Genomic DNA, 256,210 nt, shown 5'->3' with positions numbered 1-256,210 from the left:
TAATTAGGAGTTAAGAGTAAATTATTCTATTTTTGCTTCTAATTTCATAAACTGTTAATGAGCGTCCATGGGGTCACGAAGAGTCGGACACGACTGAGCGAGTAAACAACAAAAACAAATTTCATATAATGAATAGCGTATCAGATCTGATATTTTGGGGGTAGACATTAAGGAGATGGATTATGAAAACTGTATGGTCATAGAAAGCTGATTTTTATCAATTTATTTCTAATTTAATGAATCTCCGAAACCTGAATCTCTCAGATGTGTTTGTATCTGGAGTTGAAAACGTTTTTAATGTCAAATTGGCAGACCAGAAATTTTCGATTGTCACAATGGCCAGTTCAAAAGGCAATATAGTTCATTTGATTGTGTTATTTAAGTTCCTTAAATATAACATCTGCTGCTGCTGCTGCTAAGTCCCTTCAGTCAGTGGCTGACTCTGTGCAACCCCATAGACGGCAGCCCACCAGGCTTCTCCGTCCCTGGGATTCTCCAGGCAAGAACACTGGAGTGGGTTGCCATTTCCTTCTCCAATGCAGGAAAGTGAAAAGTGAAAGTGAAGTTGCTCAGTCGTGTCCGACTCTTCACGACCCCATGGACTGCAGCCTACCAGGCTCCTCCGTCCATGGGATTTTCCAGGCAAGGTTACTGGAGTGAGTTGCCTTTGCCTTCTCCAAAATATAACATGTACTACTAGTAAATATTACAAAGCACTTTCCACAGTATTTCTCATGACAACTTCTCAAAAGCCTTGTGTGAAAGAAAAAATGAAGCTGGTATTGCTAAGACAGCTCTCTAAAATGGAGCCAGGAGGCCACTGAGGAAATGTGACTTATGCATGCTCAGTCTGGATGGAATCTGACCTTTTGATCTGATGAAGTAATCCAGAACATTTGCCAGAGACTGCTGACAGTCTATCTACCTATTGGACTCTCACCCTAAAAAACTCATGATTCCTTAAAGACAAGTATTTTTCTGACTTGCATTGGAGTTAATCACCATTTTTTGCCAGACACCTTTTAACAACCTCATGGCTTTTTGTGTTTATAAGCCTCTGACGCTGGGAGGGATTGGGGGCAGGAGGAGAAGGGGACGACAGAGGGTTAGATGGCTGGATGGCATTGCTGACTCGATGGATGTGAATCTCAGTGAACTCCGGGAGTTGGTGATGGACAGGGAGGCCTGGTGTGCTGCGATTCATGGGGTCGAAAAGAGTCGGACACGACTGAGCGACTGATATGATCTGATGTGATCTGATTCTTTTTCTTACCAGGAACCCTCCTTCAGGGTTACCCAAATCTATGTGTCCCCAGTTAGAGTTCTAAGTAAACTTTTCTTATTTGTAGCCTCCTGCGTAATTTTTTGGTTGACACCTGGGAGATAGATTTTACTACTCAAATTCACAAACAAGAAAAACAAGACATAAACAAGTAAAGTATCTAAGGTCATTTAACTACTCAGTTGTTCTGGTGGGCTGAAAACTCAGACCAGCTGACCCCAAAGTTCTTGCTTGACATTCCTTGAGTGAGTGGCAGCTCCACCTGCTTCCAGGTGAACTCCTGAGCACTTCTAGACAGCACCCTAAATGCCTTCAACTGTTAAAACCAAGTAAATTACGGTTGACTCAATCTTAGAATGAAAATATTTTAAAGTAATAGCTATTATCAATCATATAAGAAACTAATTATCCTTTCTACATACTACATTGTATGTAGTAAATATAAAAACAAACCCCCAAATGCCAAGATTTTTTAACTCACTCAAAAGAATTACATTTGCAAAAACAATTTCTTTAAATGCTTTAGGTTGTATAATCTCTAGACCTGCAGACATATCAAATGAAACTTTATCAAAGAATAATCACTTATGTTTGGGAGTCCAAAATTGGGCTCAAATATAGATGCAAATGACTATTTCTGACTTTTTAGCAGGGGCCAGAACTCTGCATATTGACCCAAAGTAGATTCACAAGAATCTTTTGTACTTCACTTTCATCTGTTCACCTTCAGTAGCAATCTCTTCATGAAAGTCACAAAGGCTTATGACCAGCAGGAAACAGACTGGACCTTAAGTACATAATCAACCAGAGAAGCAAGAATTTTAAGTTCCTAGTGACTAGAATTTGCTACTAAATTGTTATTAATGTACATATGCTTTACATACAACTTCAGTATGCCATTTAGTCTCATTTATAGGACTATGTTTCATCTGCAAAATCAATAAACATACAACCATAGTCCAAAGGTGTAGGACCCCAAGAGAATTACAAAGATGATAACCACAGGGTCTTTCCTCTAAGGGAACTTTAAAAAGTTAAGTTTGGTTATTTTGGTAACCAAATAGGAGATAAAGGGAAGTGAATCCACATCAGAATATTCCACTATGAAGTAAAAAAAGAAATGATAGAATATCCTAATTTTGCTGTCCCGTGTGAATTAATAGATATAGGTATTATGCATCAATAGGTCCTAAGATTATAAAAAGAGAGAATTCGATATTACATGCCTCCTGAGGGAAGACCACCCCACCACCTAAAATGCTGCTAGACGGATGGAACCTAAAGTGGGTCTAGACTTGAGATATAGTTGCCAATTTAAAGGAAACAGAGAACAGAGGGACATGTTGAACTGCACCGTGAATCACACAATCTGTGAAGTCCTGACCACAGAGGACTACAGGTCAAAAGGCCTCATTTCTTCAAGAGAAAACTTGTAAAGTTAAAAAAAAAAAAGACTTAAAAGTTCAATTTTTTCAAACGTGCATGTATGTGTGTAGGGGAAAACCTATACTGTCTAGGGGAGAACACTTGTGTGGTCAAACCATTTTTAAAAAGGAAGTGAAAGTGGTTACTGTAATGGTTACTTGTTTGTTGGTGGTGAAATGGTTGTGATTGGGAAGCAATAGACAGAAGGGACTCCTAATAGGTATTGAAGTTCTGTTTCTTAACTCAATGGTGATTACAAAAGTATTTGCCTTCCAGTTCCAGTTCAGTCGCTCAGTCGTGTCTGACTCTTTGCGACCCCAAGAACCACAGCATGCCAGGCCTCCCTGTCCATCACCAACTCCCGGAGTTCACCCAAACCTATGTCCATTGAGTCAGTGATGCCATCCAACCATCTCATCCTCTGTTGTCCTCTTCTCCTCCTGCCCTCAATCTTTCCCAGCCTCCGGGTCTTTTCAAATGAGTCAGCTCTTCGCATCAGGTGGCCAAAGTATTGCAGTTTCAGCTTCAGCTTCAGTCCTTCCAATGAATATTCAGGACTAATTTGCTTTAGGATGGACTGGTTGGATCTCCTTGCAGTCCAAGGGACTCTCAAGAGTCTTCTCCAACACCACAGTTCAAAAGCATCAATTCTTCAGTGCTCAGCTTTCTTTATAGTCCAACTCTCACATCCATACATGACCACTGGAAAAACCATAGCCTTGATGAGATGGACCTTTGTTGACAAAGTAATGTCTCTGCTTTTCAATACGCTGTCTAGGTTGGTCATAACTTTCCTTCCAAGAAGTAAGCGTCTTTTGATTTCGTGGCTGCAATCACCATCTGCAGTGATTTTGGAGCCCAGAAAAATAAAGTCAGCCACTGTTTCCACTGTTTCCCCATCTATTTGCCATGAAGTGATGGGACCAGATGCCATGATCTTTGTTTTCTGAATGTTGAGCTTTAAGCCAACTTTTTCACTCTCCTCTTTCACTTTTGTCAAGAGGCTCTTTATTTCTTCTTCACTTTCTGCCATAAGGGTGGTGTCATCTGCATATCTGAGGTTATTGATATTTCTCCCCACAATCTTGATTCCAGCCTGTGCTTCCTCCAGCCCAGAGTTTCTCATGATGTACTCTGCATATAAATTAAATAAGCAGAGTGACAATATACAGCCTTGATGTACTCCTTTTCCTATTTGGAACCAGTCTGTTGTTCCATGTCCAGTTCTAACTGTTGCTTCCTGACCTGCATACAGGTTTCTCAAGAGGCAGGTCAAGTGGTCTGGTATTCCCATCTCTTTCAGAATTTTCCACAGTTTATTGTGATCCACACAGTCAAAGGCTTTGGCATAGTCAATAGAGCAGAAATAGATGTTTTTCTGGAACTCTCTTGCTTTTTCCATGATCCAGCGGATGTTGGCAATTTGATCTCTGGTTCCTCTGCCTTTTCTAAAACCAGCTTGAACATCAGGAAGTTCACAGTTCACATATTGCTGAAGCCTGGCTTGGAGAATTTTAAGTATTACTTTACTAGCGTGTGAGATGAGTGCAATTGTGTGGTAGTTTGAGCATTCTTTGGCATTGCCTTTCTTTGGGAATGGAATGAAAACTGACCTTTTCCAATCCTGTGGCCACTTCTGAGTTTTCCAAATTTGCTGGCATATTGAGTACAGCACTTTCACAGCATCATCTTTCAGGATTTGAAATAGTGTTTGCCTTAGAATTACTGATTAAGGTGAACATTTTCTTTGTCTTGTCTTTGGTTTCTGTGTTTTATTTTATAATAAAAAAATTTTTTAAAAGAAAAGCTTTGGAACTAGAGGCTAGTCCTACCCAAGAGCAGAAATAATATTTTCTTCACAATGAGCCATTTGCAAATGTATCCACTTGGTTTCCTGGGAAAATATTAAGGTTCAGTTCAGTTCAGTTCAGTTCAGTCACTCAGTCGTGTCCGACTCTTCGCGACCCCATGAATCGCAGCAGGCCAGGCCTCCCTGTCCATCACCAACCCCCGGAGTTCACTTAGACTCAAGAGGCAGGTCAAGTGGTCTGGTATTCCCATCTCTTTCAGAATTTTCCACAGTTTATTGTGATCCACACAGTCAAAGGCTTTGGCATAGTCAATAGAGCAGAAATAGATGTTTTTCTGGAACTCTCTTGCTTTTTCCATGATCCAGCGGATGTTGGCAATTTGATCTCTGGTTCCTCTGCCTTTTCTAAAACCAGCTTGAACATCAGGAAGTTCACGGTTCACATATTGCTGAAGCCTGGCTTGGAGAATTTTGAGCATTACTTTACTAACGTGTGAGATGAGTGCAATTGTGGGGTAGTTTGAGCATTCTTTGGCATTGTCTTTCTTTGGGATTGGAACGAAAACTGACCTTTAAGGTTAAATTACTTTAAAAAGAAAAATAAATGCTTTTTAGAAAACTTTTGAAAGATATTCCATGTTGAATTACAATTTGGGAATTTTATTTAGATACTGTCCATTTTTAAAGATAATGGACAAGTAGGTAGGAGTGTATTTTGAGGGTTAAAGGGGTAAAATGAGAAAACATAAGGAGACTAGAACAATTTCTTGATGCTTAATGGTTAAATTCCAATAAAGGTCAGGGGAGTAATCTATTAACACTTCCCATTGAGATTTTGTTGAGGGCAAGAATTCCCTCCCTTTCCTATCCTACACGGGAAGATAATTTCATCTCAGAATTCTATGACTTTTTAAAAGTACAGCGAATAGAATGCTCAGCTTGAGAGTCAAGAATCAAACAATCCTCTTAAACAGAAGTTCTGTGGGGAGTCACACTGGAGAGTCAAAAAATGTAGATACACGTTAGCCCAGGCTTCAGCAGCGGCTGTGTGTAAACCACTGATATATTTATCTCTCATTACCCTTTTTACCAGTTTACAGACTCAGACCTTCCAATCCCACCCACCAGCTCTGACCACTGCCCCTGTTTACCAACAAACAAGTCTCATTCTTGAGCTCAATACTGAAGATGCTGGGAAGTTTTTTTTTTTAACCTTATATGGGTTTTAAATAAACTGCATTTTGAAAAGAAAACAAAAAGGCAAGTCCCCAAATACACATTCTTCAGCTAGGATTTGAACCAGTGACATTTAGGCTCACAGAATAGATTCCAGCCACCCACTGAGCCACCACATAAAACCTTGAGGTTCTTTTACTTTGCTCAGATCACACTTTCTCCTTTTCCCCAAACATTCAGTAAATGAAAAAAGGACAAAATTTGTTTACCAAAGCATGCGTCCTGGTCCCTTTGCTCTCTGAGAAACTTTACAATGAAAAACAAACAGATAACTATTTAGTATGTTTAGCTAAGAGGGAGAAATCCCAAGGGAATAGAAGGGGAGCAGAAAGAAGGAAAGGTGGAGGCAATATCAAACTAAAAAGGAAAAAGAGAAAGAAGAAAGAAGAGGAGAGAAATATAGGAAGAAAAAGAGTTGGGGAGAAGGAAAAGAGAGAATGACAAAGAGGTAGGGAAGGAGAAGGAGGAATCAGAGAGGCAGAGAGGCTGGGAGTGGAGAGGAAGGAAGCTCGTCTCAGAAGGGAAGGAAAGACTAAGAACAAAGAATTGCAGCAGAAGCCAGGAGAGCTGAGTTGAGTTCCTTTTTTCATTCTACAAATATTTATTGCCCATTCACTGTGTGCAAGGCACTCTGATATAGTCATTTCTTGGGAGAAACAAATATGAATTACTCTATTGCACAGAGTTCATTATTTCATTTCTTTAGTACTCCCCCCCACCCTGCCCCCACCGAGAATGAATGTAATTTATGCTTCTTCAGAAGATTTGGATGATAAAGCTCTAATTTTTTTCCTCTGGGAGAAAGGCAGGGTAAAAAGAGAGTCTAATTCTAGCCTGTTGACATTTTGCTGCCTTTTGTGTTGCATTCTTTCTGATGTTTAGTCTGAAGGGCAGCAGTTCCCCAGGGAAAACTCTTCCGTGGGGATGGCAAAGGTGCAAAAGGACAAGCAGAAACACACCAGGCCTCTTCAGGCCTAGGAACTAACCCACTGTCAGTCCTGCCTCTGTCTCATGAAGTCATGGCAGAGATGTAGGATGCAGGGTAAAGAAACAAGACCAATAATTACATACATTTAATTTTATATCATATAAAAGGTATAACTCTCTAAGTACAGCAAATTTAAATTTATACAAGTTATACAGTCAGCTCTCCTCCACAAGCGTTTTTGTTTTTGTTGTTGCTGTTGTTTGGCTGCACCATGCAGCTTGCAGGATCTTAGTTCTCTGACCAGGGATCGAACTTGTGCCCTCTACAGTGGAAGTGCAGAGTCCTAACCACTGCACCACCAGGGAATTCTCTAGAACACTTTTTTTTTTTTTTTCATATTCAGATAATACTTTATTATTCTGGCTTTGAAATAATTATGACACTACTCAGCAAAGTCCCAGGAAGTTCAAGTTACAAGGCTACCTTCCCAAAGTCCCTAAATAAATCACTCACATGGAACATCCATGCTTTTTCCAGTACAAAGTAAAAGCCTGTGTAATTGTTAGGCTCTGACAAATGCTTTAAAAAGCCTCTAATTCATAATTCATTTCAATCCAATAACCATTCATTGAGCCCCTAAACACCATATGCTAAATGACGATTGTGACAGTGTCTCTATTCTGGAGGAAGCTGCACACACAAAAATGTGCTGCTAAACATGAACATCTCAGGAGATGTTAAGATGATTCTATCCTAGAGTCAGATAAGTTAGTGTAATGTAGTATAATTTCCATTTTCAGACCCCAAATTTTATTTGGCATATTAAAGGCCAAAGTAAGTCCCATAACAAAGAAGCCTGGCTTTTCACACCCTTAACTAGCAATTAATAAGCAAAACTACCTTCCAATGAACATCTAAGCCCCTTCCTCATCTCTTGCTTCTCTAATTACTTTGACCTCCACAAAGAATGCATTTGACTGTATCAGAATAGTTTTTATAGCAGGGTTTTTTTTTTTTTCCTTTTTAAAACCAGGATCCAAAGTTCACACACAGCATCTAGTTGTTTTCCTTCTTTAGCATCTTCTAATCTAGGGCGATGCTCCCCATCTGCCCACCATTTTATCTCCCATAATACCACTTTTTAAAAAGAGATCAGCCAGTTAGCTTGCAGAATGTTCTCATGACTCTTTCAGACTTGTAACAATTTCCAAGGCCATTCTACTTTGAGGATTTCTTTGTCTCTTTCAGTACATAATTTTTTACTGAATTTTAATTATTTAAGGTATTTGTAATTTCCAGCTGCTGTTAGATTATTTCTTCTTCTAGCATCCTGTTCTTGTTTCGTGGATGTAATGCTTTTCTGATGATATACTATGATTTTTTTTGGAAGTATTTTTATGCTCCTCGATTTGTCTCTGTTTCTTGCAATTCTTTTCTCCCCTGATTCTTACGTATTGGAGATTTTAAATTATCTTATGTTGAAGTTAACCTTCAATATAAATCCAGTATTTACAGACTTCCCTGTAGCTCAAAAGGTAAAGAATCTGTGGATACAGGAGACTAGGGTTCGATCCCTGGGTTGGGAAGTTCCTCTGGAGAAGGAATGGCAACCCACTCCAGTATTCTTGCCATGGAGAATTCCATGGACAGAGAAGCCTGGCGGGCTACAGTTGTCCCCGCTGGAGGGATTGTTGTCCACTTATATTTTAAGAGAAAAGGCCCCAAAGCTGATCAGGGGCCACAAGTGTGTGTTTGAGTCTTGTCAGTTGAAGGGATTCACTGTAGGCTGTTCCTATGGGTCCCTTAATTGTCAGTATCTGTGGTTCTTTTTTCTGGCATGGTTATTTTTTCCTGAGACGCACCCTTTATTTTCTGCTAGAGATAAGAACGTGGCTGTGATGTTCTTTATGAGAATAAGAAGAGATCTGGTATCTCATATTCAAATTCAGACTCAGCTCCTCTCTTTTCATTAAGATGTCTCACTCCCACTCTAATCTATGCCTGGTGTTGCCATATTAGAACTCCTTTGGTTTACTTGTTCCAGAGGTGACATTTCTTGTTTCACATGATGGTAAAAGCAGTAGTCTGATATATCAGGTGGAGTCAGGACCTGGGGATCTGATCACTTTTTAAACATATTTTCAAACAAATCTCTCTTTCCAGTGCTACAGTCTTTTCATCTCCACTCCTCTAACTTCCTTCTGTGTTTTACCTGCTTCCAATTCTGGAGTCTTTTCAGGGTTCCTCCTGGTGACATGCCTTGTTTCTCCGTGGTTTCTCCTTCTTCACCACTGAGATTTGACCTTCCTTGGGTCTTCTAAGTCCTTTGCCGCCCTCCATCAGTTTTCCATTTTCATGTGCCGTAGGTTAGGGTGATTATCAAGTCTAAATAAAGATGAAATTTGTGGGGTTTTTTTTTTTTCTCTCCTTTTTATTTTTGAGAGAAGTGGTATGGGGACGGTCTCACTACCTTGAATTGAAAACTCTTCACTTATTTTTAGTTCTTCAAATGCCTTGAATTCTTTACCGCTGCTGGGCTTTTACATTTGGTATTCCAGCTCTCTGAGATATTCTTTTTCTCTCCCTCATCTTCTCTCCTGGCCAATTCCAAGTCATCTTTTAGGTCCCAGGTAAACATCATTCATAGATGAATCCTGCCCAGCCATCCAGACTAGGTTAAGTACACTCCCTATAGTAGATTTACATAACACCTGCCATGACTCTAATTAATGTACATGCCTAACTCCTCTGCTAACCTCCACAAGGGAAGGGAACATTTCTATCTTGTTGACTGCTAATGTCTAGTGTAATGCTTAGCATTCAGTAGGGGATCAGTATGTTTTTCTTACCGTTGATAACATATATTGCTCATTATAAAGATTTGTAGCTTAATTTACAGTTGCTGCTACCAATAAGTAGTTATTTTTAATTCAACAATCCTCATTATTATAATTGTCTAACTATTAATATGAAAACACCATAATATGGACTCTTGGGTTTATTGTACAATGAACACTTTTTAAATTATCATGTGGGCTTCCCTGGTGGGTCAGATGGTAAAGAATCTGCCTGCAGTGTGGGATACCTGGGTTCGATCCTTGGGTTGGGAAGAGTCTCTGGAGAAGGGAATGGTGACCCACTCCAGTATTTTTGCCTGAAGAATTCCACGGACAGAGGAGCCTGGAGAGGGCGAGGCCAAGGCCAGGCTCCTCTGTCCGTGGAATTCTTCAGGTAAAAATACATGTTTTGCCTGAAGAATACATTCCATGGGATTGAAAAGAGTCAGACACAACTGAGTGACTAACACAGACAAATCGTGTACTGGCAGTAATGAAATATGCCCGCAAGTCAGCACACTGTATAGGTTTTCTATTCCTACTGTTTCAAATGATCACAGATTGGATGGCCTAAAACAACACAAATTTATTATTTCATGGTTTTGGAGGTAGAAAATCTAAAATGGGTTGGCAAGGCTGCATTCCTTCTGGAGGCTCTAGGAGGGAATCAGTTTCCCCACCTTTTTCAGCTTCTAGAGGCTGCCTGCATTCCTTCGCATATCACTCTGACCTCTGCGTCCACTGTTACATCTCCTTCTCTGACTTTCTTGCCTCCTTACAAAAGACCCATATGATTAGTTCAGGTTCACATAACCCAGAATAATTTCTGCTTTTCAATAGCTTTAACCACATCTATAAAGTCCATTTTGCTGTAGAAAGGAAAATGTTCACTGGTTCTGGGAATTAAGATGTGGACATCTTCGAGGCCTACCATACAGAGACAACAAAATATGAACCCACAGATGAATTAGTTGCTGCAGGAAAAGATAAAAACCTGACTCACATACATTTAAAACATTAAATTAGAACAACCTCCAACATAGATAAATAATTTAAATGAAAAAATATCATTACTATGCCTCGAAATAAGATACCTAATATAAACCAATGATTATTAAATAGACAACATATATCAGCTCAACAATTACTTAGACTTCCATATACCTCCCATGACTATGCTTTTGAGAATCCTTGGATTTCTTCAAGGTTTCAGGTAGTCACAGCATTTTGTAAAGACAATTATACTAACAACCATGTTAGTATAGTTGTTACTAACAAGAGTTTAGTGTTTTTCTTAAATATATTTAAAAATAAATTTTAGATGAAAAATACAGCTGGTGCTCTGTAGTCACCAGTTCTGCATCCTTGGAGCTCAGTTGTAAAGAATCTGCTGTAATGCAGGAGACCTGGGTTCAATTCTTGGGTCAGGAAGATTTCCTGGAGAAGGAAATGGCAACCCACTCCAGTATGCTTGCCTGGAGAATCCCATGGACAGAGGAGCCTGGCAGACTACAGTCCATGGGGTCACAAGAGTCGGACACGACTTAGCAACTAAACCACCACCACCACCAGATAGAAAATATTCAGAAAAGAAAATTCCAGAAAGTTTCAAAAAGAAAAAAACTTGGAATTTGTTGTGGGCCAGCAATTATTTACATAGTATTTACATTATATTTACAATTATTTACATGGCATTTACATTGTGTTAGGTATTATAAGTAGTCTAGAGATGGGGGCATAGCAACCCACTCCTGTATTCTTGCCTGAAGAATTCCAGGGACAGAGGAGCCTGGCGGGCTACACTCCATGGTGTTGCAAAGAGTCAGACACGACTGAGCAACTAACACTTCATTTCAGAGATAATTTAAAGTATATGGGAGGATGTGCATAGGTTATATGCAAATACTATGCCATGTTATATAAGGTACTTGAATATCTGTGGATGTAATATCCAAAGGGGATCCTAGAATCAATCCTCCATGGATACCAAAAGATGGCTGTATAATTAGCACTGATCATGTTTCAATAAATATCTCATAACATCCTGCAGAATTACTTGGGAATAATTATAATAAAAACCTATTTGGGGAAAATGAAGTCTAATATGCTCAATTATTTACTTTAACAGGCCATAATTAGATACTTTATTCTCAATTATCTAGCAATGTCATGTGAACAACCAGTACAAAATGACAGTTTCACAATGAGCTGGTGGGTAATGCTGTCAGCTGGCTCTTTCAGACAAGACTCTCACCCCAAAACTGTATCTTGATTGTCAATTTTGCTCATTTAGTAATTTAATAATTGTACCCAGGTCTGATCTAGCTCTGAGGCATTAGCTGGAGACGATGTCCTTTTCCCAATGGAAAGTTAACTTGAGAAATCAAATAAAGGTTAGAAGATTGCCTGATTAGAACAGTTAAAATGTCAGGCAGCCTAAGGCATCAAAAATGACCAGGCACACACTACACTTCATCCCACAGCTCCCACACCCCAAATCTGGCCCAAATTACAATAATCAAAATTTATAATAGCATCCCACACTGGAAAATGTCATACATTTGAATAATGATGAGATTAGAATTTTACCTGATGGCATTGTTGTATGGCAGAAACCAACACAACATTGTAAAGCAATTATCCTCTAATTTAAAAAAATGAGAATTTTACCTGATGATATCCCCCAACTTAGTTTTTCTAGCTGAGATTGCTGCTTACTGTCGTTCTCTCAAAGCCATTTCTTTTCAGTTCTTGCTTCTTCCTCTAAAGCTGCAATACAGCTTTATCATATTTATTGTCCAATACAGTAGCCACTGGCCAAATGTAGCTACTGAGCACCCAAAGTGGCTACATTTGAACTACATTTGTGGCTAATTTGGACTGAGATGCGCTGTAAAATATATACCAGGTTTTAAAGACTTACACTAATGAGAATATAAAATATTTCATTAATAAGTTTTATATTGACTACCTGTGGAAATGATAACACTGAAATTTATTTAGGGATACATTTGGTTAAATAAAACATATCATTAAAATTCATTTTACCTATTCCCTTTCACTTTTTAATGTATCTACTAGAAAACTTAATGTTACATATGTGTCTCACATATTTTTATTGGACAGTACTGATGCAATGCTTCAGAAGGCCTCCTCTGCTACCTTTCAGTTGTTTTTTATGGTTTGACCTCTCAGTCATTCTTTGATTTTTTATTAACTGCTTAGATTTAGAAGGTAAAATAGCAAGTCAAATTCTGTGGCCAACCTTTAAAATAAGATAAGTAAGTATACTGATAGACAATGAAAATCATCAATTCTTCAACTTACTCGATTGGTGCTTTACTGCTGCTGCTGCTGCTAAGTCGCTTCAGTCGTGTCCAACTCTGTGCAACCCCATAGATGGCAGCCCACCAGGCTCACCCGTCCCTAGGATTCTCCAGGCAAGAGTACTGGAGTGGGGTGCCATTGCCTTCTCCGATTGGTGCTTTAATATTGGAAGAAAAGGGAGCAGTGTGCACAGAATAGCCTTCATTGGCATCTGCAGAGATGGACTGTGTGTATATGGAGTATTAAAGAGGGAATACAGGAGCCATTCTGGGGAGGAAATACACACACCCACATCCACACACACACACCCTGCAGTAGGTCGAAGAATATATTCCATCTCCAGTCTTCCCCACCTGTCTAGGTTTTTTAAATCTATTTTTCTTTTGGCTATACTATTAATAATTTGTCTCTCTTCTATGTGTACTAATTTAACACTGTTCCCTGGATGGAATGTAACTATTATGATGAGAAACTGCTGGGAGATGAGGATACAGGGTGATGTATCAGATCTAAAGAGTAAACAACATAGATGTTTACTTCAGTTAAAAAAAGAACTTACAGATCACCCTGTTCCATCTTCCACCCAAATGCAAAATCTTTTAATATATGGTATAAAGGCTGTTTGTGTTAAAATATCAGTATTCATTTATCATACCAAATATATACTGAGAAATGGGAGAAATCCTCTGAAAATATTTTTAACAGGAAAAAAACATGAAGAAGAAAAAACACGATGCCATTGTTTATGAACCTAAAGAACTTCTGAATCCCTCTCCCAATGTAACAAATTGTTGCAAATCACTGTGGGTGAAATACAGTTTTCAGAGTGCTTACATGACCCAACTTGTCAGCTCCCAGCCAGTTTCAGCCATGTCAAGGAAACCAGGTAAGATATTATTTGTATTAAGCTAAGTTAAATATTCTATTTAGCTTGTATTTTTCCTGGTACTGAAGATATAAAATTGGGCACTGGAGTATTTAAACATTAAGAAGTAGTGTAAAAAAAAAAAGAAGTAGTGTAAACCTATTCATCGAAGTTCTTACATAGTAAAAATCTAAAACTGACTTTGCTTCATGGTATAAATCTCCTAGTTTCTATGAGCTCTGAATCACTGATGTGACAACTAATTAAGATGATCCCAAATTCACTAAAATAAATCAAATTCATCTTTTAATAAAAATATACCTTTAAACTTGACCTGAAAATATCTGCATTGTTAAGGTAGGGAAAATTCAGTGTAGGTTCCTTCTTGATATTGTCAATATAGGAAAGAACATGAGGGAAAGATAAACTTGAAATTTTGTTTTTAAAAAATGTATGATTCCTAAATGTCCCAAAATGTTGGAAAATTAAAGTGCTGTGTTTGGAAAAGCATTAAAGAATGTTAGAGTTAAATGCATGCGGTTTTAGACTTTTAGATTAAAAACATGCTAGACACCTGAAAGGATTTAAATTAATCTCAAACTATTTTCCACTTTAAAAGAATTACGTGCCACTAAGAAAGCAGAAATTTCAAGCATCCTAATGAGACTCTTGGAGAAGGCAATGGCACCCCACTCCAGTACTCTTGCCTGGAAAATCCCATGGACGGAGGAGCCTGGTAGGCTGCAGTCCATGGGGTCGCTAGGAGTCCGACCCGACTGAGCGACTTCATTTTCACGCATTGGAGAGGGAAATGGCAACCCACTCCAGTGTTCTTGCCTGGAGAATCCCAGGGACGGGGGAGCCTGGTGGGCTGTCATCTCTGGGGTCGCACAGAGTCGGACATGACTGAAGCGACTTAGCAGCAGCAATGAGACTCTGGCCGCCACATCAAATATGGTATTCATTTTCTAAAAAGAACTCAGTTGACCAAAATTTTGAATTTTCATCTGGACAGGTGTCAACAATGGTATCTCCAAACCTGAGACTGTGTCACCTATTATTACCTTATAGAACATACATTTCATTTTTCTAAGTTGAGATGTAACTCGTACCATAAAGTTCACACTTCTAAAGCACACAATTCAGAAGCTTTTAGTATATTTACAAAGCTGTGCACTATTCTAGAACTTGTATTTTACTGCAAACCTTTTCCAGTGTTTTCACACTCACTATGGGGTCGCAGAGTCGGACACGACTGAGCGACTGAACTGAACTGATATTACTTAATCCTCACCGATCCTTATGAAACTGAGGTGCACTGTGGGCGGTTGCCACATTTACCCCAAAAGCTTTCCTAATTAGTTTCACCTCAAAAAAAGCAGAAGGGTGAAGAATTACTAATGCTACTAACAGTGACAGCCAACAGCCTAATCTGCATTTTTTTTTTTTTTTTTTTTTTTGCATAGAGTTCTCATTTTACTGCATGTGTAAAATCTTTGTGTCTGGCAATTTTTGTCTGGTGCGCCAATAGTGCATGCCACGGCCGCGGGTTACCGCTCAGTCAGAGGCGGTAGCGGCCAGAAGCCGCGCCCCACCCCCACTCCCATTTCCTTCCCTCACGGGCTCAGCAAGAAGCATCGTGTTTCTCCCCTTTTATCGCTGAAGGAATGGGGATGCGCAGACTGAAGGGGGCAGTGTGAGGGACACTGAGTTATTTATGACGTCGAGAACGCTAAAGCCAGGGTCACTGGAGGGGCCTGGTGGTGTACCCCGGATACCTGTTCTCCCTCCCTCGCAATCGGATTTGAAGCAGGTAGCGAACAAGTTCGCCTGGAAAATCCCACGGACGGAGGAGCCTGGTAGGCTGCAGTCCATGGGGTCGCTAAGAGTCAGACACGACTGAGCGACTTCACTTTCACGCATTGGAGAAGGAAATGGCAACCCACTCCAGTGTTCTTGCCTGGAGAATCCCAGGGACGGGGGAGCCTGATGGGCTGCCGTCTATGGGGTCGCACAGAGTCGGACACGACTGACGTGACTTAGTAGTAGTAGCGAACAACGAGCGCCACCCCCTGCGCCAGAGACCGCCTCTGGGCACAGCGCGCCATGTGCACTTCCCATTGGTCACAGCCGCTCACGTGACCTCTACTGCCAGCCCCGCCCCAAGGGTTTTTCCGGCCTCCGACCGGGTCTGGGCAGCGCGTCTGAGGAGAACCCTGAACGCGCAGTCATCCAGGTGTGGTTGGTCGCGTGGAGGGAAGCTCTCCTGCTGGGAACTTGATTGGATGGATGGACGGATGACAGAGATAGATTAGATAGGTTAGATAAATTAGATACAGCGAACTGTTAATGAAGAAGCTGATTGAGAAGATCCCTTTCTCCTCTTAGTGCTTTTGTCCCAGGTTGCAACACAGACTGAAAATGAAAATCACAAGCCATTGTTGGCTGGAAAATGACTGGTTGAAGCCCAAACTTAATCTCTGTTACTTTGGGGCTATTCTCTTGATGAAAGTGAAAGAGGAGAGTGAAAAAGCTGGCGGAGAGTGAAAAAGCTGGCTTAAAACTCAACATTCAGAAAACTAAGATCATCGCATCTGGTCCCATTACTTCCTGGCAAATAGATGGGGAAACAATGGAAACAGTGAGAAACTTTATTTGGGGGGGCTCCAAAATCACTGCAGATGGTGACTGCAGCTATGAAAGTAAAAGATGCTTGCTCCTTGGAAGAAAAGCTATGACCAACCTAGACAGCATATCAAAAAGCGGAGACATTATTTTTCTGACAAAGGTCTGTCTAGTCAAAGCTACGGTATGGATGTGAGAGTTGGACTATAAAGAAAGCTGAGCACCGAAGATTTGATGCTTTTGAACTGTGGTGTTGGGGAAGACTCTTGAGAGTCCCTTGGATTGCAAGGAGATCAAACCAGTCAATCCTAAAGGAAATCAGTCCTGAATAGTCATTGGAAGGACTGATGCTGCAACTCCAATACTTTGGCCACCTGATGCAAAGAACTGACTCCTTGGAAAAGACCCTGATGCTGGGAAAGATTGCAGGCAGGAGGAGAAGGGGACTAGAGAGGATGCGATGGTTGGATGGCAACATCAACTAGATGGACATGAGTTTGGGCAAGCTCCAGGAGTTGGTGATGGACAGGGAAGCCTGGCCATGCTGCAGTCCATGGGGTCGCAAAGAGCTAGACACGACTGAGCAGCTGAACTGAACACTAGCCATATGAACATATCTGTTTGGTGCTGGGGTCGGGGGGAACCCATAGTATTTGTATGGAGAATGTGTGTGTGTGTGTGCACACATACACCTGTGCTCAGTTGTGTCCAACTCTTTGCGACCCCGACTATAGCCCACCATGCTCCTCTGTCCATGGGGTTTTTCCAGGCAATAATACTGGAATAGGTAGGTTGCCATTTCCTCCTCTAGGGGATCTTCCCAGCCCAGGGATTGAACCTGAATCTCTTGGGTCTCCTGCATTGTCAGGATTCTTTATCACTAGCACCACCTAGGAAGCCCATGTAGAACTAAAAGACACTTAGAAAAGTTGAGGAGGTGGGTAGGATTTGGAGAAGTCCAGAGCAACCGTCCTGATACGTCGTTTAAGATAAATTAGACACTCTTGGGAAAACAAAAATGATTAAAAGTGGAAAGAAGCCCTGTCCACCTCTAAAAATGTAAAAAGTATTGCTAGGAAAAGTGTGTGTGCTCAGTCATGTCCAACTCTTTGTGACCTGTGGACTACAGCTGGCCGGGCTCCCCTGTCCATGGGATTTTCCAGGCAAGAATACTGGAGTGGGTTGCCATTTCCTTCTCTATTGATAGGAAAGGGCAGACATATATATACACACACACAGAAAAATTTCCTGGCATCTGGACTCTGCACTTCTGTACAGGACTCTGCACTTCCCAATGCAAGAAGCCTGGGTTCAATCCCTGGTCGGAGAACTGAGATCTCACAAGGTGTGGGGTGTAGCCGAAAAAGAATCTGTCAGCAATGAAAGAGACCCAGGTTCAACCCCTGGGTCAGGAAGATTCTCCAGAGAAGGGAATGGCAACCCACTTCAGTATTCTTGCCTGGAGAATACCATGGACAGAAGAACCTGGTGATCTAAAGTCCATGGGGTTACAAAGAGTCGGACACAACTGAGCAACTAACACAGAGACACTCATAGATACATAGGTAGGTGTAAATGGGATATATTAATTGTAGAAGTCAGAAGAGGGTCCAGTTTTCAGCTTCTTTCTGCTTCTGAGATTGCTTGTATTACAGAAAGGGGAGCCCTCCAGGGTCCCCCTTCCCGCACCACTTGGGTGTTCATTATATATATATATATATATATATATATATATATATATTTTTTTACTCTCTAGTTGTGGTGCATGGGTTTCCGGTTGCAGTGCCTGCTTCTTGTTGCCAAGCATGGGCTCCAGGGCACAAGGGCTCAGTAGTTGTGGTGCATGGGTTTAGTTGCTCCATGGCATGTCAGATCTTCGTTCCCAGAGTAGGGATCAACCCTCGACCCCTGCACTGGGAGACATATTCTTAACCACTGGACCACCAGGAAAGTCCCTTGGATGCTCATTTTTGCTTTTTTTTTTTTTTCTTGGTGCTCCTAAGGCTCACCATCTGTCTCTTTCCTCCTCTAGATGGACACATTGACTTTTTTTATTCATTAAAAAAAAATACTATTTTAGGCACTGTATTACATACTCAGCTGACAATGGTGAACAAAAACAGCAACAGCCCCTTCCTTCCTGGCACTGATGGTCAGGTAAAGAAGGCAGACAGCAGTCAATCACATGTACCAATGTTAAATGTAATGTGATAGGGTGCTAAGAGGTCCAGATGCTATAATGGGGCTTCGACCTAGGAGGGAGGTTAGAGAAGGCTTCCCTGGAGATGTAACCCTGGACTGAGACCTGAGCGGGTTAAGGAGGGTGCAAGTTGCAGGCAGAGGGAATGGCTTGGGCAAGGGAGAGCTAGTAGCCTCTCCCCTTCCGATGACTGCTCATCTCACCCATTTCCACTAAACATACACTGATCTTGCCTCTAAGTTCTCAGAAAATACTTTTTTCTTTTAATTCTAAGTTCTTAGGGAGTAACGGTAACCCATAATTACTGATATAGACAATGTGTATCCAATAGGTAAGTATGCTGATACACACATCTAATACGCAGTATCATCTCTGTTATTTCGGGCTTCCCAGATGGCGCTAGTGGTAAAGAACACACCTGCCAATGCAGGAGACTCAAGAGACGTGGGTTTGATCCCTGGGTCAGGAAGATCCCCTGGAGGAGGAAATGGCAACCCACTCCAGTATCCACACCTGGAAAATCCCATAGACAGAGGAGCCTAGCAGGTTACAGTCCATGGGGTCAAAAAGAGTTGGACATGACTGAGCACACACGCATTTGCCATGCTGCAAGTGTTTCACCAGTAATTGTTCAGACATGCACGAAATACAAATAGTTGTTATGTTGAGTTCCAGAATACAAAACACACTTCTTGCTTTGAGCACAATCTTCTGTTGTGTCCTATCTCTAGGTCCTTCCTTCTCTGCCCCTTTGTCTACCCAGCTGAAATACCCAAGGCTTATTAGCATTCTTTTCTTTTTCTTTTTTTTTAAGTCGCTCAGTCGTGTCCAACTCTTCGACCCCATGGACCGTAGCCTATCAGGGTCCTCCGTCCATGGGATTTTTCAGGCAAGAGTGCTGGAGTGGATTGCCATTTCCTTCTCCATTCATTAGCATTCTTATAGCTCCATGTCTCCCAATGTCCATTACTGGAACTTACCCAACTTGTATTCCGTCTTCATACTGCAGATACTGGATTTTGTACTTCCCAGGTGACAGTCAGTTAAAATGATAGTTGCAAATCATCATGCTTTTGATTGGCACAGGTAGGGCTGGCCCTAAACCCATTTTGAAGTTGATGATACTCATTTTGAAGGTCTCCCCACTCAGTTGCCCTTTCTCCTCTCCACATGTTATGTTACAAAGGTAAAAGGTTATGCAAATACCCTTCACATTCTCTTAAGGCTCTGGGATTCAGGAGTGGTCACTACCACCAATCAAATTCGTAGGTACTGAAGTGATTTTCCCTGAGAATAAACATCTCCAAGTAATGAAATAGTGGATTAAAGCTGTGATTGCTTAAATCAGGCTGAGTGCCAACAAAAAAAGTTGATCAGTTGGTCTAAGAAAGAAATGGAAATTTTATTTTGAGCCAAATTGAAGATTATAACCCTGGAATAGCCTCTCAGAAAACTCTGAGAACTGTTCTGTCCATTAAAGGTCAAAGCACAGTTACATGTGTTTTTGAGACATTATGCTGTACATTAAATGATGGATTGTTGACAGTTTACATAATCCAGATCTGCAAGTAGTAGCTCATGAAAGTGAAAGTTGCTCAGTCGAATGCAACTCTTTTCGACCCTATTCCTTCCAGCGGATCTTCCTGACCCAGGAATCGAACTGGGGTCTCCTGCATTGCGATGGCACCCCACTCCAGTACTCTGGCCTGGCAAATCCCATGGATGGAGGAGCCTAGTAGGCTGCAGTCCATGGGGTCGCTGAGAGTCGGACATGACTGAGCGACTTCCCTTTCACTTTTCACTTTCATGCATTGGAGAAGGAAATGGCAACCCACTCCAGTGTTCTTGCCTGGAGAATCCCAGAGACAGGGGAGTCTGGTGGGCTGCCATCTATGGGGTCACACAGAATCGGACACGACTGAAGTGACTTAGCAGCAGCAGCAGCATTGCAGGCAGATTCTTTACCAACTGAGCTATCAGGAAAGCTTAAAGCTTTAAAGGAAAGCTTTAAACTTAAGCCACATCTTAATTGGCTTCTTATTTATACCATAAACTTTCTGTATTACCTTTGTTTTCTGGACTTTCTCACTGCCTCTCCTCCGCTGCTCACACGATTTGTAATTATGATATCTTCAAGTTTCCCAAATTTTCAATCATGCTATGTTTTCAATCAAATCTCCCTTTCCTTGGGGACTTCCCTTCTAGAGTTGTTCTCTTGTTCCAATCTCATCACTATCTGGGCCTGTCATCCTGGGACTTCCCTTCCCAGCATTGGATCCACCTTTTGCTGATTTTTTTTTTCCCCTTGATTTAGTCATACTCTGTTTCACTGGAAAACCTCCTCAAGAGGCTTCCTAAGAAATTGTTTATGGGAGAACAACTTCCTGAGTCCTTGCATGTCTGCAAATATCTTTATTCACCTCTCACAAATTATCGAGAATTAGGTAGGCAGAAACTTCTAGGTTGAAAAGAATTTTTAATAAAATCCTCGAGGGTGGGAATTCCCTGGTGGTTGTGGTTAGGACTTGATGCTTTCACTGCCAAGGGCCAGGGTTCAACCTCTCTGGTCGGGGAACTAAGATCTTGCAAAGCACGTGGCATGACCAAAAAAAAAATTCTTGAGGGTATTAATTCTACTATATTCTAGAATCCATTACTGATGGGAAGTCAGTCATCAAACTAACCCATGTTTCTCTTTGGAGATCTTTAGCATCTTTAGCCAAAATGACATCTTTTGAAATGTCAGTATGGTCCAGAGGTGAGGATTTTATTTCCCCTTTTGTTGTCCTGAGAATTTGGTGGGGCTTTTTTCTTGGTGAGATGTTCTAATCTGAAGTTTGTACTGGGAAGCTGTCATATGCTGTTTAACATTTTTCCTCCTCTGTTTCTGTGACTCTTACTAATCCGGTGCTGGTCTTTCCAGATTGGTTCTGTATATCACCTATCTTATCTCGCCTATTTAAAAATTCTGATTTTTTTTTTCTGAGTGATTTTCTTTTCTCAGACGGTCAATTGTATTTTTAATTTTAGCAATCATATTTTTAAAAACTGAAAGATTTTGTTGTAGGTTTAATCTTTTTTCACAGCATTTTCTTTTGTTTCCTAAATGTAATATTTTCTTTCTTTTTTTTAATAAAGATTTTTGTTGATGTGGACCATTTTTTTTAAAGTCTTTATTGAATTTGTTACAATATTGCTTCTGTTTTTATGTTTTGTTTTTTTGGCCACAGGCCTGTGGGATCGTAGTTCCCTGACCAGGGATCAAACCCACAACCCCTGGGGAAGGTGAATCCTAATCACTGGATCGCCAGGGAAGTCGCTAAATGTAATATTTTCTTAAATCACTCTAAAGATATACATTAGAACTTGCAAACATTCTCTTCTGTTTCCTGAATTACACCTGTTTTCTTCAGGATCACTATTTTGTTTGTTTATCTGGTATTTCTCTTTCAATTATTGTTCTTCTCAGTTGCCTGGTGATCTTCTGTTATTAAAAAAAAAATACTGACCGGTTAACTCGTGTGGGTTTTTTCTGCTGTTATGTGAGGACTGTTTTCCCAGTTGGTGGCAGTAGCTAACACTTACATAGTATTTGGGCTTCTCTGATAGCTCAGCTGGTAAAGAATCTGCCTGCAATGCCAGAGACCCCTGTTCTATTCCTTGGTTGGGAAGATCCGCTGGAGAAGGGATAAGCTACCTACTCCAGTATTCTTGGGCTTCCCTGGTGGCTCAGCTGGTAAAGAATCCTCCTGTAATGCGGGAGACCTGGGTTCAATCTCTGGGTTGGGAAGATCTCCCCTGGAGAAGGGAAAGGCTACCCACTCCAGTATTCTGGCCTGGAGAATTCCATGGACAGAGGAGCCTGTCGGGCTACAGTTCATGGGGTCTGTATTGGACATGACTGAGCAACTTTCACTCACTCATATAGCATTTATCCATGTTCCAGGTGTGGTCCTGCACAGGTTAAATGTATTAATTCACTTAATCATTTCAACAACCCCTCTACAAGGTAGTTACTATAGTATCTTATTAAGTTTGTGCTGTGTGCTCAGTCGTATCTGACTCTGCAACCCTATGGACCGTATCCCACCAGGCTCCTCTGTCCATGGAATTCTCCAGGCAGGAATGCTGGAGTGGGTTGCCATTTCCTTCTCCGCTCATTAAGTTTAATATTCCATCAATTGTAAAATGTACTATAATTTTGTTTCCTACTAAGAAAATAAACAATCTGTTGGAATATGACATGCCATAGACTATAAAACACATTCTCTTTTGGAGGCATTATAAAATCTTAGAATTGATAAAATAATATATTACCATTCCCATTTTACAATTGAAGAAATGAAGGCATAGAGAGATTAAATAACTTTCCCAGGTTACACAGTTTTATCTATAAATTTTACATTTGAACCCAAATGATTTGGCTTCGGAATCTTAGCACGATGCCTCACTGCTTCCCAGGGCTCCTCACTGAATGGGGACTCAAATAGAGGGTCTGAACTGGGAGAGTTTTAGGGCGGTGAGTTAGGGGAGCTGATGTTTTGGCCCCAGATCCCTCAAATGCCAGAACAAGGAGACCTTTGACCTGAGGCACCAACATTCATAAAGAAGTTTTAGCTCTCTCCACAAGATTTGTTCTCGTGTTAGGGAAGACTGGTCTGGATTTTTCACCTGAAATCTGATGGGTCCAGTGGGCTGGGGTTGCCAAGGGTACCAAGTGGGACAGTAGATCCTCCTCAGAATTCTAGTCAACGGCATGTTCCCCTTTCCCAGCTTCCGGGTCCTGGTGAGTGAAGGGGCTTCCTATCATGGGTTCTTGGCACTTTCTCTTTCTGGCTCACTTGTCTATATCTTGTCTTCTCTTCTTTCTGCCTTCTGCAAACATGTATAGATCTCTCATCTGCTGTTGACTCTGCTTCCCATTCTTTTCACTGTGGCAGTTTTACTCTTTTTTATACTTTCATTTTGGTGAGGTCTTGGGAGGGACTAGGAGAAACGGAAAGGTCAATGCTTGTGCTCAGTCTTAAATCAGAAGGCCTTAGATATCTCTTTTTTATCAAGTAAAATCAAGATTATAAAAAGATGATCACCGTCTGAGACAATAAAATATTCACATTATAGCTGGCAGTGGAAAAGCACTTACAAAACCTTAAAGTCCTATTCGTTTAAAAGTTTTCCTAAGTGCAACGGAAAGAAACTTTTGTATGTTGATACAACATTTTTTTAAAGTCACAATACATTGAGGCTTGTTATCTGCTTTATGAAGGAGTTATTCTTTTGAAAAGATTAACAATGAGATTTTTCCAAATTCCCCACTAGGTCATTTAGATGACAGTTTTATTTTTAGAATTCTATGTGGATATGTATATATCCACACAATTTTCAGCATAAAGTGAGATAATTTTTCCTTTTGGATATTAAAAATTCAGTATTGGAATATAATAGAGCACTTGAAATGTGGCCAGTGCAATCGAGGAACTGAATTTTAAGTTTTATTTAATTTTAATTAAGTTTTAAAAACTGATACTTGATTTAGTTGTTGGAAAAGTTTTAGGTATGTGTGGAACAACTTGGATGTATAAATTTTAATTGTAAACTTCATGAAATCTAAATACAAATCAACACTTCACGAAATAAAATACAAGGTTTTCCAATGAAATTAGTTAATATCTGGATTGAGATGTGTTGTAAGTATAAAATAAACACTGGAGTTTGAAAGCTTAAATTAAAAAGTGCAAAACATACCACTAATAATTTTATATTGATTATATGTTATGATACTTTGGATGTGAGAATTGGACTATAAAGAAAGCTGAGCACTGAAGAATTGATGCTTGTGAACTGTGGTGTTGGAGAAGACTCTTGAGAGTCCCTTGGACTGCAAGGAGATCCAACCAGTCCATCCTAAAGGAGATCAGTCCTGGGTGTTCATTGGAAGGACTGATGTTGAAGCTGCAACTCCAATACTTTGGCCACCTCATGCGAAGAGCTGACTCATTTGAAGAGACCCTGATGCTGGGAAAGATTGAGGGCAGGAGGAGAAGGGGACGACAGAGGATGAGATGGTTGGATGGCATCACCGACTCAATGGACATGGGTTTGGGTGGACTCCGGGAGTTGGTGATGGAGGGGGAGGCCTGGTGTGTTGCAGTTCATGGGATTGCAAAGAGTCGGACATGACTGAGCGACTGACCTGAACTGAACTTTGGATATACTGTCTTAAGTAAAATACATTACTAAAATTATTTTTTACTTGATTTTACCACTAGAAAAATTAAAATTTATATATAGCTTGAATTATATTTCTACTGGACAGAGCTATTTATTCCAGTGCAAGGCTTTGCTTTCAATAATCACTATGATGATGGGATTTCATTCCTCTCGTTGTCTAAGCCAGTTTTAAGTGACTAGTGGTGAGTGATAGTTAATGCAATTATCTCTTTGAACTCTTTTCTATCAATGTAGATCACAATCCACCTTCTCAGCCCAAGGAGGATAGTATTGGCCAGAACCATCACCAGGAGGAAATACGTCACAAGCTGGCCGTGCGGCTGAGAAACATTGGGGACAGCATTGAGCAGAGAATGGTGCAAGAGGTGAGACTTAAATTTCCCCAGCAAAGGCCTACCTGGAAAGAGCAAACAGAACAATGGCTGCCAAGTAGCTGGAATGCCCAGGAATTAGCAGAACACATGGGTTAATAATGTCCAGATTACCAAGCATTAGATCTGAAAATTGAGAACCTGAGCCAATGCCAGTATTTGATCTCACATTTGCCTCACGAAAAACTGGTCCACGGACCAGCGGCATCCGCATTATTTGGCAGCTGACCAGATGTGCAAAATCTCGAACCCCAGCCCACAGCTCTGGCATCAGAATTTACCATTTTGCACACACCCTTGGGGATCTGAGTTATAAATGTGAGAAACTTTGCTTCACACTCTCAAACTAGGATGCATGTGAGGATCACCTGCGGAGTTTTAAGAACTATAGATGCTGGGCCCTACCGAGAGATGAGTCCAAGTGAATATAATGCTCCATCGTGGAGGAGAACCTTTGACTTAGATTGTGGTTATCCTCCTTGAACCAACCCAGGTTCTGCTCTAAGCCCAGCTCTCCCTGATTTCTTTGTTTCTCCTGATTATTATAAGAAGTAATAAGGGAAAACATAAAGATTACTCTTTTAAATTCTGTGAACGTGTTAGTCGCTCAGTCATGTCCGACTCTTTGTGATCCCATGGACTGTAGTCAGCCAGGTTCCTCTGTCCATGGAATTCTCCAGGTAAGAATACTGGAGTGGGTAGCTGTTCCCTTCTCGAGGGGATCTTCCTGACCCAGGGATCAAACCCCAGTCTCCCGCACTGCAGGAAGATTCTTTACCAGCTGGGTCACCAGGGAAGCCCAAATCTTAGGCACGATGAAATCCACAGCCAACTTAGTTTTCCTCCAGAACAACCTGTAACTGGCAGCAGAAGGAGAATAACCATGTGGGGCTCTGTGCTAGGACAGGTGGCTGACCCTTAGAGCCCAACTTCTTGCCCTTAAATTCATCACAGGACAAGTACCTGCAGCGATTTCTTGTTTATCCCTGCTGCTGCCATCATGCTGACCTCAGGGAGTGCCAGGCCCCTTTCTATGCTCTGGTTCAAATGTGGCAGTACTCAGCCATCCCCTCAAATAAGACATTCCTGGAGACAAAACAAGAACAGAAGGTCCCAACAATAACGTTACTAAAAGTGAGAAGGAAACAATCACATAAAATACTGATAGACCGATTATGCAAATATTTATTGAGTACCTACTATGTGCCAGTCCCAGGTATTGACAGACCAAGTTCACTCAAACAAGTATTTATTGAGTGCTTCCCATATGCCAGACTCAGTTCCAGGCAGAGAGCAGGGTGGAAGATGAGCCTACTCTTATAGGGCTCATAGGAGCGGGACAAACTGAAGTCATGACTAGACTGCTGGGGGTACTGAGTGATGGAGATGACCCTGCATGGGCCGTCAGGAAAGGCTTCTCTGAGGAGGTGATGTTTGAGCAGAGACTGGAAGTGAGCCAGGGGAATACCTGGGGAGAGAGTGTTCGAGACAGAGGGAACTGGGAGTGCCAAGCCCTTGGCATAGAAGCAGGCGTAAGGAACAGCAAGGAGGCCAGAATGGCTGAGCGGCGTGGGTGTTGAGGTCCAGGGGCTGGCCTCTGTCTTAGGAGTGGTGGTAAAAGGTTTTTGGGTTTTACCCTAAGTGTTTATAAGAGAAACTTCTTCAGAGGGAGAGTAGAAGAGTGCCATGTTCTGATTTATATTTAGAATGAAGCCAGTAGACTGTTCTGAACACTGAGTGAGATAATTTGATGGAAAATGATCAGTACATGTTATCAAAGCCAACAACTTACTTTGTTTTTGGCCTTATTTGGGTTGAACACTTCTTGGCCGCGTATCATGTATTACAGAGCGCTCTTCCTCCGATGCTTCAGTTCCCTCTGCAGTTTTCACTGATGACTGTGCTTTATGAATTACAGGCAAGTCCTTAGTTCAACTTTCCTGCTTCTTTATCAGCTAGCACTCTGAATACTCCTGCTTCCTTCTAATTTTTTTCTCTGGAGAGAGCAGAGTAGGAAAAATCACAACCACCTATTTTCTACATTTATCTCAACCCAATCAGGGAGTCACTTCTCTATGTCACCTCCACTTCCATTTTCCTTTTCTTCCTTTCCCTTACCTTTTTTTTTTGGTAATGATTTTTTCCCCTTACCTTTTAAGCTGTAATTTACTTATGTCTTAAATTTACCTCTGCAGCTTAATAAATTAACTTTTCTTTAAAAAAAAAAACTTTATTGAGAAAATTCACATCATACAATTCATCCATTTAAACAGTATAAGTGGCTTTATGTTTATTCACAGAGTTGTACAGCCATCATCACAATCAATTTTAGAACAGTTTCATCACCCCAGTAAGACACTCCAAACCCAATAGTAGTCCCTTCTTATCTCCTCCCATTTTCCTTCCAGCCCCACCAATCTACGTTCTGTTTCTCTGGATTTGCCTATTCTGAAATTTCATATAAGGGGACTAATATAGTATGTGGTCTTTATGTCTGACTTCTTTCACGTCAGTTCAGTTCAGTCGCTCAGTCGTGTCCGACTCTTTGCGACCATGGACTGCAGCAGGCCAGGCCACAACTCCTGGAGCTTGCTCAAACTCACATCCATTGAGGCAGTGATGCCATCCAACCATCTCATCCTCTGTCGTCCCCTTCTCACTTAACACAATGTTTTTTTCAAGGTTCATCCATGTTGTAGCATGAATCAATGCTTCATTTTATTGATGAATAATATTCCATTGTATGTATATATATCACTTTGTTTATTCATCAGCTGATGAACGTTGGGGTTGTTTCCACTTTTTGACTGTTATAAATAATGATGCTACGGACATCTGTGTGGGGGTCTTTGTGTAGATGAGTGTTTTCAGTTTTTTTGAGAACATGCATAGGAGTGGAATTGCTGAGTCATATGACAACTTTAACTTTTTGAGAAACTTCCAGACTGTTTTCCAAAGTGGCTGTACTATTTTACATTGTGGCCCACCAGCAAGGTATCAGGGATCCTGTTTTTCCACATTCTTGTCAAAAATGAGTTAACTATCTCTTTGATTATAGCCAGCCCAGCGGGTGTGAAGAAGAGTCATATTGTGAGTTTGATTTGCACTTCCCTGAAACTTAATGTCATCCGCATATCTGAGGTTACTGATATTTCTCCCTGCAATCTTGATTCCAGTTTGTGTTTCTTCCAGTCCAGCGTTTCTCATGATGTACTCTGCATAGAAGTTAAATAAACAGGGTGACAATATACAGCCTTGATGTACTCCTTTTCCTATTTGGAACCAGTCTGTTGTTCCATGTCCAGTACTAACTGTTGCTTCCTGACCTGCGTACAAATTTCTCAAGAGGCAGATCAGGTGGTCTGGTATTCCCATGGCAGAAAGTGAAGAGGAACTCAAAAGCCTCTTGATGAAAGTGAAAGTGGAGAGTGAAAAAGTTGGCTTAAAGCTCAACATTCAGAAAACGAAGATCATGGCATCCCGTCCCACCACTTCATGGGAAATAGATGGGGAAACAGTGGAAACAGTGTCAGACTTTATTTTTCTGGGCTCCCAAATCACTACAGATGGTGATTGCAGCCATGAAATTAAAAGACACTTACTCCTTGGAAGGAAAGTTATGACCAACCTAGATAGCATATTCAAAAGCAGAGACATTACTTTGCCAACAAAGGTCCATCTAGTCAAGGCTATGGTTTTTCCTGTGGTCATGTATGGATGTGAGAGTTGGACTGTGAAGAAGGCTAAGCGCTGAAGAATTGCTGCTTTTGAACTGTGGTGTTGGAGAAGACTCTTGAGAGTCCCTTGGACTGCAAGGAGATCCAACCAGTCCATTGTGAAGATCAGCCCTGGGATTTCTTTGGAAGGAATGATGCTGAAGCTGAAACTCCAGTACTTTGGCCATCTCATGTGAAGAGTTGACTCATTGGAAAAGACTCTGATGGTGGGAGGGATTGGGGGCAGGAGGAGAAGGGGACAACAGAGGATGAGATGGCTGGATGGCATCATTGACTCGATGGACGTGAGTCTCAGTGAACTCCGGGAGTTGGTGATGGACAGGGAGGCCTGGCGTGCTGCGATTCATGGGGTCGAAAAGAGTCGGACACGACTGAGTGATCTGATCTGATCTGATAGTTAATGTTGTGCATCTTTTCAGGTGCTTATTGGTTATTTGTATAAATCTCTGGAGAAATGTCTATTCAGGTTCTTCATTTTAAAATTCGGTTGTCTTTTAATTACTGAGTTGCAGGAGCTCTTTATATGGGCCTACCAAGTGGCGCTAATGGTAAAGAACCCACTTGCCAATGCAGGAGACGTCAGAGACGTGGGTTTGATCTCTGGGTCAGGAAGATGCCCTGGAGGAGGTCATGGCAACCCACTCCAGTGTTCTTGCTGAGAATCCCATGGACAGAGGGGCCTGGAGTCCTATGGCCCATAGGGTCACAGAGGCTTCAGTCGTGACTGAAGCAACTTAGCACAGCGCAGCAGCACAGTTCTCTATATATGCTGAATATAAGTCCCTTATCAGATATGTTATTTGCAAATATTTTCTCCCATTCTGAAGGTTGTCTTTCATCTTGACAGTGTTCTTTGAAGTGCAAAAGTTTTAAATTTGATGAATTTCAGCTTACCTATTTTTCTTTTGTTGCTAGTGCTTTTGGGTCATATCTAAGAAATCATCATGAAGATTTATGCCTATGTTTCCTTTCAAGAGCTTTAGACTTTTAGCTCTTAAATTTAGGTCTTTGACTCATTTGGAGCTAATTTTTATATATGGTATGAGTTATAAGTTCATCTTCATTCTTTTGCATATGGGTATTAAGTTGTCATAGCACATCTGTTGAACAGAGTACTCTTTTCCTACTGAATTGCCTTGGCACCCTTGTCCAAAATCAACTGACTATAAATTGGGGGTTTATTTCTGAACTCTCAATTCTATTCCATTGATCTATGTCTATACTTATACCTGCCCTAGCTTTTATTGCAATGTTTTACAAAGCTGGCTTTGACCTACACTTTTAAAGTAGTCTTTCTTGTATTGCAAAATTGTCTTTTAGAGCACTTCAAATAGAGCATAGAATATTTTTTAAATAATTTTAAAAATTCCTCTTCAGTTTGACTCTAAAATGCTAAAAGGCTTTACTCTGCTGCTTCCAGGCTTAACTCAAGTAACTTCAACAAAATTTTGAATCTGGCATGGTATATTTCTTTCATATGCAATCATTTATTCACATTTTGTACTTTGTTTAATCAAGTGGTCTCACTGATTCTCCAGATGCCTTCCTGTTTTTGATGTATTTAAAGAAACTTTGATTCTTGCTCTTGGAACTCCCTGGCAAGGAGCTCACCAAGGTGTATTTTTATCTGCTGAATTGATTGTCCTCAGGCTATCACATAGCTTGACTTCTTATTCTTTTCGCTTAAGCAAGTGTTTGGTGTTTTCAAATAGGCCTTGATTTTCAACCTATTTTGCCATCTAGTTTTGAGGGGTTTTGTTTCAAGGACCTGTTTTTTTTTAATCTGGGGCATGTAATTTTCCTAGCTATAAAGTATGTTTTAAAACAGTCTTTCTATGCTTTTAGGATCTTAAATGTGCCTTTGAAATTTTTCTCCATAGACTCTATCCTGGGTCCTAGAAGCTGCCCCCTCCCTGTCCCTACAGGCCGAGGAGTGGCAATGCCTCTGCTGTTACACCACCCTTATGCCTCCTCCCCCCACTTTTGTAAAGTGTCTTCATCCGACCCTGTATTATCCTAATTTGAGTGTGTTATCTGTTTTCTCTGGGACCCTGACAGTAATGTATAAGAAATTTCTTAAGATTGTTAGAAGGACAGGTGGGAAATGAATATTTACTAAACATTTTCTTTCAGGCACTCTGAGATACTCTTATTTGTTTCATTTAATTTTCCAAATAACTATGAATTAGTGGAATCGGTATTTCAGGAGAAGCATTTGAGGTTCAGCAAGATTAGATAACCTATCCAAGGTTACTCAGCAATTAAGTGGCAAAACTGGAATTTAAATATATGCGCATCTGACTCAGTGCTCTATACATTTTCTTGTCTGCTTTGCTGGAAAGAAATTCAATTTTTCTTTTTTTAATTAAATTTTTTAAAATTTTTTGGCCATGCCACGTGGCATGTGGGATCTTAGTTCCCTGAGTAGGGATTGAACCTGCGCCCCCTGCAGTGGAAGCACAGAGTCTTAATCACTGAACCACTGGACCACTGTCAAAGTCGCTCAAATTTTTAAATTGATATCAATTATAAAAGGGAAAAACAAGTTCTTTCATGGTTTCCAGTTACAGTGGTATTTACTTATGGGCTTCCCTGGTGGCTCAGCAAGCAGTAAAGAATCTGCCTGCAACGTAGGAAATGCAGGAGATGCAGGTTTGATCCCTAGGTCAGGAAGATCCCCTGGAGGAGGGGATATGGCAACCCACTCCAGTATTCTTGTCAGGAAAATCCCACAGACAGAGGAGCCAGTGGGCTACAGTCCACGGGGCTGCAAGAGTCAGACACAACTGAAGCGACTGAGCACGCACCAGAAACCTGCTGAGGTCTTTGCTTCCAACCGTGCTTACACTCACCCCCTCTTCACCATCTAAAGTCCATTCTTCAACCCCAAAGCAGACTCCCTTGGTTCTTTGGGAGAACTAAGAAAGTGCTCTGGGAAGCCAGCTAAGCTAAGCTAAGTCACTTTAGTCGTGTCCGACTCTGTGTGACCCCATAGACGGCAGCCCACCAGGCTCCCCCATCCCTGGGATTCTCCAGGCAAGAACACTAGAGTGGGTTGCCATTTCCTTCTCCAATGCATGAAAGTGAAAAGTCAAAGTGAAGTCGCTCAGTTGTGTCTGACTCTTAGCGACCCCATGGACTGCAGCCTACCAGGCTCCTCCATCCATGGGATTTTCCAGGCAAGAGTACTGGAGTGGGGTGCCATTGCCTTCTCCGTGGGAAGCCAGAGGAAGAGGTTAATCAACCTGGAAAAGAGTGCCCAATTTGCTGATGGTGAAGATGGAAAAAATGTCCAGAGGAAAACTTCCCCAGGTTGTGTGGATGGCACGGACATCACGAATAGACCAAGATATTCTCCCACTCAGACACTTCACGGAGCAGCCCGAGAAGCGAGTCTGTGGCACTGACTGAATTAATACTAATACTGAATTTCTAACTTTGGATTATTTTATCGCCTTTTTAGAAAACTCACCCTCCCTTTCTTGCTCTCTTTTTAAACAGAACTTTCAGCAAGAAGGCAGAGCTATCCTGGCTCACTACGTCTTCGTTTTCTTTGGAGGAGTTCACATGCTGCTGCGCTTTCTCTGGAACAACCATTTGATGTAGAAGGAATGTAAGCGGCAGGCTCTGCTTTCCTTCTACCCTCTGAGAAAACATGAATCCCACCGGGGCAGATGCAAAGAAGACCCTTCTACTCCTCCTCTCCTTGTTACCCATCGCGGTTGCTTTTGTCTGGTTTGTTGAAGAACTGCGGACCCACTGGCCATTTGTCTGTTTATTGGTCAGCCAGCGATGAGACGTCTGTGACGGTCTCATGGTGGAGCCCAAGGAACTTAGAAGCCCAGGAGGCCTCACTGCTTAGGAAACACCAGCACTGTGGATAGCCCCAGTGCTCCTTATAAGGAAGCCTTGGAAGGGAACCTCCCATGAGTGCCACTGAACCTCATTCCCAAACCAGAGGTCACAGAAATGGGTGCTTCCTCACTCTTGTTGCCCGTGTCCAGATCTGCAGCGACCCCTGCTTCTTTTTACCGCTCTGTCTACCTCATATTCCCTCCCTCCGCCCTCTGAGAAGCACGACGAGTGTTAAGCAAGTTTGTTGTTATAAACTGCAAGTTCTGTTTTGAGTTCTTTGTAGGAAAAGTGTTATTTTAGAAAGTTAGTAATTAAAAATGAAATAAATATGGTTATTTTATTGAGCATGAAACACCTGTGCATATTTCTTTTGTGAAAGAGGGATTCCCCTTGTTCCTGCTCATACGAGTTCATAATTTTGTAGTTTGATCATACACAGTGTCGTCTTTGTCCTTCCAAAGGGAAATGTTCCCATCTTTTTAAGTGTTTCAGGCAATGCCTATCATCACCTATGTTTTGGCTTCCCTAAAATATCTTCTTTATTTTTTAACTCTTTTGAGTATGTATTTATTCACTTATATGTTTAAAAAATCAAAACCATATAAGAACATTTACAATGAAAACACTTGCTCTTATTTGCTTTCCTGAATTCTAGTTATAAGTTTGTTACATACCCTTCCAGAGTTTCTTTGTACAAATACCTGCCTGGAAGAAAAGCTATAACAAACCTAGGTCCGTACAGTCAAAGCTTTGGTTTTTTCCAGTAGTCATGTACAGATGTGAGAGTTGGACCATAAAGTAGGCTGAGCACTGAAGAACTGATGCTTTTCGAACTGTGGTGTTGGAAAAGACTCTTTAGAGTCCCTTGGACAGCAAGGAGATCAAATCAGTCAATCCTAGAGGAAATCAACCCTGAATATTCATTGGAAAGTCTGATGCTGAAGCTCTAATACTTTGGCCACCTGATGAGAAGAGATGACTCATTGGAAAAGACCCTAATTTGGGAAAGATTGAGGGCATGAGAAGGGGATGACAGAGGATGAGGTGGTTGGATGGCATCATTGACTCAATGGACATGAGTTTGACCAAACTCCGGGAGATAGTGGACAGGAAAGGCTGGTGTGCTGCAGTCCATGGGGTCTCAAAGAGTTGGACACGACTGAATGACTGAACAACAACAATTGATCCCACACAAAAGGTGGCATGTAATTCTCTGGTGGCTTAGATGGTAAAGAGTCTGCCTGAAATGTGGGAGACCTGGGTTTCATCCCTGAGTCAAGAAGATTCCCTGGAGAAGGAAATGGCAACCCACTCCAGTATTCTTGCCTGGGAAATCCCATGGATGGAGGAGCCTGGCAGACTACAGTCCGTGGGGTTGCAAAGAGTTGGACATGACTGAGCGACTTCACTTAATTAACAGACACTGTTCTCTACCTTGATAGCATGGTGGTCAGGTACTTCTGGTCTTACAAATGTTAACTTATTTACTCTTCATAATAACATTAGGGGATAGGTATTATTATTATTAGCTCTATGGTAAGTCCCCTACATCCAAAATGAGTTCCATTTGGAGAGTGTGTTCCTAGGTCCAATTTGTTCGTAGTCCAACAAAGTTAGCCTAGGTACTCAACTAACATGACTGGCCATCAGTTCAGTTCAGTCACTCAGTTGTGTGGGATTCTTTGTGACCCCATGGACTGCAGTACTCCAGGCTTCCCTGTCCATCACCAATTCCCCAAGCTTGCTCAAACCCATGTCCATCGAGTTGGTGATGCCATCCAACCATCTCATCCTCTGCCGTCCCCTTCTCCTGCTGCTTTCAATCGTTGCCCGAGTCAGGGTCTTTTCCAGTGAGTCAGCTCTTCGTATCAGGTGGCCAAAGTATTGGAGCTTCCGCTTCAGCATCAGTTCTAGTGAATATTCAGGGCTGCTTCGCTTGTGGTTCAGCTCGTAAAGAATTCACCTGCAATGCAGGAGACCTGGGGTTGATCCCTGGGTTGGAAAAATCCTCTGGAGAAGGGAAAGGCTACCCATTCCAGTATTCTGGCCTGGAGAATTCCTTGGACTGTATAGTCCATGGGGTTGCAAAGAGTTGGACACAACTGAACAACTTTCACTTTTCCTTTAGAACTACCAGTTGGATCTCCTTGCAGCCCAAGGGGCCCTCAAGAGTCTTCTCCAACACCACAGTTCAAAAGCATCAATTCTTTGGCACTTAGCTTTCTTTATAGTCCAACTCTCATATCCATACATGACTAACTGGAAAAATTATAGCTTTGACTAGAGGGACCTTCGTCAGCAAAGTAATGTCTCTGCTTTTTAATACACTGTCTAGGTTCGTCATAGCTTTTCTTCCAAGGAGCAAGCATCTTTTAATTTCATGGCTGCAGTCACCATCTCCAGTGATTTTGGAGCCCCCGCAAATAAAGTCTCTAACTGTTTCCACTGTTTCCCCATCTATTTGCCATGAAGTGATGGGACTGGATGCCATGATCTTAGTTTTTTGAATGTTGAGTTTTAAGCCAACTCGTTCACTTTCATCAAGAGGCTCTTAAGTTCTTTTTTGCTTTCGGCCATATGATTGGTTATATAGTACTGTAATAGGTTTATAACATTTTTCACACAAATAATGCATGAAAACAAATACAAAAATAAAACATTTAAAATCTTACAAAACAGTACTTTGAAAAGTATGGGGACTTCCCTGATGGAGGAACAGCTAGATCCCATATGCCGCCAACTAAAAAGATCTCATATACTTCAATTAAAGATCCTGTGTGCTTCAACTAAGACCCAACACAGCCAAATAAATAAATATATTTTTTAAAAAGTCCAGTAGTACAGTACAACAGCTAGCATACAGGACCTGTCATCGAGGGACTAGGCAACAAGAGTTACTGACTGGAGGAAGGAGGGAACATGGTAGATGGTAGAGCTGAAGGATCGTCAGCCATAAGAGATGGACAGCAAGCTGCACTTTCACTCACACCTGACGCTGATGGCACAAGTTCTAGTTCCTTGCTGGAATAAGATGCACATTCGCATCTTTGAAAGTTCATATGTAAGGGACACACTATATTTTTACTATTAAGGAAACGAAGGCAGTATTTTGCAGAGAGAGGCAGTACAGAAGGTAACTAAATTGCTCAAGGGCATGTAGCCAGTAAGTGACATAGTTGGGTTTCCAAGCCAGCGGTTATCCTCAGAGTCCAGGGACTTACCCACTCTGCTGTACTGACTCTAGGAGAGCTGGCCACGGTCCACTGAGAGCCTGTCGGATGACGCACAGGATTCTGTTAAATGGATGCAGCATCATTTATTTCATCAGCCCTCTCTTTATGGATGCCTGAGTTGTTTCTAATCACTCGGTACTGTAAGCCGTGCTGAAATAAATAACCACGTACCTTTTGTATACGGAGAAGGCAATGGCACCCCACTCCGGTACTCTTGCCTGGAAAATCCCATGGACCGAGGAGCCTAGAAGGCTGCAGTCCACGGGGTCGCTGAAGGTCAGACACGACTGAGTGACTTAGCTTTCACTTTTCAGTTTCATGCATTGGAGAAGGAAATGGCAACCCACTCCAGTGTTCTTGCCTGGAGAATCCCAGGGATGGCGGAGCCTGGTGGGCTGCTGTCTGTGGGGTCGCACAGAGTCGGACACGACTGGAGTGACTTAGCAGCAGCACTTTTTGTACATAGGCAGGTCTATTTGTTGAATAGGGGCTTCCTGGCGGCTCAGTGGTAAAGAATCTGCCTGCTGATGCAGGAGATGTGCGTTTGATCCCTGGGTCAGGAAGATCACCTGGAGAAGGAAATGGCAACCCACTCCAGTGTGCTTGCCTGGGAAATCCCATGGACAGAGGAGCCTGGCGGGCTACAGTCCGTGGGGTGGCAAAAGAGTCCGACACGACTAAGTATCTATTGAATACACTTCCAGCTGGGATTGCTAGGTGAAGGCTATACATTTGCAGCTTTGCTGATCCTGCCATCCTGCCTTCCTCGGGGCTGCACCACCTTACATGTCCTCAGTTCTCTGTTCCCCTCAGCCTCTCCAGCAGATTGTTATGAAACTTTTAAATTTTTTTCCAAATTAGCAGGTTAAAAATGATTATCTCAGAATAATGTTAATTTGTACATCTTTTACAATGGGAGAATCTGGGCATCTTTTATGTTCAGAAGCTATTTGGCATTTTGTTTAAATGTGGATGGTCTACACATGTCCTTTGCTCATTCTTCTATTGGGTCTCTGGTCTTGTTCTTACTGGTTTCTAGGTGCTTATGATTTATCAACGCTAAGCCAATAGCGTCTACACCTTGGCTTTTTTTTTTAAAGGATTTTCTTTTTTTTTTTTAATTTATGTATTTGGCTTCAAGGCATGTGGGATCTTAGTTCCCCAAACAAGGATCAAACCTGCACCCCTTGCATTGGAAGTGTGGAATCTTAACCGCTGGACTGCCACGGAAGTCCCACCTTTGGCTTTTGGGCAGGTTATTAAGGCTTCTTGCCTCCTTTTCTTCCACATGCATTGGTTTGCTCTAGTGGTTACAATCTCCCTCGGCTTCCCCTCAAGGGAGAGGGAGCTGAAGCAGGTACACATGGGTGATGGGCAGGTGGGCACCACACCTGGAGCAGCCAGGGGCTGTGAAAAGGTGGCAGCTGGGATCCACTAAGTACCTGGGTCTAGGTCAGAAGAGCATCACAGCCTCTCTAACGGTGGCATTAGGGCCAAAGGGGAGGCCGTGGTGGGGTCGGAGGTGTAAAGGCCACTCACCCTTAAGGGGAGAAGCGCCTGGTCTGGATGGACAGCACGGGAGGGCCCCCGCCCAGCACCCCCCGCCCCGCATCTGCAGAGATGAACATGAAGTTGGTGTGTTGCTGCTGCGAGACCAGGACCAGGGATTCCCTTGGCTCTGCAGGTCTCGCAGAATACAACCTCTGCCCCCACAAGGAGTGCTGCCCATCTGCGAAAGAGGTGGGAGCAAGACCTGTGCCTCCCAGCCAGTGAGCTCTCGGGCACTCTGGGACTCTGCTCCCACAAGGGCCAGCCCCCTGCCTCCCCGAAGCCGACATTGTGGGGAGTGGAAGCCGGATCCCGCTCTTTCATTTCCCAGGAGGATACCAATTACCAGAGCACCCCGTGCACCTCCTCAGCTGGAACCCCAGCACACACCACCTGGCTCTATTTGAGATTCCATCCCATCAGGCTTTCCAGTTTGGGGGTCAAGTTTGGGGTTTGCGAAAGGAGGGCCTAGGAGTGCTGGCTAGGGCCCAGCAGCCGCAGCCCCTGGAGCTTCATGAGGGACAACCGGCGGCTCCCTCACCGCGTGCAGTGCAGGTGAGAGCCTGATGGCTGAACCACGCGGCAGCGCACAGGGCCGCCCGCCCTCCGCCCCTTCCCCACCTCAGGGCTTGATGCAGATTCTGCTGGCTGACCTCGTGCTTAGAACCTGGGCCATTCCTGGGGCACAAGTCCTGTAGGAAAAACCTTTTCACCTAATATTCTTCGAGCACGTGAGGAACAGAAAAGTCCCTTTAAAATTCTTTTTGTTCTTGATTTACAATGTCGTGTTTAATGTCTGCTGTATACAAAGTGACTCAGTTATACATATATATATTCTTTGATATTCTTTTCCATTATAGCTTATCGCAGGATATGGAATACAGTATCAGTGCTGTAGAGCAGGACTTTGTTGTTTATCCATCTATATATAATAGTTTACATCTATTGCTAATCTCAACCTCCTAATCCTTCCCTCCTCAAAATCCCCTCCCTCTCGGCAAGCACAAGTCTGTTCTCCGTGTCTCTGTTTCTGTTTTGTAGGTAGGCTCATTCGTGTCATATTTTACATTCCACACGTACGTGATATCATATGGTATTTGTCTTTCTCACTGCACTTAGTATGATAATCTCTAGGTTCATCCGTGTTGCTGCAAATGGTATTATTTCATACTTTTTAACGGCTGAGGAACATTTAACATTCAGTTTATATATATACATACCTGTTGCTTCCGTGTCTTGGCTGTTGTAAATAATGCTCCTGTGAATGTAGCGGTGCACACATCTTTTTGAATTAGAGTTTTGTCTGGGTATGTGCCCAAGAGTGGGATTGCTGGATCATATGGCAATTCTATTTTTAGTTTTTTGAGGAACCTCCATACTGTTTTCCACAGTGGCTTTGCCAATTTACATTCTCACCAACAGTGTAGGATGGTTCCCTTTTCTCCACGCCCTCTCCAGCACTTATTATTTGTAGACTGAAAAAAGTCCCTTTTACTTATCACTGGACTGGAGGTGCTGACTGCAAGAGAATGAAAAGTGAGGGTAGGAGTCAGCATGTGGAAATGAAATAAAAAACAAATTACATTCCAGGAAGATGACAGGCTTCAAAGTTTCAGGTGCTACTGGGGGTTGTGTGTGACCTTAGGTCCTTCAGAGACCGCAAGGGAAATTCCTGCCCATCTCTCTGGACCTGGGAGGACCCCATCTGTGGTTGATAATGTCTGAAAAATTCAGGGGTTTCCCTCTCAGCATAGTTTTCGTGTTTTCATGGAGGCAGAACAGCCAGAAAGGAGTGGAATTCTTTCCCACCCTCCAGCCAAACACAGGAAAACAGACCCCTCTGACTCAGGTATCGTAGTTTTGAATTTGTGGGCTGTAGGTCTCAAATATCACAGAATAGAGAACCACATTCAAAATGCAATTGGCAGTTGGTCCCTAGAGTTCCTGGAAGTCCTGGCTGCCTGTGTAGGCCTGCCCCAACACCTGCATGACACCGGCACACAGCCTCTGAGCTGTACACCACACAGCTTTTTAAAAAATTAATTATTTTATTTTTTGGCTGTGGTGGGTCTTCATTGCCACACAGGCTTTCTCTGGTTGTGGTGAGCGGGGGCTGCTCTTGGTTGCAGTGCACACACTTCCTGTTGCAATGGCTTCTCTTGTGGCAAAGCATGCGCTCCAGGGCTCGTGGGCTCAGTAGTTGCTGCTCTTGGGCTCAAGAGCATTGGCTTAGTAGTTTGTGGAGCATGGGCTTAGTGGCTCCATGGCATGTGGGGTCTTCCCAGACCAGGGATCAAACCTGTGTCCCTTGCACTGCAAGGCAGATTCTTAACCACTGGACCATCAGGGAAGCCCCAGCAGGTAACTTTTTGTGTCTCCCTTCTGCATTATCAGAGATCTCCCTTGGAGACTCTAAAGTCCTCCTGCTATTCTCCACACAGCCTTTTCCTTGCATTCATGCTAGGTATAGGTGTTATCATTAAAATGACATCTCACTCTGCTCTCTGCCTGTCCCTGGCTACTGAGGCATCCTGCCACGTTTATTAGTGGATCTGCTCTATTGCAGAGCTTCTCAACTGAGTAGTTTTTCTCTCCCTCCCCAGGGACATGTGGCAATGTCTGCAGACATTTTTGGTTATCACAACTCGTGAGTTGGGGAGGGGTGAGGCTGGCATCTAGTGGGTAGGCACTGGGGATGCTGCTATGTATCTTATAAAGCGCCCACAGCAAGGGGCTGTCAGACCCGAAGTGTCTACAGTGCCGAGGCTGATAAACCCGGCTGTGCTGAGGACTGCTGGGAAGGTTCTTCGTCTTAAAAAAAAATCAATTTAGAGATGCTCTTGACCTGTCACAGGCATTTTATTTTTAAAAATAATTTATCTGTCCGTGCTGGGCCTTCTCTCTAGTTGCGGCAGATGGGCTTCTCATTGCAGTGGCTTCTCTTGCTGCAGAGTCCGGGCTCTAGGGAGCACAGGTTCCAGTGGTCGTGGCACGTGCGCTCAGTAGCTGCGGGCCCCCCGCTCCAGAGCACAAGCTCAGTAGCTGTGGCACATGGGCCTAGTTGCCCCGCGGCATGCGGGATCTTCCCAGGAATCGGGGATCAAACCCTGGGTTGGCAGGCAGACTCTTTACCACTGAGCCACCCAGGGAAGCCTGCAGGCATTTCATCTGCCATCTGCATTGCAACGGGGAATTTTGGAATTCCCCCAAATCCATCCTCTTTTCATTTTGTTTATGGTATCTTTTGACACATAAAAATTAATGCAGCCAAATATGTGCTTCACTTTTTATTACAGTCTCTGAGTTTCCTGTCCCGGCTGAGTCTCTGCTACCCTTGTTCAGTGCATATGGTTTTCTATTTCCACTTCTGTTAGGGTTGCTATTTATTGTTCAGTTCATTAGGCCTTAATCCATCTGGAACTGATTTTTGTGACGGGTGGGAGGTGAGGGTCCAAATACAGATTTTTCCAGATAGAGAGCCAGTTGTGGTTTTATCTCACCTCAAATTAGCTAACCTTTCCCACTAAATTAATGTCACACACACACATATGGCTCCCTCTTCTTTTCCAGGGATACTTGTCAATCTTTGGTTAGTACCATCAGATCCTGATTATGTGGTTTTGTCCACAAAGGCCAACTCTCACTTCTATGCCTTTTTTTTCCCCTTAAAAAATTTTTGGGTCAATTCAGACATTTCTTCTTCTTTCTTAGGTCTCCGAATAAAGAACGGATGCCTCTTCTTCCTCCCATGCTGGGTTTTGTTGCTCCGCCTTCTGTTTGTAGCACAGCGCACTTTTCGTCTGTGTCGCTGGTCGGGACTGTCACGAGACAGTCATTGGTTCCTGGGGTCCCTCCTGCCAGCTTCACTCTGTGCCCTGTCCCAAGCAGCAGCATGGTGCCTGGCACGTGGCTGGAGCTGGAATAAATGAAGGAATGCATGATGCATATCTCTTTTTTCCCAAACACGAAAACTAGTTCTCTCTTTTGTGTTGTTTTGGGACCTGGTGGTCAGAGGTTGGCTTAGTCCTTGTCATTGTCAAGGCGTGGCCTCAGACAGTCGTTTCTCTCCTCTGCTTCGGTTTTCTTACCCATCAGGCTGGACCTGATGAGCCCTGAGCACCTTCCACTCTCACGCAGCTGGGGGCAGGAAGTGATGAAGAGCTCTGGAGAGAAGCATCGCAGGCACAGTGCGAGGGCCTCCATACTCTTAGGGGCCCATGAAAATCGCCCAATTTCTTTTAAAAATCGGAAGAAACGAAGTCATACCTTTTAAGTCATATGATCTGGCTTTAAATCAGTCATACACCCTTAAGTCACATGACCTGGCTTTAGGTCAGATCAACCTAGAAAGGGGCGAGGGGAGGGAAGAGGGAAGAGGAAGAGGCTCAGATGGGAAGGGAAGAAGAAAGTCTGGGGAGAACTCTTGAGAGAAAGGGCACAGCGCCCACCAGACGCCCACCAGAATACTACCGCTTTTGCCTGCTCCATGTTCACGACCACAGCCGCGTTTTCCAGATGTCAACACGCATGCAGGCCTATAGCTTAGAAACTGCAAGCCCAGGAGTCAAGCCCAGCATTTCTGGGCCGAGCCCCGCCTCTGGGGAAACAAAGGGCAGTCACACCGCAGACCTCCTCTCAGGCTGTCCAACCACTGCGCCAGCCGACCAAGCTGGAAGTGTCCGCGTCGGGTGCTGACGGTAGACCTCTGGGCCCTCTGTGAGGCGAGGCAGTTTGGGCCGGGGTAGAAGCTCCCGGTACCCAACCCCTCCTCTCTGGGCACGTCCCTGGGATTCCACCAGCCCGGGCTCCAGCTCCTTTCCCAGCCTGGAGGGCCAGCCCGAGAGCTGCGGGTGGGCTCTGCCGGTGCTCTGGCGCCCTCCAGTGGCCATCTGCTCTAAGGCCCGCTCTCAGCCCTTCCCCCTCCCTCCCTCCTCAGCCCTGGGCGAACTGCTGCCTGATTGCTTCCTCCTCTCCCTCCAAGCACAAAGAAGTGACCTGCAGTGGGGGGTATTTCTCTCTCAAAGCCTCCCAGGTCACTTGCCCCTCCCTAGCCCACCCCACTACTTTAAGTCAGTGAGTCAGCTTTAAATCAATCAGCATCCCCTGAAATCACATAAGCTGGCTTTAAATCAGTCAGTCACTATGGAGAAGAGAATGGAGATGCCCCAAAAACTAAAAATAGAGTTGCCATGGGATCCGGCAGTGATACTCCTGGGCATATATCCAGGGAAAACTCTCATTCGAAAAGATACGTGTACCCCAGTGTTCATACCAGCACTAGTTACAATGGCCAGGACATGAAAGTAACCTAAATATCCGTCGACAGATGAATGGATTAAGAAGATATGGTATATAACTAATATGGAATATTACTCGGCCATGAAAAAAGAACAAAATAACGCCATTTGCACCAATGGGTGGACCTAGAGTTTATCATACTAAGTGAAGTAAATCAGAGAAAGACAAACGCCATATGGTATGACTTACATATAGAATCTAAAATATGACACAACAAACTTATTTAAATAAAAAGAAACAAACTCATAGACATAGAGAACAAACTTAAGGTGAGCCAAGGGGAAAGGAGGGAGGGATAAATTAGGAGTTTGGGATTAGGAGATACGAATTATTATACATAATAAATAAACATAAGGTACTACTGTAGGAAAAAACAGGAGGAAGCCCCCTCCCCCCAGTGTGTGTGCACACACTCTCATATTCATATCCTCTCTCTGACACACACATACACACACACTCACACCAGCCCAGGCACTGAATCTGAGGTCACAATGAGAACAGGATGCAGAAAGCAATTACACTGCCAGGTATTTTGATAATACAATTTTTGAAACCGCTAGCTGAAAACAGTTAATGGAGTAACTAAGATAACTTGACCTAAAAGCTTTGATTTAAAATTAACCTGGCATGTGTATACTGTCTAATTATTCTCTCCTATGATCTACCCTCTCATTAAAGTCAAATTTCTTTGCGAGAAATTCTGCATTTTGCCCCATGATTGGGAAGAAGCCACACTCTCACCTGCTGATGGCAGTGGAGGGCTATCAGAGGAGCTGAAGGGGACCGGCGTGTCCTGCCTTCTCAGGTGCAGGGAGATCCATCTCTGCAACAAACCACACCCTCCTTCCCACCTTTCCCTTAGGGAAGGACCGACAGAAATCTAACCAGCATCAGCTGAGGACCCCAAACGACTAGGTGCCTAAGTAGGAGGGAGGTGCCCATGGGGCTGGAAGAGGCACCTCAAACTCAGAGAAAACTCAATAAGCTGGCATCCAATTCACTTCTGCACCGGTGAGAAAGCCCAGGCCAACGAGGGAGGGGCCTGTTGGAGACCAAACACCAAGCCGGTGGCAGAGGTGGGAACAGAAACTGTTTTCACTGCAAAGCTTCTCTCGCTGCGCCCGCCATCACCTCTCCTTCTAACTCACGGTTTGCTGGCACATTCCTACCTAGCAGAGCTCCAGGCGTGGTGTATGGCTCCTGGCATGGAGATGCTGTTGGCTGGACCAGGCTTCTGAGGCCACGCTCCAGGGTGGCCCCTGGCTGTTGGGCGGTTTTCTCTTGTCTGCATCTCTAGCCAGCTGCCTGCTAGGCCCTTGACCAATCTAGGATTCTGCGACGGGGTTGGGCACCTGATGAGGCTCACCTGTGGGAGGAGGGTCGTGGCCAAGGCTTCTGTTGGCAAGCTCTCGGCCAGTGTCTGAACAAACGGCATCCTTTCTGTGTATGGAAACCCTCGGAGGTACCGCGATACTGTTTTTTAAACATAAGCCCCACTTGGCATATTTAGGAGATAAAGAAATTCCCCCATTAAAGTTCTGGAATGACATGCATTTAGAATGAGCAGGAAGACACAGTATGCTCGCAGATGATCTATTACTTGGGGGACTTTAAAATTCTCACCAGAAATCATTCACCCTCTTCACCCTCTTGGGCATCAGCACAGGCAAGGCTTGGCTGCACTCTGCCTTTATCCCTGTGATTTCTCTTGAGTCTTTCCTTCCAGGAGAAATCTCTGGCCTCTGCAGGGACTGTGAGTGGTGACAGGTAACTCTGAGGCTGAAATGCTGGAAGAAGACAGACAAGGTCTGCAAACATTTGGATAGCTGGAGCAAAGGAGATTTCTCCATGGAGACATGTAAACACAAGTACAAAGACCCGGGCTAGGGCTGGCATGAAAGGTGGCCTGACTGAGGATCAGAGGCCAACTCAGGAGATGCCCTGAGGGGCCTTCTGCCGAGGGGGAGGGCAGTGGCTGCAGTTCCCGCTGGGGGGTGGGGAACACATGGGGTCAGGCCTTTTCTGACTGATCCTGGGAAGCGGGTCAGCTCTGGGCTGATAAGCCCAGGGCGGGTCTGGGACTGTGTGGCCTAGTCAGGAAAGGGTGGATCCTGGCAGTCCAATGGTTGGACTCACTCTCACTTGGGTTCAGTCCCTGGGCGGGGAACTAAGACCCCACATTCTGTGTGGGGTGAGGGTGGGGTGTGCAAAAAGCAAAAAAGGAAGGGGATATCCTGAGTTCCAGCAGAATCGTTGTGGGGAAGGTTCTTCACAGGAAGCCATTTCTCAGACACAGAGGGTGGGGAGATTTCTAGACCTTCAGGTCACCTTCAACATTGCTGAGAGGCAACGGGCTGTGGAGGGGACAGGAAGGGCAGACGCCCAGACCCGGGGCTGTGACAGGTTGGAAGGAAACACAAATGCATCTCAAGGGTCAGAGAGGCAGGGCTGCTGCTGGCTGATCGGGAAACGCAGGCTGCGACCTCCCAGTTAAGTGGAGTCCGTGCTCCCAGTTGGCAAGCCTGCAGAAGCCATTACATTTGGAAAATCAAACTGAAATGGAGCCAAATAACCCATGACTTCTCCAAAAAATAGCTATAGAATAATTAATTGGAAACCACATGCAATCAAAAGACTGTAGACACAAACTTTACAATTTGCACCAAAACTCACTAGAAATTGTTCACAAACACATTTAAAAAGCAAAAGGATAAAAACTGTTAGATGAAAACACAGAAGAAAATCTACATAAACTTGGGCTTGGTGAATTTTAACATAAAACCTCAACAGCCTATTCACAAAAGAAATAAAGTTTTGAATACAGACTTTAAAAATTTAAAACTTTATGAAATATTCAGAAAACCGAAAGATAAGTCATAAATTGGGAGGAAAAAAAATTTGCAAAATGCATATCTGATAAAGAATTGGTACAACTATAAAGCAAACACCTTCATTACAAATGAGTAAAGATTTGAACAGACACCTGGCCAAAGAAGATATACAGACAATAAATAAGTGGACAAAATATGATCAGCATTGTATATACCGTTAGAGAATGACAAATTAAAACAAGAAGACAGGGGCTCCCCTGGTGGCTCAGTGGTAAAGAATCTGCCTGCCAATGCTGGGGATATGGGTTCAAGCCCTGGTCTGGGACGATCGCACAGGCTGTAGAGCAACTAAGTCTGTGCTCCACAACGAGAGGAGCCGCTGCGATGAGAAGCCCACACACCACAGCTAGAGAGTAGCCCCTGCTGCTGCTGCTAAGTCGCTTCAGTCATGTCTGACTCTGTGCGACCCCATAGACACCCCTGCTTGCTGCAAATAGAGAAAAGCCCACGTAGCCATGAAGACCCAGCACAGCAAAAAAAGACACAACAATCTTAAAAACAACAAGACAGCCCACCCCTCCTAGGGCTGCTAACCTCCTCCCAAAATGGCAACACCGCTAACCAGAGGAGGAGGAACAGCAGCAGCCCTCCTTCACTGCGGATGGGACTCGCATCCGGCCTCCTGAGACACGGGCGGCAGTATCTTCCAAAGCCAAACAGGTCTCACACCTTGAGAGCCACCCTTCATGCGTCCAGTAATCATACAACTGCTTGGAAAAGCTGTATCCAAACAAAAACAAGGATGCTATTACGCACAGAACCTCTTCTCATGTCTGAACCTTACAGCAATCAGAATGTCTTCAGGAGATAATGCATAAGCAGATTGGGGTTCCTCCATGTGAAGGAGAGCAGAATATGACACCTGAAATACGGGATTTCAAGAGAACCTAAAGAGAGCTAAACCATTTTTTAAAAAGAAAATCCATGTTGGAGGTTCACACTTACCAACATCTGATGTTAGCACACAGAAATACTGAATAAGACACTGTGATACTGGCATGAAGATACACATATGGATGAACGGAATGGAATAGAGGTCCCAGTGATAAAACCATTTGTCTTCGATGAATGGATGTCAGACTACAGTCAACAGCAATAAAGATGGGGGGAAGTGGGGGACTTCCCTGGCTGTCCAGTGGTGAAAACTCTGCACTTCCACTGTAGGGGCATGAGTCTGACCCCTGGTCAGGGAACTAAGATCCTGCATGCCACACAGCCAAAAAAAAAGAAAAAGAAAAAAAATGGGGGAAATGGTGTTTTCCACAAATGGTGCCAAGTGATTGGCTATCCACAAGCAGAGGAATGAAACTGGACTCTTACTTCATACCACACACAAAAAGTATCTCAAAACACACAGAAGCCTTAAACGTAAAAAGTAAAATTTCACTTAGTCCCTTGTATCCACGGGTTCCACGTCAATGGAGTCAACTAATGCCAGATCAAAAAATATTTTTTAAAAAAATCAAAAAAGTTTCAAAAAGAAAAAGTTAAATTTATCACATGCCAGCAACTATTTCATAGCATTTACTTGTTTTACAACATTTGTATAGCATTTATATTGCATTAGTTCTTAAACATAATCTAGGAATGATTCAAAGTATACAGGAAGATGTGCCTAGGTTATTTGCAAAATCGATTATTTTATATAAGAGATTTGAGCATCTATAGATTTTGGTATCTGCAGGGTGTCCTGGAACCAATCCCTCATGGATGCTGAAGGAAAACTGTGTAAAATCTCCAATAAGACATGGGGATAAATCTTCAGAATCTTGGATTTAGCAATGGTTTCTTCAATCTGACAGCAAAGCACCAGCAACCAAAGGAAAACAGCTTTCCTCAAAATCAAAAACCTTTTTTGCATCAAAAAATGCAATTTAGAAACTGGAATGACAGCTCACAGAATGGAGGAAAATAATTCCACATTATATATCTGATGAGTCTTCATCCAGTGTGTATCAAGGACTTTTACAACTCATCAGCAAAGACAGCCCAGTTTTAAAAATGGACAAAGGACTTAAATAGACTCTTCTCCACACAAGACATGCAAATGGTCAACAAGCAGATGAAAAGATATGATGGAAATGCAACTTATAATCACAATGCAATAACTCCTTCACCCATGTTAAAGTGAGTATAATCAAGAAAATTAAAAATAACATATGTTGACAACAATGCAGAGACACTGGAACTTTTAAACCTTATTGTGGAAATTGGAAAACGAGGCAACCTGTGTTTACCCTATGAATATGCAACTGCCATACGGCCCAACAACTCCACCCCTGGATACAGAACCCAAAGAATTGAAAACAGATGTACACATCTATTGAAAGCCGCAGTGTTCGCAATAGCCAAGAGAGATCAACAACACTAATGTCCACCAATGGGTAAATGGATAAGCGATACGACGGCTGAGCCATATTATTCTGCCAGAAAAAGAATCAAGGGAAATGACACCACCTCAGTCGAAAATAGTACGGCAGTTCCTCAAAAACTTCAACATAGAATTAACATATGATCCATCAACTAACTCCACATGAGGGTATATACCTAAAAGATTGAAAGTAGGAAATGATATGGTACCCCCATCTTCATAGCAATATTAATTACAATAGCAAAAGGTGGAAGTGATCCAAGTGTCCATCAATCAATAAATGTGGTATACACAAAAAGCACTGAAAATTCAGCCTTAAAAACAAAGGAAATTCAGACACAAGCTACAACATATATGAAAAATGATATGATTCCACTTAAACAAGGTATCCAGAGAAGTCAAATTCAAAGACAGAAAGTAGAATGCAGTTGCCAGGGGCTGAGGGGAATTCGTATCTAATGGCTACAGAGTTTCATTGGTGAAAATGCAAAAGATCTGAACATGGATGGTGAGGAAATTTGTACAACAGTGTGAATGTGGTTAATGCCAGGGAAGTGTGTACATAAAGTGGTTTAAATGGTAAATGTTAGTACATTTAATCACAATAAAAAATGAAGTACTAATACATGTTACAATACAGAAAAGGCCACCCAGATCTTACTAATAATCCATCAAGGTTGCGATAATGAGGAAAAGTATCCTCATGGTTCCAGAAGAACAAACAGGATCAGAATGAAGAGAGGCATTTCCCGAGAGCTGGGGCAGCTGGTGAAAGTTGGAGTGGGCCTGCGGATTGGATGACAATGTGGAAACCACAATGATTTCCTTATGTGAAGGTCTCGTGCTTGTTCCCTGGAAGACTGTCATCATTCTGGGCAAGGCACATTGGCGTGTTTTGTGAGCAGCGGCGAGAGTCAGTACTTTGTACCACCACTGAAGAGTTCCTGTACATTTGAAATTACTGGTAAATAAGTTACTTTTCAAAACACTCGTGTCAATAAAAGGACAGAAAACAACAAGCTTTGCTATAGAGGCCAAGGCCCGCCCAGATCCTGCTCACCCAAAATGACGACGCAATTCATCTTTATATGATTTCACGTATTTTAAAAGGGCGCTGTGGGAAGATTATATTAGTAGTCACTGTGTCTTGGGTGTTGTGGATGACCGGGATGTGGCAGAAACAGTGGGATTTCTAATTCCAGCTTTCCACATCAAATCACCAAAAACGTCTGTTAGGACCAATATATGAATTCAGTGTAGCTGCAGGAGACAACGTCAGTATACAGAAATCACTTGCAGTGTTTCTACACACTAACGATGAACTATCCGAGACAGAAATCCAGAAAACAATCCCATTTACAAAAGCATCAAAAGAACCAACTACCTAGGAATAAATTTAACCCAAGATGTGAAAGAGGGGCACATTGAAAACCTTAAGACATCGATGAAGAAGTTTGAAGACGCAAATAAATGGAAAGATATTCTGAGCTCATGAATGGGAAGAATTAGTAATGCTAAAATGTCCATTCTACCCAAAACAGTATGCACATTCAATACAATTCCCATCAAAATTCCAAGGGATTTTTTGACAGAAGCTGCGTAAACAATCCTGACATTTGCATGGAACCATAAAGGACCCCAAACAGCCAAGAGGATCTTGGGAAAGGAGAACAGCAGCTGGAGGAAACTCACGCATTGACTTGAAACCACATTGCGACGTTATAGAAACCACACCCTAGAAACGGCACAAAGAGAAGCACACGGGCCAGAGGAACAGAGACCCCGGGAGAGGATCGCTGTGTTGGTGTCTTGGGGACATCTGGAGGAGTTTCTGACAGTGGGGGCGCAATCTGTCCATCTTTTCCCTCCTTGGTAGAAATCGCCATGTGACATGCGCGTCTCTAAGAATCCTCCCTGAATTCGCACCTGAGGGAATCAGAGCTGAGATTCAAGTTGTCCTCACAGACAATAACACAAGTGTCGCTTCAACAAGATAAAATTTAAATGCTATCATCGGGAATTCCCTGGCAGTCCAGTGGTTAGGACACTGCTTTCACTGCCAGGGGTGTGGGTTCAGTCCCGGGTCAGGGAACTAAGATCTCATAAGCCCCTTGGCACGGCTAAAAGAGAAAACAGGCTATTATTGCCCTCTATTCCAAACACGAAGAGGGGGAATGTCAGCAGGGCAGGGGCCTAGTGTTTGGAGCTGTCTGATTTGACTGGGCCTGTTCATTTGCCCTCAACTGGCCTCACACCCACTTGAGTTACTGGCGATGACCAAGCTGAATCCAGACTTGCTGGTAGGAAGGACGCTGATGGAAACTTTCCTATTGCCTGTCTTTTGGTTTCTCTGCATTTGCTGGTCAGTAGGCTGTGTCACTCCCTATGGTGCCAGATTTTTAATATAGTTATCACCAATTATGAGGACGAACAGAAATCAGCTATCCCATGAAATCTCTCTGAAACTGGAGTCACTTTGTTTTCCTAGTTTAACAAGTCAGTTAGTTGCTACTCATTACTAACTAGCCCTGTTTTACCATCACACCAGGCAGTCAACTGAGATCTACCCATGTTTATATTTATACTGGTTCTACTTCAAAGAGCCTCCTGGATCAATCAAACATGTGAGCAGTGTCACCTCAATGTGGAAATACTGGAAAGGCAGAATAAATTCAGTTTAATGGAATTTATATAAATTATTTCTTACAGGGTAAAGGTCTTCATGGTAAAGGCCAATAGTTGTCACCTGCTGCTGCTAAGTCGCTTCAGTCGTGTCCGACTCTGTGCGACCCCATAGACGGCAGCCCAACAGGCTCCCCCATCCCTGGGATTCTCTAGGCAAGAACACTGGAGTGGGTTGCCATTTCCTTCTCCAATGCATGAAAGTGAAAAGTGAAAGTGAAGTCGCTCAGTCGTGTCCGACTCTAGCGACCCCATGGACTGCAGCCTACCAGGCTCCTCCGTCCATGGGATTTTCCAGGCAAGAGTACTGGAGTGGGGTGCCATTGCCTTCTCCGTAGATGTCACCTAGTTAAAATAAATATATAACACCAATCTGATCTCATCTGATCTCAAAATTGTGCTTGCTATATACACACATACCAACACACACACACTGGCGTGGACACATACATGTGCATATGGTCAGACAGACCCTCGCTAAAGTTATCAATAGCTCAAGTTACCAAGGGCTTCCCTTGTGGCTCAGCTGGTAAAGAATCTGCCTGCAGTGCAGGAGAACTGGGCTCGATCCCTGGGTTGGGAAGAGCCCCTGGAGAAGGGAAAGGCTGCCCACTCCAGTATTCTGGCCTGGAGAACTCCTGGACTATACAGTCTATGGGGTCCCAAAGAATTGGACATGACTGAGTGACTTTCACTTTCACTTTGAAGCCAGTGAACCCCACAATTATGAGCTAACGGTGTGGAAGGAGCTGCATCTGCGTTCAAATCCTGCCTCTGGCTGTGTGACAGGGCACTTCACCTCCCTTCACAGCTTTCCTCTGCTACTGAACAGCACCCACGACAGAAGGGTTAATGTGAGGATCAGATGGAATAGTGCCCGCTAAACTGGTGCTTCTCAAACTCCAGAGTACACACGAATCACCAGACTTCCTGGGAATCATGTTACAAGGCTGGTGCCGATTCAGATTCTCAAGTGGGGCTTGACGTTCTAAGTTCCTAGGTTATGCTGCTGGTCCATGGAACCAGACTTTGCATTGCAAAGCACAAACTGAAACTTCACAAAAGGGAAACCAAAACCATGATCCAGTGGTCCTGCCAGTTAAGGAGGAGAAGCAAACTGAGCAAGGATTGTTTTTGGTGCTCAGTGTGAGCTTGGCATGAACTCAGTTCCTCTCGATGCAGAGATGATAACACGTAGGTTTCATTCTGCCCCCTCCTTAGCCTTAGCATGACTCAATTTCCCTTCTTCCACCCAGGGGCCATGGGAACCCACAGAGATGGGGAGTCTCATACCTGGCAGAGTCCTGGCAAATCTCCCCCGCAGCCACCAAGGCCTTCAGGTACTCGCTGGGCTGCTAGTGGTGGATGTAGTGTGGAGAACAACTGTTCCTGGGGTCCCCGTTCAACGCAGGAGACTCTATAGCTACCTGGAAGGAAAGACAGGCAAATGAGTGGACTTAAACTGAATGCATCTTACAGGAATTACAATCAGCTCTGAGAGACACACACAGCCTGATGGGAGGAAAAGCAGCACTTTACACACCTGCCGATAATAAACGGAGTTAGAGAAGAAATTCATTATACCTTTAAAAACTAGTCACTAGACCACACATTGTAAAGCAATTTTCCTCCAATTGAAAAAAAAAAAGTTACTAGGGAATTCTCTGACAGTCCAGTGGTTGGGACTCAGTGCTTTGACTGCTGTGGGCCTGGGTTCAATCCCTAGTCAGGGAACTAAGATCCTGCAAGCCATGCTGCTGCTGCTGCTAAGTCGCTTCAGTCGTGTCCGACTCTGTGCGACCCCATAGACGGCAGCCCAACAGGCTTCCCGTCCCTGGGATTCTCCAGGCAAGAACACTGGAGTGGGTTGCCATTTCCTTCTCCAGTGCATGAAAGTGAAAAGTGAAAGTGAAGTCGCTCAGTCGTGTCCGACTCTTAGCGACCCCATGGACTGCAGCCTACCAGGCTCCTCTGCCCATGGGATTTTCCAGGCAAGAGTACTGGAGTGGGGTGCCATCGCCTTCTCCGGCAAGCCGTGAGGCCTGGCCAAAAAACCAAAAACGAACACAACCAGTTACTAATTTAGTTCCTCATCTGCTTGAGGCCACCTCTGTCATCTCCAATCTCCCTCTCCCCCCACGCCCACTCATCTCTGTGTCCAAAATGGAACTTGAGGTTGATGTTCAGGTCAGAAAGCCCAGCTGCTGGTGATCAACAGCATCATCAGGCAGCAGAGCTAAGGGCAGAATATTGTAATTCACTAAGTCTTCTGTGCTCTCCAGGCAGGATGATTCCATCTCTGAGGCCTAGATAAAAACCCCCTTAAAACTCAATTCTGTGTTAAAGATGTGGTCTGTATAGCAAAGCCATTGTTACTCTCACGAGTGGCCACTTGCAGAGAGAGATGGTGAAGTGGTTATAAAATTTCTCCAGAAGTAGCTCTGAGAAAGGCTCCATTTATGTAAAAACTCATGCCCATGCTGGAGAAGACGCCTGAATGCTACGGCATTGTCTGTGGCAAGTGGAGAAGAGAAACCTCTGGCCCCCAAGTCGTCATTATCCTTTAATTTCTTAAATTTTCTTATGACCCCCAATATTATCATCATCTAAATAAAAGTTGACTCACTGGACACTTCTTAACAACAACAAAATGCCCAAGCCTTGGGGAGTGTTGCTAAAACAGAAAGGCATGTCTCTTCTGATTTTTAACATCATCACCATTTCAATAAAAGTTATCCCAGCAAACACAGCTCCAAAGAAAAGCTTACATTTGGGGGTGGCAAGTGGGGAGAGAAGGGTGAGGTCTGGAGGTGCAGTGGGGAGGGGGGCCTTCTGGTCCGAGGGGTCAGGGACAATGTGGGGTGCAGGGCAGGCTGCAGAGGCCCATCCCTGGCAAAGGGGTCCCTGAAGCTCGTGCTGGGGTCAGCCTGGCTCACTCAGGGAAGCAGATCAGGACTGGGACTGAGGCCCTGAGAAGGTGAGGACAGAGGCCTTAGGGAGAGGGTGGTCTCTTTCTCACTGGTTCTGGGTCTGACCAATGAGGAACGCAGGGGGAATCTCCCAGGAGCAAAACCTGCACATAACCTATTTCATGCGGTAAGTGATGCTCTGAGAATACAGACTTTCCTGAGAGGTGCAGTCCCAGGTCCTGTGCTGGGGGCTCCCCTGCACCCCATCACAGGATCCTGTCTGGCCTCTGACAGCCAGATCCAGGCTTGGGGTGACCTGCTGATTAAACCTGTGCTCTTTCCTCAGGAATGAGTGAAACCAGAAGGAGAAATGGTGAGAAGAGCAGCCGGCCCAAGATGGGGGCTCGTTCTCTGTGGTTCACCACCCAGAGCAGAGCCCGGGGCCGGAGCTGGGGCCTGTTTCAGGTTTTTAGGAGGGGATGAGCAGGATGAGGCTCACCTCATATGGGGCTGCACCGACCCACTGCGCTCTCAGATGTTTCACTTTTGCTCACCTTAAATGAACTCTCTGTGGTAAGGCAAGGCACGAAGCTCATCATAGCTCCTCCCACCTACAGCAGAGGCCTTTGACTGATAATAAATGATACAGTAAGATAATAGATATGCACCTTGGTAGACAAAATCTGTCAGAATCTGATACCCATGGAGCAAAAATATAGAGGGATTTTTTGTTTGTTTTTTATGAGGGGGATGGGGTTTTATGGGTGGTTTCGTGGAGGCTCATGCAGAACTGAATTGGGGAATTTTACTTCTGGGCAGAGATAATTCAGGGTCACTCCCAAACACAAAGATGGGCAGAATGAACAAATAAGCCTCCTCCTCACCTCCCCAACACCCCATCTCCATGCCGCCGCCCCCACTCCCGCTTTCCCCAAGTAGCTTCCCAGTTTGTCATCCCAGGAATCTGGAATAAAGTTTGGGAAAGAGGTGGTCCCTTCAAATCCAGGCATGTGCTCAGAACTCCTGAGTTCTGTTAATGAGTCCTCCCTGTAACAGTGACCTCTCTGATACATGCCGGTGCCTGGCCCAGTGCTAACCTTTCCGAGCTCTCACTGTGGTTCTGAAATGGTTGGAAACTCGCTTCACTGTTTAGGATTCCAGGGACACTCAGGCAGCAGGCTTCTCTCCCTGGAAGGGCCTGCAGTTTAAACCCTTGTCCACCAGGTGGCGCAAAGCCTCTTGTGTTGGTGTTTGGGTCACTAATCTGCAGAGTGTCTGTTCTGAGACAGAAGGCCTGCCTTCTCCTTCCAAGATGTATGTAACTCTCCAACTCAGGCATGCTCTGTAAGGAGACATCCAGCCTCTGCTTGAACACTTCCAGTGATGAGGCACTCACTACCTCTCGGGGCAGAGTTAGTAGCAGGAGGGAGGGTGGAACTGCAGGCACCAAAAAGCTACCTGTTCAAGGATTTCACTTCTCCTTTCCCAACCAGCCCGGCAATGGTTTTTGCAATTCCTCGCTTCCCAGGCTCTTTCTTGGGAATAACTTAACTCCTTTTCTTATCACCTTATCTGAGTAGGTCACCAACTTGCTGAGCAGAGGCCCAGATGAGTCCTCTCTGGGGCACAAGCCTCCCTACCCTCTACCCACACCCTCAGCTGCTGATTAGGAATCGAAAGGACTGAGCTCCCTCAGTTCCCTGGTGACTTTAGTGAAGTCAAGCATCTGAGCCTAAGTTTCCATATCTGTAGAATAAGTAACAGCATTGTCTGCTCTACTGGCCGCATTTTGTTGAGACCTTCAAATGAAATCATTTATTTACTTAACAACTGTTTACTAAGCACCCATGATATACTACCCCTTCATGGATCATAGCCTTTTACCGGTGAAGGGGCTTCATAACTCAGTGAAGCTCTGAGCGAGGCAGTGCAGGTCCACCCAAGACAGATGGGTCACAGTGAAGAGTTCTGACAAAACGTGGTCCACTGGAGAAGGGAGTGGCAAACCACTCCAGTATTCTTGCCGCTGGAACCCCATGAACAGCATGAAAAGGCAAAAAGATATGACACGCCCAGGGTAGATGAGCCCCCCAAGGTCGGAAAGTGTCCAGTATACTGCTGGGGAAGAGCGGAGGGCAATTACTAACAGCTCCAGAAAGAATGAAGCAGTCGGGACAAAGCAGGAACGACACCCAGTTGTGGATGTGTCTGGTGGTGAAAGCAAAATCCGATGCTGTAAAGAACAATATTGCGTAGGACCCTGGAATGTTAGGTCCATGAATCAAGGTAAATTGGACATGATCAAGCAGGAGATGGCAAGATTGAATATCGACATCATAGGAATCAGTGAACTAAGTGAAGTGAAGTCGCTCAGTCGTGTCCAATGCTATGCAACCCCGTGGACTGTAGCCCACCAGGCTCCTCCGTCCATGGGATTCTCCAGGCGAGAATACTGGAGTGGGTTGCCATTTCCTTCTCCAGAGGATCTTCCCAATCCAGGGATCGAACCCAGGTCTCCCGCATTGCGGGCAGATGCTTTAACCTCTGAGCCACCATGGATAAGAGTGGGCGAACTTGATTCAGTCAACCATTATATCTACCACTGTGGGCAAGAATCCCTTAGAAGACATGGAGTAGCCCTCAGAGTCAACAAGAGTCTGAAATGCAGTACTTGGGTGCAAGCTCAAAAATGATGGAATGATCCTGGTTCATTTCCAAGGCCAAACCATTCAACATCACAGTAACCCAAGTCTATGCCCCAATCACTGATGCTGAAGAAGCTGAAGCTGATTGGTTCTATGAAGACCCACAACATCTTCTAGAACTAACACCAAAAAAAAAAAAAAGATGTCCCTTTCATCGTAGGGATTTGAATGCAAAAGTAGGAAGTCATGGGATACCTAAAATAACAGGCAAATTTGGCCTTGGAGTACAAAAGGAAGCAGGGCAAAGGCTAACAGTTTTGTCAAGAGAACATGCTGGTCACAGAAAACACCCTTTTCCAACAACCCAAGAGACAACTCTACAAGTGAACATCACCAGATGGTCAATACCAAAATCAGATTGATTATATTCTTTGCAGCCAAAGACGGAAACACTCTATACAGTCAGCAAAAACAAGACCTGGAGCTGATCATGGCTTACATCATGAGCTCTTCATGGCAGAATTCAGGCTTAAATTGAAGAAAGTAGGGAAAACCCCTAGGCCATTCGGTATGACCTAAATCAAATCCCTTATGATTATACAATGGAAGTGATAAATAGATTTAAGGGAGTAGATCTGATAGACAGAGGGCCTGAAGAACTATGGACGGAGGTTTAAAACATTGTACAGGGGGCAGTGACCAAAATCATCCAAAAGAAAAAGAAATGCAAGGAAGCAAAGTGGTTGTCTGAGGAGAATAGCTGAGAAAAGAAGAAGAATGAAAGGCAAAGGAGAAAGGGAGAGATATACCCAACTGAATACAGAATTCCTGAGAGTAGTGAGGAGAGATAAGAAGGCCCTCTTAACTGAGCAATGCAAAGAAATAGAGGAAAACAACAGAATGAGAAACACCAAAGATTTCTTCAAGAAAACTGGAGATATCAAGGGACTATTTCAAGCAAGGATGGGCATGAGAAAGGACAGAAATGGTGTGGACCTAACAGAGGCAGAAGAGATTAAGAAGAGGTGGCGAGAATACACAGAAGTATACAAAAAAGTTAATGACCTGGATAACCATGATGATGTGGTCACTCACCTAGAGGTGGACATCCTGCAATGTGAAGTCAAGTGGGCTTTTGGAAGAATTTCTATGAACAAAGCTAGTGGAGGTGACAGAATTCCAGCTAAGCTATTTAAAATCCTAAAAGATTTGCTAAAATTTCTTGTAAGATTTGTAAAGTAAATTTTCTAAATTTGTTGTAAAATCCTAAAAGATTTGTAAAGATTTGTTGATGTTAAAATTCTGCACTCAATATGTCAGCAAATTTGGAAAACTCAGCAGTGGCCACAGGACTGAAAGAGGTCAGTTTTCATTCCAATCTCAAAGAAGGGCAATGTCAAAGAATGTTTAAACTACCGTACAATTGTGCTCATTTCACATGCTAGCAAGTTTATAGTCAAAATCCTTCAAGCTGGGCTTCAGCAGTACTTGAACCAAGAAATTCCAGATGTACAAGCTGGGTTTCAAAGAGGCAGAGGAACCAGATATCAAATTGCCAACATTCACTGGATCATGGAGAAAGCAAGGGAGTTCCAGAAAAACATGTACTTCTGCTTCATTAACTATGCTTAAGGCTTTGTCTGTGTGGATCACAACAAGCTGTGGAAAATTCTTAAAGAGATGGAAGTACCACACACCTTACCTGTCTCCTGAGAAACTGGTATGTGTGTCAAGAAGCAAGAGTTAAAACTGGACATGGAACAACTGACTGGTTCAAAACTGGAAAAGGAGTATTATGAGGCTGTATACTGTCACCCTGCTTATTTAATGTATATGCAGAGGACATCACGTGAAATGCCAGACTAGATAAATCACAAGCTGGAATCAAATTGCCAGGAGAAATATTAACAACCTCAGATATGAAGACGATACCACTCTAATGGCATAAAGTGAAGAGGAGCTAAAGAATCTCTTGATAAGGGTGAAAGAGGAGAGTGAAAAAGCTGGCTTACAACTCAACATTTAAAAAACTAAGATCATGGCATCTGGTCCCATCACTTCATAGTAAATAGGAAGGGAAAAAGTGGAAGCAGTAACAAATTTTATTTTCTTGGGCTTCAAAATCATGGCAGATGGTCACTTACACTTGCTCCTTGGAAGGAAAGCTATGAGAAACCTAGACAGCTATTAAAAAGCAGAGACATCACTTTGCTGACAAAAGTGCATATAGTCAAAGCTCTGGCTTTTCCAGTAGCCGTGTACGATGGACCAGAAAGAGTTGGATCATAAAGAAGGCTGAGCGCTGAAAAACTGATGCTTTCTAATTGTGGGGTTGGAGAAGGCTCTTGAGAGTCCCTTGGCTGCAAGGAGATCAAACTGGTCAATCCTAAAGGAAATCAACCATGAATCTTCATTGGAAGGACTGTTGCTGAAGCTCCAATACTTTGACACCTTGATACGTAGAGCTGACTTATTAGAAAAAACCTTGATGCTGGGAAAGATTAAAGGCAAAAGAAGAAGGGAGCGGCAGAGGATGAGATGGTTGGATGGCATCACCGACTCAATGGACATGAATTGGAGCAAACTCCAGGAGGTAGTAGAGGACAGAGGAGCCTGGTGTGCTGCAGTCCACAGGGACGCAGAGAGTTGGACACAACTTAGCACTGAACAACAATAACGATTACACTAGGCATTGGTTTAGAGACCAAGTTGTACAGTGGCAGCCAAGACAGATAGGCAAGTGGTAAACACAGCATATGATGTCAGATGGTGATAAGCGACATGAAGGCAAACAGAGTCAAGTGAGAGTCAGTTTCTAAAACTAAGCTGCTAGAGGTATGAAACGCTTGTGAAAGTAGAAGCAAGTCATCACCCCCTGCATCAACTTTCCCCCATAGACTACCTGTCCCCTTCTATCTGACCTGCAGTTCCCAACCATGAAAGTCATGTCTGAGATAGACAGTGTTGTTAGTCTCTGTTACGTGCAACCAAATGCGATCCTAATGGATATGAATTATGCAGACAGGAAACCAGGAGATGATCAACATGGCACAGAGCTATCCTTTTCTATCTCCCTCCTCTGCCCATGGCGGAGCCGTAAGATAAGACCAAGTTCAATTCAGTCGCTCCGTCGTGTACAACTCTTTGCAACCCCATGAATCATAGCACGCCAGGCCTCCTTGTCCATCACCAACCCCCGGAGTTCACTCAGACTCACGTCCATCGAGTCAGTGATGCCATCCAGCCATCTCATCCTCTGTCGTCCCCTTCTCCTCCTGCCCCCAATCCCTCCCAGCATCAGAGTCTTTTCCAATGAGTCAACTCTTCGCATGAGGTGGCCAAAGTACTGGAGTTTCAGCGTTAGCATCATTCCTTCCAAAGAAATCCCAGGGCTGATCTCCTTCAGAATGGACTGGTTGGATCTCCTTGCAGTCCAAGGGACTCTCAAGAGTCTTCTCCAACACCACAGTTCAAAAGCATCAATTCTTCGGCGCTCAGCTTTCTTCACAGTCCAACTCTCACATTCATACATGACCAGAGGAAAAACCATAGCCTTGACTAGACGGACCTTTGTTGGCAAAGTAATGTCTCTGCTTTTCAATATGCTATCTAGGTTGGTTATAACTTTTCTTCCAAGGAGTAAGTGTCTTCTAATTTCATGGCTGCAGTCAGCATCTGCAGTGATTTTGGAGCCCCAAAAAATAAAGTCTGACACTGTTTCCACTGTTTCCCCATCTATTTCCCATGAAGTGATGGGACCAGATCCCATGATCTTCGTTTTCTGAATGTTGAGCTTTAAGCCAACTTTTTCACTCTCCTCTTTCACCTTCATCAAGAGGCTTTTTAGTTCCTCTTCACTTTCTGCCATAAGGGTGGTGTCATCTGCATATCTGAAGTTATTGATATTTCTCCCTGCAATCTTGATTCCAGCTTGTGCTTCTTCCAGCCCAGCATTTCTCATGATGTACTCTGCATAGAAGTTAAATAAGCAGGGTGACAATATACAGCCTTGATGTACTCCTTTTCCTATTTGGAACCAGTCTGTTGTTCCATGTCCAGTTCTAACTGTTGCTTCCTGACCTGCATACATATTTCTCAAGAGGCAGGTCAGGTGGTCTGGTATTCCCATCTCTTTCAGAATTTTCCAGAGTTTATTGTGATCCACACAGTCAAAGGCTTTGGCATAGTCAATAAAGCAGAAATAGATGTTTTTCTGGAACTCTCTTGCTTTTTTGATGATCCAGCAGATGTGGGCAATTTGGTCTCTGGTTCCTCTGCCTTTTCTAAAACCAGCTTGAACAACTGGAAGTTCATGGTTCATGTATTGCTGAAGCCTGGCTTGGAGAATTTTGAGCATTACTTTACTAGCATGTGAGATGAGTGCAATTGTGCAGTAGTTTGAGCATTCTTTGGCATTGCCTTTCTTTGGGATTGGAATGAAAACGGACCTTTTCCAGTCCTGTGGCCACTGCTGAGTTTTCCAAATTTGCTGGTATATTGACTACAGCACTTTCACAGCATCATCTTTCAGGATTTGGAATAGCTCAACTGGAATTCCATCACCTTCACTAGCTTTGTTCTTAGTGATGCTTTCTAAGGCCCACTTGACTTCACATTCCAGGGTGTCTGGCTCTCGGTCAGTGATCACACCATCGTGATTATCTGGGTCGTGAAGATCTTTTTTGTACAGTTCTTCCGTACAAAATACACAGTTCTTCTGTGTATTCTTGCCACCTCTTCTTAATATCTTCTTCTGTTAGGTCCATACCATTTCTGCCCTTTATCGAGCCCATCTTTGCATGAAATGTTCCCTTGGTATCTCTAATTTTCTTGAAGAGATCTCTAGTCTTTCCCATTCTGTTGTTTTCCTCTATTTCTTTGCATTGATCACTGAGGAAGGCTTTCTTGTCTCTTCTTGCTATTCTTTGGAACTCTGCATTCAGATGCTTATAACTTTCCTTTTGTCCTTTGCTTTTTGCTTCTCTTCTTTTCACAACTATTTGTAAGGCCTCCCCAGACAGCCATTTTGCTTTTTTGCATTTCTTTTCCATGAGGATGATCTTGATTCCTGTCTCCTGTACAATGTCACGAACCTCATTCCATAGTTCATCAGGCACTCTATCTATCAGATCTAGTCCCTTAAATCTATTTCTCACTTCCACTGTATAATCATAAGGGATTTGATTTAGGTCATACCTGAATGGTCTAGTGGTTTTCCCTACTTTCTTCAATTTAAGTCTGAATTTGGCAATAAGGAGTTCATGATGTGAGCCACAGTCAGCTCCTGGTCTTGTTTTTGTTGACTGTATAGAGCTTCTCCATCTTTGGCTGATTTCGGTGTTGACCATCTGGTGATGTCCATGTGTAGAGTCTTCTCTTGTGTTGGAAGAGGGTGTTTGCTATGACCAGTGCATTTTCTTGGAAAAACTCTATTAGTCTTTGCCCTGCTTCATTCCGTATTCCAAGGCCAAATTTGCCTGTTACTTCAGGTGTTTCTTGACTTCCTACTTTTGCATTCCAGTCTCTATAATGAAAAGTACATCTTTTTTGGGTGTTAGTTCTAAAAGGTCTTGTAGGTCTTCATAGAACCATTCAACTTCAGCTTCTTCAGCGTTCCTGGTTGGGGCATAGACTTGGATTACTGTGATATTGAATGGTTTGCCTTGGAAACGAATAGAGATCATTCTGTCGTTTTTGAGATTGCATCCAAGTACTGCATTTCGAACTCTTTTGTTGACCACGATGGCTACTCTATTTCTTCTGAGGGATTTCTGTCCGCAGTAGTAGATATAATGGTTAAATTCACCCATTCCAGTCCATTTTAGTTCGCTGATTCCTAGAATGTCGACGTTCACTCTTGCCATCTCTTATTTGACCACTTCCAATTTGCCTTGATTCATGTGGTCCACTGGAGAAGGGAATGGCAAACCACTTCAGTATTCTTGCCTTGGGAACCCCATGAACAGTATGAAAAGGCAAAATGCTAGGATACTGAAAGAGGAATTCCCCAGGTCAGTAGGTGCCCAATATGCTGCTGGAGATCAGTGGAGAAATAACTCCAGAAAGAATGAAGGGATGGAGCCAAAGCAAAAAGAATACCCAGTTGTGGATGTGACTGGTGATAGAGCAAGGTCCAATGCTGTAAAGAGCAATATTGCATAGGAACCTGGAGTGTCAGGTCCACGAATCAAGATAAGACCAAAGAGATCATCAAATCTACTGAACAGACCTCAACACTCCAGGTTAGGCCCAGCTAAGCATGCCAGCTCAAGGAAGTCCTGTGTATTATCCACAGTGATCTGGTTGGAAAGCCCCAGAGTTCTAAACATAGCCCTTGAAATCCCAGCAATTCTGATCAGAAAGGGATTTCCCCTCTGTCAGATGATCGTTCACTTCAGCCAGTGACAGGCTCAGGTTCTGAACCCGTGGCATGGGATGAAGGTGTACAAATCAGATTCCTGGGAAGCGAGCAGGCACAGGGAGGGAATCTCCAAGAGATTCTGAAGCACCCGACAAGGCACTTTTCTTCCCACCAGCCCTCAGGAGCATCAGAATCTGGCCCAGTTTAGGGATGGGGAAACTGAAATCCAAGATGTGGGGGGAGCTTGAAGGTCTGGGATCTGGATTTCCTCCAGAACCGTCCCCCCCTCCAAGCTTTGGAATACACCGTGTCAACTCGATCTCTCCACAGACTCTAAGGTGTTTTGCAATATTTCAAAAGTTATGTTTCCCTGGCTGAACAGTGAATAATTCACCAACTCAGGTCTCGATCAGTATCAGAAAGAGAAAAGGGACTTTGACAAAGCAGATCTGAACTAACAGTGCAAGGCCCTCAAAGAAATCACAGAAACAGAAGCTTGGTGGTTCAACCACATCTGATTTTGAGCAAAACAAAGTGCTTTTCTGATAATACAAATTATTTCATTGGACTCCATAGTGAGGAAGACATGTCCAGATGAAAACCCAGCTCCCCTTCAAGGGAAGCCAGTCCTGACGATTCTGCTCCCACTGTTTTAGCTACTGTATCAGTTACACCTGTAGAACATGAACTGAAATCTCAGTGGCTTAGCATGGTAAACATTTGGTTCTGTTTTTGACTACCTTTAGTTTTATTGAGATGTAACGGACATACAACACTATATAAGTCGAAGGTATACAGGACAATGGTCTGACTGAAATGATTATCACAATTAAGTTTAGTGAACATCTGTCATCTCATACAGATACAAAATTAAAGAAATAGAAAAAAACTTTTTGCCCTTGTGATGAGACTCAGCATTTACTCTCAACAGTTTTACATATAACACACAGCAGTGTTCATTATAGTTACCGTGTTGTACATTAACATCCCTAGTACTTATTTATCTTTTAACTGCAAGTTAGCACGTTTTTACTACCTTCTTCCGATTCTTCCCCCACCCCAAACACACTGTGCCTCTGGTAACCAAAAATCTGATCTCTTTGTCTGCGGCTTTGTTTGTCTGTTTCTGAAGCACAGTTGACCTACAACTCTCTGTTAGCACAACATAGCGATTTGGAATTTCTGTACCTTTTGAAATGAGCATCAAGATAAGCCTATTTACCTTCTGTCGCCATACAAAGATATTGTGTAACGACTGACTATATTCCATGACTCATTTATTTTGTAACTGGAAGTCTGTACCTCTTAAGTCTCCCTCACCTATTTCTCTCCTCCTCCTATCTCCCTCCCCCCGGCAACCACCTGCTTGTACTCGGTTATCTATGACTCTTAGTTTCTGCTTAGTTATGTTTGCATTTGTTTTGTTGTTTAGGTTCCATGTAAAAGTGAAATCATACAGTGTTTGTCTTTTTCTGCTTGATTTGACTCACTTTAGCATAACAGCCTCTAGGTCCGTCCATACTGTCACAAATGGCAAGGCGTCATTCTTCTTTATGGCTGAGTGTGGGGGTATCACATCTTCTTCATGCATTCATCTATTGATGGGCGCTGTGGTTGCATCCTTATCATGGTTATTGTAAATAATGAATATCTTTTGCCATCCCCTTTCAGTCTGTGTGTCTTTTAGATCTGAAGTGAGTCTATTACAGGCAACATATTTATGAGTCTTTTTTTTGTTTCCATTCACCCACTCTATGTCTTTTGATTGGAACATGTAGTCCATTTACATAAAGTAACTATTGCTAGGAACATATTTATTGTCATTTTAAAAACTGTATTGGGTTGTTTTTGTAGTTCTTTTTTGTTCCTCTCTTCTTTTGTTCTCTTCCCTTGTGATCTGATGACTACCTTTACTGTTATGTTTGGATTCCTTTCTCTTTTTGTGTTTGTATCTATTACAGATTTTTGGTTTTTATAAATCTATGATATATTCATTTATAATAAATTGTTTTTATAAATCTATTTTTGGTTCTATAAATCTATTATAGATTTTACCATGAGGTTTATATAACTATATACATAATTTTATGTATACACAGACAGGTTATTCAGTCACTAAATCATGTCTGACTCTTTGTGACTCCATGGACTGCAGCACACCAGGCTCCTCTGTTCTACACTATCTCTTGTGGTTTGCTTAAATTCATGTCCACTGAGTCAGTGACGCTATCTAACTATCTCATCCTCTGCTACCTCTGGGAGTATTAGACCACCTTACCTGTCTCCTGAGAAACCTGTATGTGTGTCAAGAAGCAGCAGTTAGAGCTGGACATGGAACAACTGACTGGTTCAAAATTGGGAAAGGAGTATGACAAGGCTGTATACTGTCACCCTGCTTATTTAACTTATATGCAGAGTACATCATGCGAAATGGGCTGGGTGAATCACAAGCTGGAATCAAGATTGTTGGGAGAAATATCAACAACCTCAGATATGAAGATGATATACCACTCTAATGACAGAAAGTGAAGAGGAACTAAAGAACCTCTTGATGAGCGTGAAAGAGGAGAATGAAAAAGCTGACTTGAAATTCAACGTTCAAAAAACTAAGATCATGGCATCTGTCCAACAGCAGACAGAAGTGGGAAAAATGGAAGCAGTGACAGATTTTATTTTCTTGGGCTCCAAAATCACTGTGGACAGTGACTGCAGCCATGAAATTGAAAGACACTTGCTCCTTGGAAGAAAAGCTATGACAAACCTAGAGAACATATTAAAAAGCAGAGATATCACTTTGCTGACAAAGGTCCATATAGTCAACAGCTATGGTTTTTCCAGTAGTCATGTACAGATGTGAGAGTTGGACCATCAAGAAGGCTGAGCACCAAAGAACTGATGCTTTCAAATTGTGGTGCTGGAGAAGACTCTTGAGAGTCCCTTGGACTGCAAGGAGATCAAACCAGTCAATCCTAAAGGAAATCAACTCTGAATATTTATTGGAAGGACTGATGCTGAAGTTCCAATACTTTGGCAGTATTGGAGGAGCTGACTAATTGGAAAAGACTTTGGTGCCAGGAAAAATTGAAGGCCAAAGGAGAAGGGGGCAGCAGAAGATACATATACACACATGCACACAACCCTGAATGATCCATAGCCTGCCATATACCTTCTAACTTCCTCTTATAGATTGAATTCCCCCAAATTCCTGTATTGAAGCCTTAACCTTCAGTACTTCAGAATATGACTATGTTTGGAGAGAGTGTCTTTAAAGAGGCAATTAGGTTAAAGGCCCTAATTACAGTGGGCCCTAATTCAATCCGACTGGTGTCTTATAAACAGTGGAGATTAGGACAGTCAGAGAGACACCAGGGATACGTACACACACGGAGTAAAAACCATGGTAGGGAACAGTGAGAAGCCAGCCGTCAGGAATCAAGGAGGGAAGCCTCAGAACAAACCAGCCCTGCCCACACCTGCATCTTGGACTTCCAGCCTCCAGAACTGTGATAAAGTAAATATCTGTTTAAGCTACCCAGTCTGTGATACTCTGTTACGGCAGCCCTAGCAGACTAGTACCTGTTCTGTCCTTTAAGACTTCTCTGTGTTATGGTTCAGTACCTTGATAAATTAACCTGTGATAACGTTTCAATGGAGGTGATGTATGCACTCAGCTGCTCAGTCATGTCCAACTCTTTGTGATCTCCTGGACTGCGGCCCACAAGGCTCCTCTGTCCATAGAATTTTCCAGGCAAGAATACTGGAGTGGGCTGCCATTTCCTACTCCAGGGGACTTTCCCGACCCAGGCAATGAACTCGTGTCTTCTCTGTCTCCCGCACTGGCAGGCAGATTCTTTACCACTGCAGCACCTGGGAAGCCCCATGGAAGTGGTGGAGTCCCTCAAATTTCCCTCAATAACGCATCTAAACTTAAGCATGAATCTTTAATGCATAACCCCTAAAAGAGACCGGCAGTGAGGTAATGTAGGTATTAGTTCAGCACACCTCTTGCCATATTCCTGCTAATAATTGATTTTGCCTCTGGGAGCAGCTCCTCTTCTATTCCTTCATAGTCTCTTGATCCTGGCAATGGGAGAGCTCTGTAACCTAGGCAGGTTCACTGAGAGAAGTTCCCTGACCGCAGTGACTGTTCCAGAGATTGCACATGACCCAGGACAGGCCAATCAGAGACCTTCCCTAGGATTTTTCTAATTGCAGTGGCAAGGAAGTTATCCCCAAGCTGGTGGTGGCCATATCCTCTGCCATGAGGGGATGCCAGGGAAGCAGGAAAGGTGATGTGGGTGCCAGCACAGACTGGTCTCTCACATCCAATTGGCAGGATTTCTGAGCTGTCCTAACCCCTGTGGATCTCCCTTCAATTCTTTTACAAACTTAATAGCTTTCTAATAAGTCTCTCATTTAAAATGGTTTGAGCTGGTTCTGTCTTAGGTAAAGAAGAAGAATATGACTGTATTTTGAGGTATAGTCAAATGATTACTTGGAACCTTTCAAGTTCACACCCAAGCCTGCTACTTTTCTCTTTCCTAGGAGGTAAGTTCCTCATCATTAGAGGTTTTCAAGCAGAGAAGGGATGTTCTTTGTCTGGGATGAATCAGAGGGAATTATTGCACTGGAGTTCAAAAGATTTAACTGGGTGGCAAGAATATTCCCAGTAAAATCATTGATCCTGCGGTGTACAGAGTCCTCCTCTTTTCTCTTGGAAAAAAAAAAAAAAAACAAAGTTGGAGGATCCACATTTCCTGATTTCAAAACTTACCACAAAGCTACAGTCATCAAAACAGTGTGGTCCTAGCATATGGATAGACATGTAGACCAATCAAATAGAATTGAGAGTCCTGGAAAAAAAAAAAAAAAAAGAATAAAGGGTCCTGAAAGAAACCCACACATTTTCAGTAAGGGTGTCAAGAGTATTCAACAGGGAAAGAATCATCTCTTCAACAAATGATACTGAGAGAACTGGATATCCACATGTAAAAGAATGAAGTTGTACCTTTTCCTCACATCGTATATAAAAGTTAACTGAAAATGTATCAAAGACATAAATTTAAGAGCTAAAACCATAAAAGTCTTAGAAGAAAATTAGGAGCAAATTTTCATAACCATGGATTAAGCAATAGTTTCTTAAATATGACACTAAAAGCATAAGCAACAGAAAAAATTAGATAAATTAAACTTCATCAAAATTTAAAACTTTTGTGCTTCGAAGAATGCTATCAAGAAACTAAAAAGAGGCAGATACGTTCGTGGGGTTACTCCTTTCTGCCCGTGGACGCCGCCGAGAAAGCATCGTTGAAGTCTTCCCCGCCTCCACTGCCGTCATGTCTAAATCAGAGTCTCCCAAAGAGCCCGGACAGCTGCGGAAGCTCTTCATCGGAGGATTGAGCTTTGAAACAACCGATGAGAGTCTGAGGAGCCATTTTGAGCAATGGGGAACGCTCACAGACTGTGTGGTAATGAGGGATCCAAACACCAAGCGCTCCAGAGGCTTCGGGTTTGTCACATACGCCACGGTGGAGGAGGTGGATGCGGCCATGAATGCAAGGCCACACAAGGTGGACGGAAGAGTTGCGGAACCAAAGAGGGCCGTCTCAAGAGAAGATTCTCAAAGACCTGGTGCCCACTTAACTGTGAAAAAGATTTTTGTTGGTGGCATTAAAGAAGACACTGAAGAACATCACCTGAGAGATTATTTTGAACAGTATGGGAAAATTAAAGTAATTGAAATCATGACTGACCGAGGCAGTGGCAAAAAGAGAGGCTTTGCTTTTGTAACCTTTGATGACCATGACTCCGTAGACAAGATTGTCATTCAGAAATACCACACTGTGAATGGCCACAACTGTGAAGTGAGAAAAGCCCTGTCTAAGCAAGAGATGGCTAGTGCTTCATCCAGCCAGAGAGGTCGAAGTGGTTCTGGAGACTTTGGTGGCGGTGGTGGAGGGTTTTTGGTGGGAATGACAACTTTGGTCGTGGAGGAAACTTCAGTGGTCGAGGTGGCTTTGGTGTCAGCCATGGTGGTGGTGGATATGGTGGCAGTGGGGATGGATATAATGGATTTGGTAATGACGGAAGCAATTTTGGAGGTGGAAGAAGCTACAATGATTTTGGCAATTACAACAGTCAATCTTCAAATTTTGGACCCATGAAAGGAGGAAACTTTGGAAGCAGAAGTTCTGGCCCCTGTGGTGGTGGAGGCCAATACTTTGCCAAACCACGAAACCAAGGTGGCTATGGTGGCTCCAGCAGCATCAGTAGTTATGGCAGTGGGAGAAGGTTTTACTTACTGCCAGGAAACAAAGCTTAGCAGGAGAGGAGAGCCAGAGAAGTGACAGGGAAGCTACAGGTTACAACAGATTTGTGAACTCAGCCAAGCACAGAGGTGGCAGGGCCTAGCTGCTACAAAGAAGACAGGTTTTAGACAATACTCATGTGTATGGGCAAAAAACTCAAGGACTGTACTTGTGACTAATTGTATAACAGGTTATTTTAGTTTCTGTTCTGTGGAAAGTGTAAAGCATTCCAACAAAGGGTTTTAATGTAGATTTTTTTTTTTGTACCCATGCTTTGATTGCTAAATGTAATAGTCTGATCATGACGCTGAATAAATGTCTTTTTATTTTTTTAATGTGCTGTGTAAAGTTAGTCTTCCTGAAGCCATTTTGGTAAACTACCCCAACAGTGTGAAGTTAGAATTCCTTCAGGGTGATGCCAGGTTCCATTTGAAATTTATTTACAACCTGCTTGGTGGAGAAGCTGTTGTCTTCAGAACCTTGGTGTAGTTGAACTGACAGTTACTGTGTTGTGACCTGGAGTTCACCATTAAAAGGGTCACCCATGCAAAGTCATGGAGTTTTTTAATTTTTTTGGTTATTAATGATTGTTGGTACATCCTATGCAATATATCTAAATTGAATTATGGTACCAGATAAAGTTATAGATGGGAATGATGCTTGTGTATCATCCATTATCATGTGTAATCAATAAAAGATTTAATACCCTCTTGAAAAAAAAAAAACTAAAAAGATAACACAAAAATTGAAGAAAATATCTCCAAACTGTATACCTAACAAGGGACTTATATCCAGGATACAGGAAGGATTCTTACAACCCAATAAAAAAAAAAAAGACAAATAACCCAATTAAAAATTGGGCAAAAGACTTGAATAGATGCTTCTCCAAAGAAGATATACAAATATCAATAATAGCACATGAAAAGATTTTCAAAATCACTAATCATTAGGGGAATGTGATCAAACCACAATGAGATACTACTTTATATGTACTAAGATGGCTGTAATAAAAAAGATGAACAGTAACAAGTGTCAGAGAGGATCAGAGAAACTGAAATCCTCATATATTGCTGATATGTAGCTGCTATGAAAAATGGTTTGGCATTTTCCTAAGCTAAAGCAGATTTATGATATGCTCCAGCAATATTATTCCTGAGCACATAACCAAGAGAACTGAAAATTTATGAATATGTATATTTATACACAAATATTCACATGAGAAATGCTGGGCTGGAAGAAGCACAAGCTGGAATCAAGATTGCTGGGAGAAATATCAATAACCTCAGATATGCAGATGACACCACCCTTATGGCAGAAAGTGAAGAGGAACTCAAAAGCCTCTTGATGAAAGTGAAAGAGGAGAGTGAAAAAGTTGGGTTAAACCTCAACATTCAGAAAACGAAGATCATGGGATCTGGTCCCATCACGTCATGGGAAATAGATGGGGAAACAGTGGAAACAGTGTCAGACTATTTTTTTGGCTCCAAAATCACTGCAGATGGTGATTGCAGCCATGAAATTAAAAGACGCTTACTCCTTGGAAAGAAAGTTATGACCAACCTAGATAGCATATTGAAAAGCAGAGACATTACTTTGCCAACAAAGGTCCGTCTAGTCAAGGCTATGGTTTTTCCTGTGGTCATGTATGGATGTGAGAGTTGGACTGTGAAGAAAGCTGAGCGCTGAAGAATTGATGCTTTTGAGCTGTGGTGTTGGAGAAGACTCTTGAGAGTCCTTTGGACTGCAAGGAGATCCAACCAGTCCATTCTGAAGGAGATCAGCCCTGGGTGTTCTTTGGAAGGAATGATGCTAAAGCTGAAACTCCAGTACTTTGGCCACCTCATGCGAAGAGTTGACTCATTGGAAAAGACTCTGATGCTGGGAGGGATTGGGGGCAGGAGGAAGAGGGGACGACAGAGGATGAGATGGTTGGATGGCATCACCGACTTGATGGATGTGAGTTTGAGTGAACTCTGGGAGTTGGTGATGGACAGGGAGGCCTGGCGTGCTGCGATTCATGGGGTCGCTAAGAGTCGGACATGACTGAGCGACTGAACTGAACTGAACTGAACTGAATTGATTCACAGCAGCATTATTTGTAAAGCAAAAAAAAAAAAAAAAAAAAACCCAACCAAAGGAAACAAATAATGGAAGAATGGATAAACAAACATGGCATATCCATACAATGGAATGTTATTTGGCCATAAAAAGGAAGAAAGTTCTGATACACGCTATAACATGGATGAAGGTGGAAAACATTATGCCAAGTAAGAGAAGTCAAATACAAAGGTTACCTATTGTATGATTCCTTTTATATGAAATGTCCCGAACTGGCAGATCCATAGAAATAGAGGGCAGATTGGTGGCTGCCAGGGGCTGGAGGGAAAAGGGAATGGGGAGCGACGATTAATGGCTATGGGACTTCTTTTCAGGGTGATGAGGACCTGAATGTCTTCTTCTCATGAATATTTAATTCTTATGGAATCAGATGGTATTTCTTTGCAACTTTTCTGTCATTTTCAAATTTCTTTCAGGGATGAGCTATCTGATTAAAGTGCTCTTAGGAAAGTCATAATAAGCATGATTCATGGCTGCACTGCCCTTTGCCTACCCTTTTCTTTCTTGTATCTCACATGGGCCTGTCAAGTATAATATTTGTGAGTTTTATCAGTCTGGCTTTAGTTGGAGGAAAACAGAAAGTCCATCAGCTAATTTTAGCAGAAAAGGAAGCAGGGGTTTACAAAGTCATTGAAAGGGCTGGAGGAGTAGGTTCCAGGTGGGACCTCCAGGAATGTTCCAGAACACCACCACCAGACAGCAACATGCTGGAATCTTGCTGCTACAAAGAACACAGGTTCTCTTTAACCCTGCTTTGTTCCAGCAGCATCTTCATCCACAGAAATTTGCCCTTATCTAACTTGCTACTTCCAAATCATGGGCCAGGGCATGTGAACTGTCAGATCTGAACTCAAACCGGAAACTCTTAGCTGTAAGTCTGGGAAATGTACTCTTCAGTTTTCCAGCCTATGAGGTAGAGGAAGAGACCTTGGAGGAGGTTGGGATACATGTGAATGGGGTCAATCCATTAGGACAATCAAGATCTTAACATTTAGGGACTTCCCTGGTGGTCCAGTGGTTAAAAATCTGCCACAGGGCACATGGGTTTGATCCCTGGTTGGGGAACTAAGATCCCAAATGTCACGGGGTAACTAAGCCCAGGAACCACAACGACAAAACTCATGAGCCACAAACTAGAGAGAAGCCCACAGGCTGCAACTGAAGAGTCCACAGGCCGCAATGAATGCCGCGATTAGGACCTGACGCAGCTAAATAAATATTTTTTAAAAGACCTTCACATTTACTAAAATTTAAATAAATTTAACATTTAATACATTAAATTATATTTAACAAGGTTCAGTACTTACTTGAGCTAAATAACGGATGATCCTTTTTGTGTGTGTCTGTAAAATTTGTATTTGTTTTGTGAAATGACTTTTTCCCGTCTGTGGAATCTAGAGATTGACCCCTGAAGCGGGTCCTTGGAATCTGGAGAAGTGGTTTCCTTTGAGAAGTGCTCATATCTGACTCTGAGTGCTTTGCATGGCTGACACTGAAGTGAATAACTGCTTTCTCTACAGGAAGTGAGACACTCCTGTGCATAATATATGGGAAGCAAGAGCTTCCTTGTATTCTCTTGAGCATAATGAGCACTTCCTGGAGGAAACAATACAACTTGATAAATTGAATATTTTTTTCAATTAAAGAACCAGCTGCTCATGAATAAACTCAAAAGCCTAGACGTATTTGAGAAGATGCTTAATTTCATTAATAATTGAATAGTTCAAATGACAGTGGCTTATGGATCGACAGCAATGAACAGGCTCAGAGGTGTCAGGAGTGGGAAGAAGCAGCCATTCACAAACCACAGCTGGAGATGTGAAGAAGTGCAAAGTTTTGGAAGAGAATTTGGTAGTCTACCAAAGTTTTAAACATGTCTTCCTTGTAACCCAGCCATTCTATTTCTAAGGATATACCTTTCAGAAATATTCTCACATAGTACAAACATATATTCAAGGAGATATTCTCTGAAGCACTGTGTTATTGTCACAAAAGCTTAGGAAAAATCCAAATGACCAGCAATGGGGTTTGGATAAATAAATACAATGAAATACCACACAGCTAATGTAAAGATGCTGGGCTGGATGAAGCACAAGCTGGAATCAAGATTGCTGGGAAAAATATCAATAACCTCAGATATGCAGATGACACCACCCTTTATGGCAGAAAGTGAAGAGGAACTCAAAAGCCTCTTGATGAAAGTGAAAGTGGAGAGTGAAAAAGTTGGCTTAAAGCTCAACATTCAGAAAACAAAGATCATGGCATCCGGTCCCATCACTTCATGGCAAGTAGATGGGGAAACAGTGGAAACAGTGTCAAACTTTATTTTTTGGGGCTCCAAAATCACTGCAGATGGTGATTGCAGCCATGAAATTAAGAGATGCTTGCTCCTTGGAAGGAAGGTTGTGATCAACCTGGATAGCATGTTAAAAAGCAGAGACATTGCTTTGCCAACAAAGGTCCGTCTAGTCAAGGCTTTGGTTTTTCTAGTAGTCATGTATGGATGTGACAGTTGGACTGTGAAGAAAGCTGAGCATTGAAGAATTGATGCTTTTGAACTGTGATGTTGGAGAAGACTCTTGAGAGTCCCTTGGACTGCAAGGAGATCCAACCAGTCCATTCTAAAGGAGATCAGCCCTGGGTGTTCTTTGGAAGGACTGATGCTAAAGCTGAAACTCCAATACTTTGGCCACCTCATGCAAAGAGTTGACTCATTGGAAAAGACTCTGATGCTGGGAGGGATCAGGGGCAGGAGGAGAAGGGGACGACAGAGGATGAGATGGCTGGATGGCATCACGGACTCCATGGAGTGAACTCTGGGAGTTGGTGATAGACAGGGAGGCCTGGCGTGCTGCGATTCATGGGGTCACAAAGAGTCAGACACGACTGAGCGACTGAACTGAACTGAATGTAAAGAAAAGTAGATTCATAAGTAGTGACGTGAATGGATATGTGGACACTTCTGCAGGCACAGGGCTGAGGGTCTTGGTCTTTTGTCAAATGGAGACGCTATCCTGGTCTATGAATATTTGGAACTGGTGAAACCCTGATTCAGAAAACATGGCACAGCAAGGCTTGGGTTGATTTTGTTATATAAGATAGTTTATAAAAACTGTATCAAGGAATTAAACTGAAAGCATGGGATATTCACTAGTCTTTATGTCTTCCAAGGAATTAAACTGAAAGCATGGGATATCCACTAGTCTTTATGTCTTCCACTAAGCCATGAGAATTTTACTTACCTCTCAGAATCTCAAGTGAGAAAGGAAATATTCAACTTGGATCTCCTTATTGTCAACCATCTTGGGTTAAAAGCGGAGGGAGTGTTACCTTTGGAAGGGAGGGAGGGACCCAGCTGTGGACAAGCTGATGTAAGCCCACCTCCTGGTCTCCTCCCCTCTCCTCTGCCTGCCTAAGTTGAGCTGGGAGTTCCAACTTTTTAAAGTTTCAAGGAGAAAAGTCATCCACAGAAGGCTGAGGAGCCAGTGTGGGTAAAATGTAATTTTCTTCATGTCACCTTGAACAGGAAATACAGGGACACTGCTGAACACCTCTCTGAGTACTGACTGCTTCTTGGAGTTCTGAACATTTTCACACACTAAGTTTAAAAAAAAAAATCATCTGTGGTTTAGAAGGCAGAAAGGAGTCTTCTTTTCTCTTTGGCCAAAAACTCCTTTAAGATAGTTTATTTGTCTTTGTGTTTATTGTGGAACCACCAAAAGAACATCTTAAAAAAAAAAAAACAACTTGTGGAACAGTATATGATGAACGTTCCCGTCTGTGACAATAAAAACAACAACAATGAATCATAGAAAACAGCATATACTTTTTGCTATTAAAAGTGCCCCATTCTGGAGAAGAAAATGGCAACCTCTACAGTATTTGTGCCTAGAAAATCTCACGGACAGAGGAGCCTGGTGGGCTACAGTCCATGAGGTTGCAAAAAAGTTGGACACAACTTAGCAACTAAACAACAAAATAATAAAAATTGGTTCATTAATTGTAACAAATTAGTATTGTGTCATATTAATGTGATATGTTAATAGAGGAAACTGAGTGTGAGGTATATGGGAACTCTGTACTATCTTCCCAACTTCTCTGTAAACCTAAAACTTCTAAAAAAATTAACTCTAGAAAAATTGAAAAAAAAATCCCAGAAGAATATATTTAAAACAGTGACTCTCTCCCACATGTGGGGGTGTTATGGGGTCCTGGTATTTTAGGTCATACACAGATAAGTATTATTACACAGTGCAACGGCTCTGCTCCCAGCAGTTGGCCCAACAGGCTTGCCTGTCAGTATGGCTTTTGTTTTGATAAGACCTTCAAATTCTGTTCTGGATAGCTTCCTGGTGAGTGGAGTGACCTTCCTTATCAACGGAGAGTGCAGTCACCTGCTAATACTAAGGTCGGCCTATTCCTTGAAACATAGCTCCTTCTTGGTTGGACCCTGGTACCTGAAATCCCACCATCTGATAACTTTCCCAGGGGAATTTCAGAACCGTCAGGAAGAGGCTGGCTCTCAAGTTTCACCTTGTGGGCAACCTCTGCAGGTGGAAACCTGCTCCTACCCCAGACTTCTATAGAAAGTCAGCGCTAAGAACAAAAGTCACTAAGGACAGAAAAGCCTGTGAGTAATGCTTTCAGTTCAGTTCAGTTCAGTTCAGTCGCTCAGTCGTGTCCGACTCTCTGCAGAGAGAGAGTAATGCTTTGGGGATCAACCTTAGCTTCACTGTTTTCGATGTTGGTTTTGCATTTTTTATTTCAAGATGAACTATTTTCTCTTTTATTTCATTTTATTTGCTCATTTTTTAGAGTCCATGATGGGAACACTTTGAAAGTAACATGATGGTACTATCATCTGCCTGGCATGCACTCCTTCTACTGGACAGTCAGGCTAATAAAGTCAGTGCTCCTGAGGGCTTCCTCGAGGAGGAGGGGGAATCTCAGTGGGTTTGTGACTCAGAGAAGACAGACAGCTGAGTCGTGAACCTGGACTTGAGTTAGCTGGGTAGGGGTGCCCAGACCTGGAGACCTAGATTGCTGAATGACTGTGTGTGAAAGTCTGTATTAGTTCCCTATAGCTACCATAACAAATTGCTACAAATCTAGGGGCTTAAAATAACAGAAATTTATTCTTGCACAGGAGATCAGAGGTCCAAAATCAAGTTATCAACAGGGCTGGTTCCCTTTGGAGGTTCTGAGGGAGATCCCATTCCATGCCTTTCTCCTAGATTCCAATGGCAATCTTTGGCATCCCTTGGTTTATAGATGCTTCACGCCAATCTCAACGTCCATTTTTACATGGCTGTCTTCCCTCTATGTGTCTCAAACAGCCTTTTGCTTTTCTCTTATAAGGAGATCTGTCATTGGGTTTAGGGCCCACTCTCAATCCAGGATAATCTCATCTTGAGGTCCTTAACTACACCCCAAGACTTTTTCCAATAATGTCACATTGCATAGACTCCAGGGGTTTAGACTTGGACACAGCCTTTTGGGGGTCATCACTCAGCCCACTAAAGAGAGGGACACATTGGGACGGAAGATAGTTGCTACTCTCAATGCCCTTCAAGCTACTGCAATTATTCATGGCATGTTGCAAAACTCTCTTTGCCTAGTAATTTGCATAACCTCCTATCTGTAAAAGAGGTCCCAGCTCCCAGGGACTAAATTGCATTGTTTCAGCCAGTTCAGACCTGGCAGGAATATGGGTGTAATGAAGCCCATTTGCAGAGGAAGTAGGGATGCTGAATAGAAGGAGAAATAGACAGGCATTTGCGGGTAGGTGGCCAGCTCCTGAGGAATAGGGCCTTCTTGAAACCCCTCTCCTCCCTTCTGCTTGTTGTCAGTCCCAGGCCCTTCTGCTGGTGGGGATCTCTCTCCTCACCAACCATCCCAAATGGGAAGCTTTGATTTGGGTTTGTTCAGTGGCCAGAAAGCCAGAGCCACTGCTTGGCATTCTTTTTGGGAGGGAGGTAGTGACAGAGAGGGCCTGGCCCGCAGCCAGAATTTCTCTGTGAAACTGAAGCCCTGGGTGACATGTTTGAGGTGCCAAGTGAACAGGAAGGAAGGTTTCTGTGAGACACAGCAAACTGGAAGCTGTCATTGGCGGAGATACTCCAGGAATCCTCCCTTTGAACCCCCATTGATAAGGGCGCAGGCCATTTTCTCATTATTGCTGGTTTTTGTTTTTATGTCAACATTCCTTTATCGAACCATGTATACTACTGAAATATAAAGAAATCACAAGAGTTTACAGGAAGATTACCAAGACTAATGTCATTAATTCAGCACAAGGCTTCATGTACTGAAACAATTCACCTTCATTATCAGCACAGAAATGTAAAACTTTGAAAAGCTAAATAAAACAGTCTCAGTTCAGTTCAGTCACTCAGTCGTGTCCGACTCTTTGTGACCCCATGAATTGCAGCATGCCAGGCCTCCCTGTCCACCACCAACTCCTGGAGTTCACTCAGACTCCCATCCATTGAGTCGGTGATGTCATCCAGCCATCTCATCCTCTGTCGTCCCCTTCTCCTCCTGCCCCCAATCCCTCCCAGCATCAGAGTCTTTTCCAATGAGTCAACTCTTCACATGAGGTGGCCAAAGTACTGGAGTTTCAGCTTTAGCATCATTCCTTCCAAAGAAATCCCAGGGCTAATCTCCTTCAGAATGGACTGGTTGGATCTCTTTTCAGTCCAAGGGACTCTCAAGAGTCTTCTCCAACTCCACAGTTCAAAAGCATCAAAACAGCCTACTTAACTTCAAATCCTGTTCCATGAACATCTTTAACAATTATTTGACATAATTTTAGGTGCTATATGAATAGCAAATAATTTAACAATAACTTTAACAATACGATTTAACTAAAATAAAAGTATAAAATTCTGGTCAGTCACACTTTTTTTTTTAAAGTCAGATGGTAAAAGCTATAAATTATTGAGTTCCCTGCCCCCTAAACATCTGGAGTAACCCTGTATACAATGAAAAAATGTAAGTATAAAATATTATTGTTAAACTATTAATTGCATAAGGAAAAAATGTAGACTTCACCATAGCAAAGATGACTACTAGCTTTGGTTACTATTAGATTCAACCACCATTCAGTCACTGAGTTTTCTGAGTACCCACAACAAGCCTGGCACTATTCTAGGCACTGGGAGACAATGAACAACAAAAATTAATAGTTTTTAATCCTCATGGGACTTTTATTCTGCTGTGGGAAATAGACAAAAACAAACACAAAATAATAAGAATCGTAAGTGTGGTAAATTCTAGTAAGGAGACAAACAAGACTTTGCCAAAACCTTGAAAGCTGAACTGTGGAATTCTAAAACCTAAAAATAAAAAATTCATGAAGAGTTACATCAAGATGACATAGATTCTGGACCTTTGCTAACATATTAGAAAACTATAGATACCGGGGTCCAGCCCCGGTGGAGTCAGGGGTTTTGAAGGGGAGACGGCTTTGGCGATCAGGATACGGTAGAATTAAAGATATAAAGAGTGATCAAATAAGGATAGCTCAGTGAGAAAATTCAGTGGAGAAAAGAGGCTGAATAACTTGGTTTACGTGGAAAGCTAATAAAATTCCAAGATAAGGAATTCACGTCACCTACGTAGGCCGCAGGCGTCCTCCCGTTCTCCCGAAGGAGAGGAGACACTAAGGCCTCCCCAGTCAGATCTTAGAAGCCCAGGCATAGTTAGTAGGCTTGACAAGCCTCCACGTTCCAGATGGGAATTCAGCCAGAAGGTGAGAGAAAGAACGACATGGGGACACCAAGTTTCGGTGAACAAGGCCCGCACTTTATTTTCCAAAGTAGTTTTTATACCTTAAGTTGTGCATAGAGGATAATGGGGGAAGGGGGTAGAGTCAACAGTAAGCCAGGCTTTCTTCCTGCAAACTTATCATATGCAAAAGTTTAGGTGAATTACATCATCTTCTGGCCAAGAGGCCTGTTAACATTTTAAGATCCTTTCTTCAGAAAACTTATTTTTCTCTAAAGGTGATTATTCTAAAGTCAGGCGCCACCCTCCAAAAGCATTAGATAAAGTTACATTCCTATAGGGCAAAGGTGTGGTGGGCTATAACAAGAAAAGAATTAACTCAAGGATCCAAGGTTACAAACATTAAAGCTACTACTTACATTCCTATACACCAATTATATTAATCAATACACTGCCAGGGACACAGTAGGTAAGGGCTATGGAAACTTAGCAGCAAACATTGGCCCAACAAGTGAAAAACCCTTCACTAATACAATTTCTAATCAATCTTTTAACTGCTCAAAGGAATCTGTATTAAGACAGTTTAGAACATCTCATGCCTTTCATGGTTGGGAGGCTGTGAACAATCACATATGGCCGGAAGAACCTATTCAGGGAGGCTAGAGGACATCCAAAGGAGTTTGTAGGTTGAAACACTCTTGTCACGCCCAGGAACTTTATTAACTGGAGCTGTAAGTTAACTCTTTTTCAGAGAGAGGTGGTGGGGGACAGCCCCCCATAAAGTCAGAGGTATAGGTGAGAGCACAAAGTAGTAAAGTAGGCAGACTCTGGTTTTGGGGGTAGATGCTCGAGAATTGCCAGGGGGACTCTTGAGGCTCGATCTGCGCGCATGCCGAGCCTCCTTCCTCATGACCTTTGTCACGGGTGGAGTTCCTCACGCTGGCTCCCAGCATATAGACACTGCCAGTGGAGACAGAGATCAATCTTTCACTGTCAAAGCTATGAATGGCATTACTCAGCAATATAGTAGCCTCTTAAGATAATTAACCTCACAGTTCCACAGAGTTTAAAAGTTTGTAAACACAATATTAAAAAAAAATAAAATTAACAGGTGCCTAAGGAGATAGGACAACCAAATGTAACGTGGCATCCTAAATGGAGGGACTTCCTTGGTCATCCAGTGGTTAAGACTCCATGCTCCTAGTGCAGGAGGCCCAGGTTCCATCCCTGGTTAGGAAACTATATCCCACAAGCCACAACTAGGGACCACGAATACCACAGCTAAGACCTTGTGCAGCCAAATAAATAAATTTTTTTAAAAAGAAGAGTAAAAAATATCCTGAATGGAATACTGAAACAGGAAAAAAAAAAAAAAGAAGGAAATCTGAATAGGCTACAGACTTTAGTTAATGATGTATCAAGATTGGTTCATTCATTGTAACAACTGTACCATACCAATGTAAGATGTTAATCACGGGGGATACTGGGTGGGGGTATCTGCATGATCTTAATTTTTTTGTAAATCTAAAACTGTTTTAAACAAAACCAAGTATACTTTTAAAAAACATATATAAGATGGCTTCAGGAATTATGGTGGAAGGAAGGGAAGTTAGTAAAAGACTTAAATTAAATGATAAGCCATAAAACTCTGCAATGTGAATTAAAATATAACTCAAAAGGGACTTCCCTGGTGGTCCACTGGCTAAGACTCTGGACTCCCAATGGAGGGGGCCCCAGTTTGACCCCTGGTCAGGGGACTAGATCCCACATGCCACAACCGAGAGTTCGCACGCCACAATTGAAGATCCTGCATGCGACAATGAAAATGGAAGGTCCCTTGTGCAGCAACTAAGACCCAGCACAGCCAATAAATAAATACTAAAATACAACTCAAGAAATTCAAAGGAGATGCACAGATACTTATGACCTCTATTCATCCTAAAATCTTTCTAGGACAGAGATCAATGGATTTTTCATACAAACTAAATAGCTCTGCATCAAAACAGGCAGTAAGTGCACAGTATTTTAGATCCCTATTTAATGACTAATAGACTATATTTTACGTATGGCACTGTCCTGAAATTGTCATAAAATGCCTGGACAAGGATCAACCTCATAGGTCTAACTACATTATTTCCTTCAAGAAACAAGTTTACTTGTTGTGTGTTTTCCAGGTCTCCTGTAAATTTATCACACTTTGATAATAAAAAAAAAATTAAAAACAGAATGAAACAAGTTTATATTTACTTCAGGAAAAAAAAGCAGAGGACACCTAGTAAGGGGGCAGGGAGAAAAGATTATGTATGAAAGGAGAAAAATTATTTCCCAGGTCTAACTGGAAGGAATTACATAAGGCAGTACATACTTAAATCTAATTGAGATAACTAGATGACGAATCTATTCCTTCTGTATTACTCCTAACCCCAAAAGAAATCCTACAAAACAAAGATGTCCCTTATTCTAAAGTCTTCTCTCACAGAAATCTTAAATATATAATTGGAAAATACTCAAGAAGAAATGGAATAATTAACACTTCCCCAGTAATTCTTGTTTGCACCACTCTGAGGAGAATCAGACACTGCTTCGTGTTGAGACCAGAAAAAGGAAAGGAAAGGTGTGAAAAATTCCAAGTAGGCCGACGAATTACACTGCATCACGACTTCCCCTGTGGTCAATGCAGCGAACCTGGTTTAATCCCTGGTCAGGGAACTAGATCCCACATCCCCTACCACAACTAAGACGCAGCGCAGCCAAGTAAGTAAAATAAAAATAAACATTTTTTAAAATTGCATCTGGCACAGATTAGGAAAAGCATCAACGTTGCCAAAAGAACTGTCAAGGATGCAAGTCAAGAGAAGGAAAGGAGGTTTTCCAACAGGCCACAGCCTAACCCAAGGGGTAAAAATCGCCACCGCCCCCACGGCTCCCTCACTCCCCAACCACACCATCCTCAAGTCGCCTCCAATCCAAATACACATCCTCCATGGTTGGTGGTTTTAGTCGCCAAGTCGTGTCCGACTCTGCATTGCAGGCAGATTCTTTACCGACTGAGCTACAAGGGAAGCCACATCCTCCATAACCCACACCAGCTCCCCATCCAGGGGGAAACAACCCAAGTAGCGCCCAGGACCTCCACTTCCCTCCTTCCACAAGATTCGCACTTCTGGGGGCCAAGGCTCTGGGGAAAGCAGAGCCCAGACCGCACCCTCCCTGAAGGACGAAGAGGCCGGATCCGGAGCGGGGCTTCCCGGGTGGGCCTCATGGAGCTGACCAGCCGGGATAAGAGCCAGGAGCTGGCTGGGGTTCGAGCAGGGAGCGGGGGTGAGTGAGTCCAGTGCCCCGCAGGGACGCTCAGGCGGCGGGGGCTGGGCGGGGAGAGGGCCGGGTGGCGGGAAAGGAGCCGGCGGAGCCAGGGACGCGAGGTCGAAACCCGCTGGCGGTCGTGGCGATGAGAAACCGGCGGCCGAAAGGGGTGGGTGAACGCGGGCGGCGGCTGGGGGAGGAGCGGGCGCGGGAAGCCGCGCACTCACTGCTCTGCGCCCCCGCGAACGCCGGCTGGAATCTCCTCAGCGGCGTCCGGAAGTCTCCACCCGCGGGCGGGAGGGAGCCGGCGGGGCTGCCGCCGCCGCTCCCGCGCGCCGACGGAGAGGCTCGCGGAAGGGCGGGCGCCGAGCTCCCGCGGCCCCTGCAGGCCCGGCGGCGGGCGAGGCTGAGGGCAGGGCTCCTCTCTACCCAAGCTGGCAGCCCTCGGCGTCGTCCGGCACCGAGCGGGGCCTGCGGTTAGGAAAGGAAGAAGGGAGCGGCTGGAAGCAGCCAAGAGCGTGCTCGGGGTCCGGAGGCTGGAATCGCTGCCGCCTCAGCGTCTGGTCGCGAGACCGCGGTGTGGGCGGCGGGGTCTGAGCGCGGCCGCGTCTGGCGTCTCTTCCCGAGGGAAGCCTCGGCTGCGGCCGCCAAGTGCGCCCCGCGCAGCTAACGTCTGGTTATTATTTCTGTTCCTACAAAGTCTTTTATCCAAATTTATTTATCTACCTTTTTTTTAAAGTTCTTTTGTTTGCTTTTTTAAGTGGAATTATTATATGTAATGCTTTAATGCGTCTGGAAAATATTTTAAACTACAGTGTAGATCCAAAACGATCCTCCTCTGATTTCCGGCCAGTTTCTCCAACATCATTTACTGCATCATCAATCCCCTCTTCTTTTTGGTTTGTGAGCTTTCTTTCTCAATAAATTTGTATGTTATTTTGTATGGCTTCAGAGCTTATTTTTTTCCTTGATTGATTTGCCCATTAATTCTTCTGGATGCATCCTGATTTACTTCTTTGTTTGTAATACACTTACTATCTAGCAGAGAAAACATGCCCTCCTCATCTTAATTATTTTTCTTTTCCAAAAATTTGTAAACTCACTTGCTAATTTTCCAGTGATATAGAGCTAGGGGAATTTTTGTCAGTTTTAAAATTCTGTGTAAATTTCTTTTGAATTTTAACTGGATATATGATGGATTATGAATTAACAGAGTTGACATTTTTTTCATGGATGTTTCTAAATTTTCTCATGTCTTTTATATCATTCATGGATCTCATGCATTTCTTCTTTAGGGTAACTAGAATATTTAAAAATTGCTGTCGTGGCTAGGATATTTTCTGCTATCATATCTTCTAATTGGTTATATAGAAATACAGTAAATAGAAAAGTAACAGTAAATAGAAAAACGACTTTTTTGTGTGTACATTTATTTGGCACACAGACTCTTTTGTGTTATTCTGAGTTTTTAGTAGGTTCCAATTTTCTGGCTGTATAATATTTTTACAAGTAATAACAATATTGCCTTCCTATATCTATATCTGTATCATCCATATCTAGAAAGGATTTCAATATAAAATGAATGAAAATATGAAATGGAGAATCTCACACATGTGCCCTCAGAATAACAACTTCAGAACAGAGAGACTGGGACTTCCCTGGTGGTCCAGTGGTTAAGAATCCACCTTGCATTGCAGAGGACTCAGGTTTGATCCTGGTTTGGGGAGCTAAGTTCTCACATGCTGTGGAGCAATTAAGCCCACATGGCAACTGCTGAGGCCACACTACAACTAGAGGGTCAATGTGCCCCAAGGAAAGATCCTGTCTGAACTTAAATGTTGTTTTAAAAAAGAAAAGAGAAATTGATTTCCATTAAAGGTCTGATTTACAGGAGACTGAGACATCTTACCAGTGAACATTTGTCAAGAATCTTTCCCCGTTCTCAAGCCAATAAGCTTACTGTTTGGTCTCTGGTTGGACTTCCCTATCTTTGCACTCCTTGCCCATAAATAGACTCCTTCCCAAACCATCAATTAATTCAGGCTACAGCATGCATTTCCCAAATTGCAATTCCTCTGCTACTCTCAAATCTAAAATTTCTGGTAATTTGAGATTGCCTCAGTTTACCTCCTTATTTAGGTTGACATTGAATGGTGTCAGAAGTGGGATCCAAGGAAGAGCACCTCAGGAGGGATAGTGACTCTCATCAGTGAGCAAGGTACCTGTGCTGAGCCCTTGTGATCAGTGCTTCTTAGAGTCGCCTCTTCCGGCTTGATGAGTCTGCTCTTGGATTTCAAGCTCCCTCCCTTAGGTCACACTCTCCAAATCTATTTAGGATTTGGATAAGGACAGATTGTCCTTCCAGTGAGTGATCTTTTAGTTTTTGAATTAGAATACACTTGGATTTTCCTGAGAGCAAACCAAAAAGTAAAATTGGCAGACACAGATTGAACCCCTAAATGCTGCCAGACTGCTCGCCACTTGTGTATGAGAGACAACCATCCTCAAGGCACAAGTTTCCTGTGTAAGAATAAAGTGGTCACAAGTGAGCAGATTTCCCGATAGGCCACTTACCACTCACAAGAAAATTCCATGTAACAAGGGACACCAGGGCACAGGTTGGACAAAGAGGGCAAAGGCTGTCCGCCAGAAAAAAGAAGTATCCCATGAAAGTCACACTGTGAACAAAACTCAAGCCCCAGCCCTAAGCATATCCCTTTGGCTATCTAGGACTTTGTGTGCTTGCTCTTGGAGAAAAACTCCAAAAATGGGATCCTAGTCATCTAAAGGCTTTAAGGTTGGCTCCTCTTTAGGAACCCCAGCCAGTTTTATGTTTAAAAATTACAGTGTCTCCACATGTGAATGGACTAATCTTACTGATGACAACCTAGAATTATTCTGTCCATTATGAAGACTGTTCCAATTAGACAAGATCATTCATTTAAGAGATGTGCTTGAAGGCAAGCGTTCCCAAACCAAATAGGATGGATACATATTATAGTTGGTATGCAGACGCCTCCAAAAACTTCAAAATTCCAAAATTTGAAAACTTCACTGAAAACTTCATTGTGAAAGGCTAATAAAAATTAAAGATATAGGCTAATAAAAATTAAAGATATAAGTACCTATAACAAAAGACTATGAAGACTGATGTAACGCCTACTGCTGCCCTCTGTCCTCCTTGACTTGGGTACTCATTCTACCAATTCTCCTCTGAATTGCCTTTCCACTCTGAAGAGACTACAGGACTGTAAACAAAAATCCACAGAATTAGTTATCCTCATATCCACCCTCAAAGAATGGCCCCCACATGTGTCTGTCCCAGATTTGACAGGATTCTGAGGGGTTTTCTGGTAAACTGCTACCAATTATTCCCTTAAATAGCCAAGGGGAAACTAAATTTAAGAGTAATGGTTAAAACTCTGAGCATCCAATTCAAGGGGCATAAGTTCGGTCTCTGGTCGGGGAACTAAGAGCCCATATGCCATGTGGCATGGCCAAGAAAACAAACAAACAAAAGTAATGGAAAACCTTGCCAAATTTTGGTAAAGACCAGAATTACACTATATTTTAAACCCCACTCACTTTGGAGCCTACACACTGGATCCTAGGAAAACTGGCAGAGACCAAGTGAAGGGTCAGAATTCGTTTAGAGTCAACATTCCTGAATCTGTCTATCCTAAGAAAGAGAAGAAAATAGAATTTCATGTTGTCCCTTCCTTTTGGAATCCAGATACATTGGTTATTGAATTTTCTCTCCTGAGCTAGCTGTTACCTTCTTGTTTGTTTCATTTTGTGTCCTGAGAACTTGGCTTGGCATTCATCAGGTTGGGGATCCCCAAATATGGCCAGACAGAAATGTCTGTTGCACCCCATTTGTGGCTAGGTATGGCTAGATAGAGATGTGGATTCCACTGCATTTGCAGCTTGAATCCTTTTGCCAGCCCTCAAGAGAACTGTCTTTCATTTATGTGGTTATCTTTGGGGATGGCTCTGGATCCTGGGAAGACAATCCCTTCTGTACTCTCTTTGGGGATGCCTGTATGTGTTTATGCCATATATGTCTTTCTCCCCCTGAGGAATCCTGCTTACTGCTGAATGTGTATCTTTTTGCATGTGTTCTTACAAAACTGGCATTGTTGTCTTTCCAATTTGTATTTTTAATTTACATAATGTTATTTGGTACATCTCATTCTCTTTTTCTGGAGAAGGCAATGGCACCCTACTCCAGTACTCTTGCCTGGCAAATCCCATGGACGGAGGAGCCTGGAAGGCTGCAGTCCAGGCGGTCGCTAGGAGTCAGACACGACTGAGCGACTTCACTTTCACTTTTCACTTTCATGCATTGGAGAAGGAAATGGCAACCCACTCCAGTGTTCTTGCCTGGAGAATCCCAGGGACGGGGGAGCCTGGTGGGCTGCCGTCTATGGGGTCGCACAGAGTCGGACACGACTGAAGTGACTTAGCAGCATTCTCTTTTTCACTTTTTTCCCCCTGGTAAACACTGCATCTCTAGGATACTTCCACATTTCTGTCGGTTGCTTCTAATGTGTAAATAATTCTCCAGGGTGTCCATCCACTACCTCTTATCTGTCCTTCTCCCAGGATCTTTCAACTCCCTGCTACCACAAATGCTGCTGCCATGGATATCCTTGTTTCAGCTCAGTTCAGTTCAGTTCAATTCAGTTGCTCAGTCGTGTCTGACTCTTTGCGACCCCATGAACTGCAGCACGCCAGGCCTCCCTGTCCATCACCAATTCCTGGAGCTTGCTCAAATTCATGTCCATTGACTCCGTGGTGCCATCCAGTCATCTCATCCCCTGTCATCCCCTTTTTCTCCTGCCCTTAATCTTTCCCAGCATCAGGGTCTTTTCAAATGAGTCAGATCTTCACATCAGGTGGCCAAAGTATTACAGTTTCAGCTTCAGCATTAGTCCTTCCAATGAACACCTAAGGACTGATCTCCTTTAGGATGGACTGGTTGGATCTCCTTGCTATCCAAGGGACTCTCAAGAGTCTTCTCCAACACCACAGTTCAAAAGCATCAATTCTGCAGCGCTTTATAGTCCAACTCTCACATCCATACGTGACCACTGGAAAAACCATAGCCTTGACTAGACGGACCTTTGTTGGCTCTGCTTTTTAATATGCAGTCTAGGTTGGTCATAACTTTCCTTCAAAGGAGTAAGCGTCTTATAATTTCATGGCTGCAATCACCATCTGCAGTGGTTTTGGAGCCCAGAAAAATAAAGTCTGACACTGTTTCCCCATCTATTTCCCATGAAGTGATGGGACCGGATGCCATGATCTTGGTTTTCTGAATGTTGAGCTTTAAGCTGACTTTTTCACTTTCCTCTTTCACTTTCATCAAGAGGCTCTTTAGTTCCTCTTCACTTTCTGCCATAAGGGTGGTGTCATCTGCATATCTGAGGTTATTGACATTTCTCCCAGCAATCTTGATTCCAGCTTGTGCTTCATCCAGCCTGGCATTTCTTATGACGTACTCTGCATATAAGTTAAATAAGCAGGGTGACAATATACAGCCTTGACGTACTCCTTTTCCTATTTGGAACCAGTCTGTTGTTCCATGTCCAGTTCTAATTGTTGCTTCCTGACCTGCATACAGGTTTCTCAAGAGGCAGATCAGGTGGTCTGGTATTCCCATCTCTTTCAGAATTTTCTACAGTTTATTGTGATCCACACAGTCAAAGGCTTTGGCATAGTCAATAAAGCAGAAATAGATGTTTTTCTGGAATTCTCTTGCTTTTTTGATGATCCAGTGGATGTTGGCAATTTGGTCTCTGGTTCCTCTGCCTTTTCTAAAACCAGCTGGAACAACTGGAAGTTCACGGTTCACATATTGCTGAAGCCTGGCTTGGAGAATTTTGAGCATTACTTTGGTAGCCTGTGAGATGAGTACAATTGTGTAGTAGTTTGAGCATTCTTTGGCATTGCCTTTCTTTGGGATTGGAATGAAAACTGACCTTTTCCAGTCCTGTGGCCACTGCTGAGTTTTCCAAATTTGCTGGCATATTGAGTGCAGCACTTTCACAGCATCATCTTTCAGGATTTGAAATAGCTCAACTGGAATTCCATCACCTCCACTAGCTTTGTTTGTAGTGATGCTTTCTAAGGCCCACTTGACTTTGCATTCCAGGGTGTCTGGCTCTAGGTGAGTGAGCCCACCATCGTGATTAACTGGGTCATGAAGATCTTTTTTGTACAGTTCTTCTGTGTATTCTTGCCACCTCTTCATAATATCTTCTGCTTCTGTCAGGTCCATACCATTTCCGTCCTTTATTGAGCCCATCTTTGCATGAAGTGTTCCCTCAGTATCTCTAATTTTCTTGCAGAAATCTCTAGTCTTTCCCATTCTGTTGTTTTCCTCTATTTATTTGCACTGATTGCTGAGGAAGGCTTTCTTATCTCTCCTTGCTATTCTTTGGAACTCTGCATTCAAATGGGTATATCTTTCCTTTTCTCCTTTGCTTTTCACTTCTCTTGTTTTCACAGCTTGTGTATGTGCCCTTAAACAGCTTTGTGAGAATGGCTAGGAGTGGAATTGCTAGTCCCTGGAAAGTAGACATCAGTTTTCACTAACACGGCCTGATTGTTGTCCAGAATGGCTGTACCAGTCCATATATTCCCTATCTGCCTGCAGAGTATGGAAGTTTTCTGAATGTTGAGCTTTAAGCCAACTTTTTCACTCTCCTCTTTCACTTTCATCAAGAGGCTCTTTAGTTCCTCTTCACTTTCTGCCATTAGGGTGGTATCATATGCTTATCTGAGGTTACTGATATTCCTCCCGGCAATCTTGAGTCCAGCTTGTGCTTCCTCAAGCCCAGCATTTCTCATGATGTACTCTGCATGTAAGTTAAATAAGCAGGGTGACAATATACAGCCTTGACGTACTCCTTTCTCAATTTGGAACCAGTCTATCATTCCATGTCTGGCTCTAACTGTTGCTTTTTGACCTGCATACAGATTTCTCAGGAGGCAGATAAGGTGGTCTGGTATTCCCATCTCTTTCAGAATTTTCCACAATTTGTTGTGATCCACACGGTCAAAAGCTTTGGCATAGTCAATAAAGCAAAAGTAGATGTTTTTCTGGAACTCTCTTGCTTTTTCTGGAGAAGGCAATGGCACCCCACTCCAGTATTCTTGCCTAGAGAATCCCAGGGATGGGGAAACCTGCTGGGCTGCCATCTATGGGGTCGCACAGAGTTGGACACGACTGAAGCGACTTAGCAACAGCAGCAGCTTGCTTTTTCTATGATCCAATGGCTGTTGGAAATTTGATCTCTGGTTCCTCTGCCTTTTCTAAAACCAGCTTGAACATCTGGAAGTTCATGGTTCACATACTGTTGAAGCTTAGTTGGAGAATTTTGAGCATTACTTTGGTAGCGTGTGAGATGAGTACAATTGTGCGGTAGTTTGAACATTCTTTGGCATTGCCTTTCTTTGGGATTGGAATGAAAACTGACCTTTTCCAGTCCTGTGGCCACTGCTGAATTTTCTAAATTTGCTGGCATATTGAGTGCAGCACTTTCACAGTATCATCTTTTAGGATTTGAAATAGCTCAACTGTAATTCCATCACTTCCACTAACTTTGTTCATAGCAATGCTTCCTAAGGCCCACTTGACTTTGCATTCCAAGATGTCTGGCTCTAGGTGTGTGATCACACCATCGTGGTTATCTGGGTCATTAAGACCTTTTCTGTATAGTTCTTCTGTGTATTCTTGCCACCTCTTCTTAATATATTCTGCTTTTGTTAGGTCCATACCATTTCTGTCCTTTATTGTGCCCATCTTTGCATGAAATTTTCCTTTGGTATCTCTAATTTTCTTGCAGAAATCTCTAGTCTTTCCAATTCTATTGTTTTTCTCTATTTCTTTGTGCTGATCCCTGAGGAAAGCTTTCTTATCTCTCCTTGCTATTCTTTGGAGCTCTGTGTTCAGATGGACATATCTTTCCCTTTCTCCTTTGCCTTTTGCTTCTCTTCTTTTCTCAGCTATTTGTAAGGCCTCCTCAGACAACCATTCTGCCTTTTTGCATTTCTTTTTCTTGGGGATGGTTTTGATCACTGCCTCCTGTACAGTATTTCAAACTTCTGTCCATAGTTTTTCAGGTGCTCTATCAGATCTAATCCCTTGAATCTATTTGTCACTTCCACTGTATAATCGTAAGGGATTGATTTAGGTCATACCTGAATGGTCTAGTGGTTTTCCCTACTTTTTTCAATTTGAGTCTAAATTTTGCAATTTGTGGTTCATGATCTGAGCCACAGTCAGTTCCTGGTCTGGTTTTTGATGACTGTATAGAGCTTCTCCATCTTAGGCTGCAAAGAATATAATCCATCTGATTTCGGTGTTGACCACCTGGTGATGTCCATGTGTAAAGTCGTCTCTTGTGTTGCTGGAAGAGGGTGTTTGCTATGATCAGTGTGTTCTCTTGGTAAAACTCTGTTAGCCTTTGCCCTGCTTCATTTTGTGCTCCAAGGCCAAACTTGCCTGTTACTCCAGGTATCTCTTGACTTCCTACTTTTGCATTCCAGTCCCCTATGATGAAAAGGACATCTCTTTTGGGGGTTAGTTCTAGAAGGTCTTGTAGGTCATCATAGAACTGTTCAACTTCAGCTTCTTTGGCATTAGTGTTTGGGGCATAGACTTGGATTACTGTGATAATGAATGGTTTCCCTTGGAAATGAACAGAGATCATTCTTTCATTTTTGAGATTGCACCCAAGTACTGCATTTTAGACTCGTTTGTTGACCTTGAGGGCTACTTAATTTCTTCTAAGGGATTCTTGCCCACAGTAGTAGATATAATGGTCATCTGAATTAAATTCGCTCATTCCGGTCCATTTTAGTTCACCGATTCCTAAAATGTTGATGTTCACTCTTGCCATCTTCTGTTTGACCACTTCCAATTTACCCTGATTCAGGGACCTGACATTCCAGGTTCCTATGCAATACTGTTCTTTACAGCATTGGACTTTACTTCCATCATGTCACATCCACAACTGGGCGTTGTTTTCACTTTGGCTCCGTCTCTTCATTCTTTCTGGAGTTATTTCTATTTCTCCAGTTTTTTCTGGTGCATATTGGGCACCTACCAACCTGGGGAGTTCATCTTTCAGTGTCCTATCTTTTTGCCTTTTCATATTGTTCATGGGGTTCTCGAGGCAAGAATACTGAAGGGGTTTGCCATTCCCTTCTCCAGTGGAGCGTGTTTTGTCAGAACTCTCACCATGACCTGTCTGTCTTGGGTGGCCCCACAGGGTATGGCTCATAGTTTCATTGAGTTAGACAAGGCTGTGGTCCATGTGATCAGATTGGTTAGTTTTTTGTGACTGTGGTTTTCATTCTCTCTTCCCTCTGATGGATAAGGATAAGAGGCTTGTGGAAGCTTCCTGATAGGAGAGACTAATTTTGGGGGGGATCTGGGTCTTGTTCTGATGGGCAGGCCCATGTTCAATAAATCTTTAATCCAATTTTCTGTTGATGGGCAAGGCTGTGTTCCCTCCCTGTTGTTAGGCCTGAGGCCAACTGTGGTGGGGTAATGGCAACCTTCTTCAAAAGGATTTATGCCTGCCCACACTGTTGTATTCAGTACCCCTGACCCCACAGCAGGCCACTGTCGACCCACGCCTCTGCTGGAGACTCCTGGACACTCACAGGCAAATCTGGCTCACTCTCTTGTGAGGACACTGCTCCTTTCTCCTGGTTCCTGGTGCACACAAGGTTTTGTTTGTGCCCTCCAAGAGTCTGTTTCCCCGAGTCCTGTGAAAGTTCTGTAATCAAATCCCACTGGCCTCCAAAGTCAAATTCTCTGGGATCATCTTCTTATGCCCCACTTTTCAATGCACCATTATTGCTCTGGGCTTCCCAGGTGGCGCTAGTGGTAAAAAACCCACCTGCCAATGAAAGAGCCACAGGAGCCGCAGATTTGATCCCTGGGTTGGGAAGATCCCCTGGAGGAAGAAATGACACCCCACTCCAGTATTCTTGCCTGGGTAACCTCCTGGACAGAGGAGCCTGGCAGGCTACAGCCTATAGGGTTGCAAAGAGTTGGACAAGACTGAAGCAACTTAGCACGTGTGTGTCATTGCTCTAAGTGATTCTGCTGCATCCCTGAGAGTAGCTTGGAAAACCCGAAGCATATGACCCTCAGTATTAACAGGGTCAGCAAACTATCATTTGTCACCTGTTTTTGTATGGCCTGAGAACCTTTGAGAGTAGTTGTTACATTTCTCAGATGGTTGAAAAAAGTGTTTTTAAGAATAGTATTTCACAAGATGCTCAACATCACTCATTATTAGAGAAATGCAAATCAAAACCACAGTGAGGTATCATCTCATGCCAGTTAGAATGGCTGTCATCAAAAAGTCTACAAACAATAAATCCTGGAGAAGTTGTGGAGAAAAGGGAACCCTCTTACACTGTTGGTGGGAATGCAAACTGGTACAGCCACTATGGAGAACAATGTGGAGATTCCTTGAAAAACTGGGAATAGAATTGCCATATGACCCAGCAATCCCACTACTGGGCATACATCCCGAGGAAACCAGAATTGAAAGAGATACATGTACTGCAATGTTCATTGCAGCACCATTTACAATAGCTAGGACATGGAAGCAACCTAGATGTCCATCAGCAGATGAATGGATAAGGAAGTTGTGGTACATATACGCAATGGAATGTTACTCAGCTATAAAAAGAAATGCATTTGAGTCAGTTCTAATGAGGTGGATGAAACTGGAGCCTATTATACAGAGTGAAGTAAGTCAAAAAGAGAAACACAAATACTGGATATTAATAAATATATATGGAATTTAGAAAGACAGTAATGACAATACTACATGCAGGGCAGCAAAAGAGACACAGATGTAAAGAACAGACTTTGGACTCTGAGAAGGCGAGGGTGGGATGCTTTGAAAGAATAAGGTTGAAACATGTATATTACAATATATAAAATAGATGACCAGTGCAAGTTCAATGCATGAAGCAAGACACCCAAAGCCAGTGCTACAGGACAACCCAGAGGGATAGGGTGGGGAGGGAGGTGCATGGCAACCCGCTCCAGTACTCTTGCCTGGAGAATTCCATGGACAGAGTGGGCAGGCTATAGTCCATGGGGTCACAAAGAGCCAGACATGACTGAGTGACTAACACTTCCCCCAAATAGTTGGAGTAATCCTCCCGCTCATTAGCCTATGAAATTACCCAGCCCATAAAATCTAACCACACCACATTTTGAGGCTGCACTCACCCTCTGTGATGGTCCACACTCCGGGGAGCGTATTTCTCTCTGAATAAATCCACTTCTACCTATCACTTTGTCTCTCACTGAATTCTTTCTGCAATGAGACATCAAGCACCTGAGTTTCATTAGGTCCTAAAGGTAGGTGTGTGATCTCAGTTGGAAGACCGTGGGTTTTGGCTGGGTGTGAGTCCTAGCCATCTGGGTTAGAGTCTCAAACTGGGTTTTTGCTGGGTTCAAGCCCTGGCACATGGGGTCAAGTCCCTGTCTGAGGTTAAAGTGTTTTAGTTCCATCCAAGCAGAGACCTACAAAGTGAGAAGGAATTGGCCATGTGAAGATGGATAAAGGCAGGTGGCAAGAAGAACATTCTGGGCAAAGAGAACAGCATGTCCATGGCCAGAGGGATCAGATCATGTTGTTGGAGGAACAAGGAGATGTTTGCATTGTCATTTGCATGATAGGCTTGTGCGTGCTAAGTCACTTCAGTCCTGTCTGACTCTTTGCCCGCCAGGCTCCTCTGTGGGCTTCTCTAGATCTAACATTGCCTGTGCTCACGTGCCTGCTGTGTGCCCTGGGCTAAGTGCACACGTGAATTGCCTCCTCGAAGTTTCCCAGTGATTCTGAAAGGTCAGTATCACTTATTCCAGATGAAATAAATATTCATAATCTAAGGCAAGTCAAGGAAAATTTAAACACAAATACTTTTCTCTGCCCTTTGGCCACCTCTCTCCCCTCTACTGTGCATCGTGCATCAACCAAGCCTCCCCATTGGCAGAAATACCTGTGAAACAGGAGGGCAGGGGCAGGGCACAACCTTTAAAAGAATGACATAGCCAGAAAACACAACATAAACTGATCAGAACCAAGTAGGCCCAAGAAGGTGCACAAGTTGACTTCCACTGGGTCTTGAGCCTCAGTATACTCTCACTGTAACACATCAGCAAGCTAAGTAGCACGCCCACAGGCACCACGACAGTGCCAAGGATGACCATAAAGGTCAAAAAGTGGGCAGTGGCCCAACTTCTGGAAATTCTCACCCCTTCCCCCATATAGTTGGAATACTGTGAAGTTACCCACCCCTATAAAAACTGACAACCCCGTACTCTGATGCCATACCCCTTTCTGGGATGGTCCACACTCTGTCTGTGGAGTGTGTTTCTGTCTAAATAAATCCACTTTTACCTATCACTCTGTCTCACTGATGGAGAAGGCAATAGCACCCCACTCCAGTACTCTTGCCTGGAAAATCCCATGGATGGAGGAGCCTGGTGGGCTGCAGTACATGGGGTCGCTGAGGGTTGGATACGTTTGAGCGACTTCACTTTCACTTTTCACTTTCATGCATTGGAGAAGGAAATGGCAGCCCACTCCAGTGTTCTTGCCTGGAGAATCCCAGGGATGGGGGAGCCTGGTGGGCTGCCGTCTATGGGGTCGCACAGAGTCAGACACGACTGAAGTGACTTAGCAGCAGCTGTCTCATTGAATTCTTTCTGCCATGAGACATTGAGAACCCGAGTTTCATTAAGTCCTGACACCAAGTGTGTGATCTCAGTTAAAAGACCATAGGTTCAAGTCCCAATCTGAGTTACATGCTTTCACCTGCTCAACCATAAACAGCAACATTCTCCTAACACCAAGACAACTCCTTAAAAGATAACCTTCCTTTTTGATCTTATAAGGGGCCACCCTGACCCATGACCTACCACTTGTTTTGTGTCACCCATCAATAGTACATTATTAATGTACACCTGTGTTGGCTCAGATGGTAAAGAATCTGCTTATAATGCAGGAGACCTGGGTTCGATCCCTGGGTCAGGAAGATATCCCGGAGAAGGGAATAACTACCCACTCCAGCATTCTTGACTGGAGAATTCCATGGACAGAGGAGCTGGTGGGCTCCTGACTGGTGGGCTGTGGGGTCACAAAAGAGTCAGACATGATTGAGCAACTAACACTTTCCCTTTTCTGTCTCAAAAACGTATATAACTGTGCTTTGACCTCTAACGGGTGGAACAGTCCCCAGAGTTCTGCAAGAAGCTGTTCCCGGGTTATAATCCTCAGTTTGGTTTGAATAAAATTTTCCACTTCTTTCTTAGAGTGACTGATTAATTTTTTTGTTTAAATTCCCATTGTACAGCTGTGAAAATTGAGGTTCAGAAGAACAATGGAGTGCCATGGTTAATGGCATGTTCTGGAGACAGATTGATTTTAATCTGCCATTTAGCAGTGTCCCTTAAGCGTTTATCATTTTGAGCATTCACTTTGCATATCTGCAAAATAACACTATATACTTTATAAACGTTATTATGGAGTAAAAATAAATAATCCATGTAAAAGCTCTTATTACAGGGCCTGACAGATGGTGAACATTTCACAAATGGCTGTTGTTCTTACTATTCTCAATATGCCCTCTGGGGCTGAGAAGCTGGGCTGTAGTGCAAAGGTCAAAGCCAGGTCATCATCATGACCACCTGAGTCAGCTACTTGCTGTGGAGACCTAGAAACAGCTGAGGGAGGGGAGATTCTGGGAGCCACTGAAGGGAGAGAAAAAGTAACTGGGACAGGGAAGTGTAAATGGAGATTGAGATTCATTGAGCACTTCAGGTGCAAGACCTAAATTCAGTCATTTTGCACAGGAACCAAAAGAATATATATATATATATATATATATATATATATATATATATATATATTTTTTTTTTTTTTTTGGTCATGCTGAGCAGCTTGCAGGATCTTAGTCCCCTGATCATGAATCGAACCCAGGCCAGGCTACCACAACAGGCAGCCAAGTCCTAATCACTGGACCGCCAGGAAATCCCCCAAAAGATTAAGACCTTCTGACTGCAGGACTTTGGTCCTTGGTCCTTACCTGGCTTGAGAAAGAGTGAGGTCACAGTCTCTCAGGGACCTCTCATCGAGGAGAAAGAAGACATCCCTCCAGGAAACTTGGAGCCCAAACACAGAGTCGGGGCTAGACTTTGCCCTGGTTGATTCCAGGCAGAGGGTGTGGCTCTGGGAAGGAAGGTGCATTCGCGGACTTGCTCTTTGCTCTTGGGAATCACCAAAGGCACACGCACAGTATTTCCATAACGCAAATTCTCTTGCCAGGTTGGGGGCAGATTTGTGGGAACTGAGTTTCCAAACATAGACAGGTGTGAGTGTCTCTTGTGAAAATTCTTCTTCTCAAATATGTTGCTTAGAGCTGCTCTCCTGATAGCTCCTGAGACTGGGGCCCTCAGTCCTATCCATCTCTCTTAGCATGTAATACCTGCATTTTCACTCAAGACGAAGTTTATCTTCTGTGTCTCCACGTTGCAAACCCAGGCCACACAAGAGGGTAAATAGACTTTCTAAATAAACAAATATTCAGACTCTCAGGGGGCAAAAATATCTGTTTTGTGAATATATTACCATTTATTTATTTACTCATCTCATTGTTCTGGGGCATTTGGGTAGTTTCAAGTTTCTGAGTCTTTGGCTATAACAAATAGTGCTGATGTAAGGCAGTTTTACAAACGTTGTTTTGGGGTAGCACGTGCATTTCTGTCATGTATGTGTCTAAGAGTGGACATCCCAGAGTCCCAGACTCTGTGCTCCCAATGCACGTTCCCTCCCAAAGGTCAGGGACCTAGATCCCAGGTACCACAACTAAGAGTTCACAAGCTGCCACTAAGAGCTGGTACAGCCAAAAAAGAAAGAAAAATATTTAAAAAGACAAAACAGTGGAGGTGCTGGGTCAGCTTTACTAGATATTAGTACTCATTGGACCCACTCCAGCGTTCTTGCCTGGAGAATCCCAGGGACGGGAGAGCCTGGTGGGCTGCCGTCTATGGGGTCACAAAGAGTCGGACACAACCAAAGCAACTTAGCAGCAGCAGCAGTACTCAGTTCTCCAAAGTAGCTGTGTCACTGTCCACTCCCACCAGCGCTGCATCTGATTGGCCCGCGTCCGCTCTGACTTGGTGTCACCAGTTGGAGAGTTTACAGCTGTAGCCACACACAGCAGCATGGCTGCACCTCAGAAACAGAAACACGGAATAGAGTGAAAAAAGCCAGACGTAACAGAACACACGCCATGTGACACAGGATAGTGGTACCCATGAGAAGCAGGAGGGGGCACTTCTGGGGTGCAGGTGATGTTCTGCTTCATCCAGGGGCTGCTTACACAAATTTACGCCCTGAAAATTCACCAAGCTGTGTAGTCAGGATTCATGCACTTTCCTGTGTGTTATACTTAAATAAAAATTGCTAAAGAAGTTCTCTCTCAACCTCCCCCTCTCTCTCCCTCTGTCATCTTTCCTCATAGTACTTGGTTGGGAACTGTCCCCACCAGTGGCCCCTTCTCAGCCATGCAACCTGTACAGTTGCACAGGTCCCACACTCAGAAGGGCCTGCAGTTGGTTTCATGCTCTGCCATCTTTGTCTTGAAATTTTTGGTGCCCAAGGGGCCTTTTGTTTGCTTTTGGGACTGAGCCTCAGATGTCATGCAGCCACCCTGGCCACGGGCACCCTCAGAATCTACACAGGCCCCCTTCCCAGGCTTGGTCTCTGAGGACAAGGTCAGGGTGCCCCTATTCCTGAATAGAGAACGTGCCAAAGGCCCAGTTTGGCCCCAGGATGGTTCTCCCTCCTGCGGGAACATGGAATTGCACTTCCCTGTGGATGGAATTCCTGGGTCATAGGGTAGGTTTGGCTTCCCAGGTGGAACTAGTGGTAAAGAACACGCCTACCAATGCAGGAGTCATAAGAGGCGCAGGTTCGATCCCTGGGTCGGGAAGATCCCCTAGAGGAGGGATGGCAACCCACTCCAATATTCTTGCCTGGAGAATCCCATGGACAGAGGAGCCTGGCAGGCTACCATCCATAGGGTCACACAGAGTTGTACATGACTGAAGCAACATAGCACACACACACGGTAGGTTCAGCTCTCAGTTTAGTTATTATGGCTCATCTGTTCATTTAAATGGTGCAAGGAAATACTCGGTAACAACTGATGAGACCCTTTATGTCCAGGTCCTAGGGAGAGCGTACTCTTAGCTGGGGAAGGAAGGACTTATGGAAGAGGTGGATCTTGAGCTGTGCTTTGTAAGACTTGTTTATACCAGGAAAAAAATGAAAATTCCAGTGGAGAACCTAGTGGATTAAAGGTTTAAAATTAGATATTAACATATACATGTTCAATAGATAATGCAGAAATAGTCACCCGAGCTGGTAGTCGAGGTTGAAAAAAAGTGACTTGTGAGGTTGCATAGATAGTGCGACTCTTAGCAACTCTGCTGTGTTTCCTTATAGGTTTTAACAAGGCTTTTTTAAGAAGTGATGACTTAACTGTCACGATTTAGTGTTTTTGTGCAGAGTGTTAGTTTAGTAGCGTTTTAGACATTCTTTTGCCCATATTAGTCAGTTAACTGTTGACTGTTATGTCCTTCCAGGAACATAGGTTTTGTCCATAGTGAACAGAGAGCTAGGGGCTTCTCTGGTGGCTCAGTGGTAAAAAAAATTCAGCTGCAATGCAGGAGACACAGGAGATGCAGCTTGGATCCCTGGGTAGGGAAGATCCCCTGGAGGAGGGCGTGGCAACCTGCTCCAGTATTCTTGCCTGGAAAATGCCACGGACAGAGGAATCTGGCGGGTTACAGTCCATAGGGCTGAAAAGAGTCGGACACGACTGAAGCAACTGAACACGCTTGCGTGCACGAACAGAGTTAATGTTCATAGTAAGACAGTGCATGAAAGAGTTGTGAAACAGTTGACGCACTAAGTGCTAAATCAGTTGTTGGTCAAGGATCCTATCAGACCAGGGGAGGGATCAGTGAGGACCAAGTTTGCATAGCCCTAACTTGAATGACAAGTGGAACGTATATTGCTACAGTTAAGAGAACAGAGGTATGGAGATGGAAATGACCCTGGTGTGCTCCTAGGTTGATAAGAGTAGAAGATACACACAGAAAGGAAAAAGGAGATAGAAACGTTCGGTTACTGAGTCCAGGTCCCAGCGGCCTTGAGAGCCAGGACTGAGTAGAGGACAATATTAGTGACCGTGAGAACTGAACCAAAGGCCTAAACGCAGCACGTGTTTTTCTGTACATTTTGCTCTTTTATCACGGCTTTCTTAAATGGGCATCAAAGGACTTTTTTTTTTAAGTTTTGAGTTATTTTCTATAACTGTTAGGGTAGCTTTGTGATTTTATGAGGGGATCTGGTTTGGAAATTGACAAAATGAATAATTCCTTCTTGTGTCCTATTTCATTTCATTTGGTGTAGTGAGTTGGTTTCATAAGACTGTTAATATCAGCTTATATTTAGATATATAATATAGATAGCCTGAAAGTACGGAAAAGATATTTTTCATTTAGTTCATTACAAACTAATTCTACTTAGGGATAATTTTGTTTTGGATAGTTAAGCTACTTGTCTAGTCACTGTTGCCATAAACTTAACCTAAGATGTATTTAGAGCAAGGATTCCTTTTTTAGTGTCATGAACCTCTTAGCAGTTAGTTGAGATCTCAGGCTGAATTCTCAGAATACTGTTTCAAAATGTATAGTATAAGTAGGATTACAAAGGAAGCCAATTGTATAAAAATAGCTACAACAATATAGTTGTTAGTCATATCCGACACTTTGCAACCCCACGGACTGTAGTCCATCAGGCTCGTCAGTCCATGGAACCCTCTGGGCAAGAATACTGGAGTGGGTAGCCATTCCTTTCTCCAGGGGATCTTCCCAACCAGGGTCTCCTGCATTACAGGCAGATTCTTTACTGTCTGAGCCACCAGGGAAGACACAATATTTAACAAGTTGAATGATATATTTACTTCTTTATCATATGATGCATGAGATAGAGGCAGTTTACAAGCCATCATAATGAACATAAGCAAGATACTAAGAGCCTAACAGTCGTAAAGCAACATGAAAATACATGATTTCTGTTAGTGATTAAATCACAGAAGTGTGGTTAAATGTGGTTTGTTGCCTACAATAATAATTGAAGGACAAGCTAAATTTCATGACAACAAAGATAATTTTACCTGCTCCAGGTACAAAGGTCTGGGGTTAGGAACCCTTAATTTAGGATAGTTTGAAATGCTCAATGATATTGCTTCTCTCATTTTCTCCTTATTGCTTTCTCTTTAATCCTGAAAAATACAGTCAACAGTTCACATAAAACATGTTCATACTATTTTGGGTTATGATGCTTGAGCAATATCCTTTATTTTAATAACAGCTATGCAATTATCTATATTTACCTAAGTATGCTTTAGGAAATTATTAGCAGGTTTCATTATATTGCAAACATGTGTAACAGAGTCCACAGTTAAGATTAAGTTGGCAATCAGGTGTATTAATCTGGTTAATTATTGATGTTCTTTATTTAGGGTCCAATTAATGTAAAAATAGTCTAATGATGTGGCACATTTTACAAAACTGTATACTGAAATAGCAAATAGTATTCTTGCCTTGAAAATTCCACAGACAGGGGAGCCTGGTGGGCTGCAGTCCATGGAGTTGCAAAGAGTAGGACACAACTGAGCAGGCACACACAGGTACCAAAACTCTAACTTGTTAAGCACGAATTTTTAACAAAGAAACTGTGCTCTGAAAAGCCTGGTCAGATGGGAGAAGAAATTGACGTACTTTTTAAAGTGCTGTAGTAATTTAAATGTCCTTCTTATGAGACCAAGTGTACACCTAGTTCTAATATAGGTGTTTAAAATTATTGGCTTTCTTTTCAGTTTATAAACGAGAGGAAGATTTATTCTGTCAGCGTCATATGTACAGTCACTGTTAAAATGCTGACTTTGGCTAGCAGTTAGGTCAGTTGAAACTTACATTTATTGTTACTTGATTTTGCTGAAATTTTAGAAGATTATCTTTCTCAAAACATACTAATTTGCTTGATGGAAGGATTTATTTTGTTTTTCTCACCTTATTTAGAAATCACTAATTTTGGAATCAGATTCTTCACCTGCTAAAGAAATGTGAATTTTTTCTTTTTAAAAAAATTTGGCAGCATAGTTTGTATGTACTTGTTAAACCAAAAATCATTGTAATTATTTGTTGACTCTTGCAGCCTTTTGAGCTTTCCTGGTGGGTCAACAGTAAAAAAAAATCCACCTGCCAATTCAGGAGACATGGATTCCATCTCTGGGTTGGGAAGATCCCCTGAAGAAGGACATGGCAACCCACTTCGGTATTCTTGACTGGGAAATCGCATAGATAGAGGAGCCTGGCAGGCTACAGTCCATAGGGCCTCAAAGAGTCGGACACGACTTAGTGACTAAAAACAACCAACAAAGGGCAGGTACATGCACCATACCCCAGATGGCTCTCTGCCCTGTGCTTCCATCTGCCTTCAAAAACAAAAATTGTGATAAAATATACAGAACATAAAATTGACCATAGTAACTATTTTAAAGTCTGTAGCCCAGTGGCATTAATTTACATTGTTGTACAACCATCTGCACCATCAACCTCTAGAACTTTTTCATCTTCCTAAACTGATACTTTGTACCCATGAAACACTAATTCCCCATTCTCCCCATTCTCTTCCACCTGCTTTTTTTTTTTTTTTAATTTTATTTTATTTTTAAACTTACATAATTGTATTAGTTTTGCCAAATATCAAAATGAATCCATCACAGGTATACATGTGCTCCCCATCCTGAACCTCCTCCCTCCTCCCTCCCCATACCATCCCTCTGGGTCGTCCCAGTGCACTAGCCCCAAGCATCCAGTATCGTGCATTGAACCTGGACTGGCATCTCGTTTCATACATGATATTTTACATGTTTCAATGCCATTCTCCCAAATCTTCCCACCCTCTCCCTCTCCCACAGAGTCCATAAGACTGTTCCGTACATCAGCGTCACTTTTGCTGTCTCGTACACAGGGTTATTGTTATCATCTTTCTAAATTCCATATATATGCGTTAGTATACTGTATTGGTGTTTTTCCTTCTGGCTTACTTCACACCTGCTTTTATATATATTTTTTCTTGTTTGTGTCTCTTCCCAGCTACATGTACACTCCATGGACTGTAGCCCACCAGGCTGTCTGTCCATGGGATTCTCCAGGCAAGAATACTGGAGTGGGTTGCCATGCCCTTCTCCAAGGGCATCTTCCCGACCCAGGGATCAAACCCAGGTCTCCTGCATTGTAGGCAGATTCTTTACCAACTGAGCCACCAGGGAAGACTGCAAGAGGGCCAGGAGGGGGCACTGTCTTCAGAATAAAGAAGAGTATGTATGATGCACCCAGGACCTGGGGAACATGGTTAACAAAAAGCTTTGTTAAATAAAAATATGGGATATAATTTAACCCTTGTTTGAAATCTGGGCTGGTTCTTGGACTAATAAATTCTCTAAATTCAGTGTTGAGCCAGTAGCCAGGCAAAGTTGGATCTAAAACCTCTTTGCTGATGGAGTGGATAAAGCATTAACTCTGCTCCACTAATAAAATATTGACTCTTTGTTAAGTACTTACCAGGGACTAGGTACTCAATACACAGAAGGGACTTAGAAAAGTACTTGTTGTTGTTCAATCACCCAGAGTCATGTCCAACTCTTTGAGACCCCATGGACTGCAGCTCAATATATTTTTTTTTCTTTATGAGAAGTATCACATTTGGCTCTGCAATCATCCTCAAAGGTGGTCATTCAGTTCTGAGTGAGAAATAAATTCAGAGACGTGGTGTCCCCTGCCAGAGGTCACACAGCTGGCAGATGGTTACAGGTCTGGGTGATTCCAAAGCTCAATGGGTTCAGTATTTACTTTGCAACACTTCCCCATGTCAATTAACCAAAACAGGATTTCTGACACATTTTACTTTCGTTTGAATAAAACTAGTTTTTCCTGATTACAAGCATGTATAAGTTCTTTTTTTAAAAAAATTCAAGCATGGGAATTCCCTGGGAGTCCAGTGGTGAGGACTTGTTGCTTTCACTGTGGAGGCCTGGGTTCAATCCCTGGTCAGGGAACTAAGATCCCACAAGCCACAAGGCATGGCCAAGGCATAAAATAATTTAAAAATAAAATAAAAAATTTAAAAATTAAAACATTCAGGCACTACAGAAAATGAAACTATTAATTAAGACTTCTTAGAATGTTCTGTCAAGACTCACGGTGACCCTACCAGGGGTAGCAGGATTTGGAAAGCACGTTCCTCATCAACTCCTCCTTCCATGTTTTGTCTCCAGGTCAGGGATTTTATGTTACATTCAGTGACCTTTCTTTCTTTATCATCCCCTCCTCGATGTTCTCTGGAGAGAACAGAGGAGGGTGTGCAGATGCTGAATCTACCTCCTCCCATCTCCCCACTTGTGTTTCCCATAAGAACTTCTTGTTTTCCATTCTATGTACTGGGCTTCCTCCAGCCAGGTCTAAGTTTGTTTTTCTGAACATTGGTTTCATCCTGGGTGTAATAAGGAAGTTGTCAAGCGAAACTGTTTTTTCCGGAGTAGCTGCAGTAAGCCTGCTATCTCTGGGGGAGCAGGAAGCAGCCCTTGGGATAGGATGGGCAGGTGGCGGGGGCGGGGGCCGGGATTGGCTGTCCATGAGCTCACCCCCTGGGTGGCATGATATATAAGGTTCTGACCAAAGCATCTTCTGAGACAGCCTGGAAACTGGCAGCATCATCTCCCTGGGAGAGCTGGAACTACTACCCCTCATTGGATACACCTTTCAGCAGACAGGGAGTGGTGCCCAGACGTGGGCAGTACCTGACGCGAAGCCCCTTGATTGGGAGCTCCCGATCACAAGTGTCCTGCGACAGGAGCGACTTCCATGCTCTGAAGCTGACTGAATGATACTCTCCTTAGACGACTGGAGTAGTAGGTGGGTATCTTGGGGTCCTGAAAGGAGGGTAAACCCCGAGTCCAGTCCCAACACTGCTTCTAGCTTCCTGGTCTCTTCATCTCTAGAAAAGTACAAAGTTCAATGACATGATTTCAGCCAGGTGTCATGCAAGGAGCTGGGGACTCACCTGGATTTAGAAGCTCTGAACTCAAGTCCCAGCCCTGCTGCTTTCTTGCTTAGCAGTCCTGAGCAGGGAACTTCACTTCCCTGGGCCTCAGTTTCTTCATCTGTAGAATGGGGGCAGCATTACATACCTCTCCTGCTCATTTCCCTGTTGGATGTTGTGGAGGTCAAGTGACAGCTTGGCATGAAGGTATGTAGTAAAGAGAAAGTTTGCAGAAACAGAGGTGTTATTACCGATGGTCGGATGAAGGTTTTATCACTTTACATTTCTTGGAAGCTAGTCCAAGGACAGGGAGATCTTATGAAAAGAGTTCTGGTGGCCTGCTGCTCCAACAGGGATTTTAGGGGCAATTATAACATTGCGTGGCCTGTGGTCTGTGGTCGTGGATAGAGGACAAGATGGGGTGAGGATGGGATGGGGGTACCTGCACAAACTCTAGTGCTGGACGGAGGGGTGCGGTGGTCGTTTTTGGAGTTCTCCTGCTCTGTGTTGATGACCCTACTGCCCCCACAATCTGCCCCACCGCTGTGTCTCGGAGTCTGAAGGTCCACAGTTAGGGAGTTCATTGTTTTGAGTTTCAAAAGATCCTCAAAAGATGCAAATCCCAACCTTTTGGAAAATAGGTACCAGGTGATGTGTGTTTGATGGTGACAATCAGATTGGGCAGATGGTCCAAGTCTAGCTCTTGACATTGAGCTGCAGGTTGGCTCTGGCAGAGCTGACCCCAGCTTTCCAGCCCCAGGCTCAGATGCCTCTTTGATCTGAAGCTTCATGCAAAACCCCACTGGGCTCTGCTGTGGTCAGGCCATGGCTGCAGCCCTTCGTCCCTGCCCAGCCTCACATTTTAAGGTGGCCAAGGACGAGCTGGAGAGTTCTCAGGGACAGATATCCAGGCAGGAGAAGGGTCCAGAAGCAACGAGATACGAGGACACATCTAGAGACCTGGGCTGTTGGGCAATGGGCTGGCTGGAGGGACTCGGGGTGAGGTAGCCTCTCCTCAGGGCGTGAGGGCCTGCCGCTAGCCAGGTCAGCTCTGAGGAGTGTGTGTGTGCTAAGTCCCTTCAGTTGTGCCCAACTTTTTGTGACTCTATGGACTGTGTAGCCCACCAGGCTCCTTGGTCCATGGGATTCTCCAGGCAAGAATGCTGGAGTGGGTTGCCATGCCCTCCTCCAGGGGATCTTCCTGACCCAGGAATCGAACCTGCATCTCTTATGTCTCCTGCATTGACAGGTGGGTTCTTTACCACTAGCGCCTCCTGGGGAGCCCCCTGTTTAGGGAGGCCTGTCCTTAATTCCCGCTGGCTGATGGTGGAACTGTCTGCCTTGAACGGTGGTGAGCTCCCATTGCAGGGAGTGTCCCAACAGGGGAGGCGAGCGTACAAAGGAGCCCTACACTTCTCAGGGTTCTTCCAGTTCTAGGAACCGCCTAGGGACCCCATGAAGGAGAAGGAATACCTGGATTGTTCCCACTTAACACTTGGGAGGCAGGTGTGAGAGCAGGATGGGTCCAGTGTTGAGGGAAGAGATGACCACCTTGTCCCCCACTCCAGTCCTCCAGTGGTTGTTGGAGTTGTCCTACCAGACGGTGTGGGCTGTGGGTGTGGACCAGTCATCTTGAGAGCCCAAATGGAAGACTCTGACCTCAAATAGGCACTGACCTTCGGTGTTCGGAGTGTCCATGGGCTCACTTGTGCTGATGAGTAGGAAACGTGAGCTGAGCGTCAGCCCTTGATTCTCCTACTCACCGACTGGCTTCCGGCCAAGAGTCTGTGAGTCCCACCCTGTGTCTACAATCTTTGCCTCTGGGACAGAAATGTTAATACCTGGGCACACGTGAGTGTGTGACTCCAGCCGTACAAGTCACAGCAGGCACGTGTATAGTTATCAATGTCAGCATGAAATAGCAGATTTGTTCACCCCTAAGTGTGTATGTGTGTGTGTGTGTGAGTGTGTTTACGGGAGGCCACTGTGCTGGAAAAAGAATTCAGAATCCAGAGAAGTGGATTCAAGCCCTGTCTCTCCCTGCTTCTCGACTGTGAGACCCTGGGGAAATCTCATAATTGTCAGAGCCTCAACCTCCCACTGCCAGCCTGGCTCATTGCCAGGCTGGGGCCAAGTTGAATTGAGAGCTTGTGGATGGAGGATGTGCTGGGTGCCCTGTGGCTGGTAAGCTGATTGTGTTTGTATATTTGTTCCAGAAACACTGAGAGCCTCCCAGGCAGTGTGGACACAACAGAAACCAGGCAGACTCGGGCCCTTTCTCTGGAACTTGGATCGAGACAGGGAGGGCAGAGGGCAGACGGATACCCGGAGAATGAGGCCCTGTATTTACACTTGGGGGCCCAGGAGGGAAACTTTAGGGTGTTATGAGTTCTCGTAGGTTGACGGTATGAGAGCATGTTTCGGGGTCACATGAGCATCTTAGCCCGACTGGGCTGCCGTCACAAACTCTCATAGACGGGGTGGCTTAGAGGCAGCAGGGATTTGTTTCTCACGCTTCTGGAGGCTGAAGTCCAAGACTCAGGCGCCCACAGGTTCGGTGTGTGGTGAGGCTTCCTGGTTCCGAGACCAGGTCTCTCTATGTGCTCACACGGTGGAAGGGGTGAGGGAGCACTCTGAGATCGCTTGTATAAGGGCATTAGTCTCTTCCATTCGGGCTCTGGTCAAATGACTTAATTATCCCAGAGGTCCTCACTTGTACTACCATCCCACTGGGGATTATGTTCCAACATATGAATCTGAGCGGGACACAAACCTCCAGTCTATAGCAGTGAGAGTCTGTGGATGTGACCCTGGGTCCACACCACGCTCCCTCGGAGTGGCCAGCTGTTTGTTGTATCTATTGTTTGTAGTCCAGGAGTGGAGAAGGGGAGCAGCTAAACTCCCTCTAGGGAGCGGTGACAGAGCTGTTACAGAGGAGCTTGGCAGGTGCGTGAATTAGAGAATGATGTATAGATGAGATCAGCGTATAATTTAGAAAATAAACCCCAAATGACAGCACACGTGTGAAAAACTGGCCAATTTCCCTTTCCGCAGTAACTCAAGGTCCGCTCTGTGCACTTTCTCTGGTATTTTACTGCTGTTTTTAAATACGTCACCAGTACATGTCAGAAGTCCTGCAATCGGCAGATCGTTGGGGTGTTACGGGTATTTCTGAGCAGACTAGGACTTTGCTCTGAAATCCACTTTCTGTCAAGGCAATGAACAAGTTGATAAGAGCAGCTGGGTTTCATGCAGCCAAGGTCTGCAGCTGTCTCAGGGTTACCATCTGGAGGCGTGACCTGGACAGGGTGGAATTCCCCGACGGGCAGGCAGAACTTAGATGATGTCCTAGGCAAAGCAGGGATACAGGACAACAAAAAAAAAAAAGAGGAAGGAAAAAGAAAGATTTGCTTTGATGAATTCTGGATAGGCAGAATTTTATAATTAGAAAGTCTGGAAAGATTTAATTTCAGCACGCACAGAATCTGTGTGTGTGTGTGTTTGTATGGTGTGGGTAGTATGTGTGTGTGTGGGGGGGGGTGGTTAATATTAAAACACAATCTTCTCAGGCAGGGCTTAGAGACTTTAAAAGTCTGAGGACACATCTGCCCCACAGATCTTCCAGGTGTCTCCTTGGAGGAGGGTAGGCCTTTAAAAAAAAATGTTTATTTCTTTATCTGGCTACACCCTGGAGTTTCTCTTCCCTGGGGAACACTCTTGGAATGCCAAGGTCATGCTCCCCTCCCCCAACCCCCCACCTCGCCCTGCCCCTGGGGCCGCTGCAGCTGCTCCTCCTCTCAGCCTCCCTCCCCTTCCTCTGGGCTAGGAAGCATTGTTGTTTCAGGAAAGCTAGGGCCAAATCAAGGCAGTTTTCTTGAAAAAACTGCACGAAGGAAAACCACTGTCAAGTAGAATTGTCTTGATGCTCTGATTAGAAGTAGCAGAGTGTCCTTTGAATGTGGTAGGAGGACACTGCCACCATCAGCAATGGGGGAAACCGTTTCCATAGCAATGACAGGTTTTTTCAGTAATAACTGCGCCTCTTTTCTCTTTCGTTGAACAAAGATGCCAGGCCCTCTGTGTGGGAGACCCCCTCGAGCCAAGTTAGTGCAGGAAGCAAAGGGGCTGGTTTGGTGGTTCTGTTACTGAGCAGCTTCTCTGCCAATCTCATCCAATTTGCCCGATCACAGGAACATATGGAGCTAGCAGAGAGCACCCTGACATCATTCAGTGAATATCTCTGTTTCTTCCCCCTTTTTCTTTTTGGCCAGCAGCTGTGGGATCTCAGCTTCCCCACCAGAGATGAAACCCAGATGTAGCCTCGGCAGTGAAAGCGAATCCTAACCCCTGGACTGCCAGGGAAGTCCCTCAAGGAATATTTCTGGCTCAGCTAACTTTGATCTTAACATCAAATAGAACTTCGACCTCAAGTTATCTTCTCTTTAAACCATGTGCTATTAAAGAGAGAGAGTAGGGACTTCCCTGGCGGTCCAGTGGTTAAGACTCCGCCTTTCCAGTCCTCGGGGTGGAAAGTTCGATCCCTGGTAGGAGAACTAAGATCTCGCATGCCACAGGGCACAGGCAAAAAAAAAACCCAATAAAATTAAAAATAACTAAATAAATAAAGAGTGAGAGTAGCTATCAGGGGAATAGAGAATTATTGCCCTCACCACGTACACCTCTACCCCTGCCCACGTGAGGGCTCCAGCTGCATTTCGTTCCCTAGCACCGAGCACTTCCTGGTACATAGTGGGCGCCTGTTAAAGGTTTGCTGAAAGAAATTAATAAGAAAGCAAAATATTTTCTTCTATGATTTCTTTTCTTATCCCACTTAATGCCACATTTTGGATGCATAACTGTAAGGCGGCTTCTGAGGCTTTCAAGAACATTAGACAACTTTCAGATAAAATAACATTGCTGAAAGTTTTCACGTAACTCTATTGCTTCTTTAAGGAACCTTGAGCAACAAATAAATCCATACAAACTGCCTGTTTCCTCACCTCATTTCCTCCAAGACTGCAAGCATGTGGATACCTCGCCGGGTGGTACCCACTGGCTTCTGGCCATCCTCCCTACCCTTCCTCTTGAAACTCATGTTTGAAGGAAGAAAGGCATCATTGACTGCTAACTCTCACCTTCAAATCTCTCTGTATTTCCCTGTGCCTTTTCTTCCCTCTCTTTATGTATCTTCCTCACATTCACACGGATCCCTGCACATCTGAAACTACAATTATAGCTTCTCATTTTTGTCTCTAAGCTGGACATAGTAATAGAATACATTTTAAAGTAATGAATCAGTTGGGAAACACAGAAGATATAATGTAGATACATTAATACTTAATACACTAATAATAGTAAATGCATGATGAAGCTGTATTACAAATTAGAGTGCTGCTGCTGCTGCTAAGTCGCTTCAGTCGTGTCCGACTCTGTGCGACCCCAGAGACAGCAGCCCAGCAGGCTCCCCCGTCCCTGGGATTCTCCAGGCAAGAACACTGGAGCGGGCTGCCGTTTTCTTCTCCAATGCATGAAAGTGAAGTCACTCAGTCGTGTCCGTCTCCTAGCGACCCCATGGACTGCAGCCTACCATGCTCCTCCGTCCATGGGATTTGCCAGGCAAGAGTACTGGAGTGGGTTGCCATTGCCTTCTCCACAAATTAGAGTAGGCAACCCATAAATCTAAACTGCATAGGAATCTCTGGAACTCAGGACTGAGATTCCAAACCATATTTCCTTTTTCTCTTAACTTCCACCAAAGGGCAAAGGGTTTCTGAACAACTTCAGGAAAATTGGAAAGCCTCAGGAGTTTCAGATTAAAGGCACACAACTCAAGTGCTCTGCCCACACCCCAGCCTGGTTAAAATGCTGCCCAGAAAGAGGAGGTTGTTTTTTCTTTTCCATCAGTAGTTGCTTCATTTTGGATGGAGAACGGAAGGGTCCCGGCTGCTTTAAGATGGAGCGGGTCCGAATTCATTTATTGTATGTTAACTACACACTCTTAGGTATTGTTCAGTTTACTAAATGCTCATTATACATTTATTCCTTTGTTTAATAAGTACTTACTATGTGCCAGTGATGTGCCAGGCATCTTCGTAGGTACTCAGGAAACAAGACCTAGCAAAACAGACAAGAGGGGAGGCAGAGAGGCTCAGGCAACAAACCGCTAAACATGTGACGAAATCTTGCCAATAGGAGGGCCCCTTTGGGAAGGTAGAGTTTCTCTGGTGGCTCAGACAGTAAAGAATCTGTCTGCAATGAGGGAGACCCAGGTTTGATCCCTGGGTCGGGAAGATCCTCTGGAGAAGAGAATGGCAATTCAATATTCTTGCCTGGAAAATCCCATGGACAGAAGAGCCTGGTGGGCTATGGTCCATGGAGTTACGAAGAGTTGGACACAACTGAGTGACTGAATACACACATACATACACACCAGTGGTTAGGACATGGCACTTTCACTGCTGAGGGCATAGGTTCAATCCTTGGTCGGGGAACTAAGATCACCAAACTCAGTCTCGTGGACTACAATCAATGTGTTGGCAGGGTGTTCCTCCTGGAGGTTCTAGGGGTCTAGCTGTGAGATCTGGGGCATGACCTCCTGTGGATCGGTTTCCTCCTCTGGGACACGGGACAAGGATACTCGACCCTCCCAGGGATGCTGAGGAATTTAAACAAGACAACGGCTTTGAGAGTTGATAGTACTCACATGACGGGTGGGTTGGATGGGCACACAGGTCAGCACCAGTAGCCACCTCACAATCTCCGAGGCCTCTTCTAAGGGAGCTGTCTGTTTCGGTTGTAGTGCAATGGAGCCTCCGTGGAGCCCGAGGAAGCCTCTGTCGTGGAGGAGAGCCAAGTCTCTGGACAGGCTGCAGAACGCCAAGAAGGATTCAGAGTCGTGGGACTGCCAGGGCCCTTCCCTGCCCACCGGCCCCTTCAGGGGAGGTCTTTGTCGGACGGCCAGTGATGGGGCCAGATGTCTCAAGAGTCCAGTTCAGTCTGTGGAGGCTCAGGACACTACAGCTGCTGCCCCCAGCCCAGAGGAGACCAAGGACCTTCTCAGTGAGCAGAGGCCTCTGCAGGACGCCAAGAAGGACAAGGCCCAGTGGCAGGCCCCGCAGGGGTGGCTGAGGTTTGTGGTGAACTTATTCTTCAGGACAGGCCCTGAGGAGCCCAAGGAAAAGACCAACAAGAAGGCAAAGGGGAAGGAGGGCCCCTCCGAGCCCACAGAAACCCCCGAGAGCCTGGGCGAGCCAGCTCCCAGGAAGAAGGCCCACAGCAAGAAGGCCAGCCGCAAGAAACACAGTCAAAGGAAACGCTGTGCGGAGGAGGCCAGGGGGGCCCGAGACCAGGAGGCCGAGGGCCAAGAGGCCAAGGCGGCTGAGGCCTCACTCAGCGAGGGGGCTGACCTGGGCCCAGCAGCCAGGGGTGAGCAGACTGTGCCTGTTTCTATGGTGACCCCACCCCCATCCCTACCCCAGGGGCTGGGGTGCTCTGAGCTGTTTCCTCAAACCTCTCAACAGAAAGGGACTTGGAAGGTAGGGCTACCATCAGGAACAGCATCTCTTCTTAGAGGCAGAGGTGCACGGGGGCTGAGAACTGGAGGTGAAACCCCAGTTCCACCACTCACCAGCTGGGTGACTGGGGCTGGAGACTTGCCTCACTGAGCCTCAATTTTTTTTTTTTTCATTGATACAACGGAGACTATAACAGGTAGCCGTAGTCCAGAGCTGGCATACAGCAAGGGCTTCATAAGTGGCAGATGCTATTATTGTTAAGTACTCAGAGTTGAGGAGCACAGCCAGGGAGAAATATGAAGGCAGAGGGGAAGCTGAGCAGGAAGCTCTATCCCTCAACATTAATCTACGTGTGAGGCCTGGGGTAGATGACAGGGAAGTAGAAACAACTGGCTGCTGGTTCTAGACTTGATTCCATCAAGTTTGGGATAAGTTTGCTGTGTGACCTTGAGCAAGTTGCTATCCCTCTCTGATATCTTTGATTCTCATTTGTAAAATGAGTGAGCTGGTCCCTAAGGTGCCTTCTGTTTCTGATGTTTCGTGTCCTAGAGTTGAATGTCCCACAGGCAGCTGGAGGAAGATGGAAATTTGCCCTACAGGACTCAAAACTCACCATGTTTTTCAGGGGGAGAAGAAATCCAAGGAAGATCCAGGATACTTGGGGGTGGGGGAGTGGAGAAAGATGTCTGGGCTGAGGCAGCCTCTTTTCAAATGGAAACCTAGGAGGGTTTCTGATTGTTTTGGTTAAGCCAAGAGCTGGCTCCAGCAGTGCCTGGCCTGCTGTGAATTCCTTGCACTGTGTTGATTAACAAAGTCAGAAGAATCTCACTGACACCCACACACAGTCCCACACACTTGGTTTCATCTTTATTATCGGCGGAGAAGTCTCTGATTTCCACCAGTTCTTGCTCCTCGAAGGTGGGGGTGCTAGAGTCTGGAAAGTTTCTTTCCAAGCCGTAGGTCACCAGCAGGAAGACAAGCTCAGAAAGCTCGATATTACTGTTTGCAAACAAAATGGATTGCTCCAGACAACTGATTGGACCTTGGATGTTAGACCTCACAAAATGCATGTGCCAATTTTGACCTTGGCTCTTCTGGTGCTTCTGGTCCATTTATGTTAGAGTTTCACAGAAGGGAGTCTCAGGAATTAGACTGGTCTCTGGAAAATGCTTCTGCCTTATGTGTTAATGAGCATGGGAACTTTTTAAGTCATTTAAAATTTATAGAAGGAATATATACATATATATATATAAACACCCACATATATATACATAAATATTTAAATATATAGAAGAGTGGGAAGAATAGTTCTGTGCACATTCACATACTTACAATTGTTAATAGTCAGCCTTGCTTCATTGTTGCTGAACCCCTTTAAGTAAAGTGATGCTTCATCCTTAAATACTTAGACACACATCTGCAAGAAATAAGGACAGTCTCATACACTACCCCAGTCTTGTTATTGCCCTTAATAAAATCCATAAGGCTGTATGAATCTAATTTCCTACTAAGAAGGGGCATATTTTAAAAGATATGAAAATGGAGGAGCTATGCATCTGTCAAGGAGTAGCTCAAAGGCATTTAATTGGTTATTTTGCAGGAAATCTGCAGGATGATTGTTTTCTCACGTGAGAGGGAGATGGCTGGTAGACTGAGTCAAGGAACAAAAGCCTAACAGGGTTTATAAATGAGAGGCAAGGGGTAAGAACATCTGCAGACAGTCTGGGAAGAGGGGATCTTGTCTGCACCTTCTTTTGTGTAATCTGATCAGCTGCAACTAGCAGAGGCCACTCTGGGCACACTGTCTTTGGGTAGGTCAACTGGAATATCAAAAGAAAACCATTTACATCGTTTGGGCTTCTGTGTAAAGACTTGGCAGTGTGGTTGGGGCACCAGCGTGGCAGGCTATCTGTGTCCTGCCTGCTGGAGTGCCTCTGTCCACCTCAGATGGGCTGGTGCTCCATCATTTCCCTGGCTGAAATTTTGTGGGTCGAATCATCTCTAACCTTGTAAGGTATTTCCAAACGTAGTCTCCTTTGACGGCCTGACAGCCTCCTGAGGGATCCAGGATGGGACTTATGAGTCACATGTCACAGAGGAAGTGATGAAGGCCCAGAGAGGTTAAGACACTTACCCAAGGTCACACAGCTTGGGTCACAAACTCAAAGTAGATGTTTACAGATCTGCAAAGTTCAAAGGAAATTGTGGGGTACAAGTTGAATGCCTGAAGGACTGACTCGAAACTTCTGCGTAAAATTGCATGCTTTGGCCTAGTACCCTTCACCTGTGGACCTTCCAAGCCTTTCTTAGAAGGACCAGGCCCTGGGATTGTGCTCCCCCATCCCCAGTCTGCGGCCTAAAGGAGCTGTTTTAAGAGGACCCTTACTTAATCCAGAAGTCCCAAGTTGGTCTCAGAAGGCCAAGGCAGTCATTAAAAAGAGTCCTCTCTGCGCCTACAAAGATTAACCAGGTGTATTGGTTTTCTTCTAGAGGATATCATCATCCAGAAGATAGTGGAGCTGCTCCAAAAAGTGGGAGACCAGTGGGAGGACGAGGTGAGGCGCGAACCGTCCGCACAGATGCCCAGGGGCACGCTGCCCTCCCTCCTGCTCGCTCAGACCCTACCTGTGCTTGCGGGCCTCCCTGCTCCCCTGCTCCGGCCTCTGTCACCAGCCGTGCCTGGGGCCACCCTGAAGCCCTTGAGTGCTCCTCGGCTGCTTCTTGGGGACCTTTCCCCTCTCCTGAGGGTCAGGGGCCTGACTCAGTTTCTCTCTCATCTCTCCCACAGCAGCATCAAGCCCTTCAGTCTGTGGTGACCCCACGAAACCCAGCACCAGTCGTCAAGAAGAAATCCCAAGAGAAAATGTCTAGCCTCAAGAGAGCCTTTTCTTTTAAGAAATATGTCTCCGAGGAGCCTAAGAGAGCAGGGGCCGCCCATGTTTCCAGCGCAGAGTCCCGGCAGCCCAAGAGGCCCAACTTTCTGCCCCTGTGTGTGGGCGGCCATCGGCCCTCCAGCTCCAGCCTCCCCGGTGAGCAGGCTCACGGTTACCATAGCAACACTGCCTCCCGCGCTGGAACCTTCCCTACGGCTTGAATTGGCCATGTGCAGAGCTGCCGTCCCAGTTCTGAATTTCACTCTGCCCTGAGCAGCGTGGGGAGGGCAAAAGGAATGCCAGAAGGTCACCTCCACACACCACCCCTCATCGTCTAGGCAACCCAGCTAAGCCCCCGGTGGAAACTGTGTTCAGAGAATTCCACCAACTAGCGTGGTCTCTCTGCAGCCTCAGCTTCCACACCCTGGCAGCGGGTAGCACGTGCAGAAGGGAACTGGAGCCTGGGAGGCAGGAGATCCAGGTGCTGGGCTGTATAATCCTTAACTCTGTGCCTCAAATCTCCTCGCCTGTTAAAATAAGACATTTTCTGGCTGTGTATCTGTTGGCCACCAGTCCTCATCTTAGGAAGTACACCTTATTATCTCCATTTCACAGATGAGGGAACTAGGGTTTCGGGAGGTAAAATCATGTGTGTGGTCACGGGGCCCATCACGATGGAGCCAGAGTTACTGGGAGAGAGGGTCTTCCTGGTGTCAGGGAGGAGCAGCCTACCAGGTCATCCTGGCCAGGGGAATTCACATTTTAAAAAGGAGGAAGCAATGTTGAACTAGTAAGAGTGGATCCCCGGTGGTGGGATTTCAGGCCACAAGGGAGATATTTTCATGTAGGCGGAGCCTGGCTGCGATCGGTCTAATTCAAGCCAGGGCATCAGGCATCTATCTACTCTCCAGTTCTCAGGTGAAGCCAAGATGGTGGCGGGATGAGCTTCCAGGGGAAGAGGGGGATGGTGGTGGTGGTGGAGAAGCCCAGGACAGGCACAGCTGTACGGATGGACGTGCAAAGGGGTGAGGGAGCTTGGTCTTCAGTACAGCGGAGCCACAGCCCTGCCCAGCAGCCCCCTGCCACCCCAAAAAGGCCTCTGCATGCGCTAGCCATGGAGCGCACTCTGAGTCTCTGCTGACTTCTGTGCATTAGTCAACACCCTCAGGCTGGTGAAGCTCACCCACTGTTTCCTCTTGCTTTTTAGGTGTGGAAGAACCTGAAGTCCAAGAGGCTGTAACTACAGATGGTGGAGATCCAAGTCCCTTTGAGCTTTGCACCCCAGCAGAAAGTGGGGGACCCGACAAGGACCTGCAGCAGGACAGAGCCACAGAATTCAGTCAGTACCCACTCTTCTCTTCTCAGAGGCCCCTTGGAAAATGTCAGAAGAGAAACTGAACCAGAGATAGGCAGTGACCTGTCCTTTCCTGCCTCTGAGCACTGTGGGCTGGGGAGGCAGCTCGGGGTCCAGAACACAGGCCCTAAGCCAAATTGAGCCTCAGCTGTAAAACCACAAAAGTAATAATGCCCTCCTTAGGGAGGCCGACACTAGGAGATGCAAGGGAAGCATTGGCCTGTGGCAAGGGCTCCGTAGAAGGTACATCTTTAGAACCTGGATTTGAACCTGAGCTCTGACCTCTCCAGCTGAGTGATCTTGGACAAGCTCCTTCATCTCTGGTCTTAGTTTCCTCATCTATAAATTGGGGATAAGAATAGTACCCACTCCCTAGAGTTGGTGGAAGTTGTCAATGAATTAGTGGCGATGAAGCATTTAGAGGTGTACCTGGGAGCTGCTAAAAAAAATGTCAGCTGCAGTTTATTGTGACTATTAGTGTTGTCATGTAACCGGGCTTGAGAGCAGAGCCTCAGGAGAAATAAAGAGGCTAGGAAGAGGGGGCGAGGCCTTAGGAGAGAAGCTGAACTGATGGTGGCTGCCACCTTTATCATTATTATTTTATCATTGGTGGAGCCAAGCCTATAATCATGTAATCACTGTCCTTTCTGTCTGTCTGAAGATCAGCTCTCCCTACCTCTCCCATTTTGCCTTCTTTGCTTTTCACAGAGGACGTGCCTTGAAGGAGAATTGAGAAGGGCCCCTGATCTACCTAGAAGTGGAGGAAGGAGCAGGGAGCGGGGATTTGGGACCAGACGGCCTTGAGACACCTTCCCCTGGAGGCAGGGGTCTCGGCTGTTTTCCTAAACATAACAAGGCACGTCTAGGCCCTTCCACAGCAATGAATGAATAAGTGAATATGTTCCCATGGTATGAATAAGTGAATGAATAAATGAATATGTTCTCAGGGTTTCCCTGGTAGCTCAGCTAGTAAAGAATTTGCCTGCAATGCAGGAGACCCTGGTTTGATTCCTGGGTCAGGAAGTTCCCCTGGATAAAGGATAGTCGACCCACTCCAGTATTCTGGGGCTTCCCTGGTGACTCAGATGGTAGAGAATGCACCTACAATGTGGGAGACCTGGGTTCAGTCCCTGAGTTGGGAAGGTCCCCTGGAGGAGGGCATGGCAACCCACTCAAGTATTCTTGCCTGGAGAGTCCCCATGGACAGAGGAGCCTGGAGGGCTACAGTCCACGGGGTCACAAAGAGTCAGACACGACTGAGCAACTAAGCACATGTTCCCATGAAACCAGCTCTGCCCTCAGGCCACCTCTGGGGAATCTGTGGTCCCCACCAAGGGTTGGGCCAGGGATGACCTCAAATGCAAGCTCATTAGCATCCACCCTGGAGGCCTGTGAGAATCGCCCAGGGAGCCACCGGGTCTTAGGAAAAGGAGACTAACCACAGAAAAGCTTTTCTCAGCACTCAAGTGTGAGCATCCCCTTTGTTCTTTTTTTTTTTTTAGAAGAATTCATCCAGAAGATCATTGCCCTACTCCAAGATGCAGAGGAGCAGTGCAGAGACAAGGTGAGGAAGACTTTCCCCACGTAGACCCTGACCCTCACTTTGGACACCCCCCACAACCTGGCACAGCCCCTCCCCCAATCCCACATCTTGCTAGAGCCTGGCTCCCTTCTCCCCTCCTTCCCGGAGCCTCCCCTAACTGCTGCAGGCTGTGCTTGTCTCCCCAGCTCTGAGCATCATCACCCTTCTCCCCTAACCACACCATCTGGCCCACAGTGGGTCTCCGTTTCTGGGGCTGCTGGTCTCAGCTGACTTGTAAAGTTTCCCTTATCTCCCCTGCAGCAACTTCAAGTCCAGGAGCCGGAGGTAGCTGTAGAAAACTTGGCCCCAGCCTACAGGAAGAAATGCCAAGAGAGAAAGTCAAACTTCAGAAAAGCCTTCTATAAAAAACACAGCTCCAAGGACCCCAAGAGAGCGGGGGCTGCAGGTGCTGCCAGCCCAGACTCCCGGCCACCCAAGAAGCCCAGCTTTCTGCCCCTGTGTGTCGGTGGCCATTGGCCCTCCGTCTCCAGCGACTCTGGTGAGCAGACCCAGGGTTGCCATGGTAACAGAGGCTGCCTCTGGCCCCGTGGCTTCCTCCAGGGCAGGGCTGGCCAGACGTGTGGTGTACCGTTCAGTCTTGACTTTCACTCTGAGCAGAGTAGGGTGGTGTGGGGGCACAAGAGGAGAAAGGAGTTGGTTGATGCCAGGATTCACCCCCCACAACACACACTTTCCCCCAGCCCATCGTAAACACCTAAAAACAAATATGGTATGAGAGCATCACCATACATAAATCAGAATCACCTGGAAAGGTGATAGAGAAATAGAGACTCAGGTTTGATGAAGTAGGACGTGTCCTGGGCCTCTGCTTTTTCACTACACTAAGGTGTGAGGACCACTGGGGTACAACAATCCCCCCCAACATTGGCAGAGTGCCCGCTGCATGCTGCGTTCACACATACTATCTCATTTAACCCCCCTTACAACTCTCCCAGTTGACAGATAGAAAAAGTGAGGTTCAGACAGGCTAAGGGACTCAGCAAAAGCTTGCCAAGTTAAAGGGGAAGGGGGCTCACTTGCTGAGACTTGTTGGCAGGCCTGCTTGCTTTCCTCCCAGATATAAGGAGGCAGAGGGGGTAGGTGGAAGACAGAATGCGATTCCTGGAGGGACAAAGAGCACTGTGAACTCCTCTGAGGCAGGTCCAGGGGCCTGGGGCTTCCCTGAGGAGCCTGGGAAACCAGGACCCCTCTTAAACCAGAGACTTTGGACAGCTTCTTGTCAGAACCTGGATTCAGTGATGTGCTGGTGGATTTGAGACAGGTGCAAACACATTCACACCAACTCCTCTTTGCCCTCAGATCCGGAGGATCTCGAATTCCAGGGATCCCCACCCACAGAAGGGGAGCCAGTTGGAGCCCCAGAAGCACTCTCCCAGGCCAGAAGCCACAAGCCGGAAGCGGGACGTCAGCCGGATGGAGCGAATGAATCCAGTTAGTGTCACCCTGCTCTCTCCTGGGACAGCTGCCCCGGGGCTTCCCCTTTGCATGGCTTCCACAGGCTGAACCCTAGTAGGGAACTGGGAAGGCAGCTTTACAAATACCCTAGGAGACTCTAGAAGGGCAGAGAGGACAAGGGTTGACCTTTGAACTGGGGCAGAGTTGCAGGTGGACAGCCTTCTTCAGGTAGAGAGTGTCTATCCCTTCTGTGGGATGCCCTTTCACCCCCACGGCATGCCACTGCTTCTCGTGAATGTTTCATGTAAGACTCCTAGCTTGCTCTGGATCTCATAACCAGTGGCCTACTGCGAACAAGCTCCAGTACACTAGGCGCATGGTGTCCAGGGGAAGCCCTGATTTGTAGCCTTTGCAGATTTCTGTGGTATAAAATTCCCACCCTGGCTGATTTCAAGTTGCCAACAGTTTATAACAATGGGTCTCCAAATATTCCGAATATTCATAATTAAGTCTTGGTAAGAGCCGCACCACCCACACGCCATTGTTTATGGCCCAGGCTGATGGTGCAGGCTATTCTGCAGCCTAGATAAGGTCTCAGTTTCCCCATCTGTCAAAATGGAGCTGAATGTGGTGGCAGGTGAGGCTCGGCAGGTCCAAGAGCCTTCTTTGTCTATAAAGCAAAACGAAACAAAACCCTCATGCTCCAGCTCTAGTTGAGGGGAAGATTTTTCTTTGCTCTTCATAACTAATCTGTGTGCTGTGTTTTAGAGGCAAAATACTTCTGGGATCGATGGATGGGTTATTGCAGAACTTGTCAACAGTCCCTCAATCCTTCTTTATTTTTCTTAGAGGAACTGATCATCCAAGAGCTGGTGGCCCTTCTCCAAGAAGTGGATGGCCAATTGGGAAAGCAGGTGAGGAGTGCTAAGTCCCCCCAAGGACTGAACCGGAGTTCAGTCCCCATCTGGGTGACTGTGGCCTGCCCCATAACTTCTGTGAGCCTGTTTTCCCTTTTGCAAAATGGAGTATAAATACCTACTTGCCAACTTTAGTGCATATATAGAATATGCCAGACACACAGCAGAGGAGATCAATGTTAATTTAAAATAACGGAAAGCTCTGTGTCTCCACCTGCCAACCAGGACTTCCCCCTGTCCAAATCATCCTTGAAGTTCAGCTCAAGGAAGCCTCCTTCCCCAAGTCCCTCTGATTTCGTCCTCTATCTGCCCTTCACTTTGTCTTGGCACACGCTTCAGCAATTATAAGGCCTCTAATTCTTTCAAGCTTTTAGAGTTCCCTCTATTGCTAGATAGCTTGTAACATAAGGTTCCTCGCTTTTGAAAACCTCACAGTCTACTTGGAGAGACAGACACAGATCACATACAAAGAGGCAGGTCATAGATGAGTGATCAGTGTGGTGGTTTAGTCACTGAATCATGTCTGACTTTTGTGAACCGGTGGACTGTAGCCCACCAGGCTCCTCTGTCCATGGGATTATCCCAGCAAGAGTACTGGAGTGGGTTGCCATGCCCTCCTTCAGGGGATCTTCCCGACCCAGAGATCAAACCAGCATCTACTGCATTGTAGGTGGTCTCCCGTATTGTAGGTGGTCTCCAGCATTGCAGGCAGATTCTTCACAGCTGAGCCTGTAGCCAATGTTATTGGTACCTCTTCTGGCACCACAGATCACCTGGCCCAGCTCCTGACTGCCAGCACCTGCATCCTTTTGCCTGAAGACTGGCCCCTCCAGAGCCATTTACACCCATACAATAGGCCAGTGTGACACTCTCCACCTTGCCAGGAGCAGCCCTCAATCATCGGCTGATGGGAGCTGGTGTGTACATACCCCAGCTCCCTCCCACCTTGAGGGGATAACTGGGGGGCTCCCAAAGTGCCCCAAGGGGATCGGGCTCAGCTGCCAGCCGGAGGGGGTGCTTCCCATTCTTGCCCTCCTGTCTCCACTCCCCCATCTGTGTCTGCCTGGATCACTCACCACAGAAGGGAGCTGCATCTGAGTCCTAGTCTTTGGATCTGCCTCTGGGGGAACCCAACCTAAGACATTTAGGTATTAGGAGGAGGAGGCTTAGGGCGGGAACTGAAATTCACCCAATATCCACTTTTCACAAAACATTAAACTATCTCACTTAATCCTCTCCCCCCAACAATAGTGTGTTGGGGGAAGGTATTATTACCCCCATTTTACACATGACAGAGGCTCAGAGAGGTCACACAGCTAGTGAATCCTATTTAAGCATCCATTATCTGAATCCAAAGACCTGGATTTTGTCTTTTGGGTTTTTTTTTCCCCACTTTGTAGTGCTGCTTGGAGCTGTACCTTGCAGAGCAGATTCTGAGAGGCCAGGGAAGGTGGAGGAATTTAATAAGGCGTGCTGTCCCAGGGACAGGGAGGTGCCCAGCCTGACCACGTGGGGTTGGTGGAGGAGGGGGTGCTAGTGGGAGGGGAGTACCCACCTGCCAGCCACACTGATGGCCTGCCTTCATTTCTGCCTCCAGATCAAGCGACACCCAAGCTTTAAGAAATTTTTATACGAGCCCTCAGTCTCTTCCCTCAGAAAGCTGGTAGCCACGCTGCGCAGCCGAGGGGCCCACACCACTGAGCCCAAGAGAACCTACCCATTCGTTTTTGGCTTGGGAAACCAAGGTGCTGGCAACAATTACCACCCCGTCCTCAGTCTCACAGGCCTACACTACAGGAGACCCAGCTACGGCCAGTTCCCATACGAGGAGGCCCAGCAGGTGAGAACCGGCCCCGTGGTACGGGGCGTGACAGACTCAGATCACAAGGACCTGCTTTGTGTCCTCTCCCCTCCTCTGCTTAGTTCAGGGCTTGTGGGGTCCAGCTCAAATGCCACCTCCTTGTCCAGGCCTTCTGAGGCAATTCTGCACCACAGGGGTCTTTATCTTTCCCAGCCTCCCCGCTTTACCTGCTAATAAGCTAATTAGCATCCTCCTTTATTTGGCTCTGGTCTCCAACAGGAGGGGTATTTTCATACTTCTTGATATCAGTATGGAATATTGGACCAGCTACTATCTTAGCTTTACCCTCTTGCTGTTTCAGGGGTTGGGCTGTTTGGCTTGCCAACTGAGACAGTCATAAAATTTAAAGAAAAAAGTACAGTAAGATTACATAAGGGATGGTGAGGTAGATGAGAAGGCTCCCTGGGGCTGTTTGGTTCTGAAAGGCTTCTCAGAGGACATTCTTCAAGGACCTTGCCTTGACTGATTATGAATAGCCTCTCTTCTGCCATCACTCACTCTTTTGATTGGTTTCAGGCTTTCCCTAATAATCCTTCCTTCCCTGAGGCTCTGGAATGGTCCCTGTAGACAGAAAACTTATTACTGAAAACTTATTATCTTTTTTAAAATCTGAATTTTCTGCTGGACTCTAAGTTCTCCCCACCCTTTTCAAATTCACTTAAGATGACCAGCTTACAAACATTTAACCACTTCTAAAGTGCAGATGGCAACCCACTCCAGTATTCTTGCCTGGAGAATCCCAGGGACGGGGGAGCCCGGTGGGCTGCCGTCTCTGCCGTCTCTGCCGTCTCTGGGGTCGCACAGCGTCGGACACGACTGAAGCGACTTAGCAGTAGCAAAGTGCAGAAACTACTGAGGGAAACTGTGATTTTAAAGCAATAAAACGTCCTATTGGTGTTCGACAAAGTGGACCAGAACTTCCAGATCCAAATGGTCCCCTGGGGAACCAGACCTTTATTGCAATGATGTCAGTCTTACTCAAACCCTTTGTCTCCCCCTGGAATTAACTTTAGAAGCCGTTGTGATAAGTCTCTCAAGAAAGCAGGCCTTATTTCATGATACTTGTATCTCATCATTTCAATGGCTTTCCTGGTGGGAACCCGTTATGACTTTAGACCTCTCTTTTCTCAGACTCACTGTCTTCTCCTGGAGACTAGGGACAATTTGCCCTCTAAGGTGGATTAGGTAACACCGGATGGAGTGATCTGAGCTCTTTGTGGAAGATATTATAGAGACATCAGTTCTGACATCCTCAGTAGCCCTAATACTGTATCTTCTGGTTTTGCTAGCCATTCATTTATTTATTCACTCATTTATCCAATCAGTACATATTGAGAGCCTCCTATTAGCCCAGCTGTGTAAGATGCCTGTGAAAGGTTCTGAGGGCCTGTGAAAGGTTCTAGTGGAAAAAGACAGACTGTTTACTGATAATAAAAGTAAATATCAATTAAATGCCAAATTAGCGCTGTGGCCAATAAAGCAAGTTGGTTCTGGGAGCCTTCCAGAAGGTAGCAGGCATTGATTTTGACCTTTGAGGATGGAGAAGCTGTAGATGGGGAGAAAGGACCAAGAGGACACTGCAGGCAGGAGGTACTCTGTGAGCAAAGACCCAGAGCTGGGAGCTAGTGGGTTAATGAGAAGTCTGTTGTTATCAGGGTGGGACCCATACGTAATTGGACTATGGCTAAAATCTGTGTTCTTTTTCTCCTCCCAGAACATCACAAGTTCTCAGATCCAGAGTCCAGATTGAAAGCTGTGCTTTGCACTCAAGTTCCCTTGAACTATGCAAACATTAGTAGCTTCAGCCAGGAAACCCTGAAAACGCTCCATGTTCTCCCAATCCAGTGCTTCACAGACATGACTGAAGACAAGCGTGGACAGCCATTCTGTGTCCATGCACCACCGTGGGCTCATTGAGACAGAGAATGAACAAGGTGTTCGTCTACAAAACTGGAGGCAAAGGCCATGGGGGAAAATGCACTGGACTGGGAATTAGGAGACCAGGACTCCACGTGCTGACCTACCTCCAAACTTGCTGCAAAACCCTGTATAAGTCCCACGTCCCTTCTCCTCTCCAGACCTTGGATTCTGGGCTGGATTAGTGACCCATCAGACCCCTTCTGGTTGTCTTATGCTAAAATATCTCTAAAGAGAGATAGCAAGTGCTTTCACTCTGTGGCTAAATATACCCACCCCACATAGCTGGAAGCAATCTTTAAGTATTGACCAAATGAATGAATGAATGGAACTCCTGAGATCCAGGCAATTCTGCCAGACATTCTCTGGGAGGCCTTGGTCCTCAACTGGAATTGTGAGACCAGTGGTTCTCCTCTGAATTGGTAGTTGGAGAAGAAATGGGGGAGTTACCTCAGTAGGCATTGGTCTAGAGCCCTGGACCAGAAATCAAGGCCTCTGCATTCTGGGGCCAGCCTTAGGGCCTAGTGCTGACTTATGTACCCTTGTTTGTTTGTTTGTTTATCACGTGTTTTCTTGGTTCATCATGGCTAAAAATATGCCCATGTCATGTAGAAGAGCTGCTGATACCTTTTTCAGATGTTAGTTTTTTAAATAAGTCTCTTGCTTCCCTGATAGCTCAGTTGGTAAAGAATCTGCCTGCAATGCAGGAGACCCCAGTTCGATCCCTGGGTTGGGAAGATCCCCTGGAGTAGGAATAGGCTACCCACTCCAGTATTCATGGGCTTCCCTTGTGACTCAGTTGGTAAAGAACCCACCGGCAATGCGGAAGACCTGGGTTCAGTCCCTGGGTTGGGAAGATCCCCTGGAGAAGGGAAAGGCTGCCTACTCCAGTGTTCTGGCCTGGGGAATTCCATGAACTGGATAGTCCATGGGGTCGCAAAGAGTTGGACATGACTGAACGACTTTGACTGACTTTAGTTTTAAAAATACATCTATGCTTAGTCTCTCACCTGAACATCCACATGCCCGTGACAGCTGTGCAGCTACAGGGATCACATAATCTATTCAGCTTGCCAACAGTACTTAGTGCCCATATGGATTTGTAGACCCTCCCAGGAACCCTGCAGCCTCTAGATGGGGAAGCAGCAGAATGGGGTCAACTGGCCTTTCTTAGAATCCTCTTAGCCCTTTGTCCATTGGAGAAGGAAATGGCAAGCCACTCCAGTGTTCTTGCCTGGAGAATCCCAGGGATGGCAGAGCCTGGTGGGCTGCCGTCTGTGAGGTTGCTCAGAGTCGGACACGACTGAAGCGACTTAGCAGCAGCAGCAGCCGCCAGCAGCCCTTTGTCCTGTAATTCTACAACCGAGAAATGAAGCTGATGCCTTTCAGCTCTGCCATCTCATGTTTTGCTTGTTTAGTCGCTAAGTCATGTCTGACTCTTTGTGACCCCGTGGACTGTAGCCTGCCAGGCTCCTCTGTCCATGGGTTTCTCCAGGCAAGATCACTGGAGTGGGTTACCATTTCCTCCTCCAGGGGATCTTCCTGACCCAGGGATCAAACTTGCATCTCCTCCATTGGCAGGCAAATTCTTTACCACTGAGCCACTTGGGAAGTCCAAATAATCCATGCAATGATATTTAAAACTAAATTTGGAAATTGAATGGGGTTCAATCGTGGGGATTTGCCAAAAGTCACTAAGAAAATCAGCACAAAGAGTTCTGGAATTACACAGTGCCATGTCTATATACGTTGCTAATCTTATGATAGCTACAATCTGGGTAGTTTTCAGGAAATGGGAGAGGGCTTCAAGCTAGATTGCCAGGGAGGGTTGAATGAGTGTGTACTGCTCAAGAGCACCAAACTGCAGGAGACATTGACTCCTGAGACATTGTGGATTTATAGATTTATGATGATGATTTTCCAGCTGATGGCAGAAAAGTATCTTGAGAAATGGGCTCCTTTTTGTTTTTGCACCAAAGCAAGGTTTTGTCTTCTACACAGCTCAACAGTTCCAACAGCCTGGCTCAGTTGGTCAACTGGGCATGTGTCTATTATCTGCATGAATGCTTGACAGGGCTATGAACACAGCCCTCTAACACTGCCTAGAACACATGGCCATCGGGGAGAGGGTGTTAGAACCTGGATGGCCAACCCATCCTTGTTATCCTTGGTGGACACTGTCTTGCTCTTATGACGAGCCCCATAGGGTAGAGCTGAGGTGGGGGAGAAGCCAAGGGCAGAGAGACTTGGGCACTTAGCAGGGACTGGCCTCAAACTTGAGGCAAAGTTTTAGATTCTGAAAGTCATTTAGTGTTATTGCTGCTCCCAAGAAGTGGGGGAGGTTTATTTATTTTATGGATTCATTTTAGGCAGTGTTCAGGAACACAGCACTAAAATGTGAAAGATCAGAATCAGTTTTGAGAAGGTCAGGCACCTTCTGTACAGAGTTTCTTATTTGAAATGATGCTCTTTAAGTTATGTAAGTATTTGGTATGAGTTTTCGATGCTGGCATCTGAGTCTCATTTTTGTACTGTGTTATCTGAGCAAATAAAGAAACTGGTTTGCACAGAAGTCTGACTTGGATTGGATTATTCACCGTGGAAGCAAGATGGAGCCACCTGCCATGTCCAGGCCAGTCCAGAGCCTGCAAGGTTGCGGGGGTCTGCCTCTTTTTCCCTGCCTGGGGGCCCTGTCCAGATGCTATTCAGGTGTCCCATCCTTGTGGTGCCAACTTGCTGAGGCAGTGGAAAAAAAAAAAAAAAAGCTGCCCTGTCTTGAGCATTGGGTGACCTGGGTTTTAATCCAGCTGCCTTCAGGCTGATGACCTTGGAGACAAGATTCTTGCCTTCCAGACCCGCCATTCTACAACTCTGTGATTCTTCAGGTGACAGTGAATTGTATGTCCGGGAAAATCTGGGCCAGTCCTAATGCTGCATCATCTGTCCTATTGATTCCTAAACTCTGGTACCCAAACTCGGCCACTCAAACCAGGATAAAAATGGACAGAATACAGCGCCTGGTTTTTGGTCCAGAAAATGTGGTCTCCATTGAAAGTCATCTAAAGCCTCCTTTCCCCTGTCTCAGATAACATGTGAGTTCTTCCAGCGGCAACCTGAGGAAAGGGAACTTGTATGCATAGCTTGTCTTCTTTCAAAAGTTAAGTTTCCTTTCCCCAGCTCTTGAAGGTGTGCCTTAATGCTCTGAGAAGGGCAGGAGACAGCCACACTACCATTGTCTCACGGACGAGGACGCTGAGGCTGGGAGTGCTCCAGGTCACATAGCCAGCGACAGACAGAGCCACCGAGGGCGCTGTTCTGAGAGCCTCTGTAGTGCCCGCCCACCCTCAACCAATATTTATGTGTCGGGTCTAGTGCGAGCTCTGTGGAATCCACAGATGCAAGACACGACCCCTGCCCTCGGGACACTCACAGCCCTCACTGGCTGCAGTGCCAGTCTTGTGCCAGGAGGAATACAGGACCGTGGGGTTCCCTCCACTCACCTTGGAGGCCTCAAGAGCACTGAGGCACAGGGGAGACCCTGCTGCTTTGAAAGGCTTTTGAAAGGTGGGCGAGTGATAACAGGACATAATTAACTAACCTCTTAGTGTCCTGACAAGTCAGGAGGCTAACTGGGTGGGTCAGAGATACGTGTGGGAATTCTCTGGTAGTTCAGTGGTTAGGACTCCAACTTCACTGCCAAGGGCGCAGGTTCAATATCTGGTCAGGGAACTAAGATCCTGTGCAATCTGGGTGGCAAAAAAAACAAAACAAAAAAACCCAACTCTACAAAAAAACAAACCCAGAGATAATGGGGTAAGGGGGTCAGCAGAGAACTGGCTGAGTTTGGGCGTTAGCTGGGCCGCAGGGGGTGCGTCATTCAGATACGCTTGTTTGGAAAACTAGCAAGTGTTCTGGCCTTGGCACCAATGACACCTTCTGATTTCAAAACACAACCCATTCCTGTTGCTGTTTTCTTTGGTTTTTTTTCCCAAGGCATAAAAAGGAGAGAGGAACTATTAAGGCTGCTAAAATTAGCAAAGAAAAATATGGGTGGCCCAGTTAAACCTGAACCTCAGACAACAAATAATTGCAATGCTGGGGGTACCCTGACACGAGGTAATTATTCATTGTTTATCTGAAATTAAAATTTAACAAGGAGTCCTGTATCTTTTTTTTTTTTTTTCTCTAGCCACCCTGGAATTCAGGCAAGAACAATTCTCTAACTACCTCAGAGCATCTGGGCTCAAATACAGGCTTTGAGTTAGAGCAATAGTTAATATTATATTCAGTTCTCCTTTTCACACCAGGGAATAAGCATTCCTGAGTTGCGCAAGATTGCAACCCTCCCTCCCGGCTCACATTCCCAGGGCCTCTGGGCACACAGTCACTCGCAAACAGCAAGACCTTCTTAGGGAAAGGACTGAAGACAGCAGGGCTGCTCCACCTGACTCCCGGGGCTCCTCTCTTGACTGGCGGGGCCACAGAACTGAACAAGGCAGCGGACACTAGAACACCTGAGATTTGGTTCCTCTCAGGCCTCTCAAAGGTACTTAGATTCCTCCAGGGAGATCCGTCTGAAGAAGATGTGTGTGGACTCTTGTTCCCTCACATGGTCCTGTTCCGTGTAGGGTCCACCCGTCTCCATGCCATAGCCTCCCACCCAACTGGGCTTAGATTTGCATGCGTCCTTCTCAGGGGCCACAGTGCAGGGCTGTCTTCCACCTAGTCTTCTAGGATTTGCATTCTAGGATTTGTTGAGCAAATGCATCTGAGGCCTGTGGACAGCCTGTTTTTCCTTACTGGGTCTGGCTGGAGCCAGAGTTTATCCACAAGCAGTGAGTTAATTTTATTTTTTTTTTCTGGACAGGCTGCAAAAATTGAAGTTAAAGGCCTCCTTCTTGTGGACCGTTTTCATTGAGGTGTGAACAGCAGACAGAGTCTGCCCTCATCTGGGCTGGGAAAGGGGAGGGGAGGGCACACACGGCCTCCCATTTCCTCTGTCAGCACAGCAGGACTTGGGGAAGGCCAGGGCCGCCCGCTCCCCCAGCTGCACCAGTAATCCCCGGGGTAAAAGCTGGTAAAGGCTTCTGGCCAGGTCAGCGCCTCCAGGGGATTCCCGTGAGTGGCCGAGATGGAGTCCGCTGGTTCCAGGTCAAGCCTTTTGTGTACTGTGTGAACAAAAAACAAATAGCAGGAGAAGATGTGGTCTCTTGACACTGCAGGAAACAGGAAAGGGTGTCCATGGCTCAGCTCTGCCTAACCCCTGACAGTTTTGCCCCGTGGATGAACTCCTGGGGGAGCACGAGGATCTCAAAGAAGCAAACTCAGGCCGGGTTGGGAGGAGGACTCAGAGCCCAGCTGCCTGGGAGGAGGCTGTGCTGCCCACTCTTACTGTCTGTTCTGACGTCCATCTGTCTGTCCAGAGCAGAGTAGTGGAAGGACCCAAGGGAAGCTGGGAGGATGTTTAGACAAGGAGGCTCTTGCCTGGGGGAAGCAGGACCCTCTACCCCAACAGCCTTGGTGGTGGGTGGGACCCCGGTCCTTGCAAGGCCTGGGGTGAAAGGAGGGCGTCTGAGAACAGTGAGGAGGAGAAGGTTCAGCCTCGCGGGCATCAGGTTCTCTCCCGTTTCACCTCAAGTTTCCTCTCTCGGCTCACAGTTTCCTAGAAAAAGGACACAAATTCATCATCTCCAAGTCCCAAATCTAGTACTCCCCTCCCCTTATATCCACTGAGACCACAGCTCACAGCTTCATATGCTTTGGGCATCCTGAGCAAATAGCCACATTGATATGTGGAAATAGGAAATCTCTATTTGTATCAAAAGCCAGTTCGAGGGTTTACTTTGTCATACAAGTGGTCTTCTGCAAAAGCAGAGTTCTATTTGCAAAGCAGGAGTTGGTGAAAGCATGTTTGCCGTTTTTTTTGACTTACAAAAGTCTGGTTGATATTTGGTTTTTCAGGAAGAGGTGGAGGGGTCTCCAGTATGCTGAGTACAGTCGTGTGGACTGCACACTGAACAAGGATACACTGCCAGTACAAAAGGGCAGGCACTCACAGACATACTGATGCTGCATGTCATTCATACAGTGTTCAAGCAGTCGGAAATCAATTGTTCAAAAAAAATCGGCACATTACGGCAACTTTCCAGCAGGTGGCAGTCAAGTTCTCAAGGAGAGGGTGCTCTTTTCTTGGTGCACAAGGCTTTCTACAGGCTAGTGCTGGCCTCGACCCTTGACCAGGAAGAGGCAGGTGGGGGCAGAAAGAAAAATGGGTTGACGGGGCTCAGAGGTCACCACAGCATCCTGGCACAGGACCGGCAGTGTCTGGCCCCCAGGGACACCCTGGGGAGTTCCACACCTCGGGGCAGCTATATTCCTGGATGCGGCTGGGATGAGGCTTGTAGGCGACCCAAACTGTCTCAGAGGTGGAGGTCAGGGAGAAGTCAAGTGGGCAGGGGGCAGACCTGGATGTGAAAAGCCAAGGAAGCACACGTGAGGGGAAATGAGACCAGAAGGGGGAACTGGGAATCCTGATTTCCAAGCCCTCCTCCACTTGCTGTGTGACCCTGAGCCAGTCACTTACCCTCTCTTGGAAACAGCAGGGAGACACCTGCAGAACTCATCCTGGGGAAATGCTGGGATGTGGATTTGGGGTATTTGTGGATAATTTTCAAATCTGACTGTGTCATTCTGTTGTTTAAATCCTCTCATGACTCCCCAGCAACACAGACAAAGTTCTTTAGCATGGCATCCAAGCCAGACTGACCTGCCCCTTGCCATGCATCCGAGCGCCTCTCCAGGCCTTTCCCTGCCCAAATGGAGGGGCCACACTAGACCCTGTGACTTCTGACCCTCACTCCAGCGCTCCTTCTACCCTGGAGGCTGGACCACTTAATGGCCAACATCAAAATCCTGATGACAGAGGTTCCTGATCCAGATGCTGGCTCTGCCATCTACCAACTGTGTAACTTTGGGCTTGTTACTTAGCCTGTCTGTGCCACAGTGCTTGGAATATAATAACTACTATGTAACTTTTAGCTATTATTAAATTCACCGATTAAAAATTTTTCATTGGATTATAGTTGATTTCCAAGGTTGTATAAATTTATCTTTGAATAGGGGGAGGTTCCATAGTAACTCAAAGGAAAGATTCTCTAATAGTGGAAATTTGGGGAGTCTGACACTTGGTCTGTGGTTAAGAACTTGCTTGCCTATGCAGGGGACACAGGTTTTGATCCCTGGTCTGGGAAGATCCCACATGCTGCGGAGCAACGAAGTTGGTGCGCCGCAAGAACCGAGCCCAACGTCTAGAGCTCGTGAGCTGCAACAACTGAAGTCTGAGTGCCTTGAGCCCATGCTCCACAACAGAAGCTACCACAGTGAGAAGCCCGTGCCCTGCAACTAGAGAGTTGCCTCTGCTTGCTGCAAGTAGAGAAAGCCCACACACAGCAACAAAGACCCAGTACAGTCAAAAATAAATAAACATTAAAAAAAAAAAGGATGTGAGTAGCAATCAGCAAGACGGATCTCCTTCTTTTCCATCTGTAGCCTGCAGGCAGTATTTCAGTTTCTCTTTCTACTTGTCTTTCTACTTTGAGGCCAGTTACACATCCTGAGTCAGATGACCACTGAACTTTTACTAGAGGAGAGATAAGGCCAGCAGAGGACAGCCAGGCTGATACATCTATCTAGCCATGCTCCAGGAGAAGAGCATATCTGGCATTACTGCTGATCCTGAATAAAAGGGACAGGGACAGACTTGACCCCAAGCTGTAAGCCTAGGCAGAGCTATTGTAGCCAATTCACAGACCTATGAAAGAGAAAAGTCAAATGTTTGTTTTGTATTCCACTGAGATCTTGGCCGGGGCAGTGCGGGAAAGAGTGCTGTTTGTTATACAGCATTATCAAAACAGCAAGAACTGACTAATACAACCCATGCCAGAGTATAGATTGAACATTTGATTTAAAACAGACACAGACACACCCAGAACATCTATCCTGAGCTTTTATTCTAGACTCTTTCCTCTGCCAGGAGACCAGGAGTTTCCCCAGGACTAGCCAGTGGATGTGGCAGCGTCTCCTGTGACTGTAGTTTCGGAACAGGTCTTTCCTCTTGCTGGATCACTTCTGTTTTTCTATGCCTTTTATATACATATACATATACATATATATATATATATATTTCCCCCCGCCCTGTCCCCTAACCTTGTCTTTGAAACTCATAGCAATAAATCTGCAAGGAATTGCTTAAGATCAATTGGTATATTGCCTCCAGTAGTTTCATCAACTTGTTCTATAAAGGAACACGGCACACAAGATGTGTGACTCATCAACAACAAGGTTTCCCACAGCTTGTGAAAATCGTTTTGTTTGTTTTTATCACATCCTGCTTCTTTGTACAACACCTTGATTCCTAGACGTTTATCAACCAAGGAAGCTTTGGCTGAAGCGCACGGTTCCCACTCTTCTGAGCATGGAAAGAGGTGTGGCTCTGGAGTCAAAGAGCCAAGTCTGGACCTGGCTCCCAGAGAGCACCCCAGCTGCAGGGAAGCTCCCCACATCCAAGGCAGACCTTCCTACACCCTCACGACCACACCTGACCCTGAGCTCCTGGAGACAGACTCAAAGGTCAGGGAAGTGTTGAGGCTGGAGACCAAGGAACAGAGTGACTAATTCCAGGCTGCACTGATCCCACCCATACGTTCCAGAAACCAGCGACTGCCCTGAGTCCTACACCCTTGCTGTGCACTCAGTTGCTCAGTCATGTCCAACTTTTTTGCAGTCTCATGGACTGTAACCCACCAGGCTCCTCTGTCCATGGAATTTTCCAGGCAAGAATACTGGAGTGGGTCGCCATTTCCTTCTCCAGGGGATCTTCCCAACCCAAGGATCAAACCCATGTAAATCAAACTTTAGGGTAAATTTTCAAAGTTGGGGATCAAGTTGAATTTATCTTGCTTTTTTTCGGCCACACCATGAGGCATGCAGGAGCTTAGTTTCCTGACCAGGGATTGAACCTGTGCCCCCTGCATTGAGAGCACAGAGTTACCACTGGACCACCAGAGAAGTCCCTTATACTGCCATGGCAAACATTATTGGCTGTATCAGCCCATATCTTTTTTTTTTTTTGGCTATGCCCTGCAGCACGCAGAACTTCCTTGACAAGGGATTGAACCCATGGCCCCTGCTTTGGGACCGTGGAGTCTTAACCACTAGACTACCAAGGAAGTCCCTGAATTCGTCTTTGATATCCCCAGAACGTGGAAGAGTGCTTGGCATTTGTGCTGTGCTTAGTAGCTCAGTTGTGTCTGACCCTTTGTGACCCCATGGCATTTAGTAGGTGCTCGATAACGTTTGACTAATTAAGCCAAAACAATCTAATAGAGTCAGAAGCAATTAGAAGCAGGCCTACATTGGTCAGGACTTTAAGCTGTAGGTTGGCAAGAGTTAGGAACTCTACATGGTGAGTTACATGAGCACCCACAGCTTGGGTTTTTAAGAACAGTTCTTTTTTTCCCCGCTCTGGGATAAGGAATGGGCTTCCTAGGTGGTGCTAGTGGTAAAGAACCTGTCTGCCAAAGTAAGAGACAGAAGAGACATAGGTTTGATTCTTGGCTTGGGAGCATCCCCTGGAGAAGGGCATGGCAACCCACTCCAGTATTCTTGCCTAGAGAACTCCATGGACAGAGGAGTCTGGCAGGCTAGAGTCCATAGGATCACAAAGAGTCAAACACGACTGAAGTGACTTTAGCACGGGGCAAGGAATAAATAGCAACTTTATTCCAGAAGATATCAGATGGACTAGTGGTCTAGTGGACGACTTTATTCCAGAAGATAGCAGATTGGACTAGTGGACAACTTTAATATTCTTTAAGTAGAGTTCTATTCAGAAGCTAGGAAGTAGCTAGTTAACTTCTAGGAGTTATAACCATAATATCTACTAATTATTGACTACTATCACACATCTTGCACTCTGCGAAGCAAGTTACACAGTTGACCTAGTTAAACCCTCACAACAGCCTTACAAGTTGGTATTAGCCCTATTTTACTAGGAGATAGAGGCTCAGAAAGACCAAGAGTCCTAAGCACGCTCCCTGGGTGAGACTGTGGCTGAACAGGAATGTTATGTTGGGTGCATCCAACTCCGAAGCCCAGCTCCTCATCCTGATCCTTACTGACCCCCCTCACTACCCCTATAATCTTCCTGCAGCCGTTCCCTTTGTGGAATTAGAGACATTAATCATGCTCACTGCACTTTGCTGCCTGTTTTCTTGCTTCGTGGATGTCTTAAGCAGCCTTTTCTGGTGCCACTTGTCTTTTGTTTGTTCTTCTTGAATACCTTGCTCACCCAGTTGGACTCTTCAGCAGGCCTCTCCCTGGACAAAGAGATGAAGTCATGGTTGCTTAATGACAGGGCTCCACTCCAGCTCAGAAGGTAGACAGACACACAGTGTTATGATTCTCAACCCCAGCTGAACATCAGAGTTCCCCAGTGAACTTTCACTTTGTAATCAATGAATGTTTACCTAAGGAACATCATAGCCACTAGTCAAATGAAACTCAAACTTTTATACAGTTACACATCAATGCAATAAAGTAAGCTATCATGTGAATAAAATGCATAATTTATGTCCAAGCACAAAATTATGTATGTAAACTTTTTCCAAAAATTTTATAATTAAAACTATACTTAATGTGAGAAGCAGGTATGTTTTAATATCCTGGGTATGATACCAAGTGACAAGTGCCTTGGGCCCTTTTCTCTGATGGTGGCCATAGGAAAACTCAGCCACTGCCAGAGCTACCCCAAGGAGGGGAGGGATGAGGTTGGTGAATAACAACACCCTGATTTACTCTCTGATCTCCTGCTGGTGCCTTCCACCGGCCAACCCCACTGGCATTCAGTCAGCAAGGGAGCCTGGGTATTGTGATTCCCAGAGAGGTTAAAAAGAAAAAAAACCTTCCCCAGCCGTCTCGTAATAGCTGCAAGGGTAACAACAGAGCACATGTTACACAACCCAGATGGTTGAGGTGCATTATGAAAGAAGATTTTCTGGAGACAATCTGCAACATAGCAGTATTAGCCCCCTTCTTATGCTGTTAGAAAATAATTTGGATTAAGGGAGATTTGGGGTAGAATTCCCTTAATTTATACTGTGCAGGAACCACCCAAGGCTAGGGTGCAGCAGGCCTGCCAGCTCTCTTGACCTGAGACATCCCCGAGAGTCAGGTATGAGGAAGCGTGCACACTCCCCCACCGCATCCAGAGGAGGTACACTCCCAGTGCGCACAGCGGCGACTGGGACTGACACTGTCGGGAGGAACAGACTCGTGTCCCCGTGTCCCCCCACTGAAGGAGAGAGAAGGGAGGCAGTGGTCTGTAATCACATCCAAAGAGGATCCCCAGGCAGCTAAAGAGATGGAAAGTATCATTTAGCTGGGCCCCCTCCCCGATCGAAGGAAAGAAACTGTCCCCAGTCAAGGAGATACTCACACTGCGTGAGGTTTGCTGGCGGTTTCCTTCACATTAGCCAGAGGCACGGTGCTTTTCGAATTTGAAGAGGCAAAAGGAACTACAGCCAAAAATAAAAATATAGAAGACGTGAGTGAGATGGGAACGGCGAGGAGGAGTACTTAGTCATTTCTGAAATAACAATAAGAAGAAAGTGAGAATGTTTAGAAACTCTTTTTCTTAAATTCTCGTATTTGGGACCAGAATCATATTTGGGGACTTGACTGAGATCCAGGGCAACAGCATCTGCGGGAAGGCCTGAAGCTAACCCTTGACATAATATTATCAACAATTCTGTCCTGAAAAGCAGCCAGTTGTGTTAGGGAAAGTTTTCAAGAAAATCCCCCACAGGGGCCTGAACCTTCCATCATCTGCTTTCTGTAATGCTTTTTTTGTCTTCTTTACTGGAATAGGAAATAGAAATCATTTCATGACCAGTATTCTTTTCAAAATTTTTTGGCCATGCTGCGGCCATGTGGGATCTTAGTTCCCTTGACCAGGGATCAAATCCACTCCCCATGCATCGGAGGCGTGGAGTCTTAACCACTAGACCACCATGGAAGTCCCATCATGGCCACTATTCTTAAGTAAGCTCTCTGCATGTTTCCGACGAGTGTGGGGATATATAATACATGAATATTAAGGTGTAATTATGTAACACATGTAAATGATAATAATATGGAATAAATTAGCACATTCATCTATCTGAGGAACTTGGAGACCTTTCATCTGCGGACCTGCTGGCTGTCCCTCACTTGTCCAGATCTATTTGTGGTTCCTTTGTTTATGGATTTTCCCCAGGACTTTCTGCAACAGTCCCACCCCCAACAATAACATGGCAAAACAACAAATAACATGAACCCCTGGGAGCGGCACTCTGTCCAACTCCCCCTGATGGCCTCAGATGTCACTGCTGAGACCCAGCAGGGCTTCTTGACCTGAGGACTCCTGACGCCACCGGCCAGGCAAGTCTTTGGTGTAAGGGTTGAGCACTGTAGGATGTTTAGCAGCATCCCTGGCTTCTCCCGACTACGTTCCCCACCAGGTGACAACCAAAAATGTCCCCAGATGCTGCCAAATGTCTCCTGGGGTAATATTGCCTCTAGTGGAAAATCACTGGGCTATCTGTGCCCTCTGCCCACCCCCGATACAAGTGAGGAATGCCAACTCCAGACTCATGATTGTTCAGGCCCCTGAAGATGGCTGGCTTTAAGCCGCTGGTGTGATAACATAAAATAAATGCATTTCATTTAACTGGGAATAAGAAAGCAAGTGAAACACTTTGACCAACTTTCTGACTCCTAATGTTCTGGTATTTTTGTCTTGTGATTGAAAGAATCAAAGTGAACCTATTTAAAAAAAAAAAAAAGGGAAGAAAGGAAGACAAGAAAAGAAAAACGAAAACAAAATAAAAGGCAAAGTGAACCTATTCCCAAAGAGAGAAAGAAAAAAAGGAAAGAAAAGAAAAACAGAAAAGCCAAAATGAACTCACTCCAGAAAAAGGAGGAGGTCACACCTGACCTGGGGCAGAATCACAAATAAGGAAGCCTTGCTAACCTGTGCTACTATTTATCATAATAACTATGAAAGCCCGACCGATGGACCATGAAGGCCCTACAGCCTGGCCTCACTCCATCACTTGGACCTCTCTCCGTTGGTTCCCACCCAGACCACCTACAGTGGCCAATCAGGTGTCCCCTTTACACTGAAGGTGCCTTGTACCTTCCTTCTCTGCACCCGGACCTCTAGAATAAACAAAATCTGAAATGTTCTTTCTACTCGGTGAGATCCCACAAACCACAGTTGTCAAAATCCTGCCCCTTTCAAATTACCCCTCACCTCCGAGAAGGCTTCCTTATTTCCCCCCAGAGAGAGGTGATCTTATTCTCTGTAAGTACCCTCAACACTGTTTTTGTCGGTTACACAGTACGTAAGAATTTCTTCTTGTATTTTTGAAGTTAGCATCCATGCCATTCCCTCTGTCAGAAGGGAGATTTCCTGAGAGTGAGGAATTGAGAACAGTTCACCTTTGAAGCCCCCAGAGAGGGTCTTCTCAAACTATCTGTACTGAAGAACCAATTTCTAAAAATCATACTTACAATCCATAATGGACTAGTACTTTGGTAAAATGTATTACAAATGAACTAGTAGGAAATGATGAAACTCTTGGATGTCACGGCTCTATCTTATTGCTATAAACATTTCAAAATGCTTGCTCTCACTTTCTGCACTCATCTCATTGTGCACAAGTAACTGACAATTCAGAGGCTGGCACTGGTCCACAGACCGCTCTTTGGGTACCACTGCCCTGGCACAGTGGCTTTCACAATAAAAATCTCCTAGAATTGCAGTTCTCAAACGTGAGAGGGCAAAAGAACTTGGAAGGCTTGTAAAAAATGCAGACAGCTGGATCCCACCCCTAGAATTGTTGATTTAGTAGGTATGTGGTAGGACCTGAGAATTTTTATTTCTAACATGTTCTCAGGTGATGCTGTTGCCGCTGGTTGGGGACCACACTTTGAGAATCACTAGACAGGAACCAGTGGTAAAGAACCTGCCTGCCAATGCAGGAGATATAAGAGACATGGGTTTGATCCCTGGGTTGGGAAGATACCCTAGAGGAGGGAATGGCAACCCATTCCAATATTCTTGCCTGGAGAATCCCATGGACAGAGGAGCCTGGCAGGTTATGGTCCATAGGGTCGCAAAGAGTCGGACACAAAGGAAGTGACGCATACACAAACTAAAGGAAAAGACAAAAAGTCAAGTACACTGCCCTCTCATGGTGGCCTCTCCTCATAGCCATAGTGAAGTCGCTCAGTCGTGTCCGACTCTTTGCGACCCCATGGACAGTAGCCAACCAAGCTCCTCCGTCCATGGGATTTTCCAGGCAAGACTACTGGAGTGGGTTGCCATTTCCTTCTCCAGGGGATCTTCCCGACCCAGGGATCGAACCCGGGTCTCCTGCATTGTAGGCAGACACTTTACTGTCTGAGCCACCAGGGAAGGCCAGTAGAGCCACTAAAGCTAAGGGCTAACTAACTTCACCAGTGCACCCCTCTAAAGCGATGGCTATAGCTACCACATCATCACACACTTGCCAATGGGCTCGGATGTGAGGCAGCTGAGACAGGCCAGAAGGGTCCATACCTTGGGGCTGTTCTGGGCCCAGTTCCTCCACAGGTGGCTGTGCAGGTGATGCTGAAGAAGAATATCGGGGCAACGCTGGAGGTGCCCCCACACTGCAAGGCCCCAGGGGTGGCCTGGGTGATGCAGTTGCCTGGGGGGGCGGGGACTTGGGTGGTGATCCAGTCGGTTGTATCTGCTGTGATGGTGGTACAGGTGACAGCCCAGGTGTTGAGCTGGGGAGTGAGGACACGGCTGGGAGTGACGCAGGTGGCAAGTCAGTTGGAGAACGTGACGGTGATGAGGCTGGTGGCGATGCAGGTGATAAAACAGGCGGCTCCACAGGCCAGTCACATGTGGATTCGGGTGCCGGCATGGGTGGGGACAGAGGTGGACAGCGGCCACCCCTTCCATCCTCTTTGGGAGCCCGCTGTGTGTGAAGTTGTCTGGATTCTTCTGGACTGGCCGGCTGTCTTTGGAGGCTCGGTTGACAGCGTTCAGGACACTGGTTGCCAAGGGCGAGTTCTATCTGGCAGTACACTTCTACCCGGGGGAAAATCACTCTCTTGGAAGGAGAATTAAGATAAGCAGCATCTAGGAAAAACAACAGCATGGGGTCACAGGTGGCATTTCTAACCCCTGACCTGAGCATGATGTTTGCAAAAAATGGTTTCCCAGATTATTTTCATGAACAGGATGAGTGCTGGTCACTGTTTTTGTTTTGCTCTTGCCGTGTGTCCAGAGGGATCTCAGTTCCCTGACCAAGGACTGAACCCAGCCATGGTGGAGAAAGCCCAAAATTCTAACCCTGGGCTACCAGGGAATTCCTGGATTAGTGCTTTTCAATAGCCTTTCTTTACTTACTTGAATTTATATTGAATGACTGTGTTTTGATAGAAGGCTGGGGTAGATTTAAACGTTGCTGGTAAGGATCCAGTTGAGAGATGGAGGTCGGAGAGAGAGAGGGAATGATGAAAAATTGGAGAATTCTGAGACAGGAATGGGGTCTGAGCCCAGGTGGGTGGGTGAGCTCTAGACACAGGCGAAGAAGGGTCAGGGAAAGGTGAGTCTGTATATTTGGTGGCGCAAAGTCGAGAGAACTCCCCTCGGATGGCTTTGGTTTTCTCTGTGAAGTAGGAAGCCAGGCAGAGTAGAAGACTGGAGGTCAGGAGCAGTAGGTTTGAGGTGGTAATTGCAGAGGATGAGAAAGTAAGTTGACAAGAAAAATATAATGTGATTGCTTTCAGTGTAGAAATTCACAAGCCATTTCAAAAATTCATATGAAAATATGAAGGACTTAGAATAACAAAAACAACTTTGAAAATGGAACAAAAGCTGGAAAACTAAGACTACCAGGTTTCAAGATTTACTGTAAAGCTATAGGGATCAAGACAGGATGGTCCTGACATAAAGGTGGGTAAATCTATCAGTGGAACAAACGGAAGGTCCAGAAATAGTCCCATGACATAGACAACTGATTTTAGTCCAAGATGCAAAGTTATTTCAATGGAGAAAGCAAAGTCTTTTCGACAGACAACACTGGCATAACATGATATCCATTTTTTATAAAGAACTTAGATTTATATCTTGTACCTTATACAAAATTAACTCAAGATAGATCACAGACATAAATGAAATCCTAAAAAAAGGAAAAGCCTCTGGAAGAATGGTGGGGAGTGAGAGAAATGGGGGAAGGGGTCAAAAGGTAAAAACTTCCCGTTATAAAATAAGTAAGTCACAGGATGGACTGTACAGCCTGGTGACTAGAGTTAGTATTAACAATACTCTATCAAATATTTGAAATTTGCTGAGAGAGTAGATCTTAAAAGTTCCCATCACAAGAAAAAAAAAGTTTTTTATAACTCTGTGTAGTGATGGAAGTAACTAGACTTTTGTGCGGAGAAGGCAATGGCACCCCACTCCAGTACTCTTGCCTGGAAAATCCCATGGGAGGAGGAGCCTGGTAGGCTGCAGTACATGGGGTCACTAAGAGTCGGAAACGACTGAGCGACTTCACTTTCACTTTTCACTTTCATGCATCGGAGAAGAAAATGGCAACCCACTCCAGTGTTATTGCCTGGAGAATCGGGAGCCTGGTGGGCTGCCGTCTATGGGGTTGCACAGAGTCGGACACGACTGAAGCGACTTAGCAGCAGCAGCAGACTTTTTGTGAGGGTCGTTTTGCAACATACACAAATTTTTAATCATCATCTGTACACCCTGGTGGCTCAGACGGTAAAGTGTCTGCCTGCAATGCGGGGGACCCAGGTTCAATCCCTGGGTTGGGAAGATCCTCTGGAGAAGGAAATGGCAGCCCACTCCAGTATTCTTGCCTGAAAAATTCCATGGACTGAGGAGCCTGGTAGGCTACAGTCCACAGGGTCGCAAAGAGTCGGACACGACTGAGCGACTTCACTTTCACTTTTACACCTGACACTATTATAATGCTCTGTGTCAGTTATATCTCTAATTATATTTCAATTAAAAAATAAAAAGAAATATTGCTCTACTAGGAAAAAAAGAACCAAGTCTTTTGGTGCAAGTGGAGTGACTCTTTGGAGGGCACATATCCTTTTTCACCTAATTATTAAAACACTGAATTTTTAATAAAATTGCAAAAATAGCTCTATTTAATTTGGGGGTCATTTTTTGTTTGTTTGTTTTATAGACTGAACATTTCCTTTTCCCCAGACTCTTTCCAATCACTAATGTCTCTAAGAAATTAATTGCCTATACCTGTTTTTCTTACTGGTAAATGTTAATCTCCTTGTATACTGTAATTGCCTAAAATAATTGAACTGAGTTCACCATGACTCAGTTATTTGATTTTTATAATAAAACCTTTGTATTTTAAAACATTAAAAATCCTCTAGAAGAAAACAAAGGAAAAATATTTTTTGTAATCTTGACTGAAGCAAAGATTTCTTAGATAAAGACACCAAAAGCATGATGCACAAAGGATAAAAGTTAATATGGACCTACTGAAATAAAAAATTCTCCTTTTCAGATGACACTCTTAAGGAGTTGGGTAGAGAAATCATGGACTGGGAGAAAGTATTTGCAAATAGTATTTCTGAAAAAGGGCATTTATAGAGAACACATAAAAGCTCTTAATAAGAAAACAACCAATTCCATTTTGTAAATGGGCAAAGAGCCAATTGAAAGAGCTCCCAGTGGTCAAAACTGGAACAATTTGACTAACAAAATAAATAAAGTAGGACTGAATAATAACTCACAGTAAAAAATAAGTACTCGGGGGTTCATAGTGATATAAACAGATGATTGAATAGGTAAGTCAATGGGGAAGAAAGAGACAAATCTCTCATGCAGATTTCCCAATACTTTCAGTGGATACTTCAGCCCTTAAAGAAGTGGAAAACACTCTACTCCTTCCATGTGGGCTTTGCATAGTGACTTCCTTCTGAAGAGCACAGTATGGAAAGGAGAAAGAGTAACTTTAGAGTGGAGACACCAGAAATCCGTCCTCAGCCAGGAGACCAGGGTCAATGTCATCAGTGATACGTCATGTAGGCAGCACGTGTCCTCGATACAATGTCATGAGAACGGCACTGTGCATCAGTTGTCTTCCTCCCCCAAATCCACAACCCCAGTCTAACCATGAGAAAAAACATCAAGCAAACCTCAACTGAGCCACATCCTCCAAAATATCTGGCCAGTAGTTCATTAAAAGGGCTTCCCTGGTAGCTCAGCTGATAAAGAATCTGCCTGCAATGCAGGAGACCCCGATTCAATTTCTGGGTCAGGAAGATCCGCTGGAGAAGGGATAGCTACTCACTTCAGTATTCTTGGGCTTCCCTGGTGGCTCAGACAGTAAAGAAGCCACCTGCCACGAGGGAGACCTGGTTTCGAACCCTGGGTTGGGAAGATCCCCTGGAGGAAGGTATGGCAACCCACACCAGTATTCTTGTGTGGAGAATCCCCATGGATGGAGGAGCCTGGTGGGCTACAGTCCGTGGGGTTGCAAAGTGTCAGACGTGACTGAGCAACTAAGTACAGCACAATTCAGTTCAGTCGCTCAGTCGAGTCCGACTCTGCGACCCCATGGACACAGCACGCCAGGCCTCCCTGTCCATCACCAACTCCCGGAGTTTACTCAAACCATGTCCACTGAGTCGGTGATGCCATCCAACCGTCCCATCTTCTGTCATCCCTTTATCCTCCTGCCTTCAATTTTTCCCAGCATCAGGGTCTTTTCAAATGAGCCAGTTCTTTGCATCAGGTGGCCAAAGTACACAGGTCATTAAAAACAAGGAGAGTCTGAGCAACTGTGACAGACAGGAGGAGCTTGAGGAGTCAGTACAACTAGATGTGACATGGGATCCTGGATGGGATACTGGGGCAGAAAAAGGACATTGGGTAAAAACTGAGGAAATCTGAATAAAGAATGGGCTTCAGTTAGTAACAATTTATCAGTGTTGGTTCATTAATTATAAACAATACACCATAGTATGTACTAAGTACTGTGCTATAGTATCTAACAAGTGTGAGACATAAAATAAGAGGGAAACTAGATGTGGGGTATATGGAAACTCTCTGTACTGTTTTCACATTTTCCCTGTAAATCTAAAACAATTCAAAAAAATAAAGCTTAACAAATAAAGGTCTAGAGGGGAATTGGGCCAAAGAGTGGAACGGACACTTCACCAAAGAATATACTTGAACGACTAATTAGCAAATGAAAAGATGTTCAACATTATTAGTCATTAAGGAAATGCAGATTAAAATCACAATAAGATACCACAAACACACCTATTAGAATGGTTAATATTAAAAAGACTGACCAGGGAACTTGCCGTGGCTGGGAATCCAGTGGCTCAGATTCCACACTCCCAATGCAGGGGGCCCAGGTTCAACCTGTGGTCAGGGAGCTAGAGCCCACATACCACAGCTGAGTTCAGATGCCACAACTAAGAGATTCTACATGCTGCAACTAAGATCCAGTGCAGCCAAATAAATATTTTTTTAAAAAAACACAAAAGCTAAAAGAGACTGACCATACCAAGTGTTGGTGAGAATGTGGAGAAACTGGAATCCTCATACACCGTTGGGAATGTAAAACGATACAATCACTTTGGAAGATAATTTGGCAACTTCTTAAAAAGTCAAACATACATTCTGGGTATGTGTCTTAGTCTATACATATCTAAGAATTGAAAACAGGATCTCGAAGAGATACCTGCACACCCATGTTCCTTGCAGTATATTATTCACAATAGTCGAGGGGTGGAAGCAACCCAAATGTCCATTGATAGATAAATAGATAAAGAAAACTTGGTCTATATTCACAGTCTATATTATCCAGCCTTAAGGAAGGAAATCCTGTCACATGCTACAACATGCCTGAATCTTGAGGACATTATACATGAGTTGGTTAATCGGGATAGACTTTTAGTTTTTCAAGATGGAAAAGTTAAGGAGATTGGTTGCACAACAATGTATGTTTAACACTACTGAATTGTACATTTATACCGGTTAAGATGATAAATTTTATGTGTGTTTTACAACTACTATATACATTATATTTTATATTAAATTAGTATATATTATACATATATTTGAATACATATATTATATACTAAACATACATCCACCATACTATCTGGCCATTCCACTCCTGTGTATTTACCCAAGAGAAACAAAAGCTTTTGTCCATACAGAAACTCAAGCGTGAAATGTACATGCGTGCATGCTAAGTCGCTTCAGTCATGTCCGACTCTTTGCAACTCTATGGACCATAGCCTGCCAGGCTTCTCTGTCCATGGGATTCTCTAGGCAAGAATACTGGAGTGGGTTGCCATGCCCTCCTCCAAGGGATCTTCCTGACCCAGGGATCAATCCCATGTCTCTTACATTCTCCTGTATTGGCAGGCAGGTTCTTTACCACTAGCGCCTCCTGGGAAACCCAGGAAATGTACATAGCAACTTTATTCATAACAGCCCCAATTTGGGTACAACCTCTATGGCCATTAAAGGATGAATGGATAAATGAACTGTGGTATATTCACACAGTTGATTGGAATGCAAATGGGAATGAAATATTTATACCAAGCAATGACACAGATGAATCTCAGAATAGTCATGCTGGGTGAAAAAAAGCAGACAAAAAAGAATTCATACTATAAGACTCCGTCTATCAAAAAAAAATCTAAAAATGAAAATTGATGTATAATGACAGCGAGACATCAAGGTTTGCTTGAGGGTGGGGGAATGAGGGAAGGTGGGAGAGATCCCAAAAGGGCATGAGGAAACTTGGGGCTTGATGGATTGTTCCCAATCTTGATTGTGGTGCTGGTTTCACAGGTGTGTGTGTGTGTGTGTGTGTGTGTGTGTGTGTGTGTGTGTCTGTCTGTCTGTCTGTCTGTGTGTGTCTGTGTGAAAACCTATCCAATTGTGAGCAGGAGGAAGGGAGGCAGGAAGATCGGTCTGGCCAGGCATGCCTGGATGTGGGACGGATATTTCAAATGTGGCAACTTCTGAGCTCCAGTCTCACTCAGCACCCATGTCCACGCATCTGTGTAGGGAAGGCGGATTTTCAAGGATGCCAGCAAGCAGTGCCCTTTGTTTTGGCAGAAGGCAACTGCCAGGGGAGACCAAGGGTGGAGAGGGAGGCTCAGCTGCTGGCAGAAATAACTAAGTCAATGTGAGCCTTTAGGAGGGGGGAAGACTGAAGATGCCAGGATGTGAGCTGAGGAGTTGAGGGTGACACCTTGCAGGTGTGGCTTCCTGCCGGAGCTGACCCCCTTTCAGAAAACAGGCAGGAGGCTGGAGCAGACTTCCGATTTCTGCTCCCAGATGGTAGGTGGGGATTAAGAGAGTGTAGCTCTGGGCACCAGCCACAGTTTCTCAGGATATGTCAGTATTTCCTGCCTGCATCTGGTGCCAGGAGAAAACTCCAGGCCCATCAAACTCAAGAGGGTTGAGGTGCTGGAGCTGAAGCTTGCACTGAGAAAGCCACGCACACACTGGCAAATTGGAAGAGGAAGCAAAAACAGCTGGCAGCCAGCATGAGACACTTTCTCCCTTATGAGTTGTGTCTGTTCCTACTTGGAGTGATTCCAGGGCCATTGGGGAAAATCTGCCATCCTCCATATACTGTCCCCAATTCAGGAGTGGATGGCTGCAATGCTACTAGAGTTTCATCTTTGGGTTTAAGACCACCATTCACACCTGTGAGAATGTCCCAACCAGCTAAGGGTGGAAGGGGGGAGGGTGAGAAGTCACTGGGTTCCTCCAGAGGGTGAAATATGGGGCTCTGAGAAACAGGGGAGACGAGAGATGCTTCAAAATCCATTTTGTATCTCTCCCTGGGGCTTGCCCTGAGAGGGAGATAAAGGAAAATTCTAAGGGAGAGACAGGTATGGAGGCAGCCCAGTAGCTGTAATCTGAGCTGTAGAGGGATTTCCTGCAGCAGGGAATTGGTGCCTGCTCCAAGATCCAAGAACCAAACAGGGGATTCCCAAACCCCAAGTCCTCAGTATACACCATCACTGAGGAAAGAATAGAGGGACTCCTCAGCTGGTGGTGGGAAGGAGCCCAGGCCCCAGCCAGACCCTCCTATTCCTGGGGCTCTGGAGGTGAGCCCTCATCTCCACCACCACACACCCTTCAGGTGGTCCTCCTTTTGGATACTTGCGGTTCAGCTTCCCAGCTGTCCCCTGTGCAAATGCAGAGGATGGAGGAGTTGTCAGAGGACAGTCAGGACTAGGAGGTGTCTGTCTGCAGAGAGGTGAGAGGAGGGGCCTTCTCTGAGGTCAGAGCAGGCAGTGGACAGGACTGACCGTGGCTAGGAGTGGAGATACGGTTCACCACCAGCCACCTTGTACAGATGAGAAACAGGCCCCAGGAGGTGAATTACTTACTCAAGGTCACACAGTTGGTGTGTCGAGAACCAGGATCTAAATAAACCCTTCGTACAGATTAGGAACCAAGACTCAGAGAGTTGGAGTGATTTCCTGGAGCTTGCGCAGCTTGGGGGATGGGGGTCCTGGCCCAGGGCCGCTCACTTCCAGAGTCCACATTCCCTCCATCCTGCTACCCATCCTCCTAGCTGGGAGAAAGGGCCCAGGAGAAAGTAGATTCGGGACAAGGGAAGCTTGGGAAAGCAGGAGGCAATTTTGGAGGAAAAAATTTTTTAAATGCATATATCCTAGGGGGAAGAAAAACCACATTCAATCTTTTAATCTCACTCCTAAAACACATACTTTTTAAACTACATACAGAAAAAGTTCACCATGATTCCACAGGGCCCTACAGGCTCCTAGGCACAAAGTCTTGCTGTGTCCCCTATTTCTTTGATTATAGGAAATAGCCTTCATTCAGCCTCCTCAACCTTCCCTGAGTTCAAATGGGCAGGTTCAAGCAGTTGTTAATTAGGGAAGGGAGGGAATGGGAGACCAAGGAGAAATAGCCAAGAGCAGCCTAGGGGCAAGGTCATGTTTCCCATCAAAGGATACACACAAAAATATCTTTGAGTTATTCGGCAGATATCTGCAGAACCATTCAGCTTCAGCTTCTTTAGCATTAATGGTTGGGGCATAGACTTGAATGGTTTACCTTGCCGAAGAAGCTGAAGTTGAACGGTTCTATGAAGACCTACAAGACCTCCTAGAACTAACACTAAAAAAAGATATCCTTTTCATCATAGGGGACTGGAATGCAAAAGTAGGAAGTCAAGAGATAACTGGAGTAACAGGCAAGTTTGGCCTTGAAGCACAAAATGAAGCAGGGCAAAGGCTAATAGAGTTTTGCTCAGAGAACTCACTGGTCATAGCAAACACCCTGTTCCAGCAACACAAGAGATGACTGTATACGTGGATATCACCAGATGGTCAATACTGAAATCAGATTGATTCTGTTCTTTGCAGCCAAAGATGGAGAAGCTCTATACAGTCAGCAAAAACAAGACCAGGAGCTGACTGTGGCTCGGATCTGAACTCCTTACTGCAAAATTCAGACTTAAATTGAAGAAAATAGGGAAAAGCACTGGACCTTTCAGGTATGACCTAAATCAAACCCCTTACGATTATACAGTGGGAGTGAGAAATAGATTCAAGGGCCTAGACTGGATAGACAGAGTGCCTGAAGGACTATGGACAGAGGTTCATCTACACTGTACAGGAGGCAGTGATCAAGACCATCCCCAAGAAAAAGAAATGCAAAAAGGCAAAATGGTTGTCTGAGGAGACCTTACAAATAGCTGAGAAAAGAAGAGAAGTGAAAGGCAAAGGAGAGAAGGAAAGATATATCCATCTGAATGCAGAGTTCCAGAGAATAGCAAGGAGAGATAAGAAAGCCTTCCTCAGTGATCAGTGCAAAGAAATAGAGGAAAACAATAGAATGGGAAAGACTAGAGATCTCTTCAAAAAAATTAGAGCTACCAAAGGAAAATTTCATGCAAAGATGGGCACAATAAAGGACACAAATGGTATGGACCTAACAAAAGCAGAAGATATTAAGAAGAGGTAGCAAGAATACATAGAACTATACAGAAAAGGTCTTAATGACCCAGAATACCATGGTGGTGTGATCATTCACCTAGAGCCAGACATTCTGGAGTGTGAAGTCAAGTGGTCTTAGGAAGCATCACTACGAACAAAGTTACTGGAGGTGATGAAATTCCAGCTGAGCTATTTCAAATCCTAAAAGATGAGGCTGTGAAAGTGCTGCACTCAATATGCCAGCAAATTTGGAAAATTCAGCAGTGGCCACAGGACTGGAAAAGGTCAGTTTTCATTTCAATCCCAAAGGCAATGCCAAAGAATGTTCAAACTACCATACAATTACACTCATTTCACATGCTAGCAAAGTAATGCTCAAAATTCTGCAACCTAGGCTTCAACGGTACGTGAATTGAGAACTTCCAGATGTTCAAGCTGGATTTAGAAAAGGCAGAGGAACCAGAGATCAAATTGCCAACATCAGTTGGATCATAGAAAAAGCAAGAGAGTTCCAGAAAAACATCTATTTCTTCTTCATTGACTTACACTAAAGCCTTTGACTGTGTGGATCACAGCAACCTGTGGGAAATTCTTAAAAAGATGGGAATATCAGACCTTAACTGCCTCGTGAGAAATCTGTATGCAGGTCAAGAAGCAACAGTTAGAACCAGATATGGAACAACAGACTAGTTCCAAATTGGGAAAGGAGTACGTCAAGGCTGTATATTATCACCCTGCTTATTTAACTTATATGCAGAGTACATCATGTGAATGCTGGGCTGGATGAAGCACAAGCTGGAATCCAGATTGCCGGGAGAAATATCAATAACCTCAGATATGCAGATGACACCACACTTATGGCAGAAAGCGAAGAACTAAAGAGCCTCTTGATGAAAGTGAAAGAGGAGAATGAAAAAGTTGGCTTAAAACTCAACATTCAAAAAACTAAAATCATGGCATCCGGTCCCATCACGTCATGGCAAATAGATGAGGAAACAGTGACAGACTTTATTTTGGGGGGCTCCAAAATCACGGTAGATGGTGACTGCAGCCATGAAATTAAAAGATGCTTGTCCCTTGGAAGAAAAGCGATGACCAACCTAGACAGCATATTAAAAAGCAGAGACATTACTTTGCCAGCAAAGGTCCATCTAGTCAAAGCTGTGGTTTTTCCAGTAGTCACTTATGGATGTAAGAGTTGGACCATAAAGGAAGTTGAGTCCAAAGAATTGATGCTTTTGAACTGTGACGTTAGAGAAGACTCTTGAGATTCCCTCGGATTCCAAGGAGATCTAAGCAGTCCATCCTAAAGAAATCGGTCTTAAATATTCATTAGAAGGACTGATGCTGAAGCTGCAGCTCCAATATTTTGACCACCTGATGCGAAGAACTGACTCCTTGGAAAAGACCCTGATGCTGGGAAAGATTGAAGGCAGGAGAAAGGGATGACAGAGGATGAGATGGTTGGATGGCATCATCGACTTGACAGACATGAGTCTGAGCAAGTTCAGGGAGTTGGTGATGGACAGGGAGGCCTGGCATGCTACAGTCCCTGGGGTCTCAAAGAGTCAGATACAACTGAACAACTGAACTGAAGTGAACATTTGGTAAACATCCTTTGATCCAGGAATCATTTTTTTTTTAAATATGCCCCATGGAATTAATTCTAGATATAGAAAAGCATTTTTCTTTCATTTTAACAAAGAAGTTTGCATGGAGTTAGAGTGTGTAATAGATGCCATTGAAATCAGAAAATACACAGAGGATACACAGGGATGGGACCATGCTTTTCAAAGCAACATAGGGTGAGGGCTCTTCTCTCTCATTTGTTGATCAATATGTCACTCAAAGTCTCACACAAACATAAGCTAGTCATATGTAGTTCTATATTAACACTACTGTTTCATTGGAAAGAGAATAAAATACAAGAAGAATAAAATACATTTATTTTATACAATAAAATACACGTCATGTAATGACGTGAAAATGGAATTCTCCAAGGAGACACGAGCTATGTATTTCCTAGCTTTTACTTTTATTTATTTATTTTTAATATATTGGCTTTTTAAAAGATTCTTTTTGATGTGGACCATTTTTAAAGCCTTTGTTGAATCTGTTACAATATCGCTTCTGTTTTATGTTTTGGTTTTTTGGTTACGAGGCATGGCATGTGGGGTCTTAGCTCCCTGACCAGGGATCTAACCCACACCCCCTGCTTTGGAAGGTGAAGTTTTAACAAGTGGACTGCCTGCGAAGTCCCAACCTAAACATAGTTTTTAAATCCAGAAAATTTATCTGTTCAAAAACTGTAGACACAGTCTAATCAGTAAGCCCCCTTTTCCACAGAGACCATAGTTTCTGGCACATCGGCCTGTCCTGGACAATGAAGACAGTCGGGTTCTTGTACCCATTTCCGGCTCTCCTGGCTGAAGGGCACCTCCAGTTCACAAACTGGGGGAAACGCGCCTTTACTCAGCTCTTCTACTTTCTGTCTTTGCCCCATCTACCGCCCCCCACCCCCGCCCCACTTCCTCCTGACCCCACATGGTACTCACTCAGCCTTCTCAAGTACAAAACGGCATCTTCGTACCCTCGGTAGTAATAATTGTGGAGGATCTGCAAGGTGGAGCACCAGAAAGTAAGTAAGGGTGCAGCAATGCAGAGCCTGGCAGCCCCCTGGCCCAAAGCAGCTGCTTTCACTGCTCTTCAGCTTCCCTGGATGGGCTTTTCAAAATGTGCTCCTCCCTTGCTATCTGCTAAGTGGGGGGCAGTTCCTGACCATGTGTCCATAGTGATGCTGCATGAAGGTGTTAAACCATTCGCAGCTGATCATCAGTGTCCCCTGGGCCGCAGAGTGTGAGAGGTCTCTAGTAGAACCCGAGAAGGTGCATTTGAACAGTAGGAAGAGCAGAACGAGGAGACAGGGCTCAAATCCCAGCACGGCCACTTATCGGCTTGGTGGCTGTCTGAACGTGACCTCTCACAGCTTCAGTTTCTTCACTTGTAAAATGGGAATAATAACTGTATGTATTACAGAGGATGCTGGCGGATTACCCGAGATATTGCCCATAATACCTTTTCTGTAAAAGGCCAAATAGTAAATATTTGGGGCTTTGCAGGTCACACATAGTCTCTGTCATTTCTTTTTTTATTTTTATTTTTAACAATGCCTTAAAAATAGAAAGTCCATTCTTAGCTCACAAGCGATGGGCTGGATTTGGCTCCTGAGCCATAGTTTGCTGACCCCACACTGCATGTCAGAGTGCGAGAGTTCAGCCAACATTCCTATCAGCAGTTCTGACATAGTCAGGGGGAAAGAATTGAGGCTGGGAGCACCTTGGGCACTTGTTCATTCCTGGGTAGCAGCAAGGCCAGGTTACAGGTTTACGAGGAAGTTTAAGGGACCAGCGAAGGGGGAAAACACAGATGGACTGAGTGGGCCCCCCTGGCTCCCCCGACCCAGTCCTCCTCCCCACCCCACCACCCTCCCTGGCTCTCCCTGCACCCACTCTCAGATCCCTCGTGTCTCTCACCATCAGGTCTGGGGGGAACAGGGCATGGGTCATCCTGGCAATGTTCTCCAGGGAGAACTGGAAGGAGCAGTTGAACATGCGGAAATCGTGGAAGATGGCAGGACAGTCCCGCGGGCAGATGTCCTGCTGCCCGGTGAAGGTGGAGATGGTGATGGAGTCGGTCCAGAAGGAGCAGGGTTGCATGCCGGTGAAGCCCCCGTCGATGTACCGCTGCGGGGCGGGGTGCCCGTGAGAAACGCTCATCTGGGGTCAGAGGCCCTCTCCCCCACTCAGGGCATCAAAGAAATGGGTCTTGGGACTTAACTAATGGTCCAGAGGATAAGACTCTGCTGTCCCAGTGGGAGGGGAGGGGTGTGGGGCGTGGGCATGGGTTTGATCCCTAGTCTGGGAACTAAGATCTCAAAGGCCATGTGGTAAGGCCGAAAAAACAAAGGAAATGGGTCCCTCGGGAGAAGCTCTGACACCAAAGTTCGGGGGCATCCACACTCTGGATAAAGTTGGCACAGTCCCTGTTTGTGAAGTCCCTCAATGGCTGAGGGCAGGGCTGGGGAATGGAACCCGCCCCCTGGGCCTTATGAGAAGGTGTACACGCGGTGAGTCTGAGCAGGTTGTGAGATATTCCCCCTCTAGGCTGCCGCAGGGCCCAGTTGCCTTCCTCTGTTGAGGTCAGACCTCCCCTCACAAACCTTCAGAACCCTCCTCACCACCAAGTGTCCACCCTGAAGTCCCTTCCCCTCTTGGGGCTTCTGTTCCCTCAACTATGAAGAAAGGATCACAGACACAGAGGCTCCAACTCTCTGGGCGCCTGAGAATTACATGGATAACATGCATTAAGAGTCTATCTGCTAGCTGACTCCTAGTCTCTGGATCTCATTTTCTCTAGATGTAAAATGAGGAGGAGATGCAGGTTAAATCCTCCTGCTCAGAGTGTGGTCTGTGGACCAGCAGCATCTGCATCAGCTGAAGCTGGTTAGAAAATCTGGCAAACTTGTGGAGCCTTGACTTGCCAGGCTCAGTAATGGGTTGGTGGGTGCAGAGAGAAGCCCAACCCAGTGGGGGAAAGGCCATCTTAAAGCCCCAGAAATCCATCTACATTAAGAATTCTGAGTAGGAAAACGCAAGGGCCTTTTCAATTCTTGTGGTCTTCCCACTGAATTCTGAGACCATCCCTCACTGATGTGGGTCACACGGGCCCCCCTGGATCCCAGCTCGCCCCCTCCCACACTGAAGCACGTACCACGCCACGGTAAGTTGGAGGAATAAGGCCGCAGTACACAGGGACGAAGCAGCTGCAGTACAGGGCCTGTGGGGAGAGAACAGGGCTGAGACGCCCGAGGCCTGGGGGCTGAGTGGGGAGGACTCACCTGCAGCCTCTGGGCCACCACCAGCCTGGCCCTCCTTACACCAAGGTGGAGGCTTTGCCCAGGAAAGTGGAGCCCCAAGTCAGATACACTGGCTGGGTCCTTGGTAACCTCCTTGGTTGGTCTGGGTGGGGTGTCCCAGCTTTAAAGGGAGAGAGTGGCCTTAGTGATCTCCAGGCTTCCTTCTGGCACCAAATTTCCATGAATCCAATGGGATTCAACAACCATTGTTATGTATCTGGCCTGGGCCTTTGGAATCTGATCCTTTGGAATCAAAGGATATGCCCACCCTTGGGAATTTTCAGACAGTGGTGACCAATGCTGTGATGGAGGTAGGCATGGGCAACGTGGCCCCAAAGAAGCACCCAACCCAGTGGGTGCAAGGCCGGCAGGTAGTGAAGGGACGTTCCCTGGCAGGAGTGACTGGAGTCTGATTGAGCAGGTGAAGTGGGGTGGGGAAGGGCATCCCAGGCAGAAGGAACAGCAGGTGCAAAGGCACAGAAGCCTGTTTTGTGTGACCTGCTCTGGCTGGTATGGGTAGGAGGGGGAAGTGGTGGAAGAGGACTGGGGAGACAAAAGTCTTGAAGAACTGGATGCTAATAAACCCAAGGGAGTGTCCATGCCCACTGTCTATTCCTCCCCCTCACCAGGATCAAAGCCATGCCAGTGTGGGGAAGTGAGGATGGGTGGCAAGGGCCTTGCATTCAGAGGAGGGAAGGGGAGTGGAAATAAGGGTGGAGGGGCATGTGCTCAACCCCTTTGTCCTGAAAGAAAATTGGGCATATCCACAGCACTCTTCAACACTAACAATTCTTAACTAAAGTTTACATTAATGGGGGCTTCCCTGGTGGCTCAGTGGTAAAGAATTCACCTGCCAATATAGGAGACATGAGTTCGATACCTGGTTTCCAAAAAGGTCCTACATGCCTCGGAGCAACTAAGCCCGCACACCACAGTTATTGAGTCTGTGCTTTAGAGCCCAGAAGCAGCAACTACTGAAGCCTGACCACCCTAGAGCCAGGGCTCAGCAACAACAGAAGCCCTCGCACCTCAACTAGAGAGTAGCCCCCATTCTCTGCAACTAGAGAAAAGCCCGTGCAGCAACAAAGACCAATAAATAAGTAAATAAAATTATTTTTTAAATTATATTAAGGAGCTTAGAAAAGTGCACTATCAGAGCCCCCTTTCCATTTCGTGATAACGCAATCCTTTTTATCAAGGACCAAAGGAAGAGAAAGGGCGAAGGGAGGCCGTTCCCACAAACCGGGAGTAATTCAGCGGGGAAACACTGCAGCCCAGGCCGACAGGAGCCACAGGACCTCTGTTGATAATACAGACGGACCTCTGAGAAGCTGCAGGATCAAAGCAGAGGGCAAGGCAGAGGCAAAACGGACGGGACTCTGAGCGCTGAAGCGTAGGATGGTGACCAAGTCTGATTTGTTTTTGGCGTCTCTCTGTGTCCATCTCGTTTAACAGCGTGCCTAACACAGAAAGACAGATGGCAGGAAGGCGAAGGGAGGGAAGAACTTGGGAAGCAGAAAACAGAAGGAAGTGAGGCAGACAGGTGGACCGTCCCAGAGGCCTGTCAAAAAACCAAGACCAGCCTCTCCTTTTCGGCCCCAGCTCCCCGGCCGGCTCTCATTACCAGCCCCGCCCACCCAGGCCCCGCCCGCCCAGGCCCCGCCTGCACACCCAGGTCCCCCCCAAGGCCCCGCCCTGATTCCCGGCCCCGCCCACCAGGCCCCGCCCTCACACCCAGGTCCCTCCCAGGCCCCGCCCTGATTCCCGGCCCCGCCCTCACACCCAGGTCCCGCCCCCTTACCTCAATGAGCTCTTCCTTGGACGTATACTCTGAAACCACCACACTCTCTCCATCCGTGAACCGGGTGAGGGCCACGTGGAGTTTCCCGGTGGTGACCTTGTAGGAGTCCTCAGGCAGGACCCGGTACAGAAACTGCCTCATCATCTGCACCATCTTACAGGACGGCGATAAGGGACCCAAGAAGGACTTCTTCACCTCGGCCACACCCACATTGAGGACTCGAAGGTATTCATCTGCGGAGGAAGCAGAGAGGAGTGGGTGCTCAGCAGCCCCTATGGCATAAAGAGGTCAAGGGCGATTATGCTATCTCATCCTGCATCCAATAAATAGAAAAACCTGTAATTCTGACACAAGAGAGGTCTCAGGCATCAACCTGTCATTCTGCACGTGAGGAAAGCGAGGCACAGAGGAATGAAATCACTGGCTCCCGAGAGCCCACCGCTAGTCAGGCGTCCTGACTCCTTCAATTGAGGGCAAAGGACCACGTTTCTACCCCACCACCAGACTGCATTCTTTTGAGTCTTATAGGCTTTTTGCCCTCTATGAGGGTCCCCTTAAAACAGTGATATAGTTGAAAGGCTTCACCCAGTGACACCCTGGGACGCATGCTTAGTGCCTGCTGCATCTGTGGGCAGGAGGGGGTGCTAACCTTGAGGCAGGAGAATCACAGGGAGGGTAAGCTTTGTCTTGAAGCCATTGCATCATCTTCCTTTTATGGCCCCTGGCATAGGCCTGAGAGGGAGAAGGCCCTGAAGTGCACACACAAGGCTGTGTTGCAGGGGTTCCCAGGAGGGCGAGCGAGATGAACCTTCTGCCTGCTTCTGAGAGGGGCACAGCCTGGGCACGTAAGAGCCTACACGTGCCAGATTACGGGGCAGGGGGCGGGGCTCAGAGGTCAGATGTGTTGTCCAGGGGGTGGCAGAGGAAGGTGTGACCCACCCTGCCCGCCACCACCCCCAGAATTCCACCAGGGAATTGTGCACTGAATAAGTGCTGTCACAGCAATAATACTGTGAGGTAGGTAGTTCTGGCCTCATTTTACCAATCAGGAGACTGAGGCTCAGAGAGCTAATATAAGTTGCCCAAGGGCAACCATCTGGTAAATGAACAAAGTGGGATTTTAACCTAGAGTGTGTGACCCAGGAACTCATCTCCTTTACTACATTAAGGTAAAAGCTTTCAGAACTGGGCCTGAACCTGCTTCTTGCCAATTGCTGCTAATTTTTATCTTGTGCAAACCCTCTGGGAAAATCAGGAGTGGAAACAGATCTGAAAAGGACTGCTAATTTTTACAGCAAACATTTAATTGTAAAACATCCTATACTGGGACTTCCCTGGTGGCCCAGTAGTTAAGAATCTGCCTGCCAATGTAGGGGACAGGAATTCGCTCCCTGGTCCAGGAACTAAAGTTCCATATGCCGCAGGGCAACTAAGTCCATGAGCCACAACTCTGAGTTTGTGTGCAGCACCTACTGAAGTCTGCCTGCCCTAGGGCCGGCACACTGCAGCCAGAGAGCAGCCCCACCTGCAGCAACTAGAGAAAGCCCGGGAGTAGCAACGAACAGCCCGTACACCACAATGGAGACCCAGCACAGCCAAAAATAAAGAAATTTAACTGAATGTTTTTTTAAAAGCAAAACCCAAAACATCCTATACAAAAGAACTTTCTTACAATTAGCATCATGTAGCAATGGCTACTTGGAAAGCTGTGCAGTCGTAAGCTCTCTGGCACTTTAGGTCATCAAGCAGAGATAGGACAAGTACCTCAGCCAAAGAACTCATCAAAGGGATTCCTGCATGGGTGGTAAGGACCAAGATTCCTTCCAACTTCTGGGACTCTCATGGCCGCCTGAGAGTAAATCTGAGAAGCCATCACAGGGGACATTACTATCCTATTTACAAACAGAGCGTCTGAGGCACAGAAAGGTTAAGTGATTTGTCCAAGGTCATACACAGCTATTTGGGGACAAACCAAAGCTAGGGGTGCTCTCCTCTCATATTTTACCATTCACAGATTATTCCTTATTAATCCTGGAAGCAGGTAAGATAAGGAGCTTCCGTATCACTTTACAGATGTAGAAACTGAGGCAGAGAAAAGCGAAGAGTACTGCCTGAGGTCAGACAACCAGGCAGTGTTTGTTCTGACTCCAGACCCCACCTCCTTTCTCTGGGTGTTGGACTGATCCCAGAGGCTGAGCCAGCCTGGGTTGCCATGGTGACGGCCTTTTCTCTCCAGCATTCAGACTCACAGCTGCCTGGGTGTAGTAGGGGCTGACCTGATCAACGCAGCATCTTAGCCATCACCCCCTTACAGGGGAGGATGCTCCTGGTGAGCTGGGAAGGCTCTGCAATTTTAGCAAGGTTACCCTTTACCAAGTACCAATTTGTACAGACTGTTTTCCCTTGGGGTCAGGGAGTGGCGGCAGCCAACCCACCAGTAGGTTATGAGACAACTGAGCATTTTGATACCAAGGTGTTGTTGGGTCACTTGAGTTCTTGCCCATAAGACCAATCAGGTTGGAGAGTCAAGTTAGGGTGGGGACTCGCTTTTTGGCAATTCTTAAAGAGCAGCTTGAAGTGGCCTCACAGGGTTGGTGGTCTTTCTCACAAGCCTCAGAGTCAGGAGTACCTGGCTCAGCTTGCCCCCCAACTCCTGGACTCCTAGCAGGAGGTGCTCACTAGGACTGCTGGAAGGAAATTGTTTTCACTGCACAGGAAATATATATTCATTGTGGAAAAAAGAATTTTTTTTTTTAACGCAGATGAGCAAAAAGAAAGTAAAATTAATGGCTTGGAATTCCTCCACCCAGAGGTTAACATTTGGTTTGTGTCTTCCTAGACTATTTTATATACTTATTCTTACAAGAATACTTACATAGAGTCATACTACATACACTGTTTTGTAACTTGCTTTTTTTACCTAATCATGTCTTTCCACATCAGTAAGAACCCATTTATAACCTAATTCATGAGCATCATGGACAGCTATTTGTAGAGATATATCATTATTTACTGAGCAGGTCCCCAACAGGGGTTGGCTACTTAGTTTCCTTGCTTTTTCTAAACAATTCTGCAATGAATCATCTCTTGCTAAATTCTTTGCCATGTCCTTAATTATTGTCATCAGGATAAATTCCTGTACATGGGAATGCTAGGTCAAAGGCATGCATATTAGTCTTGTAATACTTAGATCATTGCTTTGGTATATTATCCATTCACAGTCAACTCTCAGTTGTATAGGGATGGTGGTGGGTGACAGGGACAGGGCAGTGGCCAAGACAACATGGATATCTCCTATATACTTACATATGAAAAATGATGCTATCTGGAAATTAGGAGGGTGGCCAGGTTGAAAGGGGGCAGGAGATTGTCTGATTGCTCCCACTCAGGTGCCCAGTTTAATATTTTTTCCTACTGCTCACTAGGATGGCATCCCAGAGTGTGCAGAGGAGTTATCTCTGTCTCGCCTTGCTTCTCTTCAGGTCTCATTCTCTGCATCTCTTTCTCCCTCTGTCTTCTCAGAGAAAAACACCTAATCTTCTGGTTAAACTAGTCTCTATTGGTAGAAAATCAAATGTTAAGCATAGCAATTGCTGGGTGCTGCGAGGAGGGATAAATTTAGCTGGCTTCTTTATGCATCTCTGTTCTTTCTAGCACCTTCTCCCATTTAAAGTCCTCCTTCCAAGCTGCAGGCTGCTGGGCTCTGAAACACAGTGTCCCACAGGGACCACAGAAAGATAGGATTTAAAAGCAGCTCTGTGGGAAACTCAAGGTGGGCTGCTCCCACCCCCAGCCCACACCCGCCACGACCGCTTCTGTTCCTTCCCACCTCCTTTCCCACCTTTGTCTTTAATCTAACTGTGGGTCTGTCTCCAAAATCAAGGAGATTCTCTGAGGGCGGGTCTCTGTGGTCTTCCTCTCTCCATGACCTTCACTGCACTTTGCCCATGGAAGACCCTTCAGAAACTTGCTCTACGTTGGGAACTCCTCAAGGAAGGGATGGGCCACACTCACCTACACCCACCAAGCCCCCCACAATACTTGGTGGGTGCTCGGTTTTGTTCAGAACATGAACAAAGGAAAATAAAAGCTAACAGAGCAAGCAATGGAAATGCTTACAGGGAGGAGTTACTTGACTTAATTACCCAACAAAAATTTGAAGGCAAGATCATCACAGATGGATAGATAACAGAGTCAGTCATATTGATAAGTATGGACAATTCACCAGGTTTTGTGAGTGTATTGTACCAAAAACTTCAGTTGAAAAATAAATAAGATCCTGGGACTGGGAGGTTTTGAAGAGCATTTGGAAACCACTCCAAGACTTAGCCACTCAGAGACTCTTTTCTGTGACCAGATCCAGTTCTTAAAAAGAGGTTAGGCTTTGGAGCCAGGGAGATGTGGTTCAAATTCCAGCTTTGCCACACACTACCTGGGTCACCTTGGCAAGTCAAATAACTTCTTCCAGCCTCAATTTTGCCACCTATAAAATGGGTATAATAATTATTATACCTTACTGGGTTGTTATGAGGAAGATCTTTTTTTTTTTTTTTTCATTCTTTTTAGGAAGACAGTTTTGTTTTGTTTTTAAAGAGCCTGCTCATAGTAAGTGCTCAATACTGGTTATACTAGTAATTCTCCATTACTAGTATATGGACACGGACAGTGTTTCTTGATGTCTCTGGCTTTCAGCTTTCTCACCTGAACATGGGACAATGATTCCAACCCACATCTTCATCAAGGTGCACTCAGGCTCACTTACGGGTTCAAGAGAGCAAAGTACAAGCACTATGGAGATGAGAGGATGTACCCCAGTTTCAGGGCACGGTGAGGGGATGGGTTAGGTGCAATGTAGCTTAGGCAGAGTAGGCAGTAGCACTCCTTCCCCTGTCAACTTGGGGGACCCTACAGATTTAGAAGGGGAAAGGGGGTTTTAGTAAAATCACTGAAGAGGAAAGAAAGAATTAGATACATGTTTATCTTACTTATTTGCTTAAGTGCCTAATGTTTCCCCCTTCATGTGGGCAACGATGGTCTCCACATCATTCATCCCTTTGTCCCATAGTGCATGGAACATGGTAGGCACTTAATAAACACAGATGCATCCATGAATAATGAATATATGAGTAAACCCAGAATTCAAGGGAGGACACTGAGGCTCAAAGAAACGGCTATTTAAGGTGACCCAGAGTATAAAAACAGAGGGCTTTTCTTCCCCTCCTTCACATAGCCTTCATGCTGAGTGTTAAATCCTAGAAAGATGGGCACTTGGCAGCTGACAATTTAAACTGCTGGGGATCCCATTCACAGGGTGCCCGAATTAACTCGGCTGTGCGGGATGAATTTGCGGTGGAGGATGGGACTAGAGGCCCCAGCCTCCCGCGGACTGGTAGCCTAGCAACAACTTCCAGTTTAGCCAATCACCGTGAGGCTCCCTGCAGCTGCGGGAGCGGTGGGCAAGGGTGTGGGGGTGGGGGTTGAAGTAGGGGGCGCAGCAGCCCGCCCCCCACCACCCCCCACCCCGGCTCCGGGAGGCATTGGCAAGTAGGCTTGCGTTCCCAGGAAAGCCATGCAATTCCCCGAGTCCCTGAGTGGAGACCCTGGGAGTCTACTGCTTTTTACCTGATCCCTAATTGTAGGCTGAATTATAGGCTGTATTTCCCTGTGGGTATATCTTGATTGCCCGACTCCACTGTAATAATTATTATTTGCATTATCTTAACAACAGTCGTTTACCCAGGCAAGTTTTCACACTATAATCTCAGTTTATCCTCACAGAGACAGCAGGCCCCCCCGGGCGGGGGATGTGAGGGAGACAGGTTTCCTCTCCATCTTATTTCTGTATCCTGCACTGCAGGGGCACTGATTGAAAAACAATTGGCCTGAAGCTACAGAGTCACCATGGGAAGGTCCGTAGAGACCCCCTGATTTTTCAGTCAAGGAGTCTTTGTTCAAAACGAATATGGGGAGGAAACCCACAAAAGAGGGGATACATGAATATGTATGGCTGGTTCACTTTGCTGTACAGTAGAAATGAACACAACATGGTAAAGCAACTATACTCCAATTAAAAATAAATAATGAGAAAAAAAAGAAAAGAAATCTCAATATGTAAAACAACTAAAAACAGGGCTGCTCTGGGCTGAAGGCAAGTGGGGTCTCAGGCTCTGCCCAGTCTCACTAGCCCATCCTGGGAAGGAAGGTCCTGAAAGCACAACCCTGAAACTCCTAAGGATCTAGGAGCTTAGGTCAAAAATGCTAAACCAGACTCATTCTCTCATTTCACAGGTAAGAAATCCAGGAGGACAAAGGTTGAGCTCAATACGCATGGCTGAATGGTGGGCTGGCTGGCGGGCTAAATGGAGAGATGAATAAAGAATGGATATATCCTAGGTCATACTGTCTATGTTAGCAGAAACTAGAACTAGAATCTATGAAAAAACTCACATTTTCCTTCTCTGTTCTGAATGCATTATTGGCTTTAGGCAAGAGCAAAACAACTCTGACCTAGTAAGCACTTAAATAAACAACTCCCCCCTACAAAAAAAAAAAACAACAACAACAATACTTCTTAAGGATAATGACAATTTTCCACACAGACCTTTTTTCTGGCCCTAAGGGTTTACCAAAGAATTGGCATTAAGAAGTTCAAATCATCCTATATCAGATTGCCATGGAAACAGCAGTGCCTGCCACTGGAGCATCACGTGGATTCCTATCAAGTTGCCTGTGGTGCTTTTTCCCGGGGCCTGGGGCCTCACACAGCCCCTCTGTGCTTCTTGCCCAGAATGCAGGCATGATCTCCGCAAATTTCCACTGAAGCATCTACTGATTATCTTGGGATGGAACAGGCAAAGAGCTGTGTCCCAGCTCTATTCTTTCTGTTTTCTTTGGTGGACCCAGAAGTCTATTTGGAATTCTGCTCCAAGGTAGAAACAAATACTGCCCTCCTTCCAGGCTGTGGCCCGTCCTGCCTTACAGACTCTCCCTTCACTACTGTGGGGACACTGGGATAATGTAAGAGTTGTGAACTAGTCACCCTCCAGTCTTTGTGTGTGTGGATATGGTCAGGGGACTTCTGGGTCAATCTTTGCGATAAAGAGAAAAAATCATCTCAGAGCATCTTCTCATTTGAGATTTGCCCAAATTAGGGCGCCACTGCAGAGGAATGCCCATGCCTCCCTCTTTCAGAACCATGATAATTGAAGTTCATTTCTGCTGACTGGCAGTATTCACTGCCCCAGCTGTCCAAGACTTCACTTAGTTGGGTCTGTGACCTGCCTACATAGACCACCATTATGTTACGTGAGTCTTGAAGTTCTCATGAAACTACAGGGTTCATTCAGTCCCACTCTGCTGTTTATGGAGGAACCAGAGATCAAATTGCCAACATCCGTTGGATCATAGAAAAAGCAAGGGGATTCCAGAAAAACACCTACTTCTGTTTCATTGAACATGCCAAAGCCTTTGACTGTGGGGATCACAAAAAACTGGAAAATTCTTAAAGAGATGGGAATACCAGACCACCTTACCTGCCTCCTGAGAAACCTGTACGCAGATCAAGAAGCAACAGTTAGAACTGGACATGGGACAATGGACTGGTTCAAAACTGGGAAAGGAGTACGTCAAGGCTGTATATTGTCACCCTGCTTATTTAACTAATATGCAGAGTGCATCGTACAAAACACTGGGCTGGAGGAAGCACAGGCTGGAATCAAGATTTCTGGGAGAAATATCAACAACCTCAGATATTCAGATGATACCACTCTAATGGCAGAAGGCAAAGAGGAACTAAACAGCCTCTTGATAGAGAGAGTGAAAGAGGAAAGTAAAAAAGCTGACTTAAAACTCAGTGTTCAAAAAACAAAGATCATGGCAGCCAGTGCCATCACTTCATGGCAAATAGATGGAAACAGTGACAGATTTTATTTTCGTGGGCTCCAAATTCACTGCAGACGGTGACTGCAGCCATGAAATTAAAAGATGCTTGCTTCTTGGAAGAAAAGCTATGACAAACCTAGACAGTATATTAAAAAGCAGAGCCATCTCTTAGCCAACCAACATCTGTATAGTCAAAGCTATGGTTTTTCAGTAGTCATGTATGGATGTGAGAGTTGAACTATAAAAAAGGCTGAGTGCTGAAGAATTGATGCTTTCTAACTGTGGTGCTGGAGAAGAGTCTTGAGAGTTCCTTGGACTGCAAGGAGATCAAACCAGTCAATCCTAAAGGAAATCAACCCTGAATATTCATTGGAAGGACTGAAGCCGAAGCTCCAATACTTTGGTCCCCCAATGAGAAGAGCTGTCTCATTGGAAAAGACCCTGATACTGGGAAAGATTGAGGGCAGAAAGAGAAGGGGATGACAGAGGATGAGATGGTTGGATGGCATCACTGACTCAATGGACATGAGTTTGAGCAAACTCAGGTAAATAGTGAAGGACAGGGAAGTCTGGTGTGCTGCAGTCCATGGGGTCGCAAAGAGTCAGACACAACTGAGTGACCAAACAACTGGCTACCACTCTTTGGTACCTCTTGGTGCCACACCCTGTGCCAGGCTCCGAGGGCTCATAGTTTCATTTAATCTTCATGACATCCCTTTGAGGTAGGTACGATGGTTATCTCCTCTTTTTTTTTTTTTAATTTTATTATTATTATTTTTAATCTCCTCTTTAGATGAAGAAATAGAAGCTCAACCAGTAGCTTGGCTAAAGTCACACGCTGGAAAACAGCAGAGCTAGGCCTTGAATTCTTGAGGGGCCCAAAGCCAGTGTTCTTTCCAGCACAGCCACTGTCTCCGCCAGGGAGATGAAGGGCATCTTCATCTCCAGAGCCTCCGGTTCCTACAGTGAGGCGAAGGTTGCGGGGGTGGTGTGTGGGGGTGGCTGGTTTCACAGAGGCTCTTGGGATCTGCCTTGCTAGGGTTTAGTTTAGGCATAGTTCCTAAGGGCTCAGATATCCCTGGGAGACAGGAAGAGCAACAGAACTCAGATCACATCTTCAAACATATGCTCCCCTATCTGCAAACCCAGAGTCCTTTCTCAAGCCCATCTCTTCTCTCATCAGTAAACAGAGTGCACAATCCTGCTTTTCTTCCCAATACACAGACTTCTATTTATTTACTGATTTTTTACTATCTCTGCAGACTTCACCCTAAAGCCCAGCTGAAGATCTGGGCCCCTTCCCGATCACCCCCGCTGTTAGCTCTCTCTCCCCCGTTACTGTCTGCACCATTTATCTCAGGCTGCCTTGAGTAGTCCATCCTGTGTCTGTGGCTAGCACATTCCTTGAGGACAGGACCTGTATCAAGAACACCCGCCTCCCCCATTATTGCCTAGCTCAGTGAGAACACTTAGTAGGTATTCAAGAATGAAATGAAAGCCCTATTTAATGTTCCCTTATTTCTGTTTTGCTCCTCCTTATAGCCCCAGCACTTAATTCAGTACCTGGCACACTCTGGGGACTTAATAAATGTGGAATAAATCAGTAATGAATGGTGAAGGACTCCCCTGGTGGTCCGGTGGATAAGAATCCGCCTGCCAATGCAGGGGACGTGGGTTCGGTCCCCGGTCCAGGAAGATTCCACGTGCTGTGGGGCAACTAAGCCTGTGCTCCACAACTACTGAGCCAGCTTTATAGAGCTTGTGTGCTGCAAGCACTGAAGCCTGCTCCTAGAGCCTGTGTTCCACAACAGGAGAAGCCCCCACGATGAGAAGCCCTTGTACTGCAACTAGACGGCAGCCCCACTCGCTGCAACTAGAGAAAACTGACACACAGCAATGAAGACCCAGGGAAGCCATAAATTAATCAATTAAAAAAATAATGAATGATGAGAAATGAATGAGTGAACTGAAGGAGGCGATCAAAGAGTATCTTCTCTATTAGACTGTTGGGACTCTTCCTGACTGCTGGTCAGGAAGGTGGAATTCTTCAGTGACTCAGCTGGACTTGGGGTTTCGAAGGGGCAAACCACAGAGCAATTTGCTCTGTCAAGCCTGGTCCTAACTCTTGCCCCTACATCCATAGACACAGGAGCCTGAGCTGTGACTGAAGAGGAGATTCTTCTTTACGTGGTGATCTCAGGAGGATAGAGGTGGGTTACCCTCAGGACTGATGAGTCAATTCCCAATTCAAATGTGAGTCAAACCAGTCTACGTATTTGTTTATCATTTGTCTGCCTCTTTTTCCCTGTAGAATTGGAAATAGAACTCAAACCAAATTTGATCCCAAAGAGAAGCAAAGAAAACATGGCTATTTTAATACTAAGTGAGCCAGTCTAAAAATGGATCCACCAAATGTAGTGTAGGATCCTGGATTGGATCCTGGAACAGAAAAAGGACATCAATAGAAAAACTGGCTCAATCTATAGTTGATGGTAACATATCAACGTTAATGTCTGAGGGTTGGCAAATGGACTGTGGTTATATGAGAGGGTAACAATAGGTGAGGGATGGGGGCCTCCCAGGTGGTACTAGTGGTAAAGACCCTGCCTGCCAATGCAGGAGACACAGGAGATGCAGGTTTGATCCCTGGGTTGGGAAACTCCCTTGGAGTAGGGCATGGCAACCCACTCTAGTATTCTTGACTGGAGAATCCCATGGACAGAGGAGCCTGGTGGGCTGCAGTCCCTAGGGTGGCAGAGTGTCGGACATGACTGAAGCGACTTGGCATGCACACACGGGTGAAGGATATACAGAACTATCTGTACCATCTTTGCAACTTTTCTGTATATCTATCATTATTTCAGAATACCAAGTTTATTATTATTAAAGTAAAAAAAATAACGAACAAAGGTTGCCCAAGACTATTAGACACACGGTGCCTGCCGCCCAGCAGGGGCTCAGTTAACACCTGCTAATATTGAGGGGACTGAATTAATATAGGTCACCTGCATGAGTTGCTTTCCAAATAGTGTTTCCACTGTATAATCAACACATTCAGAATTTTACCCAATTTTCCATTCAACTGTATTTTACTTTAGTCCAAAGGCTTGTTTGGAGAAAATAATTTTTTGTCTATTTGGTTGGAGAGATTAAACATGTAAAATACAAATTACTTTCTATTCAGTGAATTGAAAGATACTGATTCCAGCACAACAGGGGGAGTTACAGCCACCTCCACCCAGTGATGTCATTTCTGTACATTTCATAAAAAGGTATTTTTTTTTTTTGCATACATCATGTCATTTGATCTCACTTCCTTAACCAATGTGCAAATGATTGCTTGGCCCATGGAGTTTGGTAGGAGAGCTGATGTGTTGCTTGCAAAGCAACTTCTGAAATCATTAGAGAAGATAAAGAAATTTAGGAATGAAGAGAGTCCCAGTCTTGGCTCATTGTGGTAGCTAATCTCTCTGAACACCTGTTTCCCACTTTGTAAAATGGGTATAAATATAGGATGGTGAGAAGATAAAAGTAAATGATTTATGCAAAGCTTTAGGCATAATACCTGGCACATTCCAAGGGCCTGATAAATAGTATTATTAGTGTGAGTCAGAGCAGAGTTCATGTTACAGAAAACACTGCCATCTCAGGCAGATAAAGAACTCTGGGGATGATTTTTGATGAGGACATTTTGATTCTGAAAAGTGCACCCAGCAGCCAGGGCTGAACTTCAGGTTGTATCTGGGCAACAACACACACATACTCACGCTCGCTGGCAAGAGGGGGCAAGAGTGGTTTAAAGAACTTTGGAGAGGCTTCTAGTTCCACTAATAGAGCGCTGAGCTGAAAAGAAAACTCTCCAGCTTTAGTAACAACATTGTCTTCATCATCAGTGACCACAACAGAACTGTGGCTGACTTCACAAGTAAGAAAGAAAACAGAAATGAAAAAGGAACTGAAAGTCAGTGCCGAGTGAGAGAAAGCTGTTGCTGTGATTATTGGACCAGAAACTGGCAGCGACAGGGCCTTGGTTCTGCTGTGTGAGGGTCAGTTGAACCGAGACCCTGCTTAAAGCCAGGGTCATCCAACAGCTGCTGGGCCAATGAAACATGGCAATGGCCTGCCTCTGTGTAGGGCTCTCAGTAAAACAACACAAAGTCTCCCGTAAACATGCAAAGCCCCCAAGCCGGCATTATCTGTGGCTTAGAGCTTGAATTGACACCACCTACAGGGTAATCACCATAAACATTGGTCCTGAGTTGCTGATCACCCTGGGCACCTGGCCAGGACCAAGGCAAACCAGCTCAGACAGTCAGTCCTTCCACTGCCCAGGCCACACAGAATTCCCATAGAAAAACCAAGTCCTTGTGCAGATGAGTTCACAAGTAAAGTATTAAAAAATATTAACCAGACCAGGTTGGAGTCCAGTTCTCTGTTTTAATAAATTTAACAACATCTCTAGGGTGTTCTTTTAGTTAAGTTTGAAAACTGCCGCATGACCTATGCTTTTCCATTTCAAGATCATTTTCTTTGCCCTTGTTCATCCATTCATTCAGCATTCATTCATCAAAGACTGATTTTGTGATGACTATTTGCCCAGCACATTCAGGATTTCTTTTGTCTCTCATCATAACATCCTAGGGATGTGTTCCCACCCCCAAGTTCCAGATGGGAAAACTAAGGAGGCAGCAGGTCGCTGGTGGACTGAGGACCAGCCCAGCCTAGCCCCTCAATCCTGGGAGCTGCGTTCTCCATCAGCCCTGCCGAGTCTTGTCCCTTGACTGAGCCACAAAGACAGGCACAGGGTGACTGAGGAAAGAAGTCGCCAGAGCCAAGCTTCTCACAGAGGCACTGTTGTCTTCTCAGCACCGGCCCGAGGCCCCAGCGGGTCCACTAACAGGAGTACACGTGGGTCAGCTTCAGCCGCCCGTGGCTCCAGGGCCTCAGGAGGGGTGGCAGGGGCTGCCCGAGGCGGCAGCGACCAGGCACGGGAGGCAGACCAAAACGCCCGTCTCCACTGCAGGAGGCAAGCCGGGTCCTGCTGTGCCCACGCGTGTGGGGTGGGGCCCCAGCTACTCCCCTGGGCCTCCCAGGGGCTCTGCAGGGTCCTTTTGGAACCCATATCCTGTCCGGAAGGACAGCTTGCCTTCCTTCCCGACAATGCAAGCCCGTCTGTTGCACCTGCATATCTCACAGCCTGGAAGACTCTTCTCTCAGAAAACAAAGTTCTCCCTCCCTTCCTTCCGCCTCCGAGAGGCCTCCCCGCCCAGCCCACCTGACACCTCACCCTCTGATCACTCACCACACCCTTTGCTGGCTTTATTTTCTCCTTTGAGCATGCCTGTTGGTGTTTTTCTATGTTGAGTTATTTATGGCTTGATTTCACGGAGGGAGAGCCAGCTTCATGAGGGCAGAGAGCTGTTTTGTTCGAGGCTGGATCCCTAGGACCTAGGATGAGCAACAGGGCAAATGGCCTGTCTTATCATTGTACATTCAGCCAGAAACTGGTCCTCAACTTTTTTGTCTGCGCATTAAGCAGGTTAGACAAGAGCAGTGACTTTCAAACTTAAAACAAACAAACAAAAAAAAAATAATTGGAGATCAGGGGAGACACAGGGAAAAAAAAATCATTGGAACACTTTGTTTAAATGAAATTTTATGAAGAATGGAAAATAGCAGCATTGTACTCACTGAAGCTGGGGGAAGGCCGCGGGGCTTCAGTGTGTATCCTCTCCCTGCTCTTTTCTTCCTAGCCCCACCTCACCCACCCGCCAGAATCCTGGGGTTCCTTAGAACACAGTTTGGAAATCACTAGCCTGAGTGAGGTCCACCTTCAATCAGTCATTTCCACATCCAAAGTATAAATACAATCATCCATAAAATTGAGGAGTTGGAGTTGCTGACCTTCCTTCTATGGCATTCTAGTATTATAAGTCATATTAGGTAAACGCCAAAGTAGAAATTGCAGACACATTCAGTGTCACGCCTGCCAAAGGCTGGCAATTGTCAGGCGTTTATCAAGCAGTACTTGTTGGACCAGTAGTTTGTGGGAGCCACGGGACCAGTAAGATCTCAGATTGCTCAACCAATCTAGTTGATGGGATGAGACACAATGTCTGAAACAATTAAGACAGGATACCATCAAGTGGACAGATTCAATGGGTGAACTTGAGATCCTGGAAAGAGATCCAGGGGGTAAAATGGGACGGTGTGTTGGGAAGAGGTGTTTTCTCTGGATAGGACACCAGAAAGTCTAGGCAGGGGACACAGAAGGACTGGGGGGCACTCACATGCCTGCTGCCAGGAGGGCAGCCTGCTGATGGTTCAGTGCTGAGCCCCTCCTCAGCCAACACACTGGACTTGACCTGGTGTTTATGAAATCCAGATCTTGGTCCCAGGAAGGACAGACTTTTTCCATCATCATCATCATATATCTCATACATCAAACTATAACTACTATGACAATGACTGCTAGTTGTCCCCAATATCCATTCTCCCCTTCTTCCTTAGTAGTTGAGCCTTCAATTTTTAGCTGGACACATGGCATTCCAGAATAGAGTCTACATTTCCCAGGCTCCCTTGCAGTCAGGTGTGGTCATGAAAAGGACTTCTGATCCGTGGGATGTGAGGTGACATGATGTGTGTCATCTTCAAGGCCTGCCCTCAGAGGGGAGAGGTGTGCCCCCCTTTCCCCTCTGCAACTAGCTGGAATGCAGACGTGGTGAGGAGCCCTCTTGGACTGTGAGCAACACGGTGGAAGGAACCTAGGTCCTAACCTGGAGCCAACACACCAGCCTTGGGGGGCTGGGGTGCAAAGACCACAAGAGCGAGCAATGCTCTTGTGTTTTGTTGAAGCTCTGCCCCTCCGACCAGTGCAACTGCAGTGTCAATCCGAGTTTGCAGAGCTCATTCCCAAGGACCACTGCTGATCTGGAGCAAGCTGTGGGGAGGGATCGGCAGGCATATTCCCTCCCACTGCTCCATAGCTGAGCTGAGTCTCAGGGTGGCCTGGCCGAGGTCACTTGCTGAATGGATTGCTGGGACCAGAGGAAAGGGAAGGTGGACAGAGTTCGGACTTTGGGTTCAGACTAGCTCTAGTTTGAAGCCTACCTCGATGCTTCCTAAACCCTGTTCTGAAAAACCGTGTGAAAATAAGGTGAGTGGCAAACTAGACTCACAATGTGACTGTAGACGCTTTTGTTCTCAGAATCCAGACAGCCTGCTTCCTAGACAAGTGCTCTTTCCCACCGGGATTCCCATCTCTGAGACAAGTGTCCTCCAAGAGCCAGCCACGGGAGCACCAAGGGACCAACAGGAATGAGGAGACTCTCACAGGGGTGATGTCTGCGGTGGGACTTGGAGGATGGGGAGACGGGACACGGGGAGAAAAGAAAGGGGCCGGCACCCATGGGAGAGGGGACAGCTTGAGCAAAGGCACAGAGGCAGGACACAGCCCGAGACTGCTGTGCACTCGAAGAGGAGAGCTCTCATTCCAACCCTCAGCCTCAGCTCCCTCCTTTTCCTATTTTACTTAGTGCTTTGGGTGTTTAGTGGGGTGTCACCGTGAGAAGGCAGTGGAAGAGATCTTGGAAAATAATTACTTCTAGAGGACGAAACAAAGTCACCTGATGAGCTCAGCTAAAAGGCAGCTAAAAGTCCCCTGCCCCTGTCCCCCACCCGGCAGGGGAACAGCCACTGAGGCTGGTACCCAGCACCATTCTTTCCCAGGAGACCAACCAGCCTCACTCCCCCTGGGCTTCTCAGACTCAGTCCTTACCTGGAGAGATAACCTGTTGTGAAATGTTCCTGCAGAAAACAAAGCCTAGGGAGGCTACATGCAACTTCTATGCAGATTCCAAATTGTTTCAAAATGATATTAAAAGAAACAGAACAAAGCCGGGTTGGGAATATGCAGACGAAGCCCCATTGGTAAATATTGATAAGTGTTGAAGTTAGATGATGGGTGGGTTCTTGAGGGTGCATTATATTATTCTCTCCCAGACACTTTAAAATTTTCCACTTAAAAAGGTTATTTAAGAGCTTCTGGAGATCCAACTAGTCCATTCTGAAGGAGATCAGCCCTGGGATTTCTTTGGAAGGAATGATGCTAAAGCTGAAACTCCAGTACTTTGGCCACTTCATGTGAAGAGTTGACTCATTGGAAAAGACTCTGATGCTGGGAGGGATTGGGGGCAGGAGGAGAAGGGGACGACAGAGGATGAGATGGCTGGATGGCATCACCGACTCGATGGACGTGAGTCTGAGTGAACTCCGGGGGTTGGTGATGGACAGGGAGGCCTGGCGTGCTGCGATTCATGGGGTCGCAAAGAGTCGGACACGACTGAGCGACTGATCTGATCTGATCTGATCTGGTGGCTCAGTGGTAAAGAATCTGCCTGCCAATGCAGAAGACACGGGTTTGATCCCGGGCCAGGAGTATCTCACGTGCGACTGAGCAACCAAGCCTGTGCGTCACAATTGGGCCTGTGCTCTAGAGCTTGGGAGCCATAGCTACTGAGCGCATGTGCTGCAGCTAGTAAACTCTGAGCTTTAGCAGCTGAGGAGCTAGTTTAGTTGGTTGAGTAGTAGTGTAGTTCTCTGTGCTCCACAAGAGAAACCACCGCAATGAGAAGCCCACGCACCACAGCTAGAGAGTAGCCCCCGCTTGCCACAACTAGAGAAAAGCCAGGCAGTAACAAAGACCCAGCACAGCCAAGAATAAAGAAAGATTTTTTTAAAGTTATTTAAGGATTTCCCTGGCAGTTCAGTGGTTAAGACTCCACGCTCCCAATGCAAGGGGCACGGGTTTGATCCCTGGTTGAGGAACTAACCACATGCCAAGCAGTGTAAGAGTTCTATTCATCTTTCAGGCCCCTGGACTTCCCTGGTGGCTCAGACAGTAAAGCATCTGCCTACAATACGGGAGACTGGGTTCAATCCCTGGGTCAGTGATTTCCAAGTTATTGAAAAATAACTTTCAAGAAGTTATTTGAAAGTTTAAGAAATGTACATGAATGTTCATAACGACATCATTTATAATAGCTCAAACTAAAAACAACCCAAACATTCCCTGACAAATGGATTTTAAAAATGTGTTATATCCACACAAGGAAATATTATTCAACGATAAAAAGGAGCGAAGTACTGACATGTGCTATAATGCATGAGTTTAGAAAACACTATGCTAAGTGAAAGAAGCCAGACACAAAAGGACAAATATTGTATTGTATAGACTCCATTTATATTAAATGTCCAGAATAGGCAAATCTATAGAGATAAGAAGTAGGTTAGTGGCTGCCAGGCAACTGAATGGAGGAATTGAGAGGTAATAGCTAAGGGGTTTGGCGTTTCTTTGACAGGTAATTAAAATGTTGTATGATTGATTGTGATGTTGGAGATACAACTGCAAATATACAAAAAGCCATAGAAAAAGAGAGCCAGTAGAGGCTCCCAGCCATGGGTTTTCATAGGCTTCGATGTGAGCTCGGGCAAAAGGTGAGGTATGGACCAGCCCCTGAAACAAGGTCTGTCTTCCTCGGTTATGGCTCAGCCAGAGGAATTCACAGAATCTAGCCCAGTCTGAAGCCTCTGGAGCAACACCGTTTTTCTGTATTCTGGAAAAATCCATGCCCCATTAATAAATATGGAATTTTGTTAGTCCTCAATGCCTGACCCATTTTCTTTGCCCGGTTGTACAATCTTAGACTCGCAAGGGGTAGTACGTCTTAGTTTTGCCAAGGGCACTGGGGCTTAACCGAGGCTGCACACCAGGATCACCTGGGGGTTGAATGAACGCTGGTGCCGGCTTCCGCCCCAAGAGATCCTCATTTAATTAGTGTGGGGAGAAGCCTGGGCAGTGGATGTTTTCAAAGCTCCCAGGTGATTCGAACGTGCAAGATTGAGAATCATTGACTAAGTGAAGAATTTTTTAATGACTAGGAAAAAATAGCAAAAATGTGGCATGGAGTATGGTGAGTATTTAGTCATGAAACTTCTCTTTTAGATTTATGTTCACACTGGGTCACAATGTGAAAAGTACTTCTTACTGTAACTTTCAGCCTGGGGGTTTGGAGACCCCAGGTTGACGGGTCCTGTCAGTCACCGAGATAAACGAAGGGGACCCACCAGCGGCAATCAGGTGCCCCCCAGCCTCTGCGTGGGCCTCTCCAAGGACAGATGCTCCCCTGCTTCCAAATAGCCCTTTCCCACCTTGGACAGCTCTTGCTGAGTCAAAAGCTGCCTTTCTGAAACTGTCACATCAAACCCTGACACCAGAGGACTGAGGACTTTAGCACCCCCTGAAGGCATTATGTGTCCCAATCACGTGACTTTGCCCTGTTGTCAAGCAGAGTCCGGCTAGAAGCTGAGGCTCCTGCCCAACCTGTCTCTACATGTCAGATTTCTACTCATCTTTCAAGCCCCTGGACTTCCCTGGTGGCTCAGATGGTAAAGTGTCTGCCTACAATGTGGGAGACTGGGTTCAATCCCTGGGTCAGGAAGATCTCCTGGAGAAGGAAATGGCAACCCTCTCCAGTATTCTTGCCTGGAAAATCCCATGGACAGAGGAGCCTGGTAGGCTACAGTCCATGGGGTCGAAAAGAATGGGACAGGACTGAGCGACTTCACTTTACTTTTCAAGCCCTATCTTGAATGCGCCTTCCATGAGGTCTTCCACTATGGGATCTGTTTGCTCTCTCCCTCTGCACTCTTCTGCCTTTTAATTTTCTAATATATGGTTGGAACTTGTTATACGACAACTCGTTGGTTACTGCCTTTGAGTTTGAGTAAACCGTGAGCTCCTTGAGGGCATGGGTGGAGCTTCATCTTGTGTTATATCTCTGTATCTTCTGCAGGGCCCAGTTATATGCTCCATACACAATCATTGGATGAACGAATGAACAATTGGCTTGCCATGAAGTTTTTATAGGGAGGAAGGTACCAAGTAGCAGCTTAAGTGGGGATGGGATTTTAAGTTAATCAAATCCTCATTCTTTAATAAGAGAAAAAATGCATAACTTTGGTATTTGAGCTAGTGCTTGAAAGGTAAGTTGAAATTTGACAGGGAGAGAAAAGTCGAGGAGTAGTTTCTAGCCTCAGATTGGAAATCCTGAATCCCCCCCCCAGCTGGTTGTCAGGGAAACCATCTCTCCTCAGATGGGTGAATGAATGAACATTCATTCTCTAATGCAATTCTAATGAAAACCAGGCTCTTGTGTTAAGTGTTTTGCAAACATTTTCAGGTGCCCCCAAATTGCCCCTAATGCAGAATTAGGCTCATGTAAGCAGAAGATGGACCCACAGCTACCTCCGCTTCCAATGAAGAGAACACCATCTGAGGATGGAAAAGCCCAGGCTCCGAACAAGAGGACAGGGCTCGGCCTGCAGGAGAGAGGCTGGGGGCGTGTGTTGAAGTAGTCTTTTTAAGAGACAAGCCTGTTGTTTGTATGCAGATAGTACGATTAGTTACACATAAAGTATAGGATAATCTACCAAGGAACTTTTAGAAATATTTGAGGATGTTCATGAGGTTGCCCAAGACAATATCAACAAACAAAAGCCATCAACATTACTTTATATCAGCAATAATCAATTAGATTAGAAAACACCGTAGAAAAAAGATCTTGTTTCCTCTAGCAACAAAAGCTATGAAATCTCATAAAAGACACAAAAAACTTTACTGAAGGACAAAAAAGGTCAGAAGAAATAGAGAGATGGGTAGGCTATTAATATATTATAAATGAGAAGCTATAATTTCAATCAAAATCCTAATAGAGCTCTTTCACATGAGGGAAAAGGGGGTCAAGAATAAGAGTCAAGGGATTTCCCTGGTGGTACAGTGGATAAGAGTCTGTCTGCCAATGCAGGGGACACGGTTTTGATCCCTGGTCTAGGAAGATTGCACGTGCCACGGAGCAACTAAGCCCATGCACAACAGTTACTGAGCCCGAGCACTGCACCTACTGAAGCCCGGACGCCTGGAGCCCACGTTCCACGAGAGAAGCCACGGCAATGAGAAGTCTGCAGACCACAACTGGAGAGTAGCCCCTGCTCACCGCACTGGAGGGAAAGCAAAGACCTAGTGCAACAACCACAAAAACAGGCTCAAAGAGTGAGAGTCAATATTTGAAGAAGAAATTTTAAAAAGAAGGAGAAGGCTACCATATATGCTATACCCCTTATTATAAGACTATCATGATCAAAATACTGTGATATAGTGCAGAAATAGACAAATTCACCAATAGAAGAGAAGAGAGACTCCAGGGATTCCAGGAACTTGAATAAGCTAGAGGCAGCATCTCAAACAAGTGTGGAAAGTTCAGTTCAGTTCAGTTCAGTCGCTCAGTCGTGTCCGACTTTTTGCGACTCCATGAACTGCAGCACACCAGGCCTCCCTGTCCATCACCAACTCCCGGAGTTCACTGAGACTCACGTCCATCGAGTCAGTGATGCCATCCAACCATCTCATCCTCTGTCGTCCCCTTCTCCTCCTGCCCCCAGTCCCTCCCAGCATCAGAGTCTTTTCCAATGAGTCAACTCTTCGCATGAGGTGGCCAAAGTACTGGAGTTTCAGCTTTAGCATCATTCCTTCCAAAGAAATCCCAGGGCTGATTTCCTTCAGAATGGACTGGTTGGATCTCCTTGCAGTCCAAGGGACTCTCAAGAGTCTTCTCCAACACCACAGTTCAAAAGCATCAATTCTTCAGTACTCAGCCTTCTTCACAGTCCAACTCTCACATCCATACATGACTACTGGAAAAACCATAGCCTTGACTAGACGAACCTTTGTTGGCAAAGTAATGTCTCTGCTCTTGAATATGCTATCTAGGTTGGTCATAACTTTCCTTCCAAGGAGTAAGCGCCTTTTAATTTCATGGCTGCAGTCAGCATCTGCAGTGATTTTGGAGCCCCAAAAAATAAAGTCTGACACTGTTTCCACTGTTTCCCCATCTATTTCTCATGAAGTGATGGGACCAGAAGCCATGATCTTCATTTTCTGAATGTTGAGCTTTAAGCCAACTTTTTCACTCTCCACTTTCACTTTCATCAAGAGGCTTTTGAGTTCCTCTTCACTTTCTGCCATAAGGGTGGTGTCATCTGCATATCTGAGGTTATTGATATTTCTCCTGGCAATCTTGATTCCGGCTTGTGCTTTATCCAGCCCAGCGTTTCTCACGATGTACTCTGCATATAAGTTAAATAAGCAGGGTGACAATATACAGCCTTGACGTACTCCTTTTCCTATTTGGAACCAGTCTATTGTTCCATGTCCAGTTCTAACTGTTGCTTCCTGACCTGCATATAGGTTTCTCAAGAGGCAGGTCAGGTGGTCTGGTATTCCCATCTCTTTCAGAGTTTTCCACAGTTTATTGTGATCCACACAGTCAAAGGCTTTGGCATAGTCAATAAAGCAGAAATAGATGTTTTTCTGGAACTCTACTGCTTTTTCCATGATCCAGCGGATGTTGGCAATTTGATCTCTGGTTCCTCTGCCTTTTCTAAAACCAGCTTGAACATCTGGAAGTTCATGGTTCACGTATTGCTGAAGCCTGGCTTGGAGAATTTTGAGCATTACTTTACTAGTGTGTGAGATGAGTGGAATTGTGCGGTAGTTTGAGCATTCTTTGGCATTGCCTTTCTTTGGGATTGGAATGAAAACTGACCTTTTCCAGTCCTGTGGCCACTGCTGAGTTTTCCAAATTTGCTGGCATATTGAGGGCAGCACTTTCACAGCATCATCTTTCAGGATTTGAAATAGCTCAACTGGAATTCCATCACCCTCCACTAGCTTTGTTTTTAGTGATGCTTCCTAACGCCCACTTGACTTCACATTCCAGGATGTCTGGCTCTAGGTCAGTGATCACATCATCGTGATTATCTGGGTCATGAATATCTTTTTTGTACAGTTCTTCTGTGTATTCTTGCCACCTCTTCTTAATATCTTCTGCTTCTGTTAGGTCCATACCATTTCTGCCGTTTATCGAGCCCATCTTTGCATGAAATGTTCCCTTGGTATCTCTAATTTTCTTGAAGAGATCTCTAGTCTTTCTCATTCTGTTGTTTTCCTCTATTTCTTTGCATTGATCGCTGAGGAAGGCTTTCTTATCTATTCTTGTTATTCTTTGGAACTCTGCATTCAGATGCTTTTATCTTTCCTTTTCTCGTTTGCTTTTTGCTTCCCTTCTTTTCACAGCTATTTGTAAGGCCTCCCCAGACAGCCATTTTGCTTTTTTGTATTTCTTTTCCATGGGGATGATCTTGATCCCTGTCTCCTGTACAGTGTCATGAACACAGTCCATAGTTCATCAGGCACTCTATCGATCACATCTAGGCTCTTAAATCTATTTCTCACTTCCACTGTATAATCATAAGGGATTTGATTTAGGTCATACCTGACCTAAAGGTCTAGTGGTTTTCCCTTTCTTCAATTTAAGTCTGAATTTGGCAATAAGGAGTTCATGATCTGAGCCACAGTCAGCTCCTGGTCTTGTTTTTGTTGACTGTATAGAGCTTCTCCATCTTTGGCTGCAAAGAACATAATTAATCTGATTTTGGTGTTGACCATCTGGTGATGTTCATGTGTAGAGTCTTCTCTTGTATTGTTGGAAGAGGGTGTTTGGTATGACCAGTGCATTTTCTTGGCAAAACTCTATTAGTCTTTGCCCTGCTTCATTCCATATTCCAAGGCCAAATTTGCCTGTTACTCCAGGTGTTTCTTGACTTCCTACTTTTGCATTCCAGTCCCCTATAATGAAAAGGACATCTTTTTTGGGTGTTAGTTCTAAAAGGTCTTGTAGGTCTTCATAGAACCATTCAACTTCAGCTTCTTCAGCGTTACTGGTTGGGGCATAGACTTGGATTACTGTGATATTGAATGGTTTGCCTTGGAAATGAATAGAGATCATTCTGTCGTTTTTGAGATTGCATCCAAGTACTGCATTTCGAATTCTTTTGTTGACCATGATGGCTACTCCATTTCTTCTGAGGGATTCCTGCCCGCAGTAGTAGATATAATGGTCATCTGAGTTAAATTCACCCATTGCAGTCCATTTCAGTTCGCTGATTCCTAGAATGTTGACATTCACTCTTGCCATTTCTTGTTTGACCACTTCCAATTTGCCTTGATTCATGGACCTGACATTCCAGGTTTCTATGCAATATTGCTCTTTACAGCATCGGACCTTGCTTTTATAACCAGTCACAACCACAGCTGGGTATTGTTTTTGCTTTGGCTCCATCCCTTCATTCTTTCTGGAGTTATTTCTCCACTGATCTCCAGTAGTATATTGGGCACCTACTGACCTGGGGAGTTCCTCTTTCAGTATCCTATCATTTTGCCTTTCATACTGTTCATACTTAAGCGTGGGCGGCTGCGACCGGCGCACTTAAGCGCGGCGGAGAGGAGCTACCCCACGTCCGAGGTCAGGGGCAGAAGCTGGGAGGACCCCATGCCCGAAGGGCGGTGGCCAAGAGGAGTTACCCCACATCCGAGGTCAGGGGCAGTGGCTGAGAGTGCCAGGCTGCGATGGTGCACGAATGGCCAAGAAGAGCTACTCAAGCCTGAGGTCAGGGGCAGCAGCCGAGAGGAGCTACCCACCATCCGAGGCCAGGGGTGGCCGCCGGGAGGAGTTACCCCACGCCCGGGGCCAGGGGCAGCGGCTGGGAGGACCAACCCCACGTCTAAGGAGCGGTGGCTGCGCAGACACAGGAGGGCCTAGAGGAGCTATCCCACGTTGAAGGTCAGGAGGGGCGGCGGTGAAGAGATACCCCTCGTCCAAGGTAAGGAGCAGCGGCTGCGCTTTGCTGGAGCAGACGTGAAGAGATACCCCACACCCAAGGTAAGAGAAACCCAAGTAAGACAGTAGGTGTTGCAAGAGGGCATCAGAGGGCAGACACACTGAAACCATACTCACAGGAAACTAGTCAATCTAATCACACTAGGACCACAGACTTGTCTAATTCAATGAAACTAAGCCATGCCCATGGGGCCACCCAAGACGGGCGGGTCATGGTGGAGAGGTCTGACAGAATGTGGTCCACTGGAGAAGGGAATGGCAAACCACTTCAGTATTCTTGCTTTGAGAACCCCGTGAACAGTATGAACAGTATGAAAAGAGTGGAAAGAGTTGCCTATAAATAGTGTGGGGTATTTGGTTACCACAATCAAAATCTTCTATTTCTACCTCAAAAGAGCTACAAAATAAATTTCAGATGGATGAACTTAAATATGAAAGAGCAAAATTTCCAAACTCTTGAAAGAAAATACAGAAGTAATCATTGTAACAAAGTAAAGATATTAAAAAACACAAATTGTAGGAGGAAAAGATTTGATATCCCTGACTGCATCAAAATTGGAATTTTCTGAGTAACAAAAGACATTGTCAGATAAAAAGGCAAGCTATGGAATGGGATAAGTTAGCTACAATGTCCATAACTGACAAATGATTCATGTACAGCCTATATAAAGAACACCCACATGTTGAAGAGAAAAAGATTACCAGGAAAGGGTCATGAGCAGGTAAGTTACAGAAGAGGAAACGCAAGTGGGGACTTCCCTGGTGGTCCAGTGGCTAAGATTCTGTGCTCCCAATTCAGGGTCCTGGGTTCGATCCCTGGGCAGTCAACTAGATCCCATATGCTGCAACTAAAGATCTCCCGTGAACTAAGACCCAACACAGCCAAGTAAAATGTTTTGTTTGTTTTTTTTTAAGAGAAAACACAAGTGGTTGATAAATACATTGAGATGCTTAACAGCACTAGTAATCAGGGTGTGCAGATTAAATAAGCAAAATAAAATGAGATATAACTTCACATTCATCAGATTGATTTAAAACTCTTCAGTCTTGGGAGTTCACCGGTAGCCTACTGGTTAGGATTCTGCACTTCCACTGCCATGGCCCAGGTTTAATCCCTAATCAGGGAACTGAGATCCTGCCAGCCACCTGGCATGGCCAAAAAAATAAAAAACTCTACAGTCTGATAGTCCCAAAGGTTGATGATGACTTTGTGGGGAAATCAGGAACTGCTAGTGGTTAAATATATGGATGTGAGAGTTGGACTATAAAGAGAGCTGAGCTCAGAATTGATGCTTTTGAACTGTGGTGTTGGAGAAGACCCTTGAGAGTCCCTTGGACTGCAAGGAGATCCAACCAGTCCATCCTAAAGGAAATCAGTCCTGGGTGTTCATTGGAAGGACTGATGTTGAAGCTGAAGCTCCAATACTTTGGCCACCTGATGTGAAGAGCTGATTCATTTGAAAAGACCCTGATGTTGGGAAAGATTAAGGGCAGGAGGAAAAGGGGACGACAGAGGATGAGATGGTGGGATGGCATCACCAACTCAATGGACATGAGTTTGGGTAAACTCTGGGAGTTGGTGATGGTCAGGGAGGCCTGGCGTGCTGTGGTTCACGGGGTCACAAAGAGTCGGACATGACCAAGCAACTGAACTGAACTGAACTGAACTGAGTGGTTAAATTGGTACAACCACTTTGGCAAATAATTTAGCCAAGTCTGCTAAAGTTCATTTGATATGTATCCTAGGGAAACATTCCATGTGGACCTGAGAGACCCAAACAGGGATGTGCATTGTTTATAACAATAAAAACTTGGCCATGTCCATCAACAGAATGGCTAAATGAACCACAATACAGTTTTAATGGAATAGATCTGAAAAGAGGTAAAGAGGATTAAAGAAAATCAGGAGACCGAGTCCTGGTTCTTGCTCTGCTTCTAACTGATGATAGGATGGGACAAGTCACGTGTCCCTCTTCGCTGAATGCTGTCCCCAGACGTTCTCGTGGCTCACTCCCTCCCCTCCTTCAGGTCTCTGTGCAAATTCCACTTACTCAGAGAGGTTTCCCTGACCCTGGTGTCCATACAACCAGCATCCATGCCCCCTGACACTGCTTTGTCAAGAAGCAGAGTGCCGGGATTTCCCTGGTGGTCCAGTGACTAAGACTCTGAGCTCCCAATGCAGGGGGCCCGGGTTCGATTCCTGGTCAGGGAACTAGATCCCACGACTAACTATCCCTCATGCCACAAGGAAGATCCTGAATGCCACAACTAAGGCCTTGGTGCAGTCAAGTAAATAGATATTTAATTAAAAAAAAAAAAAAAGCAGCAGCAGTAAAGTGGCTTAAAGGTCAGGCTAGGTTAAAACACCAGCTTTACCAATTACTGTTTGCATGACCTTAGGCAATTGATTTAAGCTTTCTGTGACTCAGTTTCCTCCTCTGTAAAATGGAGATAATAGTTTTCACCTCAGAGGGTTGCTGTGAGGACTGAATGAGTTAATACACCAAAGAGAACAGTGCCTGATTCGGGGGAGGGCTGGTTAGTAGTAAATTGCATGGCACTTAAAATGAATGAAGTACGCTTGAGTGATGGTGGCTCAATCTCATAAACATGCGGCTGAATGAAAAGACCACACCCCTCACCCTTCCCTGAACTTCCCTCCCAGTCACAGGCATGTGGCTGGCACGCAGACCAGCCCTCGGTCACACCGCCGTCAGGGGCCCTTCTCGTGGGTCTGAGTCCCTGTCCCCTGGCATCCACAGCCTGGCCAAGTCAGTTTTCAGTTCAGTTCAGTTTGGTCATGTTCGACTCTGCGACCCCGTGGACTGCAGCATGCCAGGCCTCCCTGTCCATCACCAACTCAAACTCATGTCCATTGAGTCGGTGATGCCATCCAACCATCTGGGCAGTGTTTATTGATTGAACTGGATTAATTCTGAAAGTTCTCAAATGCCCGAAGACAGAGACACCACTGACCCTTCTGGCTGGTGCGTTGAACTAAAGACATGAGGAAATGGGGGCAAGGGAGCAGGCGAGTGACCCAAGTACCTGGAAAGAAAGAGAAATCCCAGAAAAGGGGGTGTCTCCAAGGGGAGGGAGGCTGTGACTCCAAGACCGGGGAGTAGGCGATGCTCACCCCAGCCCCTTTCTGAAGGCCTGTCCTAGGGTCCACTGGGTGACTGAAGGATGAACTGCTACATTCACAGAGGACTTGTCATTAAAAAAAAGATCTAGAAGGATCCCCGCAGAGTCCTTCCACGGGCTCCAGGAGAAGTGGGATTGAGGACAAGGGGGGACGTGAGTGAAGGTTTCTTTTTCCCTTTATACTCTAAATACTTTTGCATTGTTTGAATCGAGAAAGAAGTGATTACTTGTGAATTATGAGAAAAAAAAATTTGTCTTGCATGGAAGGGGTACTCAGCGAATGGGTATTACAATTATTATTTAAAACAGAGAGAAAGACATCTCACCCAGCACAAATCCGCAGGCAGGAAGGGGCCCTGCTGGCTCCCCTCCTCACTCTGCAGTGGGCCCCTCATCCCTGGCCCTTCCTCCAACGTGCACCCGAAAGCTGACGCCCTCACTGCTCTCACCGCCCGGCCACCTGCCCTGTTCACCCCTTGCTTCAGAGCACAGTCTCTACTGCTCTCCCTGTTTCTTTCCTCTCCCCGCTTTTTTATTGCTCATTCAACTCTATTTTTTATATTTATTTATTTTTGTCAACTTTATTTTTATATTAATTTATTTTTAATTGTCAACTTTATTATTTTTTATATTTATCTATTTTTAATTGATGATTGCTTTACAATATTGGTTTGATCTGTGTCATATATCTACATGAATTAACCATCAGTGTACATACGCCCCTTCCCTCTTGAATCTCCCTCCTTTCTCCCACCCATTCCCACCCCTTTGGGTTGTTACAGAGCCCCAGTTTGAGTTCCCTGAGTCAGAGTCCCTTGGACTGCAAGGAGATCCAACCAGTCCATCCTAAAGGAAATCAGTCCTGAATATTCATTGGAAGGACTGATACTGAAACTGAAGCTGCAATACTTCAGCCACCTGTTGTGAAGAGCTGACTCATTGGAAAAGACCCTAATGCTGGGAAAGATTGAAGGCTGGAGGAGAAGGGGACGACAGAGGATGAGATGGTTGGGTGGCAACACCGACTCAATGGAGATGAGTTTGGGTAAACTCCGGGAGTTGGTGATGGACAGGGAGGCCTGGCGTGCTGTGGTCCATGGGGTCGCGAAGAGTTGGACACGACTGAGCGACTGAACTGAACTGAACTGAGTCCTACAGCAAATTCCCACCGGCTGTCTATTTACATGCATTAGTGTATATGGCTCCACGCTACTCTCCCCTTCATCTCACCCGCCCCCTACCTCCCCCAGCGTTGCTCTCCTTGTTTCTGCCCTCCCCTCTCCGTCTCACTCCGCACAGCCGGGCAGTTGACACATACCAACCAGTTCACTCACTCAGGCCATTAACCCTCTAACGTAACCTGAGAATGAGACGCGAATGGAATCTCAGCTGGACAGAGTAGAAACTGCGGCACAGAGCATCCAGCCGCGTGCCGCAGGCCAGTGCCGTGAAGCGCCCGCACGGGGACCCAACCCCTGAGGACTGGGCTCCAGCCCCCACTCTCGGCCACCTGTCCACTTTGCCTCCCTCCTTCCTCCCCACTCCCCAGGAGTGAAATTGGTTCTCCCCGCTACGAGGTCCACGTGACCTGGCCCCTACCTGCCCCTCCAGCCTCACCCCCCACCCCCCTCCTCACTCCCCAACGCCACGGGCTCACCGGCTGGTCCTGCACCCAGAACAGTCTTTTTTTCCCAATCATCAAATGGCTTGCTCTCTCGCTTCACTCTGATTTCTGCTTGAATGTCACCTCCTCCAAAAGGGCCTCCCTGACCACACTTTCTCAAACAGTCCTCACTTTATTCTCTGACCCTTTCCTGCTGTGATTTTATTCATAGTTCTTATCACTTCCTGATCTGACGTTACGAGACTACTTGTTTGGAGGCTTATCATGTGTCTCCACTCTCTCTAGAATTTCTGTTCCGTGAGGGCAGGGACTTTGTCTCCAGTGCCCAGAATACAGGCTCGCACAGAATGGTAGTGCAGCAAATGAATAAATGCTCCCCCTGCCCGCCCCGGGATGGGGCCTGGGCCTGCCGTGTGGGCTGCTCAAAACAGTCCACTCCCCTTTCACGGGATGGCGCTCCTGCCTCTCCGTGTGTCACCCCATCCTTCCCTCCGGGCCCCCTGGACGAGTGGGGCAGCAGGCAAAGTGAGGCCTCCCATATTCCTTCCCAGTTTCCCTCCGCCAACCCCTCTGTCCATCCCTCCAAGCCCAGGGCTTTCACTTCCAGCCACTTGGAAGCTGGTCTGACGAATCCACGCCCACCAAGATGATGAAGATGTCAATTTGTCCTTCCCAAGGATATTTGTATTTTTAAATGAGGCCAGGATGGAGCAGCTCTTCACCCAGTGTATGGCTCTGTTATGGTGTAACTCCCAAGACAGGATGTTTCAGAGAGATACCACCTTTCCCTCTCCCAGACCCTGGGAGACAGTGTCACAGGTCAGGGTGCTAAGGGAGAGGGAAACAGATTGCCAAGCTCAGCCAGTGGGTCAGAGACTGGGACCCAGCAAACCCTGACCACAAATGCTATACCACTCAACCTACATCTTCCCTTCCCACCACCCAGAAGACTTAGCTTTGTTCCCCAAAGTATCCTCAAGCCACCCTCAGACTCTGCTTTGTGGAACCCCTCCAGAAGCTCCCCAGGGAACCCAGAACAAAAGCCTTACCCATTTCGATCCCACAGATGACCAAGGCTGCCACCACTGCACCTGCCGATGTCCCAGCGAAGCGATGGGCTGTTTCCAGCATCCGGGGGGCCAGGTCCCGAAGGGCATCCACCACCCCGGCCTGGTAGAAGGAGAGGAACCCACTGCCCGAGAAGGAGATGGAATGAGGGGTGTCAGGGTCCCCCTTGAACACCTGTTCTTCCATCTCCTCAACCTGGGACCTCCCGGGGAAGGGAGGAACCTCTCAGCGCCGATGTGCCTGAACGTCAGCCACTCTCCTGTCGAAACTTGTGGCCAAACTTCCCTGCCAGCCCGGAGCCTGGAATGTGGCTGTCGCTCCCCGGGCGGCTGGGACACCCACGGTGGCTCAGACAGCAGCTGCCTGGGCCTGTTGAGCTCGGTCAGGAGGCAGCCCCAAAGCCTGGTAAAGGCCCCGGCGGGCAGCGTCCTGGCCCTGTGAGTGCCCTCCTCTGCACTTGCCTGGTACCCCTTGGATCGCAGGTGGCCACCACGCAGGGTCGGGCCCAGGAAGAGGTGCTGCTCAGCCCTGAGTCCCAAAGGGTTCACTCATCGGGTTGCAAAACCTCCACGGATGGGTATGGGATGGCACCTCCCTCCCCGCACGCTGCAGCTGTAAAGGGAGTAAACGCTGGCCTCCCTCCAGGAAAGGGTATTCCTTTCCCACAGTGACAGGGCTGCCAAGTTGGCTCTGGTTTCTGAGGGAGACTCGGCTCACAGCACCCATGCCCCCACCGCGACGCCCCTCCCTGGGATCCTGCTCCAGGCTCCGGGTGGCGTGTGTGAGGTGTGACACAATTATTTTTATTTGTTCTTGCATAAGTGCCCCTTTGCTTACTCATCTGTTTATTCACATGTTAGGACTGGCCACCCGCAAAATTGTAAAGGAAAAGAGTTTGGGCTCCAGGGCCCCCACCCACCGCCTCTCCAGCTCTCACCTTCTCTCCTCCGCCCTTCACCAACACACCAACTCTTAGCACTCTCTGTCCAAACCCTGAATCTCTGCGCTGTATCCTAAGTGTCCCGTAAGAAGTCAATCTGAAATCTCCATCATTCTGTGTTAGGGCATCATACTGTATGCTCACTTTGAAATGAGACATTTGAAATGTCAGTATTCATGACATCTCATGTCATGAAGTCACATGTTTGAGATGTCAGTAATCCCAAGGATGAACAGCTTGGGACCCCAGGTGTGGGGGCATCTGGGTCAGAGCAGAGAGATGATTTGGAGCCTAAAGGGAAAGGCAGGTGGTGGGGGGACCAAGGGTAGCTCCAGGGAGCCCTGGTCATGCCAGTCTGGAGCAGTGCAACATGGCCCTGGCAAGGAGAGTCTTCCTCACTACCAGCAAATGTCACTGCCCAAGGATGTTGCAAGACAGCGAAGTGGCAGGTGTCCCCCTTCTCTGTCCCCCCAGGGCACACAGAAGCTGAGTCAGAATTGGAATGGAGACACAAAGTCTCCTGCCCAACGCTCAGTCCAGCTCCATACTCTGCTAGGATGTGATAGCCACACTGAACCCACCAGGGGAAGTGAAGTGAAATGAAGTGAAATTCGCTCAGTCGTGTCCGACTCTTTGCGACTTCACGGACTGTAGCCTACCTGGCTCCTCTGTCCATGGAATTCTCTAGGCCAGAATCCTGGAGTGGGTAGCTGTTCCCTTCTCCAGGGCATCTTCCCAACCCAGGGATCGAACCCAGGTCTCCCACACCCCAGGTGGATTCTTTACCATTTGAGCCACTGGGGAAGCCCAAAACCCACCAGGGGACCTCCCGCCAACTCTGCTTACCTTACTGATCTAGTGGAACTTCACACTGGGGAGCAGTGTCCAGTGTTCGCTCAGGAAGGGGTTTTCTGTCTTGGATAGGTAGTTCCAGCTATTTGAGAAGGGAACTCCTGACTAAATGTGTCTGCAATAGAGAAAACGTGTGCGCATCTGTGTCTGCGCTTGTGTGTATGTGTGCAGACTCACACACACACACACACACACACACACAGATCTGAGGCCACAGACAGGCTGGGGTGAAGAGTAGGGTGAGACTGGGTGGAGTCCAATCAGCTTTTGGCACATTGGGACCCTGCCTCCGGGAGATGGTAGGGAGTGGAAGCCCCATCCCCTAACACTGACACCTACACTTGGGAACAAGACAGACAAATGAGAAATAACCAGAGAACCGTACAAGGCAGTCTATAATTAGGTACCAAATTGTGCAGGGCTGAGACTCCTGCCAGAAAAGTTCAGAGATGAGAGTGGGCAGCATGGGCTGGAACCTTCAGAGAAGCTATGTGATAGAGTTGTGGGTTGGGGGGTTTAAAGAAGCTAGCAGGAGGAGGGAGGGTACTATGGCAAGAAGCAGTGTGCAGTCCTTACAGAGGGTGAAGGGGTGTGATGGCAAGCAGTTACACAGGATGAAGGATTAGTCAGAAGTGGGTTGAAGCCCAGTTCTACTATGTATAAGCAGTGTGACATGTGGTAACCTCTCCAGGCCTCGGTTTTCCTCATCTGTAAAATGGGGACAATAATGCATATCCTGTACAGGAACTGTTAAAACATAAGATATGGTTATAAAATGCCTGGCACATGGTGTGTCTCTTATTATCAAAGGGCAATAAGGGCCAAGGCTTCTAGAACGGGTGGAGCTGGGAGCCAAGGTGGAATAGAAAGATGGGGTCAACAGAAGAAGGTGGGATGCACTTGCAACGTGTAGGAGGACCTAGAAGAATTCTTGAAGGGGAGAGTCTTGGAAAGGCAGAGTGACAGGCTGGAGGATAAGGAAGGAGGATAGAGCTACATCCTCCTATGGATGTTGGCAGCCAGGTTACAGAGGCGGCTGAAGAAAGATAAGTTAATGATGCCACTGCATCAGAGATTCAGAGGACCTGGGGACCGGTTGGACAGGCAGAATGAGTCATGGCTGATGCCCGTTTTCAGCCTGGGTGCTGGGAGGGGTGGGGTTGCCTTTGGGAAAACTAGGACAGAGCTGGGGAGACTGGGTGGAGGGTGAGTTTAGGACATGTCTGAGATGACAGCAGGACATTGGAACTTTGGCGGAGGGGCAGGGAAGGCTTCAGAGAGGGGGAGAGAGACCCCTGCCGTTGAGCAGCAGAGAAGGCTGAGCAGCTGGAGGTGGGCATGGTGTCATGTGGAAGGAAGACAACCTTGGACAAGTATTCTTCCTGATCATCTGCTCTTCACAGTGAAAGAGGAGGCAGGGCCACCTGTTGTACATGGACTGCGGGGCTCCAGAAGGCTGGGACCCCACCACCCTTTCAAAGATAGCACTGTGGGACTTCCCTGGCCGTCCAGTGGTTCAGACTCTGCACCTCCACTGCAGGGGGCGCAGGTTCGATCCCTGGTCAGGGAACTAAGATCCCACGTGCCATGCGATGTGGCCAAAAATAAAAAAAAAAAAAGAAAGAAAGAAAGCAAAGACAGTGTTGAGTCCTGCCTCTGTTCCTGGCACCTTGCTCCTTGGGCCTGGCTGTTGGATTAAGCCACTGTCCTCACTGAAGAAAGACATTCTTCAGTTCCAGGGGGATGGTGGAGACCACAGCAGGTACAGCACAGCGTCTGTGCGTGTGTGCTAAGTTGCTTCAGTCTTGTACAACACTTTGCAACCCAGTGGACTGTAGCCTGCCAGGTTCTATGCAAACAAGCAAACTAGAAACTCATTGGGAAGGCCCATGGGAGCTGTCAACATGTTCCCGCACGCTGGCCCCGGCAGAGAGCTCTGTACACCTGACTTGGGCTTTGGGGCCACAGGGTTCCCCCACCCTGCCCCTCATCTCATTTCCCATTGTTCCTGGCGTTGAGCTCAAAGCCCCGAGAACTCCAAGTGGACACTGTCGGCAAAGGATCGCCTTCTGACACCTGTGTTTGATTTTAAAGTCAGCTCATAATCCTCTCGGGCGTTTTACTCCAAGTTAACTGCTCTTATGACTCATCAGCTTCTGAGGAAATCACATGGAAGAAACTGAGACTGCTTATCACACATGATTCCAACAAGACAACCCAAAGGAATTTATAGAAGAACCTGGGGTTTCCATAAATATAAAATATGTGAAACCACCCAAGACACCGCTCTCGGGGAGAAAGACGGCATTGAGGTTCTGGGTTAGCTTCTCGTTGATGGTATACCACCCTTTACTTAAATCTTATAAAAATGTTTATTTAGTGAAGAACCTGGTTGTTTCTGGACATGAAAGAATATGAACATCATAGCATTGTCCTTGCCAATGACAATTAACCTGAATCTAATGAAGGCCTAGCTTCTAGTTACAGTGAACACAGAGTATGAAGGGAAGCCTCTTGCTCAGTCTTGTCTGACTCTTTGCAACCCCATGGACTATAGCCCGCCAGTCTTCTCTGTCCGTGGGATTCTCCAGGCAAGAATACTGGAGTGGGTTGCCATTTCCTTCTCCAGGGGATCGTCCCGACCCCAGGATCAAACTCAAGTCTCCTGTGTCTCCTGCATTGGCAGGCAGATTCTTTACCACTGAACCACGTGGGGAAGCCTACAGAGTACGAAGGAACAAGTTAAACGACACCATGTGAAAACAAAAGCGGGGGAAGGTCTGGTAGATAGCACTGCTACACAGCAGCCGTTCCCAGCCTGCTGCTCCCTGCTCCCCTCCCCGTAAGCAGTTAAAAGGGCAGATACTTGATTTCCCAGCCTCCCCTGCAGCTAGAGACTGACATAAGAGACAGTTCTGGTCAATGAGATGTAAGGGGAAATCTACTGGAGCTATGGCAGCCGTCTTGTACCCATCAGGGGAAACGGGCAGACATACTAGTGTATTAGTTATCTATGGCCTTGTCACAAATTACTTCAAAATTTAATTCCTTCAAATAACATCTATGAACTTACGCAGTTTCCAAGCTTTAGGAACCTGGTAATGGTCTCTCATGAGGTCGTAGTCAAGCTGATAGCCAGGGTTGCAATCATCTCAAGGGTCGTGAGGATGGAAGAATCCACTTTCAAATGCACTCTCATGGTTGTTAGTAGGCACCAGATCTTGGCTGGCTATTGAGAGGAAGCTTCACCACCTGGGCCTCTTCACTGCACAAGATGACAGCTTTCTTCTGCCAGAGTGAGAGGTGCAGGGGAGTGAGAGAGAGTAGGAGACAGAGAGTGTGAACCCCCCGATGGGAGCCATCGTCTTTCTACAAGATTCTCAGAAGTGATAGCATTCCTTTTGCTATATTCACACCCCTCCCACATTTTACCAGGGCTGGTCTGTGAGACCAGAAGGTGGGAATTCTTAGGCACAAAGGAGGCTGGCTACTTCACTGAGGACAGCAGAAGAGAAAGACAGAAAGAGCCTGGGTCTTTGAGAAGATCGTTGAGTGACTGTCCCAACCCCCAAACCATTTGTACGTTTCCTTTTATATCAGATAATTGAATGCCTTTATTGTTGAAGCCACTGTGCATTCGACATTTGCTGCTGAAAACCTCAGGGCTAATGCAAGGACTAGTCAATACTTCTAGTAAGACATAGAAATGATCTTGAGAAGAAAAGATAAAAACTAGTCCTGTGCTTTCAGAGGAAATACTTTAAGGTATAGATAGTTATTATAGCTGAAATCTGATTCCTAAAAATTCTAAAATATTCAGTCTGAAAATTTCAGATGAATTTTATTATACCTTTTGGAAATTGTTTATCAACTATTACTCTAGTTAGAAGAAATAGAATATTTTTTTCTTCCTCATTTCCCCTAAAACACAAGTGGTGTCCTACTAATTAACTGGATAGTCCTCTAACATAGCACTTGACTTTGGAGCTGTGTGACTTGGTTTTTATACACTTAATCAACATATACGTATATCCTCTGTGGGGTGAAAGTGTTTACACCTTTTATGAAAAGTCTGTAATAATGATAGTAAAAGCCTTAAGGTGAGAGGAGAAACTTGACACCCTTGAGACGGGACAGAGCTTGCTAGGTTATGACATAACCCTGTCATGTTGTTCTTTCGTATGACCTTGAGATCATTCATGCAAACGAAATTACACCTTCTTCTCATTATGAAACAGCTCAAACATACAGTAAAGTGCTGAAAATAGAACAGCAAACAACCATGTACCTACCAGACGGATCGAACTGATCTTAACATTTTATCACATCTTGGACAAATATTTGCTTGGTTTTAAAGAAATGAAATATTACAGATAGAAGTGAAACTTCCTTTCCACTCTTTCCTGATTTTGCTCCTACTCTTCCTCCCGTGGGAAACCATGTCCCAGATTGGAAAGTCTTTCTCTTCCACGTTTGCATATTTTTATTACATGAATATGTTTTGTAAACAATATATAGTATTGTTTTACAAATATTTTAAATTTCATATAAGCAAACACATTGACTTATTCTGCGATTTGCTGCTTTCATTCAGCGTTGGGATACATGGCTCTAGTCACTGCTTTTGGTAACCTATTTTATGACCATGGGCAGTGTATTCATTATTCTCTTATTGATGGGCATTCAGGTTGTTTCCAGTGTTTTATGCTGCAGTGAGAACTCTTTATTGTACATTTCGCTTTACACGATATGGGAATTTCTCAGATCATAATGTGGGTTTATCAGTACCCGTGGGATTTTAATTTATGGAGGTGACTGAGTGGTGACATGGAAAAGCTAATGCCAATGAAATAAAATTTTTATTACTTACATCCTGGATTCAAGAAGGCTTGCCATGCCATGCATGGCCTCATGGAGAGGCACCAGGTTTGGTCAGGAGACAGATGGGATGAGGGGAAGGCATGACACAGAAGCTTGATTGTATTTTCTGCAAGAAAGGCAAGGCAGGTTAGAGAAAGAACTTAGGATTGACCTATTTAAACAGTGTCAGCAGGCTCTGGCCTATAGAGGTGGTCTCAAGGTGTCTGGAACGTAGCCCTAGGTGATTGGGGGAGAGGAGTATTGCTTCCTGAAGTATAACAGCCAGATGGAGGAGGTGGTTCAGAGTAAGGGCTCTGGATTGGTTACTGTGCTATGAAAGGTGTGCTTTGAGCCCTTTGCTATCACTAAGAATTGGCCTACCCTAGGAGGAGTGGTCTCTCCTCAGTAGGAAGGCCACAAATGCCAGAGCATCATGAATACATACAAGGGGACTCCCCGGCCGTCTAGTGGTTAAGACTCTGCCCTTCTATTGCTGGGGGCGTGGGTTTGATCCCTGGTCAGGAAACTAAGATCCCACATGCCCCCCCCCGCCCCCCCCGCCAATTATGTGTGTGTGTGTGTATATATATATATATATACACATACATACATATATGTTGTTGTTCAGTCACTAAATTGTGTCCGACTCTTTGTGACCCCATGGACTGCAGGCTTCCCTGTCCTCCACCATCTCCCAGAGTTTGCCCAAATTCATGTCCATTGAGTCAGTGATGCTATCTAACCATCTCATCCTCTGCCACTCCCTTCTCCTTTTGCGTTCAATCTTTCCCAGCATCAGGGTCTTTTCCAATGAGTCGATTCTTTGTATCACATGGCCAAAGTATTGGAGACAGCAAGCTCCAAAGTATTGGAGCTTCAGCATCAGTCCTTCCAATGAATATTCAGGGTTGATTTCCTTTAGGATTGACTGGTTTGATCTCCTTGCAGTCCAAAGGACTCTCAACTTATATACTAATATATATACACATAATAGGAAAATAGGGCACTTCTTCAATTTGACCAGTTGCCAAATTGCTCTCTGGAGTGGCTGTACTATTTTATAAGAGATCTAATAGCTTCCCTTCTCTTGGTATCACTAGAGTTTGTAAATGTTGCCAATGTGAAGGGTGGGCCTCCCAGGTGGCTCAGGGGTAAAGAATCCATCTGCCAATGCAGGAGACACAAGAGAAATGGGTTTGGTCCCTGGAGTAGGAAATGACACCCAACTCCAGTATTCTTGCCTGGAAAATTCCACGGGCAGAGAAGCCTGGCGGGCTTCAGTCCATGAGGCCTCAAAGAATCGGACACGACTGAACGACTGAGCAACGACAGTCTGAAGGGTGTGAACTCACTGTTGTTCCACTGATAGTTTCCTGATTATTTATGAGGCTAGGCATCATCTCGTATTTCGTGTCCTTCCAGATTCCTCTTCTCTGAATTACTTATTCTTAGCCTTTCCCCACTGGGGTGAGAGCAGTTAATAATGTGTAGTCACGGATGCTAATATTAGCTCCACTAAATGCATTGTAAATATCCTTTCCCAGTTTGTGACCTGTCTTTTGACTTTTTTATGATGTCTCTATGGTACCAAATTTTAAAATTTTAATGTAGTAAAATGTATCATTCTTTCCCTTTATGGCTTAAGTGCTTGTATCTTTAAGTCATAAAGATGCCCTCTTGTATTAAATAGAGTCTTGGTTATTTTAAATGATTTACGTATCAAGCCTAAGCTATTCATTTATCTCCTTTGAAAAACTGCCTTCTGGTTTGTCACCACGAGTTTTAAAATATTGGCTTGGTCAAAAAGTTCCTTCAGTTTTTTAAGTAAAAATAAAAGACATACTTTTCCTTTTCACCAAGAACTTTATTGAACAACGTGTTCACTGTTTTATTCCACTACCTCGTGCCATTTTTCAGACAGCTTCATAAAAATTCCATCTTCCCAAAATGTTTTATCTTCTTTAAGCGAAGAATTGTTCCAGGTACCTTTTAAAGTCTTACAGAAATTGAAATATTTTCCATTAAGAAAATTGCATAAAGACTGAAATAAATGGACGTGTGAATGTGCAATGTCTGGTGAATATGGCAGATGAATCAGAACTTTCCAGCAAGCTATTAACAGTTTTTGACTAGTTATCAGAGAAACATGCAGTCTTGCATTATCCTCGTGGGAGATAATGCGTTTTCTGTTGACTAATTCCAGAAGCTTTTCATGAAGTGCTATCTTTAGTTGATCTAATTGGAAGCAGTGGTGGTGGTGGTGGTTGAGTTGCTAAGTCGTGTCTGACTCTTGTGACCCCATGGACTGTAGCCTGCCAGGCTCCTTTGTCCATGGGATTCTCCAGGCAAGAATACTGAAGTGGGCTGCCATTTCCTTATCCAACTGGAAGAAGTACTTGTTGGAAGTAATCATTTGGTTTTCCAGAAGGAGCTCATAATAGAGCCCCCTTCCTATCTCACATATACATCATCCTCTTCTTTGGATGAAGACTGGCCTTTGGTGTGGTTGGTGGTGGTTCATTTTGCTTGTCCCACAGTCTCTTCTGTTCCACATCATTGTACAATATCCACTTTTCATTGCCCATCACAATTTGTTTTAAAAATGGAACATTTTCATTATGTTTAAGTAGAGAATTGCATGTGGAAATATGATCAGGAAGGTTTTTATCTCTTATGTGAAACTCAAACATCAAAGTGATGAACATAACCAAGCCGGTGCAAATGATTTTCAGTGCTTGATTTGGATATTTTGAGCATGTCAGCTATCTCTCATATGGTAATAACACTGATTGTTCTCAATTAATGTTTCAATTTGCTTGCTATCTACTTCAACTGGTATACCTGTCTGTGGAGCATGGTTCAGTGAGAAATCTCCAGCATAAAACTTCTCAAACCGCTTTGACACATTTCATCAGTCACAGCACCTTCTCCATACACCGCACAAACATTTTCTTGCGTTTTAGTTGCGTTTTTACTTTTCTCATATAAAGCAAACTATGCTGAAAATGTTGCTTTTTTCCTTCTATCTTCAATATTAAAATGGCTACACAAAATTCACCAATTTTGATAATTTTTTAAAAATGCACGCTGATAATGATAGCTGTCACAATACAATCTAACAAAACTGCTTTGAATCAAGTTAAAGACAACTAAGCGCTACTACAGCCAACTTACAGAGAGAAATGAATGAATATTTTGACCAACCAATAAATGCTTGCAGGGATTTATCCTGCAGAAATACTGATAAGATCCCCTCCACCTCCTCAGTATATGCACAGGGCAGTTAAATAGAGCACCAATTGTAATAGCGAAAATATAGAAAATAACCTAAGTATCTATCAGTGGAAAGCTAGTTAAATTAATTATAGTCAGTATTCATATGTCACATAATGTAATTATCTGCAGCCATAGAAAAGAATAAGGGAGATCTGGATATACTCATATGGAAAGTTCTCCAAGACATATTGGTAAATAGAGAGCATTAGAAAAAAAAAAAAAAAGGATCCAAAGAATAAATATAATATGCTACCATTTATGTCAAAAAGGGGGAAAAAAAAGATTCTCTGTGTGTGCGCACGGAAAATTTCAGATACAAAACTACTGAGGGTGGCTACTTCTGAGGAGGGGGACCAGGGTTTGAGGGTGGGAGGGAAACCCATTTTTCATTGCCAGTCTTTTCTGTTGTCATTGTTACTTGCATTACGGTAAACAAAGAAGAATTGCTGTAGGTGGTGCCATTTGCTGTAAGCTGCTATTTGTTTTGGCATTTGGAATATTCTGAGGTGAAGAGGGCCTTTTGTTCCAATAGCTGAGAAGAAATTGAATTATTAGAAATGGGGCAGGAGGCTGGGCATCATTGGGACAGTTTGATTACATGTGTTCTTTCTGCAGCTGGGTCTGAAGACATAAAGGGCAGTGCTCACAGACACGTGCTGGTTAATGAGATCCAGGCTTGCCTTTGTCTGGGGGAAGGGGAGTTGTCTGGGAACCAAGGGGAAGTGTTTGGGAGTCTTAGGCAATGACAGGTTGTCTGTGGGATGGGCGTGAGGTGGGGGGATACAGAGGGAAGAGGACGAAGGTTGTAGGCAGTTGGACTTGCCCAGGTCCCTGCAGCCCTAGGAGAAGCTGTCTGAGTTGCAGCCTGGGCCACCGAGGGCTCTGAGTTCCCCAGCTGCAGAGTAGGAAAAGGCTCTGCATCCCTCCCACAAAGGAGGAGGAGAGCCCCCACCTCAAAGGCACGGGCAGGCAATCCTCTGGAGAGGAGGAAAAACTAGGCTCAACCTAGAAAAATTCTTACCCAGTCAGTGGGAATTAAAGGCACCCCAAGTTTACCCTTGCTGAGATATGAGAAGGGAAAGGGATTGGGTCAGCATCCACAGAACAAAGATAAAATGTACCCCAGGGTCAAGTCCAACGACCTCCCTCAAGGCAGTGCAGTGTAGCTGGGCAGGGACCCGGGCTCTCTGGGTTCAAATCACTGCTGTGTCAATTCCAAGTTACTTAACATCTCAGTGCCTTAGTTTTCTTATATATAAAATGGGAAAATAACAGTCACCTCCTAGAGGGTGCCTGGCTTATGTGCTTACGAAGTATTAACCTTTGTAATTCCTCATTTACCACCTCTGTAAATTTCACTGTAGCTGGCACCCAGGGCAGTGACAGTCAGCATGTTGGGGGGTTGGGTCTGTATCTGAGGTGGATGCGTGTTAACCAAGCTCACAAACCTGACGAATAAGCCGTAACCAACTCATTCATTCACACAGGCCAGTGCTTGTAGGAGGATCCGTCATCACCTTAATCTTTACTCTTTTCCCCATGGGAGAGCCCAGACTCTACTCAGAGGCCCCTTGGGGAAATGAGGACGCTTCTGTGCTCTTATTTATTTCTCTGGCTGCTCCCACTGCGTGACTCTCTGCCTCGTAGGGGAGGGCACTTTGGTACCTCGGAGGCTGGTAATTCACGGTTGTCAAATAAATATCTATTGAATGAGTAAATGGTCAACACATGCTCCCTGACATAACCAAACACTGGAAGCAACCTGAATGCCCAACAACAAGTTGTTATTAAATCATGACCCAGTCACCCCACAAAACCAAAGATTCATTGAGAAGGATGATTTTAGCGATTGTATAGAAAGATAGAGAAATGCTTGTGGTGTAATCTTAGAAAAACAAAAGAAATCGAAATGGTCTGGGAGTGATGTGGTGATCTTGATATTTTGTTAAGTGAAAAAGCAAGATTCCAGAAAAGGAATACGATATGCCATTTGTGTGAAAATGGAGGCAAAGATTGTAAGACTTATCTTCTAACTGTAAGCACAAAATACTTCTGACCAACAAACCAAGTGACTGAAAACACCTGAGCCTCTAGGAAGGGGACGGAGAGGTGGACTGCTGGGAACAAGCCACTGACAAATTATGTGCCCTCTGAATGCTGAAGCTGAATGTGCTTCTGATTCAAAAAAATCAACTAATTTAAAATACTTTCTGGGGGAGTTGCCTGGTGGCCCAGTAGTTAAGAATCCACCTTGCAAAAAAAAAAAAAAAAAAATCCACCTTGCAATGCAGGGGACATGGGTTCGATCCCTGGCCGGGGAACTAACGTTCCGCATGCCCGCACACAGCAACTACTGAGCCCATGTACTCTGGAGCCCACATGCCCCAACTACAGAGAATGCACGCGCTGCTACGAAAAATCCTGCCTGATTCAATAAAGATCCCACCTGCTATTATACAACCAGGACCTGAGGCAGCCAAACAAACGAAAAAACCACTTTCTGGTACATAGCAAAGTAAAACAGATCAATACATTTTTTTTTCCTACTATATTCCTCAACGCTAAGGCACAAAGCTTTTTTAAACTGTTTCATTTATTTATTTTTGTCTGCGCTGGGTCGTCATTCCCGCACATGGGCTTTCTCTAGTTGCAGCAAGTGGGGGGCTACTCTCTAGTGGTGGGGGGCAGGCTTCCCACTGCAGCCTCTTGAGACTGCTGTGAGAGAATCACAAGTGGATTCTCTTGTTGTGGAGCACAGGCTCTAGGGTGTGAGGGCTCAGTAGTTGTGGAGCACAGGCTTCGTTGCTCCACGGCATGTGGAATCTTCCCGGATCAAGGATTGGATGTGTGTTCCCTGCGTTAGCAGGCAGATTCTTATCCACTGTACCACCGAGGAAGTCCTAAGGCACAACTCTAACTCACATTTTAAAGTTTCTGATATTGGAATACATCTCAATCAGTGGGCATTCCTAACAGATTCTTGGGATGGGATTTCCTGCCCCTAAAAAGCATTTACTAAATTAATACTGACTTTTAAAATCAATGATATTTTAGGATCAAGGAAACACAGTATATAAAAACATGTCATCTGGAACGAAACTGTAACAGTATAAACCATTGTGCGATGGTATTGTGGGGATCTTCCTTTCTCAAAATAGTCCTGACTGATATTTTACATCATCTTTTCAAAAGTTTTTTAAAAATATACTTTTTAACAGTTTTCAGGAGACAATCAATGGTTTTAGAGGGAGGGATCCCCCAGCACCAGGGTATAGATAACCCACTAAGCTGTTCAGTTCAGTTCAGTCTCTCAGTCGTGTCCGACTCTTTGCGACTCCATGAACCGCAGCACACCAGGCCTCCCTGTCCATCACCAACTCCTGGAGTTCACTCAGACTCACGTCCATTGAGTCAGTGATGCCATCCAGCCATCTCATCCTCTGTCGTCCCCTTCTCCTCCTGTCCTCAATCTTTCCCAGCATCAGGGTCTTTTCAAATGAGTCAGCTCTTCACATAAGGTGGCCGAAGTATTGCAGTTTCAGCTTCACATCTGTCCTTCCAATGAACACCCAGGACTGATCTCCTTTAGGATGAACTGGTTGGATCTCCTTGCACTCCAAGGGACTCTCAAGAGTCTTCTCCAGCACCACAGTTCAAAAGCATCAATTCTTCTGTGCTTAGCTTTCTTTATAGTCCAACTCTAACATCCATACATGACCACTGGAAAAACCATAGCCTTGACTAGATGGACCTTTGTTGACAAAGTAATGTCTCTGCTTTTTAATATGCTGTCTAGGTTGGTCATAACTTTCCTTCAAAGGAGTAAGCGTCTTTTAATTTCATGGCTGCAATCACCATCTGCAGTGGTTTTGGAGCCCAGAAAAATAAGGTCAGCCACTGTTTCTGCTGTTTCCCCATCCATTTGCCACGAAGTGATGGGACCAGATGCCATGATCTTAGTTTTCTGAATGTTGAGCTTTAAGCCAACTTTTTCACTCTCCTCTTTCACTTTCATCAAGAGGCTCTTTAGTTCTTCTTCACTTTCTGCCATAAGGGTGGTGTCATCTGCATATCTGAGGTTAGAAACTTTTCCCAGCAATCTTGATTCGAGCTTGTGCTTCCTCCAGCCCAGCATTTCTCACGATGTACTCTGCATATAAGTTAAATAAGCAGGGTGACAATATACAGCCTTGACGTACTCCTTTTCCTATCTGGAACCAGTCTGTTGTTCCATGTCCAGTTCTAACTGTTGCTTCCTGACCTGCATACAGAGGCAGGTCAGGTGGTCTGGTATTCCCATCTCTTTCAGAATTTTCCACAGTTTATTGTGATCCACACAGTCAAAGGCTTTGGCAGAGTCAATAAAGCAGAAATAGATGCTTTTCTGGAACTCTCCTGCTTTTTCAATAATCCAGTGGATGTTGGCAATTTGATCTCTGGTTTCTCTGCCTTTTCTAAAACCAGCTTGAACATCAGGAAGTTCATGGTTCATGTATTGCTGAAGCCTGGCTTGCAGAATTTTAAGCATCACTTTACTAGCGTGTGAGATGAGTACAATTGTGTGGTAGTTTGAGCATTCTTTGGCATTGCCTTTCTTTGGGATTGGGATGAAAATTGACCTTTTCCAGTCCTGTGGCCACTGCTGAGTTTTCCAAATTTGCTGACATATTGAGTGCAACACTTTCACAGCATCATCTTTCAGGATTTGAAATAGCTCCACTGGAATTCTGTCACCTCCACTAACTTTGTTTTTAGTGATGCTTCCTAAGGCCCACTTGACTTCACATTCCAGGATGTCTGGCTATGGGTGAGTGATCACACCATCGTGATTATCTGGGTCGTGAAGATCTTTTTTGTACAGTTCATCTGTGTATTCTTGCCACATCTTCTTAATATCTTCTGCTTCTGTTAGGTCCCTACCATTTCTGTCCTTTTTATAAACCTACAATAATCACCACTTCCTCAGCTTAGCTTAGTTTAAATAATTATCAGACAAAGCTCTGGGCCCTAACTCTACCTGTGGTTACAAGGAAAGACCCATTATCCTTGGACTTTTCCTGAGATGTCCATCTTCCAGGGATAGTTTGTCAAACCCGAGAAAACACTTACTTGGCCACTGTGGGTGTCTATTCCAACAATCAGTTCAGACCTCGAGTTTTGATCGTGTGACATGTGGGATACACTAACAACTGTCCAACTGATGATTTGAAGTCTGACAGGAATTGCCAGTTAGAAAATTTCATGTTTGCAAATTGCTACCAGCTCTTGTTACTCAAAGTGTGGTGTGTGAACAAGCAGCAGCGGTTCATAATGCAGACCTACTGAATCTAAGGTCTGCTTTTAACAAGACTCCCAAGTGATTCAGATGCACATTAGTGTTTGAGAAGACCTGCTGTAAGCTATCAAGTGCAATATAGATGTCAGATGTACGTCATTAATAAAAACAAAGTCAATAATAATTTCTTAATCTGTTTTCAGAGATCCTTACATTATCACCTCATTTGGTTTTTATAGCAAATTACTAAGAGAGTTTTTAAATCCTGATGTACAGAATGGGAAACAAGATTCAAAGAATTAAAGTGAAACTTACTACATTGAGTTGTGATTAGCCCTTTAATTGGGCAAAGGTTTGCTAATTCATTGCTCAGGTACTCCTGTGGTTTTTCGATGATGCAGACATCTGATGTCTAGCTAAATTGGGAGGTAAGCCCCTCACATCCCTTTGAACATCCTTTTCCCATCTCTGCTAGTATTGTGTTCCTTTCTCAACGCCCAGGACTGTCCTTCCCTCAGGAGGAGACAGATGATAGTCTGTCCGGCCCCTCTTGCTGCTTATCTGGGGGCCCAGAGTGGTCTCAACCTGGTCTCTACGTGGTCTCTACCTGTGGGGGCTGGGAGAGGCAGGTAAGGGAGTCTGAGACCAAGGCTGAAAGTTAAGTAGCCTCCACAGCCAGTATAACAGGTTGATGGTCTAGGAAGCCAGATGGGTCCTTACATCAGCCCTGTGAGGACTTTTGAATTTGGATTCCAATTAAAATGGCCTATTCTGGACTTCCCTGGTGGTGCGGCAGATAAGAATCCACCTGTCAATGCAAGGGACGCAGGTTCGATCCCTGGTCCGGGAGGGTTCCACGTGATGCAGAGTAACTAAAGCCTGCGTGCCACAAGTACTGGGCCTGCATGCTAGAGCCCGAGAGCCACAACTACGGAGCCCGTGTGCTGCAACTGAGGAAGCCTGGAGCCTGTGTGCTGCACAGGAAAAGCCACTGCAACGAGAAGCCTGTGCACCGCCACGAAGAGCAGCCCCCGCTCCACGCAGCTAGAAAAAAGCCTGAGCACAGTAACAAAGACCCAGTGCAACCAAAAGTAAATTAATTTTTTTAAAAAGAAGAATGGTCCATTCTACTCGGAGGACCAAGCCTAGGAGGAGATTAGGCTATGCTTAAAAATAATTCAGGATAAGTGAGAAAAGAGCAGGGACATATATTTCTTAAGAAACCTAATTATTACTTAAACCTAAGAGTTTATTTTTTAAATCATCACGTTGGATTATTGGCTATCTAATTGTTGCTTTGTTCAGCTGTTTGATGAAACATTGGAGTTTTGTTTCTAGAAAAGATGAGGAAACTGATTGCTTTCTAGCTCATTAACTGTATCTCCAAATTAAGCCCCTGTATTCAGACCACATGAGCTCAGAACAGGAGCAGCCTGCCTGGACTGTTAGGAACCTGAGATAAAAAGGAGAGTCCTGAGGGCTAAGCTCACAAGGTGGAAATAGCCATAATATACACTAAGTTCTTCCTGAATCACGTGATCCAACCTTGCATTTTTAATGTTAAATAAAAATTTTAGAAAACAATTTGGCTATTTATCAAGAATTGTAGTCAGTTGTGTCTTGGGTGAGGCTGCCTTCAATATTTCTTTGAATGAGTTATTGCATTTCTGAAAGTTTATGCTAAGGAAATAATCTAAGGCATTGGAAAAACTCTAGCCAAAAGAGCTCACCATGGCACTATTTTAGATATCCAGCACTGAAAACCAATGGCACCTGAGAGTAAGGAAATAGATAAATGATGTACAGTGTATCTACCACATGATTAAGTAGCCATATTTTAAGTGATATTTACTTTTAAAGTATATCTGGCAGGGACTTCCCTAGTGGTCCTGTGGTTAGGACTGTGCTCCCAATGCCAGGACCCTGGGGTCAATCCCTGGTCAGGGGACTAGATGCTGCATGCTGCAAGTAAGAGCCTGCAGCCATCAACCAAGATCCCAAGTGCCACAACTCAGACCCGGCACAGCCAAAAAAAAAAGGATATTTGACACTGAACTGGGTCCCTCTATTGCCTTTCATCTAATAAGTGAAAATGGTTGAAACAAATTTAAAAATGCAAGTCATAAGGCAAAGGTTATTTGTAGAGTACTAGCTATAAAATTTGGTCTAAGATGTATCAGGAAAGGCCTGCCCAGATGATCATAATCTCCTTTATCTATCCAAACCCAAAGCCCAGCCATCCTTCAAGTCCGGGGCCAGCTCCCCATCCCTCCCTCCTCACAACTCCTACAGTACAGGTTGGCCCTTGGCGTAGGCTGCCTGGTATAGTTGGTGCTTTCATTCAGTATGTATCTGTCTTGCTGGGATCCTTAATATCAGTGTTTTAAACCTCTGGGGTTTAAAACCTGGGGTTTAAACTTCTTTTATTCTACACAGCACACAGCTCAACCCCTGCGCCCGATCAGTCACCCAGCCTTACTGACTTTACTTCCAAGCTTTCCTCAGCTCTATTCTTTCTTTTCTGTGCCTCCAATTAAGCCTCATTTCTCACATGGATTCCTGCCATAATTGTAGCAACCAGTTCTGTATCAGTTATGGAGGCTTTAGGCTGCAAGTAACAGTAAAGTCAGTCTGCAGTGGTTTAAACAATGAGGAAAGGCTATCTTTTTTTTTTGGCTGTGCTGGGTCTTTGTTGCTGCATGCGGGCTTTCTCTTGTTGTGATGAGCAGGGGATACTCTCCAGTTGCGGCTTCTCATTGTGTTGGCTTCTCGTTGCAGGGCATAGACTGCAGGAGTCGCGCCCCACAGGCTTAGTTGCCCCGAGGCATGTGGGATCTTAGTTCCTGGACCAAGCATCGAACCCATGTCCCCTGCATTGCAAGGTGGATTTTTAACCACTGGACCATCAGGGAAGCCCAAGGCTGTTCTTTTTATGTGAGAGAAAAGCCTTTTCCAGAAAGGGCTCCAGAAGACTCTCTCTCAGTGGTCTACTAGCCAGCAGTGGGTCACACGCTCAGGCCTTAGCTGCAAGGAAGGCGGGGAAAGCCATCATTTGGCATTTTCAGTCTCATAGTGGGATGCAGACTCTGTCAGCAGGAAGAAGAAAAGAGTAAAGAGGCAGCTTCTGTTAGGGTAGGGAACCAATATACTTGGTTTAAGCCAAAAGCCCAGAAAACAATAATAGGGAACCAGTACTGTTAGCTCCAAACTCCCTGCCTTGGGTCTCCCCACTCTTTATTCAATCCCCAACACCGCCACAATTTATTCATTCATTCATTCAACTAATGATTAATTCATTGTATTTGTCAAGTTTGGCGAGTTTATGTTCCAGCAACAAACAGCAAGGGGGAAGACAGAGCATAGAGACTGGCACCACCTTTTACCTACTTCCATCTGAAAGTGACATTTATCGATTCTGCTTACAATTCATTGGTTAAAGCAAGTCCTGTGGCCACACCTAACTTCAAAAAGGCACGGAAGTGAGCTCATCCTTCAATGCAGGGTAAGCGGCACTAACAGTTAACCAAATCCACTGACTATATACTAAGAGAGGTGCTAGAGATGTATTGGTAAGCAAAGTATCTATTTTGAAAGCATTTTCAAAAGACTAGAAGGAATTGTCTACCACTTCCATTATGCGCTCAGGCTAACAACATCTAGCGACTTCAATTGTACCACATCTTACATTTTTATTGCATTAAAAAAAAAAAAAACCTGTCTGCCTGAATAGGCTGTAAAACCTTAAAGATGTCTTATCCTTCATTGTAAACCTCATTCCTACAATTGTGTCTAGTAGTAGTAGAAACATAATAAACGCTTGTTGAATGATGTATGAGATAGGATGGGCTCGGCTATGGAACAGGAAGCCCAGATGACAGTGGCTTAAACAAACAGGGTTTGTATTTTAACTTAGTGGGAAGTCTAACAGCCAGCAGCTGCTGGTTTCTCGGTTCAGTGACTTTGGATCTAGACTCCAACCTTACACGTTGATACACCTGGTTTGTTGGCTTTCCTCCCTGTGACTGTGCTTCTTGATCACAAAGGTGTTGCCACTGCTCCACATAATATATCTATTTTTAAGGCAAGAAAAATGAAGAAGAAGGGGCCTTCTTCAGGGAAGAAGAAGGCTGTACCTTCTATCAGGGAACAAAAGCTTTCCTAGAAGCCACCCAGTAGCATATGTCTCATGGCTAAAACATGGGTCACCCCAAGCTTCAAGCAAGTTCAGATTTTTATGATCTGGTTCTTTATTGATTTTTCATAAAATAAAGGACCCTCATCACTACTGTGTCTAACCATTATTGAGTGCATCTTCAGTTCGTGCTGGCACTATAGAATTTTCTCATTCAGTCATTGCAACCCTGTGACAGATGTATTATCAATCTATTTTACATATGAAGAAATTGAATCCCAGAGTAGCTTGTCTAACATGCTCACTTACCAGCTAGTATATGATGACTCAGGAGTTTGAACTCCAGTGTCTGGGTCCAGAGCCTGTGATCCTATCCTAGAACTTGTGAACTTGAGGTCTAGAGGGGAACAGAATGCTCATCAGACATAAGCCTTTTATTTTGTAGTGCTGAGGTAACCTGCTCAAGGTCACACAGCAAGCCCAAATCAGAGCCACATCCAGGACCCAGGAGTCCTGACCCCCAGCCCAGAGCTCTATCACACTGAGTTGCCGCTATTTAGAAATCTCATGTTAGTTCACTGATCTTTGAAAAGACAAAAATGCCAAGTGGGATCCTGTGGACAATTCAGTTACAAAAAACTATATTTGACCTAAGGTTTGGAAAATTAGAACAAGTTGTTTCCTTTTTTGGAGTCAAAACTTTGTGATTAGTTGGTTCAAACTCTTTTATCCATCTCAGTGGAAACTCTATTCTATACATAAATTTTTAGTTCTCAAGTGATAAAGAGAAAGGAAAGAATGTAATGGTCAGAGCCTCAGCTCGGGCTTACCAAGATTACTTTAAATTCCAAGCCCATGACCCAGAAATGCCTTATGTGTGGTGTTTAAACACGTCCTGTGTAACACCGCCTTGGGAAGCCTCTTGATAGATGAAATGTGTGCAGCTGGAATCCCATTTCTACCCCCAGCTAGTGTGGGAACCTATGACCTGGGCCCACTGTGAGAACTGAGCAGAGCTAATGCATAGAAAGCATCTGGGATACAAAATGGGATAAACCATGCCTAATTTCCCCTTCCCCTGTCCTCTCACACTTCCCCTGCAGACTCGGGGCTGAAACACCTCTAAATGTACAGTTTGACAAGCACCGTCTGCCTTACCACAGGGCTTCCTGTTTCAGATGGTCAGAGTTCCTTCTGTCGACAGGACTCAAAAGCCTTCAAGGGAAAGTTTGCTTCCGTTGAGAAGTCATTTTGGTGTGGCCTTTACGACCCTAGAGCATCAAGGTTATAAACTTAGGCTCTTGACTCGCACAGAGGCTCCGTCACTTCCTGTGTGTGAAGCTGTATAGCCTCCTTGTGTCTCTGTCTCCTTCTCCATACAATGGAGGTAATAACAGCACCAATCTCAGGGGCCTGCTGTGGGGATGAAATGAGGCCACGTGTGTTGCCCTGTAAGCACATCATTTAGGTTTGCTGAAGCCTTATCGGATCCTTCCGTCTGAGACAGACTGCGACCTGCGACCCTCTACCAGAGCAACACAATACAAAGAAACTATAAGGGAGTAAAACATAACTTCAGGCATGCTCAGTCAGGGAAATTATGAACAATAAGATACAAAAAGGCCACAAACCTTCTAGCCATTTCTGAGATGCTAGGAGCCAAAGCAGGATGAGCCTTGAGCATAATTTCTGTACACGGTTACCACCAAGAGGGTGGGCATACCCCCCGAGCCATCCCTGGCCCAGCCCCTAATCCTCCCCTACACTCACCCTATTCAAGGAACAAGCCCGCCCTTCTAGCAGAGCCAGCGAGGGAACCTGTCACTTGCTTTTGCTCCTTTGCCCTGTAGCCTGAGTCCCAGTAAAGCTTTGCCTGAATTCCTCGTCTGGCTTCTTACCAACTTCTGTTGATTAAAGAGTCCAAGGACTCGACCTGGTAACCAATCTCTTCCACGGCGTTTTTCATGAGTGTTCAGTGTGGGTTAGACAACATGTTCTCTGGTTCTTTTAAGGGTAAGGACAGCTGGGCAAAAGACAGGCTGTGACACAGAGTGGGGCAGCGCAGCAGACAGGAGCAGAGGACTGGTGACTGCAGGGTGGACCCCTGGGCCCACAGGGCTCCGCCTCCAGCGCTCACCCTTCCTTCTGTTCTCTGCTAATCATGGCTATTCAAACGTTTTCTCAGAAGTCTTAAGTAACCAGCACTAGCAGGAAGCAACAATTTAGTAAAGGTTTTAGAATCCTGTAATTTGGGCTTGAGGATGAAGAACTTTTTCAAGATCTTCTCCCAGAACAAGAAGAGCCAGTCAGGAAGGAACAGTGGCATTCTCCTTGGACAAACTTGAGGACTTTGCCCATCCTCCTCATCCTGCTCCCTCTGCTCTGGGCCTTCCTCGTCACACTGTGACTTCCATCCTCCACTTTCCCCCTGTGTGCTTAGTCGCTCAGTTGTGTCCAGGCTCTTTGCGACCCCATGGACTGTTGCCCACCAGGGTCCTCTGTCCTTGGGAATTCTCCAGGCAAGAATACTGGAGTGGGTAGCTGTTGCCCTCCCCAGGGGATCTTCCCAACCCAGGGATCGAACCCAGGTCTCCCACACTGCAGGTGGATTCTTGACTGTCCGAGCCATCAGGGAAGCCCCACCATAAACGAGCTCTCAGATCCTTCTCCAACCTCTGAAAAAAACCCATACAACAGACACGCACATTCACTAATGTGCCTCCAGGGTACCCCAGGCACTGGTCTGACTCTAGGACAGAGCCCTCCTGGGGCTGACATTCTTCTGGGCAGACAAAGGCGAGCCAAGTAAACAGGAAAATATACCCCGGAACAGGTGGAGCTGGATTTGACTGGGCTGGAGTTTTGCCAAGTGAATACAATCTAGCAAGTTTGAGGTATGAGAGGGGAGGGTGTGGACAAGAGAGGAGTTGCAATAACTAACCGTGGAGTCCAGGTGGGGAAAGGAGGAGAGAAGGGATCTGAAGCGGGCGGTGAAATGTGGTGGACTAAGGGGCCCGCGGGAGTACGGGCTTGAACAGCTGAAGAGAGGGTTGAACATGGGATCTTCAGGGGGCCTCAGGGTTAAGTGTGGGGCTGAATAGTGGGCCAGGGAAGACGAGGTCACTGCAAGAGAGCAGGCCAAGGAAGAGGGAGGCCAGGGCAACAGTGGATGGGGTGAGAAGATGGCAAAAGCACAGAGCTCAGTGGCAGGACGGGGTGGACAGGGGACAGTGGGCTGGGAGTGAGAGAGACCCTTTAGGACCCTCTGGGTGTGTGAGCCCGCCCTCCTGGGTTCCCCATCTCTGTGAGTAAACGGCTTTGTTTCAGGCCTCCCCTCAGTCTCAAAAGTCTGGCTCAAGAGTTAAAGACTGGGAAACGTGAACACATAGAAACAAAGAATAGCTGTTGGGCTGGGAAACTCATAAAAATTTAGGCCATAAATCAGCTACATAGCAGTCACTGAACTCCCAGTTCCCTGAAAGATACAGATAACGATGTCTGACACACATTCCTAAGCTGTTTTTATAGAAACCAGACACTCCTCCCACCTACCCCACCCTCTACCACTGATGAAAACTGCTGACGGTAAGCACACACTGAATCTCAGGCTGGTTGGGACCAGAAGGTTTATGATGTTGACTCCTGAAACATCACCCCATGACCTCACCACTCACCAACAGACAAAAGAGCTGATCAAGCACCTTGCCACCCATACCCCTAATATTGCCTTTAAAAACCCCTCCCTGAAGGCCCCTGGGGAGTTTGGGTCTTTTGAGTATGAGCTGCCCATTCTCCTTGGTCAGTGACAGCAATCAACACTGGACATTCTTTGACCACAGCCTGGTGTCAGTAGCTGGTTTCACTGTGCGAGTGGACCTGAAACAGGAGGGGAGGGGGCAGGACACAGCCTTTAAAAGAATGACATAGCCTGAGGACACAACATAAACTGAATAGATCCAAGTCAACTTCCACTAGACTTTGGTCCTTGGTATAAGCTGATCGTAACACCTCAGCAAGCTACATGACACACCCACAGGGGCCAAGACCAAAACTGGGCCCAATTCCTGGAGATCTCCACCTCTTTCCCAAGGTGGTTGGAATAATCCTCCCACTCATTAGCCTATGAAATTACCCAGCCCATAAAAGCTAACCACAGCACGTTTTGAGGTGGCCCTTTCCTTCTGAGGTGGCCCACACTGTGTCTGTGGGGTATGTCTCTCTCTTAATAGATCCACTTCTTACCTATCACTTTGTCTCTCAATGAATTCTTCCTGCAATGAGACAAGAACCTGAGCTTCATTAGGTCCCGAAACCAGGTGTGTGATCTCAGTTGGAAGACCATGGATTTGGGCTGGGTTCAAGTCCCAGACATGTGGGTTGAGTCCCAAACTGGGTTTTGGGTGGGTTGGGGTCCTGACACATGGTTTCAAGTCCCAATCTGAGGTGAACGACATGCGTGTATGCTTAGTCGCGTCTGAGTCTTTGCAAAAGCCTTCCAGGCTCCTCTGTCAGCCTTTCAGGTTCCCGTCATGGGATTCTCCAGGCAATAATACTGGAGTGGGTTGCCATTTCCTCCTCCAAGAGATCTTCCCGATTCAGGGATTGAACCTGAGTCTCCCGCCTTGGCAGGCAGATTCTTCTACCACTGAGCCACCTGGGAAGCTCTGAAGTGAATGGTTTCAGGTCAGAATCCAGGTTTAGTAACAGGAGCTGAAGACCCTCAGATGATTCATATAATAGTGATGGTGGTGAGAGGAGGAGTTTGTAAAGTCATATTTAATAGTGTGATTTAATGTTACATTTGCAGAAAATCCCTTTTGCTTTTGCTATAAGAACTATAGAGAAGGAAGCTGTTCGTAGCAGGAAAAGCAGGCCTGAGCATTAAAAGGTTGAGCAAGACCTGGGAGTATCTTGTTTCATCCAAGATCAAAGCTGTCAGCCTAAGGGATATAGTTCTACTTGTGTAATAGTAAGCAACTCTTAACTGGTAGGAAGGTATTTAGCTTTTTTTTTTCAATATTGATTATTTATTTGGCTGCACCAGGTCTTACTTGCGGCATGCAGGATCTTTTAGTTGTGGCATGCAAACTTGTACTGTGACATGTGGGATCTAGTTCCCTGACCAGGACTGAACCCAGGTCCCCTGCCTTGGGAGCATGGAGTCTTAGCCACTGGACCACCAGGGAAGTCCCAAGGTGTTTAGTTTTATAGGTGAAGGATCTTCCTCTTTTGTTTGCTTGTTTTTCACTGCTTGTCTTGTGGGATCATTAGTTCCCTAATCAGGTATTGAACTCAGGCCCTCAGCAGTGAAAGCTCAGAGTCCTAACCATTGGACTACCGTGGCATTCCCCCAAAGACCTTCCTATCATCCCTAAAATACTAAGCAGAGAGCCATCATTTCAACAGTCTTAAAATGATATTACAATGACAATTTATTAGTGTCATATATTAAAAGCCACTGATTGAGTCAGTGATATAGGCTAGTTAAGAAAGTGGGCTCTGCTTAGGTTTAAATCCTAGCTCTGCTACCCACCACTCATTTAACCTCATTTATATGAAGGGGATGGGGCCCCCAAGGTGGCGTTGGTGGTAAAGAACCCACCTGCAAGAGATACAGAAGATGCTGGTTCAATCCCTGGCTTGGGAAGATCTGCTGGAATAGGAAATGGTAACCCATTCCAGTATTCTTGCCTGGAAAATCCCCTGGCCAGAGGAGCCTGGAGGGCTACAGTCCGTGGGGTCGCAGAGTCGGACTCAGTGGAAGCAAATTAGTACACATATGAGGGGATAAAAATGTCACCTGCTCCTTCAGCTTCTGAGAAGTATATGCAGAGAGGTTCCCTAGGGTGTTTGCGAACTCAAAAATGTTGGGTAGGTATTCTAATAATCTTTCTAATCTTTATTGGCAAATAAATAAGAAAATAAGGCTTGGAAGGTCCTGGCCATTAGTATTTCTGTGTATGGAAAAACAGCCAGAGAGTAAGACTGTGACAAGGTTCCAACCTCAGAGTGTGGCCCAGGGGGAGTGAGTCTGGGAGTAAGGGGCCCTGGATTTCCATTCCTCCTCAGCCTGAGGCCAAAGCCAAGTATGGCCAAGGGCAAGACAAGGTGGCTCTGAATCTCAGCTTACCCAGCTTAAAGTGGGGACGATCATCCTGCCAGGCCCACATAAGGTTGTTCTGAGGACCAAATGAGGAAATGTTCCATGAAGTGAATGGTAACTCAGTTCACCTGTGTTGAGTGCCCCACCTACTGTGTGCTGAGCACAGAGGTTTGGAATTCAGCCTACCCACTCCCCAAAGAAGTACCCAGAAGACAGGACATGTGCCCAGATAGCCAGAGTCTATGGGAGAAAGTGCTGCTGCTGCTGCTGCTAAGTCGCTTCAGTCGTGTCCGACTCTGTGCGACCCCATAGACGGCAGCCCACCAGGCTCCTCCGTCCATGGGATTTTCCAGGCAAGAGTACTGGAGTGGGGTGCCACTGCCTTCTCCGGGGAGAAAGTGCTAGGAAAGTCTAATTATGGAAGGGAGAAGTCTCTTTATGGTTGAGTTGATGGGCAGATTCAGGGGAGCACGTATTGAACAGTGCCCAGCGCACTCAGCGTCTCCCCTTCTAGAGCCTCATCTAGCAGATGTACGTGCTCATGCCGGACGACCTAAGGTCAAGGCTGTTCACTGTTGGCTTTATTGCTGCACAAGTTCAGAAGCCCCCTGAAACGCCTACCATAGAGAGCATACGTGGGCTCTCTAGCAGAATAAGGAAAAGCTCCTTGTGAACCAACATGTTTCCTTCCCCTTTCTCTGGATGCTCTCAGGCTCTCAGACCCTCAACTTGCATCTACCACAGTCATGATCAGGGCTTCCCTGAATGAGCTTCCCTAGGTAACAAAGAAAGCTATGACCTGCAGGTAAGTCTGTACCCCACTCCACCCCAAGCCCCAGGGAAGAGTACTGTCCTCCTTTTGTAAAGAAGCTTATGGGGCCTCCTTTGGCCCAGGCTTACCAGGGCAGCACAGCCAATAGGTGCTGGGCTGGGATTTGTCCTAAGACTTCCTCGTTGATTTATGTATCTGCCACCCCCTCCCCTTTGAGGCTATCCATTCTGTAAGGGTGGTGGTCAGTTTTCTTTTCCTTTCCTTGGTGAAAGTGTTAGCTACTCAGTCATATCTGAGTAGTCATATCTCTAGGCATATCTCTTGGAGTCATATCTCTTGGAGACCCCATGGACCATAGCCCGCCAGGTTCCTCTGTCCATGGGATTCTCCAGGCAAGTATACTGGGGATATTTCCCACCAGGAGGGATTGAACCTGGGTCTCCTGCCTTGGAGGCGGACTCTACCATCTGAGCCACCAGGGAATTCTTGAGGCAGGGATGGTCATTAGGAGGAGATGCCAGGGTAGGCATCCCTAAGGAATCCGTTTGGGGGTGGGGTGGAGAGGGGGTGGAGCAGGGCAGCAGACAAGTTGGCTCTGGGTTGGTTCAGAGAGGAGGGGGGAGACACATACCATCACCTGGGAGAAACAAGGCCGGACAGACACAGCTCCCATCCGCGGGACTCGGGAAATTAAGGGAATTTGCCAGGAACAGACGGACAAGGGGGCCAGAGGGGAGCAAAAACGATCTTCCATTTTCATCTAAATGGCTCAGAAATTTCCTGTGTAAGAAACCTACACACAGACTCCCTCACAGACGGACACACTGCCCCACCTCTATACAAAGCTATTCATCGCAGAACGGATTGTAAAACAGTGGAGACAACCCAACATCTATCAATAAGGAACTGGTTAGTCAGATTTTCATACCATGGGACACTCTTCAGTCCAAGAAAGAAGGAGGAAGTCTTTGCCGCTCTCATAAGGAACTGTTGTCAAAATATATTTTAAGCAAAAAAAAAAAAAAAATGCAATGGTGCATAATCAGGGAAATAAAAAGTTAAATCACAATGAGTTATGTATCAGTCTGTAAAATTTTAAGAACTGATGATTCCAAGCATCGGCAAGGGAGTGAAGCAAAGGGAACTCTCAATCAGCTGGCAAGTATGAGAACCGACACAACCACTCTGGGAAACAGTGTGCCTTTATCTATTTGAAGCTGACAATGTGTTTCCCCTCAGCTCAGCTCAGTTTCTTCGGTCGTGTCCAACTCTGTGCGACCCTATGGACTGTAGCTCGCCAGGCTTCTCTGTCCATGGGATTTCCCAGGAAAGAATACTGGAGTGTGTTGCCATGCCCTCCTCCAGGGGGATCTTCCTAATCCAGGGATCAAACACACGTCTCCTGCATTGCAGGCATATTCTTTACCAACGAGCCCCTGGGAAGCCCCATGTGTGTTCCCTCAGTTCAGTTCAGTGGCTCAGTCGTGTCGGGCTCTTGGGGACCCCATGAATCGCAGCACACCAGGCCTCCCTGTCCATCACCAACTCCCAGAGTTCACTCAGACTCACGTCCATCGAGTCAGTGATGCCATCCAGCCATCTCATCCTCTGTCGTCCCCTTCTCCTCCTGCCCCCAATCCCTCCCAGCATCAGAGTCTTTTCCAATGAGTCAACTCTTCACATGAGGTGGCCAAAGTACTGGAGTTTCAGCTTTAGCATCATTCCTTCCAAAGAAATCCCAGGGCTGATCTCCTTCAGAATGGACTGGTTGGATCTCCTTGCAGTCCAAGGGACTCTCAAGAGTCTTCTCCAACACCACAGTTCAAAAGCATCAATTCTTTGGCACTCAGCCTTCTTCACAGTCCAACTCTCACATCCATACATGACCACAGGAAAAACCATAGCCTTGACCAGATGGACCTTAGTTGGCAAAGTAAGTTGGCTTTTGAATATGCTATCTAGGTTGGTCATAACTTTTCTTCCAAGGAGTCCCTAGGTCCCTACAAATGCCCCACAGAAATCCTTACCCCAACCACCCCCCTAAATATACACATACACCAGAAGAAACAATTAAGAACATTCATACCAGTGCTGATTCTAGTAGTAAAAAATTGGAAGTAACCCAAATGTCCCTAAATAAGTGTAAAAATTAATTGTGGTATTTTCATATGATGGAATTCCATACCAGAGTGAAAATGACTGATATCACATGTCTGAACCTCAGGACCCTTAATCTAATCATGGCTGGGATACAAGCAAGCTGTAGAAGATTGCAAGCAATACCCTTCCCTCTTTTAAAAATCCCAAATGGTAAGACACTACACAATACTTTTTGCATGATGACATAAACATTTGGCAGGACTAAAAAGGAAAAAAAAGGCATAATAAGCCTAACATTCAGGATAGTATTTAGGAGAAGAAAAGGTGAAGGTGAGAAGGGCCACAAAGAGGATTTTAAAGAGCCTCCTTCCTTGTGTAGGAGAGGTAGGTAGGTACCAGGTGGTTTATTGTATCATGGGTTTTTAAAAATTATTTATATGTATTGTATCCTGGAGAAGGACATGACAACCCACTCCAGTATTCTTGCCTGAGAATCCCATGGACAGAGGAGCCTGGTAGGCTACAGTCCATGGGGTCACAGAGTCGGACACGACTGAGCACACATATATATATAGTATAACTACTATTTTATATCTAATCAACATTTAATAAAAACAATTCTAAAGCATGAGACTTGGGACTTCCCTGGTGGTCCCAAGTGGTTAAGAATCTGCCTGCCAATGCAGGGGGCACAGGTTTGATTCCTGGTCTGGGAAGCTCTCACGGTGCACAGCAGCTGAGTCCGTGTGCCACAGCTACTGAAGTCTGCGTGTGCTGTGCGTACCGCAATGAACAGTAGCCCTCGCTCGCCACAACGAGAGAAAGCCTGTGCACAGCAGTGAAGACCCAGAGCAGCCGTAAGTAAATACATAATTTTTTAAAAAAGATAACAAAGCTTTAAATAATGAGGCCTAGATCAATGTGAACAGTGAGCTACCATTTGTATAAAAGAGACATACACACACATATGTGCACATACACCAATATTAAACTACCTCTGGAAGGTTATACCTATGATCAGTAAAATCAGTTGCTTCTGGGAGGGGAACTAGGAGGCTGGGGACAAGAAGGGAGACTTTCCTGAGGATTTAAAATTTTGAATTACATATGTCAATTGGAGTTAAAAATAATAATAAAATGTGAAGAAAGACAGAGAGCAGAGAGGGGAGGAAGGAAGGGAAGGGAGGAGGGACAGGGGCAGGAGGAGGAATGAATGGCAGGGCTCCGGGGGCCAGAACCTTCTGAAACCTTGTGGGTGTGCCCAAATCTCAAGCGGAGCCAGAAGCCCTGCCAAACAGCCCAGGGAGGCCTGAGTCCTCACCCCCCAGCTTGGCCTACACCCCAGTATGCTCTTGCACCTAAAGACAGGGCTGGTCTCCATGAATGCCCACATCAATTCGGCTCTGCAATCTTTTGTTTCCAGAGTTCTGTTTCCAAACAAGACTCCCTCCCCGAGTCTCTTCCCCTGACCCTGAGGTCTTATCTCAGAACTTTGGTAACGTGTGATCTGAGCAATTCCTCTGAAGTCGCTTCCCTGAGCCTTCATCCTGTTTGGCTCTGAAGTGTGCATCTGTGTCACCAAGGTCAGCCAAAAGCAAACGGGCCCTTTTCATCCCCTCTTTCATCCCCCTCTCAAGGACTCAGTGTCCTTTGCCTACTGCCTCATCGAGACCTGCTTGCAATTCTTTATCATGCTGAATACCAATAACTCAGAGGAAACCAGGGTCACAGGTGTCCCCAAGGATCACAGCCTTGAGACGTAAAGGCATGAAGTGCTAATGGAACTTCAAGCATCAGCCATTGGCGGGGAGGAAGGATTTGGTTGCAGTGTGCCCGGGGTGCCTTCTGCCCTGCTTGTATACAGGATGCCTCAGGGGTGAAATACTGGTGATGAGGGGCTGTATGAGAGAGGCTCAGTCCCCCAGAGCCCAGTGGCCAGGGATGAGGATGAGGGGGCCAGGGGGGATTGTGTGACTCTGAACCAAGAAGATCCTTATTCCCCAAAGAGCCAGTGCAGGGATCTGCGTGGCTCTGTAGCAGAGTTGGGTGCTAAGAGAAGGCTGTGCCACACAAGACAGGATTAGCTTTCCCACCTTACGCATCCCCTCAGTGAGGGGTTCTGCGGTTGCAAACACCTCAGCTGTTCATACCTCTGCCTTGGAAGCAAGGTGGTATCACAAAGGAAGAAAGAAGCCAGGCTGTATGGTAGCACTCAGTGGAAGCTGTTCAGCAAGCAGGGCTAGCGCCAACGTCACGGGCTGACAACACGAGTGTTGGTGATGATGTGGAGCACCTAGATTTGTCTGCACGGCTATGGGAGAGTAACCATCCAACCAATGGAAAACCGGTAGAACCTTCTAAAGCTAGCGATTCTACTCCTGGGGATTTTCTGTGTCTACCAAAAGACCTATATGAGAACGTTCACAGCAGTGTTACTATGACAGCTCAATGTGGAAACAACCCAATGTCCACCAGCGGGAGAATGGATAAACACAGCGTGGTGTTTTTGTGCAATAGAATACTACCCCAAACAAGCACAGTTACGTGCATGACATGGATGGAGCCCAGAGACATGATGCTGGACGAGAGGAGCCGGACACAAGGCACACATTGCATGATCCCATTTTACAAAGTTCTTCAACAGGCAACACTGATCTCCGCTGTGGAGATATTGACTGGGATGGAACACGAGGAACTTTCTGGGAGGAAATGTTCTGTACTTGGGTCCTCTGGACTGTGAAGCTTGGATGGGTGGGGAGACTCTCTTCAGGGCCCCTATTTAACCTACACACTCGCCATTAATGTTACATCCCCAAACTACCTCTATGCCCCCTCAAACGGGCCAATATAAAGAAGGAAGAGGAAGGAACTCAGCCATTGCTTCACAAGTGAGGAGAGTTAGACTGAACCCACCTCCAACCAGCCTTATAGGTGCCAAGGAACATGAGGACATGTTCTGTATTTTAATCTGGTTAAATCCGTGGCTTCATGGATGGAAACAAATATAAAAACTCAGATTAAAGTTTGTGTATCTTAATTACTGTATGTAAAGTTATATCAAAAACAACAAATATTCTTGGTCTGCAGCCCCATTGCTCTGGCTCCTGGCCTGCCTGCTCGGAGCAGGGCACGCCCACCTTGCAATGGCCATTCATGTCCTGTGCTGATGCCGCCCCAGAGCGCAGATGGAGCTTCTCACTGGAGAAGAAAGCATATGGCCATCTGGGGGCCACCTTGCTCACAGGTGTTTGAACATGGGGTGGAATTTGGTCTAGACTGGTTTCCATAGAAATGTACCCCAGTAAGAAAGTTCTTGGGATGGAGAACTATAGCTCCCATTCGATTTCAATTGTTAGAGTCTACAGACACTCCAGTACTCTTGCCTGGCAAATCCCATGGACGGAGGAGCCTGGTAGGCTGCAGTCCATGGGGTTGCAAAGAGTCGGACACGACTGAGCAACTTTACTATCACTTTTCACTTTCATGCATTGGAGAAGGAAATGGCAACCCACTCCAGTGTTCTTGCCTGGAGAACCCCAAGGACGGGGGAGCCTGGTAGGCTGCCATCTATGGGGTCGCACAGAGTCGGACACGACTGAAGTGACTTAGCAGTAGCAGCACAGACATCTTAGCAAAATAAAGGGAACAAGCAAACATTAATGGGCAATGGTTGGCATAAGCCAGCTCATGATACTCAGCAAGAAAGGGTAAGTTAAATTCGGGCAGAAAAGTTGTTGGGCCTTGTGTTCCCGTCATGCCGAGCACTTCTGCAGTGACTGCAGAAAGCTACCAGCTGACTTCCCAGCTATCCAATACAAGAAACTAAAATACATGCTCTATCTAGGGGGGGAAAAATGAGACTATAAGGAAATTACATTAAAATGGTGGAAATGGTTATTTCTGGTGGTTAAAATAGTCTTACTTTCTCCTTTGTACTTAGAAAAAAATTTTCCCCCAAATTATATAGCAATGAACAATCTTATATTCTTTTGTGACCAGCTCAGATAAAATCCTTCTTGGGTCCTCTGGACTGTGAAGCTGGGATGGGTGGGGAGACTCTCCTCAGGGCCCCCATTTAACCGCCACTCTCACCCACCAGGAGCCATCAGTGTTACAGCCCCAGACTATCTCTATGTCCCCTCAATGGGGCCAATATAAAGAAGAAGGGAAGAGGAAGGAACTCAGCCATTGCTTCAGAAGTGAGGGGAGTTAGATTGAAACCACTTCCAACCAGCCTTATAGGTGGCAAGCAAAGGATGTACCATGTTCTTTGAAATATTAACAATAACCTTTCTGAAATTTTGGGGACATCTGCCTTTTTCTGTCATGTAGCCTGTGAGTCCTGGCCCTCTTAAGAATATTAAAATTATAGACAATACTAAAATATATATAGTATAGCATATAATATATATATATTTTTTTTCTTCACTCTTTAAGGGAAAGAACAGAAGGGAACCCCCAGTGCCAAGGTCAAGTCAGAGCCCCCCCTCCAGCTGTGGCCCAAACACGTATCTCTTTGGCCCCTCTTCCCCACCATACAGTGAGGCAGAAACTTCTTCCTCATCTTTTGGAGAAATCATTTTCCTCCTCCAAAGACCTGCTCCCCTTGTTCCTGGTAAAGGCCAGACTGGCTGCAGTTGGCAGGGCCAGATGTTCACCCTCCTTGCCCTACAGACACCATGGACTGCCTGTGCAGCCAGGGGCAGACAAGTGCCCCTACATCCCTGTCCCAGAGCCCAGCAGTCCTACAGCCTACCCCCTCTTCTCTCAAAGTCAAAGCTCACAGCCTGGCCAGGTCAGGAGAGCCAGACAGGCAAATTCACACTCAAGTGTTAATGGCAACCGTGGCATTAACGAAAGCGACCAAGCTGACCAGGGTCTTGGCACATGCTTTTAATATTTTTTAACTTGTTAGGAAAGAAGAGATTTTCTCTACCTAGTCAGAGTGCCCTCACAAGCTCCAGTATTGTATTTCAGATTTGAGGCTATGAGTTTTAATCATAGCATTGATAAAAATAAATCAAGGAAACTTCTACTCACCTCAAGGGCTCTGAGAATGTGCGTGGAGAGAGCAGGAAGTGCTGGGTTCTGGTCCAACGCTGCCTGTTCCTGCTCTGTGACGCTGAGCACAGCTGACCTGCCTCTCTCTGTGAAATGAGTTGCTGGGGGGTGTGCGGTGTGTGGCTAGATGACTCTTAGGGCTCAACACTGTCCGCATGAGGCCCTCCCTCCTTGGGGACTGGATCCCTCTGAAGGCACTATCTCCAACCTGTCCCCCAGCCCCAGTCTCTAGATACAAGGAGCTTTTCTGTGCTCTGTCCTCCCCCCTTCTCCTTGACCATTCTCCTAACTACCCTGATGGGCTTCAGTGACCACACATTTCTGTCACCTGCTCCTATGTTCCTAGGGAACTCCAAGTCCAGTTCCACTTGTTTGCTGGGGGCTTTTCTCACATGTCCCACAGGCAACATAAACTCATCAAAACCTACTCTTCCTTCCTCCTCACCCGCAAACCCACTGCTGGTCACTCCAGCCACACAATGACCCTGCATAACACTCCTTTTTGACTCTGATTATCAGTCTAATTAGTCACCAAGTTTTAATCAAGTTTCCTCCCTATTCAAATCTTTCAATGGCTGCTGCCACCTACCATGTACTACTGCCTCACCCGGGCTTCGGGGTCCTCTATTACATCAGTCTCAGAGAGGTCCAGCACCATGCGTGAGATCACACAGCAAGTCAGTGACAAGGCTGTTAATCCCAACACAAGGCCTCACTCCCTAAGGGGATGGCGGTTACTGGAGCTGGAATACACACCAAACCTCCCAGAGGCCACCATTTGTTTAAATTGCTTCATCGGTTTACAGTGACTTCCTTTTTATCCCCCCCCCCCCCCCCCCGTTTAGATTCTACTCATCTGGTCATTTTTATTTGCTTATGTTTTATAGGGTGAGCTTGTAATTTCTCTCTAAATTGCTTTTATAATTCAAAATAAAAATTTATGTATAGGTATTTTTAACCCCAATTTTCAAGGCTTGAAATAATTGTTTCATTCTTCTGGAACCATTTTGAGAGTTGTCTGCAACGTTTATAAATCAGGTTGTTAAGCATCCTGCACCCTAACATGTAATACAAGAGCTATCAGTACATTATATTTTGTTAATGTTATACCAGAGTGAGAACTTTTATACTTTAGTGACTTCAATGATAAGAATTTCTAAAGCCCTGTGGAGGAGGTGACTCCTGTATCCTCCAGCCACACACTGAGACATGTAACTCGCAGCTGAGCAGAGCAGCCAGGCAGAACCAGAGGGAAAAACTATCCTAGGCCCATCAACAGAGCAGTTGGCCCCAGGGAATACTCCTGCTTCTGCTCAAGATACTGCTTTCCAGAAATGGTGGAGCCAGAGCCACAGGGAGGGGAAGGAGGTACAGAACAGGCCAGCATAGCCAGATCCTTGTCCCAGGATTCTGCCGTCATTTCTTGGCTGGCTGATCTTGGACAAGTCTTTTAATTTTGCTGGTCTGTTTCCCTGTCTGCAAAATGAAGACTGGGTAAGCTCAAGGTTCCCTTCTAGTTGTAAAAGATACCAGGATCATGTTCTGCCTCTCTGAGTCCTGGCTCGCCCTCTATAGAAGGGGGACAGCAACAATGACAGAGGAGGTGGGAACAGCCTAGAGTCTCTAATTCTGCAAGCCTGGTGAACAGGTGCCTGGTTTGTCCAAAGGGCCATGTCTCCTGCTGAATGCGGAGCACATGCTCCTGAAGGAATGTGGCCACAGGGCAGCTGAGGTGTGGGAGGCAGGCTGGACCTTCCACAACTCCCAAAAGGCAGCACTGCTAGGGAGGAAAACATCAGAAGCCATCCTTGCACCTCTTCCAGGGGTCCGAGAGACAGACAGACAAGCAGACAGACAGAGCACTCTCCAGCTGGGAGTCTGCAATGGCTAGGCAACCCCATTCTTAATGCAACCACTGATGGCCCTGGCCTCCTGAGGAGGGAGAGGGCTGCAGAGATTAGGAGGAGAAGGGCAGGCCCCACTGACAACCATAAACACACACAGCGGCTGCTGCCCATTAGAACATTTATTTCTCAGAGAGAAAATAAGTTTAAGACAGTCATATTATAGTAGGTAAAATTAACTTTTGTATTCTTTACAAGCATAGATTTTTCTCTGTTTATTACCTCTCTTATACCATCTGTTATAAACAATTCTAGAAAGCAAATAAAGTTACTTTCTACAATAAATAGAGCATCGTGTGCTTCACAGCAGACGCGACTGAGACACATAGGCCCCATGCCACAGCAGGATCTGAGCCGTTTCCCGTTCTAAAAGAGCAGTTTTAAAAATGAGACTCAGAGACGGAAAGATTCAAAGAGACTAAGAAAAAGAAAAAAGGAGAGAGAGACTAAGAAAGAGAAAGTGTTGGGAGGAAGAGACACACAGAAAGAGAAAGCCCCAAGATCTTACAACACAGGTTGAGACAAAGGTCACAGAGTCCACAGCCGACCGACTACCTGGGGAGGGGGGACGTGTTGGCTCCTTTAAATAAAACACACTGTGTGCATTTAAAATACTCAGCCACACAATGGAGGACTCCTGTAATGGAAACTACAGGCCTGAATAATTTAGAACAGTATTTTACAATTATATACACTATGTCCTTCCCTAGCCATAGGCATTGTAGTTTTATTATTGTACAAAATCCAAAACCCCGTCCTTTATTATGTTATAGAGAGTTTTGTTGGTTCCCTTTTAAACTCTGGCTCGTGTCCCAAATGTATAAGAAGTCGTGGCGGTTGGTTGGTTGTATTTTTAAAAAGTCAAGTGCGTAAAAATGGCAGTGATCTCCCCAGTGACTTCATTTTGTCCAAAACTCCCCTATGAAAAATTTAAAACAATTAAAAAGAACGTCAGGTTAAAAATCAACATGGCGATCAGTGGCCGGCAACCTGGCCCTGCAACTTTGGTGCTTAAGAGGTGAAAAGAAACATCAGAGAACAGACATCGAAGCCTCTGAAAGTTGTGTTGGTTTGTCAGTCAGCATTCCCCCGTTTCACAGTTTTTTGTTTTCCCTTCTGTTTTTGAGAAGGTAAAGGTGGCGAGGGGGTTGAAGGAAAAGAGGGAAGGGGACAGAGGGTTTGAAAGAAAAGTGCTGCGCTCCCTGGAGTTAGGAGCAGCAGAGGCTGGGCAGGGCAGAGCACAGCACAGGAAGATGCTGGACTGTAGGCCCCTCGTCATCCCTGGTGGTAATGAGAGCCTAGAGGCTGCAGGGACACAGAATGAAAACCCATGAGGAGGCTAGGAGGATGAAAAGAGCAGACCTGGCCAAAGGGCACAGCTTCACAGCCCGCAGAATCTACGTGGACAGATGGCCACGGGCACCAGAAGCCTGGTCTGCTGATGGGAGCCCGCCCAGCCTGAGCCCACCTCTCTGCAAGGCAGAGGCCCGAGGCCCCGCCTCAATCCCAGGGGGCAGCTCTCACAGTCTGGCCTCTGCTGTTTGCCTGTAGCACATATAAGGGGAGGGGAGGTGTGCTGGTGAAGGGGTCACCCAAGTGGTAGCTAGCAGCTGGCCTCAAAGGGAATGAGACATAAAAAGAAAAAAAAATCAGTTTGGTGATGGTTTCTGTCAGTTTGGCACAAGAGAGAGCTGGGAAAGGAACACAGGAGAAACAGAGGCTGGGCAGAAGATGGTTCAGGCAAGAGGCAGAAGGAGGGTGATGGAGGGAGAGAGGGTGAGCTCCGTGGGATTCCCGCAGGACCCGGGTGTATCCACAGCACCTCTGGGGTCAGCGTTAGAGCCTCGCTCACCCTGAGGTGTAGTTAGCTGGGAGTGGGTTGGAGGGCACCAGGCACACCCTTGAGCAAGCCCAAGACCTCTTGCTTTCCAGGGCCAGTTTATCTCCGTGGCTGGGCCCAAGCCACACAGCTGTTTCTACTTCTAACTGGTTCTTCAGTGGACCAGCCCCGGGGGAGCTTGGGTGGGAGTTTTTGGCACAGCAGGCCCACCAGGGGAACCACGCAGTTAGTCAAAACTGGGGCCTTGCCCGTGGGGAGGACACAGCCCAGTCCCTGGCCTGCCATGGGAGGGGGAAGCTGCCAGCCGTATGCCCGGCTGGGGCCGGAAGAGGCTTCTCTGTGCCCTGCAGGACGGAGGCAGGGCGGGCCCCCCCTTACAGGTAGCTGGAGGTGACGAAGGAGTGGGGCCCCCGCACTCGGCTCAAGTGGATCATCGCGCGGTCGTAGGCCACCTGAACTGACTTGCGGATGCTGGTCTTGCGGCCTTCCAGCATCTTGAGCTTGTCCACAGTGTCTTCCACACCCAGGGGCAGGACTTTGTCCCTCGGAAGCCACTGCCTAAAATATAAGCACAGTAAGAGGCCTGGACCATAGTGGGTCCCACAGGAGGCTCCTCTGGACCCACTTGCCCATGACCAGCAAAGCCAGGGGGAGGGGACAGGGAGAGGGAGGCAGACTGGGACGCTGCGGGCAGGCGGCCACAAAGGGACTTATTTTGTAGCCAGGCCCTTACTTGGGGCCCAGGACACTTGGCTTAGAAGGCTGCTGGAGGGAAGCCCATGTGCCCCTTGGGAGACTAGCTAAGCCATCTGGAGGGCTCTGAGCCTCGCCCTGCGTTAGGGAGTCAGGCAGCTATGTCGAAGAAGTGGAGCTGATGCCAGGAATCAATGAAATGATTTCTGGTGGGGCCTACACCTGTTGTTTTTAAAAGATCCCTGGGTGAGTTGAACATATGGCTGAGAGCCCAGCCTCTGGAGCCAGATCCTGGTTTATATCCCAGTTCTAGCTATAGGTTCTTGGCTTTCTGAGCCTCAGCTTCCTCATCTGCAAAATGGATTGGGAGGGGATTAATGAAGATTTAAATGAGGATCAAATGAAATCACTCATGTAAAGCAATCTGCATAAGGACATGGAGTAAATGCTCGACAGATGATAGTCATTAGCTAGTCCTGCCTCCCCACTCTACAGAAGCAGGGGTGAAGGAATCCTCCTGCTGGCCTTTTTAAACCAAGAGCAGACAAGCCCCTTGGAGTGCGTTCTGCACTTCCCACAACTCCCCACCCACCCAGGACTGAGACACGCATTCCCGCAGCCACTGGGAGCAGTGGCAGATTATAGGCTCTCAAGTGAGTCTCTCTCCAGGAATCACCCCCACCAGGGACAGCCAGCATTCAAGGCCTGGTTGATGTTGGGGTACAGGGGCACAGCCCCCATTTCTAACATCTCTAATGAGCTCAAACAGATCAGCTGTGGCCTCTGCAGCAAGTACACTGCAGTTCAACTGCTTCCTCTGCCTAGGGCTGCACTCCTCACCCTTCATGCCCACAGCTCTTCCCAAGAAACGTCCTAACACAAATCTCCATCTCAGAGTGCTTCTCAGAGACTGATATACCAAACCCCTCAGTTACCATTAACACTATTCATCACTGTTATTCCTAACACTAAATTACTACTATCATGGCAAACGCAGAGACTAGCTGCTGGCAGGTAACCTTTTGCTTTCAACTGAGCACAGAGGCAGAGTGGCTGAGTCCACAGCCCTGTGTACCCTCAGCACGTCAGCATTAAAACAGCATCCCAGTCAGGCTCCCCAGCCTGCGTCCTGGCACACCCTCCCAGTGGCAGCACGCACTCACCAGGTGCGTTTGTTGTCAAAGAAGAGGACAAGGAAGAGCTTCTCTCCAGCTTCGGCCTGTTTCTGCTCGCCCAGCTTCAGCACATCCAGGGGGGGAACAGGGATGGGGACACCATTGTGCAGGAGGCCCTCCCGGGGCATCTTGGGGTCGATGATCTGAAAGCAGAGGGGAGAGGATTCAGCAAGGGGCGGACAGGGTGAACTGTGCAGCCTGCTGCAGGACTAAGCACTGAGCCATCCTACACCAGAGCTATGCAGCAGACTGGCCCTGCCTGACTCGGTGAGGGAGGGGCTGACCTCTTCCAATGACCCTCAGTACCCCAAATGTAAATCTCGACTCCATCTCCCCAGACACCGTTCTAATCCTTGAGCTCTTTCCAATAAGAAAGCTTGGGCCATCAACTCTCAGGCCCCAAAGCTGAAAGAGAAGTTTGGGAAGCCAGGGTCGGGGATTATCAGAAGTGAGTGGACTGTCTCTGACGTCCAGGTCAGATAGATAAACGCGTTCCTCCCAATGTCCCTTAAGGGAGAGGAGTCGAGGTCATCTATTTCCCTGCCAATTTCCCTTTAGAACCTGTATAATTCATTTCGAACTCTCAGGGGCCTTCCTAGACACCATGGCTGTGAAAAAGGTTTTGCCTCAGCTAGAGGGTCCACCCCCTCGGTTTCACCTAAACATATTTTCTGGTTACCCACCACCTTCCTGTCTATTATCCTTCTGGTATGTAGACCAGATACAACTTTAACATCCCATGGTAAGATTAGAGAGAAGCCAAGAGACTGAGCTTGGAGGGCTGCTGGAGAAGGGAGAATGATGTGGCTGGAAACAAGGGCCACTGCAAAAATCAGTCCTTGAGGCTGCATGCTCCACAGGGGCAGGGGCTCAGCAAAAGGCCTGGTGGCATCAACACAACAATAACTCGCCAGTCTACAAGTACTGACACTTACTGAAGCTCCTAACTAGTCGCATACCATCTTATTTCTTCTCTTGCTAATGCTGAGAAGTCTGCTGACAAGTATTAGCCTACAGAGGAAAATGCCAAGCACAGAAGGATGCAGCTGGCTGGGACAAAAACCAGGCACCTGGACTTGGGGCTCGACTGCCCACCACCTCTTGCACAGCCCCTGCTATGGCTGATAGTCTCTGTGCACCAAGGCCAGGGAGACTTGGAAACTTACCGAGGAAGCAGCTTTCCCCAGAGATGGAAAAATCGTAATTCCTATACCCTGTCCCAGGGGGCCTCTTCTCATAATAATAAATTGCTCTATTTACTTCTGGGTGTCTGCCAGCTTCCTTACATCCGTTTCAAGATAAGCAGCTAAAAGCAGGTTCCCTGGTTAAGAGTTTACTCCAAGGAAGAACCAACCCTACCCTGCCCCCAGCTGTGTGATTTGATAAAAACTCTTACCTCCCAGCCTGTCTGTCCCTCCTGGGACTGATGCTAAAGGTCCTGATGGGAACCACCAGACAAGCTCTCCTGAGCTTCCTCAATCACCAACAGTGGGGCTAGTGCCTGGCTGGGAAACTGGGGGCAGACTGTGAAAAATGTCCCCTCCAAGGGCAGAAGCAAGATGGGCAAGTCTCCCTCTTAAGGAGAGGTTGCCTCTCTTTTTAAAGAAGACAGAGGCAAATGTACTCCAAAATAATAAATAATGGGCCACACTCACTCAAATGTTTTGCAGATGTAAAGTAACATGGAAATAACGTAAATATGTAATTTTTACAGAAAAACTTTTTTTAAAGAACAAGAGCCCCAGAAAATTAAAAACCACAGTCACTATATGTGCAAGTACATAGTTAAGTACATAGAGGAAAATGACTGGGAGAATACAAACCAAAATAAAAACAGAGGTTGTGTTCAGGTGGTGGGGTTTTCAGGTGGTGGCTGAATTTAATTGCAAAAGAAAATTACAATTAAGAAGATAATTAAAAAGGAAAAAAAGAGACTAGTTTTAGACTGACTTGTTTTGGGAGATTTAAAAAGATAAAACCAAACTTGCATAGCCTTAATCTCTCCTTCAACAACTAACCTGGGGGTCTCACCGAGAGCAGAGGGCAGAGCCTATGAAGGCAGCCCCAGCCCAACCTCTCCAGCGCTGGGTCACAGTGTGGATTTCCCTCCTGCCCCTGCTAAGGAGAGGGGAGGCTGGCAGCATGGGTTCTGATATGACTCCAACAAGAGGTATAACCTCTGGGAGCTACAGTTTCCTCACAAGTAGAAAAAAGATCAGAGTTCTTGCACTCTTTACCTGAAGAAGCTGCTGTGAGACCAGAAAGAGCCATAGACACAACTGAGCAAGGAGAAGCTCAGAGCTGTGTGTGCACACATAGGCTGGCAGGGTGGTTCTCAGCTCCCACTACAGATCATTGGAGACATTTAAAAAAAAAAATATTCATGCTTGGGTCTGGTTTCAGAGTCCAATATGGTACTTCTGAGATGGGGCCTCAGTATCTGCATTGTTTAAAAAATTCCCCGAGGTGATTCTGCTGTCTCAAAGATTAGAATCAGTATTTACCAGGGCCAGATGGACATGACCTTCCCAATCAAGGTGGTAAAAATAGAACTTTTAGCTATTATTGGTGGGAGTATAAACCGGAAAGTGAAAGTGTTAGTCGCTCTGCTGCTGTTGCTGCTGCTGCTAAGTCGCTTTAGTTGTGTCCAACTCTGTGAGACCCCATAGACAGCAGCCCACCAGACTGCTCTGTTCATGAGATTCTCCAGGCAAGAATACTGGAGTTGGGTAGCCATTCCCTTCTCCAGGGTATTGAACCTGGGTCCCCTACATTGCACACAGATTCTCTGCTGAGCCACCAGGGAAGCCCCATATAAACTGGGGTTGCCCCTAACTTTCTAAGGGGCAACTTGGCAATTTGCATCAGAATTTTGCACATGCCCCAAAGAAGACATTCCTAAGAGTTCTTCACTGTAAAGAAATAATCATAGACGTGCACAAATGTTAAACTACAATGATGCTTACTGCTGGCTGTTTGTCACAGTGAAACATTCAAAATGATCTAAATGACTGACAAGAGAATGGTTAAAATAAGGTACATGCATACAACTGAAGATGACGCAGCCATGACAGTGATGCCGATAAACAATGTTTGATGGCATGAGACACGCACGCTCATGGTGTGCTGTTAAATGAAGGGAAGGTTAAACACCACATGGTCTAATATTTATGCATTAAACAACAACAACAAAAAAAACAGGGCTGAGGGTATACATCAAGAGGTAATCTCTGAACAGACGGGACTGTGGGTGATTTTGAACTCAGTGGCTCAAAACACAGGCTCAAACAGTGGCTCAAAACAGGTTTTGACATCACACATTGTCAAATTCCAACCCTGCCACTTAAAAGCTAGATGACCATGGCTAACAGATCTTCAGTATTTTCCCCTACAAAATGAGAATAATCATACCTTTCTCCATATTTCAAGGACTTAGCATGACAGATGTTTAGCCAAACAGCTAAGCATTATTAGCAGATTTTATAATTCTCTACAATGAGCACATACAACTTTCATGCATAATAATAATTTTTCCATTTAGCAAATAAATATATTCTATTAAAACCCTTAGAGCCCTAGCCTCTGTGTGCATACTGTAACCTATTTTAAGTACCCTAAGCCTAGCTGGTGTGACCCACGCAGGCTGGGATAAAACCTCCCTCCTGCAGCTAAAGGCACCCTGACTCCCAAACACACTCTGCTGGCTTGATCCAATCAGATAAGCCCTCAAGGCAAGGTAGGGGCCAGAACCCCCCAGGGGAGGGAGAATGGAAGGGCAGACTCACCAAGGCAGGGTAGGAGGGGTAACCTCGGCACTTGGCCCACACCAGCTCCAGGGGCTCCAGGTCTCCGCGGTCTTCAAAGGGCATCAGGAGGCTTCTGCCTGGGGTGGGGGAGGGGAGGAGACAGGAGGGCTTGGAAGAGTGCCCAGGAGGCCTGCCTGGGGCCTCCATTTGACTGAAGCAGTCCAGGAATGAGTCAACAACATCCCCTCCACCCTTCCTCTTCCCTACCCTCTCCTGAGTTCTTAAGACTAGATTCTGAAAGAAAGAAAGTGAAGTCGCTCAGTTGTGTCTGACTCTTTGTGACCCCATGGACGGTAGCCTACCAGGCTCCGTGATCCATGGGATTTTCCAGGCAAGAATACTGGAGTGGGCTGCCATTTCCTTCTCCAGGGGATCTTCCCAACCCAGGGACTGAACCTGGGTCTTCTGCGTTGCAGACAGACGCTTTACCGTCTGAGCCAAGACTAGATTGCTGCTGCTGCTAAGTCACTTCAGTCGTGTCCGACTCTGTGTGACCTCATAAACGGCAGCCCACCAGGCTCCCCCGTCCCTGAGATTCTCCAGGCAAGAATACTGGAGTGGGTTGCCATTTCCTTCTCCAATGCACGAAAGTGAAAAGTAAAGTGAAGTCGCTCAGTCGTGTCCAACTCTTAGCGACCCCATGGACTGCAGCCCACCAGGCTCCTCCGTCCATGGGATTTTCCAGGCAAGAGTACTGGAGTGGGTTGCCATTGCCTTCTCCAAGACTAGATTAGGGGTCAGCAAACTTGGTCTTTAAAAGGTCAAATAGTACATACTTTAGGTTTTATGTGCTACATGTCTCCACTGCAGCTACTCAACTGCTGTTGTATCATGAAAGCGGTCACAGGTAATTCCTAAATGAATGAGCATTGCTGTGTCCCCATAAAACAATTTCTGGACACTGAAATTTGAACTTTATATAAATTTTTGTATTTCAAAATATTAATATCATTCTTCTTTTGATTTTCAATCATTTGAAAAAAAATGTAAAAACCACTCTTAGCTCATGAAAGTGAAAGCGTTAGTCACTCAGTCGTGTCCAACTCTTTGTGACTCCATGAACTGTGGCCCACCAGGCTCTTCTGTCCATAGAATTCTCCAGGCAAGAATACTGGAGTGGGTTGCCATTTCCTTCTCCAGGGAATCTTGCCGACCCAGGGATCAAGCCTGGGTCTCCCGTATTGCAGGCAGATTTTTACCAAGTGGGCCAACAGGCAACAGGTTACAGTTTGCTGACCTCTAAACTAGAACCCTAGGTTGATGTTCCTTGAAAAAATATAACTGCTTCATTACCAGGAATACAGACTATAAGGCAGCTTGGCAAAGCCACAGACTGCTCTCTGGGCCTCCCTGACTGGTGGGCCTCCGGATGACAGCTTCGTGGAAAAACATGCCTAGGACAAACATCCCAGAAAAACTAGTTGCTAAATGAGTTCTTTTCTGACAGGGCCACCCCTGGCTACAGGTCACCTTGCTGCACAGCACTCAGCAGAGGCTCTCTCTGTGCCTGTTTTGTCAGAATCTTGCACAGGTCCTGGGGCAGGCACATGTCTTCAGATTTCTTTGTTCTCCACCTAACCACTAGCACACAATGGGTCCTTCACAAACATCTCTGAACACAAAGAGGAACCTCCCTTCCCCTTCCCAGCCTATACACTAGCAATGGTGAGGGGACCACACTCGACTAAGGAAAAATGCCCAAATTCCACAGAGTAGAAATTATGTTCCTAAGGAAACAGTACCTCCCATGTTTATAATTTTTTAAAAAATGTATCACTGGTAATGAGGTCTTGTTTTCTACCTACTGAATCAATAGCAATAACCACAAAAAGATAAAATCCAGCATGATTGAAGAGTCAGGCTGTGGGGACACTGGTGCAATCATATACTGCTGAGGAAATTGGGGACCAGTCTAATCCTTTCACAATATAATCTGGTGGCAAGTCTCAAGAGCCGTAAAAAAAAGTATGAACCATCTGTTCCAGTAAATGCTTTCCCTGGGAATTTGTTCTTAGAAAAATAACTTTTAAAATGACTGAGAGGCATTTGGACAAAAATATGGGTTCACTGCATTATGTATTGTGTTAAAAGTTGGAAATAACCAAATGTCTAACAATAAAACAAGTAAGTAAATGATAATGCATTGACTGGAAAGTTAACATTGAAAAAACAAAAATATGAAAGAGCATGAGTTCTGCTTTAGCATTCTGTTAAAAATGTGCCTGAAATAAATGGAAGGCAACGTAGAGAAATGAAGACAATGGTGTTAAGGTGATGGAACAGCGAAAGGTTGGTTTCCTTTTTAAATCTCCTTTGGCATCACTTTAATAATTACATGGTTCTTAAAATAAGAATAAAATGTCACTACCAGAAGCACAAAGTATGTGCCAAATCCATTCCCAGTTATGCATTAGATGCTGTATAAGTTAATCCAGACATGAGCCCTGCCTTCTAGGCACTGACAGTCAGACAGCAAGGAAATATGCAGGCATGCATTCATCAACACACATATGAAAAAAGAAATGGATGCTAAGGGAAAATAAAACAGTTCGGAATAGGAAATAGGGGAAGAGAAGCCCTGAAGCCTGTATGTTAGACGGAAGCTTCAAGGACAGGGCATCCAGAGTGCACGCCCTCCACGGGATGGCTGGACACAGCTGTGCTCAGAGGACAGCTGGCCTGCACCCGCCCCACCTGAGCACCACCTAGTCCTCTCCTTCGGCTCTGCCTTGCCCTTCATTCCCTCAGGCCCAGGAGATGACATCCAAGTACTATACTGTTTGGACCTGCTGGAATAGACTCTCTCATGGGGAGAGGGGTGGAAGCACTGGATCACATGAAATTACAAGATTATGTGTGAAATTCAGTAACATGGAGCAGACTGGAAATATCTGTCAAGAATACAAATGCATACTTCCTTCAACACAGCAAGAGTATATCTGTAGATATACTCCCCAGGGATACAAAATGAGCTTTGTACCTGGTTGCTCACTGCAACACTGACTATGACAACTACATGAAAACAATCTAAACGTCCATCTGCAGAGGGCCGGCTGAGTACGCGACAGCACTCCTATGTAGTGGGGCATTAGGCAGCCAAAGAAAAGCACAGAAGAATCTCCAAGATACATTATTAACCGAAAAAAGGCATGGTTCAGAGGAATGTGCATGTTAGGCTTCCCTGCTCACTCTTGAATATATGCACAAGTTTTTGGCTTGTATACGTATGGATTACACCTGGAAAGACACAAAAGAAACCACTAAACACTGGCTCGTTCTGACTTTTTTCACCAAAGCATGTGTCACTTATTCAAAATAAGATGAATTATCTAAGAGGAAGGGGACATCTCCCTGCCCAGTGTCCCCGGGTCTGGAGGAGTTCAGGGTCTGGCTGTGGCTCTTCGGAAGGCCTGGTTCCCCCAGATGCACCTGCAGAGCACTCCTTACCTGAGCTGTTGTAGTCGGAGTCTCCATTCACACCTTCCAGGAAGGGTACTCGAGACAGGGCTGGCTTCCCTCGGCTGCGTTTGGGAGGTGTCCGACCACTGCATATAGGGAGGGAGAGGGAAGTGAAATGAGCAATTTAAATGACTAACACATCCACTTCTGCTGTCCCATTTCTGCTAGGGGCAGAGTTGCAACAACTCTTCAAGGAGAATGGTTTCTCACCTTCCCCTAAAAATTCACACAAACCCATGACATACTTCTTGACCAAAATGTTCCCACGAGGCTTAAGGAAACATTTCACCCATGTGGAAGGACTGAACTTGGAAAGCGAAGCCTGTTCCCCTGCCCAGGGACACTGGATTTTACCCAGAGGGTAGGTCACCTCAGGCACTTGTCAATCCTTCCACAGTCTAAGCAGTCTGGCCATGAGGAGGGCCTGTTCTCATATCCACCAGAATCCTTTACTCTGTGGTTCACATAGCTTGTCTAAGAAACCAATTCCTTTTTGAGGCACAAAAATCTGCCTCATTCCCAAATTTTCTATAATGGACATGCCTTACTTCTTTAATTAGGAAAGACATTTTTAAATTGGAAAAACAATCCACTTCTCACTTCTACTTTATGTGTGTGAAGTTTTTCTTAGACAGAGATGGATTTTTTTTAACTAGCAAGCAGACGGGTTTTTTTTTTTTAATACGGTTATTGCAAGGAGAAAAAAAATCATATATTAGATAAAGACTAGATGATAATAGGCAAAAATGAGACTAGTAATACAAGAATAATGATACAACTGGAACCCACATAGGCACTAGTATTTTTAAATTGCTTCCAATGCAATTTCTAACGTACACCATAGTTAGAAGCCTTTGGGCAAGAATGATGTGGCTATGGTATTTTTTTCCAATCAAACTTTAAAAACTATTACTGCTATATGCTGCTGCTGCTAAGTCGCTTCAGTTGTGTCCGACTCTGTGTGACCCCATAGATGGCAGCCCACCAGGCTCTGCCATCCCTGGGATTCTCCAGGCAAGAACACTGGAGTGGGTTGCCATTGCCTTCTCTGGTTACTGCTATATAATTATTCCAATAACAAAAATGCTTAAAAGACAGGCCAACAACCTGTAGCAGGGCAGAAATGCTTAAGAAACCTCTAGTAGGATAAGAAGAGGTTGAGGTTAAGACTGGTTGGAGAGTAGAGTGCTCCTGTTTTACTGAATCATAACCGACTTTATCACGGTCTTACACAGAAAACCCAGCACAACCAGAACCTAATTAATCATAATCCTTCACTAACTAGCAGGTTGGGAGCTTTCTTCCTGCTGGTCAGGACCTGTTGGGGAAAAAACAAAAGAACACCCAGTTCATATTCAGGATTCAGTTCCCATGCACCCTACAAAAATCTGTCACTGGGCTTAGAGAATCTGAGTCCCTATAAAAATGTAAGAAATGGCAGTTCTATTAGGAAAGCCTCTCCAAGTTTACATCATGGATCTGGGGAAGACACCTCCAAATACAACAGAGGAGGTTGCAACCAAGTGGCTGTGAGAGAAACTCTGGAGCCAGACTACCTGGGTTCAGAATCTGACTCTTCTACTCATTCATTCTGTTACCCTGAGCAAGTTAGTTAACCTCTCTGAGGCTTGTGTTCCCCATGTGATAGTATGAGGATTTAATGGGTTAATGTACAGAAAGCACTCAGTGCAGCACACACTAAGTACTCAATAAATAGCAGGTATATAGTAAATATTGTTGTATGTGCAGGCTCAGCCCCTAAGTTGTATCCAACTCTGTGACTCCATGCACCAGGCTCCATAGGAGAGCCTTCTTCTCCAGGCAAGAATGCTGGAGTGGGTTGCCATTTCCTCCCGCAGAGGATCTTCTCTACCCAGGGATGGAACTGAAGTTTCCTGCATCTCCTGCATTGGCAGGCCGATTCTTTACTACTGAGCCATCTGGGGAGCCCAAATATTATTACATAAAAGGCACTGAATTTTAATGTCTCACTTTAATATTATAAATTACTAATGTTATACTATAGGAGGATGAGCTCTGAGAAGGATGAGCTCAATGGGATAGGATACAATACCAAAACTAGATCCCTCTTTTCTTGTTTCACAGAAAAAAGCACAAGTGACTCAATCATGGCTGGCATTTCAACCCTCTCTCCAAGTTACCCAGGCCTAAGCAGACAGCCCAATCTGTAAGTATTCTGTTTACTGGTTTAACATTTATCTCTCCTTTCTAGAAGATAAACTCCATGAGAACAGACATCTTATCAGGGCTTAGAACAGTGCCTGGCTCAATTAATAATTGAGCAAATGACCCATAGAAAAGAGGGCAGCTCCAACCTGCTCAGAAAATCATTAGAAAAGATAAAGGCAGAGACAGGAGGGGAAGGGGATGGGATTAGTAACCAGAAATTCTTTCAAGGTTCTTTATCCTGCAATCATATGATTCCAGTCTAATTAATAAGGAAATCTTCCTTTATGTACTTACCACCCCAGTGTTAAGGGGGGAGGAGAGAAGGGAGGGAAAGAGAGAGAAGGAAAGACAGAAAAAATTCTGTGGTTTAAGTTCTTAATCTCCTGTTTCAAACCCTGAAATTCTACTGAGAACCACTGAGTTAAAGAGGAAATGCCTTCCAAGGGCATTGTTTCCACAGTAAGCAGGAACCCAGAGATACTGGTGGCTTTGGCATGCTCTGCAGCAAGGCAAGCAGTGTGAACAGGCAGGCTAGCCAGAGCCCAGCCTGGCCTGGCTTGCTCCTCTGGCTCACAGCTGGGAAGAGTGCCCTTTGTGGAGGGAGGAGCCCAACACACCTTCTACTTTTAGTCATGGGCTAAGCGGGGACAGTGTGATAACCTGACTCCTACCCCAATGAACTGAGTTTCCAGGCACCCAATCTTTGAAAGGAGTCAGGAATTTCAACCCAGGACCAGGCTAGCAGCATCCTGTAAGATCCTGAAACCTCTGCCTCTTCTCTGTGCCTAGTAACTGTATTTACCCATCCACTCCCCTTTTTACTCTAGGGCTGCAACAAGGAGAGAGAAAGCTAGGACATATCTGAGGCTTTGTGGGGAAAATCTCAAAAGACCCACTGAAAGCTGGGCCTTGCTGTGGTGGGGGAGCAGCCCAGGCCCAAGGGGCAGCGCCAGGGTAAAGTGAGAACCCAACAGAACTGTTAGGTAGGTAGAATAGGGAAAAGGAGTCCAAAATGGCAGTGGCTAAAAGACAAGGAGGTCAAAGGAAGGTCCGAGGACCAGAGTGAAGGCTTCAGGCAGAACAAACAGCACTCCTGGCTAAGCCCAATTTGCATAGGGCAGGCCCAGGTAGAGGAATAAACATATAAAAGGAGGAGCCAAAGCGTTTTCTCACGGACTCTCTCTCCTGCGTGCGTGTGCTCTTTTCTTTCTCTCTCTCTCTCTCTCCTGCTATCTTCTAAATAAAATAGAGCTGTAACACTGATCTGCCTAAGAGCTGTAGCACGGTTTGTCCAAGACCCAAGAGCTGTGATGCGCCAAGGGCTTTAATGTCCGTCGCTCCAAATCTTTGTTGTGACGAGACAAAGAACCGAGGAACATACACTCGCGTGACATCTATGGTGCCGTGACTTGGATATAACCTGGCTGAAACAACCGCCACTGCCATTTTGGACTCCTTTTCCCTATTATACCTACGTAACAGAACCTACCCCCAGCCTGCCTTGGAGGCAATTCAAACAAAGACACAGAGTTTTCTGGTGCTGTCCTGGGATCTCTTCCCCCTGCTCTGAAACCAGGATCCATCCAGTTGCCATGTGGAGGGACCACGAGGTCAGCCTTCAGGATAAGTCATTTTCCCTTTGTGGCACCAAGAGTCTCCCATTTCCAAGAGTTCCACACTCCCTGGTATCTTGCAGAGAACACAACACAGAGCAGAGATTCAGTAAACTCTTAGACTTGGAAGATACATGAAGGCTCTGCTCTCAGAAATCCTCCCTTTAGGTGAAAGAATGGGAAGAGAAACCCATCCCTTCCCAGATCAAGGATGGCAGAAGAGCTAGGGCCTCTGTCAGAATAAAGTCAACACCAACCTTCTTATCTGCTCATTTCTTACTCCCACACCACACTTCTAAAGAGGCCATTGCTATGACACCCCAAAAAGCAAAGGACAAAACCATCTATAACTGGGTTATCTATGGGCTGGGGAGTGGGTGGGGACTGGCTCAGATGTCAGCTTCTCTGGACAACACAGTCCTGGCTGTCCCCGTCCCCTGGAGCCCATTCAGCTCTACAAACCCTGCGAAGCACCACTCCTCCCCTGCAGTCAGATCAGGCCTGACAGTCAAGGGTCATGGCATTCCCTAGGAGCCACCAGAATCACAGACAAACGGCCTCAGGAAATAGCAGGGGTAGGGAAAGGAAAAAACTGAGATCAGCGGGAGGAGGTTCAATCTGCAGCTGAAAGGAAATTAAATGGAGAGGTAGCACAGCTGCCGGCAAAGCTCTGGGACAAGGGCTCTTACCTGCAAGCTTCAAAGGCCAGTCCACTGCCGAGACCCAAACTACATTCTGAGTCAGATCCACTTTCGGTGTGTTTTCCAAAGCCGTTGGTCACACCTGCCAAGGACACACAGAGTGAGCCTGAGTGCAGAAACCCCCAGCCCCTGACACGCCACAGCGTGAGGCAGCTGCCTTGGGAGGGCTCGGGGAGGAATGGTGGAGAGGCCAGCAGGCCCCTTCTCTAGGGAAATGGGTCTCGGGTGGTGGAGAGAACCTGATGAAGTTGGGTGGGAGATGGTGGGTAGTGCAAGGAGCAGACACTGCATTTTCCTTCCCAGCCTTCTGGGTATTCTTGAAGGAAAACAGCCCACAACTCATTCTAGTTACTGTCACTTGACTACAGTGGGAAATACCAAGGCTTCCTCACTCTGGCTGGCTCACGAGACCCTGAATCTGCTTCTAATTTCAAGCCTCAATTATCGGGGAGTCTCCTCTGCCTCTTGGGGAGCCCACCCACCTTGCCTCTTCAGATAAATAGTCACACACCCTATCCAGCACATGGCTGGCAACAGCTAGCTTCATTCTTTTGGGATGGTGTCAGGGGAGGTTGGGACCGGATAAGGGCTGTGTCAGCCACACCCTGAGATATCTAGCAGACCTAGTCAAAGTTGAGGATGGGGGAAACTTTTCAGCAGATCCAGAGAGATGAGACGTTCTCAGGATGGGGAGTCAGATTCCCTGGGTTCTACACTAGGCTCTGAAATATGGGTCCCTTTTCCAATTTAAGCCTTGGCTTCTCCTTTCCTAAAGTGAAGGTAATACTTTTTTTACTTATAGAGGATGCTATTAAGTATGAATAAGGGAAGGTCTGTTTACAGCAGGAAGCCCTTCAGAGGCAAATGAAGACTGATCATCCCAGGGACATAACTTTCATCTGCTCTGAATTCTTCAACTCTCTATCTACCTATCCAATTCCCAACCACAATCCAGAATCCTACAAGTCTTGAGCCAAGTGCTCAAGAACTCGAAGTCACATATACCTCAGCCAGAAAACTGAAACAAGTCACACCTGTGAGAGAGCAGGCGTCTGAGCCAACACATCCGCGCCCTAACCTGGCTCTGCCTCTAACATTACCACCTCAATTTAAATCACAAAAGCCAGCTGTGCCTCATTTGTAAAGGATCAACACGTGCTTTTGTGAGACTCCACTAAGGCTGTGCAAAAATATTCCTAGGTACCAGGTAGTTGAGACAGTGGAAGAGAAACAGACTTCAGCCCCAAGCAGTGGGCCCTCTCAGGCTGCGTGAGCCTGGTATCCAGATCTATTTCCCTATGGCAGGATCTTTCATTTTTAGTGCACAGTGCTGTTTGGCTGCGCCTGATATAGCTCAACAGATGACAACAATAACTGCTACCATCTACCGCTATATGCCAAGTGCTTTATATAGGCTGCTTCCAATCCTTAAAGCCCTGCAAAGGAAGTATCACTAGCCTCATATCAGAAATAAGGATTAGAATCAGAGAGGTTAACTGATATGCCCCAGGATACCCAGCTGGCAAGAAAATGGGATTTGAACTCAAGTCTGCCTAATTAACTTTGGGGCTTCCCAGGTGGCATAGTGGTAAAGAAACTGCCTGTCAATGCAGGAGACATAAAAGACGCCACTTCGATTCCTGGGTTGGAAGATCTGGAAGAGGGCAAGGCAACCCACTCCAGTATTTTTACCTGGAAGATCACATGGATAGAGGAGCCTGGTGGGACATGATGACTGAAGCAACTTAGCGCACACACACAGCCTACTTCAGGCTCCAGTTCCTGACATACACACACACACACCACACACACACAGCCTACTTCAAGCTCAAGTTCACACACACACAGACACACACACAGCCTACTTCAGGCTCAAGTTCCTGACATACACACACACAGCCTACTTCAGACTCAAGTTTCACACATGTGCGCGCGCACACACACACACACACACACAGCCTACTTCAGGCTCAAGTTCCACACACGCGCACACACACACACACACACACACAGCCTACTTCAAGCTCAGGTTCACACACACACACACACACACACACACACACACACACAGCCTACTTCAAGCTCAGGTTCACACACACACACACACACACACACACACACACACACACACACACACACAGCCTACTTCAGCCTCAAGTCACACACACATACACCCTACTTCAGGCTCAAGTTCCTGACATACACACTTCAGGCTCAAGTTCCTGACATACACACACAGAGCCTACTTCAGACTCAAGTTCCACACACACACACACACACACACACACACACACACACAGCCTACTTCAGCCTCAAGTCACACACACATACACCCTACTTCAGGCTCAAGTTCCTGACTCTATATAGGCTCAAGTTCATACATACATACACACACACACATATACCCTATTTCATACATACATACATACACACCCTATTTCAGGCTCAAGTTCCTGACTCTATATACCATGCTACTGCTCTAATACAGGCAAGCTTGGGCCAGATGGGAAGGGAAGGCATTGCTTGAAACAAAGTGTTAGGCAGGAAGCAAGCAAAACAGAGAAAAGCATGTGTTAACCACACAGTCCAAACCCAGCACGTAACAGGACATGAGAAGCAAAACCCAGGGCAGGCCCCTCCCTGCCAAGTGAGCTGGGTTTCCATATCCCACTGGGACTAAACTGCTCTGTCTGGTAACGGAGACCCTGCACATTCAGGCCCACCTCCTCCAGTGTGTTGGTTCCTGATGCTCCGGGAAGCCCCTCTCCAAACTTCCTCACAGGCACTCTGTCCTTGGTTCCACATACCACGGGCTGAGCCCTTTGCTGCTTTTTACTGTCCTCATCCTCAGGGCCAGCTCAGGCACTGTCCCCTCATGAAGCCTTCCCAACCCTCTCAGCTCTCATTCCCTGAACACCTCTAGCAGTGCTGCCACCTGACACATAACCACACACTGTCCAGCACTGGGGCATCTCTGCACCTCAGGACACCATCTAGTCTCCCCACTGGGCCATGGACTCTTTCAGTGCTGCTCCTGAGTCTGACTTATTCCTCTCAGTGAGCAGCCTGTGCTGGACACGCAGTAAGGACTCCTTGGTGACAAGCCCTGAATACTATCTCCTATGACCCCTTGGCTCATTTTGCTGTGGCCACAGGTTCTTGTTTCTCAGACATGCAAGCATGTTTCCACATGCAGGGCCCGTGCACTTGCTAGTCTATTTTTTTGGAACATCTTTTTCCCAGATACCCAAAAAGCTCATACCTCTGGCTCCTTCAGATCTTTACTCAAATGTCACCTCCTCAGAAAGCCTTCCCTCACCACCCTCTCTAATACCACCTCAGTATCCCCTATCCTCCTTCCCTGCTAGACTTTTCTCCACTGCTTCTAATATTAGATACAATTTACTTATTTGCTTTCAGTCTAACTCCTCCACAAGGGACTTATCTGTTTTATTTAATGATTTCCCCCCCACACACAGTAGTGCCTAAAATAATGCCTGATATAAATATCTGATAAATGAATGAACTAAAATGAGGGTAGGAACCATTTTATCACATTCAGCTTTGTATTCCCCTAAGGGCCAAAGAGAACCCCAGACACAAGCTGGCTCTCTCAAAACACTTGCTCAAAGCCCGCTTCCCCAGGCCACTGCTCGTGTGCCAGGCCCAACTGTGAGCTGTGGAGCCAGCCTCAATGCTACTACTGGCGTCCACAGGGGCCACTACGGATACAGCTGACTGGGGAGGTGCTGGCTGCCAAGCAAAGCAGGAAAGCATAAGAGGAGCGAGAGAAGTCTCAGGCGAGGTCACCTGTCTCTTCCTCCTGCTGGGGGGACCTCTCCCCTTCGCTTTGACTACAGCTCCTGCTCCTCGGCCGTTTCCGGGAGTGTCGTTCATCCTCGATGCTGGCGGGAGACACGGGGGAGTCCGCTGTGCCATGGTCCTCACCATTCTCCAGGGCCCTGTCTGGGCTCCTCTGGAGCTTAACCCCGTTCCTGGCCTTCTTGAAGAGGACTGATGTGCGGCGGCCCACGCCACTGAGTGGGGCGCCAGTGGGGGATGTGTCGGGGGCCATGAGGGACACTCTGTTGATGCCATTGTCACTGAGCAAGCGTTGCAAGGGCTCACTCCCTAGCTGCAGAGGTGATTTTTCCAAAAGCTCATCTTCTTCCGCTTTTCTGGGCTTGAGGAGTCGGCTTGGAGGTTTGCTGTCATTGATAGGTTTCAGAGTGGGGGGATCTGGAGGGGATTCTTGCTCAGACAAGGAAGGTGCAGGTCCAGTGGGTTCCAGGGTTGGTGGGGGAGGCATTTTGGAGTCATCTGTTAGAGAAAAAGAGAACCTGCTTGAACATTTTAGAAAAAGTCTGCCCCTACAAGTCAGATAATGACACTGACAACTAAGAACCCAAAGCATAGGCTGTTAGAACACTTGAGATGCATCCCAGGTCTCAGATCTGAGGTGAAGAAAAGGCAGGACTAAATTGTGTCCATGGGCTTCCCAGGTGGCTCAGTGGTAAAGAATCTGCCTGCCAAGTAGGAGACGTGGGTCCAACCCCTGGGTTGGGAAGATCTCCCAGAGAAGGAAATGGCAACCCACTCCAGTATTCTTGCCTGGAAAATTTCATGGACAGAGGAGCCTGGTAGGTTACAGTCCAAGGGGTCGCAAAAGAGATGGACGCGACTTATCGACTAAACAGAAGCAGCAGTAAGTTTTGTCTACACTAGTAGCTCTAAACCTGGCTATGTATTAGAGTCACTTAGAAAGTTTCTTAAAAATTCCAACGCTGAGGTCCCACCTCAGACAAACTGAAACCAAATTGCTAAAGATCGAATTCTTTATTTTTTTTTTAAATAGCTTTTACCAGGTGAGTCTGATGAAGATAGGGTTATAAACCCCTACACCCAAGAAAGCCCAAAGCCCTCTGATTAATCAATAATTAGATAAGTCTCAACCTCATAAATTAAGGGTCTACAACTCTCTAGACCCAGGTATTTTCCCATCTGTCAATGTATTTTGTTTCATATCACACAGTGAAGCAAGCAGGACAAGCACAAAGAATAAGCTTACAGATAGGAAAAATGAGAGCAAAGAATTTAAATCAGTGGCTCCAAAACATGTCTGTTCAACCTCTACCTTGAAACTTTTACAAATTGAGACTTTTAAGACAGCTCAGATTTCCCTAATCTGAGTTTCTGGAACATGAAGCCTAGAAATTTTTTAAACCTCTAGAAGCTGTTGCAACTGGTCCACTGGGCTGACTCTGCACTGCCTCAGCCCAGAAGTGGGGATGGATACAAATGGGATGCTGACTGAAACACAGGGAGCTGGGAAAAGTCACAATGGACATGAAGCCCCCTAAGGGCTGAATCTGACCTCGGCCACATCCACTCTCTGCCAACCTAACACAGAATGGGCCATTCCCTGCAATTTGGCCCCTTTGCCTCTGAAGATAACTTCCAACTTTCTGGACTTTATGGATGACAGGCCCTCCTGAGTTGACAATTCTGCCCCCAGTGAAGTGGATAGGATGGACAGCAACTCAGGTAAGGCACCTGGGTCTCTGAGAATCACTTCCCCAGGGTCTTTTTAATATGGGGCCTTCCTTCTTGGGATGGGCCTGTGGATTTGGCCAGCCGGAGTCAAAGCCATAAGCCCAGACTATCTTTAAGGTTCTTCTTTTCTATTCTACTACACCATAACCTAACCTGCTCCAAGAACCTCTCTACATGATGGGTAAGTTGGGCTAATATCTAACTGATATGTACAATATGGCCATACCAGGTGCAAAATACCAAAATACTTCTTACTGTTAGTAAACAGCCACTGGACCTCAGTATCTGAAACTCCCTGAATCTGCTCACAATCCAGCAGCTGAAAATCCAAATCAGTGGCCCTCAGGAGCCCCCTCCAGGACAACAGCTAACATCTACTCTGACTGATGGATTTTGATCTCAATGGATTATTAAGTATTTTGAATACCATCTCTGGGTGTGCATCAAAGTGTGACCCTTCCCAGGGCTTTTGCTTGCCCACTAGGGTCAGAATTAGGGAAGGATGCTCCCACAGTGGGATTTCAGCTTAACCTTCCCTTTCCTGGGCCCCAGCCCCTTGCCTGCCCGTGACTGTCTCTCACCTCTGTCCCCGTTGTCTTCTGGCTCCTCCTGCGGGGCCTGCTCCAGTACAGCCACATCCCCCCGGGGCCCCGCTGGCAGCTCCCCACTGGACACAGTCTTGTTCAGTGACGGTGGTTGTGGTGGCGGCGGCTGCGCCAGCTTCTGCCGAACAGCATTGATCTCCCGGCGCAGCAGGCGGACTCGGCGGGTCCGGGCCCCACTGGACCGCATGGTGCTCACCAGGTCCAATTTCTCCAGGAGTTCCTTCAGCTGCACTTCTGGAGACAAGTGGGCCCGGTTCTCTGGGATGAGGATGTTGTCCACTGCCAGGGAGAAAGAAGGACAGAAGAGGTTGAAGGACCTGCCCAGGCCAGGGAAAGGGGAAGGGGATTCCTTCAGATGCAAAATATTCTCCTGGAATGCCTGGGTCAGTGGATTCCAGCAGCGCCATTGTGGGGCCTTGGCCCTGCCACAATGCTGCCAGGAGGGCAGCCACAGGGATAAGGTCAGAATCTGGGCAACGTGCAGGAAGCAGTTCAGTCACGGTTACAGGCCTGTGGAGCAGGAACAAGACAGCCTGGCCATCCCCCAACCTGAGTGACTGTTTGGCTGCTGCCATCAAGAAGCAGAGAACAAGGGCAGGCAGACTGGGGATTTCAGAGGCAATTCCATTTTTCTGATCCTCCACCTGCACTCTTCTGAAAAAGCCAGACACCACACTGTACTCCTGCTGCCCAGGCTCCAATGCCACACAGTGGGAGTCCAGGAGAGGAAGACCCCTTGTGAAGTTTTAGTTTTTAAACAGATAGCTAGTACCTGATTCCCGTCCTACCATTCAAGAAGGGCTTGGTGAATAAAACTTTAACTCCTGGAACGATTCTAGCCACAAGCACATGGACCTCAGCCTGTGCCTACCTCCAGTTTTGCTCCTATAGTCTACCCGGTAGTCCCCAGGACCATCCTGATCTCCAGCTCTCCAGGCTTTTATACCTGTGCCTCTTCTGGTCCCTCTCCTCCCAACCTGTCCCGGCTTCTCACCGTCTTCCCAGGAGAAGCGGTAAAAGTCCTCCGATTTGGGTGACTCGGGCAGATGGGTGCCCGTCTCAGGGTCATAGCCGATGTTCTCTGCCTGCCGCCGGGCGTGCCGCAGGATGGCCCCTCCCAGGTCCCGCAGGCGGACAGCTGCTCGGTGGAAAATTGTGTCTTTAGCATTATACTTCATGCAGTTGGTAACTATAAGGTTAAAGTCCTCCTCAAACTCCTCCAAGGTGTGGTACAGGTGGGACTCCAGCTTCCGCCTCATAGTAGAAAAATCCATTGGCTTGGATATGAATTCCAGGTAATCTGGAACCTAAACATATAAAACCTGTACAATTACAACAACCATTTACTAGCCAAACAGGCGCACCCTTCACCGGCACTCTTGCCTCCCCGTTTTCTGGCTTGGCCATGCCAGACTCATTCATAGCCACCAGGCCCTGGACCACCCTGCTCTGCTGAGCCATCACCATGAGCCAGTCTACTAGCCTTGCCAGACTCCCCCGGGTTTTGAACACCCTGTGCCCCAACCCTTTCCTGGCCTACTCAGACCCTATTTCCATTTCAGGCAGGGTTCATTGCCCGGAAAGTAGTGGGGAACTTGCCTCACTCAGGTTGACAGGCTCAGCGAAGATGTGTGCGGGATCCTTCTCCTGCAGCAAGTCCAGTGTTGTCCTCAGCAGAACGTTGAATGGCATCAGCTCCAGCTCCATGGCAGCTTGCTGGATCTTGATCTGTGGGAAAGGTGGAGAGAAATCAGGACATTCCCCTCTAAAGAGGCACGGAACTTTATCTTGATAACTTGATTTTCATCAGTCATGTACAACAAAGTTTCACAGGACAGTAAGCTAATCAGTACTTGAGTTATCACTGTACGTAGCTTAGAAACAATGATACCAACAGCTACCATTTTGTGAACCTTTTTTATGTATGCAGCTCCGTACCAAAACTTATAGTACTAATAGTTAATACTTTTATAGTCCAAATAACATTCAAGATAGGTACAAATGAGGTATTTTACAAAGAGGAAACTGAGGCATGGAAGGACTGACTAGCCTGAGGTCACACAGCTAATAAGGGACAGAGCTGGGATTCACAGTGCGTGCTTTTGACTACTATGCACACTGCTTTTCTACTTATATTACCTCAGTTAATCATCACAACAACCTTGAAGAAGAAACTGTTATTATCTATATTTTACAAATATGGAATCTAAGGTTTGAAAGGAATACAATGAGGAGTTACTAACCCAAGGTCACCTGGCTAGAAAGAACAGGAATAGGATTTAAACCGAGGTCTGACTTAGCCCAAGGGGCATATGATATAAAACGTGCCTTGGGCCACAATTCCCACCAAATTGGCCCTTGGGACATTCAGGTTGGCCTAGCGTGACCAGGGCCTCGAAGCTCACCCCCTCAGGCAGCAAGAAGCCAGACCCATTTGCAGCAGTGTGCTGTACAAATGTTATTTTCCATGTGTGCCCTAATGTGAAAAGGTTGGGAAATCACAGACTAGACTATGAGACGTTCCTGCCTCTTGACTACATTCAAACAGGCCTGCCTGCATCCCCTGCCTACTTCCTTTCCCCTTACATTTCTCTGGACCACAAATGGGAAGAGATGCTCAACTGGGGGACTAGGCCCGGGATGGCAGAGACAGTTTGACTATAAGGACAAGGTTCTTATGTATAGCCAAAGCTGCCCAGTCTCAGAGGTGGAAATTCAGGCTATTCAGCCCACAAGAGAACGGTTTGTACTGGGGATGAACAGTGAAGCGGAGTTTGGAGAAAGAGAGAAAAAACATCTTTAATTTGGGCCTCCAAAGCATGGAAGTAACAGCTGCTATTCCTGGACCAGAAAAAACACTTTTGGCTCGTCATCCATTCAATTAATAGTTTTTGCTCACTGTCATAGGCAGGGTGCTGCAACAGACACTTTAGGGAAGCAAAGAGTATCAATAATGATGCTAGCAGCTGATACTTCTATAGCCCTACTGTATGCCAGGCACTGTTCTAAGCTCTTTACATACACTAAGTCATCTAATCCTCACAACCTTATGAGGTATGTTCTATTAATATCCTCCTTTTATAGTCAAGGAAACTTGAGGTATTAAAAAAAAAAAAAAAGACTGTAAGTGTTTAAGGGTCAGATGAGAACCCTCAAGCTCTCAGTCAAAAGTGATACCCATCGGAATGGCCTGAGAAGTTCTCCAAAATATTCAAGGCCAGGCTCCTCCTGAGATTTCGTAAGTGAGAAACTCCAGGGATGGGCTCAGACATATAACATTAAGCTTATGCTCGAGGCCACCAGAAGCTAAAAGCTCCCCAAGTTTGAAGCCATCAGTAGCACCACACCCAATGCCTAGTAGGCAAGACTTGGAGCCCATAGTGCTGGGCAGGAAGGCAACAAAGCTGACACTGATGGGGGCAGAAAAAGATCTTGAACAAGAGCTCTGAGGGTTCCTTCTCACCTGCTCCCGCTTGAGCTTTTCTCTTTTCCGAATCAGTTCGATTAGCAGCCGTGCCCGCTCCAAATCGTGCCGGAGCTTCTGCCAGTATTTCAGCTCTTCCTTTACGGCACTTGTCTTCTCATCCTGCTCCCGCTGCAGGAGGGGAGGGAAAAGAATGAGGAGCTGTGGGCTTCCCTCCTGCCCAAAGTCCTCTCCCTGCTCAGCCTCACAGGCACTCTGCAGCTAAGAGCCCCATGCCCTTCCTGGACCCTCTTCCGTCACATGCCTTCCTCCTGTGCTTCCCCAGTCCTATGACAATGTCTCTTCACTACAGCACAACCACCACTGCTAGGGAGAGAGATGGGACTACCCCATCCTACCCCCAGGGACACCAGAGAGCAGCTGTGAATCTTCAGGACTGGAAAGTATTTCAGAAGGAAACTAATACACACCTCAGGGTGGAAAGAATTTCACCCTAGAGCTTCAACTTGGCTGGAAAATAAAGCAAAGTTTTTACCATAAGCTTGTACCTACTTATTTCAACATACTTTAAAATACCACCACTACCACCATCATCAAACATGTGATTCTTGCCTAGAAAAACTACAATGTAGTTGATGCCCAGGGCTTGATACACAAGGGCACAGTAGCATAAAGACAACAAGAACTGATCTGATAAACTGAATATAAAATGCTGAGAAGATATAAAATAGAGAAGATCTCAGTGGGTGGGGCTCAGGTCAGGGATTCCTGGGGTGAGCAAGCTTACTAGGATTTCACATGTAGTGATGGACGTGGATGAACAAAGCGGTAAGAAAGGCCTCTTTTGGAACTGAAGGGACCACAGAGCAGAAGTATGAAGGCACAATCAGTGATTCTTTGCTTGTTAAGAAAAATGGCCGGCCAGAGCAGAGGAACTGGAGAACAACACAAGACAAGGAAGACCCAGGATCCAACTGGCAAGAAGTTTCAAATGCCAGGCAAAAAAGCTTAGCTGTAGCCTGCCTGAAGGGGGCAGTCGGGAGGGGTGAATATATTTTGGAAAAAAAGAAATGACAGGATGGAAAATAGTTAAGTGAATAAGGCACTACCAGTGGTGAAGCAAAGAAAGAATTAGAGGCTGGAGACCGCCTAGAAAGCTACTGCTGAAATTAAGGGGGCATGGGTGAGCAGAGTAGTTGTAGAATGGAGATGAAGGGCCACACACTGATTAACCCCCTGAAACGACTGAGGGATGATTAACTGTAGCTCCTAACCCAGGGAAGAGCCAAAAGTAACTCCAAGGTGGACAAAGGTGGACAAATCTGAGGTCAGGAGGAAGGAGCTTCCATATCAAAAAAGAAATACATTTATGGAGACGAAGGAAGATACTGAATCAAGTTTCCAATATCTGACGTACAGGAAACAACATATACATGGACACCTATAGTTCCTCTGCTCCAGAGAGACTGAGGGCAAAAAAAGAGAAAGGGGACAAGACAAGAAACCTGGAGCTACAGCCACACAGTTATTGACAACTAGAACAGCAGACAAGCTCTCCAAGCCAACGGGCAGACCGCAGGGCCCCTGGGAATATTACCACTAAGGAGTAAGAATTAGGATCAGCAGAGGGTGCATTCAGTGGGGTAGAGGAGGTGGGAAATGGTGTCACAAAGAAGCTTTAAGACAAAGTGACTGTGGTGTCAAATATCATCCAACAGTCTATAAGGTGAGAGAATATGAGGGAAGACTTGCTGGGCTGGAAGACACCATGTTACTATTCTAGAAGAAGCTACAGGAGAGCAAGCAGACCATCTCAAGGAGAGAGCAAATATGCACTTCTCTTTCAGGACTTTAGTTACAAAAGGCAAAAGTGAAATCAGACAGAACAGAGGGCAGTAGAGTCAGGGGAAGGTTTGCTTTGTCTCTGGAGTAAAGGTGTAGGAATATTTAAAGGCAGAAGTAATGGAACAAGTGAAGAGAGAGAGAGAACTAAATACACTTTAAAAAAATCTCTCAGGGTGCCTCCACCATGTGGGAAAACACTGAACACGCAGCAACACCAGCTGCTAATGTCTACAAGGCCACCCAACTGGGCAGGCTGTGTGCTACAACTCAGTTAATTTGTGTATTTCTTATGGAACATTTTTTGGCAGATGGCAGTATAGTGTCTTAAGCAAAGTATGCCCTTTCCTAACTCATATATCATGGTCACCTACCTCATACTCAGCCCACTTCTTCCTTTCTGCAGTATCTAAAGGGGTGTTTCCCCATGTACAAGGAAAGTTGGGCCTGCTCTCCACTCTCCCCTAAGCTTGCTCCAAGCCAAGCCTCTCATCTAGGAGGAGTTGCTGTCTGGTCTAAAGAGCGCTACAATGCTGGAGGTCACTCCTGGGGTGGACCGCCTAGAGGGGTGAAGGCTATAGGCAAAGGCTCCAGAGGGCTCAGGGAACACTGCCCCACCATTTCTTCTTCATCACTCTCCACCTCCCTCCACTGCCCTCAAATCACTACTTCACCTACCTGCTCAGCATTCCTCTGAGACTGTAAGTGGGAGTGCAGGCGCCGGATGAGGGGGACACCATTCCGTGCCTGCCGCTTCAACAGCCAGTAGTTGTGAAGCCGTTGCATGAACTGGGTTTTCCTCTGAAAGGAGAGACCACTACAGATCTTGTTCAACCTTGAGTAGAGGCACAGGGAAGTGAAAGACAGGATCAGTGGGCAGCCTGGATTACAGCCTCCTATCAAGACCCCGTGCGTGGTTCATTTCTGAACTTGGTAGAGGAAGACAGAATAAAATGGCCAAATGCCTCACCTCAGAGAAAGGCTTGAAAAGGACGGCAAAATTAAGCAGCTCAGATTCAGCGTAAGGTATTTCACTTGATTGTCCACCTCCTGCCTTGCAGGTTCCAAAAGAACCCTCCCCCAGGAACCCAGACCCTTTAGTTCTGGACTTCTAAGACATAGGTCTGTGCCCCAATACCCTCACTCTTTTCTTGATAAAGGCAGCAAAAGGGAACAGGAACTTGTATAAGCTGTGGGCAATGCAGTCACTATTTCCTGCCCTTTCCTGCCCCTCTGTGGCTAAGGGTCCCATCAGACCAGGGAGTAGTCCACAGCCAAGCTGGAAGGAAAATTAGTAGGAATATAGCAGGCTACTGCCCTCTGAACCCAAATGCAACCCTTTGGAGTTGTCTGACCTCTGGTTTTTCATTAAAAAACTCAGCAGCCTAAAAATGCCTAATTTTGAACCAAATTGAAAAAAAAAAAATCTAAAGACATAAGAGGATGGAGAATCTGAAAATTTAGCTGGCTCCACAAAGAAAAATAAATAGTATACAATATCACTTATATGTGGAATCTAAAAACTATGAGAATATGAGAGAATCCCCTGGCGGTCTAGTGGTTAGGACTCAGTGCTTTCACCGCAAGGGCCCAGGTTCAATCCCTGGTCAGGGAACTAAGATACTGCAAGCAGTGTGGCATGGCCAAAAAATATAAATAAATACAAAATATAACAAACTAGTGAACATAAAAGAAGCAGACTCTGAGAGAACAAACTAGTGGTTCCCAGTGTATGGGGAGGTGGGCAATACAGGGCCAGGGGAGTGGGAGGTACAAAATATCAGGTATAAGATAGCTCAAGGATATACTACTGTACAACACAGGGAATATAGTCAGTATTTTGTAATAATTGTAAGTAAAAATTAATCTTTAAATTGTATGAAAATAAAATTTTAAAATTTAGCTGGCTAATTACCCCAAAAGAGTAGTCTGGAAGTCAGGATTTAAGCCAATAACACATGAAGGGGTGGGGGGAAGCAGTAGGAAAGGCATTAATGAGAGCTCATAATCCCTATAAAAATGCTCGAACTGCAAGGTAGGTCACATTATTCTCATGTTTCAAATGATGGAAAGGCAGAAGGAGAATAGCCTCTGTTCTTGGCTGAATACATTGTTGAAGCCACTAACGCAGCTAATAAGATGGTGAAGTTGGGCAGGATTTGAATCCACGATCTCTCTGCTATACCATATTGTGTTCCCAAATTGATTAAGCAAGGACTCAGTGCTCCTCTGGCTTTTCCTCTGCTTCTCTTCCTCTCACTTGCACACTTCCACTGAAAGGAAGATAACTGTGCCTAAACAAGAAGGTGGAACCTAAAAAGTATGTTCATTTGGGCTGGACACTGCTCACCTAGGCCTTGCGCCTTTCCATGGTCAGACATCCCTACCCCAAAGCCAAGCTGACAAAATCAAGGCCTAGGCCTTTCCCCAAAGAACAGATTCCCCCACCAACACCCATGCCAAGCACACCTGCCCAGATGCAGGCAGCCCCCTCCCTCTACAACCTCTTGGCCATGGAGGGTCCCAATAGCATTTGTGCAGGCGGGGAAAAGAATAATAATAAAATAGCAGTAGCAGCAGCAGCCACCATTTATTGAGCGCTTACTATTTGCCAGGCACTGTGCTGAGTGCTTTACTTATACTATCTTACTGATTTCTCCCAATAACTCTTTAAGGTAGGCTCATTTAAAAATAAATACACTAAGCCTGAAAGAAGTTAAGCAACTTGCCAAAGATCACACTGGTAGTGACAGAAGCTCAAGATTCAAATGCAGGTCTCTCTGGTTCTTAGTCAGCATGCAGTGCTGGACCCTGAAAGAAACCACCTACAAGAGCAGACCTGACAACCCAAAAGTCTAGCCCCAGGGCATAACCACCAGGGGACTAAGCATGGACCCACTCACCTAACAGAAGCGGGGAGCCTAGAACAGCTCTGTGACTAGAAGGCCCATTTCCTATGGACTAAATCTAACTCCAGTCATGGTTCACAAGAGCCTCTCCCTCTGGATCTTCTGTCTTCTTGTCTTCTTTCCAGATGGACAAGTCTGGCTGCCTGCTTCCCGCAAACAACTCACTCTCCTCTGCCCACCAGTACTCCTTTCTCCCTGTCCCTTACACAAAGAGAGACAGACAGACAACAGGAACAGAACCTAAAGGCATCATGAGCCCCAACTTGTGGTCCAGGGTCTGTCACTTTCCCTTGGTTCCTTCCAGCCCTTAGAACAGGACTTGGCATATAGTAAGTGCTCAATAAACATCTCGTTGAATGAATAAAGGAGTGAACAACTTTACCTCCCGTGGCCGCAGTTTCTTCATCTGGGGGTGTGGGAGAAGGTGCAAGGACTACGTTAGATGAATAATTTCCAAGACTCCTTCCTGCTCTAACACTATAGTCTTTTTAATGAACATCAACAATGAGATGAGCCTCCAATGGAAAATCTTTCCTGTCTCTTGCTTCTCTGCCAAGCTCCCATCCCTCCAACAGGTCCAGATACCTCTCTGATGATTTAAAACAGGCTTGGTGGGAGCCAAAGTTTCTTAGTTATACTGCAGAACTGATCTTTCCTCTAAATCTAAAAGTTTCTTAGGAGGAAACACAACATATCTTCCCCACACAACCCTCTTATGCAAAGTCCCCATCATTCCCAGGATGGAGCTTTCTGGACAGCAGATACCCATACTGACCCTTTGAAACAGAGGTTCTCAATTGGAAGTAGTTCAATCCCCATAAGGTTACTAGAAACATATGTGGGGGACATCTGAGACTGTCACAAACATGAGGCAATTAGGGAGGGGATGCGAATGGCACTCACACAGACCAGGGATGCTAAACATCAAGAAACATATGGGATGGTCCTAATAATGAATTACCTCCTATCGAAAATGCCACTGGTGCCCTGTTGAAATATTACCTTAGACATCCCGTCGCCTGGGTTTCTAAGCAACTTAAGTGTATGTCTCACCTTGAACCAAAGGAAATACATTGCTTTGAAGGGCACAATCAAAACCACAAACCAGACTGGGTGAGCCCAAGGTCCAAAGGAGAAGTCTAAATTTGAGAGCACAGAAGAGAACAGGAATTCACCAACATTAGGGAAGGAGGTCTGGCTCAGGACCAACACCAGCCCAAGAAGAAACCATGTGTCCCCAGGGAGACTTCCTGGGCAGGCTCACCTGTAAGAGGGTATCCGTGGGACAGTGACCATGGGGACAGTGGAGGTCATGTCTCGACCCACTTCCTCTGGCTCCTTCTTGATCCTTTGCTTCAAAGTCATCTTGTTCTTCTTGGACATTCCCTTGAGGGGGCCACCTACCCCACCCTGCCCTTCACCTTCCTCCTCCTCCTCTACCTCTTCCTTTTCTTCCTCCTCCTCACAGGCCTCCTTCAGCCCTTCCTCATCCCCTGCCTCACTCAGGCTTCCAGGAGAGTCGCCCTTCCTCCTGGCAGTGGCAGCACCAGGCGGTGAGTGGGCCTCACAGTAGGCAGTCTTGCGCACTGTGAAGATGGTGCCATTGAGGCTGGTCTCACGCATAGGCTCAATCTTCATGAAGAGCCCAGCCCTCTGTGCACACGTCACGTGGAAGGCCGTGTAGCAGTTCACCTTATGGCACTGGATGGCTGCACCTAGCCCCTTCTGCTTGCAGATATAGCAGGTTAGTTTCCAGCGGGCAGGTGGGATGTTGTCGATGCCCTCAATGGGCTCCAGAAACACGGTGTTAGCAAAGCAGACTTCAGGGATCCAGATGGCACACACCACATGGGCCCAGTGCCCATCACTGGTCTGTTTGAAGGCGCCACCCTTGTTGGGGCAGAGGACGCAATCCACAGGCCGGGAGGGAGACTGTAGGCAGCAGCGGCATAGCCACTGGCCCTCAGGGATGTAGGGGACGCCATAGCACTCCTGGTGTACAGCCAGGTTGCAGATGTCACAGAAGAGAATGACGTTGCTGTTGTGGCACTCATCATCCAGGCACACACAGCAGAAAGCATCTTCATCAATGAGTGACTGCTGGGCCCCACTACTGCGACTTTCCAGGTACGATTCCTTCTCAAGCCGGTCCACCAGCAGCTCAAAGGTGTCTGCCGACACCAAACTGTACCCATCTACTCGCCGCTTCTCGTTTACCAAGTCCAGCCAGGCGAGGTCCTCCTCATCCATGTCATACTCGACTTCTGCATCCAGATCTTCAGGTGACTTTTCAATGTAGCGGTAGTAAGCAGCAGGCAGCGGGGGTGCTTCTGGCTGACTGCCTGAGTCCACCATGCGGAAGCTGGGTTGCGGGAGGTGGAAGGAAGAGCCAGATGCATGCTTGGAGCAGGACTCCTTCTTTTTGCCCTTGGATGAGGGTTTTTTGGACTTGCCAGGGAACTGAGGCTGCTCACTGTTTTCCTTGTTACTATTGCATTCGGTGATATCCTGGGCAGTCAACTCATCCTCTGTGATGATCTTGAGTGGATCATAGATGCTAATACGATGCAGGCGTCCATCGATGTCCACTTCCACAATCCGCTGGGCCTGGGCATACGTCAGGGTCTCCCGAGTGGGTGAGCACTTCAGACTATAGGGGGATGGGGAGCGCCGGCCCTCGGCATTAGGCCGCGACTTCCGGCGAGGCTTCCTCATGGCACCTGGGAACCAATGAGACAGACCTAAGGAGAGAAGGCCAGGAGACTGAGCTGGATGGTTAGGCACGCATGCACTCATTCACCTTTCCTTCTGATCAGGTGGCCACTGAGCAAACTGGCTATTTCCTCAACCTGAACACTCTACCCTTCAGGTATCATTTACAATGGCTTGCTCCTTCACCTCTTTCAAGTCTTTCCATAACAGTGCTTCTCAGTGAGTCCCTCTCTGACCATTCTACCCAAAACTACAAATCCCTTTCCCCCATCAGTCATCTTTCATCTTGCTTTGTTTTTCACTGTTACTTACACTCACCAATTTTTGCTGTGCTATGTAATTTACCTATTTATCATGTATATTTTCTTCCTTCCACTAGAATGTGGGCTTTCCAGGTGGAACTAGTGGTAAAGAACCTGCCTGTCAATGCAGGAGATGTAAGATAGAAGAGATGCAGGTTCGATCCTTGGGCTGGGATCCCCTGGAGAAGGACATGGCAACCCACTCCAGTATTCTTGCCTGGAGAATCCTGTGGACTGAGGAGCCTGGCAGGGTACAGTCCATAGGTTCGCAAAGAGCCAGACACAACTGAAGTGACTTAGCACAGCACAGCACTAGAATGTAAGGTCCACGAGGAGAAGGATTTTTGCTTGTCTTGTTCCCTGTTGTATCTCCAACAAGTGTTAGCTGAATGAAACGAGAAACCAAACACACATGATCCCTACCCTTGAGGAGCTCTGTCTGATTGAAGGGACAGAAAAGCACAGATCACTACAGTGAAACATGGGGAGAGAGCTAACGTTCTAATAATGTACATAAGGCTGTGGGACAGCTAACTACGAAAAAAGGGGGTGGTGGTTAAGGCTTAGGAAAGGAGTAAACAAGAACAGCATCCACTTATAAGCCCTACACATAAACAGTGTAGAGCCATGAACAGTGTGGCCCCATGGGGGATCAAAAATCATAGGTCTAGAGCCCTTTCCCAATAGATCTTACCATGATCAGAAACCCTATCCCCTGATAACACTCAGGGGTGAAGGGGATGAAGGTACCTGAAATGTCTACTACATGTGGCCTAAGCACTTCAAACTACAATGTGCAGGGTATTCTCTGCAAAAGGCAGCATTCATGATCCATTGGCTAGTGCATCTCTAAGCAGAAACCCTGGAAGCTCTGGGAGTGGCCTCAAGTGGCCTATATGGGACTCTCACTGGACCCAAGGCCAAGATAATGAAGGTAATATCTGATGTAAACTTTCAGTGTATCTGTTACCTCAAAGTCCCTTTCTCCCAAAATACATCGTCTACCCCTGTGCGACAAGGAGAAAGCTCTAAATTGTTCTCACATCGTTTTCTGGGATGGAGAGAATTATGACAAGCTCACAAGGAGCTGTGGTTGCAATTACTGAGGCCATCAGTGCTAGAAAAGACCTTTGAGGATATGATGCCCTGAGGTGTAAGCAGAGACTTGGAAGGCTATGAACAAGGAGATAGTATTAAGGAGACAAAACAGAGTCTGTCACTTTGGTTGCAAGATCTACCATCTTTATAAAGTGTAGATGGTGATGATAATGTAACACACTTTTCTACAAAGCCCTTTTGCTTTTAATACTGTTCACAACTATTTTGGAAGGTAGAACAGATATCCTCATCCCCATTTTATAGATGAAGAAACAGAAGCTCAGAAAGGTATTATTCCACACAATGCTAGTAAACGATAAAGCTACAATTTAAACCCAGATCTTTTGATCTGCTCAACTCATCTCACCAGGACGTAAATACACCACAGAGATGTCATGGTCTGGTACAAAAAGAGGCTCTGAGGCAGTCCACATTGTAATCTTGGCCCAGTGTGACCCCCAAGAAAGTCACTGAATCGTTCTGTGCCCCTCTACTTCATCAGTAAAATGAAATTAATCTCTCAAGGGTTGCTACTTGTTAATAAAGTACTGTTACCATTCTTGCTCAAAATGCCTTTCAATCCCAAAGTGTGACTGAAACAAAAACAAACAAAAAACTTTACTGAGGCACAGTGCCAGGCAAGCACAAACCATATTTGGAACCAAAGGAGAGAGAATCATCACAGCAATTCTGTGCAGGTTCCAGAGACCCTTGGCCACTCCATGCCTTACAAACGCCAACTCCCTGGGGGGCAGCCCAGGCTAACGGACCTGCTTTATTACCCTCCCTCCTTCGAGGGCGTGGAGACCCCTGCAGAGTAAAAATCTACCTCAGTACAAACTCGAAATGGCCCAGAGAGCAGATGAAGCCCCTCCTTTGTCAAAGCCACGGTATATTCCCCCTCCCTACCCGCTATCCGCTACCTCCTGGGCAGCTCGTAGCTCGGGTCTCTCTCAGCCAGGCGGCAATATCTACAGAGACTTCTGCTGTTGTACCCAAGACGCTGGGGGGCAAATTCCAGAGAGGGAAGGGCTGCTGCTGAGGAAAAGGAGTCTCGCCCGCAAGGAGCTTACAGTCTAGTTTTTTGGCGGGAGTTTCTCATCCCACACAGCCCTTTCCACATATACAGCTTCAAATACCTCCCAACACTCTCAGAGGTCTACCTGGCACCCCCTGAGCCCCGCCTCGCCCACTCCACACAGGTCCTCCAAGAACGAGCTTCTGCAACTAGACTGTTGCCCCTGCACCCCACACGAAATACTCATGAGACAAGGGAGAACCCCAGCTAAGGCTCCCTGCCCCTTTAAAGGGGCACCTCTTCCAGAAGAATCTTGATCCTTCAGAGGAGAAAGGAGGGAAATAACATCTCCTCACCAGAGGGGAGGGGGCGAGCGCGCCACAGACAGACTGACGCGGAGTCCGACCCTCAGACAGAGAAAGCTAGCGCCTGCGAACGAGCGGGGCAGAGGCGAGAGCCCATTGGCCGCCTCACCTACCCGTCAAGAGGAACTGGGGGGCCAAGGGACGTTCAGGGGGTGGAAATCTCCTCTGGTCTGACCAATTAGAGAGTGTGGAGGGGGCGGGGCTCGGTGGCTTGGCTTCCAGGACCGGGGGGAAAACAAGATGGCGGCTGCGGGAGGGGGTCCTCGCTTTTCAGCTCCCCCCCTCACTCGCCTTCTCCTTCCCCGCCGCCACCCTGGCTCCAGGAGAGAGCTTTCGCGCCGCCTTCGTCCCTGTCGGGAAGCCCCTCGCTTCCCTCCCCGACCCCGCTCAGTCCCTGGTCTCCGTAGGCCCTGCTGCCCTCGCCCCCGCTCCGTCCGGCCCCGCTGCCGCCCCCATTACCTCAGCCGCCGGCCCGGCCCTACCGTTCGGGACCCCTGGGCGCGGGCGGGCCAGCCGTCTAGCAGGTTGGCGCGGCCCGGGGAGCGGAGCGCGGCCTCCTCCCGCGCTGGCCTCCGCGGCCACCGCCGTGCCCCCTCCCGGCCCGCGCTGGGGCCCCGGCCCAGCCACCGCCGCCGCCGCTCCCGGGGGAGGAGGGGGAATGGAGCCGCCGCCGCCGCCGCCGCTGCCGCCACGGAGCCCGGCCGAGGGGAGGGAGGGATCAGCCCCCAGGCAGGATCCGCCCCTCCGGCCTCCCCCCCTCCCCCCGCCACCTCCACCCCTTCCCTCGCTCCCTCTATGGCTCCGCGGGCTCTCCCGCTGAACGGGATCGAGAGCGCGAAAGAGAGGGAAAACAGGGGAGGAGAAAAAAAAAATCCCCCCGCCCATACCCGGCGCGGCGGCGGCGGCGGCGGCTGAGGCGGTGCGGAGCGAAGCGCGGAGCCGCTGCCGCCACAGGGCACGGTCCCCTGCTCGGCCTCACGGTGGCGATGCGGACGCGGCAGGGGCGCCGAGCAAAGGCAGGATCTGCGCTCGCCGCAGCTCCGGTTCACCCCGGTCCGGCTCGCCTCCTTCGAGGCGAGCCCGACCAGAGAGCTGGAGGATGTTCGGATCCAACTGGGAAAGACACAAGTCCCTAACTCCTCTTAGAGGGGTTGGTCATCCCCTTCCCCCAGCCCTGCGGGGGAGGAGGCTAAGGTTTGGAGCGACAGCCCCTCTCCCGGAGCTAGAGGGTCTCTAAGCCAAGAGCAGTCATTGAAGACAAAATCGGTCTTCAGTTTTTTTGTGGTGCAGGTGCCTGCACTACTTCTAGAAAGTCGTCCCCACCCCCCACCCCCGTGTTCCAGTTCAGAGGACAAAGGTCTATCGATGTACGTACCTTCTCCCAGTGAGGACAACCGGGGAAGACCTGCCTGCCTCTCGTGTACAGGTGAGCGTCTTATTCCCCACAAGACATCCTTTATAAGAATCAGACCTGACTTTTCGCTGTGCCCCGTCCTCTCCCTTCTGGGTTTTAAAAAGCGTAA

At 45.8% G+C, this 256,210-nt stretch overlaps 4 protein-coding genes, 2 long non-coding RNA genes and 1 pseudogene across 16 annotated transcripts; 3 read left to right on the top strand and 4 right to left on the bottom strand.

The window, feature by feature from the left end:
• Positions 1-15,161: 15,161 nt before the first annotated feature.
• Positions 15,162-33,083, top strand: PXT1 (peroxisomal testis enriched protein 1). Its single transcript, XM_059880541.1, has 3 exons — positions 15,162-15,569; positions 25,001-25,131; positions 32,376-33,083. Exons 1-3 carry the CDS (start codon positions 15,428-15,430, stop codon positions 32,478-32,480), a joined length of 378 nt encoding a protein of 125 aa, XP_059736524.1. The 5' UTR covers positions 15,162-15,427; the 3' UTR covers positions 32,481-33,083.
• Positions 19,917-60,259, bottom strand: LOC112443778 (uncharacterized). 2 transcript variants are annotated; one of them, XR_003032180.2, is made up of 5 exons: positions 52,046-60,259; positions 44,432-44,595; positions 26,930-44,174; positions 26,101-26,223; positions 19,917-25,997 (listed from the first exon to the last, which is right to left on the bottom strand). It is a non-coding gene; the product is annotated as an uncharacterized lncRNA (long non-coding RNA). The 2 variants fall into 2 exon arrangements; XR_239525.5 differs by having other exon boundaries at positions 26,930-44,595.
• Positions 60,260-67,939: 7,680 nt separating this feature from the next.
• Positions 67,940-69,085, top strand: LOC790266 (heterogeneous nuclear ribonucleoprotein A1-like; annotated as a pseudogene).
• A 12,007-nt stretch (positions 69,086-81,092) lies between these two features.
• BNIP5 (BCL2 interacting protein 5) lies at positions 81,093-126,485 on the top strand. Of its 3 annotated transcripts, none has more exons than XM_024984064.2 (11): positions 81,093-82,142; positions 111,150-111,775; positions 114,355-114,419; positions 114,653-114,893; positions 115,945-116,076; positions 117,594-117,655; positions 117,935-118,172; positions 118,994-119,125; positions 119,939-120,003; positions 121,604-121,846; positions 123,582-126,485. In XM_024984064.2, exons 2-11 carry the CDS (start codon positions 111,154-111,156, stop codon positions 123,615-123,617), a joined length of 1,836 nt encoding a protein of 611 aa, XP_024839832.1. In that variant the 5' UTR covers positions 81,093-82,142; positions 111,150-111,153; the 3' UTR covers positions 123,618-126,485. The 3 variants fall into 3 exon arrangements, with proteins under 3 accessions (XP_024839832.1, XP_015315265.1, XP_015315264.1); XM_015459779.3 differs by lacking the exon at positions 81,093-82,142 and adding an exon at positions 103,754-104,223 and having other exon boundaries at positions 123,582-126,484; XM_015459778.3 differs by lacking the exon at positions 81,093-82,142 and having other exon boundaries at positions 111,070-111,775.
• On the bottom strand, positions 107,426-114,042 carry LOC112443847 (uncharacterized). Of its 2 annotated transcripts, XR_009492513.1 has the most exons (5): positions 113,871-114,042; positions 113,197-113,281; positions 111,054-111,216; positions 110,414-110,464; positions 107,426-107,698 (listed from the first exon to the last, which is right to left on the bottom strand). It is a non-coding gene; the product is annotated as an uncharacterized lncRNA (long non-coding RNA). The 2 variants fall into 2 exon arrangements; XR_003032251.2 differs by lacking the exons at positions 113,197-113,281; positions 113,871-114,042 and adding an exon at positions 112,478-112,958.
• Positions 126,486-128,045: 1,560 nt separating the features above from the next.
• Positions 128,046-185,822, bottom strand: PNPLA1 (patatin like phospholipase domain containing 1). 4 transcript variants are annotated; one of them, XM_059880463.1, is made up of 10 exons: positions 184,089-185,821; positions 154,597-154,829; positions 152,651-152,716; positions 151,414-151,623; positions 150,436-150,496; positions 138,447-139,016; positions 135,279-135,357; positions 134,035-134,160; positions 130,143-130,248; positions 128,046-129,446 (listed from the first exon to the last, which is right to left on the bottom strand). In XM_059880463.1, the coding sequence occupies exons 1-10, from the start codon at positions 184,291-184,293 to the stop codon at positions 129,396-129,398; spliced, it is 1,707 nt and encodes a 568-aa protein (XP_059736446.1). In that variant the 5' UTR covers positions 184,294-185,821; the 3' UTR covers positions 128,046-129,395. The 4 variants fall into 4 exon arrangements, with proteins under 4 accessions (XP_059736446.1, NP_001092670.1, XP_024839537.1 ...); NM_001099200.1 differs by lacking the exon at positions 130,143-130,248 and having other exon boundaries at positions 184,089-184,791; XM_024983769.2 differs by lacking the exon at positions 128,046-129,446 and having other exon boundaries at positions 129,597-130,248; positions 184,089-185,822.
• Positions 185,823-219,484: 33,662 nt separating this feature from the next.
• BRPF3 (bromodomain and PHD finger containing 3) lies at positions 219,485-255,400 on the bottom strand. 4 transcript variants are annotated; one of them, XM_024983479.2, is made up of 13 exons: positions 255,170-255,400; positions 250,457-251,933; positions 246,962-247,118; positions 244,481-244,612; positions 242,617-242,745; positions 242,012-242,324; positions 240,994-241,296; positions 238,670-239,179; positions 234,848-234,941; positions 230,344-230,441; positions 226,876-226,973; positions 223,079-223,233; positions 219,485-221,780 (listed from the first exon to the last, which is right to left on the bottom strand). In XM_024983479.2, exons 2-13 carry the CDS (start codon positions 251,905-251,907, stop codon positions 221,597-221,599), a joined length of 3,624 nt encoding a protein of 1,207 aa, XP_024839247.1. In that variant the 5' UTR covers positions 251,908-251,933; positions 255,170-255,400; the 3' UTR covers positions 219,485-221,596. The 4 variants fall into 4 exon arrangements, with proteins under 4 accessions (XP_024839247.1, XP_005223374.1, XP_005223375.1 ...); XM_005223317.5 differs by having other exon boundaries at positions 255,147-255,234; XM_005223318.5 differs by having other exon boundaries at positions 250,457-251,912; positions 255,147-255,227.
• Positions 255,401-256,210: the final 810 nt, after the last annotated feature.

The sequence above is a fragment of the Bos taurus genome, chromosome 23, assembly GCF_002263795.3.
Source record: "Bos taurus isolate L1 Dominette 01449 registration number 42190680 breed Hereford chromosome 23, ARS-UCD2.0, whole genome shotgun sequence".
Taxonomy (NCBI): Eukaryota; Metazoa; Chordata; class Mammalia; order Artiodactyla; family Bovidae; genus Bos; species Bos taurus.
Note: the sequence above shows the minus strand (reverse complement) of the source record. Positions and strands in the feature narration are given on the sequence as shown.

Coding starts and splice junctions, on each gene's coding strand:
- BNIP5 (XM_015459778.3), top strand. CDS start 111,070: ATGGGCACACAGGTCAGCACCAGTAGCCACCTCACAATCTCCGAGGCC. Junction 114,420..114,652: donor GAGACCAGTGGGAGGACGAG/GTGAGGCGCGAA, acceptor TCTCTCCCACAG/CAGCATCAAGCCCTTCAGTC. Junction 116,077..117,593: donor GGACAGAGCCACAGAATTCA/GTCAGTACCCAC, acceptor TTTTTTTTTTAG/AAGAATTCATCCAGAAGATC.
- PXT1 (XM_059880541.1), top strand. CDS start 15,428: ATGACGTCGAGAACGCTAAAGCCAGGGTCACTGGAGGGGCCTGGTGGT. Junction 15,570..25,000: donor CCCACGGACGGAGGAGCCTG/GTAGGCTGCAGT, acceptor CTATCAATGTAG/ATCACAATCCACCTTCTCAG. Junction 25,132..32,375: donor AGCAGAGAATGGTGCAAGAG/GTGAGACTTAAA, acceptor CTTTTTAAACAG/AACTTTCAGCAAGAAGGCAG.
- PNPLA1 (XM_024983769.2), bottom strand. CDS start 184,293: ATGGAAGAACAGGTGTTCAAGGGGGACCCTGACACCCCTCATTCCATC. Junction 152,717..154,596: donor CCAAGGAAGAGCTCATTGAG/GTAAGGGGGCGG, acceptor CTCTCCCCACAG/GCCCTGTACTGCAGCTGCTT. Junction 135,358..138,446: donor GGGCCCAGAACAGCCCCAAG/GTATGGACCCTT, acceptor TTTTGGCTGTAG/TTCCTTTTGCCTCTTCAAAT.
- BRPF3 (XM_024983479.2), bottom strand. CDS start 251,907: ATGAGGAAGCCTCGCCGGAAGTCGCGGCCTAATGCCGAGGGCCGGCGC. Junction 241,297..242,011: donor CCGCTTCTCCTGGGAAGACG/GTGAGAAGCCGG, acceptor TCTCCCTGGCAG/TGGACAACATCCTCATCCCA. Junction 223,234..226,875: donor ACCCCTCCTACCCTGCCTTG/GTGAGTCTGCCC, acceptor CTCTGCTTTCAG/ATCATCGACCCCAAGATGCC.